The 288,358-nt window shown below is 42.1% G+C and overlaps 1 protein-coding gene across 1 annotated transcript; it reads right to left on the reverse strand.

Annotated features, from left to right (window-relative positions):
- Positions 1-9,579: 9,579 nt before the first annotated feature.
- LNX1 (ligand of numb-protein X 1) lies at positions 9,580-181,269 on the reverse strand. The gene is made up of 10 exons (XM_075859740.1): positions 180,797-181,269; positions 119,938-120,185; positions 117,388-117,549; positions 105,163-105,365; positions 93,155-93,526; positions 76,044-76,178; positions 60,273-60,450; positions 52,771-53,005; positions 15,933-16,091; positions 9,580-11,697 (listed from the first exon to the last, which is right to left on the reverse strand). Exons 1-10 carry the CDS (start codon positions 180,886-180,888, stop codon positions 11,562-11,564), a joined length of 1,920 nt encoding a protein of 639 aa, XP_075715855.1. The 5' UTR covers positions 180,889-181,269; the 3' UTR covers positions 9,580-11,561.
- Between the last annotated feature and the right edge of the window lie 107,089 nt (positions 181,270-288,358).

Below are 288,358 nucleotides of genomic sequence, written 5' to 3' on the forward strand. Positions count from 1 at the left end.
GTAGCCATACTGAGAAACATTGCACATGCTGAAAGAATTGTCTGGCATCACAACTGTTGCCATCGAATATAAAAATGGCTCCATATTAAACTATGAAATCATTTTTTGTCACCTCTTACACTTCAACGTTTTTGCACTATGCTCGTGGGAATAGAGACTGGAGGCTTGGACATGCGTGATGAAGGACTTACTCCAGTAATTTAAAGAGTACCTAAACTTTAAATAAAATAAAAATCCCATAAATCAATAGTACGAGAAAAGATAAAACCTTGTAATATATGTTATTACAGAAAACTGCTCTCTCCACTTATTAGACTGCACTGATCACTCACTATGAATTCACTGATAAAATCTGTACACTGGAGTTTGTACACTGATAGGTCAGGTTACAGTTCCTGCCAATAGAAGTCTATGAATGGAGACTGTTGAGAGACACACCAAGACGCTACTGCAGCTAGCTAGTAAGTGTTGTATCTCACCTCAGTGCTGGATTCACAGCTACACTGCTTATTACTGCTATGTGATGTCCCCCCCATGCTGCTTATGTGTGTGATAGAGAGAGGGGACAAAGATTCTCCTCTTGTCTCTCTGTGCTGTGTCTTGGAGACGTCCTAACTATTCTCAGCTCCCTCTAGAGCAAAGTTAAGGGAAAATTAAGAGAAATAGAGCCTACAAAATGAAAAATGCAGGACACAAGTCCTATAATGGCCAGAATTGTATTATTCCTCATGTACACACAGATGACCGTTTATTCTAAAAAGTCTGAAAGGTTTAGGTACATTACTACTTTTATTTTTTTTAAGTTAACCTTTGTTGTAGGAGCTTTGGGAGGTATAACCAACTCGCATTGAATTATAGCAAAGGTTGGAACATGCAGTTAAGAACAAAGAACCAATGTTTTCAGTTCTGATAACCATGTTGGTTTTCAAAAAGATGATAATTTTTCTACTACACTAATGTTTACCTAAAGGCATTCTATTGTTTTTCTAGCAGTTTTGTTAAATTATTTTGAATAAAAATATCTTTTTGAAAAAGGTTAATCAATAACTCTGCATCTGGACTCATGAGCAGACCCCACTTTTTTTTTTTTTTTTATCAGTAGGGAAGTGCTTAGCTATCCATATAGCATGGACTGTATGGCAATGAAATGAGACACAAATAGTAAAGGTAAAGAAGCAGTAAAAAATTAGTTTTCCTCCAGTGTGAAATTGTGCAAATTCTGACTTTTTGTCCTTGCCACTCTTGTGGAAAGGGGGCTGGGCCACAGTGGCCCGAAATGTGTATTATAATTGTCGCCAGAAAACTGGCGTCAATTATAGTGGTACTCTGCGCCGGCTTCTAGATGGTGTAGATTTCACTCTATGGGGCGTAGCAAGGTAGAGGCTCCTTGATCAAACTTCTCCCCCGCCCTTCCATCGGACAGTTAAAAAATAAAGAAAGGGAAATAAAAAAAATTATATCCACCTCATGATTCTCCTTCTCTCTGCAGTGCGTCCCCTCGGCATGATGCAGTTAATACAACGTACTGAGGCCGGGCAGTGTCAAGACGTTATATGTGATGCAGCACTGATCGCGTTAAAGTGCCAGGTCGTATATAAGGCCTTGGCGCTGTATGAGCCATGCTGTAATGCTGAGGGAAGAAGAGGCGCGTTGAGGTGTATTATTTTTATTTAATGAGAAAGGGACTGTATAGCGCATAGCCGTGGTTGTCGTGCCGCATGGCCCGGCCCAAAAATGCAAATGTCGCCTCTTGCGCCAACTTTTCTTACTATTAAGTTCATGAAACGTCAGGCTTAATAAATCCCACCCAGTGTGTTTTAGTGATCTTAGATATTTATTGGCAGATCCCACCAAACTTTTACTGACCGCCATCTCCCCTGACTCCCCCATAAACATGCATGCCCTGGTTACCGAACTGTATGTTTATTTCAATGGGGGATAAGTTCCAGCCAGGCGTCTTATCTCCTACGAGGTAACATGTCTGAACCTTCTTTCTCATGATGTTTGCTATTGGGAGTGGTCAGCCTGCACCATACAAATTAGGCTCTGTTTAAATCTTGTTTTTTTAGGCGTGTTGGAGGTATACACTGGCAGTATTCCCTGACATATATGCCGACGTGTCCATTGGCCCCTATGCACCAACCAACCTTTTTCTATTCAGTAGTGCACGGTAAACAAAAAAATATGTAAACCTGTGCAGTAAACATTTGTTTTTAAAAGGTAGTCAATGGCCGACGTATGCCACTGAATGCCGAACAGTGTCATACTTAGGAGGCATATGTCAGGGAATAATCCTGCTGTATACCTCTATGTCTGAAAAACGATACGCGGACACAGCCTCATATTGTTGTACAATTTAGTTTTAGCAACTGTGTGTTTCTATATCTTCACATAGATTTATAGATTTAATAACAAACTGAATGTACCATCTGCAGATTGGCAGGCATTCCGTGGCATAAATTTTCTGCAACTTGTGAAACAAACCAACCAGAACTGTATCAACCGTTTGGGAAGGAGTTTTTCTATTCCAGTATAACAATGCCTTTAAAGGAACACTCCAGGAAAAACTGAAGCGCTGTCTTATGCCTAATTCAGGACACGAGGGGGAAGTTCATGACTCGGAAGTCTCGCCCCGCTTCTTCAGGCCCAGCACGAGTGTTCCTTTCAAATTAGAACATTTTCCTCAGTTTAGTGTGAAAGAACATAACTAGCCTGTCCAGAACCCTAACCCCATCAAATGCCTAAATTGAAACACCATATGTGACGCCGTTCTTATCGTCTGACCTCCCTAATGCCTGTGTAGCTAATGGTCGCAAATCCTTGTAGTCCTGTTCCAATTGAAAGTCTTCACAAAAAAGTAGACGCTGTTATAGCAGCATAATATAAGAAACAAACTGAATCGGATGCAATTCTTTGTCCGGCAACTATATACGAATAGTTATTGATGTCTTTCCTTCCTGCCGAACAAGTTTTCCATCTGTGTACATTCCTGTCAATAATAACAATGTACAACTGACCTTTACAGGTTGACCTAACAAAGAATGTTGTGCCCCTTTATAATTAGCTTTTACAATACTAAATTGCGCTTATGTTCTGTACATATCATCCATTCCATAATGTAGTATAACCTATATTTAGAGCAGTAGTCGTCGACTTGTGGCTGTCTGTTATAAAACTACAACTCCCAGCATTAGATGACCGATCACGCTGGGATTTGTTGTTTTGCAACAGCTGGAGAACCTCAGTTTGATGACCACTGCTTTAGAGACACCTGCAAAACAAAAGAGGAGCAGAGGTTGTAGAATATAAATGAAGTTGACTTTTATTGACAGCAAATATAATTTGTATTCACTTTTACACATTTTAAGAAACGATACTTTTACAAAAAATAAATTCATTGACACATGAGAAAAAATATTGAACAGTTACATTTGTAGAAACCCATTATCTAGATTAGAAAAATATTTTAAATGGTTTATGACATGCGATTACCAGTCCAAAAAAAATAATCACTTTTTTTTTTTTTTTTTTTAAATTTAATTTACACTTCACAAATACAAAACGGTTCATCTGTAAATAGCAATGTAACAGACTGACTCATAAAAATACAACAGCAAAGACAAAAGTGTTCGAAAGAAAACAGGAAGGAGTTTCCTTTTAGATCTGTATTGAAAATACTATTGTCAGGCACATCTTGTGATATAGGGATTTGTCAGTGTTATTTTTTTATATAGGATATTAGATAAGTAATGAGGGTTTTTGCGATAAACTAGAATGAGCTAATGTAATTGTGATGTCTGACTAATGTGAGCTGTATTTGCTGATGATTTAATTTAGACTAGAGGGGGTAGACAGCCCCCTCAGCCAACACGAGTAAACTTGTCATAGGTCCAATGGAGATCTATTTGTAGCTACATTGGGGTATATCGCTATGCAGAATTAAAACCCTTTTATAGGATGAATAGCAAGGCTACGTTCACACTGGATATTGTTTCTCGCTCAAGTTTGTTCGTTAAAGGCTGCCTCCATATTTGTAACTATTTTCTTTATTGTTCCAATGCATCTAAGTCAGGGCTCACACCTGCGTTCTACCAATCCGTCGTTCTGCTCCGTCAGTGGAGGAAAACAAGGGGAATAACGGAACGAACGGTTGCTGACAAAACCGATTGACTTTAATAGTTTCTGCCGGGGTGTCTGTGATATTACCGGACACATTGTCTCCAGTAAACCCTGTTGGATCGGAACCTCCGGCGCAGATGTGAACAGAGCCTTATATGAAATATTAAACACCTTTACAAATATCCTTAATTAAAAATCGTTTTGACTCTACAGCTATGCAGACCTACATGTTTCCATGCCAACAGACTGCAAAAAAAACCTTTGTAGTCTGAGCCTGTAATCCTAGTCCTATCTTCTTTTTGAAGATGTTTAAATTGTACTCAATGGGTTAAGCTGGTACCCCCTATTCTGACCTAGATTTAATCATGGTTGGAGATTGTTCTTTAAAAGGTCATTCTGGGAAAAACTGACAATCTGTGTTATGGCTAGTGTAGGGCTAGAGTGGGCAGAGCATTATACAAAAATACAAAGAAGCACCATAGAGAGAACATCAGTTAGGGTCGATTCACACGCAGCTGATTTTCTTTGTAGAAATTTCTGCGCGCTTGCTGCAGAAAAAACCCTATTCAGATGAATGGAACAGATCTTCAGTCGCAGAAATTTCTGAATGCATCCTTAGGCACCACTCCTTAGACCTACACTAGGCATAACACAATAATTATTCAACCGAAAAAAAGAATACCACAAATGTAAAGGTCATTTACTTGAATCGTCATTTACATGGGAACCCACGCCATACAATAAACTGATAAATATTCCCTAAATGCTATAATAAAGACTGAGAATCGATATAGCCAAAAAATACAAGTTGTACAAACCATTTTTGAAAACACAAAAACGCATAGTACATAAAATTGTACCAAAACAGGACAGTGTATTCACATAAGGCAGGGCATACACGGTGGTGAAATAAATCCAAGTCACTAAATACCATATGTTACCTGTCACATATACATCCAATATGACAACAAATTACATAAGTAGAGCCATGGTAACCAAATATGTGTCTTTAGCATACCATGCACAAACAGAACCTCACCCACCATAAACCATAAAAGCTGCCTATACACTGTAGCTATATCGCTATGTGCTGTATAAATGAATGGGGAGAAGTGTATGATGCTGATTGGTCAGCATCATACACTCCTCTGTACAACGCCCACTTGGTCATATAGTAAAACACGCCCAGTTGTCCATTGAGAAACTTATTAGCATAAAGCTAATTAGGTCATAACTCCGTCAAAAATGATTGTTTTTCTAAATAAAAAAACACTGCAAATAATCTACATTACAGCGCCGATCACATCATGTGCAATATAGGCCACTTATAATATGGTGACAGAGCCTCTTTAAGTGAATACACGGTCCTGTTTTTGTACAATTTTTATGTACTATGTGTTTTTATGGGTGTTTTTAAAAATGGTTTGTACAACTGTTGTATTTTTTGGCTATATTGATTATCAGTTTTTATTATAGCATTTAGGGAAAATGTATCGGTTTAATATAACACAGTAATTGTTTTGCCTGGATTGCGCCTTTAATTTGCTTAAAATACAGTACAGCCCCCATAACAGTGCCAGAAACACATTGCCTCTCCTTCCCCCATAGTAACTTTTGTTTAAATTTTTTTAAATGAAAGTTGCTTATGGGCAGCAAACAATGCTTGCTCACATGTATTTTCTAAGACCTGCACTGCTAGCTACGATTAGTGCTGAGAAGAGAGAATGGAACTCCGTTCTCTGCATCAGATAGATGCTGCTGTATTTTGACAGCTGTATCTTTTTGAACTATTCAGACAAAGACAAGCATGTCTGTGTCCTGATAGTTGGGGGTCACACAGAACAGCATCCCGAGCTGGAGGTTGTGCATCCCTGGTATAAAGTATACCAGCCATTCCAATATTCATTAAACTAAGGCATCACATGTTTTCAGAGTGTTGTGTCATAACATGGCAAAGGAGTGTGAATGTGGCATGCCAGAGCATGGTTTGGGCTAGTAGGAGTGGCATAATTTTTTCTCATTTCCTAGTGGGAGTGTTGCAGCTACTGTATATATAATTATTTCAGTAAATCAATAGTACAAGCGAAGATACGAAACTTTGTAATATATCTTATTAGAGAAAAATGTCTATTTATCCACTTATCAGACGCCTTTCCTTTCCTTCTCCCTCCACTCGGTTGTACAGGATTGAAAAAATATGGCTGCCTTCAACCAGTAACAGTGCCACTCCTGTCCATCAGCTGTGTCTCGGATTGCAGCTCAGTTTCATTGTAATGAATTGGGGTGAGCTGCAATACCATGAACAACCTGTGGAAAGGTGTGGCACTGTTTTTGGAAGAAAGCAGCCATGTTTTTTCAATCCTGGACAACCCCTCAGCTGTTCACTCACTTAGAATTCACTGATACAATCAGTAGAGCAGAGAGTAGATGGATTCACTGAGGGATCAGCTTACAGCTGCACATAAAAGTCTATGGAGAGGGGTGGGGAAAGCAGGAGATTAGCTGCAATGATGCTAGTACACGGCATACAGAAGAGTTCCTTCTCCCGTCTCTCACATACGCAGAAGCAGCACGGGGAACATTATACAGTAGTAAGGAGCAGTGTAGCTGTGAATCCAGCACTGGGGTGAGACAGTAAAACACTTACTAGAAATCTGCAGCAGCGTCTCTGTGTCTTACTCTGCTGTTGCTTTATTCTACCCTCTCCATATACTTCTATTGGCATCTGTAACCTGCCCTCTCAGCATAGCTGAGAATCTGTCTTCTCTCTTCTCCACAGATTCTATCAGTGAATTCTGAATGAGTGAACAGTTAAGGAGGTGAGGTGGGGGAGGGGAGGGAGTCTAATAAGTGGAGAAAGACTCCTTTTTCTGTAAAAATATATATTACAAACTTTATTATCACTGCTTGTTATATGGATTTATGGAAAGTTTTATATAGTCAGGGGTACCTTGTAAATACTAGCACATAGAGAATGATACTATAGCAGAAGTCCAATGTAAACCAGAATGATGAGCTATATATTTGTTTCTTTGGTGTTGCTGGCTTGTTGAATAGGGCACCCACATACATATATACATATATATATATATATATATATATATATATATATATATATATATTCTCAGTCGAAGACATTTCTGCAACAAATCTGCCACGTGTAAATTCATCAGAATTCTTGGGATAAAAATGGAATTGTGTGTGTTGTCAGAAACAGGTTTGCCAACCTTCCGTAAATTCCTGGACAGTAATATAGGGCACGCTTTTCCAGGGTTCGCAACAAAAAAAATTGATGCGTCTGTTATTTTTTTAAGTTGGAGGAGTTTGTACAAATTCAGCATTTTTAGAGGTCACTACATGCTGCTTATGTGTAATATAGTATAGAGGATGTATCAGTATAGCTATAGACATATATTACTTATCATCTTTATGATTCATTGTGGTTTTCCAATGTGTCCGTATAAAAATGTTAGCTGTCCGTGACTTTTATATAAATAGTCCTGGGAAAAAATTACAGGTTGGCAACCCTGGTCAGTAATTTGGCTAGATTTTCTCCCATCCCACATGGTCGGTGTTGTGCACAGGTGACAATTTCCCCTACAGGTTTTTCCTTGATCATTTAAACAAGATTGTCTACACAGCCTAAGTACATAAAATGTAAGATGATTCAAGACAATACAAAGCTTTGTTTGCTGTAGTGAGATTGCAAAGCTGGTCATAGAGGTATGTCACCCAAACCTGCCGATTTTGGTGGGTCTGGTGGACCATCTAATGTGTATGCCGGTATCCCAACTCCCCCCCAACTGCAGATGTTTGGGGGAGAAAATGGCTGGGCCGAGCCTGCATGTGTATGGGGGAGTCGGAAGAATTAGCTGTTCAGCCGACAATTATCTAAAATGTATGGACAGCTTTAGTGGAAGCAGTGTTCTCACAAGTGAGGTACATACACCTAATGGCCACTTTATAAGACACGCCTGCCCTTTCATGATTTGAGCTTCCCTGTATGGAAATTAGACACGTGAACCCAGAGAACAGCAGAAAAAAAAGTTAGCAAGCTTTCCGTGGATCAGTCTTTACTGTAAATCCACAGTAAAATGCGAAAATCCAGCGATCGGAGCGACTTCGAACAAGGAATGGCCATCATTTAAAAAACAGACAACCTTGTGGGATTCTCTCATGCAACGGTGTCAAGAGTAAACCAATAATTATGTGATCGAGAAAAAACATCCAGCGAAACGGGATCCTGTGGATGTCAACAACTCGTCGACTAAAGGGGTCAGAAGAGGATCACAAAAGTCATTCTAAGAAAAAATGGTGGTGCGCAGTCAAGGAAATTGCAGCCAAATACAACACTGGTGCTACAACTAACATGTCTGAGCGCACAACTCATCATTTCTTAGCATGAATGGGCTATAGCAGCAGAAGATGACCAGTTTAAGTGCCATTGCTGTCTAAGAGAAACAAAGGCAAAACTCCAGTGGGCAAAAGAGAGCAAAAATGTTGCCTGGTCAGGGCAATCCATGCTGATAGAAGGGTCCGAATTTGGCTCAAGCAGCAAGTAATGATGAACCCTTCCTGTCAGGTGTCAAAAGTTTAGGCTGGTAGAGGTGGATTAATGGTGTGGGGAATGTTTTGTGGGCAAACCCTGGGTCCTCTCAAACTTGTGGATGGACATTTGAACAGTAGAGCATACCTAAGCATGGTGGCCTACCAAGTTCATTGTTTCATAGAAGCTGTTTACCCTATAGCAAAACGATACTTTATTGGCATATGTGAGAAGCTATCCTGTATGCACGGGCTAATATTCCTGAAGAACAATTTCAACACCAAGTGGACTCTATGCCACGATGCATTGATGTGGTTTCGAAGGCCAAAGGTGAATAAAATTAGTTTGGAAAATATCTAAAGCCAGTCTAAATCAGTGGTCTCCAGCCTGCGGCTATCAGGGCATGCTCAGAGTAGTTGTTTTGCAGCACCTGGGGAGCCAAAGGTTGGAAACCACAACTGGTATTCACTTGTGAAACTTCGGAATCAGTCACAGGGGTGTAATAATAAAGTATGACACTTCTATAACTGATGAGCCGCTTCTCTGGCCACTTATATTAGCCTTACTCTGGGGATTCTGATTTCTGACCTTTTCTCAAGTTCTTGTAAGATGTCGATTTTATGTTGTAGTACGCTTGTAATCAAAACTTTTTCATGCATCCCCCCCCATCGCTCCTGAACAGACTAATTCATGTATGTCTCCAAATCACCTCCCATTGCTTGTATGAGGGAGGAACATTCCGACCCTCAGACCGTTTCCCCCTGCGTTAATGGCTAATGTTGTAGCACCTATAGAGAGGGGTAATGTCTATGCAGGTTCCACAACCCATTGGAAAGTTTGCTTTGCAGAGTCTGCCTCAATGATATGTGCCCCCTCTGAGAAGAATCGAATCCATCCACCACACGACAAACTGGTTACTTTACACTGTTTATATCCACTTGAGAGAAAAAACATCATATGATATCAGATACAGTATATATATATGCAGCAGTGTTTAACATTGATATACTATAATTCCGTGGAGGGCTTTACTCCTTAATTTAGGCTTATTGTATGTAATTATCGTTCATTACTTTGGTCACTGTAATTATCCTACAAAAATCTAAAAATAAAAAAAATAAAAACAAACAATATGCTGGTGTTCTTCCATATGTAACCATATTTCCTCTGGGTTATATGAATGATGGACTGTAAGAAAATACACATACAACACATATAACCTCCATTACACAAGATTGTTTAGTCACCTTTTGGTCCTATATAAATTCCTGAAAGTTAAAGTATAATTCACCAAGGAATGTTTCATATCTCTTAGAATAATGTAATGTTGAATGGAGATGGTATGCAGCACCCAATAGTATTAGATTGTAATGAGTTATCTCAATGGCAAGACCTTGCCGTATACTAAGTGTTGTCTTCCTGCATTTTCAGCATTAAGGTATGTTCACACGGCCTATTTTCAGGCCGTAAACGGACGAAAAATCGGAAGCAGAACGCCTCCAAACATCTGCCCATTGATTAAAATGGGAAAAACGGCGTTCTGTTCCGATGGGCCATTTTTTTACACGGCCGCTTTGAAAAACAGTCGTGTAAAAAGACGGCCGCGAAAAAGAACTGCAGGTCACTTGTTGGGACGTTTTTGGAGCCGTTTTTCATTGACGCTATTGAAAACCGCTTCAAAAACGGCCGTGAAGAACGCAGAGAAAATCGCGAGTGGCTTAAAAAACTTCTGAAAATCAGGAGCTGTTTTCCCTTGAAAACAGCTCCGTATTTTCAGACGTTTTTGAGTTTGCGTGTGAACACACCCTTATAGTACCTGCAGTGCAAGTCTCTTGTGGTGATACCTATGTATTTGGAGTCAGTTACAATGGAGCAGTACAAAAATGTGATAAAGCTGCTTTTTTAAGCAGCTTCATAACATTACCATGTGAACGGGGCTGAGCTTTAATGCGGTATACAGCCTATATATAAGAGTGGCGCTGTTTCTAGAAAAAAGCTGACTTTTTTTCTAATCCTCTTTATGGTGAATAATAGAATCCAGAATTGGTAAAATGTTGTACGTGTGTTATAGCTAATCACAGTTCATTTAGTATACTGCTTCATCATATATAGCTTCCAAAAACTAGTCGCTGAGATGTATCACCCAGAGATGAGAGCGGAAAAGACACTCATTATAATGCACATCATGCTGATAGTTAGTTGGAAACGTCATCTTCATTCAGATCATTCACTTCTTTCAAAATTACATATGATGTTTCAAGCATATTCAACATGATGATAAACACTTTGGCCTAAATTGGTGAGATGTGGTTATTTGGCAAATAGGCAAAAAGGGAATAAGACAGAGGCCTCACACAGTTTGATATGGTCATCAATCTTAGTTTTGATATGGCGAACTGATCAGTTTGGTAACAATGGCTTTGGGAAGTAAATATAGCAACTTTGTGTTACCTTCCGAATAAAAGAGGTCAATGACGAATTACAGTGTAACAAATGGAATTTCAAGATGGTTTCACAAGTGAATGTTATGGTTCTAGTAACACTATATCTGTTTCCTTAATGTGTGATCACATCAGTAGCGGTGACTAAATGATGTATACAGTATGTTAATGTAACACACAGATACTGGGAGTAACACACAGATAACATCTGTCACATAACAGACAACAAATAAACATCTAAACAGTTATATTCCTCTTGAAGATGGTGTAAAAGTGCTTGATCTCTTGAGTTTTAAGACCACATTATTTGCATGCATGAGAAACACATGTGATCATTTACACCCAAAAAGTACCAACAATGCAAGTGTTTCCAAAAAAATCTAATACCGGTATTAAGAACACGTGAGAAGCAGAACGTTGTGTGGAATGTAAGATAAGTGACAGTGACGCACTGTCTACAAGAAGGACCCAGGCCATGACACAATGGTAAGTACCACTCTTCCTTTCAGTTCTTTCAGCATCCTTACAAGGAGGTTATAGGGTATCCCAGATGTGCATCTCCCATTCACAGCCAAGAGAATATCACCGCACCTGCAGAAAAAGACACAGTAAGAAGTTACACTTCATGGCTTATACTCCAATCGTGGAAGACTTATTATTTAATGCCCTTAAAAATGTTGCTATGTTATTGTATAAGTTAATAGGAAAAATTGATTTATTAATATTCAATAAAGGATACTTTTGGAGGTGGGGGTTCTGTGTTGTACTATAGTACTACTCTAAGTACAACACATATGGGTGACCAATGACGTCCCAAATGTGCTCAATGGGAGACAAGTCTGGAGATGCCTCCTGGCCATGGTAGCATGTTTACGCCACTCAGGCCGCTCACAGTAGCACGAGTAACATGTGGCCTGGCGTTGTCCTGTTGAAAAACGGCTCCTGGGACACTTTGGAGTATTACCGTACCACTGGTTCCATGACCAAATCAATGTAATGCCGAGCTGCTAGTGTACCTGAAATGAAGATCAGAGGGGTCCGGCTACCATACATCATGCCACCCAATACCATAATTCCGGGAGTAGGACCGGTGTGACGTTCCCTTGTAAAGACCTCTTCATGGGAGTTGCCCATGTGGTCTCCAGACCAATCTCCGACTATCATTGCGTTTGAGACAAAAGCGTGATTTATCGCTGAAGAGGATAGACCTCCAATCCAGCCTCCATTGCCATCTTGCAGTGCACCATGATCGCCTTTGAGAGCGGTGGCATGTGGTGAATGGAACACCCGTAACTGGACTTCTGGCTTGTAGCCAAATGTCATGCAAGCGCCTTCTGGTGGTTTGTGTCGACACTGATTGCTGTCCTTGGCTTGGGATGTGGCGTCCAGTTTTACTTGCAGTACAGAATGGATAACTATGCGCCATTCTTGCAATCAGACACCTCCGCACACCTCTTGCTGTCATTCACGTTCATTGTTGTTCTCCCAACCTCCGGGACACCCAACGTTGAACAGTGCTGACATCTTGGTCTAGGCGTATAGCGAACCGCCGGATTGATAAACCAAGGTCTCTGAGTTCAAGGATTCTGTCCCTCTCAGCGATAACTGGCATGTCGACGAACAGGAGTGTCGTTGATCATCTGCCAGTGATTAATAAATGATTACTTGATGGTTCATTATTATTATTATGGGCATCTAGTTCCAGAACTATGTTCTGAAATGTTCCCTTTCTCGAAGAACATAATGCTATACTCTTCTTTGTAATTGTTATTTTATAATTATTATCAAATGCTTCAAATGAACTAATATTAAGCTGGGTTTGCTTAATATACAAATAATTATTTCAGCCTTGATTTTTTTTTTACCAGAAAATAAGGATGCAATATAAATGAGTCATGGTGTACATTGTAGGTGTTCTGCCTCCTACGCAATATCCTTTGAAAGGATTACAGAGGACACATTGATCATTGTCCATTAAATATAAGGCTAGGGCTGCAAGGCAGCAAAATGTCGCCCACTTATCGCGCTAAAATTGCAATCATGCCAGTGTTTCAGTATGGAAGAAAAAGATGCCAGTGACCATTGCAAAATTTCCAACACAACTTTTTGCAATGTTGCCAAGTCACTCAAAGCCAAAGTTGTGTAACCACGTGGTCCTAGCCCATGAATCTAAGGGACTAGCTACTTTTAGACTATTGATCTGCCTTTTAGACCTTTAGGGCGCCATTTATAGCACACATTCAGATACTGAAATTTAAAGTGACCCTAATCCAGTGACGGATTTCCTTTAAGACATTTTTTTACAATGTAGCTAAAGCCTTTCTTTGTTATTTGAGGTTTTAAGAATGTAACCTATTAAGTACCTTTCTCTACGCCACTTAAACTGGTTGAGGACCGCCCACTGTATATACACAGAGCTGGATTAAGCTTGATACCTGAGCAAATGGGCAGCTAAATGAAGGGTTCCCGGCAATCAGAGACTGCCAGGGACCCTGGAGAGAAGACAGAAGTGGTTTTCACTGCTTTTGTCTTATCTGTGATCAATGAGCGCTGTATATAGAATAGAGGCAGTGGCAGCTTCCTCTATTGGTCCTGGTGGTCATGTGACAGGTCACCTACTCGCCAGGATGCCCGTAGTGGGAGGCTACTGCTGGGTATAACTAGACCCAGCACAACCCTATCAGTGAAAACAGTCACTATAAAAGGGCTGACTTCCCCTGTAACTGGGGCTGCTGTGCAGCGCCAGTTACTGTGGAAAATATGGTGTAAAAAAAATGAAATTAAGTAATAAAGACCCCCCAAGGGTCTTTTCTGACCTTTGAGGGATAGGCCATAATAATAAATATATGAATATATATATATATATATATATATATATAGAAACAGGAATGAATTTAATAAAAAATTACACATAAAATTCCCCCCAAAATAAACGCACCCCACACAAACAATTGTCGTAACGCTAACCTTGACCCAATTACGCTGAAATAGACATGTAATATATCAAAATTTACGATAGACAATGACGATCATAAATAAAAAGTCTATTTTAGGGTAACAATGTAAGAGTGTCACAATGTAACAAATCACTCTTAGGGCATGGCCCCACGTGGCGTATTTCTTCCGCAACTGTCCGCATCAATGCCGCACAGAATCTGCGCTGCAGATTCTGTGTCGGATCTGCCCAAAATGTGCAGTAAATTGATGCGAACTAGCCGCTGCGTATTGAGGTGAAAGTACTTCCCCTCTCTCTATCAGTGCAGGATAGAGAGAAGGGACAGCCCTTTCCCTAGTGAAAGTAAAAGAATTTCATACTTACCGGCCGTTGTCTTGGTGACGCGTCCCTCTTTCGGCATCCAGCCCGACCTCCCTGGATGACGCGGCAGTCCATGTGACCGCTGCAGCCTGTGATTGGCTGCAGCCGTCACTTAGACTGAAACGTCATCCTGGGAAGCCGGACTGGAGAAAGAAGCAGGGAGTTCTTGGTAAGTATGAACTTCTATTTCTTTACAGGTTGATGTATATTGTGATCGGTAGTCACTGTCCAGGGTGCTGAAACAGTTACTGCCGATCGCTTAACTCTTGCAGCACCATGGACAGTGACTATTTACTGATGTCACCTAGCAACGCTCCTGTAATTACGGGTGCACACACATAGTCACCCGTAATTATGGGTGCACACACGTAGTCACCCGAAATTATGGGTGCACACACGTAGTCACCCGTAATTACGGGAGCCCCATTGACTTCCTCAGTCTGGCTGTAGACCTTGAAATACATAGGTCCAGCCAGAATGAAGAAATGTCATGTTAAAAAACCAATACGCTCCGCAGCACACATAACATGTACATGACATCTGCGGACTTCATTGCGAAATTTAGAATCTCCATTGAAGTCAATGGAGAACTTCCGCAATGAGTCCGCAACCAGTCCGCCACACGTCCGCAACATCCATTGTATGCTGCGGACACCAAATTCCGCACCGCAGCCTATGCTCCGCAGCGGAATTTTCCGCATCGTCTAAACGAACCCTACTAAAAAGCAGTGGAAGGCAATGGAGAAACGGGTCCGCTGCGGATTAACGCTGCGGAGTGTCCGTAGTGGAATTCCAGAGCAATTTCGCCACGTGGGGCTTTGCCCTTATTACCATAATCACTCTTATTACCATAAAAAAAATTAGCTAAAAAGTAAAAAAGGATATTTTTTTCAAACGATAACCCTTAGGGTATGTTCACACGGCCATTGAAAGCAATGGGCAGACGTTTGTCTGTTCACACGAGGCGTATATTTACGCGTCGCTGTCAAATCACGGCGCGTAAATAGACGCCCGCGTAGAAGAAGTGACCTGTCACTTCTTTGGCCGTAATTGGAGCCGCTATTCATTGACTCCAATGAATAGCAGCGCTAATTACGGCCGTAATTGACGCGGCGTTCAAGCGCCTGCACATGCCGGAACATGCCGGAACGGCTGAAATTACGGGGATGTTTTCAGGCTGAAACATCCCCGTAATTTCAGCCGTTACGGACCCCCGCCGTGTGAACATACCCTTAAAATGCTAAAAAAGCAAAAATTATCTGTATAAAAATAATATCAAACCTGCATTGATCACAAAAAATTTTTACTAAACGGTACCTGGTCCTGAATCGATTAAACTAATATAGCATTGATATGTGACCATAACTCAAACTGGAGTCACTGAAAATAATACTTTCAGTTTGATTGTTTAACTGTTTGTTTTACTCATTAAAACATCAATAAACAGAAAATGAACACTGTTACTTTATCTGAAATCACTCTTAATCTCTTGTATAAAAAGGTGAATTACCGTATTCTCCCATCGTTATAAGCAGGGGTGCCCTCTAGTATGGATTTTATAAAGAATGGCTTGTTCCGGTTGCAATCCTCCGAACCTCCTACAAAGCTAAAGCCCAGGCTCCCTGCTGTATTCCTCCTCAGCACAATTTCTCTGCAGCTGTACAAATACCTAAATAGAGAAATGGAAGTGTTTATTCATCTCTTAATCACCAAGTAACTTTTTTCAGTTGTCTTATTGTTTGGTTTGGATCACACAAGTATTACTATTAAGTGTATTTGACTTTGTCTTCTTCAATTACAAATTAGCTCAGATTTCAGCAAAGATTTTTTTTAAAAAAAAAGTAAGATCCCTCTAGATACCAACAGACCCGCGCACAAAAATTAACCCTCGATTGAATATTTTTAGCAATATCTGATTTACCATTTTTCTGGGTTTAGAAAATGTTCTTATAATTTAGAATATAACTTAGAATTGAAGAATAAGGTAGAAAAACGGAATTTGAAATGTTCATGACTGTTGTAGAAATACTACGTATTTTGTTCAAAGCAATAGTATTTGGATTGATGAGCAACAAGTGGTCCAAGTATTAAATAGGAATATTTCTGGGGGTTCAGGGGGCCCTCTTGATACAAGCTATGTCCATTATAGACTGTCTTTTGGGGATCTTCCTGCCCTAGGTTATAGGACAGATATCTGTACAGATGAGTACAGATAATTTGACTACTAGAACCAGTAACAGGTGTTCATAATATGTCATAACAATATAATTATTTCCAATCTATTTCCAGGAAAAAAAATCTTCCAAAAATCAAACATGAAACAAGCATTTCTAGTGGCATTCTTTTTGGAGTGCAAGTGAAAAACCTTGACATTATCAGCATAAGGGCAGATTCAGACGAACGTTGCGTTTTTGCACGCGCAAACAACGCAGCGTTTTGCGCGCGCAAAAACCACTTGACAGCTGCGTGTGTCATCCGTGTATGATGCGCGGCTGCGTGATTTTCGAGCAGCCGCCATCATAGAGATGAGGCTAGTCGACGCCCGTCACTGTCCAAGGTGCTGAAAGAGCTAACTGATCGGCAGTAACTCTTTCAGCACCCTCGACAGTGAATGGCGAACACAATATTGAGAAACCTGTTAAAAAAAAAGAAAAAGTTCGTACTTACCGAGAACTTCCCTCCCGGCCGTTGCCTTGGTGACGCGTCCTTGGTGACGCGCCTCTCTTGACATCGGGCCTCACCTCCCTGGATGACGCGGCAGTCCATGTGACCGCTGCAGCCTGTGCTTGGCTGGAGCTGTCACTTGGACTGAATTGTCATCCCGGGAGGTCAGACTGGAGGAAGAAGCCGGGAGTTATCGGTAAGTCAGAACTTCGTTTTTTTTTACAGGTTCATGTATATTGGGATCGGAAGTCACTGTCCATGGTGCTGAAGCAGTTTAACTCTTTCAGCACCCTGGACAGTGACTTTCTCCTGACTTCGCGTACCGCAAATTTTTTTGACGGGTTCGGCCAAAACGAGTTCGGCCGAACCCGGTGAAGTTCGGTTCGGTTGTCCGGGTTCGCTCATCTCAAAGACACTTCGTTTGGATGTTTGGAAACAGAAAAGCACGTGGTGCTTTTCTGTTTACATTCATCCTTTTGACAGCTGGTGCGCTGTTTCAGTCGGTTCGCACGGAAGTGCTTCCGTGCGACTTGCGTGGTTTTCACGCACCCATTGACTTCAATGGGTGCGTGATGCGCGAAATACGCGGAGATATTGAGCATGTCGCGCTTTTTGCGCAGCTGAGAAACGCTGCGCAAAAAGCACGGACTGTCTGTACTGCCCCATAGACTTGTATTGGTCTGTGCGTGGCGCGTGAAAACCACGCGGCCCGCACAGACCCAATACACGTTCGTGTGAATCCCCCCAAATAGTTGGAACCCTGTACGGCTGTATACTGTGTATTATGGACCTGTAGACCCTCTGCCACTGTATGGCACCTCTGTGAGTATACCTCCATAAGATTTGATTCATACATGCAGACTATTAGGCAATTTTGAGTGTATTTTTTATTTCGTTTCACAGAAAAACATAGCCAAACATAGGAGAGGATATAAAAAAAGAGAAGACAAATCAGTCTTTCCTTATGCTTTACCTTTTAGATCCACTCCTGGCTTTGGCTAAAAAACAAAAACCTGCATCACAAACTGCATTAAAACTGCATGTGTGAATCCAGACTTTTACGGCATGTGATAGAGCATGCCACCATTTCTTTTTCTAGAAAAACCTCTATGCCTCTTTTTGAATTCAGAGGAACAGTATTTGCTCATAGCAGGCTAGGGAGGCTATATTACGAATCCATACAACAAGGATCCGTAATACAGCCGTATGTGCCATTCAGATCAACTTGAAAATGAATGAAAAAGATCATTGTACCCTAAGTTATAACACATTCATTATTTGGGCACGTTCAGGCGTGGCGGAATTCTGCTGTGGACAGTCCGCAGTGGTTATCCGCAGCAGCCTTTTTATCCTTTGGTTTCTATAGCTTTTTAGGTAACTTAGTTTAGACGTTGCGGTAAATTACAGTGCAGAATTTAGGCTGCCATGCGGATTTCAGCCTTTGCAATGCAAGTGCTGAAATCTGTGGCAAGTTTGCTGTGATATCTGCCACTTCTGAATTAACTGTAAAATATGCAAATTTTGCTGCAGATTCGTTGCATAATTGCCGCGAATTTTCAACAAAATCTGTAGCTGAAATTTTCTGTTATGTCTGATTGTGGCCTGTCAAATATGCAAATTTTGCTGCAGATTGGTTGCGTAATTGCCATGAATGTGCAGCAAAATCTGCAGTGGAAATTTTTGTTGTCGTGTACGTGGCCTTTTAGTGACATGCTTAGCTAATGACAAGAGTGTGAGTAGTACTGTGTTTGATTTTTGACAGTTTTCAATGCCATTACATGAAAAAATTTGTAAATCAGGACTTCAGTAATCCATTTCATAATTTAACAATTCATATTATTAATAATAATAATAATAATAATAAGAAGAAGAAATATACATAATAAACACATAATCAGTAATAATTCATACTATTATTATTACTACTATATCAGTATCTTTCAGGTCAACGCTAAAGAGAATAGTACAGAAAGACATCATAGTAATAATACGTTTACTTGCAGAACTAGGTGTCAGACCTGAGTTATCCTTCCACAACCAAGGATACAAATGCTTCAGAATATCCTCTCTGCATGCTTGGAAATTGTTTTAGTGAATGAGCTCATTACAGACAATTGTTCATTCACTTAATTACCAAAAACTTCCACAGAGCCAGCTTCACTGGGAGCAAAGAAAGTTATTTATAAAAAGTGCAGACATGTAAGGTCTCGTGCACACGGCCATAGCCATCTGCACGGCCGTAATAAGGCTTGCCCGTTCTTTCTGCGGTCCGGGCTCCGGGGCCATGCACAGACCGTGGAAACCACGGTCGCGTGCATGGCCCTATAGGAATGAATGGGGCCGCAATTCTCCCGTGGGGAATTGCGGCAGCAAAAGCATGTTCGTGTGCATGGGGCCTAAAGTATCAGTCCTAAGGCCGAGTTTAAAGGAGTTTTCCAGTCACTAAAAATGTATGCTCAGGAAAGGCCATCAATAGGTGATCGGTCGGGGTGCATCGCTCATACGAGCACTGCTTCCCCCTCCTTTCTACTTCCTCGATGTGAATTGCCGACACACATGTAGCGATGATTCACAGTATGGCAGCCTTTTCAATGGGAGAAGAAGGCTGCAATACTTGTGAATCACCACTAAATGTGTGTCGACGATTCACAGTGAGCAAGTAGAAATAAAGGGGTAACAGAGCTCGTACGAGCGATGCACCCCCTTCAAAACAGCTGATCGGCGGGGGTCTCGGGAGTCAGACCCCAACTGATCAGCTATTGATGGCTTATCCTAAGGATAGGCCATCAATTTTTAGGGACTGGAAAACCCCCTTTAATATCTGCTTACAGGGCCACAAAGTTTGCCCCTAATAACTTCTCATTTTAGAACATTTTATGCACATTTTTACTGTTGGCTCTGTTATTTATGAATATCAGATATACCTTTTCTGCTTTTGATGGTTTCTGTGCATTTTACCATGTATGCAAAATATATTTTACATATGTGATGTGTTAAGGCATTACACGGGTCTGACCTCCTACCTCTTACCCCCTGTGGTCTTATTCAACAAGTGGTACTAAAGTAACACACATTGCACTCTGAGACTGCATGGACGGTGGCATACCAACTGCATATTAGAATATCACAAATATCAGGGATGCCAAATGAAAAGATATATTAGATACATGTGTGAAACATATGTTAATCAGAAGCGAGGGGCCGAGACCACATTTTACATGTTATATGTATACTACATAAAATGTTCATTGGGTTTTTAAAAACATTTCATTAAGTACTTGTATCTTTAACTGAGTTTTGGTCTACATATGGATAGTGGTAATTTATAGTATTTTAGTTTTAGTCTACATATGGATAGTAATCATTGATAGTATTTTAGTTTTAGTCTACAGTGTACATATGGACTGTAATCATTTAACCACCAATACTTTCTGAATCGAAGGTCCAGAAATTTTATGTAAGATATAAACATTTTATAATCCAGCAATAGAGAAAAGTAAAGTTGACCAGACGAAGCGCGGATAGCGTGAAACGGCTGTTGCCTTTTCTGTGTATTGTATACACCGTGCTGCATCTCTTTTAATGAATTAAAGTAAAGTGCTTTTACGAAATTCTTGGAAAGTGACGCAAATTTTCTTCTCTCTATTGCTGCATTATGCTACAAGTGACACTAATTTGTTGCTGAGCATCTCGGAAGTAAACCTCTTGGGTTCGGTGGAATATTGCTGGAGTGTGCCGGTGGAATTTTCTTCTATTGCTTGTTTATATACATTTATAGACATTTCTTTCAAGACAGATAAAACCCTTAGGGGATTGACCCTTTAAGACAAGCCCCCCCCCCCCCCAGTGATCAGCTGTAATACATGGTTGCACTGAGTCAAGCTTTATCCTGTGGTTCTCTGCTTTGGCTGATAAAATGGGGTTCTGAGCATTGGGTGATATTCACATGACCTAATAGTACACAGGGATTGACCTGATAGAACAACCATTTCAAATGCTCAAATTCATACAAAATAAAGACTTGTGCACAAATTGATAATTTGGGAAGAATATTTTAATCATGTATGGAGCATAAACCCAATATTTAGGGTATGTTTCCACAGTGAGGATATACTGCAGATTTTCGGCAATGGAAAATCTGCAGCAGAATCCATAAAAATTGCAGGTAAATCAGTTACAGAATCTGCAGCAAATAGTCTGTGTTTGCTGCACATAATGCTGCGGAAACGCAATGTAGCTGCAGATATAATTGCAGATTTTTGCAGCGGTTTTACCTGCAGAATTAGTGCAAGCATTACTCGTAACAAACTTTATGTGCATCGGCAGATTTCCAGTGGTTTTCGCTGTGTAAATGCTGTACATGCCGCAAAAAAAATAATCTCAACTTGCATATTTTAGTGCGAAATTTATGTTCCCCATTTAGGTCAATGGCCCAAACTTGCAGCATCTCCGTTCAAATTACGCAGCATAAATTGACATGCTGCAAATTTTAAAGCTGCACTTTCTGCTCAACTTTTCTGCGTTTTTTTTTCCACAGTTTGGGCCTGAAATGTTCAGAAATCTCATCCACTTTGCTGCTACTTTATATTCTGCTGAATTTCCACATAGAATTTTGTTGCGGAAATTCCGCAGTGTATCCTGCCTGTGGGAATATACCCTTATAGTGATTAGAAATCATATGCTGTTTAGCCAATGTTCAATTTTGTGTTATTTTTCTGGTCACGGTAAGGAGACGACTATTATCCAGAAGGGTACATTCACACGTGGCGTAATTATGAGTAAAAACAAAATTTGCAACACGTACATGGTTTAAATTTGCGTGCAGAATTTTACCACTTTGGAAATAGTTTATGCAGCATTTTCTATATGTGTTGCGGATTTTAGATGTGGAATTTCATTGTTGACTTCAATTCTATATAAAATTCTGCACTGAAATATGCAACACAAAAAAATGCAGCAAATGTGGCACAAAACCTGCAAAGGAAATTCCGCTGTGGAATTACTGTTTCGTATTTTTATTTTTTCGTGACTGCACCCTAAGGGTATGTTCACTTGTAGTATAAACACTGCGGCTCTTTTGTTGCGGGTTTTCCTAATTGAATTCAATGGGGAGATAAAACCCACAACAAATATCAAATGTTGAAATTTTTGCGGATGAAAAGCTGCGAGTAAAATCGCAAGTGAATTATTTTTTTTGTGGGAAATAAATTAAAAAGGTAATACTTAACGCACAGGTGTTTTCATACCAACACTTTCTTTTGTTCTCGTCCAGGCCAGCCCCCTGGGATGTAGTTTCATCCCATGTGACTGCTGCAGCCAATCACAGGCTGCAGCGGTCACATGGGCTGCAGGGTCATCCCAGGAGGCTGGCCTGGATGACAACAGAAAAAAGCATCGCTATGACAACTGAAACCAGGGTAAGTATAAATGTTTTATTTGTTTCAACCACTGTTTTCCTCAGAGATTCCGCCCAAAAATCTGCACATTTTGGTGCGGTTTTTCAGGCGGAATTCCCTGCGGGTTTCAAGACGGATACGTTGTGTACTTTTACGCAGCGTATCTGCCCTGTGTGAACATGGTCGAATAAGGAGACTAAGGTAGAGAATGGTGCAGTCTCATAAGGTGAATATCTGTGCTATTTTAGTTGTCTTTAAACATCCAGCCCAAATCCCTGGTTCTGGTTTAATAAACTTTTTAAATATATTTTCGGGTGGATTACAGTTGTATGTATCTCCCACCTTCCTTTTTTCTTCACAAAGACTGTATTTAGTTAGCAGTCATATAGGCTAAAATAATAGGCAAATATCTCAAATATAATGTTAAAATAATGCAATCTAAGATTCTTGATGGATTGGTTGATACTTCAGCAAATCTACAGTACTACAGGTTTGAAATACTAAGATGAATGTGCTTCAAATAGCTCCCTAAATGATCCCAGCCCAACTTAGAGGTTCAAGATCTGAATACATGTGTGTCTGTGTGAGGTGAGTACTATAGAAATCCCATGCATGTCACTATTTACCCAAGCGATAATGATGCCTGACAGCTTGGAGCCAGTAGAAGTGAAAGTTGTCCTGTCCATGGACTCTGGAAATATGAAACAGTAAGGGGGGATTCACACGAGCGTGTATTCGGTCCGTGCGGGCCGCGTGGTTTTCACGCGGCATGCATGGACCAATACAAGTCTATGGGGCAGTACAGACAGTCCGTGCTTTTTGCGCAGCGTTTGTCTGCTGCGCAAAAAGCGCGACAGGTTCAATAACTCTGCGTATTTCGCGCATCACGCACCCATTGAAGTCAATGGGTGCGTGAAAACCACGCAGGTTGCACGGAAGCACTTCCGTGCGAACCGACTGAAACAGCGCACCAGCTGTCAAAAGGATGAATGTAAACAGAAAAGCACCACGTGCTTTTCTGTTTCCGAACATCCAAACGGAGTGTCTTTGCGATGAGCGAAGCCGGACAAGCGAACCGAACTTCACCGGGTTCGGCCGAACTCGTTTTGGCCGAACCCGGCAAAAAAATTATCGGTACGCGACGTCAGGAGATAGTCACTGTCCATGGTGCTGAAAGAGTTAAACTGTTTCAGCACCATGGACAGTGACTTCCGATCCCAATATACATGAACCTGTAGAAAAAAAAACGAAGTTCTGACTTACCGATAACTCCCGGCGTCTTCCTCCAGTCTGACCTCCCGGGATGACAATTCAGTCCAAGCGACAGCTTCAGCCAATCACAGGCCAAGTACAGGCTGCAGCGGTCACATGGACTGGTGCGTCATCCAGGGAGGTGGGGCCCGATGTCGAGAGGCGCGTCACCAAGGACGCGTCACCAAGGCAACGGCCGGGAAGTTCTCGGTAAGTACGAACTTTTTCTTTTTTTTCAACAGGTTTTTCGATATTGTGTTCGGCATTCACTGTCGAGGGTGCTGAAAGAGTTAGCTCTTTCAGCACCTTGGACAGTGACGGGCGTCGACTAGCCTCATCTCTATGATGGCGGCTGCGCGAAAATCACGCAGCCGCGCATCATACACGGATGACACACGCAGCTGTCAAATGTTTTTTGCGCGCGCAAAACGCTGCGTTGTTTGCGCGCGCAAAAACGCAACGTCCGTCTGTATCTGCCCTAAAGGAGATGAATATTAATAGAAAAGTGAGGTCTGACTTCCGGCAAAGGGGTTTTCCAAGAGTGGACAACTGATGACCTATACACAGGATAGGTCATCAGTATATGTTCGGTGCAGGTCCGACACCCGGACCCGCATCAATGAGCCACCCCGGCTGCCAGATCTTTTGAACGATTTGCAGTAGTTGGAGCCGGAAGCAGTTGACGCCAGTCACGGAATAGCGGCTGAGCTGCAGTACTGCAGATCTCCTCCTATTCAAGTGAATAAGAGCAGAGCTGCAGTTCTGCAGAACGGTCGCTATGCAGTGGTCGGAGCCGTCTGCTTTCGGTTCCAACTACTGCATACCGTTCAAAACATCCGGTGCCCGGAGGCAGACGGAGCGGCTGATCGGTGTGGGGTCCGGGTGTCGGACCCGCACCGATCAGATACTGATGACCTATCCTGTGGATAGATCATTAGTTGTCCGGTCGTGGAGAGCCCCTTTAACCCATTAGTGACCGCCAATACGCTTATTCACGGTGGCCACTAATGGGCTTTATTCCGATGCATACGCATTTTCACGGCGCTGCATCGGAATAAATAAACAGATCAGGGAGCCGTTAAATCTCCCTGCTCTCAGCTACTGGAGGTAGCTGGGGGCTGGGAGCAGCCCTGCTCGAACGGGCGAGATCGATATCAGTATTGATCTCACCCGTTTAACCCCTCAGATGCGGTGCTCAATAGCGAGCGCCGCATCTGAGTGGTTTTGCAGAGAGGGAGGGAGCTCCCTCTCTCTTCCCACCGGCACCCTGCATAAGATTGCAAGGTGTCAGTCATTTCTATGGCAGCCAGGGGCCTAATAAAGGCCCCCAGGTCTGCCACTAGTTTTGCCTGAGGCATGGCCTAACAGATGTCTGTCCGTTTTACACGGACAGGCAGTAATACACTGCAATACAAAAGGATTGCAGTGTATTATAAAAGCGATCGGAGGATCGCATAGTGAAGTCCCCGAGTGGGACTAGTAAAATGTAAAAAAAAAAGTTTAATAAAGTTAATTAAAAAAAAGTTAAAAAAAATGAAAAACCTACTTTTTCCCCTTACAAAATACTTTATTATTAAATAAACAAAAAATAAAAAAAAATGTTACACATATTTGGTATCACCACGTCTGTAACGACCCCAACTATAAAGTTATTACATTATTTAACCCGCATGGTGAACGCCGTAAAAAATAAAATAAAAAACAATGCAAAAATTGCTGTTTTCTGTGAATCCTGCCTTAGCAAAATACGTCTAAAAATACGGAGCTATTTTCAGGCGTAAACAGCTCCTGATTTTCAGACGTTTTTGTAACTACTCGCGTTTTTCGTGGCGTATTTTACGGACGTTATGCGAGCTGTTTTTCAATGGAGTCAATGAAAAACGGCTCCAAAAACGTCCCAAGAAGTGACATGCACTTTTTTGATGCGGGCGTCTTTTTACGTGCTGTCTTTTGACAGCGACGTGTAAAATTACACCTCGTGGGAACAGAACATCGTAAAACCAATGGAAAGCAATGGGCAGATGTTTGTAGGCGTAATGGAGCTGATTTTTCAGGCGTAATTAGAGGCGTAAAATGCCCGAATTATGTCTGAAAACACTGCGTGTGAACATACCCTTAAACAAAATTTGATAAAAAGTGATCAAAAAGTCGCATCTACTCCAAAATGGTAATAATAAAAACTAAAAGTCGTCCCGCGAAACAAAAAGCCCTCATACAACTGCATCGGCGGAAAAATAAAAAAGTTATGGCTCTTCAAATATGGAGACAAAAAAAAAATATTTTTGAAAAAAAAGTGTTTTTACTGTGTAAAAGTAGTAAAACATACAAAATCTATATAAATTTGATATCGCTGCAATCAGAACAACCTGCTGAATAAAGGTATTGTGTTATTTATACCACACGGTAAACGGCATAAATTTAGGATGCAAAAAGATATGGTGAAATTGCTGTTTTTTTTCTACTCCCCCCCCCCAAAAAAAACTTTTTTAAATAAAAGTTAATTAATAAATTCTATGTACACCAAAATGGTGCTAATAAAAAATACAACTTGTCCCGCAAAAAACAAGACCTTATACAGCTATGTCGATACAAAAATACAAAAGTTATAGCTCTTTGGATGAGACGATGGAAGAACGTAAAAAATGGCTTGGTCATTAGGGCCTAAAATAGGCCGGTCATTAATGGGTTAAAGACAAACCTCTTGTCGGATACAAATGAATTGTGTTTTAGCACTCTCATAGAAATCCATTTCAGAAATGACAATGCAACAAAGATTTTGCAGATATTATTACTATTCATCTGGATGATTATTAATTATTATTATTATTATTATTATTATTATTATTATTATTATTATTATTTCTAATAATAGCGGCAGCAATGACAACTTCTTTACCCAGTACCCTTGAAAATGTAAAACACTGAAATGAAAAATGAATTGTCTGTATTTCTTATAAGTAATACTAGTATTTCTATTTTATTCATTTATATTGCACCAACATATTCCACAGCGCTGTACAGATATTGTCATCACTCACATTGGTTTCCTGTCACCATTGGGGCACACAACCCCTAAATTCCAAATTAACCTATTAGTATATTTTAAGGGTATGTTCACACGCAAACTCAAATACGTCTGAAAATACGGAGCTGTTTTCAGAAGTTTTTTAAAGCCACTTGCGATTTTCGCTGCGTTTTTACGGCCGTTTTTGGAGCTGTTTTCTATAGAGTCAATGAAAAAAAGTGTCCTGCACTACTTTTTCGCGGCCGTTTTTTATGCGGCCGCTTTTCACAACGGCCGCATAAAAAAAAACACCCATCGGAACGGAACGCCGTTTTTCCCATTGAAATCAATGGGCAGATGTTTGGAGGTGTTCTGCTTCCGATTTTTTGGCCGTTTTCGGCCCAAAAAACGTCTGAAAACACTCTGTGTGAACATACCCTAAGGGCTTATTCAGACGAACGTGATATACGTGATTTTCACGCGCCTCGCACGGACCTATATTAGTCTATGAGGCAGTGCAGACTGTCAGTGTTTTTTGCGCACCGTGTGTCCGCTGCGTAAAACTCACAACATGTCCGTTCTTTGTGCGTATTTCGCGCATCACGCACCCATTGAAGTCAATGGGTGTGTGAAAATCACGCGCAGCACACGGAAGCACTTCCGTGGGACGCGCGTGATTCTTGCAACAGCAGTAAAACTATGAATGTAAACAGAAAAGCACCACATGCTTTTCTGTTTACAAACATCCAAACGGAATGTCATAATGATGGCGGCTACGTGAAAATCACGCAGGCGCGCATCATACGGGGCACACACATGGAGCTGTTAAGTGCCTTTTGCACACACAAAAAAAGCCGCGTTTTTGGCGTGCGCAAAACGCACACGCTCGTGTGAATCCGGCCTAAGAGTGTGGGAGGAGAACGAAGGAATAATTTCGATATATTTAGATTTACCAGTAGTTAGATTGGAGTTCACTGTACATAGCTGTAGAGTATGATAGTACATTATAAACAATAGGTAAAGAAATGTTCAATTATTTTAATATTTTTCATTTTGAACCAACTTTTCATTTTTAGAGGCTTTTTAAAGAGAGTAAATCTGGAAAAGTGCAAATTCTCAATGGTAATAATTATGAGCTGATACGCAATAAAAAGTTTCATGTTACCTACTTAATGCAGAAAGTCTTTTCCAGGAGAATCTGGCTCATAAATGGGCTCTGAGGCTAATGGCTCTAGGACATCCCTGTAGTAAGAGGCTCCTCTGTATGTTATAGCACACAGAGGGGCTAAGCCATTGTTTATCCAAGTAGCAAGACTAGTAATGTACAGATAATAAATGTATCACGTGGATTCAAATCATTCCAGCAAAAACAACTTCTAACTTTCCCCTCTTATAAACTTGAGACGCAGAATTTACAGCCTTGAAACGTTAATAGGAGGCCCCTAAAGGATGTATGTTTAAGGGGGGATGATGAGTTAGTGTTGTGGAGAAATGGCTTGCTTTCAGTGTGTAATGCACATCTTGGCAGGAACACTGAAAGGAATTCCAGATGTGGAATCTGAGGCCTGCAAGGTCACACGAGTTAACACTCAAGGTCACCAGGCACCAGAATGAGTCAGGAACATTTGGTGATGATAAAATGAACAAAGATGACAACAATTTACACAGTATAAGCCTTGTATTTAGTAATTAATTCAGCATAAACATTGCACCACCATAATGATTTCATGTTGTCTTCTTGCTGAAACTAACAATTAAAAAGACTGTGGGACAGATTTACTAAGACTGGTGTTTCAGATGCCGAGCAGTGGCAGTCCATTATATACGACGAGGCACACAATGTCCAATGTCAAGATGTTGTGTGCTGCATCACATATAATTGTTGCACAATGGGATGAAAAAGGTGAGGGATCAACGGCGCTCCTCCGAGGCTATGCGTGGAGTGAAGTGGTGTTGGTTGCCGGCTGCCACCCACTGCGGTCACTCGGTACTAGATTCCTTTGTACCAGGGACAGAGCATATAGAGGATAAATGAGCAGGAAAAAAGCAGTGTAGTATTGGGTAATGGCGCCAGGCTCAGGAGGACAAGGAACGAGTCCACAGGTATGTTTGATCAAGGTAATCTTTTAGTTGAACAACAATGCGTTTCTGGACCGGACTGGTCCCTTTGTCAGGTCTGTTACAATGTTTGCACGTGTAGGCTGCTTATATATACAGTAAAAAAAAAACGGGAAAGAATCGGTACAGAGCAGTTGATTTTTCACAATTAAAATCATAAAAGCCGTTGCGGGGTTGAAAGCCTCCATATTAAAATTAATACCAAGTTTGCATAAAACCATACATGTCATCCACATTTCCGACAGTTATCAGCATACAATTATTCAGTGAAAAATCTATCTATCTATCTATCTATCTATCTATCTATCTATCTATCTATCTATCTATCTATCTATCTATCTATCTATCTATCTATCTATCTATCTATCTATCTAATATCTATCTATCTATCTATCTATCTATCTATCTATCTATCTATCTATCTATCTATCTATCTATCTATCTATCTAATATATATCCATCTATCCATCTATCCATCTATCTATCTATCTATCTATCTATCTATCTATCTATCTATCTATCTATCTATCTATCTATCTATCTATCTATCTATCTATCTATCTATCTATCTATCTATCTATCTATCATCTATCTATATTGCTAAATAATATAGTCGATAATCAACCTAAAACAACTGTAGGAAGAGACCTGCACTAATGGTCAATAGACATAACTATACATTGAGTATGCTAATACATTTTTTTATTTGCAGGAACGCAGATGTAATTACACCAATATGGAGAGCAGGATATGTACAATATACACCTGGTTACAACCGCAAAATCAAATATGCCATATGATGAAGAACAGGATCCTGCAATGGCTGTCAATGGGTTAAGGTCATATTTACTTGACTATATTCTAGCAGGATACACTAAACATTTGCAGATGTGCACTACCATTATTCACCACATTGGAGGTGGCAGTAGTTAGGGATTTTCATGACGATCGGCCAATGCAGACCTAGCAGTTGTGGCATAGTATGGGTCCCAAAATTTCCTTTTAAATGATAATCGGAGAGGTTTGTGCTATGACAAGGATCAGTTCTCATCTGATTATTGTATTGGGTCCAAAATCTTGCTGCCTATTGCCAGGTTTAAGCCTCCTTTGAACAAACATTTATATTAGCAGATCTCTTTGTTTCTGCCCTGATCCACCAATGATGTAATGTGCATGGGGACTGCCATTAACATGAATTGGAGCCATGATAGCAAGGGATGAGGGTAATAACTTTTGCAATATATATTTATTATCAGAACAAGCACCAAAGAAGCAGCACTCCAAACAAAAGCGTGAAAATGCCTTCATTGAGAAGGTGAATCGTTGCTGAGAACATTTGGTGAATAAATCCACTTTTGTTCGGCGTGCTGCTTCCTCGCTACTTGTTCTGCATTATCAATAAGGAGAGGTCGCTCCTTTGAAGTCTTGCACCAGCTACAGTGTGCCTGTTGTTTTCCTATTTATTATTAGACATACTATGACTATGGTTAGTTTTATGACTAAGGCTGGGTTCACACGACCTATTTTCAGGCGTAAACGAGGCGTATTATGCCTCGTTTTACGCCTGAAAATAGGGCTACAATACGTCGGCAAACATCTGCCCATTCATTTGAATGGGTTTGCCGACGTATTGTGCAGACGACCTGTAATTTACGCGTCATCGTTTGACAGCTGTCAAACGACGACGCGTAAATTGACTGCCTCGGCAAAGAAGTGCAGGGCACTTCTTTGCAACGTAATTTGAGCCGTTCTTCATTGAACTCAATGAAGAGCAGCTCAAGATTACAGGCGTCAAAGACGCCTCGCATAATACGAGGAGGAGCTTTTACGGCTGAAACGAGGCAGCTGTTTTCTTCTGAAAACAGGCTGTCATTTCAGCCGTAAAAGCCAGCTAGCGTGTGAACATACCCAAACAGTTAAAATCTGTCTTCTGACAACATTACATATGTTGAAGAACCTGAAGTAGTATTTCATCAACAGTTAGCAGATCACGCACAGAAAACTAAGGAATTATGATGGGAAAGCTAGCCAGACCATTCTCATTCGGTAATATTTAGCAACAGGATGGAAGTCTCTCATTGGTTTGTCTGGCTGTAACTTTTATCGCCGGTGACCACGACAGGTATACTCTTACGTTTACAATACGGTTGCTACAAGAACTGGATGGTATCATAAACATAATAATATAATATATCATTTTGGGTGGGTAAGATAAGTTTGATATCTTCTACTGTATAATTCACTAATTTCAGAAACTGAGATTATATGAGAAACATTTTCATAAACTGACTCTATCCAGTAGTCCACTGTAATGGCTGATAACGTAAAATAATTGTTCGCATTCAGCTTGAGAAGAGGTGTAATATTCCTTGTTCAATACTACAAGGTCTGAAAAGGTACATACATTTCTGAATGACCTTGTTATTAGAATATTTATGTAAAACAACTTGAATTTATTTGCAGAATAATCTAATAACTAATAACTTGCCATTCAGTAATATGAATTTTAGTACTTATGAAATGAAAAACTGAATACTGTGCAGAAACCAAGGGACAACTGGTTGTAATGGGGACGAGTTCTGCAGAGCTCAAGAAAGATTTAGGCTCAGTTCACACGGGGCAGATACGCTGCGTAAAAGCACGCAGCGTATCCGCCCTGTGCGCCGCAGGGAATTCCGGGCGAAAAACCGTGGTGCAGTTTTTCGCCCGGAATGTCCGCTGCGAAAAACTGCAGCACTTAGCCAGCCTGCTATCAGGCCGCCTCCTGGGGTGACATTTCAGGAGTCGTTTTGGGAGACAAAATTTTGTCCGCTCTACAGCAATTACAGAACATTGTCTCTCGCTGAGTCCTCTATGAAGGTTATAAGTGCAGGCAGGGCTCATGTATTACTGCCACCCTTCCACGTAAGAAGAATTTCAACCTAAGGGCATCACGTGAGCATTAGACCGGCAGAGAATACTCAGCAAGAGGCGGTGCATGACTTTTTAATATAACACACTCTAGACTATAGCCCCCTGCAATTGGCATTTTAGAATAAAACAACTGATCCATCATATCCATCATGACCCGTGTAAAATCAGAAGCCATGACAGATATGACAGGTCCGCCATGATCCGTCATGATCCATTATTGACTTCTAATGGGAGCTTTCTGTATAGACTCTGAACTTCTTGTAAAGGATCTGCCAGGCACTGCGGGGTTAACTCCCAGAACTAATCAGTCAGCACCTGAGAATACATCCCTGAGACTGACTCCTGCTTCCACCATTCAGGCTGGCAGGCTTAGGAGTGGGAGAGCCTATCGTAACCTTGCCAGACTCAGCTAGCTCCCGCCCTCGGTCTATTTAAGCCTGCACTTCCTGTCCCTCGGTGCTTGTTATTGCTTTTGTTTCCTTCCTTGTGGTTCCTGGCCCAGCTACAGCTCCTGCTATTTTTGATCCTGCTCCATACCGACCCTGGCTTACCGACTACTCTTCTGCTTTTCGTTTTGTACCTCGCACACTCCTGGTTTGACTCGGCTCGTTCACCACTCTGGTTGCTCACGGTGTTGCCGTGGGCAACGGCCCCTTTTCCTTGCTTGTGTTCCTTGTATGTTTGTCGTGTTTGTCGTGCACTTACTGAGCGCAGGGACCGCCGCCCAGTTGTACCCCGTCGCCTAGGGCGGGTCGTTGCAAGTAGGCAGGGACAGAGTGGCGGGTAGATTAGGGCTCACTTGTCCGTCTCCCTACCCCCAGCCGTTACATAATAACAAGCCCATACCTAGTCTACCCCTGGTCCCTGACACCACTATGGATCCCCGTGAGACCCTGGCTCAGCAAATGCAGGGTCTCTCCCTACAGGTCCAGGCCCTGGCTCAGAGGGTCAACCAGCCTGATGCTACCCTGGTAGTTCCCCGTACCGCACCTCTTGAACCCCACCTCAAGTTGCCCGACCGGTTCTCAGGGGACCGGAGGACTTTTCTCTCCTTTCGGGAGAGTTGTAGGCTTTACTTTCGTTTAAAGCCTCATTCCTCAGGTTCTGAGAGCCAGCGGGTGGGTATAATTATGTCCCGGCTCCAGGAAGGGCCCCAAGAGTGGGCCTTCTCCTTGGCTCCTGACGCCCCTGAACTTTCCTCCGTTGATTGTTTCTTTTCTGCTCTCGGACTTATTTATGACGAGACTGACAGGACTGCCTTTGCCGAGAGTCAGCTGGTGACCTTAAGTCAGGGTAAGAGACCTGTTGAGGAGTATTGCTCTGACTTTCGGAAGTGGTGCGTAGCTTCTCGGTGGAATGACCCTGCCTTAAGGTGCCAGTTTAGGTTGGGTCTGTCGAATGCCCTGAAAGACCTGCTAGTTAGCTATCCCTCTTCTGACTCCCTAGACCAGGTTATGGCTTTAGCGATACGACTTGACCGACGTCTCAGGGAACGACAACGTGAACGTTTATGTGTTTTCTCCTCCGACTCCCCCATGATGCCTCCCGAAGCTCCGTTGCTTCGTTCCTCCCCGAAAGATTCAGAGATACCTATGCAACTCGGGGCCTCCGTGTCCCCCCAACAACGTAGAGAATTCCGCAGGAAGAATGGTCTCTGCTTCTACTGTGGGGACGACAAGCATCAAGTGAACAACTGTCCTAAGCGTAAGGTTGCAGCCAGAGAACTTCCGCGTCTAAGTGATCATCGGGGAGGTCACTTGGGCGCACAGGTATTTCCCGTAAATATGAAACGTACTAAGATCTTGCTTCCCTTTCAGGTCTCTTTTGGTGGTAGGTCTGCTACCGGCAGTGCTTTCGTGGATTCAGGGTCCTCTACTAATATCATGTCTGTGGAATTTGCTATGTCCCTTGCTATGCCTCTTATTGATTTGCCTAAACCTGTCCCGGTAGTGGGTATCGACGCCACTCCTCTTGCTAATGGTTATTTTACACAGCATACCCCTGTTTTTGAACTCCTTGTTGGCTCCATGCATTTGGAGCAATGCTCTGTACTGTTGATGCAGGGATTATCGTACGATTTGGTGCTAGGTCTTCCCTGGTTGCAGTTGCATAATCCTACGTTTGACTGGAATACTGGGGAGCTAACCAAATGGGGTAATGAATGTTGTACGTCATGTTTTTCTGTTAATTCTATTTCTCCCCCTAAGGAGGCGAATACGCTACCCGAGTTTGTTCAGGACTTCGCTGATGTTTTCTCTAGGGAGGCCTCCGAAGTGTTACCTCCTCATAGAGAATACGATTGCGCTATCGAATTGGTACCAGGAGCTAAGCTTCCTAAGGGTAGGATATTTAATCTTTCTTGTCCCGAACGTGAAGCTATGAGAGTGTATATCCAGGAATCCCTGGCCAAGGGTTACATTCGTCCCTCTTCTTCTCCGGTAGGTGCTGGCTTCTTCTTCGTGGGGAAGAAGGATGGTGGTCTTAGGCCATGCATTGACTACCGTAGCCTGAATAAGGTCACGGTAAGGAACCAGTATCCCCTTCCTTTGATTCCTGATCTCTTTAATCAGGTTCAGGGGGCCCAATGGTTTTCTAAATTGGATCTACGGGGGGCGTATAACCTTATTCGCATCAAAGAGGGGGATGAGTGGAAGACTGCGTTTAACACGCCCGAAGGCCATTTCGAATACCTCGTCATGCCCTTTGGGTTGTGTAATGCCCCTGCTGTCTTCCAGAATTTCATAAATGAGATTTTGAGAAATTACCTGGGGATTTTTCTGGTAGTGTACCTTGATGACATACTGGTGTTTTCCAAGGACTGGTCCTCCCACGTGGAGCATGTCAGGAAGGTGCTCCAGGTCCTTCGGGAAAATAAACTGTTTGCCAAAACCGAAAAATGTGTGTTTGGGGTACAGGAGATTCCATTTTTGGGTCAAATCCTCACTCCTCATGAATTCCGCATGGACCCCGCCAAGGTTCAGGCTGTGGCGGAATGGGTCCAACCTGCCTCCCTGAAGGCGTTACAGTGTTTTTTGGGGTTTGCTAATTATTACAGGAGATTTATTGCTAACTTCTCGGTCATCGCTAAGCCCCTTACGGACCTCACTCGCAAAGGTGCTGATCTCCTCCACTGGCCTCCTGAGGCTGTCCAGGCTTTTGAGGTCCTTAAGAAGTGCTTTGTCTCGGCCCCGGTGCTGGTTCAGCCCAACCAAATGGAGCCATTTATCGTGGAAGTTGACGCATCTGAGGTGGGAGTGGGGGCTGTCTTGTCCCAGGGTACCAGGTCCCTCACCCATCTCCGCCCCTGTGCCTACTTCTCCAGGAAGTTTTCGCCAACTGAAAGTAACTATGATATTGGCAACCGCGAACTCTTAGCCATTAAATGGGCATTTGAAGAGTGGCGCCACTTCCTGGAGGGGGCTAGGCACCAGGTAACGGTCCTTACCGACCACAAGAATCTGGTGTTCCTAGAATCTGCCCGGAGGCTAAACCCGAGACAAGCTCGATGGGCGTTATTTTTTACCAGATTCAATTTTTTGGTTACCTATAGGGCTGGGTCTAAAAATATTAAGGCTGATGCACTGTCGCGTAGCTTCATGGCCAGCCCTCCTTTGGAGGAAGATCCTGCTTGTATTTTGCCTCCAGGTATAATCATTTCCTCGATCGATTCTGATTTAGTCTCTGAAATTGCTGCTGATCAAGGTGCAGCTCCCGGGAACCTTCCTGAGAACAAGCTGTTTGTTCCCCTGCAATTCCGGCTAAGGGTACTTAGGGAAAATCATGACTCCGCACTATCTGGCCATCCAGGCATCCTGGGTACCAAACACCTCATTACCAGAAATTATTGGTGGCCTGGGTTGCCTAAAGACGTTAAGGCCTACGTCGCCGCTTGTGAGGTTTGTGCTAGGTCCAAGACTCCCAGGTCCCGACCAGCGGGCTTACTGCGTTCGTTGCCCATTCCCCAGAGACCTTGGACACATATCTCCATGGATTTTATCACCGATTTGCCTCCATCCAAAGGCAAGTCGGTGGTGTGGGTGGTGGTGGACCGCTTCAGTAAGATGTGCCACTTTGTGCCCCTCAAGAAACTACCCAACGCCAAAACGTTGGCTACCTTGTTTGTCAAACACATCCTGCGTCTCCATGGGGTCCCTGTCAATATTGTTTCGGACAGAGGGGTACAATTTGTTTCATTGTTTTGGAGAGCCTTCTGTATGAAGTTGGGGATTGATCTGTCCTTCTCCTCTGCCTTCCATCCTGAAACCAATGGCCAAACGGAGAGGACTAATCAGTCTCTAGAACAATACTTAAGGTGTTTTGTCTCTGACTGTCAATTTGATTGGGTCTCTTTCATTCCCCTCGCCGAATTTTCCCTTAATAACCGGGTCAGTAACTCGTCTGGGGTCTCTCCTTTTTTTTGTAATTTTGGGTTTAATCCACGGTTCTCCTCCGTTTCACCTGGTAGTTCCAACAATCCTGAGGTAGAGGTCGTTCATCGGGAACTGTGCACAGTCTGGGCCCAGGTTCAGAAAAACCTAGAGGTGTCCCAGAGCGTACAAAAAACTCAGGCTGATAAAAAACGTTCTGCTAACCCCCGGTTTATGGTCGGGGATCTGGTGTGGTTGTCGTCTAGGAACTTGCGTCTCAAGGTTCCGTCCAAGAAGTTTGCTCCCCGGTTTATTGGGCCGTATAAGGTCATTGAGGTCCTCAATCCTGTCTCCTTCCGGCTGGAGTTACCCCCGTCTTTTCGGATACACGACGTGTTTCATGCCTCCCTCCTCAAACGCTGCTCCCCGTCCTTGGCTCCCTCGAGGAGACCTCCTGTTCCCATCCTCACCCCGGAGGGGGTGGAATTCGAGGTGGCCAGGATTGTGGACAGCAAGATGGTCCAAGGCTCCCTCCAGTACCTGGTCCATTGGAGAGGATACGGGCCCGAGGAGAGGACTTGGGTACCCGCCCGGGATGTTCACGCTGGGGTATTGGTCAGGAGGTTCCACCTGCGTTTCCCCAGTAAGCCAGGTCCACTTAGAAAGGGTCCGGTGGCCCCTCATAAAAGGGGGGGTACTGTAAAGGATCTGCCAGGCACTGCGGGGTTAACTCCCAGAACTAATCAGTCAGCACCTGAGAATACATCCCTGAGACTGACTCCTGCTTCCACCATTCAGGCTGGCAGGCTTAGGAGTGGGAGAGCCTATCGTAACCTTGCCAGACTCAGCTAGCTCCCGCCCTCGGTCTATTTAAGCCTGCACTTCCTGTCCCTCGGTGCTTGTTATTGCTTTTGTTTCCTTCCTTGTGGTTCCTGGCCCAGCTACAGCTCCTGCTATTTTTGATCCTGCTCCATACCGACCCTGGCTTACCGACTACTCTTCTGCTTTTCGTTTTGTACCTCGCACACTCCTGGTTTGACTCGGCTCGTTCACCACTCTGGTTGCTCACGGTGTTGCCGTGGGCAACGGCCCCTTTTCCTTGCTTGTGTTCCTTGTATGTTTGTCGTGTTTGTCGTGCACTTACTGAGCGCAGGGACCGCCGCCCAGTTGTACCCCGTCGCCTAGGGCGGGTCGTTGCAAGTAGGCAGGGACAGAGTGGCGGGTAGATTAGGGCTCACTTGTCCGTCTCCCTACCCCCAGCCGTTACACTTCTTCATAATGATCAAACGGTGTTATAGATGCATTTTATGACATATAGGCTTTTCTGATACAAATCATGGTTGACTATCATAGTAAAGTACACATATCTGTGACAATCTAACAATATGCCAAGTAAAATGGCTCTTATAGAAAAATATCATACTTTATTGTGATGATGATAATAATAATAACAACAAAAACAGTGGTTCAGATAAGTGGGCAGAAGAAAAAGGAAAAAAAAGGAAAAGGAGGTGAAGGAAAATAAGGATGAGAATGTCCTTGTATGTTAATTTCTCTTACTTTCTTCGGAAATGCCTCTCGCAATACAACAAAGCCAGTTGAATCCAAAGCACTCAAGTTTCACTAACTTCTATGGCAGTTAATCAGTTAATCCCATTGGAAACTATAGGGGCTTAAAATAACAAGTACAGCCTTCAATAGTCAAGTCACTTCAGTGAGTGGAATAGGGAAAGATAATATCCTAATTGGCATAATGGGTAAATATCTAAGTTGTTTGTATTTGCTTCGGAGCAGCTACTAGTGTTACCCAGCATCAGATCTACTTTACTACTTGTACATGGTAGCCATCATAGCTAGATCAAAGGAAACACGAAAGAGGGAAATACCCATGAACCTCAAATGCCCCCTTCAGGGCAATTAACAACAGGGGCCAACAATGATTTTTAGACACTTTATGGCTGTATTATTTTGGAACTCTGTAGCACTGGTATTTCAGTACTATATGATATATCTGGAAGGACCATTACTGGCTAGGGAAAGAGTATATGTACCATAGTGGCAGCCCATTAAACTGCTATGATGGCCATGGTGAGGAGGAGCGACCTAGCTCTTTTCCCCCCAATTCTCCTCAATCACAGCTGGTATAAACCACGATTCTTTACCTGACTTCAGGACCTGCACCATTAGCAAAACGAAGAATTATATCAGTTTCAGGATCATTATTTATCTCAAACAGAAAAAGGTTAACAATTTCTTCAGGTATTGTTGCTTGCAGTGGTAACGTGGACCAGAATGGAAACCTGTTACGAGGTCAAGAGAGGATTGTGTGAAGCTACTGTGTTGCCAACGGATTTGGCATAGGGCTAATCCAGGGAGCGGAGACTAAGGGATTCCCAGGTGTTCACCCTTTAACCTTCATACAGAAATGTGGACTTGGCTTAGAGGTATCCCCAGGTCACTACCTGCAGAGTAGTTTTCGTTGGCAACAGCTGACGCGAACAATCAAATTACCAAAACAGTAGGCAAGATACACAGTCAATACTAGTAGAGGCAAGGGCAGGCGGCAGTCACCCACAGTAAGATAAGCCTGGAGGTCAAGACAGACGGAGTTTGGCCGTAACGGAGGAAAACAGGCAGAAAGTCAGAGCAGGCGGCAAACAAGATGTGGTCAAAATTCAGGCAGAATCGGTAACAATAAATCCAATAAGGTAATCCAGCAAGGAACAAGCTAACTAGCAAAGACCCTAATTGCTTTAGCTTAGAGCTGTATATCAATTATGGGGGGGAGACAGAATTTGATAAATAAGTCATGTATGTGGATATTGTCCAGGGTGCTGAAACAGTTACTGCCGATCGCTTAACTCTTTCTACACCCTGGACAGTGACTATTTACTGACGTCGCCTAGCAATGCTCCCGTAATTACGGGAGCCCCATTGACTTCCTCAGTCTGGCTGTAGACCTAGAAATACAAAGGTACAGCCAGAATGAAGAACTGTCATGTTCCTAAAACAAATACGCTACGCAGCACACACAACATCTGCAGACTTCAATGCGGAATTTTGACTCTCCATTGAAGTCAATAGAGAAATTCCGCAATGAGTCCGCAACAAGTCCGCTACAGTGTATGCTGCGGACACCAAATTCCGCAACGCAGCCTATGCTCCGCAGCGGAATTGTCCGCAACGTGTAAACCAACCCAACTAAAAAGCTGTGGAAAGCAATGGAGAAACGTGTACGCTGCGGATTTCCACTGCGGACTGTCCGCAGCGGAATTCCAGAGCAATTCCGCCACGTCTGGTCATGCCCTAAGGGTATGCTCACACGCAAACTCAAAAAATCAGGCGCAAACAGCTCTTGATTTTCAGACTTTTTTTTAACAACTCACGTTTTTCTCGGACGTTTTTGGAGCTGTTTTTCAATGGAGTCAATGAAAAACGCTTCCAAAAACGTCCCAAGAAGTGTCCTGCACTTCTTTTGACGAGCCGTAATTTTACACTCCATATTTTGACAGTGACGCGTAAAATAACACCTCGTGGGAACAGAACATTGTAATTCCCATTGAAAGCAGTGGGCAGATGTTTGTAGGCGTATTAGGGACGTTTTTTCAGGTGTAATTCGAGGCGTAAAACGCCCGAATTACGTCTGAAACCACTGCGTGTGAACATACCCTAACACTGATGGCCTGTCCTTAGGAAAAGCCATCAATATTTGATAGATGGAGGTACGACCCTGGGAACCCCTGCCAATTATCAGAGTAAGGCCTTATTCACACGTGTCCGTTTTGTGCGCACAAAAAACACTGCGTTTTGCACGCGCAAAAGTTCAGTGTGACATGTGTATATGGTGCATGGCTGCGTGATTTTCACACAGCCTGCATCATTATGACACTCCCTTTTTATGTGACGACACAGTAAAGAAGGAGGGGATTTTATGTTTCCCTTCTCTTCTTTACCAGCTGTAGCGCGAATCACGCGCGTCACCCGGAAGTGCTTCCGTGTGCTGTGCGCGATTTGCATGCACCCATTGACTTCAATGGGTGCGCGCTGTGCGAAACACGGGCAAGTATAGGACATGTCGTGAGTTTTACGCAGCGCACATACGCTGCGTGAAAATCACTGACAGCCTGAATGGCCCCATTCACTAACATACGTCCGTGCGACGCGCGTGAATATCACGCGCATATCACGAACGTATAACACATTTGTGTGCATAAGGCCTAAAGAACTGTGAATATGGGCTAAGCTGCAGTACCAGGCACAGCCACATTTAGTTGGTGAACTTAGAGTATGTTCACACGGCAACTTCAATTACGTCTGAAATTACGGAGCTGTTTTCAGGCGAAAACAGCTACTGAATTTCAGACGTAATTGCTCGTACTCGCGTTTTTCGTGGCGTCCATTACGGACGTAATTGGAGCTGTTTTTCAATGGAGTCAATGAAAAACGGCTCCAATTACGTCCCAAGAAGTGACATGCACTTCTTTGAGGCGGCTGTCTTTTTACATTAAAAAAAAAGCCTGTCTGCACAGAACACCGTAAGACCCATTGAATTCAATGGGCAGATGTTTGCAGCTGGTTTGGCGCCGCTTTTTCTGGCATAATTCCAGGCGTAAAACGCCTGAATTACGTCAGTAAATAGGGCGTGTGAACATACCCTTTGATGTGAATATTAGCTGAATCCTGCGTGTTAGAGACATGCAGGACCAAATTCAGTCAAGTCGTCAGTCCAGCTGACCTGACTGAATCGGCTTTGATGGCAAGATACAGCTTCAATGTATACAGGATATATAGAAGCTGTATCTTAAAAAGTAAAAACATTTTTTAATTAAAGTTAATTGTAAAGTTGTTTAAAGTCACATTAAACATTGTTTTATTAAAAAATAATAATTGTGATGCTCAAAGGTGTACAAAGCCTTTGAAAGATGTGTTTGCCAGAAAATACAGGTTGAATTGAAATTAGGTTGGGAGAAGGAGCTGTAACCATATCAGTCTTTCTTTGTCACAACTAAAAGCAAAAAGCAAATTCATCATAGGAGTTTAATTAATGTGAAAAAATATTTGAGCCTCCAATCTAGTGCAAAATGTAACAAGATTATTTCAACAAAACGTAGTTTTTACTAAGTAGTAGCAGATTCTTAGGTGGTGTTTACCATTCACTTTAGTGTTTTTTTTTTTTAACCATGGCATGCGTGATGGAATAGAGGTTAGCCCTTCTACTTCCAAACTAAGCGACCATGAATTTGATTTCAGTGTAGGTGCTATGTACATTTGACCATTAGAAGATTAAGGTATACAGCCATGTTTTGCTTTTTGCAAACTATGAGATATAATAGTGGGGTGATTTTACCCAAATGTGCTCTTCTGATAGTATGAAGCCTACGGAACATCAAATAGCAATAATAAACAGATGGAAGTAATGGGGAGTAGAACAGTTCTTATTTGACAAATAAACATTTGCTATTATGGAAGAATGCTGCATTGAAAGTCACAAGCAATATAAGCTGAAATGACATGACAGAACTGTGCAACCCTGGTAATAACGTGTGTAGAAACGTGAGCCGGGGTCATTTCCTTCTACAAACATGTAGGGCGGACTGATGTAGGTCAGTGGTGGCGATACTCTGCTCCCTACTGCTATGAACATGACAAGAGTGAAAGCTGTAACAATATTTGTCTCCAGCATCATTTCTATCATTCTCATCCAATCATTTTTAAAGTGTCAATAAACAGTTTCTTGGATGAGGGATGTAGAGTTGTTTCTTGTGTTGCTCTGCCAGTGACATTGTCTGGAAACAAATCTGATCAAGGCTAACATCCAAACGAAAGAACATGGCTGATCCTACTTCCCCATATATTTGATTCATCTCTACCGTGTAGACACTAGAGTTTCCCCTTTGTTATTCTGGAACCTGATATTTCATTTTCTTAAGGCCTCATTTACACGAGCGTAATATACGCGCGTGCGACGCGCGTGCTTTTCACGCGTGTCGTACGCACCTATATTACTCTATGGGGCAGTGCAGACAATGCGTGAATTTTGCGCAGCGCGAGTGCGTTGCGTAAAACTCACGACATGTTCTATAATCGTGCGTTTTTCGCGCATCACGCACCCATTGAAGTCAATGGGTGCGTGAAAACCACGCATGCCGCACGGAAGCACTTCCGTGCAAACTGCGTGATTCGCGCAAGAGCTGTCAAAAGGATGAATGTAAACAGAAAAGCACCACGTGCTTTTCTGTTTACAAACATCCAAACGGAGTGTCAAATTAGAGATGAGCGCACCGAACTTCACCGGGTTCGGCCGAACTCGTTTTGACCGAACCCGGCAAAAATGTTTCCGGTACGCGACGTCGGGAGACAGTCACTGTCCACGGTGCTGAAAGAGTTAAACTGGTTCAGCACCATGGACAGTGACTTCCGATCACAATATACATGTACGTGTAAAAAAAAACAGAAGTTCTGACTTACCGATAACTCCCGGGTTCTTCCTCCAGTCTGACCTCCCAGGATGACAATTCAGTCCAAGTGACAGCTGCAGTCAATCACAGGCCAAGCACAGGCTGCAGCCAATCACAGGCTGCAGCGGTCACTTGGACTGCCGCGTCATCCTGGGAGGTGGGGCCGGATGACAAGAGAGGGACGCGTCACCAAGGCAACGGCCGGGAGACCGGACTGGAGGAAGCAGGAAGTTCATGGTAAGTATGAACGTCTTTTTTTTATTCACAGATTGGTGTATATTTTGATCGGAATTCACTGTCGAGGGTGCTGAAAGAGTTACTGCCGATCAGTTAGCTCTTTCAGCACCCTGGACAGTGACGGACGTCGACTGGCCTCATCTCTATGATGGCGGCTGCGCGAAAATCACGCAGCCGCGCATCATACACGGATGACACACGGAGCTGTCAAGTGCCTTTTGCGCACGCAAAACGCAGCGTTTTTTGCGCGTGCAAAACGCACACGCTCGTGTAAATCAGGCCTAAGGCCATGTTTTTTGTTCCAGGTATTGCTTATACTGGGTCTCCACTTTTAACAAAATTTCAGTTTAAAGAGGTATTTTGGTTTCGGTTTATAGGGCTGAGTTCCCACAGTGCAGATTTTGCATGCGTTATTTTAACCCAAACCAGGAACGGAACCTAAACAGAAGAACTATATAAAGAAAAACCTTATAGGTTGCCTCTCCTGGATCCAATTTTGGTTTTGGCTTAAAAAAAAAGCGCATCCAAAATCTGCAGCAAATCTGCTTGAGTTGTAGAACTTAGGCTATGTTCACACGTTGTGGCTTTGATGATGATCAAGACTGCTCGCAATCCGCCTCCAATGAAACTCAATGGCATTTTTGTAGCCCCATGCAACAGAAAAAAAATATATGCAGATTCTGTTCCCACGAGCCTTTATTGTACGCGTCGCTGTCAAAATACGGCGCGTAAAATTACGGCTCGTCAAAAGAAGTGCAGGACACTTCTTGGGATGTTTTTGGAGGCGTTTTTATTGACTCCATTGAAAAAGAGCTCCAAAAACGGCCATGAAAAACACCAAGAAAACCGCGAGTTGTTAAAAAAACGTCTGAAAATCCGTATTTTCAGCCGTTTTTGCTCACTGCGTGTGAACATACCCTTATATTTCCAACTAACAATTCATCACAAGACAAAATATAAAATACATTAATATTAACCCCTCCCTGCTTTTCAAAAATGAGAGAAAGATGTAAGTGACAGTTAAAAAGAAGGAATAAAAATAATAATAATTTATCCCATTCTTTCAGGATCTTGGACCAGTAAATCGACAAGTTTTAATAGGAACCTTTATTATTTACTTCCAGTGGACAAAAATCTACCCTAATCATGTGAAGGACACGGAGGTGTTCGGCTTGTTACAAAACAGGGCTTTAACTCCTTCAGGACTGAACCTGTTTTGACCTTAAGGACTAAGGCCTCATTCACACGGCAGGGTTTCCCGGCCGGGTGCCGGCCGTTCATAAATCGGCCGGCACCCGGCTGCATTAGGAATAATAGACCCCTAATGGGGCTATTCACACGACCGATTTTTTGACGGCCGGGAAAAAATAGGACATGCTCTATCTTCGCCCGGGTACCCGGCCGCCCGGCTCCCATAGAAGTCTATGGGGCCGGGTATTACACGGCCATCACCGGAATGTGTTCCGAGTGATGGCCGGGTTTCCCGGCGCTTGCGCTCTATCTCCTCCTCCTCACAGCGCAGAGTGCATGTGAGGAGGAGGAGTTGATGCCATTCTGACGAATGGCATCGCTGCACACTGTGTGGCAGGGCCGGGGTGTACAGCAGGTGGCTGCGCTGGCTCCGCTGGCTCCCTTCCCCTGCTTGTTAAAATCACCCTGGCCCGGCGACACCTTCGGTGGCGTCGCTAGCAGCTGCAGCTGCTGCTGCTGCGGCTGCTACTACTGTAGCGACGCCACTATAGCAGAGCGGGGAGGTATCTCCCCGCTCTGCTATGTGCTAGCCGCACTTTAGCTCCTTGAAGGAGCGGAATCCCCGTATTTTCGGGGATTCCGCTCCTGGACAGAGCGCTTGATGTCTCTGTCCATATCTGGGCAGTGACATCAGGGGAAACTCCTGAAGCGGAATCCCCGAACACATGGGGATTCCCCTTCAGGAGTTGCCGCTGATGTCACTGTCCGGATCTGCCCGGCCAGGCACGGATGCAAAACTTTATGCAAACCGGCCGGGCAGAATGGCCGATTTTACCGGCCGGCACTCGGGCTCGGGAACGACCCATTCGTGTGAATCCCGCCTAAGCCAAATTTTTTCAAATCTGACGTGTTACTTTATGTGGTAATATCTTGGGAATGCTTTTACCTATCCAAGGTATTCTGAGATTGTTTTCTTGTGACATATTGTAATGCTTGCAATGGGTCTTACGATGTCCTGTGCAGACAAGCTGTCATTTTGCGTAAAATTGCGCCCGCATCAAAGAAGTGCAGGACACTTCTTGGGACGTAATTGGAGCCATTTTTCATTGACTCCAATGTAAACCATCTCCAATTCCGTCCATAAAAGACGCCGCGAAAAACGCGTGCACTTGTAAAAACGTCTGAAATTCAGGAGCTGTTTTCTCCTGAAAACAGCTCCGTAATTTCAGACGTATTTGGTGTTGTCGTGTGCACATACCCTAACTGTGCGGAAACTAGGCTGCGGTGAAGAATTTTCCCTCCGCAGCATGCTCATTACATTGCGGAGAAGAAGCGGAATTTCACTGCGGATTTCAGCCTTTGCAATGCAAAAACTGAAATCTGTGGCAAGTCCGCTGTGATATCTGCAACGTTTGAATTACCTGTCAAATATGCAAATGTTGGTGCAGATTCGTTGCGTAATTGCCCCGAATCTACACCATTTGCAGCGGGAAAATTCCGCCACGTCTGAACATGTCATAAGACGTTTCACAAGAATTAAAGCAAAGTATGGGTGAAATTTACAAATTACATTTTTTTTGCAGAAATTTGTATTTAATCCTTTTTTTCTGTAACACAGAAGGTTTTACCAGATAAACACAATTCAATATTTATTGCCCAGATTCTGCAGTTTTTAGAGATATCCCACATGTGGCTCTAGTGTGCTAATGTACTGAAACACAGGCCTCAGAAGCAAAGGAGCACGTAGAGTATTTAGGGGCCTTCTTTTTATTAGAATATATTTTAGGCACCATGTCAGGTTTGAAGAGGTCTTGTGGGGCTAAAACAGTGGAAACACTCCCTAAAAGACACAATTTGGCAAACTATACCCCTCAAGGAATTTATCAAGGGGTATAGTGGGCATTTTGACCTCACAGGTTTTTTTGCTGAATTTAGTAGAATGAGGCAGTGAAAATAAAAATCTACATTTTTTCCAATAAAACGTAGATATTTTCAATTTTTACAAGGCATGAAGGACAAAAAAACACCTCAACATTTGAAAAGCAATTTCTCACGATTACGGCAATACTCCATCTGTGGTAATATACGGCTGTTTGGACACACAGCAGAGCTCAGAAGGGAAGGAGCACCATTTGACTTTTGGAGTTCAAGTTTTGCTGCCATGGTTTACAAGTGCAATGTCGCATTTCCAAAACCCCTGTGGGACTAAAACAGTTGAAAACCCCCAAAAGTGACGCCATTTGGCAAACTACACCCCTCAAGGAATTTTTGGACGTGTATAGTGAGCATTTTGACCCTACTGTTTTTTTGCTGACTTTAGTGGAATTAGGCCGTGAAAATGAAAATCAAAGTTTTTTTCTAATAAAATGTCGTTTTAGCTCAGATTTTCTCCATTTTCACAATGAATAAAGGAGAAAAAGCACTCCAAAATTTGTAAAACAACCTCTTCTGAGAACAGCAATACCCCACATGTTGCAATAAACTGGTGTTTGGACACACAGCAGTTTTTGGCAGGGCTCAGAAGGTAAGGTGCGCCATTTGGCTTTTAGAGCTCAAATTTTGCTGCAGTGGTTTTCGGGTGCCATGTCGCATTTGCAAATGCCCTGTGGGGCCAAAACAGTGCAAAACCCCCAAAAGTGACCCCATTTTGGAAACTACACCCCTCAAGAAATTTATCGAGGGGTATAGTAAGCATTTTGACCCCACAGGTTTTTTGCTGACTTTAGTGGAATTAGGCAGTGAAAATGAAAATCAACGTTTTTTTCTAATAAAATGTTGTTTTATCTCAGATTTTTACATTTTCACAATGAATAAAGTAGAAAAAGCACCCCAAAATTTGGAAAGAAACCTCTTCATATATGGCAATAAGCTGCTGTTTGTACCCACGGCAGGGCTTAGAAAGGAAGGAGCACCATTTGGCTTTTGGAGCTTACATTTTTTCTGGAATGGTTTGCGGTGCCATGTCACATTTCCAAAGCCCCCGAGGGACCAAAACAGAGTAAACCGCCCAAAATTTACCCCATTTGGGAAACTACACCCATGAAGGAATTTATCTAGGGGTATAGGGAGCATTTTGAACCCACAGGTTTTTGGCTTAATTTAGTGGACTTACGCAATGAAATAAAAAAGCTACATTTTTTCTGATAAAATGTGGACTTTTCAATTTTTACAAGTAATAAAGGAGAAAAAGCACCCCAACATCTGAAAAGAGATTTCTCCCGATTATGGCAATACCCCATAAGTGGTCATAAACTGCTGTTTGGACACAGGGCAGGGCTCAAAAGGGAAGGATCACCATTTGGAGCTTAAATTTATCTGGAATGGTTTTCGGGTGCCATGTCACATTTGCAAAGCCAGAACAGTAGGATACCCCCCAAAAAGTGACGCCATTTGGGAAACTACACACCTTAAGTAATCTATCTAGGGGTATAGAGAGCATTTAGACCCCACTAGCCTCAGAAGCAAAGACCCCACTGTTCTTTTGCAGAGTTTATTGGAATTAGGCCGTAAAAATTAATATGAACATTTTTTCCACTAAAGAGTAGAATTTTTTCATTTTCTCAAGGGATAAAGGAGAAGGGGTAGTGCCGTACTAAAACACCCAACATTTTAAAGCATTTTCTCCCTAGTACGGCAATAGTGTAGACCACAACCACATGTAGTCATAAACTGCTGTTTGAACACACGGCAGGGCTCAGAAGGAAAGGAGCGCCATTTGGCTTTTTGAGCGCAGATTTAGCTGAATTGGTTTCTGGGCACCATGTTACATTTGCAGAGCTTCCTGAGGTACTAGTACAGTATAAATTTCCCAAATGTAACCCCATTTTTGAGAATTTACCCCTCAAGGAATTACATTAGGGGTGTAGTGAGCATTTTGATCCCACAGGTGTGTTATAGATTTTATTAGAATTGGGCCATGAAAATTTAAATCGACATATTTTTTTTTGTCAGATCTAGTTTTAGCTCAACATTTTTCATTATAACAAGGTCTACAGGAGAAAAGGCACACCAAAATTTGTTACGCAATTTCGAACGAGTAAGGCAATACCCTATATGTGGTCAAAAACTGCTATTTGGACACACAGCAAGGCTCTAAAGGGAAGGAGCGCAATTTGGTTTTTGGAGTGGAGATTTTACTAGATTCGTTTTCTGACACCATGTTGCATTGAGCTAAGGTACCAGCACATTGGAAAGCCCCCCAAAAAATTACCCCATTTTGGAAACTACATCCCTGAAGAAATTCATCTAGAGGTATTGTAAGTATTTTGACCCCTTTAAGTGCTTTGCAGAAATTAGTGCACAGTGGATGTTGCAGATTGAAAATTGTCATTTTTCCACTGATATGGCATTTCAGTAACCCATATGTTGTGCCCAGCCCATTAATTGTTAAGTGGGTTCACCAAAATACAATAATACCCCATATGTAGTCATAAACTGCTGTTTGGGCACACTGCCAGGCTCAGAAGGACCTACATTTGGCTTTTGCAGCGCAGATTTTGCTTGGCAGTAGTTTTGTTTGGGTTTGACTGGTATTCCAGTTTATAATGTGGGGTCATATGTAAGCGGAGTACATCAGGGTATATGTAAGCTGAGCGGAGTACATCAGGGTATATGTAAGCTAGACGGAGTACATCACAGCATAAAAGGATGATGTAATAATGGGGTGAATGAATAATAAAATGAATAATCCATTTTCCGTTCTGAGCTGAGTGTGGGCTTGGTTTTTGTGGAACGAGCTGTAATTTTTATTGGTTCCATTTTGGGGTACATGCGATTATTTTTATCACTATTTATTACATATTTTGGAAAATGAGGAAACCAAAATACAACAATTCTAGCACTGTTTTGTTTCTTCTTCTTTTACAGCGTTCACCGTGCAATAATAACAACATGTTAACGTCATTCTGTGGGTCGATACGATTACAACGATACCAAATTTATATAGTTTTTTTAAGTTTTACTACTTTCCTACAATAAAAATACTCTATTCTAAAAAAAATCATGTTTTAGTGTTGCTATTTTCTGACAGCCATAACTTTTTTATTTTTTAGTTAGCTGATACTTTTGAAACATTTTTTTTTTGAGTGACGAACTGGTTTTTGTGTGTACCATTTTGGGGTACTTGCGACATTTTGATGACTTTTTATTACATTTTTTCTGAGACAAGGTGACCAAAAAAAGAAATGCTGTCATTGTTTTTGATTTAATTTTGTGTTTACCGTGTGATAGAAATAAAATGATATTTTTATAGTTCAGGCCGTTCCGAACAGGACGATACCTTGGGCAGGACCTAATAGACTTCCGTACCTGGCAGATCAGGAAGCTGTTGCTACGCTTCTTTGTTGCCATAGCAACCATCGGCACCCGCGATCACTCGCGTGGGGGGCCGGTGAGGTACAGAGGGATCGGCGGTAAATGCGGACGCCACTGTTGCAGTGGTCTGTCAGCTGTATATTACAGCTGACACCCGCTGAAGATGAAGCTCCTGTGCCCGCTTCATCTTCAGGACGTGTCTGATACGTCGGATTGTAGTAAGTTACCTGCAATCCTGACGTACCAGACACGTCAATTTGCGGGAAGAGGTTAATAACTATACCCTAATGAGTCGAGAACCCTGTTGGATTGTCACACGACCAGGACACATTTTTATCCATAAAAGGTTCCTATGGAATGACTGCAAGCAGAGATCTTGAAAAACAGTGAGGAATTGATACAGAAAATATTTGGAATATTGCATACATTTTCATTATACAAAGAATAACCTTTACTTGATGAAACCCTAATACCCCTTTATATTTATATACAGTATAGTATAATGTTGAGTAAAAAATTGTGCTTGTTGCCCTTGGAAACTGACAGCAGTTTATCTCCACTTTGCTGTCAGACATGTGACAGCTTTGTGCTATGTCACTGTCATCTGAACTTCAGAAATCCATTTCATTCTGTTAACAGGTAACAGAATTGTGAATTTTACTTTCATTTTGAGTGCAGTAGAATACATGACATAACTCAGTATGTACAAAATGTTTGAAATGACTCAATATCTTATATTAATTTCACTGTTTTCCAAAGGTTCCAACCTTGTAAATTAATATACATTTACACTTTCCAAAACGACATAAATAAACACATGCAGCAAATTTGGAGCCTTTGATCGACAATTCATAAAGGGCCGATATGTGACACGCAGTGATATTTTGAAGATTTTGTACTTTTAAAACAACAAGAATACAAAAAAGGCTTCAAGCTGTGCTACTCCCAACCTAGTCAATGCCTGTATTCACTGCTTCGTTTTACAATACACTGGAGTGGGATCTGATTTACAAACACACAGCTGCTTCCTGAGCAAAAAAATACATATACAGAGAGAGAATAAAAACCAAAGGTTCTAAGAACACAGCAAGTTCTTTACTGGAATTCTCCTGGAACATCTGGGCTCTGTCAGGCGATTAATATACAACCCTTTATGTGCTGGATGCATAGGCGTGGATAGACTAAAAAAATGTCAGCATGCAATCGAGTGTAGGGTGCTTTATACGGAACAACATTTTTTTTCTACCTGAACCCAAATAGGCAACACAATGACATAATCTACTGCTACATAAGATGACATCATGCCATAAAGAAGCTATAAACACTATCAGGTACTCATTTGTATTGTTATATAGTAACATCTGTAGAGCTAGATAAAAGACAGAGGATCTCAATGGGCAAAATATTGTGCCATGATGTCTAAAAAGACCCAGGGTTCCCAGGTTTGTTGCTATTTAGATTTGTATTTGGTCCCTACTGTTAAAGGGGTAATACAGGATTAGAGAATTGGCTGCTTTTCTCTGTTCACTTCAATGGATCTGAGCTGCAATACCAGACACAACCCATGGACATGTGTGGCACTGTTTCTGAAATAAAGCAGTCATGTTAATATTTCTAAATAAGTAAACTCAGGGCAATTGCAGCTCTGCACTGTCCAGTTATAGGTATGCTATTCTCCTATGTTCCAGAGGCTTATTGGGCATTACAACCTGTACTTATATGCCGCTTGTCAGGTCATACAGGCCATCTAGGGAACTCCAATTCCAGAATGTTTACAGAATGTTCGAAAGTGCAGAAGAACATTACATACATATAATAACTAGTATAGGAAAGGTTAATGCTAAAATTCCATATTATTGAATGCATCGTTTCTAGATATAGTATAGGTATAGCAGTTGAGGTTAAATCCAGGTCTACAAGGTGTGGTTGAAACGGCCTAAACCTGGCCATACAAATAAGATTAGGATCAGCCAGAATTCAGCTGACCAATCGCACTACGGATCGTTTGTGCGATTGCCAACATGACAGACTAAACTGGCAGGTGAGGGTTCTAGTTAAAAAAATAAAATTTTAAAAAAGTGTCAAACAACAGATTAGGCAAAGTGAGAAATGACTGGCTAATCGGACTATCATTCCATACACGTTTAGTTTCAGAGAATGACTGATGAAAAAAAACAACATCATTTTTAAAAATTGATCATGTGAAATAGTCCAAATTGGCCATTTCGCCCAACTTTCATTTATGCGTATGGCCAGTTTAAGAAACAAAACACTGTATTGGTAGATTAAAATAATGAATTACAGACTAAGGGCGGATTTACACGAGCAAAAGGCACTTAACAGCTCCGTGTGTCATCACATAGGATGCGCGGCTGCGTGATTTTCGCGCAGCCGCCATCATTATGACACTCTGTTTGGATGTTTGTAAACAGAAAAGCACGTGGTGCTATTCTGTTTGCAAAAATAATTTTGACTGCTGTTGCGCGAATTACGCGCGTCCCACGGAAGTGCTTTTGTGTGGTGCGCGTGATTTTCACGCACCCATTGACTTCCATGGGTGCGTGATGCGCGAAATACGCACAAAGAACGGACATGTCGTGAGTTTTACGCAGCGGACTCACGCTGCGTAAAAATCACGCAACTGTCTGCAAGGCCCCATAGACTAATATAGGTCCGTGCGACGCGCGTGAAAATCACGCGCGTTGCACGGACGTATATCCCGTTCGTCTGAATAAGCCCTTGCTTACACCCTTGCTAAAAAGCACCTATCAGCTCTCCTGCCATGTCTAGCAAAAATCGCGAGTGGCACAAAAAACGTGTGAAAATCAGGAGCTGTTTTCTCTTGAGAACAGCTCCGTATTTTCAGACGTTTTTGGTCACTGCGTGTGAACATACCCTTATGGTGATGGAACCGTCAATAGATGAGTTTTATTTCTGTGCAACTCAAACTGATGTCAAAGTTTGCATCAGTCTGTATCGGTTCCATCATTGTCAGTTTTTATAGGATCCATCACAATCTTTTTTTTAGATTATTACTTGATTGTCCCTCTCTTCATGTTATATTAGACTTTTAGTTTGCCTGTGTTATCTGCGTAGCCCATGTACTAGAAAAAGAGCTAACCACAATAATAACACTCTATTGGCAGCTTATTAACTAACATTTATTGCTGCAGGCATATTAAGATCAATTGACAAATGCGCAGACACAGAGGAATGTCAGCGGAATATGAGCAAGACCTCACAAATGGGAAAAAAATGTCGTAGCTATAACACAACCTATACACATCCCATACACATCAAATTAAAAAAGAAAACACACTGTTATGCAGAGTTCTAAAGCCAAATCTGGCATTAATTAGGACCCATCACCATAGTGAATAATGAACCCAGAGGAGGGAACAGCCCAAGAAAAATAAATCTAACTCTAAAAACCTACTGAGGCAGCTTCAGCCACATGACCCAGACTGGTGACCATTCTCTGCTTTCATAGCCATTTTGGACTGGCTCCATGAGTAGGGAGTTGCTGCTGATGTCTTCCTCTGGCTCATACTCTTTTGTTTCCAGGGCTCTCAGAACCACACATGAGGAAGAAGAGTTTTTTAGTAGTGACACTGCTTCACTACGGCTGACTCCTGTCAGGTCTACACCATTGACATTCAGCAAAATGTCACCTGTGAATCAAAAAAACAAGACAAGTCTTAGCATTAGTAGTTCTTAGAAGCTGCTTTAAAGAGAACAATGTTAAAGGAATTGTATCATCAAAAAATGTCATGTTTTAAATTTTTGGTGGTGTGCTTTTTTATATGACTAATAATAATAATAATAATAATAATAATAATAATAATAATTAATATATTCCAGTTGTCATACTGGCCAATAGAGCAGTCACAATAGGCTGACACTTCTTGTTTCCTTTGGCTCAATTGTCAGCTTTACTGTGTAGACTGGGACAGCATGAGCAGTCTTCTCATAATCATTAGAACGCATGGGATATAATGACAATGCCGGATTTATAGAAAAGGCTGGCCGCCGCATTCGGGAAAAAGCAAAGCTCACTGAGTGAAGGGAAGTTACGGAAATAGGATAGCTGTAGATATGCAATAAATGTCTAAGATGGGACTACCCCTATAACTCCCATTCATTTCAGCTGTTATAAAGCACACACACACACACACACACACACACACACACACACACACACACACACACACTAATGAACTATCTACACAGAGAAGACAGGAAGAATGTGCGCGACTTTAGTATGGCTGTCCCCAAGGAATTTTTAAAAAATAAACACAATTATCAGCTATAACATTAAGAAAAAGAACAAACACATTAATACTGTTTTAGGCTGGGTTCACACGTGGCGGAATTGCACTTGAATTCCGCTGCGGACACTCCGCAGCGTTATTCCGCAGCGGAGCCGTTTCTCCATTGACTTCCACTTCTATTTAGAAGTGTTCGTTTAGACGAGGCGTAAAATTCCGCTGCGGAGCATAGGCTGCGGAGCGGAATTTGGTGTCCGCAGCATGCTCTGTCTGTTGCGGAGCAGTGGCGGACTGGTTGCGGACTCATGGCGGAATTTCTCCATTGAATTCAATGGAGATTCTAAATTCCGCAATGAAGTCCGCAGCTGTCATGCACATGTTATGTGTGCTGCGGATGCGTCTTGCTTTTTTGCCATGACATTTCTTCATTCTGGCTGGACCCATGTATTTCTAGGTCTACAGCCAGACTGAGGAAGTCAATGGGGCTCCCGTAATTACGGGAGCGTTGCTAGGAGACGTCAGTAAATAGTCACTGTCCAGGGTGCTGAAAGAGTTAAGCGATCGGTAGTAACTGTTTCTGCACCCTGGACAGTGACTACGATCTCAATATACAGCAACCTGTCAAAAAAAAAGAAGTTCATACTTACTGAGAACTCCCTGCTTCTGTCTCCAGTCCGGCTTCCCAGGATGACGTTTCAGTCTTAGTGACGGCTGCAGCCAATCACAGGCTGCAGCGGTCACATGGACTGCCGCGTCATCCAGGGAGGTCGGGCTGGATGCCGAAAGAGGGACGCGTCACCAAGACAACGGCCGGTAAGTATGAAAGTCGTTTACTGTCACTAGGGAAAGTGCTGTCCCTTCTCTCTATCCTGCACTGATAGAGAGAAGGGAAGCACTTTTCCCGCAGTCCGCAGCAGCTAGTCCGCATCAATTTACTGCACATTTTGGGCAGATCCGCAGCCGTAATCCGCAACCCGGATTAGGTGCGGCATTGATGCGGACAGTTGCGGAGGAATTCCGCCACGTGGGGGCATGCCCTAACAGACGGAGATCTAATTAATGAAACTAAAATGAAATACATAAAACATTCCCTTTAAGATAGACTTACATTACTGAATTTCACCACCTGTCAAGCGGCATGAATGAGAGGCTTTTGCTCAACACTTTAACAACTTTAAATAAAAATTCCTGGAAAATATGTCCCTGAGTTTTCCGTGTGTGCAATCTTTTGATTTGGTATTTTATCTTTTTAATGTGGTTTTGAATTTTGGTTCATCTTGATAATGCTGTAAAAAATATGTGATATCACAGAGTTTCACCGACATCTGTTCAATTTTTCGTTGCATTTGTTTTACGGCTTTTGATTTTATTTATTAGCATTGATTTATTTTTGAAAAATTGGATCCACAAGGAAGAGCATTTAGATTATAGACATTTATGACATTTCAATCAGACATTGATGGTGGTAGGGAGTCTGGTAGCTTGCATCCCATCCATGCCAACAACAGACTGGTCCAAGCATGGGTTTTCATGGTGAGCTGACCTTACATGAGCAAGTAAACCACTGTTAGGGAAACCAAAATTTGGTCCCACCAATTAGTTTCTATAACTCCAATTGATTTCATTGTGGAAATGGTCACACATGTATGGTAAGTATGAAAACCAAAACCAGGTCCCATTTATCCAATGAATTGCTGAGTATCCTAGCTGTCTGTTTCCTATCTCATAAGATGCGTGCATGACATCTCATAAAAGTCTATAGCCAGGATTCTCTTCTTTAACATGAACTGATTTGTTGTTTTGTAAAGACTTGTAGGTCGCCAGATTTGTAGGTGTCAAAACGTGTGACATTGCCTTTTGACAACGGGAAGCCGGCTAGGTACAGCATGGCAACATTTCACTAAGACCACAAACAAAACAATCCCTTCTCTCTTTCCAAGAGCAGCACACGAAACGAGAAAGCAGCATCAAAGTAGTTACTGCTGAGCATCAGTGACCCTTCCAGTAACAACAACAAAAAATCATGTCACTTGCGTGATGATACATCTTGTTTGACAGAGTTTACAGGAAAGTGGGAGGCTGCACTCAGAACTGCGCCTGTCTTGGGAAATCTGGAATGTGCACACAACACAGATAAGTGAGTGACTCAGGACCCTATCACACATACTTTACCCGGCAATGTACTACTCACTGATCTAAGCCAGCAGCTACTAAGCCATAAGAATTTGACAATGATTCTAATTAAAACAGAAATGTAAAAAATAAATCCTGTAAAGTCAGGAACACACATGCAGTTTTGATGCAATTTTTGGTGCAGTTTTGTTTTAAACCAAAAATACAAATACAAATGTAACTATCTAATTATATATATATATATATGTGCTGCAGGATTCTATTTTTGTATATATATATATGTATATATATATATATATATATATGTGTGTGTATATATATATATACATATATACTGTATGTGTGTATGTATATATATATATATATATATATATATATATATATATATATATATATATATATATATATATATATATATAAAAGCAGGAACAGAAGACAAGTAACAGCACCAGGACTTCAAAGTTGGGGAGATGTTGGTTTATTCACCACAAAGTGAACCTTTCTCAAGCTATATATATATATATATATATATATATATATATATATATATATCTATATATATATATCTATATATATATACTCTACCGTTCAAAAGTTTTGGGTCACCCAGGCAATTTTGTGTTTTCCATGAAAACTCACACTTATATTTATCAAATGAGTTGCAAAATGACTAGAAAATATAGTCAAGACATTGACAAGGTTAGAAATAATGATTTTTATTTCAAATAATAATTTTCTCCTTCAAACCTTGCTTTCGTGAAAGAATGCTCCATTTGCAGCAATTACAGCATTGCAGACCTTTGGCATTCTAGCTGTTAATTTGCTGAGGTAATCGGGAGAAATTTCACCCCATGCTTCCAGAAGGCCCTCCCACAATTTGGATTGGCTTGATGGGCACTTCTTGCGTACCATACGGTCAAGCTGCTCCCACAACAGCTCTATGGGGTTGAGATCTGGTGACTGTGCTGGCCACTCCATTACAGATAGAATACCAGCTGCCTGCTTCTTCCCTAAATAGTTCTTGCATAATTTGGATGTGTGCTTTGGGTCATTGTCCTGTTGTAGGATGAAATTGGCTCCAATCAAGCGCTGTCCACAGGGTATGGCATGGCGTTGCAAAATGGAGTGATAGCCTTCCTTATTCAAAATCCCTTTTACCTTGTACAAATCTCCCACTTTACCAGCACCAAAGCAACCCCAGACCATCACATTACCTCCACCATGCTTGACAGATGGCGTCAGGCACTCTTCCAGCATCTTTTCAGTTGTTCTGCGTCTCACAAATGTTCTTCTGTGTTATCCAAACACCTCAAACTTCGATTCGTCTGTCCATAACACTTTTTTCCAATCTTCCTCTGTCCAATGTCTGTGTGCTTTTGCCCATATTAATCTTTTCCTTTTATTAGCCAGTCTCAGATATGGCTTTTTCTTTGCCACTCCGCCCTGAAGGCCAGCATCCCGGAGCCGCCTCTTCACTGTAGACGTTGACACTGGCGTTTTGCGGGTACTATTTAATGAAGCTGCCAGTTGAGGACCTGTGAGGCATCTATTTCTCAAACTAGAGACTCTAATGTACTTGTCTTGTTGCTCAGTTGTGCAGCGGGGCCTCCCACTTCTCTTTCTACTCTGGTTAAAGCCTGTGTGTGCTGTCCTCTGAAGGGAGTAGTACACATCTTTGTAGGAAATCTTCAGTTTCTTGGCAATTTCTCGCATGGAATAGCCTTCATTTCTAAGAACAAGAATAGACTGTCGAGTTTCACATGAAAGCTCTCTTTTTCTAGCCATTTTGAGAGTTTAATCGAACCCACAAATGTAATGCTCCAGATTCTCAACTAGCTCACAGGAAGGTCAGTTTTATAGCTCCTCTAAACAACAAAAGTGTTTACAGCGGTGCTAACATAATTGCACAAGGGGTTTCAAGTGTTTTCTAATCATCCATTAGCCTTCTAACACAGTTAGCAAACACAATGTACCATTAGAACACTGGAGTGATGGTTGCTGGAAATGGGCCTCTATACACCTATGTAGATATTGCATTAAAAACCAGACGTTTGCAGCTAGAATAGTCATTTAGCACATTAACAATGTATAGAGTGTATTTCTGATTAATTTAATGTTATCTTCATTGAAAAAAACTGTGCTTTTCTTTCAAAAATAAGGACATTTCTAAGTGACCCTAAACTTTTGAACGGATGTAGCCATCTTTGACTTGACTCAGCTGCAGCGTGATATCACACAACAAAAGCCATTGAAAAGTCATTGAAAAAGTCAGGATAAGGCATCTAGCCACTGTTTATTTAATGCGTTAAAAGTCAAGGTAAAGACGGCTACATCTGTATATCTCATTTTGTTACGCACACTTTAAACAAGGTCGGAGCAGGCATGCACAAGAGCCTATTATGGCTCTATACAACCTCTGAGTTGTAGAGAGCCATAGTACAGAACAAATAGAACTCTATGGGCTCCTAATGTGTCTCTGTACATGGAGGTATCATGGTGTGCTCAATCAGATGCTGCATTACATAAGTAATAGAAGAATTCTAAGGGACAAAATCACTGTAATATGATGCCATGTGGAGACACTATTTGTTGGCATACGGAGTGTCTATGGCCCCTCATTACGGAGCTAGAGGAATCGGTTTGCCTCTGCACAGGCTTTATGCACATGACTGCCGTTTACATGAGGCCTTATACAAAGTTATGTTTCACCCACCCTCTCCGTCTGATCTACTACTGTGCCTGTGTAAGTGCCATACTTTAATCTAGTTTTGGATTTAAACATTCTGTTCCTCCTTTCTAGATGTTACAGTTTTTCTTAAAGGGTTTTATTTTGTATGTTTTATATACCGTATTTTTCGGACTATAAGACACACCTGACCATAAGACGCACCCAGGTTTTAGACAACAGAAAATAGGAAAAAAATTATTTGCTAAAAAATAATTTATTTTGTTTCACTACATTCTGAGAGCCAAACATTTTTTTATATTTTTTTTATCGACTGAGCGGTGTAAGGGCTTATTTTGTTGCGGGATGAAATTATTTTATTTTTTACATTGTGCTTGGGGAAAAATGGGAAAAGTTTTTTTTTTTACACCTAAAAATTTATCTAACATTTTTTATTTTTTTTTACGCATCTTATTAGTTCCCCTAGGGGACTTGAACCAGCGGCCACTTGGTTACATGTGGAGTTACTGAAACAGCGTAACTACACTGTTTCCCTAACTCCCACAGTAGTGAATGGCAGTTACGGAAGCAGTGTGGCATGCGAGCTACGCTGTTTCCGTAACAACTGTTCAGTTCTATGGGAGTTACGGAAACAGCGTAGCTCCGCGAGTTACGCTGTTTCAGTAACTCCACATGTAATCAAGTGGCCGGGAGAGCACAGAAAGCTAGAACGGGGTTTAGGGGGCCCCGTTCTAGAGATAGGTGCGGGTCCCAGAGGTGGGACCTGCATCTATCTGACATTTATGACATATCCTGTGGATATGTCATAAATGTCCTTCATAGAAAAACCCCTATAAATGCCACGGTCGCTATTGACCACGACATTTAACTAGTTAAAGGGGTTTGCCATAAAACACATGTATCCCCTATCCACAGGATAGGGGCTACATGTGAGATCGCTGGGGGTCCGACAGCTGGGACCCCCAGCAATAAGGAGAACAGGGGAGCGCAAGTCATCCAGAGCGCTACATGAGAATCCTGAACTTCCGGGTTCTGTGTCCGGCTTATCTGTTCCGCAGCTCCATAGAGATCAATGGAGAACCACTCGCGCAAGCGCAGAAGAATCCCATTCATCTCTATGGAGCTGCCGGACACAGAACGCGGAAGTCACAGCTTCTCATGCAGCACTCGCTCTTGGTAATGTTCGGTCCCCGTTCTCCTTATCGATCACACATGTATCCTGTGGATAGGGGATACATGTCTTTTATGGCACAACCTCTTTAAACTGCCAGGAACAGCGAAATTGCTGTTTCTGGCCGTTATAGCAGCGTGTCAGAAGCTGACACCTGCAGTGTATGGAGCGGGCTCAGCGCGTTAGCCCGCTTTATACATCACCCCCCGCTCCATGATGTGCCGGCACGTCATGGGTCGGGAAGGGGTTAAGTAATGACACGGTCATGGCGCCCGGCGATGCCCGGTTCCCTTGACTGCGGACTATAAGATGCAGGGACTTTTTAGCTAGATTTATTCTTGATAAAAACTGTGTCTTATAGTCCGAAAAATACGGTAAGTAAAGCTTGACCATTGAATAATGAATGGAACTAATTAAATAATCTTCTTGTTTCTATTTCTCGCCATTTTTAAGTTATCTGCTTTTTTCACTTTGGACTATACATCATCGATGGAATTAGAGCAGGAATGCTCATTCTAGCTGACCCCTCTATCAGAAAACACCTGTAAGTTTGCAATGAAGCTATGAAGCTTTCTGCATTGATGATACATGTGATCACACTTATAGTTGATATACGCAGTTGAAATGACTTGAACACAAGCATTTTCCACGTAAAAATATGGCTTGACAAATAAAATTACCTGTTTTTATTCTCCCATCTCTCCCAATGACTCCGTCAGGGTCTACGCTTGTAACAAAAATAGGCAGGTCCCACTCCCAGTTCGATACTCCTCCTGCCACGGTCATGCCCAATGACTCTGTATGGTCCTTAACAATGTTCACAACCTTCTCCACACATAGCACTGTTCGATTAGTATTCTGGCAACAAAGTGATAAGATTATGATAAAGAAATATATGATATGATTACATATGCAAAATAATTTACTTAATTTATATATTTAAAATGTTACAGGCTTGGTTGATGATTGTTGAACATAAAATAAAAGCTGTATGGCCTTGTTTGTTTATAGTGTACATATCCACGACTAGTTAATTTCCATTAAAGTCAACACTAACTGAGTAGCAAGATTTACTATGAAATTGGAATGACCATTGTAATGACTGGGAATAATGTACTTCATTGATGTAACTTCTGTTTATATTATTCATGGAACCAAAAGCCACAGAAAAAAAGAAAATATGATCAGATATTGTCTATTATAAAGATATCGCCTGATATTTTTTTAAGGGATTATCCACACAAAACAAGCCATGGTGATATGTATAGCATTAGATAGTGGCATTAAGATTTACTCTTGAGAAAGTCCTTGTAATTATGTGGTAGACCAGTACTGGTTATGATATTGATTGTTGGCTCGAAATAAGCCACCACAGACCAATAAACCAATTGCACACAAATTCCCCCACTACTGTATACCGTACTATATAATAAAGCCAGTAGAAGAATATTGGTTAAAAATCATGTTTTGAGTATAACCGTATTGAAATACATATTAGACATTTGCAGAAAATGTAGACACTGGAGGAGGATGCCATTGTTAGACAAGGATCTGGACCCTGAACTTTGCTGTGGTGAACTAAAACCACAAAGAAAAAAATAAGGCATAAAAAAGTAATGCAAATATGTAGCACCAAAAGCTGGTAGCGAAGATAGGGCTCTTTCCATAAAGGCATATTCCCATGAGAGAGTAGTAAGGCATATCCACCAGATAAGCTATAATAGACTGACTGGTGGGGCTTTGAGGGCTCTCAACAATCCAAACAAAAGAGGTGCCATGCCCCGTTTCCATCTTTCAGTAACACTCATTGACTTTAATAAAGAGCGACCGAACGTGTTCATTCACTTTTCCCTCCAGCTCTTGGGATTGGATCCAGTTGATATGACATAAAAGTCCTTTGTGGGAAAACCCCTTTAAAGACCATGTCTAAACTTGCTAGTAGAAAACGATTGGGTTGATGGCATGTGATCTCTGCTTCTAGCCATAACTTAGCTTTTAGTTTTACGTGGGCCTTTGTTTTTCTCTTTGTTCAATAAAAATACCATTTGTCATCCGATACAAACTACCTACAAAGGTAGTTATTTTTTTGCATTGATACCCATTCATTGACGTCCCAGCATATAACAATATGCATTTCACTATCTATCTATATTTTGAAAGCAACCGCAAAATATTGACAGGATCGGCTATAATTGTACATTGAGAACTTTTGAAAAGAGTCAAAACTTCACACATAGAACCATAGAATTTCACACATAGAACCAACTCTCGCAGTACAATACCACCTTTCAAATGTCTTTCCAACTATTGCTTAGATTGACCTCATTTATAGTTTATATGAATCATAAGAATCCAGTGAAATATCCGGACTACTTTGATCGGTGGTGAGCGCTGCATGTTTCATGGATTTAATAGAATCTTCTATATCTGTGCCATTACTGGTGTTTGTTTGCATTTTGGTGCAAAACAAGTGCAATCTACTTCTTATTATAAGTATCTGAGAGCCGCCATCTAAGAGGTTATGTAAAATGTGAGATAATTTGCAAAAGGGGCAAACAGCTTCCCAACCATCTGTAATCGACCTACGAACCTTCTATGCCCTCACATTTTATTAACAAAATTGTATCACATAAACAGACAACTTATTTTTACATCAAGGAGGACAATCATGCCAATGGATTTAGTCTGAAGAAGGGCAGGACAGCCTACAGTAAGCAACAGGAGATTATTTGTCTACACAGCATGAACAAAGTGAAATATAAATTGGAGGCTATCTGCATTTTTACATCTATTTAGATATTGCTCTGATGCATCTGCAATAAAAAAAGGATGCAATTTTGCAAATAGTCTTGATCAAAAATTTCCTGCCATTTTGTGTTTACAGCTCGTATTCAACCAATGTGTTTACATGGTTATGGACTACAAAGCTACCGTCTGTAGTCTTATCCTGCAGCTATGTGCACTTTCTCTGCTCGCTCTTCTTCCTAACCTGCGTACAGTAAGAGAGAGCAGATGGGATGGAGTAACACATGTCTCCAGGATGAGACTACACAAAATGTTTGTTGTATGTAACCATGTAGACACATAGTCCTGCATAGGAGCTGTAGCCATAAAACGGTAGAAGATTTTTATGTTAGCCTCTTTCCAAAGTAGCTTCATTTTTATTTTGACATCATGTAATAGTACATGATAATGTCATGTATACAGCTACTTATACATACCAGATACATAGATTGCTTTTTAGATATTGTATTTTCTTAAATAACATTTAGGATGTCTTCAAAACATTAAACAATGCAAACAACCACAAGTAACACATCCCGTGAAATGTAAACTTTTCCAAGCATTATCAGTTTACGTTTTGGCTATTTCTACATTTTAGCTCAGCCGTCCTTCCAAAATCACTCCTTCCAGCCATGACACGCAACGCAATACAGCCTGTGCCTAGATTTTCATATTTACTGCAAGATAAATGTTTATATCAGAAAATCCCAAATTGGAAGTAGTAACACGTGTCTCACACACAAGCCACAGCTGCATGTGCGCCGAAAGCAAGAGCGGATGGAGTCACTCCCTACAGCTGCAGAGCTGACACAACAACACGTGACAGTCATTGAACAGAGTACAGCACAGGACTGCATTTCCCTCGCTTATTGGATTTAGCAAATCATAAGGATTTGGTAAAGGATCCAAAACAGAAGACACTTTACTGATGGATGCTGCTGACCTACTTCTGTCATATTAAATGTAATGAGCTTTTAACAATGCATTACTGTCTGAATATAGTCATTACTATAGCTCATTACTACATTTGTGTTTTATAGTCTCGCATTAAACATTAAGAGCTTCTCCGGTGGTTTATTTCTGTTGAAATGCAATTATTGTGACCATCTAAGGTGGAGACATTCCCATGCAATGAGCTGGACCATTGAGCAACTTGGTCGCTCTGGGGTTAGCACTGTTGCCTTGAAGAATTGGGGTCCTGAATTTTAATCCGACTAAGGGCAACATCAGCATTGAGTCTGTATGTTCTTTAAAGGGGTTTTCCCGTAATCATTATCACCTTTCAACGGGATAAGTAATAAATATCTGATCGGTGGGGGTCCAACCGCTGGGAACCCCACAGTTCACGAGAATGCGCTTACCTTGCCGTTCCTGGGAGCCCCATATGAGTGGATCGGTACTGCGCATGCTCGGCCACCCTCCATTCATTCCTATAGGGCTGCCCACCGCTGTCTTCCCAGTGGTTCAGATATTTATCACCTGTCCTGTGGATAGGTGATAAATATAGATTATGGAAAAACCCATTTTAGTGTCTGCGTGAGTTTACCCTGGTGAGTTTAAACAGGTAAATGTGAGTCCCATTTGGAAGAGGGTATGATACGAATGCTGACAATCAGTGTACAGCGCTCCAGAGTATGTTGGCGTTATATATACGCAACACTAATAAATAAATTATATTTAAGATGGGCTGGTTGTTAAACAACAACACCCACTAGGTCATCAATTACAGGACAATCCAGTTTAGGACACAACCAGCTGAAACTCACCTTGTGTTCTCCTCTTTCTCAACTGGCTACATGAAAAAGATTTTGAATAAGATTTTCAGACATTTTTTTTTACAACGGAAAGCAACATTACTGTCCTTACACTAAATTTATTTAAAAAATCTGAGAAACCTAATTTGTATTATTGATAGCAAGTATTGGATAGTCACTGCCCTTTACAGTTGTAAGCAGCTTTGTAGTGTATCCAGCAGTATGTGTAGCTCTATAAAAGAGATAATAATAATGTCTCATGGCTGCCTTGAGTATTGCATGCGTCCAGCCAAAGGCAGACTGTAGCGATTGGGCACTGCCTAGAGGACCTAGAGCATTAGAGGGTTCTACAGCCCAACATCTAAAAACTATACCATTACATTTTATTGGATATGTGGTGGGGTTCAGAGCTATTTGCAGTTTCTAGGACCACAAAAAAACTTCTGTGATGTAATGACTGACAAAATTCTTCACCAGTCCCCTGTGCTTCAATGCAACAAGCACAGGGGACAATGTGTCATGTCATATGGCTCTATTATCTAATGAATGTTCTGTTTACCATTTCATTAATATGTATATCATTTCCCAATGCAGTCATTGATTGATAAGGCCATGACATGATTTTACTATGGACATATCATCACTGCATGGCACCAGATTGTAGAAGACTGGCGGAAGGAAAAAGTAAGGAATTTTTTGAATAAGAATATTACAGGTTTATTTTTTTCAAATTTTTTGCAGGTTGGCTCAGTTTTTGAAGTTCTGGAAAAATCCTATAAATGCAACAGAGCATGAAAAAGTAATGAATTAAAGTTTTTTTTAAAATGTGTATGGTGGGTGGCAAGGGGTCTATGACCCTTAATGCCCAGGAGCGCAAAAAATGTCTGTGCTTGCCACTACTTCTCAACATGTAGTGAGGTTATACCAGTGACTTTTGCTTCACAGAATAAATATACATCATGCTGGGCACAAATTATAGATAATATATTTGTGAGTTTCAGGTGTTTTTAAGGAAATGGATAGTTTAAAGAAGGTCTCTGAACATTCCCCATGTGTTCTGGAAGTAACTGCCTGGAATCATAGTTAAAAAGGCTCTTTTCAATTGATCTTTGCTTAAAGACAAGTCATGCTACTTCACTGAGATTTTCTAATTTCACAAAATACAAATATCCAAAAATCAGTACAGACTGCAAATGAGGAAGAAGGACCATATAAGTTTTCTCCCCATTAGGATCTGTTTTCTACATTTTAAGTACAAGGTTCCTTTCATCTTAAGGTGAACCTTAAAGGGAAGGTGTCACGAAAAAATTTTTTTTTATGTTTTTGCTTTTAGTATGTTATTAAAATTAATTTTATTTATTTGTGTTTTTGTGTTTTACTTTTTTCTTTCTTTTACTTCTCTATGGGGGCTACCATTTTTTTTTTCATCTCTGTATGTGTCGATTAACGACACATACAGAGATGGAATACGGCACATACATCCCCATAGTGAATGCGAACGGGAGCCGTTCCATTCACTATAGCGTACGTCGTCTGTGTGGGAACGGCGCATGCGCCGCTCCCACACAGTCCAAACGGAAGGTCTTCGGCCGAACGACATCCGGCGCCATTTTCATGTGGACCGAAAGTCGCGGCCGGACAGTAAGATGACTACTTCCGGTCAAGGCTTCCGTCCATATGTTCAGAAGCAAGGACTAGGAGCGGACGGAGCGGAGGCGGCAGGAGCAGGTAAGTTATGTTTGTGTATGTTCATGTTATACTGTGTATTTACCACTATATCTAATCCTCCTACACTGTGCATTCGCTCAAAAAATGGCGACACACAGTGTAGGAGGTTTGAACATTCAACCCCCTCCTTTCTCCTGGCACTAGCCAGAAGAAGGGAGGGGAGATTGTTTGAGGACGCTAGAGCGAGTGTGTAAAGGATCTGCCAGACACAGCTTCTGTGTCGACGCCCGTGGTTAGTCAGTTTGCACCTGCTCCTAAGTCTGATCGAGTGACCCCTTCTTCTACCAATCAGGCTGGGAGGTTGAGGAGTGGGAGAGCCTATCACAGCCTGACCAGACGGAGCTAGCTCCCGCCCTCTGTCTATTTATACCTTCACTTCCTGCTCCTCCTTTGCCTGTGATTCTGTCTGTTTCCTGGCTCTGCTGCTGCTGCTTGTACTTTGTCCTCTGCTCCATATTGACCCTGCTTTACTGACTTCACTCCTGGTATGACTCGGCTCGTTCACTACTCTCCTGCTCTGCGTTTGGTACCTCGTACACTCCTGGTTTGACTCGGCTCATTCACTACTCTTGTTGCTCACGGTGTTGCCGTGGGCAACTGCCCCATTCCCCGAGCTTCTGTGTACCCTTGTCTGTTTGTCTGTCGTGCACATAGTGAGCGTAGGGACCGTCGCCCAGTTGTACGCCGTCGCCTAGGATGGGCCGTTGCAAGTAGGCAGGGTAGGCGGGTAGATTAGGGCTCACCTGTCTGTCTCCCTACCCCGGCATTACAGAGTGTGTCTTCTCCAATTTTGCAGCATAAAGCAATGAGGTTGCTTTACCACATGCCAATGCTGCAATTTTGGGAATTGCTCCCTCTAGTGACCAGCACATGGAAACGTTATAAATTAGAATCTAATTTATAGTATTTCCTGACTTGTGAAAAAAATAAAATTAATTAGAACAATGTTTAATCATTTATATACTAACAGTTTAACTAAAAAAACAAATAAAATTTTTTTCTAGCGACACATTCCCTTTAAGTATTGTTTTATTTCCAATCTAACACATGTTCTAAGTTCACATGTTCTAAGTTCAGAAATACTGTAACAATGAACATGGAGCTGAGCCACAACAAAGTCAAACATGAAAACCAGATATTTTTTTATGTGGATGGTAAAATAGGAATTCACTGTATTTCAAAGATATATTCAATTGTGCTCCCACAACATAACAATTTTAAAGGATTCACTGGTGTGATATATGAGTAAAATATAACATTTATTTATAACTCTCTAAAAACAGGGGTACAATCACCACTGTGAAGAAGCCCCACCGTGTGTATAAAAACGTATTAAATAATAAACTCTGAGTTCTAATTCAATTGTGAACCTACTATAGCTCAGTGTTAAACAAGAATATCAATACGGAATCAGCATTTGAAAAATGGGCATAACAATAGTCTTGACCCTAATTCACACTAGAGTCCGTGATAACCGCACCGGAAGCTCCTAGTGTTGAGGTATACAAACAATGCTAGTGTTCCCAATGCTAAAAAATTCCTATTCACAACCGACCCGATGGTAAAATAGGACAGTTCCTCATAACAACTAAATAAAAACACACCACCGGCATAGGGAGTTAATATTTGTACAATCTGTTATGTACTTTACATTGGAAGGTAAAATCGGCAGTTAGGTCTTCTATGTCCCATATGAGGGCAATATAAGATAAAGGGGCAGATGCTGAGTTAAGGGATGTGTAGTTTTCTATGATGATTCAGTATTTTTAGGCATAAGTGCTGCCAGGACTCATAGAGAAAGCTTGTCAGTCCTGCTTCCCCTGCCACATAGAGTTTCTTTATTAGTCTTGGCAGCACTTGAATTGCTATTCCCATCTCATAAAGTGATGGCATATAGCAAAGATATGTCATCACTTTATGATTGGTGTGGATCTGTCTGCTAAGACCTCCACCGATCCTGAAAATGAAGAAGTGGCAGTGCTCATCAATTGCTGCCTCCCCTTCCCTGTTTTTCCCTGCACAGAGGCACAGTTGAGTAAATTGGCCTGTGCTGCAGTTACAGCACAGGGATAAACAGTGAAGGAGGCACCTCGCTGTATCAGCGTTGCAGCCCCTTCATTCTCAATATCGGTTGGGGTCTAGGCAGTCAGTACCCCAATATTAAGAAAGTGATGACATCCTAGTGATTTAACTTATAAAGAATGTATTATTCACTGAAAGAGGGGAAGAAAATACTAAAATTTCCAACACAAGAAATCGGAAAAATAACAGAAATGTATCATTATGTATTAGCACCTATCTGTGAAGTCTACCTAGATGCAAGTCAGTGCATTTTTATTTATGCAGCAATATGAAGGTTATATGAAAAAACGTGTAAGCATTGGGTATAGTTAGTGTGAGGAGAAGCTAAGTGTGAATTATGTGTGTTTTATAACACTCCCATTAGCCTGGTTTCCTTGAAACATTAGCTCTTTTCAATGACTCAGGCGGTGCGATGATGTCATCTCGCCACTTGCGTCGTTCAGCTCCAGCAGACCTGCTCAGAAAAGTGCAGGCTTGGGTTGCTAGTAGATGACGTGGGAACGGGATCAGGTGAGTAGGTGAAGTTTTTTTTTAGTTAACAGTGTGAGTGGCATTATCTACAAGGGGCTCTATCTACAGGGTGTCCTATATACAGGGGACCATGGAGGGGCAGTATCTACAGGGGTCTGTTTGTGGGGCACTATCTACAGGGGGTCCTATATACAGGGGACCCTGGTGGGCAGTATCTACAGGTGGCTGTTTTTGTGACACTATCTACAGGGAGCTCTTTATACAGGGGACCCTGGTGGGCAGTATCTACAATGGGCTGTTTGTAGGGCAGTATCTACATGGGGATGTATGTAGGGCACTATATCTAGGATGGTCTATGTGGGCACTATCTACAGGTGGCTCTATGAGGGGCACTAACTACAGTGGGCTCTATGGTGAGCAGTATCTACAGGAGGCTCTATTAGGGGCACTATCTACAGGAGTCTCCATAGAGGGCACTATGCATAGGGGGCACTATCTACAGGGGGCTCTATGTGGGACCCTGTCTACAGGGGGCTCTATGTGGGACACTGTCTACAGGGAGCTCTATGTGGGGCACTATCTACAGGAGGCACTATTTACAGGGGCACTATGGGGGGCACTATCTACAGGGCGCAATGTGTGTGTGTGGGATACAGTGTATAGTGATATTATATTTAGGGGCGCAGTGTATGGTGCTATTATATTTAGGTGCATAGTGTGTGGCACCATGAGAATTTTCTTTTCTTTTATAGGTGCGGAAATGTTTGAAAAGTTGAAGACATCTGAGCGGCAAATTGCAGAAATGGACTGTGGCCGGGAGAAGTCACCATAGAGGTCTGAACCAGATGGTGAAGAAAGAATAAAAAAGAACGACTAGATTCTGAGATGTCACCTGTGAGTCACTAAATGTAAATGTCTATTCTACCTCTGATCAGTACTGTAGTCAATGTATGATCTTCAGAGAGATGATGGGTGGTATGATTTTGGTTTTAGTGAAACTGCAACTCCCAGCATATCCTTACCATCGTTCAGGCCATGCTGGGAGCTGTAGTTTTACGCCGTACAAACCTATAGGGCAGGGGTCTCTGTACGGAGCTGTATTTCTGCTGGTGCTGTTTAAATGTACTGAGCTTGTTTCTGGTACTGAATACATGTACTGAGCTTGGTTTTGCTGCTGTATATCTGTATTGAGCTTAGTTCTGCTGTATATATATATATATATATATATATATATATATATATATATATGCATTGAGATTGGTTCTGGTGCTGTGTATATATGTACTGAGCTTGCTTGTGGTGCTGTGTATATTTGTACCAAGCTTTGCTCTGGTGCTGTATTTATGTACTGAGCTTGGTTCTGGTGTTGTAATTATATAGGCTATATTTCTAATAACAAAATGGAATTTTTGCAATTCATTATATATTTAATGGAAACCTGTCAGGTAGTTGTAACCCTTTGAACAGCCACCATGCTGCAATACATGATCTGACAACATTTCCCAACTTTCCCCTTTATGTTTTTTTTTCAGATGCAGCAAAATATTTAAAATCAAATTTCAAAATGATGCAACCTATATACTAATTACTCTATAAAGGGTGCTATGATGCTATGGTGCTATGATGCTGTGTCACTGTCCTTAAGAGTCACTCAGTCCTGAATTCAAACCCACCTTTCCATGCTTGATTGCCATCCCCCTGGCTGTTCTACATCACTACCAGTCTCCTCCAACTTTCTTGGATGCGCCATTGCACGCGCACGCACCGTGCAGCGAGGTGTACCCTGCCCAGCTTAATCGCTGCACCATCCATGCCAGGGCAGTACAAGGCAACGGCGCATCCGCAAGAGTTGGAGGAGGCATGGAGGCTGTTTTCACCTCAGGCAGCAGAAAAGCTAGAATCGGCTCTGGACTCTTTTTATATTACTAGGTATTATGGAATAGGCATTGCAATGTATCACTGGGCATTGGGGAATTGCACTGTGTTCTGTGTAGTGGACATAGGAGATTCAGTGTTATATATATATATATATATATATATATACATATATATATATATATATATATATATATATATATATATATATACTAATAAACGGGGACTGTGTATCAGCTTAACTTTGTACTTTGTGCATAGAGTCTGTACAGAGGCCAATGTAGTCCTTGTGCCTCTGTACTATGATACTCTAGGGACTCCTTGTGCTGCTGTCTGGTGCCTACATATGGCACCGTATTCCAGAGATATTTTTCGTGAAATGCATCTAGCGAAGAATACGTCTATAATGTGGCATCTGATAGAGCAAGCTTCAATTTTCAAACATAGGACTTTGTCAGTACATGACAGATTCATAGTCTTCTATGGATGCCATATTAGTACTCTGTACAATCTGAAAGTTGTACACAGTGGTAATACAGTTGTGTGCATGAACCCTAACTTTGTAACCTCTTTCCTATTTCAGTTTCAGTGTCCTTTTGCAGTCAATAGTTTACCCTTTTAAATCTGTCCTGTTTATTTCTCCTTTACACATTGATTATGTGGATGCTTTATTAAGGTTAGTTTAATACAATTGCAACATTTGCTTCTATCAACAATTTGCCTAGATGTACCCTTGTTTAAAGAATGGCTGCCTAAACACGTCATTAGGGAAAGACATTTCTTCCTCCTGCCCCAGACATATTGGTGACCCAGCAGTGCACTCCGAATCTCAGCATGCAAATCACTCCCCGTGCACTAACATTTGTTTCTGCAATAACCAATCATCTTAAACGTAAAGATGAATGATAGTAAGAAGAGTCAGCGTGGTATGAACCAGATGCTGGGATGTGGTCGCAGGGTTCTTGATCTACGCCTTAATCCAGACACAGCAAAGAAGTTAAGCCTCTGACAGCTGTTATCATAACATGTTACATTTTGCAATAAGAGATAGGGCTGTATATACAGCTTGGGTCATATTTAAAAGACCTGAGGAGGAAGCAAGAGACATAGTCCACATTATCCCATAAAGACCATATATATTGATTGCACCTCTTATAAAACGGGCACTACGCTGTCCCTTATTAATTGTTTGCTATCACTGTAATTACAGACTAGAGAAGCCTGGATTGTTGTTCTATACTTTAAGAAAGCTTCTCATGATGTGGAATTAGGAGATTACAATATACTATACTAGTAATCCTTAGCTGTTTTGAATTCAGTGTATTCTATTGAAAGAAAGACTATAGAATATGAGGTTCTTTTACATATACAGTAGTAATAATTGTTACGATTCAAAGGTTTCCGAGTTTTGTTAACGATAAATGACTAGTGCAAAAGTAAAAATAGTCAATAATATAAGCATGGTTTAAAATGCAACAAAAGACAGCAAAAGCTAAACCTTAAAGAATAAAGACTTATACTCCCAACACTCATGACGTAGCAATGTTAACCTTATTATAAGGCAAAAACCTAGGCAGGAATACAGATGTACAACGCTGCTGCCCTGTCACATGAACACACACCTAACCAGATTATTTCTTATACCCATTAATGAGAGCTTGGAAATTAGTAGATAACACACACACATATGGTGCTACCATCAGGGAAGTCAGGGTCGGACTTGCCCACCAGGGTACCAGGGGATCCTGACTCTGACACAATAGGGGGCCCTAGTGATCCAGCAGAGGACAACCCCATTTGGAGCAGACATTGGCGCCAATCATTTGTCAGTATGGTCTATTTCTTATGGGATGATTCATAAATAACCTATTAGATCTTATTGATTATATATCCTGTTTGGGCAATGAGAACAAAAAACATTACTATGCAAAAAGTGGACATGTTTATGTTTTGTATTGATGGAGGGTGGACCCAGTCAGAGACAGAGGGCAGTAGAAATGGTATTGTGGTCAGGGGCTCATGATAAACAGTTAAAAGCTAAGTAGACCTTTGAGAGGCAATCTATATATATATATATATATATATATATATATATATATATATATATATATATATATATATATATAAAATGGTGTATCAGTTTATTTGGTGCAACTTTACAAATACTTTGTATTAAAAATTATTTCTACTTTTTTTTAGATACAGCTGCTCTGTATTCTCTAGAAGTGAGATGTGAAAGTTTACAAGTGGATCCTGCATGTTTGAGACATGCAGGACCCGCTGTCACTGAACTTGTCAGGTCCGTGGCACTGACGGCTTCAGTGAATAGCGCTAGATACAGTTCTGTATAGAGAATACAGAGGAGCTGTATCCCAAAAATGTAGGAAGAATTTTTTAATAAAAAGTATTTGTAAAGTTGCACCAAACACACTGATACACCTTTTTATTAAAAAATAAAGAAATTTGCCTTTCAAAGGTTTACATAGCCTTTAAAGAAATGGGCATGCAACTGAACACTACTGTAGCTGCTTCCTGTATTCCTGTTAATAAAGATATCAAGATATCTAGGCCCAAGTAAGTAATCATCAGCATTTTGCACATTAATAATAATAATATTTGTAATAACTTTATCAATTGTAAAATCTTTAAGTAGTTTTCCCCAGTGGTCAGTAACTGCTTACAGTGTTTCCTGCTAGCAATTCTTCTGCTCACCTTCTTCACGCTAAAGACTCTAACGCTATCCCCCTACCCTGGGACCCTGACAAATCTCAGTAAGGGGCCCCAAAATTCCCCACAACGGCTCTGAATACATACACTAAATTCAATTATTCAATTATAGGCCCTACACATTTTACATGCTAGCTGGACTGGTGAGCAAAGGCCTGGTAGCTTGTGAGTACTGAATTGTAACAGGGACTATATTAGGCTGAGTTCACATCTGCATTAGAGGCTCCGGTAGGAGCCTTTATCACAGATTCAGTAAAAAAATCCCAGACAAAATAATGCAGCGTGCAGCTTTGTTTTGTCTGGCAAAATTCCGAAAACCATTGCAGAAACCCGACGGAACCCATTAAAGTAAATGGATTCCTTTGGGCAACATTGGCATCCATCATGTGACGAATCCGTCACTGTCGTCATTTTCGTTGACAGAGTAGAACAACGGAAATGACCAACGCAGATATGAACAGAGCCTTAGGAAATGATAACACATCCAATGTTCAGCTTTTTCAACCATATTAATGTTTTTCTGGGGATCCATATTAAAATGTATATCTTACATATGTACAGGGAATGATATTTTACAATAATCGAAGCACTATTTATATAAGTAATAACCACATTCATCATAAAGTAGTTTAGTTGAGCTTGCTCTATAGCTTCAACATTATGGAGCCTGGAAAACTATCATTCACCCTGTGAATGGTCATGGGTTGTGCTAGAATAACAGAACTCTTAGTTATAGATAGTGCAGACGTTAACTGTATTCGTATACTTATGTGCTCGTATTGATAGTCTAATGTAGATTGCAAGTTATCAGTGCCATACTTCATTTCTGTGCCAAGCATAATAGTTTAATGGGTAAATACATCGATCACACATGAAATAACAGTTACATATAACTCCATACTTACCATAAAAAAAGAAGCATCTAGGTAGGAAATGTTAGTTGCTAACTTATCACTTGTGTTTGTGTATCTGTAACTGAGCCATTCCTTCAAGACATAGTTATCATTCAGCATAAGACTTTTCTCAATACATACATTTCATTCGAAAAAGCCACTTTTTAACATGGCACTGTCATATGATGTCAAGCTAGTATGGAGCTGGCAAATGCCAGGGGAAGCCTTCCTGTCCAAATGTAACGTGCCAATTAGGTTTGGTGGAGGAAGAATAATGGTCTGCAGTTTTTAATGGATCAGGCCAAGACTATAGGTTCAATTGGAGCAAATCTAAATGTTAAGAAATACAATGACAGTCTAGAAAAATGTAGTGCTTTAAATTTTGTAGCAATGAGGGGAATGTCTTTTTCTATTTTATCATGACTATGCAAGGCCCATAAAAATTATTTGGCAAGAACTTAGAGGCGTTCTTCTACAAATAACATTTATGACCTATTGCCCTGGATTTTCTTGTTTCCCAGTCCCACAATCCTCCTTACCATCAGGTCCGAGATGAGGAGGAGTTGTATAGCATGGCGGTCGTGTATGTCTGCTGCCGCTCCATAGAACCATATAAAAGATACAGAAACTGCCAAGTGAAGCCCCCACCGATCTAACGTTTAATATTCTGTGGATAGGCGACAAATGTTATAGTGGGAAAACCACTTAGACTTTTATGCCATGGCCTCATCCCCGTCTTAGACTTTGGGATGAATAGGAGGGCTGACTGAAAGCCAGTTCTTATCCTCCGACATCCGTGTTTGGAAGAGTTGAGGCTATTACAGCGGCAAAGGGGAGATCTACTCTATAGTCATGATTTTGCAATGAAATGTTCAGCAAGCTTGTAATGTTGAGGGGTCCACACATCCGTTCGGCCATGTATTGTATTAGGGAATTGGATAAATAGCAGTTCCATAATGTTATTATCAGAATTGCTCATCTTAGCAGTAGTGGCCATGCACTAATATCCTGCAGGGCTATGGAGGTTCCTTGTGCTTGCCATGTAGATCCATCTGAAGAATGTAGCCTGTTTTCTGTCAATGAAGTTGTAGACATGGTTGTAAAACAGCATGTGTCTGCTGATGGGTCAAACAGGAAGCCATTGGGATATTGAAATGTATTTTTGGAATGGGATCATTTTGACTAATGATGCTAAATGTATTATTAGGAAGATTAATGAATTCCTAATATATTTTTAGCTCCAAACCTGTATTGACAATGTAATTTCTGTTAAATTCAATAATAATATTATTATTATTATATTTTTTGCTGTTTCAGGACTTGTCAGCTTGGGATAGCCAATCAATGGCCGAAACAGTTTGCAACGTATTAGTTGCATGGAGTCAGGATTTTTATTTATCCCCAGCAAGGTCTGATTTATATTCCCAAGGATATAGTTCTTAGACAATTCATAGATTACATTCTCATAAATATTAAAGGAGTTGCATGCAATTAGCCAGTGGCTGAGGTGCAATACCAAACATGACCCATGCACAATAGTGAGAAAAAAAAAGAAAAACACGGCCACGTGAGGTGGAATGTACTCACCTAGGGAAGTTGTGCAATTTCAGGCAGAACACTGATGTAAGCAGAGAATTTAAATATGATGAAGCTGCAACTCGATCCGATCCGGTCCACATTCAATGTAACCGCCAGATTTGCATAATAACAATTATTTGAAAATTAAAATAAAAAGACCTGGTCTAATGGCCTGAGGAAGACACTGGTGCAGTGTTGAAATGCGTAGCCATATTTAGCCTATAATATAGCTGTTATATCTTTCATATTACCCTGGACTCCTTCTTGATGTAAGCCGCTCTGTTTATGATTCAGCCTTTTTATTTTAATTGTCAAACAATTGTTATTATGCCATGCACAATAGTGGCACTGTTTCTAGAAACAACACTTTTTTTTTAACTCGCATACAATCTCTGATCTCATACAAAAAAAAGATGCGTAATCTGTGACAGGTCCTCTTTAAGAGATAATGTTAACTATCACATTGCCATGCTGCATAATACTTAGAGTACATATACTGTATTTTGGTAAACATAAATAACATTACATGGATATATTCCCAGATGTATGAATAAAATACCTTGTTAAAATGGTTTCTCTCACTGGGGCATGATGGAGGGCTGCTGTTGTTATGCCATCCAGCCTCCTGTAAGATATCAGGGGTCTGATGTCTGGTCTGTCGTGAAACAACAAAGTAAACCCCTTCCTCGCTGGCCTGTTTGATGAAAGACAGATGTCAATGCTGTTTTGCTGCTCCAGACAGCAACATATTCAGAGAAGTTTTAAGATTTAGCTTTATATTAGTTATAACTCTTCTATTCATGATTCATCAACACATAGGCGTTCAACTACAAGGGAAGGGGTCAACATCAATGATCATGAGCTCAATGTCTTCGAAAAAAAAGGACATCACCATGGCAACTACTGATCATTAAGGATAATTGAGAACATCGTAATATTAACGCTTGTCTAACTTTTCATTTCAGGACACTTCAAGATCAAGCGGACTGTTTGATTTTTGTAGTACATTTAATCCATATATACTCTATTGGTGTGAGTGACAGCTGGTTCCTGACATTCTCTTTGGCTAAATAAACTACAGATCGGGTCTTTATTAGGCTGCAAGAAACAGAACTTGAACTTGGGAAGCAACCAAGTTGATCTGTTGACAAAAATGTTGAAAGTGACCCTCAGAGAAGCTTCAATTTTGGGATCCCTAAATTGCATTGTCTTTGGGAAATGCCAGTCTTAATAAATTTGTCCCAATATATCTATTCCAAGTTTGCCTACATAGGGGAGATATGTAAAGGCTGTTGTCAATTGGCTTCATAAAATATCCACCAGTACTATTAAAAATGTTTGAGATATCCAAAGCATTAAGTACATAAGTTGATGACTGAGGGAGACCCAAACATCCTTGTATGTATCGCGCTTCTTCATCCTCCAGCCCTGCTACATTATGTACTACGCAACTCAAAAGGATTGAGGCAAGTATAGTATATATTGTAAAGTGTAAAAAGTTGTAAATGCAGCATTAAATATTGTAATTTTATCAGATTTTTATGATGCACATTATTGGTAACTTGTTATAATAAAATCCACTTTAAAATCAGTGCAGCACTGCTAAGATGGTGTGGTTATGGCACCCAGTCTGACAAGATCTACTCATTTAAGGTCCTTTTACACTGGCCAATTATCGGGCAAACGAGCGTTCACAGAAAACTGTAAACAGGGCAACGATCAGCAGATGATCAACTGATCGTAACGTTTTAAATGGCCAAAATATTATGGTTGTCGGCAGCACATCTCTCTGTGTAAACAGGGAGACGTGCTGCTGACATGATAATAATATATGGGGACGAGCGATCGGAGTAACAAGCGCTCGTACCCATACTAGCTCCTTGAGAAAGGAGCAGACGAGCGCAGATCAACGGGCTGTCTCATTGATCGGCGCTCGTTGTACCGGCCAAAATGTGCCGGTGTAAAAGTACCTTTACTCTGACATCACTGGCTTACTTGTTAACCCTGATCATGGAAATGAAGGATGTTTAGATTTCGATGATTTTATTTGCTTTAACTCACTATTATTTATTAACTATAGCATGTATTGATATACAGATTGTAAGAAATAGCAGTATATATATAAAAGCATCATGAGTTAACATAATGCCACTCTTTGAAGGCTTTATCTAATTGCTTTCATTTAAACATACCCTGCATTGATGTGATGCCGCATACATTCCGTTATTTAGTTGCTATGACAACATTACTGTAAGTGCCTCCATCCTTTAGTAAATCTACACCAAGGTAAACATACTTCCACATTCATTAGTAAGCAAAACAAAACATGATTCATACCGGAACCCATAGCAAATAGCAAATACAGTCCTGTAGACCTTTCATTCATGTACTCGGCAGAATCAGCATCGCTTTTTTTGAGGAATACGGTCATATTAGGATGAATACATTGTAGATCAAACATAAAAGGGGCTTATTACATCTTTGTGTATTTGATTTAAACATTACGGAGAATCTGTAAACGTAATTGAAACTAAAAGTATTTTATCCCGTGACTGCAGTTCACGACTAGCTCTCTATTTCAGGCCCCTGTCTAGAGAACACATGGCCCAGAATGGAGATGACCAATTCCTGTAACGGTGCCAGTACTATGTTCTCTCCTGACACATCTTCTTTAAGGATTTCTGAATCGGTAAACAAGGAACATTGGCGGATATTTTTTTGATGCTGGTGCACTGTCCGAGGGGTACTATGGTCTTTCCTCCAGTGCAACGTGCACTATATGACATGGCGTAATGACAATGGATTGAATGGTATTTTTAGCTGTTGCGTATAAACACCATGATGGCCATGATGTGAACTTACAACAAAACAATAGACATAATATTGCTGTGCAAAATTCTAACAAGACAATTACGTGAAAGCCTAAACATACATACAAACAGGTGAAAAACCACAACAATCACAACAAAAATAATAAGGGTTTGTTGATATGCGGCAGATTTGTTGCAGAAATTTCTGAGACTGAGATCTGTTCCATACATGTGAATGGGATGAATGAATGGTACAGTCACGCAACAAAGATGCTGTGTGTGAATATACTCTAATAGCAACAAAACAATTGACAATATACAGCATATTATCAATAATAACAATAATAATGAAAGTGGTTTTCCATGTATGTTTTTTTTTCTTTTTTACATAAGATGACTTTTCTATTAGATGTTTTAAAAAACTTTCTGGGAATGTTAGTCTCACTCATATCAACTTGTGAGGGTTGCACCACCACTATGCAGTACATGTAGGACTCAAAACGATTTCACCCACTCCTGAAAACTTAGGGCATGACCAGACATGGCGGAATTGCTCTGGAATTCCACTGCGGACAGTCCGCTGCGGAAATCCGCAGTGTACCCGTTTCTCCATAGCTTTCCACACCTTTTTCGTTAGGTTGGTTTACACGTTGCGGACAATTCCGCTGCGGAGCATAGGCTGCGGTGCGGAATTTGGTGTCCGCAGCATACACTGGTTGTTGCGGACGTGTAGCGGACTTGTTGCGGACTCATTGCGGAATTTCTCCATTGACTTCAATGGAGAGTCAAAATTCCGCAATGAAGTCTGCAGTTGTTATGTGTGCTGCGTAGCGTATTTGTTTTTCGAACATGACATTTCGTCATTCTGGCTGGACCTATGTATTTCTAGGTCTACAGCCAGACTGAAGCCCCATGCACACTAATGTAAAAATGCCCGTAATCACGGGCCGTTATTACGGCACGGGCAGGCCCATAGAAGTCAATGGGGCTCCCGTAATTACGGGTGACTACGTGTGTGCACCCGTAATTATGGGAGCGTTGCTAGGCGACGTCAGTAAATAGTCACTGTCCAGGGTGCTGAAAGAGTTAAACGATCGGCAGTAACTGTTTCAGCACCCTGGACAGTGACTTCCGATCACAATATACATCAACCTGTAAAAAAAATAGAAGTTCATACTTACCCAGAACTCCCTGCTTCTTCCTCCAGTCCGGCCTCCCGGGATGACGTTTCAGTCCAAGTGACGGCTGCAGCCAATCACAGGCCAATCACAGGCTGCAGCGGTTACATGGACTGCCGCGTCATCTAGGGAGGTCGGGCTGGATGTCAAGAGAGGGACGCATCACCAAGGCAACGGCCGGGTAAGTATGAATTTCTTGTACTTTTACTAGTGAAAGGGCTGTCCCTTCTCTCTATCCTGCACTGATAGAGAGAAGGGAAGTACTTTCACCTCAATACGCAACGGCTAGTCCGCATCAATTTATTGCACATTTTAGGCAGAGCCGCAACAGAATCTGCAACGCAGATTATGTGCGGCATTGATGCGGACAGAGGCGGAAAAAATACACCACGTCTGGTCATGCCCTTAGGGCATGTTCAGACGTGGCAGAACTTTTCCACTGCAAATGTTGGTGCAGATTTGGGGCAATTATGCAACGAATCTGCACCAACATTTGCATATTTGACAGGTAATTCAGACATTGCAGATATCACAGCGGACTTGCCACAGATTTCAGTTTTTGCATTGCAAAGGCTGAAATCTGCAGTGAAATTCCGCTTCTTCTCCGCAGTGTAATGAGCATGCTGTGGAGGGAAAAATCTGCACCTTAGCCTAATTTCCGCACCGTTATTTTCTGCAACGTCTCAACTAAGTTTGATAAAAATGTATAGAAATAAATGAAAAAAAAACGGCTGCTGCAGAATTCCACTGTGGACTGTCTGCAGTGGAATTCAACAGCAATTCCGCCACGTCTGAATGTGCCCTTAGAGTATGTTCACACGTTCAAGATTTGCCAAAGGCAAATCCGACAATGGATTTTTTTAAACAATCTATGGCATAAATCTGAGGCAGATGTAATTCAATGGGGTTAAATCTGTGGCTTTTCCGTGTGGAATTTGCAACAAGAATGAGCATGCTGCTTACTTTTTATTTTCTGGCACAGAAAATAATCTGCATAGATTTTTTTCTGTAGCATGAGGTTACAAAAATGCCATTGAGTTTCATTGGAGACGGATTTTCGAGCAGTCTTGATCATCATCAAAGCCACAAGTGTGAACATAGCCTAAGTGCTACAACTCCAGCACTTTAGAAACCTGAAGCATTTGTATATCTGAATCTGAATATACAATCAGTGATCTAGATGTCACTACTGTATCTGCAATTACCCTGATGAGGATTGCTGTGAAATAAAGTGTGTTTGTTTGTCAGAATTCAAATGTCTGATGTCTACTAGTTGATGCTTTACAATTTCTGAGATATAATCAGCCACATCTGACTAGAGTGTGCCCAGTCCATGCACTAATGCACTCTGGCATAAGCAAAGTGATGTGAATGTAAGCAATCTATCATGAGCTGACCCCAAAAGTGCAGACAAACAAGCAAATTCAAAGGCAATCTGTGGCTCAGTGGCGGACTTTAAGGTGCACTGCCCCATAGCAGAGTTTATGTTTTTAGTCATTTTTTCAAACATCTAACGTATAATTTAAGATGTCTCTGGAGGGCCATGTAGGGGGAGAACTACAGCTCCTGAGCCAAAAAAAACAACATTTTAATACGTTTAGTCTGACTTAAAAGAGTTCAATTTCATCTTATCCAATTTCAGAAATTAAATGTTTTGCCAAGAAAGTAAAACAAAACTGCTGGTCGGCAGCTTATATTATTGACAGTCAGATCAGTGGCACATTACCTTGCATGGGTGAGTAGTCATTCAAAAAGTTTTCCTTTGCTATATTTATATTTTGTGATATCAATTTAAGAATGGAGAATTTTTATATAATATAAATATATAGCTACAAAAACAGAATTATGACACCAGTCTGGTGGTCTTCGAATTAAAAATAAATATATGTGACAACATCCAAAGGGGTGGGGTCTAAACCGCCTGCAGGGATGGGAAAACATGTGTCATGAGATTGCAGCCACTAGTGTAGAAACCGTACTGTAACGGTCAATGTGCCGACACAACGCACAATGTGATAAAGGAATATATGTGAGACACTATTTTTAATTTTTTCTTTTTAATTTTTGGCTAAATTTTGACTTTAATTTGCATTAAAAATGCAGTATATTGAATAGAAATCAATATTGGAATAATATGCATTATATTACATACATAATTAATCAACTCGTTCTTGGTCCATGGTCACAGGCCTTGAATCATTGACTGAGTATGGTGACGCCATCAGAAGGTGATTAATATGTCCATTTTGTGTCTGGTATTACTGAGGCTGTACAGGCAATCCATAGTGATGGGGAACTTTAACCTATCGGTGATTAAGAGCTGCTCCGACTGAACTGCAAGTAGACGTTTCATGTTACATATCTCCTGCCAGACTCTCAACTAGTAAAAATACATAATGCTTCAAGGAAATCACCAAGTTGTAATTTAATATAGTAGGAGCGGCTGGAGATTTCCAGAGCACCTGGTTGATCAAACTGACAGCCCATACTTCATATAGAAGATGACAAAAAAAGGTAAAAGGGCGGAAACTGCTTTTGTTAAAGTAGAAATGGACAGTACGGCATTTGACTTTTTTTTAAAAGCAATAGAAAATGTTTGTTGAGTGTGTGAACTATTCATGGCATGGAGAGGTTGTATAGTTCCTATGTTCAGTGTTCTGGTTATTGTGCATCCCATTGTGTTATAGGAGACTTCCTGTGGCAATGGCTAAGATGACAATTAGGGTATGTTCACACGCACTGTTTTCAGACGTAATTCGGGCGTCTTACGCCTCGAATTATGCCTGAAAAAACGGCTCCATTACGCCTACAAACATCTGCCCATTGCTTTCAATGGGTTTTACGATGTTCTGTTCCCACGAGGTATTATTTTACGCGTCGCTGTCAAAAGACGGCGCGTAAAAAGACGCCCGCGAAAAAGAAGTGCATGTCACTTCTTGGGACGTTTTTGGAGCTGTTTTTCATTGACTCCACTGAAAAACAGCCCCAATAACGTCCGTAAAATACACTGCGAAAAACGCGAGTTGCTGCAAAAACTTCTGAAAATCAGGAGCTGTTTTTGCCTGAAAACAGCTCCATATTTTCAGACGTATTTTGCTAAGCCGTGTGAACATACCCTAAGAATCAATGCAATATGTAGTTTTAGAAAAATGAAAAGTATTAATATGACATAAAGTGAAGTGTAAACACACAGTGAATTATAAGGAGTTAAAATTTTGGTTTTGACCTCCATTCCAAAATGGCCAGCAATGATAAAACGTGGCCACAGGGATTTGGGGGACGGTATTATGCACTTTGATACTAATAAATCGGCTTTTATTTGTCTTCACAGACATACAGTATCATACTAGCTTGTGGACACCAGGCAAGAAGCTATGATAATCCACACTGACCATCAGGAAAAGTGCTATATTTTGTAATGTATTCCTTTAGGTATATCATCTTTATCTTTGAATGTCTTATTTTGTGAAAAATATATTCTGCAGTGCAATACACTGTTTGCTATCAGTCCCATTAGTCTCTGTCCCTAATGGGTCATAAATAAGTAAATTTTCCTATCTCAGAAATACATGTGCTTACTAGAGCCAATTTAATTGGAAGTCAATGAATCCATAATTATACAATAGTTTGTCAATCCATAAAATAATCGTGTAAAGTAACTTTTCCCCTGCTATTTAGCGGCATTTAAAGGGGTTCTCTGGGACTTTAACATTGATGGCTTATCCTTAGGATCGGATATCAATGTTTGATCGGTGGGTGGCTGTCCTTCTACAAGCATTGCGTCCTCTTTATTTTTAACATAGGCCCATCACGAGTACGAGTGGCTATCCCTAGTAAGCGTTCCATTCCTGTTCCAGTCTTTTGAATGGGACTGATTGGGACGAGCTGCAGTACCAATCCAACTCAGTCCAACATGTGACGTTTCGGCTGACACCCAGCCTTTTTCAAGAATGCTTTAAAATGACCATAATACCTGTATGGTATGAGTGCTGTCATCAAATTTACAGTATTTATTTACTTTGTATGGGTGAGATGGATCAAGCCCATCAGGTGGTGGTTGTCCTGTTAATGATCTGGGATATTTCATGCAGTTGACTATTGGCTTGTTTGGAGACATTATACTGGGTGAGTAGTGTATGGTTGTATGATTGATGAGTAGTATAATAGCAGTGTTGTCTTGCAACATGAGGACTATTCTGACCAGGCAAACACATGCATGGGTCTGTGTGTTCTCCTGTGGATTTACATAAAACATGTCAATTGCTTCCTACCCCTTTATACTGATAGATTAGTTTGTAATGATAATTTCTATGAAATTGGCATTAGGTTGTGTGAACATGGGGCTGTATACATAATACATTTTTTAAAACCAATAAATGATTCTGTTTTTCTATTTTTTCACAGAGGTGTTGTCCCATCTGGTGATCAATTGATCATCGTTGGATTGGCTTCTCTACACCAAATCAGTATTTCATGGTGTCCATAGCTTGTTATTTTTCTCATTGTCGAAACATTGTTACATCTATAGTCAGTGTGTTACCCAGATAAATTACATTATAAGCTTCACTGGGTGCAGGTGCCAAGCTGAAATATTACATCCTCTGTAAAATATGTTAGTGTCATATAAATAACGTATAATAAATAATAGAGTATTGAAATTAATCATTTAATACAATGGGCATCATTCTATTTTAATACATTAGACTGTTTCTGAAGTTAATATATACTTCTGAAAACATATTATTAGAGCAGATTCTTTCCCTTATGACTATGGAAAAAGCAATGTAAACACGTAATAGCTGCATATATTAATATACAAATCAACTGAGGTTAATGAAAGAGAAAACAATAGCACAAATAATTCCTTTAATTGTGTCTTACTTTACTAAGACTAGACTATAGCATTGGAATTTAGCACAATGCTGTATCATGTTTTAGCATATAAAGCATGACACGCTCTCTATGCAATCTGGATGTAAGTCACAGTTATGTGTACAGCTCCGTGTCTTTAAAAAAATCTATGATTAATTGCTTACTAGTTGAAGGGCTATTGTTTTTCTTCTAAGGCAAACAATATGGCAGGTATGTACACCCCCTGAGGAAGCACACATCGCGAAACGCGCGTTTGGGTTTCAAACACGTCACCCAGGCTCCCATATCACTGACATGGGTAAGGTTTCTTTATCTTCTTGATACTCAGACTTTCCCTAATTTTTCCCAGGACCACTGTATCCATAATTTGATGGGCTTTTTCATGAGGGGTCAGCCACCTATAGGATTATACACTACCCTTCCCATATATCCTTATTGTAAGGACTTTAGTGTATTACTTGATTGCTATTACTACATGGATAGTCTGTTTTCCTGTTATACCATGTAATATTATAGAGTCTTTCCATCCATTATGTACCTTTTTAAACGTTTTGTCTTATTCTTGTGATCAATAAAACATTTGCTTGGCTTCGGGGCCCGGTCCCAATTGTGACCACAGCAACCCCTATAGCTATGCCATTAGCCCTGACACTCCATTGAAAGTTTATGGCACTGACGGAAACAGCCTGAGTATAGCTCGAGGAGGCAGTGCATGACACAGGGATTATCTCTTTAATAATATACAGTATGTTCTTATCCTCCCTTATTACAGTACATCTTCTCACTCCCGTCTGCAGGATTTCTGCGTTCTGCGCTCATTCTGGGTAACTCACTGCCCCAAAACATTAGACTTGCTACTAACATTCCTGGTTTTAAGCCTTGAAAACAATTTTCTTCAAGTAGGCCTACGTCACATAACCATAGTCCATGGCCCATAATCAACCTGACCTGCCACAAATATCTTTACTCCACCCTTCTACCCTGTCGAAACACTCTGCACTCTATATCCCTATTGGCTCAAATACTGGCTGGGTAATGGGTTCATGCAGATTTATTTATATTACCCATGCCAATACTAGAGTCTGGTACACTGGGCCAAAATTAACGCCATGTACCTATTTTTTAGCTCTTATGGGAAGGGTCCTCTTTGCTTTTCTGTCATTGTTTGTTCATTCGTTATAAATATTTGTCATTTTACATGTCTATTACATCTCCAATTGTAAAGAGTTGCTGAATATGTTGGTGCTATACAAATAAAGTCTTAACATTATGCACCGGTGTCATGCACCACCTCCTCAGGTGTAACATATTTGGAGATATGTGTTACTGCAGCGCATGCCCTGTTGATGAATATCGTGGAGCAAAGTAAACACACAAAAAAAAAAAAAACAAGGGAAAAGTGGCAGAAAAGCTTAATAAATGAGTCCCGCAGAGTTTCTAACATCTTCTTGGGTAGGAAAAAGTGGTGCTGGGGTTTCATAAATATGGCATTCGGTCTGAACGCAACATTTTTTTTATGTATTTATTCCAGAAATCTGCCCTATTGTATCAGTTTTGCCTTTAGACTAGGGCTACCCCTAGACTTTCACTATAAAATGTTGCTTTAAAATTGCTGTACATAGAAATTCATTGAGTAGCGGGAAAAAAGTTTGCGTAACCTCTGCGGTTTCTCCATGATGTTAAAATAATGGTATCAGAAAAACGCCACAAAACCTGCCCGTCTGCACATACCCTATTGCAGGGGTCTCAAGCACGCGGCCCGTGGGCCGCATGCGGCCCCTGGGGCTGTCATCTGCGGCCCGCGGGACACAGAGCCGCTAGTATCGGCTCTGCTCCGAGACTCTGGAATTCCCTGACATCGCTGTCCACATATGAACAGCGATGTCTGGGGCTTCCCCAGAGCCGGAGTCCCGGGCAGAGCGCTGGTGTCGGCTCTGCTCCGGGACTCTGTGGAATTCCCTGACATCGCTGTCCACATATGAACAGCGATGTCTGTGGCTTCCCCAGAGCCGGAGTCCCGAGCAGAGCGCTGGTGTCGGCTCTGCTCCTGGACTCTGTGGAATTCCCTGACATCGCTGTCCACATATGAATAGCGATGTCTGGGACTTCCCCAGAGCCGGAGTCCCGGGCAGAGCGCTAGTACAGGCTCTGCTCCGGGACTCTGTGGAATTCCCTGACATCGCTGCCCATATATGGACAGTGTGTCAGGGTCTTGCCCAGAGCGTAGCAGAGCGCTGGTGTCGGCTCTGCTCCTGGACTCTGTGAAATTCCCTGACATCGCTGTCCACATATGAACAGCGATGTCTGGGGCTTCCCCAGAGCCGGAGTCCCGAGCAGAGCGCTGGTGTCGGCTCTGCTCCGGGACTCTGTGGAATTCCCTGACATCGCTGTCCACATATGAACAGCCTACTAGCGCTCTGCCTGGGACTCCAGCTGTGGGGCTGCCCCTGACATCTCTGTCCATATATGGACAGTGATGTCAGGAGCAGAGCTGGAATCCCAGGCAGAGTGCCAGAAGCGGCTCTGCTCCGGGACTCCAGCTCTGGGCAAGCCCCTGACATCACTGAGGCAGCCTCTACAGAGGGCACTGGGGCAGCCTCTACAGAGGGCACTGGGGCAGCCTCTACAGAGGGCACTTTGGCAGCCTCTACAGAGGGCACTTTGGCAGCCTCTACAGAGGGCACTGTGGCAGCCTCTACAGAGGGCACTGTGGCAGCCTCTACAGAGGGCACTGTGGCAGCCTCTACAGAGGGCACTGTGGCATTATCTACAAGTGGGTGTGTGGCTGTATCTGAAGAGGACACTGGCATTATCTAGGGGTGTGTTGCATTATCTACAGAGGGCACTGTGGCCTTATCTACAGAGGGCACTGTGGCCTTATCTACAGAGGGCACTGTGGCCTTATCTACAGAGGGCACTGTGGCCTTATCTACAGAGGGCACTGTGGCCTTATCTACAAAGGGGACTGTGGCCTTATCTACTGAGGGCACTGTGGCCTTATCTACAGAGGTCACTGTGGCCTTATCTAGGGGTGTGTTGCATTATCCACAGAGGGCACTGCGGCAGCATCCACAGAGGGTACTGCGGCAGCATCCACAGAGGGCACTGCGGCACTATCTAAAAAGGGGCTGCCCAATCTTGACATGTGTGCTAACTGAGCCGCCGGACTGCATTTAGCGACACTTAAACTGGAAAGCTGGATTGTTGAAATAAGCACGTGGAGAAATATCTCAAATTTTAAACCTAGTGGTATTATTATAGTAATGTAGTATTATTATTCTAGTAATATAGTGTTATAGTAGTTCAAATAACTAATTGATTAACAATAATTTTGTATTGTATAAAATTTGAAAGTAATGCGGCCCGTCAACTTCCCATTTTTTCTATATGCGGCCCACTTACCCGGCCGAGTTTGAGACCCCTGCCCTATTGGATGTTACTTGTAACACACCCTCATTTAAATGTTAATGACATGGGGTGTTGTCAGATATTAAATGAATTTAGGCTAAAAAGCCATTAAAGTATCAGATTTTTTGATTGTTTTCGAAAGTTTTATTTTTTTAACAGGGTGGATTTTATTGGAGTGTTTAACCTGCTGAAAAACTGATTTCTGAAAGAGTTACGACTCCAAGCTGCTGTGGAATATACATTACGATTGTGATTGATCACTAATATAGAGGCAGCTGTATCCAATATACCTGGCCCTGCCTGATTTATCAGCTGAAAAAGAAAAACTCTCCAAACCTAATACTATTGATTTATCTGTGGGTCAAAAATAATTCATCCCAAATGAAAAAAAAAAAAAAAAATTCGGCTGGAGGAATTCTTTGTTAATTATTCTTACATGTCTTCTCTTCAACTCTCATTTATTAGAACTCTTTGGTTCTAGGAACCCCAGCTGTACACCAATAATGTTGGTTTGGAGGCAAACCGAGCCCAGATATGAATGACACTGTAATTCTAATTTAAATGTGTAAATTTAGGACAGTCATTTCTAAACCGAACATAAATCCTAATAAAAAGGAAAGAGGAAAAACAGTGGTACACCTTCGTAGGTAGCACCATAGATCCCTTAGGACCTTCCTATAACTCCAAAGTCTATGTATAAGAGTCTCTTTATATCTCTTTTAGGACTCATGCAAGTGGAAGAGCCCTGTGAACGGAGTCGGCATGGCACTGCCTCCGTGTGCTGATGTACCGACTCCGTTGGGTGCCGTATATATGGAGATATTCTCCATATGTACAGATTCCCATTTTTTTGAATGTCGGATTCATACACCTCAGTATGACATTAGGGAGGAAACTCTATCGGAGCCCTATTATGTCTCTGTATAAAAATATGAATACAGGTTCTGGGATCCGTAGAGATAAAATTATGGCAGGAAATCTGGAAATATTTGGTAGGTTCACATGCCCCACATGTATGTTATTGTATGTCTTTACAGCTACATCCATTTACCATAGCCTCCTACAGACTATATTTAATATGTCGTACAGTTGTATGGAAAAGCACAATCAACCACACTTTTTAATACAGTTCAAGTAAAAGTATACTGACATAAACTGGCCAACTGTATGCCAAAAGGACACTCTTTTGCAATACACTTGACTATTGATAGTATATAAAAACATTACATATATACATTGAGGGAATTTCTCAGCATGTACACTGAACGTAGAGCCCAAGCGAGGTGTGAATCTATCCTTGCATTGTCAAAGATTCAGCAACTTCTACAAGTTATGTAGACCAAGGTAAACTTCTAATTTAGATAATAACATAATAATTTGGATTTTATTTCTTAGTCCTCAGCATGGTTTATGCAAAATAAGGTAGTTTCGTTTTTTAAACATCCAACCTACTGTATTAAGTCAAGTGGTATGCAAAAGTAAAAGGCATTGGAGAACTTAGCTCATCAATAGAATGGAGTATTCAGAGCAGTATGTTTCTATATCAACATACATTATATGGACAAGTATTGGGACGCCTACACATTACACCTACAGGAGCTTTTTTTTGACACCCCATTCTAAATCTATAGGCATTAGTATGGAGTTGATCCCACTTTGCAGCTAAAATAGCTTCCATTCTTCTGGGTAGGTTTTCTACAAGATTTTGGAGTGTGTCTGTGGGAATTTTTGCCTATTCTTTCAGAAGAGCATTTTTGAGGTCAGACACTAATGTTGGACCAGAGAGCCTAGCTTGTAATCTCCATTTCAGTTCATCCCAAAGGTATTCGATGAGGTTGAGGTCATGGCTCTGTGCGGGCCATTCAAGCTCTTCTACACCAAACTCACCCAACCATGTCTTTATGGACCTTGCTTTGTGCACTGGGGCCCATTCATGCTGGAACAGAAAAGGGCCTTCCCCAAACTGTTCCCACAATGTTGGAAGCATACAATTGTCCAAAATGTCTTGGTATGCTGAAGCATTAAGATTTCTCTTCACTGGAACTCTGGGGCCTAGGCCTAGCCGCTGAAAAACAACTTTTTTGAAGGATGGAATAGCGTAGTAGACTCTGCTATTCCATCCTGAGAGATCCCACAAAAAAACCATATACTGCTCCTGACAATACTATATGGACAGAGGTGTTAGGAGCTTCCCAATGCTGGAGTCCCCAGGCCGAGCATCACAAGCACTCTGCCCGTGGACTTTGGCCCAGGTAAAGATCCTGACGACTGTGTTCATTTATGAACAGTGACTTCAGGAGTTTCCCCAGGGCCATTCCCCGGGTGGCTTATCCCATTTTATGCCATACAGTGGGAAACGTTTTGGCTGAATTCAATAAAATCCAGGGTATCAATCGGTCATTGACTGCTCCATGGTTTCATTCACTGTAACTTGACGTCTGTAACAAAATCAGTTACTGCATATAGCTTACAAACGTGAGCACTTTCCAATGCCCACCCCTGGTAATGGGGGTGGGGCCCAATCTCTTTGGCTGTTTTGTCCCATAAATTCCTGATGGTGGCCCTGTGTTCAAGCAACACTAAAATAGAAGGGGAGGTTGTATTTCCTCAAATAGACTGAAGAAAAAAAAAATCTGATTTCAATATAAACTTTCCTAGTGGCTGCATATTCTTAGTGTCCCCTCTATAATCTCCGTGACTCTGCAAGGAGGCACCACATATGAGATGTATAATCACTTTCAGGTGTTGTGCTCAACAAATTACAAATGCCTTCTTGGCAACTTGTCAGAGATTGCCGGAGTCAGTGGTGAACAAAATGAATGGTTGTGATGGCAGTGATAGATTTTACAAGAGAGCCCCACTGGCTCTGCTTTATGTCACTGGCTCTGGACAGCTTTCATGAGACAAGGAATTTTATAATTGCATTGCTGAGTATGTGTCAGAAGACCAGATCCCAATGGTTTTCCAGCTTTCATTTCTCCTCTGTCCTTGGCGGGAGTAAAGCTTTAAGCATCCTGCATTAAACCAAAAGTCTGGAGCCTGGAGCTTGGATAACAGTGAGATTAGTTTTTGTCATGTAGAAAGAGATGCAGAAAGAGTCACAGCTGTTCAACTGCAGCCATGATATATTATAAATAATATACTCTAGATAACGGCCCGACATACAAATAAGGCCTTATTCACACGAATTTGTGCATTTCGCGCGCACAAATAACGCTGCGTTTTGCGCGCGTTGCAGTTCCGTGTGTCATCAGTGTTTGCTGTGTGGCTGCGTGATTTTCACTCATATGCCATCCTTATGACAGGCGGTTTTGATGTTTAGAAAAAGAAATTAAGGAAGTGCTTTTATTTTTTCCTTCATTTCTTTATCTACGGTTGCGCGAATCACGCGACACACGGAAGTGCTTCCGTGTGCTGCGCGTTATTTTCACGCACCCATTGACTTCAATGGGTGCGTGATGCGCGAAAAATGCCCAAGTATATGACATGTCGTGAGTTTTACTCAGCGGACACACGCTGCGTGAAAATCACGGAATGTCTGAACGGCCCCATTGACTAACATAGGTCCGTGCGACACGCGTGATTTTCACGCGCGTATCACGGACGTTAAACAAGTTCATGTGAATAAGGCCTAACAGAACATGGAAATAACTAAAAGAAAGACAATATTATGCAACATAAAACCCACAACACAAACGAAAATAAAATACAACACAAGTCCCACAAAGCAAACCGGACTACAATAAAATACAAGAACCAAAACACAAACTAAACAACACAAGTCCCTCAAAACAATCAAAACTAACATACAACACAAAGAACAAAACACAATTTAAACTAATATACAACACAAAGCCCACAACTCAAACGAAAGTACCATACAACACAAGGCCCACAACACAGACTAAACTACAGATGTGTCTTTCCTTACTTTCATTTTAAATCCGACATAACCTGCCTGAGACGTATGGCACGAGATCTTAAACAATCATGTAAAAAAAAAAACTGCAACGGATGCTATCTGTCAGCCATCTGTCGCCCATAGACTCCCATGTTAAAAAATAACTATAAGTCACAGCCATCTAGTAAAAAATGTATAGCTTTTTAAAAAAATTTTTTTAACATGGGAGTCTATAGGCAATGAATGGTCGACGGATTGCAAACTAAACAACCATTAAACACAAGGTCCACGACACAATATAAACTACCTTACAACACAAAGCCCAAAACACAAGCAAGATACAACCAACGGAAGCACAAATGGTAACCATTATAATCCAGTGAAATGGAAGAAATAGCAAGTCTGACTTTATAATGGAGAACTTGCCGGAGTTCTAGAGATAACCAGATGGTTACATGACACAAAGGATGATTCAATACAGATTTTTTTAACACTGAGGGGGTAACATAAGAGATCTGTAATACATTAACACAATGAAACATGAAGCTCTGTACAATGTACATATATTGGCTTTGTACTCCTGCATGTTAAACAGAGGGTTTAACCATCATCACATAGTACCAGTAATACATGCAATACCACTATACCAAACCAGCATTTAGAAAATGTGGATATATGCCTATAGTGTTTTCAGACGGAAAATTATTAGAGAATGAACATTCAATACTAAGAGCTGATTTATGGCGTTATTAAGGCAAACACATTATCCAAATATACCCAACGGTAAACCTTTAGGGCACATTCAGACTTGGTGGAATTGCTGTTGAATTCCGCTGCGAATAGTCCGCAGTGGAATTCTGCAGCAGCCGTTTTATACATTTGTTTCTATAAATTTTTAGGAAACTTAGTTCATACGTTGCAGAAAATAACTGCGGAATTTAGGCTGCGGTGCAGAACTTTCCCTCCGCAGCATGCTCATTATGTTGCGGAGAAGAAGCGGAATTTCACTGCGTACTTCTGCCTTTGCAATGCAGCACTGCAGAATATTTTGGCGCTATATATGCAACAGGAAATAATAACAGTGGAAATAATGATATTGTGCTGGAATTTGTTTTTGTGAAGATTTACCACTGTGTATGTTTGGATGCAGACTACATTTAATACATTTTCTTGTTAAAGGTGTTGTCCATGACCGGACAACTGATGACCTATCCACAGGATAGGTCATCAGTATTTGATTGGTGGGGGTCCGACACCCGGACCCCGCACCGATCAGCTGCTCGTGCTGCCTCCGGGCACCGGACGTCCATGCCGGAAACAGATGGCTCCGGTCATGGAAGAGTGGCCGAGCTGCAGTACTGTGGATAGGTCATCAGTTGTCCGGTTGTGGACAACCCCTTTAACTAATCATCAGAAAGGTCGACTTTACATGAATATTTTTTTAATTTGCCTATTAATCTATGACTTTGATACTTTTACAATACAGTATTTCATAACATACCTGTATGAGTTGAGCTGCAAGTTCTGGGGTCCCATTGCGAACATCATGGCCATTAATTGCCAAAACTCGATCATTCTCCTGCAAATAACCATCTCGAGCTGCTACTCCTCCTTCCAATAAATTAAATATAAATATTCCAGGCTCATCTCTTTTGCGGACCAGCTTTATTCCAAGCTGCACATCTTGGCTGCTTTTACTTAACACAACATGTATGCTGTCATCCCGAGGGGATTGTGAGTCCATGATGATACCATTGCCCCTACATTTGTACCTCTGTTCCCTGAGAACTGTGAGCTTCAGCACCTGGCAGGGCTGTCTGAGGATGGAAAGTGCATAGGAGTGAGGCACATTGCTGATGTCGATGCCATTCACCTGCAAGATCGTAAAACACCATAAATTTAGGGCTTACTAAAACAAAGTAAATTACACATTTGGGAAAGTTGAAAGAAAAAAATAGCATTGAGGTTGCAGTATTCTTCAAATACATGGAATAATATGAAATGTCTTTTGGGTGCAGTAAAAAGTCGCAAAAGCACAAGCTCATTTTTAGACAGGATTTTCAATGATCTACAAACTTATTAGTTCTTGAAAATCTTTACCAGTGTAGGATGACGTCTACCAATGCTTGCTTTAGAATCGAATGAGCATGAAAGAACTGTCTGTACACATTGGTATTGTTCTTATTGTAATGTTTCTACCAGTACATAGTGTTCTTCTGTGTTCTCCTCTATTTCAAATAAGTGCTGAGGTTCAGATAAATAATAAGTACACTATATATATATATATATATATATATATATATATATATATATATATAAAAGTCTATGTTTAGGAGTAATTTCTATTTGTAATTGTGTTCAAAACCAAAGCAAACAGGACCAAGTAGCATAAAGACATATTAGTGACTCATCATTGTGGCTCAGTTGTTTGCCTTGCAGAACTAAGACCAAAGGTTTAAATGCAAACAGATTAACATCTTCATTAATAGTCAGAATGGTCCAACAGAGTACCAGAGGGTCCTACAGTGGGCCCAGGCTCTGACACAATAATGTGCCCCAAATGTCCAGCAGAAGACGACCTCATTTGGAACAAACTTTGGAGCCAACCACTTGCCACTGGGGTCTATCTCTTATAGGTTGATTCACAAATTACCGTACCTATTAGACCTTATATGGAGTTCTTGTTGTTATGGGTTTTTTTTTGTCCACTTGGGTTTCTTTGTGTACAGTGTTCTTTTACTTATACTACAAACATACGTAGTTGGAATCTTCTTATATTCTTCTTATATTGGCCCCTAGAGTATGGATGTGCTTGAGATAGGAAACAAGGACTCAACTTGAACATAGATTGATGCTGGAATCTACATTTCTTTTTAAGCAATGAGATCCGGTACACAACTTTACAAACTGGATTGTTTTAGTAAGATATAATGTTGAGCAGCTCATGGGAACATTTTCAATAGTAACCTTATTACTGACCAGCAGGGGCGTACCTAGAGGCTCATGGGCCCCGATGCAAAAATTCTTACTGGGCCCCCCCCCCCCCCCGCGCAAACTTCTCATGGCTGACGGTCCGCTTTCAGCTGCATCGCTGGGTCTCCTAAGTGACCCAACAATGCAGCACTAGCAGCCGGGGGCGTCACTAAGGCTGGGTTCACACACACTATTTACGGACGTAATTCGGGCGTTTTAGCATTGAATTACGTCCGAAAATGCGGCTCAAAAGCGTCGGCAAACATCTGCCCATTCATTTGAATGGGTCTTACGATGTTCTGTGCCGACGGTCATTTTTTTTTACGCGCCGCTGTCAAAAGGCGGCGCGTAAAAAAGTGCCTGTCACTTCTTCAGACGTAAATGGAGCCGTTTTCCATGGACTCCATGGAAAACCAGCTTCAATTACTTCCGTAATGGACGCAGCGAAAGACGCCTGTACATGCCATTACGGCTGAAATTACGGTGCTGTTTTCTCCTGAAAACAGCACAGTAATTTCAGCTGTAACAGACGCTGCCGTGTGAACATACCCTCAGGGCTTAAAATGTCCGGGAAATAGCCCCAATACATATGTGTCCGCCCCCAAAAAAGTGTGTATATGAGACAGCATAGCATATCTATAGCACTACGACCCTATAAACTATGGATAGGATTAGATACAGTGGCTCAGCAGACAGTATCACACATGATAGGATTAGATACAGTGGCTCAGAAGGCAGTATCACACATGATAGGATTAGATACACAGCTCAGCAGACAGTATCACACATGATAGGATTAGATACAGTGGCCCAGCAGACAGTATCACACATGATAGGATTAGATACAGTGGCTCAGCAGACAGTACCACACATGATAGGATTAGATACAGTGGCTCAGCAGACAGTATTATACATGATTGGATTAGATACACAGCTCAGCAGACTGTATCACACATGATCGGATTAGATATAGGGCCCAGCAGACAGTATCATACATGATTGGATTAGATACACAGCTCAGCAGACTGTATCACACATGATTGGATTAGATACAGGGCCCAGCTCGCTGACATTGCGTCTCCAGCGCTGGACCCAGGACAGGTAAGAATAATAATTTTGCTTCTTTATGTGTTACTGATTATTTTTGTGTGTTTGTGTTTTTTTTATAGGTTCGGTTGTTGGACTTCGGATTCGAGGACTTCAATGACGGCGTTTTTTTTATTCTCAATAAAATGGTTAATGAGGGTTGTGTTTTTTTATTTCAATAAAATATTTTTTCTATGTGATTGTATCTTTTTAAACTTTATTATCACCGCCTTAGTAATGGCCGCCGGCTGATTGACAACCTCCATTACTAAGGCGGGGCTTAATGTTAGCCGGTGCAGAGGCTACACTAACCCCCATTATTACCCCGGTACCCACCGCCACCAGGAGTACTGGGAAGAGCCGGGTACAAACCAGTACCCGACCATCTGTAGTGACGGGCAGGCACCGGGGTGGCCGCACGCTGGTAGTATTAGGCTGGGGAAGGCCAAAAACAGTGGCCCTTCCCACCCTTGTAATGCTGCCTGCTGCTGCTGTGTTGTATCTGGCTGGTTATGAAAATTGGGGGGGACCCCACATCGTTCTTTCCAATTATTATTCTTTTTTATAAATGACGTGGGGTCACCCCCATTTTCATAACCAGCCAGATACAATAAAGCAGCAGCAGGCAGCATTACCAGGATGAGAAGGGCCACTGTTTTTGGCCTTTCCCCTCCTGATAATACCAGCCTGCGGCCACCCTAGTGGCCGACCATCACTACAGATGGTCAGGTACTGGATCGTACCCGGCTCTTCCCAGCACCCCTGGTGGTGGTGGGTACCGGGGTAATAGAGGGGGTTAGTGTTAGCCTCTGCATCCGCTAACACTAAGCCCCGCCTTAGTAATGGATGCTGTCAATCAGCCGGCGGCCATTACTAAGGCGGTAGTAATATAGTTTAAAAAAAAACCACATTGAAAAAATATTTTATTGAAATAAAAAAAAACCCACACAGCCCTCATTAACCATTTTATTGACAATAAAAAAAAAGCTGTCATCGAAGTAGTCCTGGAATCCGCCGTAGTCCAACGACCGAACCTGCAAGAAAACACACAAAAAATGATTAGTAACACGTGTGGTAGGGTATGTGCACACACACTAATTACGTCCGTAATTGACGGACGTATTTCGGCCGCAAGTACCGGACCGAACACAGTGCAGGGAGCCGGGCTCCTAGCATCATAGTTATGTACGACGCTAGGAGTCCCTGCCTCGCTGCAGGACAACTGTCCCGTACTGAAAACATGATTACAGTACGGGACAGTTGTCCTGCAGCGAGGCAGGGACTCCTAGCATCGTACATAACTATAATGCTAGGAGCCCGGCTCCCTGCACTGCGTTCGGTCCGGGACTTACGGCCGAAATACGTCCGTCAATTACGGACGTAATTAGTGTGTGTGCACATACCCTAAGGCTTAGATACAGGGCCCATGTGTGATACTGTCTGTGGGACCCTGTATCTAAGCCTACCACAAGGTAGGCTTAGATACAGGGTCCAGCAGACAGTAATCTTATACAGTATAAGATTACTGTGTGCTGGGGCCCTGTATCTAAACCTACAGTGTGGTAGGCTTAGATACAGGGCCCAGCAGACAGGATCACACAATCTGTGATCCTGTCTCCTGGGCCCCCTAAGCCTGCTACATCGTAGGCTTAGGGGGTTGTGCAGTCCCTAAACATTGATGGCCTATCCTCAGGATAGGCCATCAATAGCTGATGTGTCTCCCGGGACCCGCAAATCAGCTGTTTTGAAGGGGCCGCAGCACTCGTACGAGAGCTGCTTCCCCTTCATTTCACTACTCGCCCACACTGTGAATCGCCGACACCGATTCACAGTGTGACCGGAATGAAGGGGAGCAGCTCTCGTACGAGTGCTGCGGCCCCTTCAAAACAGCTGATTGGCGGGTCCCGGGAGTCGGACCCCGCCAGTCAGGGCTAACCTTACCTTCCTCTTCGGCCGCGGCGGGAGTTCTGTAGTCTCGATGCTGTGCGCGGCGGCATAGCGCTGTGACGTCATGCGCTGCGCACAGCGCTTGACGTCAGGACCTCCGCTGCGATCCGGAACCAGGAAGGTAAGTAAAGTATGTTACTATAGTAACAGGGGCCCGCGGCCCGAGTTACTATAGTAACTTTTTATTGATGTGGTGCGGGGGGCCGTGGGCCCCCCTGGCTTCGGGGCCCGGTCGCAATTGCGACCGCTGCGACCCCTATAGCTACGCCAGTGCTGACCAGGTATAAACAGCGGCTCAAGAAACTTTCCCGCAACTAATCGGATATGTTAATAAGAAATCAATAAAGCTACATTGCAGATATAACAGATCTCATTGATTAGTAGTATTTATGCCCACTATAAAGATCATAAAATAAATGATTGGTAACAATAGAAATAAGGTTCTTCCTACATGATATAGATTCATATGTCCTTGGCCCTTCTGTAGAAGAAAATAGGCTTGAGAGTCTGTTTTACTTGACACTAGCCAGTTAAACCTTACATTCGCTAATGTTAAACTTACCTACCCCATGCTGTCATACTTTCCATATGTATTCAACTTTCAGATCAGCTAGCTCATTTTCTCTCTCTTTCAACTGACTACGTATCCGAAAGTCAGCGAATTTAGTAAAGACAAAGCCACTTATGTGTCACATATTAGAATGATTAGGCAGGTTTTATATTGCTTAAAGTTGCTTGGAAAAAATGATGAAATATGTTAAAACATGGAAAGTTTCAGAAAACCCAGATGAACCATATTTTGGTTTTCAGAGAAGTTGTGCCATACGTAGACCCTGTGGCCAGATTTTGCTTAGAATATTTTGTATTCGAAATTAGGATTGCCTATAATAAAATATATGTAGTGGATTCCCAGGTGTTCCATAATCCAACAACAAAATGACTTCCTAGCAGTCTTGTATACTTTATGTAAAATCGTAATACTCATATCTTGTGGTTAAAGAAAGAGGTTAATAGGAAATAACTCTTGGCCTATTCATACCTCCTACTTTCTTCAGTTTTCTTAATGTTTTCAATGGCTAAAGGGGGCCTATTTTTGTCACGGTTCACAAATTTCTGAGATATTGTAACAATAATTGACCAGTGTGAGTCTAGGAAAAGATCAATGATAAATGATAAAGCTATCATTTATCATTGACCTCGATCAGTCATGCCACTATAACACTCTTCATTATTGGCGGCATAATCTGTAAATGTAAATTCCACTCATAGCAAGATTTTCAAAAGCTCTGCCTAACATATGGGTCTTGCAATAGTAGAAACACGGATGCTCCACATCTATCAGATCATGGTTCCGATGTCCATCAGATCCTAGGCACTGATATTTTCTAACCACTGATCCTTGTGTGTAAAAGGGCCTTTATTATTGATATTACAGTTATGTGTAAAATTCTGGATTTACGTCCTGTTTAAAAATATAAATTTTATAAAGGTAGGGTAGGCTTATGCGGCAGAGAATGCTGGACACTATGGTTCACTGGTGGATGATCTTTTATATATTTTAACATATAAACATAAAAAAAACACAGTCTATGGGATCAGAACATAAGGAAAAGTAAGGCATCTTGTTAGGGAATGTATTGATCAAGTACCCATATAAATAAAGCTAGTACTTCAATTGACTTCTGTGTCTGCATCAATCTGCGTCACACACAGACAACTATATAGACATGCTTTTCTTATAATCCTTCTTAACGGCCATAGATATATATATATATATATATATAAAATAGTACATTCTGTACCACAGAACAGGAACACTGGAAGGATGAAATCAGCATCACACTGTTCTCTTTTTATACAACGGCTGTTTCCCATCCTCGGTCAATTGCAAAATCTTCAGATTTGCATCAGACGTGATATTACAGTTTGTCCAAACCGAAGATGATTAATTATATAAGCAGCAAGTAGAAGATATCTTCAGGTATAGCAAGGATCATGACATCCTGAATGAAAAATGTCCAGGCATCAGTCAAGCTGATGCCTGGAATCTTGATGGCCAGAAAATGTAAAGGTTGACAAGTAGTTGGATGAACATATCTCAAAGATACTTAGCTGGAAACTTAATTCCAAGTAGATCATCAAGAGAGCTCATCCATGACTCCAATTCCTAAGGAAGTTATAAAAAAAAAAGGGGCATCATACACAAGAAGTTTATTGTGACCTTCTATAGAGGTGCCATTCAGAGCATCCTTAATAAAGTTTAAAAAAAAACAAGGATATCTGGGCGCTGCAGGATGAAGGACATAGACTGGAATCAGTTTAAGAGAGTTTTCTTATTTCATAGGGCTATGCGATTTAACGTCAAACATGTGTCTTCTTCATTCTTGCCTGATGAAGACAACTATTCGGTGTTGAAATGCGTAGCCCGATGAAATACAAAAACACTTTTAGGCTGTGTTCACATCAGCCTTGGTTTTCCGTTCATAGATTCCGTTGCAGCTTTCTGTCGGATGAACCCATGAATGGAAAGCCAAACGGAAACTAAAGCTTCCGTTTGCATTACCATTGATTTCAATGGTAATGCTTCCGTTTGCCTTGGTTTCCATTTGTTTCCGTTCCATGAGGTGTCCGTTTTTTTGATGGAAACAATAGCAAAGTTGACTATGCTATTGTTTCTGCAAAACAAAACGGAAACCTTACAGAATGGAAACAAACGGAAACCATTTGCAACTAAAGCATTACCATTGATTTGATTGATGAAGCTATGGTTTCCGTTTGCCTTTGCGTTCATGGGTTCCTCTGACAGAAAGCTGCAACAGAACCCGTGAACGGAAAAGCCTTGCTGATGTGAATAGGTCCTAAAACGGATTCCAGACTATGTTCTTCATCCAGTAGCGCCCAGATATCCTTGTTTTTTTACTTTATATATGCTACTTATTGCGGAGGCATTTATGCACAATGGGCCAACGAGGAGCTGCAGCTGGTCCTGAACTGCTCAAAGCTATAGTACAGAGTTGCAGTCTGTTATTAGCACATCTCTCCCAGGTGAGCAGTTTTATCTCCGTCTGTCCATTCTCAACATGCAAAAAAGTTTCTTCACTATGGAACACCATGTTTTATTTCTTAAACAGCTATTCAGAGCATGCTAACTGGTAACATATTGGTCTTAAAGAGAAACTTGACAGTGAGAGACAAACACTATCTAGAACAAGCGATCAAGTTGGTTGAGCACACCATAGATACAAATCTCTCAACTCTTGTCAGTATAAGCAAAGTCTTATACCCAGGACGCCTCTATAATCATGAAGGATCCCTGTCATGCCAGCCACCACAGCTTCAAGTGGCACAAGTCTGTATACTACACGGGAGACAAGAGACTCAGAAGAAACAGATTACACAACAGTTTTTTCCTCAGTGTAACTATCTCCAACTGCTTTTTAACTCCCCCATACCCTACGGTTATCTCGCTCTGAGAAATACAAATAAGGCCAGGCCAAATTCCCCCAATATTCTTGTACATATGTTGAAAGGCATTATTATTGGGATGCTTTATTATTGTCTGGTTCAGGAAATACTTTTCCATATGATGTATTCGAGCATACAAAAAAATTTATAATAGGGGCAGGCAACCTATTTTGCACAAAAAAACAATCAAAGATCAAGTACTTTGTGTGCTATGCAGCATGAGACCCATAAAGCACAAACTGTTCACATGCAGGGCCGGACTGGCCATCTGGCAGTTCTGGCAAATGCCAGATGGGCCTGTGAATAGTGGGCCGCCTGCTGGCCGCCCAAACAATCAGTGTCGGACAGTGTCGGCGCACCTGCTGCCTCTCTGAGGGGGCAACAGGGGTTGCACTAAATTGAGCTGTATTTGTGCTGATGCTGTATTTATGTACTGAGCTTGGTTCTGGTGTTGTATATATGTACTGAGCTTTGTTCTGGCACTGTATATATGTACTGAGCTTTGTTCTGGTGCTGTATATATGTACTGAGCTTTGTTCTGGAGCTGTATATATTTACTGAGCTTGGTTCTGGAACTTTATATATGTACTGAGCTTGGTTTTGGTGCTGTATATATGTACTGAGCTTTGTTCTGAAGCTGTATATATGTACTGAGCTTGGTTCTGGTGTATATATGTTCTGAACTTTGTTCTGGTGTTGTATATATGTACTGAGTTTGGTTCTAGTGTTGTATTTATGTGCTGAGCGTGGTTCTGGTGTTGTATTTATGTGCTGAGCTTTGTCCTGGTGCTGTATTTATGAACTGAGCTTGGTTCTCGTGCTGTATATATGTACTAAGCTTGGTTCTGGTACTGTATATATGTAATGATCTTGGTTCTGGAGCTGTATATATGTATTGAGCTTGGTTCTGGAGCCGTATATATGTCAGAGCTTGGTTCTGGAGCTGTAATTATATAGAATGTATTTATAATAACAAAATTACAGGGCAGATGGAATTGTTTTAGATTCATTGTATATTTAATGGGTACCTGCCAGGTAGTTTTAACCCCTTGAACCGCCACTATGCAGTAATACATGACCTGACAATATTTCCAAACATTCCCCTGTATGTTGTTTTCAGATGCAGAAAAATCTATAAAATCAACTTTTAAACCGGCGCACACTATAGGCTAATTGCTCACAAAAAGGTTATGGGGCGGTGCCGCTATCCTGAAGAGTAAAATAAACCTACCTCCAAACCCATATCTGATTGACATCCCTCTAGCTGTCATACATCTCTACCAGTCTCCTCCAACATTCTCGGATGCGCCATTGCCTTGTACTACTTGGGCACACACCGTGCAGCGAGGTGTACTCTGCCCGGCATGCCAGTACAAGGCAACGGCCCATCAGCAAGAGTTGGGGAGGCTGCTAGTTATGTAGAACAGCCAGGGGGATGTCAATCAAAATCTGGGGGGCGACATTTCAATTTTCGCCTCAGGCAGCATAAAAGTTAGAATCGGCCCTCTGAACAGTGGTGAACACAAGCACCAACATTACAACAACTGCTGCCTCCTGGTGTTTAAAACCACATCTTTCTGAGATTTATTTCTGTGTACTCTGCAATAAGGAGGTATGGGGTTAAAAGGGTGAGCATCAGATTATGGTTAACTTGAGCCACAGATGGGAGGAGATTTGTAAAAGGGGCGTGTCTTTGTAGACACACGGACTGGGCTTTGTGGTGGAGGGGGCATCTCTGGTATAGATGCCTATGTCCCACCAGCATCCTGCATGCCAGTGTTCAAGAATCAGCAGTCTACAAAAGAAAGCAGGTAAATATAGCAATATGAGTGAAGTGTTGGATTGATTTTTGTAGTGTGACTGGTTGATGTAGTGTTAACAGTGTATGTCAATTGTATGAGTGAAATATGCAATTTGTGTGAGTTTTCTTCCTTCTGATAATGTATTAGTGGCATTTGTGTGCGTGTTGTTTTCAATGTGAGTGTGAGTGGTATGTGTGGTATAGGTCTAGTGTGTAAGTGTTATGTGAAGTATGTGTTTAGCATTTGTGTGGTGTGTGCAGTATGTGTCTAGTGTAAGTAGTGTGTGCGGTATGTGTCTAGTTTGGGGTAAGTGTCTAGTGTGTGAGTGGTATGTGTCTAGTATGTGAGTGGTGTGTGCAGTATCTGTGTCAGGTGTGAGTAGTGCGTGTTCAACATGTGTCCTTGGTGTAGGTAGACAATGTGCGGTATATGTCTTAGGTGTGAGTGGCAAGAGTGGATGATATATCCTAGGCGTGAGTCGTGTTCGTGCGCATGTGTCCTAGGTGTGAGTGGTGCATGTGCGGCATATGTCCTATGTGTGAATGGGGGATGTGTTCTAGTGTTGTGCGTGCGCATGTGTCCTTAGGAGTGAGTGGTGTGAGTGGTGTGCGTGCGCATGTGTCCTAGCTGTGAGTGGCATGAATGCAGCATGTGTCCAGCTTGTGGGTTGCATTTGTGTGTCATGTGTCCAGCTTGTGAGTGTGTGTGTGTATATGGCTGAATATAAAATTTAAATCATACTATTTAGTTACAGTATGGTGATATTTTAGCATTGTATACTGGTATAATTTGCAGTCTTTATATGTCAGTATTAGGCCATGATCACGCAATCAGGATTTGATTAAGACTAAGTCCCTGATTCCACACCTGAATCCCTTTCAAATCCACTAACATTCTGCATCCATTACAAGTGAATGGGCTATTTTATACCCCATTCACATGCAGCGGAAATAAGTCTGCTTGAATTTTTTCCGCTCCGCAAAAAAAATCCTCTAGAATAATGAGCGTGTTCATTATACTCGTAGAAAAGTAGTGGATTTGTTGGAGTTGGAGATATCAGGAACTAATCCACTTTTCATTTGCACATGGTTTAATAAATCTCCCCATGTCTTGTATAGCTGAAAGGTGGTCCCATGTACTCCAGCCCAACACTGGCGGCTGCATATGGCCTGCGGTGGGCATGTGTGCTTAAAAATGCCAGGGCTGATTTTAAGTCCCAGTCCGGCCCTGTTCCCATGTATATGACATAATCTAATTAATCACTTAATGAAACATACATTTCAGTGGGACACGTGTCCCTGACTTTTTTTTGCATAGATGACCCCTCTGTTGTGTATACGATGTGACTGAGCTGAACACAGGCCATACAGTGGTCTGCAGTAAGTCTGCTTTGTGAGAGGCTAAGGATGAAATTCATGTGTGAAAAGATCTGCTCAGTCAGATATGTTTAAAATAAGTTACAGCTTCTCATAGACAAGCTCACTTATTGTTCCTTGCAAGGCTTATGTGGCTTATGACAGATGAGGGGACATGTTGTATAAGGGCGACAGCCGGCATTCATAGAATTGCACTGTGTAAATGAGATTGGCGTCTAAATCCTGGTCAAACACCGTCCCCTTGCCTTGTGCCAATGTCACCGGTTCCTTTCGTGAAAACTCAGGCAAGCACTGTACGTTCCTTGGTTCTGAAGAATCCACTGATGTCTCACACTAGAGCTATCAATCAAGTCAAGGGGGGGGCTACGTTTAGGCTGGAGAGCACTTGTGGACCTTAGGACTCATTATGCCAGGAAAACATACCCCACGTGCCAGTTGTGGCACAAGTGCCATAGGTTGCTGACCCCTGGTGTATAAGATCAAAGTACTACCCAGCTTACCCGTGGTGATATATAACTGTTGCCAGCATGGACAGTCAAGACTCGCCATCACAAAGATCAAAGAGCCACTAATTGTTGCATTTGCTAATTTTTTATAAACAGATCAAATTTCACATGCAGTTTATCAGCAACATGAAAGTGAAAAACTAGAATTATACACACTATAGAGTAATTTACAATGTTAATAAAGGGGCAATAATCATGTAATTATGTAAGCTTAAAAATCAAGCATATAACTATATTATGGCTCCGCTTTTTATGTGGCCAATTAAAGGATACTGTTGGAATGTACCCAAAAAAACTGTTACTCAGATGATCTTCTGTTATTACTTGAGAATTGCAACTACAGGTATTAGTTACCTTCATGATCATGTCTCCTGGAAGAAGTCTCGCATCTCGAGCAATGAGCCCATCTTGGTAGATATGTTGTATGATGATCTGGGTCAGAGGAGTTTCATTCCCACCCACAATCCTGATGCCAAGACATTCACTTGGATCCGAGCGATTGATTTTAATACAAGTAATTTCTCCATCTGGAATAAGGTGGGCCAGACTTGGCAGCACTAAAAAATTAAATAAAAATTAACATGAATTCCTTATTAATGAATGCCCAGGTGAACGCTAGTCTTGTTTTATATCAAATCAAATTATAACTTTTCAAATTAGTATTGAAGAATCATTTAATAAACACTGAATCGTTTTGGTAGTAGGGAGCTGAATACATTAAATTGTAGACATATTGATGGAATAGTATAATCACTGTATGTAGTCATTATAGTATCTGTCCAAAAATCGAAACATTACATCTGTTCAGAACTATTATTTTGTGTGAACTGGGTTTCAGTTCCTATGTCGGGCATCTGAGGTTCTGAGAATTCTGTGGTCCAGAGCATTTAATCTGGAAGGAGAGGCACAGTAATCATCGACTGCCATAATAGGGGCTATGAAGTTGCGATTCAGTCAATCGGTCACCCAGGGTACTTTCTCCTGTCTCTGCTTTGGTCAGCCTTGAACTTGTACCACCCATTGTCATTCTCCTCCCGCCATACTGAGTAGGCATATTGACCATAACCATCCCATTAACTTCAACATTAAGCAGATGGAAACGCTCACTAAATGTACTGGAGTGTGTGATATATGCCATCCTGGTAGTAAACATGCAGAAGAAAAAATCATAGAGTTTTAATACGGAGATATCTCACATGAAGTTTTATAGTTATACCTGTAGATCCAACGTTTATATGGTTAAGATTACATTTATTTGAATTGAGTTGTTCCTTAATGATTAAAGGGATTGTTCGGGATCAGAAAAACATGACAACTTTCTTCCAGAAACAGCGCCACACCTGTCCACAGGTTGTGAGTGGTATTGAAGTTCAGCCCCTTCCACTTTGATGGAGTTGAGCTACAACACCAGACACAACCCATTGACAGGTGTGGTGCTGTTTCTGCAGGAAAGCAGCCATGTTTTTCTAATCCTGGACAACCCCTTTTGAATCTCCATTGCATATATTATGCATTAATAATTCAGGAGAAAACAATATGATTGATACTTGCACAAGGGATTTGTAGAGACATTGTGGATAAAGCTTAGATGTTGGATGTAAAGATTGCAACTCTGGCCAAGAAATGTCGTTAAAATTATTGTTCCCCCATGCACTGAACGATGAGATCGTAGGAGGTTAAACAGTAGGCTTTTGCTTATACACAAAAGCAAATCTGACCAAAGAAAGGTGCAGTGTAAAGCATGGTGGAAGGCCAGAAGTAGGAATGGAGCAAAAGTTTACCCATAGTACATGTAAAACAGGGGTAGGCAACCTTTTTTGTATGGCGTGCCAATTGAAAAAAAATAAATCAAATCAAAGGTAAATAGTCAGTGTTCCATGCAATATGCAACTTCCATGGTAAAGTACAGAGGGCTATCTACTTCAGCGTAAAAACACATTGACAACTATTTTATATAACATAAACAATGTTAATAGAATAATTTTACAATAAAGGATTTTTCAGCACTTTGGTCACATCACATATTAATATTTAAAATAACAGACCAGGATTGTTTAGCCTTTCTACATGGCATTATTTCAGTACAGCATTTCATAGAGAAGCAGGGGACCCCTCAGGGGTGTATATTGTACAAAACCACCCACGTCGCAACCCAAGAAATATACAAACCGAAATGCTGGTCTAACAAGCGGGAAGCAGAAATGGGTTTCTGTGTGGAGTCAGCGAGCCTGAGATATACATAACACTGAATCATTTTCCTTAAACCAAAATAGTTGTAGAAAACTTCTAAAGTTTAGATTCATGTTTAGTCATTCCCCCATCTGTTCTACAACTACCTAAACTGGATTTGCTTTAACATTTCCCAACAGTGCAGAATAAACTCAAAAACTCTAAATTTAAAAGTTTATCAGATTTCTGCTTATGTAGATATGAATGATCTTTACTATGTAGACAAATACAGTATGAGAAATGTGTGGACTGCGCCAAAGAAATCATTCACGTAAGTTAATGTAACACGTCTGTCTGCAGCCAGTCTGTTGTATGCAAGTTTATGCAAGTAATGAACATGTAAAATCACCACAATATCATTAAAAGTCATTTCCGGCGATACAATGTACATATGCTTTCAGTGCACAAAAAATATCTCTCCCACAACAGCTCCCACCCAGCTTTCCCAGACTCCTGAACTGTACACCTGCCTAGTTATGTAGTTATTCCTATCTCTTCCTAAATAACTAGAGTGGTAATGGCAGCCATATTGGTTGTAATCTGGATTTTCTCAGAACTAATATATCTAAGAAAAATTTCAACCTAAGGGGACAACTCACGGAAGCAATGAAACTTTGAAAACAATTCCAAGTCTGGAACCCATTCATAGACTATAGACTGCCATAAGCAATAGTAAGTAATCCGCTGATCGATTTTATGGTCTGTGCTGAAGAATTTAATACTCCAACAACCCTTCATGTTAATATCAGAGCACTTAAAATATTGCAATACTAACATCGTATCAATTTCTTTAAGGCTGTGAATCATTTGGTACCGGGCCGTGGTATCTGGTATCTGCCCCAGTGGCCACAGGGAATTCCGGCCGAAAAACCGCACCAAATTGTGGTGCAGTTTTTTGACAGGAATGTCCAATGCGGAAAACTGCTGAGTATTTAGCCGGCCTCCTGGGATGACGTTTTATCCCAGGAGACCACTAAAGCCTGTGATTGGCTGCAGCGGCGGTCAGATAGGATGAAGCATCATCCCAGGAGGCTGGCCCTCTAACGTCATCCAGGCCAACCCCCTGGGATGACATTTCATCCCATGTGACCACCGCTACAGCCTGTGATTGGCTGCAGCGGTCACTTGGGATGAATCGTCATCCCAGGAGGCTAGCCTGGAGGAAAAAACAGACTTCTGAGTAAGTATAAGATTTTAGTTTTTTCTGAGTTTAGTTTTTTCGCAATTTATGAGCGTATACAGAATACAAGGCAGCTGTATCTCAAAAAGTAAAAATAATGTTTAATAAAAAGTATTTAGAAAGTTGCACAAAACATATTGATATATAAATATTTATATATACATACATACATATAAAAAATGATTTAGAAGGTGTACATAGCCTTTAAGTTTGGCCATAAAACTATGATAAGTGGGGTCTTACCCCCGAGACCCCATGGTCAACAGAACAAATGGGCTCAAGTGCTTACTGGGCCGCTGCCCCTTTGTTCTGCTATATATGTACACACTTGCCAACTGTCCGGAATTTGCCAGAACTGTCCCGAATTTACAGCGACAGTCCCGGCAAATTACTGTCCCGGGACTTCTCCCGGCAACTGCTACATTCAATTGTGTCTGGGTCCTCAGGACGCAAATACAATTGAATACTATGGCAGAGCAGGAAACTTCCTACTTTGCTATTCACTCCTCCTGCCAAAGCGTTGCCGATGCCCTTTCAGGGGATTCCGCTGCAGGAGGTGCCACTGGCGTGACTGCCCTTAAATGGACAGTTAAGTCAGGGCTCTCTCTATGAACAGAGTTTCCGTCCAGGGCGTCAGCAATGCTTTGACCGGGGATTCCGGCGATCCAGGGGTAGCCTATGACTTCACTGTTCGTGTAAGGGCAGTGATGTCAGGGGCACCCCCTGCAGCGGAATCACCGCCCAGAGCATTGCCGATGTCTGGCTGGGGATTCCGCTCATAGAGGGAGCCACTGACGACGTCACTGTCCATATATGCTGGATAAGGAGATAAAGAACAACACACGGCGCCACATAGTGTAGATTATCCACGGGTAGTTTACATAAAAAAAAGGTCAATTATACTCACCTAGAGAAGTTATGCTGAACAGGCACAACCCTGTTGAAAGGGATAAACCAGCCTACAAGTTAAACACCGCTACTTTGGATGTGTTGGAAGCAGACACACCCAAGGTGTGTGTAGGTGGATCAGAGATATAGCTGCTGCCCAGGTCCAAAACAGTAAATGGAAATTTACCGCCAGGTATAGAAATTTCCTTCCTTTCATTAAATAATTTGGTTATAGCAGTGCCTAACATATTGGTCCTATTTTTCTCTCTATTGTATTCTACTGTCCATATATGGACAATGAAGTCAGGGGCTCCTCCTGGCATGCCAGAATCCCTGGCCGAAGCGTTGCCGACGCCTGGCAGGGGATTCTGCTCATAAAATGAGCCCATGAGTTCAATGTCCTTATAAGGGCAGTGACGTCAGGGGCACCACCTGCAGCGGAATCCCCAGCAAGAGCATTGCCGACACCTGGCTGGGGATTCCGCTTATAGAGGGAGCCACAATGACTCTATCTACACGTGGGGGTGGGGGCTATCTACAGGGAGAGTATGTGGCACTATCTACAGGGGGCGTATGTGGCACTATCTACAGGGGGAGTATATGGCACTATCTACAGGGGGAGTATGTGGCACTATCTACAGGGGGAGCATGTGGCACTATCTACAGGGGAAGTATGTGGCACTATCTACAGGGGGAGTATGTGGCACTATCTACAGGAGGAGTATGTGGCACTATCTACAGGGGAAATATGTGGCACTATCTACAGGGGGCTGTGTGTGGCACCATCTACAGGGGGTCTGTGTGGCATCATCTACAGGGAGTCTGTCTGGCATCATCTACAGGGGGGTTGTGGCATCACCTACAGGGAGGTGTATGTGGCACTATCTACAGGGGAATGTGTGGCATCATCTACAGGGAGTCTGTCTGGCATCATCTACAGGGGGTGTGTGGCATCATCTACAGAGAGGGGTGGCATCATCTACAGCGGGGTGTGGCACTATCTATAGAGAGCATTGTGGTATTATCTACAGAGATCATTGTGGTAATATCTACATAGGGCACTGTGGCATGATCCACAGGGGGTCATGTGGAACTATCTACAGGGGGCACGATGGCATCATCTACAGGAAGCAGTGAGTGGCAATATCTACAGGGAGCAGTGTGTGGCAATATCTACAGGGAGCAGTCTGCGGCATCATCTACAGGGAGCAGTGTGTGGCAATATCTACAGGGAGCAGTGTGTGGTAATATCTACAGGGAGCAGTGTGTGGCATTATCTACAGGGAGCAGTGTGTGGCATTATCTACAGGGAGCAGTGTGTGGCATCCTCTACAGGGAGCAGTGTGTGGCAATATCTACAGGGAGCAGTGTGTGGCAATATCTACAGGGAGCAGTGTGTGGCAATATCTACAGGGAGCAGTGTGTGGCATAATCTCCAGGGAGCAGTGTGTGGCAATATCTATAGGGAGCAGTGAGTGGCATAACCTAGAGGGAGCAGTGTGTGGCAATATCTACAGGAAGCAGTGTGTGGCAATATCTACAGGGAGCAGTGTATGGCAATATCTACTGGGGCAGTATGGAGCACAATCTGCAAGGGGCACTGAGTGCCGCACTATCTACGCTTGTTTTTATGCTGCCATTAGTGGTCAGCACATATCGCTAACCTTCGCGATAAAGTGAGACATCACCTGCCTGTGAAAAACCAGATAACTAGAGACATACCGTCCACCATTGTAGTTATCAGCCAAACTAGTGCAGAAATTTTGTTTGTTTTTTTTGTATGTAGAAATCCTGGAAAGCCACGCCCAATAGCCACACCCACCTGGTAAACCACGCCCCATAACACACACACACCAAATACGCCACACCCTAAATATCCCTGGAAAAAAATTCAAAGGTTGGCAACTATGTATATATGGGTGTAATGATGGCCTGACTCTCAGGCTATGTTCACACGCTTACTAAAAAACTTCTGAAAATATGGGAAAACAGCTCCTGACTTTCAGCCATTTTTTTAGCAACTTGCATTTTTTCGCGGCGTTTTTTGAGCTGTTTTTCTATAGAGTCAACGAAAATAAGCCCTGTGAACATACCATCACAGATCACAGATTGGGGGCCTATATAAAGGATAGGCAATTAATAGATTTTCCTGGAAGACCCACTTAATATGCAAAGTTGGAAATTCACATTATTACACTGCAAATATTATTTAGTTTAAAATATAAAATAAAAATATCATATAGTCAATATTATTAACCCAATGTATCCTAAAAACTATTAGATAAACCTCTGGGTGCCACTTGGCCTTTTGTACGTGTGGTATTATAATAGGAGGGTTCTTTCAATTGAAGCAAGACATAAATATTGGCCTTGCCATAAAAACGACCTGTTCTCACTAGAAGTGTGAACTGTACGTGGTTATGTCGTTGTTGGGTTTTTTCTGTATAGGTTGACAAATATGAAAATGATTCTCCAAAAGAATATGGCAGCGACCATTAACTGTACAGAACATAGAGTCTAAGTTTATAAATCTAACACTGAAATGTTTAGCAGATGTGCCATTTCAGCCCTTATTCCTACAAGAGATCATCTGAACATGTCTGACATATAAGTATAGGTGATCTTTGATCGTATGTTTATTGATCCAGCCATCAACGATGATTAATATTGATCTTTGATAGTGATTATTTAAGACATTTACAAATTCTCATGTGTATTGGAGGTTATTAAGTAAACATTCTAGTTGTTGAATCTTTATTACAACAATCCAGGCTGTTCAGAATCTACTGTATAGTTACAAATAATCATTTTGTTTATGGAACAATGAGTTGTTTTAATGAATGTTTATACCTGCAGTTTTTGCTGATGTTTGGGTACACACCGGTGTTCGGCTTTACGTTATTCTGCTCCATCAGCCGTTGCACGACAGACACCACCGGCTGTCGAAACCCATCGACTTTAAGGTCGGGGGGTCTGTGGTTTTACTGGAAAAAATAGTGCAGCATGCTGCGCTATTGCTTCCGGTATTTTCGGCTGGTTCTGTGACGGAGGCCCCTAACTGGATTCACACATCACATATATGTTGCAGATTTTAATGCAGATTTTAAACTCAAGTCTAAAGTGCATGCAGGAGGAAGCAAAAGTATAAGTTTTCCTTTTATATTTCCCATTCCTTTTGAAACAACTTCTTGCTTTGGCTCAATAATCTGCATAAAAAATTGCAACAAAATCTGTAACAAATACACGATATTTGAATCCAGCCTTAGGCCAGGTTCACACGGGCGGATACGCTGCGTAAAAGCACGCAGTGTATCCGACCTATGCTCTGCAGGGAATTCCTGGTGCAGTTTTTCACCCGGAATGTGCGCTGCGGAAAACTGCTGCATTAACCGGCCTGCTAGCAGGCCGACCTCCTGGGATGACATTTTATTGCCTGTGATTGGCTGCAGCGGTGGTCACATGGGATGAAGCATCAACCCAGTAGGCCGGCCCTCTGACGGCAACCAGGCCGGCCACTTTGGATGACGTTTCATCCCATGTGACCGCCACTACAGCCTGTGATTGGCTGCAACTGTCACATGGAATGAAATGCCATCCCAGGAGTCCGGCCCGGAGGAAGAAACACAGACTCCTGGGTAAGTATAGATATTTTTTTTTTCAGAGTTGCATTTTTTGTGGCAGAATTGCTGCGAACTCGCCACAAAAAAAATGCCACAACTGCTATTTGTTGTGGGTTTCTACCTCCCCATTGAATTCAATGGGGAAAACCCGTAGCAAACATGCAGCGATTACGCAAATAAAATTGACATGCTGTGGAAAAAGACATTCTGCACCACAGGTCCATTTCTGAGCGTTTTTTCCACTCAGTATTTATGTAGCCTGTGGATGAGATTTGTTCAATCCCATCCACTTTGCTACTACTGTATTCTGCTGCGTTTTTTCTGTCACATTTCAGCCAACATATTACAGTAACACAGTATAATACATGTGAATGAAGTTTAACAAAAACTTATTCACATGTAGCGGATTTCTCTGCTGCAGATTTGAGGGCCTTCTATGAACTTTCAAATCTGCAGCATGTCTATTATGTTTCAAATTTATTGCAGATTTATACTGTAAAATACAGGTAAGATACGTTGCAAATCTGTAGCAAAAGCAGCAGTAAAATCCACATGTAATACGCCCTTAGGCTATGTGTACACACAGTGGATTTGTTGCAAGTTAGTCGATTTATAATGCAGAAATCGCAACTAAAGTACCATACAATGCATTTTATAAGGATTAACACAACCCCATGCACATGCAGCTGAAAGAATCTGTGCAGATTTGAAGGACATGCAGTAGATTTTCTGTCACAGATTTTTTTCTGGCGACTCTGCAACGGATACATTCCATTTTGGGGGCACTTACACTGCAGATCTGTGTTCTCGGATTGGCTGCTGTGTATAAGCAGAAGCTCACCAGGAAATCAGTGCATTTTGAGTTGATTTGCAATACAGTAAGAATATAATTACTATAAACAACAAACAAGTAACTCTTCAGTGAGAAAAAAAAAGATGATCAGGATAAGGCTCTGTTCACACTATGGTTAATGTATATTTTCAGCATATCCATGCAGTAATACATTCTTTTTAACATGGGACCCTATGTACAGTTAGGTCCAGAACTATTTGGACAGTGACACAGTCTTCATGATTTGGGCTCTGCATGCCGCCACATTGGATGTGAAATAAAACAATTGAGATGCAATTGGAGTGCAGACATTCAGGTTTAATTCAAGGGGTTGAACAAAAATATCCTGTGAAACGTTTAGGAATTGCAACCATTTTTATACACAGCTGCCTCATTTCAGGGGCTCAAAAGTAATTGGACAAATTAACATTACCATAAATAAAATGTTTTTTTTTAAATACTTTGTAGAGAATCATTTGCAGGCAATGACTGCCTGAAGTCTGGAGCCCATGGACATCACCAAACGCTGGGTTTCCTCCTTTGTGATGCTTTGCCAGGCCTTTACTGCAGATGTCTTCACTTGTTGCTTGTTTGTGGCTCTTTCTGCCTTACGTTTTGTCTTAAAGAGACTCTGTCCCCACATTATAAGTGGCCTATCTTGTACATGATGTGATCGGCGCTGTAATGTAGATTACAGCTGTGTTTTTGATTTAGAAAAACGATCATTTTTGACGGAGTTATGACCTATTTTAGCTTTATGCTAATGAGTTTCTTAATGACCAACTGGGCGTGTTTTACTTTTTGACCAAGTGTGCGTTGTGGAGAGAAGTGTTTGACGCTGACCAATCAATGACCAATCAGCGTCATACACTTCTCCCCATTTATTTACACAGCACCATAGCGATATAGCTATATCGCTATGTGCAGCCACATGCACACACATTAACGTTAATCAAGTGTCCTGACAATGAATAGACATTACCTTCAGCCAGGACGTGATGTCTATTCAGAATCCTGACCACTTCTGTAGCGTCTGTGTGAGACTACAACACAGCACAGCGAGATCTCGCTGTAAATGTCAGTTTACAGCGTAATCTCGCGAGACTACGCCTGCTATGCTCTAAATCACAGAGAAGTGTCAGGATTCTGAATACACATCCCGTCCTGGCTAGAGGTAATGTCTGTTCATTGTCAGGAAACTTGATTAACGTTAATGTGTGTGTATGTGGCTGCACATAGCGATATAGCTATATCGCTATGTGCTGTGTAAATGAATGGGGAGAAGTGTATGACGCTGGTTGGTCACTGATTGGTCAGCGTCATACACTTCTCTCCACAACGCCCACTTGGTCAAAAAGTAAAACACGCCCAGTTGGTCATTAGGAATCTCATTAGCATAAAGCTAAAATAGGTCATAACTCCGTCAAAAATGATCGTTTTTCTAAATAAAAAACTGCTGTAATCTACATTACAGTGCCGATCACATTATGTACAAGATAGGGTACTTATAATGTGGTGACAGTGCCTCTTTATGCAAGTGAAATGCATGCTCGATCTGGTTGAGATCTGGTGATTGATTTGGCCATTGCAGAATATTCCACTTCTTTGCCTTAAAAAACTCCTGGGTTGCATTCGCAGTATGTTTTGGGTCATTGTCCATCTGTACTGTAAAGCGATGTCCAATCAACCTTGTTGCATTTGGTTGAATCTGAGCAGAAAGTCTATCCCTGAACACTTCAGTATTCATCCGGCTGCTTCTGTCTTCAGTCATATCATCAATAAATACTAGTGACCCACTGCCTTTGGCAGCCATGTATGCCTATGCCATCACACTGCCTCCCCTATGTTTTACAGAGGATGTGATGTGCCTTGGATCATGAGCCGTTCCAAGCCTTCTCCATACTTTCTTCTTCCCATCATTCTGGTACAGGTTGATCTTAGTTTCATGCTGTTCCGGAACTGGGCGGCTTCTTTACATGTTGTTTGGCAAAGTCTAATCTGACCTTTCCATTTCTGAGGCTGATTAATGGTTTGTACCTTGTGGTGAACCCTCTGTATTTGCTCTCATGAAGTCTTCTCTTTATGGTAGACTTAGGTAATGATACACCTACTTCCAGGAGAGTGTTCTTCACTTGGATAGATGTTGTGGAGGGGTTTTTCTTCACCATGGAAAGGATTCTGAGTTCATCCACCACTGTTATCTTCTGTGGACGTCCTGGCCTTTTGGAGTTCACTAGATGACCAGTGCGCTCTTTTTTTTTTCAAGAATGTACCAAACTGTTGATTTGGCCACTCCTAACATTTGTGCTATCTCTCTGATGGATTTCTTAATTTTTTTTCTGCCTAACGATGGTCTGTTTCACTTGCATTGAGAGCTCATTTGACCTCATGTTGTGGGTTCAAAGCAACAGCTTCCAAATGCAAATGCCAACCTGGAATCAACTCCAGACCTTTTACCTGCTTAATTGATGATGGATTAATGAGGGAATAGCCCATGCAGCCCATTAAATAGCTTTTGATATAATTGTCCAATTACCTTTGGTCCCTTGAAAAAGAGGCAGCTACATATTAAAGAGCTGTAATTCTTAAACCCCTCCTCAAATTAGGATGTGAATACCCTCAAATTAAATCTGAGAGTCTGCACTTTAAGCCCATATTGATTATATAACTGTATACTCAATATGTTTTGGTAAGCAGCTAAAATGCCAAAACGTGTGTCACTGTCCAAATAGTTCTGGACCTAACTGTATGATGTATGCATACAGTGGCAAACATCTTGCCTTTACATTTGGTGCATACGCCAGGAGATTTTCCGTATACGCCTTACTAGTTTTTAAAACAAAGTTCTAAAAATTTACCCCTACCCCTTCCCTTCACCCAAATCCTCTCTCTTCCCCTGTCTGAACTTGATGGACCTGTACCTTTTTTCAAATGTAATTTGAAAACTAGAAAACAGGCTATGTTCAAACTTCATATTCTTATGGCTGAGATGTTGCTGTAGTGACATGCATTGTCTGACTTTAAACCCTAATGTGTCCCATAGGGTGCGCGCGCACGCTCCTGCCCGGCCTTAAAGGTAAAAAATCACCAATTAGCCCATGATCACCCTGGACTATAAAAAGGGCTCTGCCCTTCTACTCCTTGCCTGAGCGTTGTTGTGTTTACCCATGTTAGTCTTAGGAAGTGGTTCCTTAGTGTTATCCTGTTCCCATTGTTCCCGTGCCCTGCTACCCGTATCCTGTGTCTGTGCCGTGTTTATTCCTGAGCCTTAGAGTGTTGGAGTCGTGTTGTGCCATCTGTCACGCCTGCTGTCTCACACCACATCTGGTGTCATCTGCCATGCCTGATATCATCCGCCACGTGTGGCGTCATCTGCCTTCAAGTTCATCTGTGCCTAAGCCTTCACTACTGTCTTGACTATCAAAGGTACTCTTGTACTAGGACTGTTGTTTGGCCAGCTGCTACTCCACTGCGGAGGTGTGGCCTAGTGGGTCCACATACCCACGGATCGTGACACTGTAGTTGTAATCTCCAACCATATAGTTACTGATGAAGGAAATTAAAATGGTCCATTGATCATCATTTTTTATTATTCCTGTAACATTCATACACTATATGAGTTAGGCCGGTTTCAGATGAGCATTATACAGGCGCTATAGAAGCTATGTTACTGTTAGTTCAGGTAATTAGACCCGTGGTCAGGCTGGTATTTACGCCGTATTACACTTGTCTGAAATCGGCTGTATATTATATCCACTGTTTGACAATCATGGTTTATCAATGTTAATGATAACTGTAATCTGCACATAGGAGACACTATATAAACCAACCTATACAATCTTCTGTGACATTTGCATTTTGCAGGATCCCTCGCTCCCTGTCAGCGGAATGCATAACAGCGCTTCCACTCTTTGTTCTTCGTAGTACGCTGAGAGCTCGGTTCAGCTTCTTAAATGACAGGCTCCTGACAGTGGAACGCTCAAAGTTACGACCTGCCGGAGGAAAATATGCTTTACTTTCATGATGACTAATTGTGAACATTCTACAATACCCTTTTCTGCCTTTAATAGGTTATAGTGTATGAGGCTTAAGGCATCTCTGCGAACGCTCTTAACATACTGGAGTTTTAATAATAAGCCTGTGACACAAAAGGTCACTTATTTTCCAACTGGTATTACCTATTTTAGTGTTTCAACTGAGCTCAAAAGTGATAATGTATGATTTTCGACTTTATCCATATTTTATTCACATATACATTGACTTATATGTGTGTATGTATGCATTGGCCCACTGGGAAGATTTCGAGGGACACCCTAACTTTGGAAACACTTTAAAGAGGCTCTGTCACCACATTATAAGTGCCCTATCTCCTACATCATCTGATCGGCGCCGTAATGTAATGTAATGCTTTAAATAATGCATTAGAGAATCTCTAACATTTGCTTTACACAGAATTTACTCACTAAGTCCCCAGCATGCCAACCGCATTTTCGGGCCGTGCTCCCATACAAAGTATCGGAGCACGGTCCATAAAAACAAAAAGATGGGAGATGTACTATCTTTTGTGGTGGCTTTCTTTGGCCCGGACACCTTTCCGTAAATAAACGGGAAGGTGTCTGTGGTCAATAGAAGTGAATTGGTCCATAATTGCGGACCGTAATTACAGTCCGCAATTACGGACGATTTTTACGGTCATGTGTATTGGGCCTTAAATTGGTACTTGACTACAATAAGTCCAGGATCACACACGCAGTATTGATGCAGTTTTGGGCTCAATTTTTTTTTTTAGCAAAACACAGGAATAAATACAAAATAAAGGAAATGCATCAGTCTTTTCTTTATACTTTTTATTTCTTTTTGGTTCCACTTCTGTCTTTGGCTAAAAAAATCTTCACCAAAACTGCGTGTGTGACCCTGGCCTAATGGCTCCCAATCTAGTATCCCTGTCTCTCATACACACTAGGATCATTTTTGCAGGAAGTCAATTAATCTATTATGATTTTTGGCCTGTGGGGAAAACAGGTGCACGCCGAGGAAACCCATGAAAGGATGGAAAGATCCAAACTCCACGCAGATAAGTCCCAGGTCAGATTTATTCAACTCAGGTATTTCAAGGAAACATTGTTCACTATTGTGCCCCCATGCTGCCCATGTAATGTTACATGGGCATTACAATAATAACCTGAACTTTCTTTATGCTTTATATTTATTTCAGACGAAAAATGTACTACAGCGTGCGTGTCTGCAAATCATTGATAGCAAAATGCTGTTTGTTGACATGTCTGGATCTCAAGTACTGGGGATTTTAAAGTGTAAATAAACTTTCCAAAAACTTTTGACATGTCATAGTGACATGTCAGAAGTTTTGATCGGTGGGGGTCCAACACTGAGACCCCTACTGATCGATAAAACGAAGCGGCAGAAGCGCTCAGGTGAGCGATGTGCCTTTTAGTTTTGGCCTCCCTCGGTTTTCCTCACAGCGGTGTACAGGCTCAATAGAAAGTCTATGTGTCTGTACACCGCTCACTCTGCTTTCTGAGGAAAGCCGATCAGAAACGAATCGGCAAGGCGTTCACCCGAGCACTTCTGCCACTTGGTTTTAGCGATCGGTGGGGGTCTCTGTGCTCGGATCCCCACTGCTCAAAACTTCTGACATGTCAATATCACATATCAAAAGTTTTTGGAAAGTTTAGTTACCCTTTCCACTTTCCACAAACCTACAGTTTACAATTGTATAATTTAATTGCAGCAAGAAAAACAACAAAATCAGCGCATCTTGTAATCACAGCCCTATAGCTGAAAAAATATTTGAATTACTATGTTACAAAAATGCTAGATTTGATATTTGCACTAGAATTCATTTTCTATTCAACGTGTGTCATATTTATCACCATGTTGCAAACAGATATTAAAAGGGGTTGTCTGTGCACGGACAACTGATAATCTATCCACAGGATAGGTCATCAGCATATGATCGGTGGGGGTCCGACACAAAGACTCCGCACAGATCAGCTGCTCCGGCCGCCTCCGGGCACCGGATGTCCATGCCAGAACCAGATGGCTCCTGGTCCAGAGTAGCAGCAGAGCTGCAATTCTGCAGCATGGCCGCTATGCAGAGTACGGAGGCACCTGCTTCCGGCACCGAACTCTGCATACACTGCATAACATCCGGCACCGGAGGCAGCCGGAGCAGCTGTGGATAGGTCATCATTTATCCGTGTCCGGACAACCCCTTTAAGTTGAGGGCACTTTTTTCTGACACTTTAAAAGTGTCAACTGAGAGCGCATTATTCACAGCCTAGTAAATTGCTTTTAATGTGAAATGGCTGGTGTGAGAGCATGAATAATAAATGACTGCAATATAGCTGAAGTTGACTTACTCCTGTTCCGATTAATTCTGCAATATTCTTCAGATTCATTTCCCAAATGGCTGTCTCCTGTGGGTGAGCTGTATACAGGGTTATCCTGACCTGTTTCGTCAGATACTAAGGCTGCAGCTGAGGCAGCTGATAATTCAGATGACACGGCTGCTATGGTTAAGTCTAGAGATGAGCTGCAGTCTGGGGAGCCATCCTGTGAACGTCTTTTGCGCTCTTTAGTAAGGCCGTAGTGTGATGCACCTTTACACCTGTGAAGCAGAAACAAATGTCAGGTTGGAGCAGAATTTCTAAGAAATACAAAGGCGATGATGTATGTGGCTTTAATTGAATTGGAGCAAAGAGCAAAGTCATTATTATGACATGATGGCAGCAATATGTAGTTACTACATGGCTCTAGTGTGGGGACAGCGGACCGTCCGCAGGTACTACTATTTGGAACACTTCAGAGGCGTCATTTGCTTCACAAGCTCTGGTTGAGCAAACAAGAATACCCTGAGGTTATAAAAAAGGTTGTTTTTGAGGTATGGCCAGTTTAGTAGGGGTGGAGTTAGGATGGGGCATGAAAATGAAAAATATGCTGTGGTATACTATACTTTCATGCTTGAATGGCAGTTTACCCCATGCTTATACTGTACAATTATACGTGGCTGCTAGACAGGGTTTGGTTTGTGGAGTCAAGGCATGTTGAGCTTTAAAGGCTATGGACACCTATTGGATTTGTTTTTTATTAATTTATTTTTTTATTTTAATGAACGTAATTTATTTATTGATAAAAAAAAGTTTTGGAAATGACTTTTATTTAATAAAAATGCACTGTTTCACTTCTGCAGCTTCTACTTATCACAGTACATAGAAGCTGCAGAAGGGCGTTCTGAGCAGAATCCGTCAGTGGGCTGGATCCATCAGAACTGAGCTTAGAAAATCGCTGAGGAGCACAGCTCACTGACAGATTCTGCTCAGAACGGCTATCTGCAGCTTCTATGTACTGTAATACATAGAAGCTGCAAAAGTCAAACAGTTTTTAAAAAGAATAAAAACAAAAGTCAATTACATGCATTTCATTAACCGGTTCAGGACCAGGCACCGTTGAACCATTTTTGGCATGCGTTAGTGAAACAGCTATAACGTTTATATTTGTTGAGCTAGCGATGTGATTTTGTTGTGATTGGTGCTGGTTTATTTTATTATCATTTTTATACACATCATTTTGGATGTTTTAGCATTTTTATGCTTTTTTACATTCTAGCTAATTTTTTTCTGGTAATAATATAGTGTTACCCTAAAAAATTGACTTTTTATTTGTGAATGCTATTGTCTACAGTAAGTTTTTATATATTACATGTCTATTTTAGGGTAATTTGGTTAGGAATAGCATTACGACGATTCTACAATATGAAGGCGAAACTGGTCGGCATAATGTTCTGTCATAAGTACTGTCACAATGTTGCAACTATGTTGAGATTTAAAATAAATAAATACATTTGAAAAAAATCAGTGCGAATCCTTTTATTACTGTGATATAGATACAATTCATAGGGTTTTTTTTTTGTTTTTTTGGGCGTTGTATGTCTTCTACTTTTTAAACAGAATTATTAGAGCCCAGCCATGGCCTGTTTCATGTTCTCAGCATATTCTGAACAATACGTCTTATTATGAGAAATTTCATCACTGTGGCTCGTGGTCAGATAAAGCTGGGATATCAGGCTATGCGTAAGTCTGCAAAATACAAAGCACATCAAACATGTTTTCTCATGGAGCATCATGCCAAGTTATGATTCATTGTGTTTGTTTTATCACACAGTCAATGTGAATAATGTAACAAAGTCATATCAGATGAAGACTTTGGTGAAGAGCAATGTTTTTATCTATAGTGCTTATTGGAGAGACTTGTAAAACTGACATTTTGGTTGGAAGGGCATATAATGATTACTATTATACGATGTTAATACAGTTCCAGCATATAACACAGCGCTCTGCAGATTAATTGATGGAGGTGAGAATGATATAACAGACACTGCAGGTAATAATGGTTTTACAACAAGTTGAAAAGTGAAATGTCTTGTCCATCAATGTATGTCTAGTGTGCTGCCATCTAGTGTCCAATAAGAAAACTTCCTATTATGATAAATACTATAATGTACCATCAAAAGATTATAAAATGAATATATAAATACTGCTGTGCAACATATGCGTGCTAAAGATACGTGTTATAAGGAACATACACTATAAACATGTTTCAATACAGACAAATCATTTCATATGGGAGTAGCCGTGACAATCAACTGATCATCACCCGACATCCCTGGCAAACATTTGATTTCGAGGCCCATTAGACTTTTCATTTGCAGTAGCATTACATGGCAGCTATTTCGATTAATGTAAAACATGGATGGCTTGAGTCTGCGCTAAAAGTATGTTTCATTTTTAATGTGAATGAAGCTTTAAAGGACCACTACTTAAGAAACATGTACACTGTGTCGTGACTAGTACAGGGCCTGAAGAGGCGGTGCATGACTTCTATATTTGGTGTCCTTTGAATCTCTGTATCATGCAGGTCCTATACTATGCATGGCACATGCAGTCGACATGTTCAGACAGTGCAGATTTGCTGCAGGTTTTTCAGGAAAAAAATCCAACCCGGGAACGGAACCGAATCAGGAGAAATATATATGTATATATATATATATATATATATATATATATATATATATATATATATATATAGCAATAGAAAGCAGCAGCACCCACTAGAGACAAATGTGTAGGTGCCAAGCAAGTCGTCCAGATCCAAGGACAAAGCAGTATACAAAAGTAGAAATCTTGCAGCACTCAAAAATGTGAAAAATAAGTGGTTTATTCAGCCAACAAACAGCGACGTTTCTGTCCTACAATAGGACCATGCTTGATAAAGGTCCTATTGTAGGACAGAAACGTCGCTGTTATATATATATATGTCTCAAGGAGGGCCTTATAGGTCTGCTCTACTGGATCCAATTATGGTTTTGGCTTAAAACATGCATGCAAAATCGGCAGCAAATCTGCCTTGTGTGAACAAGGCCTTGAAGAACAACATACTTCATCTCTTAAAAAATACTGTTCTGAAGAATCTGAAAGAGCAACTATTGAATAGGCAGTGATGGATTTAAGAAATATCATTATGTGGTCTGCTTTTTTTATGATCAGGTAAATTCCAAAATGGAACATTCAGCACAGAGACGAAGCGATGTAGAGGATTGTAATCCACTAATAACAACCAGAGCTGGTTACTGTCAGATGATGGATTATACATAGTCGAGGGGTCGGTTTACAGTTAACACATGCTCACCAGTTGTGAACTATCAAAGCAACAGCTATTAGCATTGAATTCAGCCCTCATTTCTATCACATTTTAAGATGAATGTCAAAGCCCGGCCTCGCAGTGACTAGCTTTTCAGCTCCTCTCGTCTTGCTTGGTATCCATCTAATACTTCCAGCCTGTGCAGCGTCACATCTCGTAGGACAGGCTACTATGACAATATTCATTTCTATATAAGGTAGGATTGTCGTCCAAACATGAAAAACTTGTCAGGAAAGTGAACTACTAACATGCAGGCAAACTGCCATCTGAGCGCAACATATTTAGTAATTATGGCTACACGGCTTTGATCATTTGTTATGTTTTACAAATCTCTAGTCTTTATCACATCATTTGTAACTATGTATTAAATGGAGCTGAAGTGTATTATTATAATAGAAGGAGTCAGCCGCAACCAGTCTTTAAATAAAGTTTGTAGCTACTTATTGTCAGCACATGTCAGAGAAGAACTAGAACAGACATTTGTAATAGGAGCGCAGCGCTGGTCCTTACTGACATTTATAGAAATATTTTAAGTGTTACAAGTCTCCTGTTTTCATCTGGTTCTGTGACTTTATATAAAGGTCTGCTCTACATGTTTACATCGGGTCCTGAGTGTCTTTATAGAAAGGTCTGCTCTACATGTTCTCATCTGGTCCTGAGTGTCTATATATAAAGGTCTGCTCTACATGTTTACATCGGGTCCTGAGTGTCTTTATAGAAAGGTCTGTTCTACATGTTCTCATCTGGTCCTGGGTGTCTTTATAGAAAGGTCTGCTCTACATGTTTACATCGGGTCCTGAGTGTCTTTATAGAAAGGTCTGCTCTACATGTTCTCATCTGGTCCTGAGTGTCTTTATAGAAAGGTCTGCTCTACATGTTCTCATCTGGTCCTGAGTGTCTTTATATAAAGGTCTGCTCTACATGTTTACATCGGGTCCTGAGTGTCTTTATAGAAAGGTCTGCTCTACATGTTCTCATCTGGTCCTGGGTGTCTTTATAGAAAGGTCTGCTCTACATGTTCTCATCTGGTCCTGAGTGTCTATATATAAAGGTCTGCTCTACATATTTTCATCTGGTCCTGGGTGTCTTTATATAAAGGTCTGCTCTACATATTTTCATCTGGTCCTGGGTGTCTTTATAGAAAGGTCTGCTCTACATGTTTACATCTGGTCATGGGTGTCTGTATAGAAATGTCTGCTCTACATGTTCTCATCTGGTCCTGGGTGTCTTTATAGAAAGGTCTGCTCTACATATTTTCATCTGGTCCTGGGTGTCTTTATAGAAAGGTCTGCTCTACATGTTTACATCTGGTCCTGGGTGTCTGTATAGAAATGTCTGCTCTACATGTTCTCATCTGGTCCTGGGTGTCTTTATAGAAAGGTCTGCTCTACATGTTTACATTGGGTCCTGAGTGTCTTTATATAAAGGTCTGCTCTACATGTTTACATTGGGTCCTGAGTGTCTTTATATAAAGGTCTGCTCTTCATGTTCTCATCTGGTCCTGAGTGTCTTTATAGAAATGTCTGCTCTACATGTTCTCATCTGGTCCTGGGTGTCTTTATATAAAGGTCTGCTCTACATGTTCTCATCTGGTCCTGAGTGTCTTTATAGAAAGGTCTGCTCTACATGTTTTCATCTGGTCCTGGGTGTCTATATAGAAAGGTCTGCTCTACATGTTCTCATCTGGTCCTGAGTGTCTTTATGTAAAGGTCTGCTCTACATGTTTACATCGGGTCCTGTGTGTCTTTATATAAAGGTCTGCTCTACATGTTCACATCTGGTCCTGAGTGTCTTTATGTAAAGGTCTGCTCTACATGTTCTCATCTGGTCCTGAGTCTCTTTATAGAAAGGTCTGCTGTATATGTTCTCATCTGGTCCTGTGACTTTATAGAAAAGTCTGCTCTACATGTTTTCATCTGGTCCTGGGTGTCTGTATAGAAAGGTCTGCTCTATATGTTCACATCTGGTCCTGGGTGTCTTTATATAAAGGTCTGTTGCACATGTTTACATCGGGTCATGAGTGTCTATATATAAAGGTCTGCTCTACATGTTCTCATCTGGTCCTTGGTGTCTTTATATAAAGGTCTGCTCTACATGTTCTCATCTGGTCCTGGGTGTCTATATATAAAGGTCTGCTCTACATGTTCTCATCTGGTCCTGGGTGTCTGTATTGAAAGGTCTGCTCTACATGTTCTCATCTGGTCTTGAGTGTCTATATATAAAGGTCTGCTCTACATGTTCTCATCTGGTCCTGAGTGTCTATATATAAAGGTCTGCTCTACATGTTCTCATCTGGTCCTGAGTGTCTTTATATAAAGGTCTGCTCTACATGTTCTCATCTGGTCCTGGGTGTCTTTATGTAAAGGTCTGCTCTACATGTTCTCATCTGGTCCTGAGTGTCTATATATAAAGGTCTGCTCTACATGTTCTCATCTGGTCCTGGGTGTCTGTATATAAAGGTCTGCTCTACATGTTCTCATCTGGTCCTGAGTGTCTATATATAAAGGTCTGCTCTACATGTTCTCATCTGGTCCTGGGTGTCTTTATGTAAAGGTCTGCTCTACATGTTCTCATCTGGTCCTGAGTGTCTTTATAGAAAGGTCTGTTGTACATGTTCTCATCTGGTCCTGAGTGTCTTTATATAAAGGTCTGCTCTACATGTTCTCATCTGGTCCTGAGTGTCTTTATATAAAGGTCTGCTCTACATGTTTTCATCTGGTCCTGGGTGTCTTTATAGAAAGGTCTGCTATACATGTTCTCATCTGGTCCTGTGATTTTATAGAAAGGTCTTCTCTACATGTTCTCATCTGGTCCTGAGTGTCTTTATTGAAAGGTCTGTTGTACATGTTTACATCTGGTCCTGAGTGTCTTTATAGAAAGGTCTGCTCTACATGTTCTCATCGGGTCCTGAGTGTCTTTATAGAAAGGTCTGCTCTACATGTTTTCATCTGGTCCTGGGTGTCTTTATAGAAAGGTCTGCTCTACATGTTCTCATCTGGTCCTGAGTGTCTTTATAGAAATGTCTGCTCTACATGTTTTCATCTGGTTCTGGGTGTCTGTATAGAAAGGCCTGCTCTACATGTTCTCATCTGGTCCTGGGTGTCTTTATAGAAAGGTCTGCTCTACATGTTCTCATTTGGTCCTGGGTGTCTGTATATAAAGGTCTGCTCTACATGTTTTCATCTGGTCCTGTGATTTTATAGAAAGGTCTGCTCTACATGTTCTCATCTGGTCCTTAGTGTCTTTATAGAAAGGTCTGTTGTACATGTTTACATCTGGTCCTGAGTGTCTTTATAGAAAGGTCTGCTCTACATGTTTTCATCTGGTCCTGGGTGTCTTTATAGAAAGGTCTGCTCTACATGTTTTCATATGGTCCTGGGTGTCTGTATAGAAAGGTCTGCTCTACATGTTCTCATTTGGTCCTGGGTGTCTGTATATAAAGGTCTGCTCTACATGTTTTCATCTGGTCCTGAGTGTCTTTATAGAAAGGTCTGTTCTACATGTTTACATCTAGTCCTCGGTGTCTTTATATAAAGGTCTGCTCTACATGTTCTCATCTGGTCCTGGGTGTCTGTATAGAAAGGTCTGCTCTACATGTTCTCATCTGGTCCTGAGTGTCTTTATATAAAGGTCTGCTCTACATGTTTTCATCTGGTCCTGAGTGTCTTTATAGAAAGGTCTGTTCTACATGTTTACATCTAGTCCTCGGTGTCTTTATATAAAGGTCTGCTCTACATGTTCTCATCTGGTCCTGGGTGTCTGTATAGAAAGGTCTGCTCTACATGTTCTCATCTGGTCCTGAGTGTCTTTATATAAAGGTCTGCTCTACATGTTCTCATCGGGTCCTGGGTGTCTTTATAGAAAGGTCTGCTCTACATGTTTTTCTTTGGAGTTGAGTGTCCACCATTTTATCTTATTAATGACCCCCCAGCTTGGAAAATATATTATTCATTTGTCCAATAACTAAGTGCAGAATTTGAACATCTATTTGAAGCGGCACTCTGAATATATCAAGCTACCTGTCAAATGTATTTTTGTACAACCATAAAGAAGACAATAAAACACAATTTCAGCTTGCTATATTCTTCTGTGATGTGACTACCGGGGCAATCATTAGCTGGATAGTCCTGTCTGACTGACTGCAGCGTCAGCTTCCCATTGGCCGGCCATCATGTCTTTGGCAGCACTATAGGCAACAAGCAGTCAGTGGCCATATCCTCAAAGTAAAAATACACACAATAGCATACAGTACACAAATCACATATAGTGGTGAACAGTCCATCAGTACTGAAGAAATATAGTCACATAGATTTGTACATGCATTGGACTGGCCCCTGATGACAGGAGGATCATCCGGGTCCTCCCAGGCCACGACATGACAATTGTCCCCAGGCACAATATGGCAAATGATGTCCAGCAGTTTAGTGTGCTAATAAAGCAATGTTCTCTGTAAGTGGATGGTGCGTCCTTTGTCTTTTTTACTCTGGGCCCATTTCCCGTTGGACCATGTTTCTTTGAGTACGTTTTAGTGTGTACTATAATTAGTGTGTACTAGGATTATTGTGTACTATGATTAGTGTGTTTTTATTTAGCCAGCTGACAATAACAAGATGTACACTGAACACACAAAGTCTTATCAATTCAATCAGACAATGTGGGAGCTACAAGCTGTCCGTGTCATGCAATCTCACTAAGCTACAATAATAACATACAAGATTAAACAAGGCTCCTTGGTCTTCCACTCATTTCAAAAGGTTTCTCTAAACAAACGGGGAGCAGACTTTGATGAAGAATTTAAAGAGGCTCTGTCACCACATTATAAGTGGCCTATCTTCTACATAATGTGATCGGCACTGTAATGTAGATCACAGCAGTGTTTTTTATATAGAAAAATTATACATTTTGACAGCGTTATGACCTATTTTAGATTTATGCTAATGAGTTTCTTAATGCCCAACTGGGCATGTTTTTACTTTTTGACCAAGTGGGCATTGTAAAGAGGAGTGTATGACGCTGACCAATCAGCGTCATACACTTCTCTCCATTCATGTACTCAGCACATTGTGATCTTGCTAGATCACGATGTGCTGTCACTTTTTCACACATTAACTTTACTGAAGTGTCTTGAGAGTGAATAGACATCACTACCACCCAGGATGTGAGGTCTTTTCACCATCCTGACAGAGATCACGCTGTAAATTACAGCTTACAGCGTGATCTCGTGAGATCACACTTGCTTTCATTAAGTCCCACACAAACGTTACTGAAGTGTCAGGGTTGTGAATAGACATCCCGTCCTGGCTGGAAGCAATGTCTATTCACTCTCAAGATACTTCAGTAACGTTAATGTGTGAGTAAGTGACAGCACATCATGATCTAGCAAGGTCACGATGTGCTGAATAAATGAATGGGGAGAAGTGTATGACGCTGATTGGTCAGCATCATACACTTCTCTTTACAATGCCCACTTGGTCAAAAGCTAAAACATGCCCAGTTGGGCATTAAGAAATGCATTAGCATAAATCTAAAATAGGTCATAACTCAGTCAAAATTGATCGTTTTTCTAAATAAAAAACACTGCTGTAATCTACATTACAGCGCCGATTACATCATGCACAATGTAGGCCACTTATAATGTGGTGACAGAGCCTCTTTAAGCAGGTCGGTCTGCTTAGTATATTTATTCCAAATTAAGTGCTGGAGACTGCAAGCAGAGTTACTCACTTCTACTCTTTAGGCCACGTTCGGATATGGCAGAATTGCTGTTTAATTCCACTGCAGACAGTCCGCAGTGGAATTCTGCAGCAGCCGTTTTTTACATTTGTTTCTATACATTTTTAGGAAACTTAGTTCAGATGTTGCAGAAAATAACTGTGCTTAAATCAGGCTGCAGTGCAGAATTTCCCCTCCGCAGCATGTTCATTACATTGCAGAGAAGAAGCGGAATTTCACTGCGGATTTCAGCCTTTGCAATGCAAAAACTGAAATCTGTGGCAAGTCCGCTGTGATATCTGCAACGTCTGAATTACCTGTCAAATATGCAAATGTTGCTGCAGATTCATTGCATAATTGTCCCGAATCTGCACCAACATTTGAAGTGGAAAAATTCTGCCACGTCTGAACGTGCCCTAATGTATTTTTGTGTGTGGTTTTTCTCAACAGTGCTAAACAAGACAAAGGCAGACAGGCAAATGTGCATGGTGAAAAATATTTCTTAAGCCCCATGCACACGACCGTGCCCGTAATCATGGCCTGCGATTACGGGCACGGCCGGCCACTGGTGGCAGCGGAAAAGCACTCACATTTTCGACCCGTGCTCCCATACAAAGTAAGGCCCGGATAACTTCCTGCAAATATACGGGAAGGTGTCCGTGGTCAATAGAAGTGAATAGATCCGTAATTGCAGACCGTAATTACGGTCGATTTTTACGGTTGTGTGCATGGGGCCTTAAGGCATGTTCAGACATGGCAGAATTTTCCCGCTGCAGATTTTCCTGCAAAAAAATTCAAATGACTGAACTAAGTTACCTAAAAAGCCCTAGAAAATAATAGAAAAACAAGTCTGCTGCGGATTTCCACTGCGGACAGTCCGCAGCTGAATTCAACAGCAATTCCTCCACTTCTAAACATGCCCTTAGGGTAAGTTCAGATGAGACAGATATTTTCTGCTGCTAATTTCACTGCAAATCCGCTGCAAAATCTGTATATTTTACAAGCAGCTTTTTTTGAGGATTTGACCCTATTCATTGCAAAGGATGAAATCCACTGTGAAAATCTACAGCACATCCGCAAAAGTATTGGCATTGTGCAGGATAATAATCTGCAGCATGCCCTCAATTGCAAGTGGATTTTTTTTTCCTCAACATGTGGATGAAAACCCCTTTCACATGTACTGTACTGTTAGTACAGATTTTCAGTGTGAAATCCGCACCGACATGTACGGCAATTTTGCAGCGTCCAAATTCACTGTTAGGGCACATTCAGACGTGGTGAAATTGCTGTTGAATTATGCTGTGAACAGTCCGCAGTGGAATTCTGCAGCAGCCATTTTTTATATTTGTTTCTATACATCTTTAGGAAACTTAGTTCAGATGTTGTGGAAAATAACTGTACGGAATTCAGGCTGCGGTGCAGAATTTTCCCTCCGCAGAATGCTCATGACGTTGCGGAGAAGAAGCAGAATTTCACTGCGGATTTCAGCCTTTGCAATGAAAAAACTGAAATCTGTGGCAAGTCCGCTGTGATATCTGCAACGTCTGAATTACCTGTCAAATATGCAAATGTTGCTGCAGATTCGTTGCGTAATTGCCACAAATCTGCACCAACATTTGCAGAGGAAAAAGATGGCCTTAATCTCCCTTTTAATTCCCATTGTTGTATTTTTCTAACTTTTATACATAGATTCAATGAATAAAGCATGCTGCAAAAATACGTTTTTGGGATTCAAATATTAAATACAATAAGTCCGCATGGACTGAATGAACAATGTGACTTTCATGTATTTTTGTAGCATTCTACTTTGCAACATTCATTATTAAATTGTTAATATGAGATTCTTTCATACATTTATAGTTTTATGAATAGATATTTATTCTATTTATTTATATCTATTTACCATAAATCATGCATTTATATGCAATTTGTTTAACAATGATTATCCAAGAACAGGAGTAGAAAACTCTAACTTAAAGGGGTTGTCCGGTCACGGGACCATTTTTCATACTGAAGACCTATCCACAGGATAGGTCATCAGTATATGATTGGTGGAGGTCTGACACCTGTACCCGCAGCGATCAGCTGCTCCGGGCACAGGATGTTATACACTGTATGCAGTGTTCGGTGCCAGAAACAGATGGCTCCGTACACTGCATAGCGGCCGTGCAGCAAAATTGCAGCTCTGCTCCTATTCACTGGAGTACTGTAGATTGGCTGCTATTCTAGACCGGAGCCATCTTTTTCCGACATGGACATCCGGTGCCCAGAGACAGCAAGAGCAGCTGATCGGTGCGGGTTTCGAACCCCCACCAATCATATACTGATGACCTATCCTGTGAATAGGTAATTATTCTGAAAAATGGTCCCATAGCCGGACAACCCCTTAAGTTACACTTAAGGAAGGGGGGGACCTCCGAAACGTCACAGCATGCCCTGGTCTAAGGGCGAAGAAGTAAACGCTAAAGGGAGATTTCCTTGGCGTGAACTCTTTATGAATGGAATTTTTTATTCAATTCATTGAATCTACAGGGTGGGCCATTTATATGGATACACCTAAATAAAATAGGAATGATTGGTGAAATTAACTTCCTGTTTGTGGCACATTAGTATATGGGAGGGGGAAACTTTTCAAGCTGGGTGTTCACCATGGCGGCCATTTTGAAGTTGGCCATTTTGTATCCAACTTTAGTTTTTTCAATGGGAAGAGGGTCATGTGACACATCAAACTTATCGAGAATTTCACAAGAAAAACAATGGTGTGCTTGGTTTTAACGTTACTTTATTCTTTCATGAGTTATTTACAAGTTTCTGACCACTTATAAAATGTGTTCAAAGTGTTGCCCATTGTGTTGGATTGTCAATGCAACCCTCTTCTCCCACTCTTCACACACTGATAGCAACACCGCAGAAGAAATGCTAGCACAGGCTTCCAGTATCCGTAGTTTCAGTTGCTGCACATCTCGTATCTTCACAGCATAGACAATTGCCTTCAGATGACCCCAAAGATAAAAGTCTAAGGGGGTCAGATCGGGAGGTATTTCTTCTGTGGTGTTGCTATCAGTGTGTGAAGAGTGGGAGAAGAGGGTTGCATTGACAATCCAACACAATGGGCAGCACTTTGAACACATTTTATAAGTGGTCAGAAACTTGTAAATAACTCATGAAAGAATAAAGTAATGTTAAATCCAAGCACACCATTGTTTTTCTTGTGACATTCTCGACATGTTTGATGTGTCACATGACCCTCTTCCCATTGAAAAAACTAAAGTTGGATACAAAATGTCCGACTTCAAAATGGCCGCCATAGTCAACACCCAGCTTGAAAAGTTTCCCCCCTCCTATATACTAATGTGCCACAAACAGGAAGTTAATATCACCAACCATTCCCATTTTATTTAGGTGTATCCATATGAATGGCCCACCCTGTATATAGAAAAGTCTGAAAAATACAGCAAAGAAAGTGTGTAAGTAAGAACTTCTGCAATCTATATTATTTACACGTTTGGCTGGAAAACAAACATAAAAAAATGCATCAAAAATTGGATGAGTGAATATATATATAAATAAAAATAAATATAAGAAAGTGAAGGAAATCCATGATGCAACTCAGTCTGGGCCATTTTTAGCAATACACACAACGCTTTTCCCTTTCGGAAGAAAGTGAAACCTAAACTACACATGACAGATTAGCCGGCAGACACAATTCTGCTCATTGATATTCAGGCTTTACCTGGTTGAGCAATATTCATTTATCTTATTATATCTTAGAGTATTCCTGCAAGAGTGGCCTCTCTGCGAGATACTTATACAAATATAACCACAATAAGATGCTATCATATAATCCGTGAATACACCTGGAAGTAAAGAGCAGTATGTCCTTTTCCTCTGTTTGCAGGGAATGTATTTATTGTGTATTGTGCTGTACAAGGACTATATTTATGCACATCAGTCCCGGTAGAGCTTACAATTATATAACCCTACCACAGGCACACATATGGCACTTAAAGGGAATCTGTCAGAAGTTTTGAGGCATCAAAATTTCTGACAGTAATATAGAGGATTTTAATTCCCCTGGTGCTGCATTCGCAAGTGCGACTGAGGCAGGCACTTAATGTGCAAGTGCTCCTGCACTGCACCCTGCCCCTCTGCTCTGAGTGATGACTCTAGCGGTCTCCTGGTTGGCCGCTAGAGCCGTCACTCAGAGCAGAGAGTGGCACTTGCGACCACGGCACCGGGCGAATCAAACGTTGGTTTCTCGGTGATGCAAGTTGCATGAACGGGTCAAAATGTATGTTTGCAATAACCTCCCCCTACTCTACATTGCTCTGTCAGCAGATTTGAGGCCCCAAAACTGCTGACAGATTCCCTATAAACTACCAGCACAATGTGGCAATGTAGAAAAAAAAATATTATAGTTAAGGCGCCAATGTATTCCACAGCAGTCTAAAAAGTGGACCACATTTATTTATAATGTTGTAATTGATGAGTGTCTAATGTTAAAATAGGTCCTGTAATTTATACCACATTTATTAAAATGGCACACTGCACTCAATAAATAGAACATTTTCCTCTTCATATATACTGGATAACGTGAGAAGAGATGGGGTATCATAATAGTAAGGGTATGTTCACACGGCAGCGTCCGTAACGGCTGAAATTACGTGGCTGTTTTCAGGAGAAAACAGCACCGTAATTTCAGCTGTAATGGCATGTTGAGGAGCTTTTTGCTGCGTCCATTACGGACGTTAAATGGAGCTGTTTTACATGGAGTCCATGGAAAACGGCTCCATTTACGTCTGAAGAATTGACAGGCACTTCTTTGACGCGGGCGTCTTTTTTACGCCCCGCCTTTTGACAGCGGGGCGTAAAAAAAATGACTGTGTGCACAGAACATCGTAAGACCCATTCTAATGAATGGGCAGATGTTTGCCAACGCTATCGAGGCGCATTTTCGGACGTAAATCGAGGCGTAAATGCTCGAATTACGTCCGTAAATAAGCCGTGTGAACATACCATAAAGATCAAAATGGGTCCCTAAATATGGTGCTGGACAGAAAGGACCGGTGTTTGTTCCCTCCCTCCACGCCCATTTTACAAACCTTTTGCCAATGCCCCACCCCCATGTTTGTTAACGATGTTCCTCTTGAGTGGGTTGTCCTGCACAGATTTTTACCATCAAATAGCAAAGGAGATGGGATAAACCAAGACTGGGCCCTTCTCTCACCAAGGGCTCTATAGCTGCCATATGGGCTGCCTCTATGGTACATACATCCTTGCCTAAAATGGGAAACCATTATTAGTATGCCAGGAGTGCACATGTAAGCTGAACCCAGAATATTCAGAGGAAATCCACAAAAACAAACAGAATGCAGAAATGAAAAAGGTAGGATTCACACCCGGGAACACAGTGCATCGGCTATTGTTCACATTCTCTGGTGTTTGCTAGTCATAGGAGGTAAAAAAGTCGGATGATTCCAGTCTTGCAACAAGCTGAAAGGATATATGGCTTTATACACCTTTAAGAATGTAGTTAGTATTGATGTGAGCCGAAAGTTAAAGTGGGTTCTTCTATCCCAGATGTTTAGAGCTTATTGATTGAATATGCCAGAAATGTCCAATTGGTGGGTGTCCCCGGGTTGTACCCTTACTGAGAAGTGGTACCCACTCGGTCGTTACCAGTGGAGAGGTGTCCATGCATACACATCCAATGTCCTTTACATTGAACGAGTGATACGGTAACAGCCAAGCGACTTATAGGGAGGGAGGGAGGGTAGAATTACATTATCTAATATATGTGATTTTACTTTATTTTTGTGTTGCTGATGTGTGTTAAGGGTTCGCCATGTAAAGTAATGGTTTACTAGTCTGTATGAAATGACTTTCCACTTATCATTGATGTATGGCCTCCTTATATTCTGGAACAATATGGACACAGGGAGTTGGAGATCTGTTGTTGGCGATCTGTTAGCTTAGTTATAAGAGACCTTGAGGCGACAGGAGATAGCGTCCTGGGTTGAAGTGAGTGGGATCTCATGAAGAAATATAGAGAAGGGGTTCTTGGCGCCAGGTAGTTGGGGCGTTTAATGGTGTATAGGTAAGGATCCCCTTATTGAGCTGAAGAGTGAGACAGCGTTGAAAAGGGGGTCGAGACTGGTTTTTGAGGCTGAAGGTTGAAGCTGTTGTGAAGGGCGGTCAATTGTAAGGTCTACTAATTGAGAGTGACCAGGAAGCTGTGGATATAGCAGCTGCAATGTACATTTTACATAGAGGGCAAGTCATCACAACCATTAACCATACATCAGTTGTCTGACATAGGCAATGCCCTTGTCGATGAAACCTTTAAGCACTGAGGCTTTGGAAGTGTTATTCTTTAAACAAAGTTAGGTGTGGTGCTTTATAAAATCTGTTAGTAGCTGAGTCGGTCTTAAAGGGTCAGTAGTATGTAAACTGAATTGTGGATCTATGGACTAAACGTTTGTCAGTTTCCCGTTTGCAGTGTGAAGTTAGTTTGCTTGTGACATTAACAAGCAACCACTCAAGTGTGTTACTGGTGAAAGATAGTGGTTTACCACCACGAGGACCCACAGTGTCATAACAGCGACATCACTAAATTGGTGGTGTAACCAAGAGCAAAGGCCTCCTCCCTTACTCTTTTAGTAGGCTGTGAGGTAGGTTGGGTGGTGCCCACAGTGACCCACAGAGGTGCAGCAGTAACAACAGCTACCCGGTTGTACACTAATTCAGATGCAACCAGTACAGGGTGGGACTTCTGTGTTCAGTTAAGGTCCCCGACCTCGAGTTGACCACTCAGCCGGTTAGCAATTTGCTTCATAATAATAAAGAAGTGAAAGAAAATAATTGTTTATTTTTGTCCGCACTACAGGCTATAGTGTGAAAACCATTGTAATTGACCTGATTGACCCAGATGACCTGCTAGCTTCAGGTATGGATCAATTGTAACAACATTTTAAAACTCTGCTATGGTATGTGATACTTACTATACCAATATTATCTCTTTGTAATATAAATTCTTCGTACATTTGACATGTAAAACACATCTGAATACAAGAAAAATTTCCATTTTACAAAAAACAAAACACATGAAAAGTAACAATTCCCGCTAATTCCATTACTGCTGCATTCACAGAAGAAGGGAAAGACATTATTTTAGCACATCAGAGGTCATACAATGACGGTAAGTTAAATCGGTCAGGAAGTGCATCTTCTAGTGATGTAAGCAGAATTTTGGCAGTTTTATTCCCTAGTGTATGTATCTGGGAACTTGAACCTCAGATATAATTCATCAGGACACGTCCCTCTATATCACTGACGTAAGACACATCCTTTTTGCTTTATTTCTCATTCAATAAAGTGCAGTGTTTCCCAAGACATCAGCACAAATACTACTGTTTATCTAGATGTAGGCGGTTAGTGAATTGCTTTTGTGGGATCGTCACCTCAGTGGGATACAGTCATCTGTACATTTTGCTGAGAGGCACATTGTGGTGTTTTAGTTGAATGGTCAAATATAGAATTCAGAAATAGGAATAAAACACTTTTAGTGAATATCAATTCAATGAAGAGTTAGAAGTCCTAAATGTAAATTTACATGGCAGAGTATTTCAGTGGCTTGATCAGTAATGGTAACAGATTCTTCATACACTCTAGTAGCCTTATGGTGCTCAGACCCAGTGGTACTGCCGTCAGGTGCCCGGCCACATGGCTAAGGCAAAAGGGGCCCATCGGACTGGCGGCTCCCCCCTCACGGGACCCCGCGGACCTGCAGTAACTTCTCCCTCTCCTGGCAGGCTGTCAGGAGAGGGAGAACAGTAATAATAAAAATAAAACGAGAAAGGAATGGACCCTGCAATACAACGGGCCGTTCTGTGAAGTAACTTACACTGGGACCCTGAGAGGAAGATGCTGCATGAGCAGGAAACAGAAGCTCCGTGTGGAGGAAGCCGCCCACCAGACAGGGAGGATGGAGGAAGAAGAAAAGAGCTGGAGAGGAGCAACTTGTACCAGGCAGCTGAGTAAGACTTTGCTCAGGGCAGGTAAGAAACTGTAACATTATGTGTGTGGGAGGGGGGACTTAGCTGTAAATGCTATATGTGGGGGAGGGGATTTGTGTAAAACATTTTTGTGGCGGAGGGTGGGACTTGGCTGTGAATGCTATGTGTGGGGGAAGAGATTCATTATTAATTTTTCTGAGGGAGGGGGAACTTAATTGTTAGGCTGAGTTCACACGGGGATGATGCCTCATAACATCATGCAGCGTATCTGCCCTGTGCGCCGCAGGAAGTCCACACCAAACTGTGGTGCAGTTTTTCGGCCGGAATGTCCGTTGTGGAAACGGCAGAATTTAGCCGGCCTGCCAGCAGGCCGACCTCCTGGGATGATGGTTCATCCCAGGAAAACAAAAATGGACAAGGAGCCAGCACTTCCAAAAATATAACAGCATTTAATCACCCATGCAATGTTTCAGTCCACCAGGACCTTTCTCATGCTTGAGAAAGTCCTGGTGGACTGAAACGTTGCATGGGTGATTAAAGGCTGTTATATTTTTGGAAGTGCTGCCTCCTTGTCCATTTTTGTTTGCCTGATATTGAGGACCGTGAACCAGGTTCTGTGGAGGCATGCACCCCTCTGGGGGTCCAGTGCTGTGGTAACTCTCTATTTTTGGTTCATCCCAGGAGACAGCTACAGCCTCTGATTGCCTGCAGCGGCCGTCACATGAGTTGAAACGTCATCCCAGGAGGTCGGCCTGGAGGAAGAAACACAGACTTCTGGGTAAGTATAAGATTTTTTTTTTTTGAGTTGCGGTTTTTACAGCAGAATTCCTGCAAACCCGCCTCAAAAAGCTTAACAACTGCTATGTGTTGCGGGTTTTACATCCCCATTGAATTCAATGGGGAAAACCGGCAACAAGTAAGCAGCGATTACGCATAAAACTCTGCACCACAGGTCAATTTCTGAGCGTTTTTTTCCACTCAGTATTTATGCAGCGTGTGAATGAGATTTGTTTTATCTCATCCACTTTGCTGCTACTGTATTTACTGCAGATTTTTTGCAACTAATTCTGTAGCGGAAAATCCACAGTATTTACACAACTTGTGAACTGACCTTAAGTGTATGTTCACACGGAGTCTTTTCAGGTGTATTTCAGGGCGTTTATGCCTCGAAAAACGCCTGAAAAAACGGAAGCAGAACGCCTCCAAGCATCTGCCCATTGATTTCAATAGGAAATAAGGCGTTCTGTTCCGACAGGGCGTTTTTTTACGTCTTGTTTTTCAAAAACGACAGGTAAAAAGACACCTGCTAAAAAGAAGTGCATGTCACTTCTTCGGACATTTTTGGAGCCGTTTTTCATTTACTCTATAGAAAAACAGCTCCAAAAACAGCAGTAAAAAATGCAGTGAAAATCGCGAGTGGCTTAAAAAAAACGTCTGAAAATCAGGAGCTGTTTTCCCTTGAAAACATCTTCGTATTTCCAGACGTTTTTGATTTTGTGTGTGCACATACCCTGAATGTAATGTGTGGGGTAAAGAGATTCTGTTAAAGGCTATGTACACCTTTGAAAACGTTATTTTTTTTAAATAAAAATGTCTCTCAGTGTGTTTGGTGCAACTTTAGACACAAAGAGGAAGGACCCCAATAGTTGGTGGGCGTTAAACAGTTAAATTCAAAAAGTTGCCTGCCGGCAAAGAGAGCCCTGTTTTCCAACTATCATTCAAAAATAACAAAGTCTTTATTAGATTTGCAACAAGGACAGACTACATAAAATGTAAAAGTTAAAGTCCAACTTTGTAATTAAATTTTTTCAAAATCTATTTTTACTTTTTTAAATACAGTTGCTTTGTCAGCGGCACTGACGGGTTCAGTGACAGCGGTCGGATCAAGATGTTATTGATCACATCTTTGTACATAACTTAGATGTACAAAGTTATTTGAGTTATTTGCATTTTTGTATAGAGAACTATATTGAGTACAGTTAATGTTCTGTCACGTGTCTTGTCATGTGTTTCCACTGTGAAAAACGTTTTCTTCTTTACATAATCTACTAATGAACTGCAGACGCCTTCAAGCTACTAGAACTCAACCATGCATCAAGTGGCCAGGCAATGGACAGCTTCTTTTAGAGAATTATAGCGTCTCAGGGGATACAGCTCTTGGCTGCTTAAAGTTGTCACAATGATTTTCTTGATTGGCTTTTACTGTGTAGATGAGAATTTCGTAAACGCTGTATCTGCATAGTAAATTTTACATGTCGCTCTCGGCCGATCCTTTCTTAATGGGTATCAACATCTGGCACATTACTAAATAAGAAAAAAAGATCTGCACACATAAATTCTAGAGACAACCCTAATGTGAATTATAATGAATTATGGAAATAAAGAAGAAGAGGCAAACCGGAAATTATATATTGAATTATAGAGAAAAACAAACTAGATTGTAACTTCATTATATAATGTTTCTATGTTTCTTATGCCAAATACATTTTCCCTTAACTTTCATGTTGTAAATGTTTTTGGTCTCTCTAGCAAGACCTTCATCAGACAGTCCATTAGAAACAGAAAAAAAAAATCATAGAATCAAGATCACAGTTCTCTCCAATTTGGATGTATAATCTAATCACTATACAACTAATATCATCATCTATTTACAGGCAAAATAAATGAACATCCTGTTCGCTATCAATTTCAACACGTAGAGATTTTTATGCATAAAAAATTGTGTAAATATGTCAGGGATTTCCATAAATAAGGCCACCATGACAGACAGGCTCCTGCTGTAATGGTCGTGATCAGCGAAGCCTCTGATCCGGGCCATTTAACCCCTTTGATGCCATAGTCACAGGGTGCCGATGGGTTGCCATTGCATCACGGGATCTAACAAAGGCACCTTGGCCTTTCCGCAGTCAATAACGCTTCGGTATATTAAATATACGAAAGCATTATATCAGCGATCAAAGTAACACATTAGTCCCTACTGGGACTGAAAAAAAAAAGAAGTAAATAAAAGGTTAATAAAGTTCATTAAAAAAAAGTTCACAGTAAAAATGTACATTTTTTTTCATAAAAAGTATCAAAAAGTGGTTTTATGTGGTAAAAGAAATAAAAAAAACTATACATATTTTTATCGCCAGAATCCCTCCGACATAGAACAAAGGTAACATGTTATTTATAATGACGGGGTAGGGAGACAGACAGGTGAGCCCTAATCTACCCGCCACTCAGTCCCTGCCTACTTGCAACAACCCGTCCTAGGCGACGGGGTACAACTGGGCGACGGTCTCTACGCTCAGTAAGTGCACGACAGACAAACAGACAAGGGTACACAGAAGCAAGGGAAATGGGGCGGTTGCCCACGGAGACACCGTGAGCAACGAGAGTAGTGAACGAGCTGAGTCAAGCCAGGAGAGCACGAGGTACAAAACGCAGAGCAGAAGAGTGGTCAGTAAAGCCAAGGTCAATAACAAGCAGAGGATCAGTGGTTCAAGCAGCAGCAGCAGAGCCAGGAAACAAGCAGAGCAGAATCACAGGCAAAGGAGGAACAGGAAAGGCAGGTATAAATAGACAGTGGGCGGGAGCTAGCTCCGTCTGGCCAGGCTGTGATAGGCTCTCCCACTCCTAAGCCTGCCATCCTGAGTGGTGGAAGATGGAGTCAGTCTCACAGACATAGGAGCAGGTGCAGACTGATTACCCACGGGCGTCGACACAGAAGCTGTGTCTGGCAGATCCTTTACATTATTTATGCAGATTGGGGAATAGCATAAATCTAAAATGCAAAAAACGATAGCAGAAATTGCTGTTTTTTTTCCATACCAAAAAAGTTGATAAAAGTGAATAAATATGTTATAGATACCCCAAAATAGTGCCATAGGTGGACTGCTGTAGCTCTACCCAAAACCACAAATTAAATTTTTTGGGCTTGAGTTACCATCAATCACCTACATCTTTGCAAAATACTCATATTAAAGGTTAATATATCAAAGAAAACGTTAAAAGACTGAGGTGTGAGTAGATTAGAAGACAGTAACATTTTGCAGACAAGACACATTAGATTTCTAATTATGTAACTAGGTTGCTTTGCTCTGTCAAACAATCATTTTATGTATTGCAGCGTGTGAAAGGGAGCGCTCTGTGGAGATTAATAGATGGAGACCACGTGCCGCTTTTCTTTTTTTTCTAAGGCCCATCTGCATTGGAGTAAAGAATCATGGAACAGCAGCTAGGCATATCCTGCTATATACGCTCAGTAGCTGAACTGACCCGTCCTCCACATTCTAGTGTCCGTCTCCTGCAGAGAGCTATATATTTTGACAGTTTATATGTTTTTGGTCACGCAACAGACCATGTGTTTTTTTTTTTTTTTTAAAAGTTCTTAAAAGTAAAGAAAGTAAAATAGAAGTGATGCACTACACTGAAATGAAAAGCATACAAATAAAAAAGAATAATACAGCTGGCCATATGAAAGTACACTTAGTTTATTACAACAGTATAATGTCTTATACTCTTTACAGGGTAACAAAGTTCAAATTGCAAAATGAGAACAATAAACGTGTTAACAGACTTCTTTTATTCCTTTATTTAAATTTTCTTATATAGTTTTGCTCATACATTCACCGATCAGCCATAACATTAAAAACACTGAAGTGAATAACATTAATTTTCTTGATACAATGGCGCCTATCAAGGGGTGGGATATATTAGGCAGCACATGAATAGTCAGCTCTTTAAGTTCGGGCAGATACAGACGAACGTTGCGTTTTTGCACGCGCAAACAACGCTGCGTTTTGCGCGCGCAAAAACCATTTGACAGCTGCGTGTGTCATCCGTGTCTGATGCGCGGCTGCGTGATTATCGCGCAGCCGCCATCTTAGAGATGAGGCTAGTCGACGCCCGTCACTGTCCAAGGTGCTGAAAGAGCTAACTCTTTCAGCACCCTCGACAGTGAATGCCGAACACAATATCGAAAAACCTGTTGAAAAAAAAGAAAAAGTTCGTACTTACCGAGAACTTCCCGGCCGTTGCCTTGGTGATGCGTCCTTGGTGACGCGTCCTTGGTGACGCGCCTCTCGACATCGGGCCCCACCTCCCTGGATGACGCGCCAGTCCATGTGACCGCTGCAGCCTGTGCTTGGCCTGTGATTGGCTGGAGCTGTCACTTGGCCTGAATTGTCATCCCGGGAGGTCAGACTAGAGGAAGACGCCGGGAGTTATCGGTAAGTCAGAACTTCGTTTTTTTTTTACAGGTTCATGTTTATTGGGATCGGAAGTCACTGTCCATGGTGCTGAAACAGATTAACTCTTTCAGCACCATGGACAGTGACTATCTCCTGACGTCACCCGGTGAAGTTCGGTTCGCTTGTCCAGCTTCGCTCATCGCAAAGACACTCCGTTTGGATGTTCGGAAACAGAAAAGCACGTGGTGCTTTTCTGTTTACATTCATCCTTTTGACAGCTGTTGCGCAAACACGCAGTTCGCACGGAAGTGCTTCCGTGCAACCTGCGTGGTTTTCACGTACCCATTGACTTCAATGGGTGCGTGATGCGCGAAATACGCAGAGTTATTGAACCTGTCGCGCTTTTTGCGCAGCAGACAAACGCTGCGCAAAAAGCACGGACTGTCTGTACTGCCCCATAGACTTGTATTGGTCCATGAGTGCCGCGTTAAAACCACGCGGCCCGCACGGACCGAATACACGCTCGTGTGAATCCCCCCTTCATGTGTAGTAAGCAGAAAAAATGGGTCAGAGCACCTCCAAAATGGCAGGTCTTGTTGGTAGTTTCTGGTATGCCGTGGTTGTTTCTACCAAAAGTGGTCCAAGGAATGAAAACCAATAAATCGGTGTGGGCAGCGAAGGTTAGCCTGCCTGATCCTATCCCACAGAGGAGCTACTGTAAGGCCTTTGTAATGTATTGACTGTTATGTCTGTCCGGTGTTACTAGATGGCACTGTAACTGGGAGGCTTTTAACCCCTTTCTGCCGCAGCCCTTTTTCAGATTTTCATTTTCGTTTTTTCCTCCCCACCTTCCAAAAGCCATAACTTCTTTATTTTTCCGTCCATATAGTCCTATGAGGGCTTGATTTTTACAGTACGAGTTGTAGTTTTTTGAAGCACCATTTATTTTGCCATGTAATGTACTAGGAAATAGGAAAAAAATTATTTGTGGAGTAGAAAATTAAAAAAACAGCGATTCCTCCATGTTTTTTTGCGCGCTGTTTTTACGGAATTCACTGTGCAATTAAAACAACATTTTAACTTTATTCTGTGGGTCAATCCGATTACGGCGATACCAAATATATATAGTTTTTTCTATATTTTACTACTTTTACAAGTAAAAACCTAAGTGTAAAAAGAAAATGTATTTTGTGTCGCCAAAGAACTTTTTTATTTTCCCGTTGATTAAGTGGTATGAGGGCTTATTTTTTGCGGGATATGCTGTAGTTTTTAGTAATACCATTTTTGTGTACATGCGACGGTTTGCTAACTTTTTATTTCAATTTTTGGGGGAGACGGTGACCAAAAAATAGAGATTCTTTCTTTTACAATTTTTTTTTTACGGCGTTCACCATGCGGGTTAAATAATGATATATTGTAATAGTACAGACTTTTACGGACGCGGTGATACCAATTATGTTTATTTTATTTATTTTTTTTACTATGCTCTAGGGGGAAAATGGGAAAAGGGGGGTTTTTTGAACTTTGAATTTTAAATTTTTTTTTTACATAAAAAAAAAACTTTATTTGACTCATTTTTACTTTTTTTATTAGTCCCCCTAGGGGACTTCAATCAGCGATCGTTAGATCACTTGCACGATATACTGCAATACTAATGTAATTGCAGTACATCGTGATTCTGACAGGAACCTATTAAGCCCTGCCGGAGGCAGGGCTTAATAGGTGCACAAAGATGGCGGACCTGGGGGACTTCATTAGGCCCCCAGGCAGCCATATCAACCAGCGCCCCCCGCGATATCGTTGCAGGTGGCGCGATGAACTGTTAGAGGGGGTCGCCCCCCTCTTTCTAATGATTTAAATGCTGCGGTCGCTATTGACACTTACTCTGAAGTGTCGGCTGTAACACCGGCATCGTATGGAGTGACACCGGCACCGGCATCGTATGGAGCGGGTTTCATACTTCCCCATCCAGACTTTGGCGTATGGATAAAGGGGTTAAAAAAAGTAATTTCAGTTATTTGTATGTTCGTTCTCATATATGTAGATTTGTTGGTATTTAATCTCATTCTCCATTTTTTAACCTGTAAAAAGAACATATATTGTTGTTGTCATCGCATCGTTGTCACTTTCAATCATAATTCATTACTAAACATATCAGCATTATTCCCACGAGCGTGTTCAATTGCGACCATTTTTTCATGCATATGAATGTCCGTGTTTTGTCAATGAGGTTTCCATGTGGCATCCGTTTTTCTCGTCCGTTTTTCTCCCCTCCAAGCACCTTCTGGTTTCAGTTTTCTTTTTTTTTTTTGCATTACATTAGCAAGCGATCTATGAAAAACGCATAGCACACGAATGGCGTCCACCTGCTGTCCTTTTTTTTTTTACACTCTCCACCTAATAATGATCACATGTTAGTTATGAACTTAGATGTGATCATTATTAGCTGGATCCTGTGTGTCAGAGACATGCAGGACCCGAACTCAGCCAAGCCGTCAGTTCAGCTCACTGATCGATTCGGCTCAGAACGGCTTTCTGCAGCTTCTGGGTACTGTGATCATAGCAGCTGCAGAAGTGAAACAGCGCTTTTTTTTATTTTTGATAAAATTCAATACAAAACTAATTTTTATCACTAATTAAATCCATCCCATTTAAAAAAAAAATAGCCTTTAATTTCTCTCTCGTAAGATCAGTAATTTACTATTTAATGTGGTTACAATTTTAAAGCTCAAGAATATTGTTTTTTTCTGAAGGTAACAGGGGGCCCTAGGGAGTACTGTTGCACCCCTTTTTCTGCAGTCACTCCCAGACATCTGCTTTCCCTCTACATCCATAGAGGCTGAGGCTTAGTAAATCACTGCAGGACTCTCTGCGATGAATTGTCATCCATGCATTGAAGCCATGGTATCTGTGAAACATCACTACAAGCTGATGAAATACAGATTACACTTTTATGAAATTAGTGCTGAGATGATTTTGGAAAGCAGCCATCAGAGATTTGAAGTAGCCTTTTTTTCTATCCACTTAAGATATATGTTTGTCTTTCATCAAGAGTTTTTGAGAAACACTTGATGTTTGGATTCCGTTCTAAATTGCAAAAATGATCTCTACATAGATCGAGAAATAATGAAAAAAATGCAATGAAGACTAAGCCATTTTCCAGAAGTCCACAATTGTATGATAAGTCCTGGATACATTATCTATATTGCTCCATTGAGTTTAATAAAGACAGAGCATAAAGATAAGGCTTTACTGTATTTCTGGCAGTCACTTAGCAATAGAGTTTGCAGAGGTAGCAATTGAGTGACTGTGCATGAAGGGCCCGCAAGCCGCTATCATGGCATAAGCAGGGGCGTAGATATAGGGAGGTGCAGAGGTAGCAGTCGCACCGGGGCCCCGATGCCTTAAAGGCCCCTCTGCTACATACAAAGACACCAGTATTGTAACCAACCTGTAGTTGGTGGAAAAATCCTATTTCAGATTCTACTTTGGGGCTCAGGAGCTTTAAGTTATGCTTCTTCACATAAGTACATCAGCATTAGGGTTTGGCAGTATGGAGAAACTATGAGATGCAATGCCAATTGGACAATGATATAATCACTGTACTCTACAGTGGTGATTACATTTTGATAAAATACATGCTATTGCTAACATATTTCTATATCATATATCTTCAAAGTGCAGGCAGAAATCATATTGTGCCTACAACAGTATCATAACGCTCATTAAAAGGTGTCAAATCCTGGAAAACATTGCTGTTTTTCCCTGATACAAACCAATGCCGTCTTTGACACAAAATATACAGTTCTCATGTGTCTCATGTGACACTTTCATAGTGACAAGACAACAAGGGCCAGATTGTAGGGAGAATAAAAACCTACACCATTCAGCAGCCGATACTACACACATGAGATTGTCCTTCTTTTCATGCTCATATTATTGATATAAGGAATCTAAGGAATATTTTATAATTCCTGATATATTCTTTCTTTCAATGACTGCAGAAAATGGATCAACTAGGGTTCATAAAGGCTAAAACTCAATCCTGATTGACGTATGCAGTGTCAGACTGAGGCTCCTTCAGCCCACTAAAGGGCCCATCCTCTATACAGAACATGTGCACGGCCCCATTAAGTGCATTCTACACTTAGAAAATATAATCATTAAGTTCTAATAACTCACTTGTGACTGAACCATTAAAGCACACCTCCCAACTTTCAAGTATCACAAAGAGGGACAACCGATGCGTCGGCCCCATACAGTATAATGCCCCCATACAGTATAATGCCCACACAGATGCCCCAATATAGTATAATGCTGCTATAGCTTCCCCACACAGTATAATGCCCCATAGCTGCCCCATACAGCTTAATGTCCGGAAAGCTGCTGTCATACAGTATAATGCCCCCCTAGCTGCCCTTATACAGTATAATGCCCCCTTAGCTGCCCCTAGTGCCAGTACCCTTGTAGATAGTGACAGAGTGCCCATGTAGATGGTGCCCATGTAGAGAGCACCACAGTGTCTCCTGTAGATAATGCCCCTATATAGAGCCACAGTGTACATGTAGATAGCGCCACGCTGCCTGTAGATAGCACAATTGGGCTTTCCAGCCAGAGCATATCCCGGGGATTCCGCTCCTAGAGGGAAGCCCTGATGTCACTGCCCAGTGGCTGTTTTACTAATTTTACAAAGAAAAAACTAGGCTTAAAAAATATAATTTATTTTGTGTCACCAAATTCTGAGAGCCATAACTTTATTTTTCCATTGATTAAATGGTATGAGGGCTTATTTTTTGCAGGATAAGCTGTAGTTTTTAATGCTACCATTCTGGGGTACATGCAAGATTTTGATCACTTTTTATTCCATTTCTGGTGGGAGATGAGGTGACCAAAAAATACTTTTACTGATGCAGCGATACCAATTATGTTTATTTATTTAATTTTTTACAATGCTTAAAGAGGCTCTGTCACCAGATTTTGCAACCCCTATCTGCTATTGCAGCAGATAGGCGCTGCAATGTAGATTACAGTAAAGTTTTTATTTTTAAAAAACGAGCATTTTTGGCCAAGTTATGACCATTTTTGTAGTTATGCAAATGAGGCTTTCAAAAGTCCAAGTGGGTGTGATTAAAAGTAAAAGTCCAAGTGGGCGTGTATTATGTGCGTACATCGGGGCGTTTTTAATACTTTTACTAGCTGGGCGTTCTGAAGAGAAGTAACATCCATTTCTCTTCAGAACGCCCAGCTTCTGGCAGTGCAGATCTGTGACGTCACTCACAGGTCCTGCATCGTGACGGCCACATCGGCACCAGAGGCTACAGTTGATTCTGCAGCAGCATCAGCGTTTGCAGGTAAGTCGATCTTACCTGCAAACGCTGATGCTGCTGCAGAATCAACTGTAGCCTCTGGTGCCGATGTGGCCGACACGATGCAGGACCTGTGAGTGACGTCACAGGTCTGCACTGTCAGAAGCTGGGCGTTCTGAAGAGAAGAGGATGTTACTTCTCTTCAGAGCGCCCAGCTAGTAAAAGTATTAAAAACGCCCCGATGTACGCACATAATACACACCCACTTGGACTTTTACTTTTAAACACACCCACTTGGACTTTTGCAAGCCTCATTTGCATAACTACAAAAATGGTCATAACTTGGCCAAAAATGCTCGTTTTTTAAAAATAAAAACGTTACTGTAATCTACATTGCAGCGCCTATCTGCTGCAATAGCAGATAGGGGTTGCAAAATCTGGTGACAGAGCCTCTTTAAGGGGGAAAATGGGAAAAGGTTTTTATTTTTTACTTTTAATATATATATATATATTTTTTTACATAAAACTTTATTTTACAAATTTTTACCTTTTTTATTAGCCCCTCTAGGGGACTTCAACCAGCGATTGTTGAATCGCTTGCACTATATACTGCAATACTAATGTATTGCAGTCTTAGTATATTGTCTTTCTGACAGGCTTCTACTAATCCCTGCCAGAGGCGTGGCTTAATAGGAGCACAAAGTTGGCAAACCTGGGGCTTTCATTAGGCCCCCATGCTGCCATCACCACCCTGCGATTGCATTGCCGGGGGGTGCGATGAGCTGCTATAGCGGGTCGCCCCCCTCTTTCTAACGATTTAAATGCTGCGATCGCTATTGACCGTGGCATTTAACCGGTTAAACAAGCGGGATCGCGCTCGAGCGTGATCCTGCTCGTTACTGTGAATTTTCGGCTGTAACACACAGCCGCACACCCGCATTGTATGGAGCAGGCTCAGTCCGTGAGCCCGCTCCATACTTCCTCTACCTGGCTATGATGTAGCCATACGTCAAATGTCGGGAAGGGGTTAAAGCAGACATGGGCAAACTACGGCCCGCGGGCCACATACGGCCCGTTAGGCTTTTTAATCCGGCCCGCCGAACTTGTCCAAATTATAGTAAAAACCTCCTTTTTTTTCCCCTTTCCCTGCAATGCCCACGTTTTCCCAATAGATGGCGCACTCAAAACACATTGACCGTTGTTAATGTGGCGCGTATTTCTCTTTATTTCACTTTAATTTTCACTTCGTTTCACGTCACCATTAAGCCCTTCTGTGAAAATGAGCGGACCAAAGAGAAGGAAAGTGGACAGCGAATGCCGAGTGTTTAATAAGGAGTGGACAACAAAATACTTCTTCACTGAAGTCCGATCAACGGCTGTATGTCTGATATGCCAAGAAGATGTTGCGGTTTTCAAAGAGTACAATATCAGCCAGTATCTGCGAAATAGTATGTAAATGCCATATCTTGCATATTCCTTGAGACAAATTTATTAACTGATAAGGGCTATTTTTCACATTTGAAAGACAGTTAATAAATTGGGTTGTAGTGTTCTTACTGTGCTATGAGGTTTGCACACACTACATTTAATGCTTTAGTATATCCGGCCCAAACACTCCCTCCAAATGCTCCTGGCCCGGCCCCTCTGTCAAATTTTAGAACCCATTGTGGCCCGCGAGTCAAAAAGTTTGCCCACCCCTGGGTTAAAGAGTAGTTACCCTTTAAGAAATAGAACCTAGTGGCAATCAATTATTCCTAAACTCAGCTCTAAATGGGCTGTCCTCTGTTGGATCTTTGATGGTTCTTATTGTGTCAAAGCCTGGGCCCACCAGAGCTTCTTCTCTTGTCTGACTATGGACATATGTGTGCATGAGTTAACCTTTCTTCACAGCCAATAACTTTTTTAGAACTTCGTTATATTGAAAGAATAATAACAATTCTAACTAAAGTTGACATCAGTACACAGTTTTGAATGTTGCTAAACCTAAAAATCTGATTGTTGGCTCATTGGACATTATAAAACATTACAAAAAGAGACTTAAAAGGAATGAACACATAAATTGATTGCACTGCAACCGTCTATATGTAGCACAATTCTCACTTATCCGCATTCATTGTTTGTCAGGTTTTGTTTCACAGCTAGAGATATACGTGGGCTGGAAACTAACCCACGACTAGTGATTACTATTCGGTATACATTCATCCCTGCATGCTACACATAATTATTGGAACATGAACCTGCAAGACATAACTATAAATTATGTTCCACCAAAATTCTCTTTTTTTTTTATTATCTTTTTGCACAAATCATTTAAAGGCTCTGTACACCTTTGAAAATTATTTTTTTTTAATAAAAATGTGTATCAGTGTGATTGTTGCAACTTTGTAATTACATTTTATTAAAAATTATTTTTACTTATCAGTGCAACTTTCTACATAGTTTTTATTAAAAATAATTTTTACTTTTTCAGATACATCTGTTTTGTATCCTGTACAGAGCAGCTGTATCTTGTGCTGAAACCTGAATCCGTCAGGTCAGCGGAACTGGCGGGTGCAGTGACAGCAGGTACTGTGTGTCTATGACACGCAGGATCCACCTGTTATGAACTTATAGCACAGATTGTGACGGGACAATTGAGAAAATTCTGTTTAAAGAGGACCGATCACCAGGAGAAGGTCACTGTTTTTAATTGATAAAGAGTTAGCCCCCACAAAAAATAAATTTTCTAAATATAACTAATAAAAAAAAAGGTATTTTTACAGAATGCGCCTATTATGCAAATAAGCAGCTCACCTCCAGATTTGGTATGTTCATCCTCTCAGACTGCTTCCATCATGCCCAGCGCCGCCGATATCAAATTCCCATAAACCCCTGTGGGATAGACTTAAATCTGAGAGAACTCACAGCTGTGAATGAAGGAGCACTGTTAAATTTGGATTATACTGTAGCATAATAATTCAAATTGAATAGAACTCCTTTATTCACAGCCCCGAGATCTCACGATCACTAGCAAGATCTTAAGAAGTTTCAGTCTATACTGCATGAGTTTGTGGGAATGTGACATTGGCAGTGCTGGGTACGATGGGAGCAGTATGAGAAAATGCATGCACCCATTCTGGAGGTGAGCCGCCAATTTGTATAATAGGTGTGCTCAGTAAAAAAAATGTTTTACAAAAATATTTTTTTTTGTTACATTTTGTGGGGTCTAATGCTTTATTAATTAGAAACTGTGACCATTTCCTGGTGATTGGCCCTTTTTAAAGGGGTTGTCTGGTTTGAAAATCCCATTTAATAGAGGAGAGTCCCTCATCCAGGACTTACATCAATTTGATGAAGAGGAGGGAGATCGGCTCCAAACATCTCTCTTTCTGGAGGACATTGCTTAATTTTCCCAGTGGTGGCACTGCAGTGAAATGCAAAGGAATTGAATACTTGCTGCTAAATACCACTACATATTATGGCTGATCTCTTCGAGATCCACCTGTAGCACTCCCTGTGATAAGCTTATTTTCGTAGGACCTTTTCTTAGGATACCCTATCAATATTTTATTGGTGGGGGTTCAACTATTGGAAGTCTGACCGATCAGCAGAATGAAGTGTCCATGGTCCCCCTGCAGGCACCACGTCCCCTTCATTGTTTACTCAAGCACAGAGCCATCCATATGGTTGCGGCTGTAATGCAGTTCAATTCAATTCAATTTCATAGAAACTGCAAATATCTTGAAAACAAAAGAAATATACTTTTTCAGCATTTCAGAAACTATCTATAACACAGTTGGTGGTTCAAGATCACTGTCAAAACCAATGTATTTTTAAGAGCATTTCACCTTCCTGTGATCTATGAGTCAGGAACGCATGGATGACTGGTTCCTTAAAAGCTCAGAACCCGAAGATTGAAGGTGACTAGCAAGGCTAATCTCTTGTTGCATTTGCAGCATACCTAGCTGTCTCACAACCTTAGTGCAACCTGTAAGTGAAGGTGTCCTTCAGATCATTTATGTACAATCCTGTAAATGCTGTCCATTGTATTAATGATATCCAGGTGTCCTCCAAGATCCAAACACTACGCTGCCATTTTGCTATGGAACTATACAATGACCATGTAGAAGCTTAGCTACGATGATGGTCTTCCATGCTTTGCTTTATAATGATTCTTCAGGAACATAATTCTTGTCAATTCTTGGTTAGTAAAATATGATGAGTTAATATTTTAGGGGGATTTGGCAAGGATATTCTTGTTGTTGGTAATTTCACTGTCATACAACTTATTTGACTTATCGTAAACTCAGAGATGCCACAAGAGTTGGATACAGATGAAATGGGTGAAGAACCTAAAACACTATACGTGGAATCAACATTTACAGTTCACTACCATTTCTGTCATAAGGAGTCAAACAGCTATTAAGCTGCAACTATAACCATGAAACGGCATATCATCTTGAGCTTATTTCTATTAGACAAAATTGCTGCTTTATGGAAACAAACACGGACTATAGGGACGTGTCCAAAACACAATTAACGGTGGAAGAGATTCATCAAAAATGATGCAAAAGAAAAGTGGAGCAGTTGCCTATGACGAACATCTAGATTTCATTGAAAAAAAGAGACTCTGAAAAATTAGAACCGGTTTCTGTAACCGATATTTTTAAGTCCAGTAACAAATGATTGACCAAACTTAAAATCACATGGCATATTATATGAGGACATTAATGTCAGATACAGTAATGATTCTAATACTGAAATGCTATTTTATAGCACTTTATACTATTCCCAATGACTTTTTTTTATTTGGACAATTACTGTTATTATCTTCATTTGCTAAACAAAAGGTTGTAATTATCACAGCAATGATAGAAAAGCTAGAAGAGTTGTATTATTTTAGACTTATTTTAACATGCCACATAATCTTAAAATTAAGGTTTTACTGAAGCTTTTACCTAAAATTATTTCTTATTAGTGCAATGTTTTATTGTATAAGTAATCGCTAATTTTATCCCAAACAACTTTTTATTTATAACTTTTTATATATTTTTAATTTAGCGCTTAGTTTTTCTTGGAAAAACACCATTGGAGCCTGTAGGTAGTTGCTCTAGAACAGGGGTCTCAAGCATGCGGCCCGCGGGCCACATGCGGCCCCTGGGGCTGTCATCTGCGGCCCGCGGGACACAGAGCCGCTAGCATCGGCTCTGCTCCGAGACTCTGGAATTCCCTGACATCGCTGTCCACATATGAACAGCGATGTATGAGGCTTCCCCAGAGCCGGAGTCCCGGGCAGAGCGCTAGTACAGGCTCTGCTCCGGGACTCTGTGGAATTCCCTGACAACGCTGCCCATATATGAACAGTGTGTCAGGGTCTTCCCCAGAGCAGGAGTCCCAGTGATGTCAGGAGTACAGCTGGAGTCCCAGGAAGAGCCTGCTAGCGCTCTGCCCGGGACTCCAGCTCTGGGGTTGCCCCTGACATCTCTTTCCATATATGGGCAGTGATGTCAGGAGCAGATCTGGAATCCCAGGCAGAGTGCCAGAAGCGGCTCTGCTCCGGGACTCCAGCTCTGGGCAAGCCCCTGACATCACTGTGGTAGCATCTGCGGAGGGCACTGTGGCAGCATCTGCGGAGGGCACTGTGGCAGCATCTTCAGAGGACTCTGTGGCAGCATCTGCAGAGGACTCTGTGGCAGCATCTACAGAGGACGCTGCGGCAGCATCTACAGAGGACTCTGCGGCAGCATCTACAGAAGACTCTGCGGCAGCATCTACAGAAGACTCTGCGGCAGCATCTACAGAGGACTCTGCGGCAGCATCTACAGAGGACTCTGCGGCAGCATTTACAGAGGTCTTTGCGGCAGCATCTACAGAGGACTCTGCGGCAGCCTCTACAGAGGACTCTGCGGCAGCATCTACAGAGGACTCTGCGGCAGCATCCACAGAGGGCACTGCGGCAGCATCCACAGTGGACTCTGCGGCAGCATCCACAGAGGACTCTGCGGCAGCATCCACAGAGGACTCTGCGGCAGCATCCACAGAGGACTCTGCGGCAGCATCCACAGAGGACTCTGCGGCAGCATCTACAAAGCACTCTGCGGCAGCATCTACAGAGGACTCTGCGGCAGCATCTACAGAGGACTCTGCGGCAGCATCTACAGAGGACTCTGCGGCAGCATCTACAGAGGACTCTGCGGCAGCATCTACAGAGGACTCTGCGGCAGAATCTACAGAGGGCACTGCGGCAGCATCCACAGAGGGCACTCCGGCAGCATCCACAGAGGGCACTGCGGCAGCATCCAGAGAGGGCACTGCGGCACTATCTAAAAAGGGGCTGCCCAATCTTGATATGTGTGCTAACTGAGCCACCGGACTGCATTTAGCGACACTTAAACTGGAAAGCTGGATTGTTGAAATAAGCACGTGGAGAAATATCTCAAATTTTAAACCTAGCGCTATTATTATAGTGATGTAGTATTATTATAGTAATATAGTGTTGTAGTAGTGCAAATAACTAATTGATTAACAATAATTTTGTATTGTATCAAATTTGAAAGTAATATGGCCCGTCAACTTCCCATTTTTTCTATATGCGGCCCACTTACCCAGCCGAGTTTGAGACCCCTGCTCTAGAAGAAAGAAGGTTGATTGAGAAATTGTAGAACGTCCTAAGATGTTTATATTCATTTTAAGGGAATGCACTTTTACACTTTGTGTCTCCCTCATTTCCTCATAGATTGTAAGCTCTTGCGAGCAGGGTCCTCAATCCTCCTGTCTGAATTGTAAGTTAGCTTTGTCACTATGTAATGTCTGATATTGTCTGTTTATGTTCCCTCTAAATTGTAAAGTGTTACGTAATATGTTGGCGCTATATAAATAAAGATTCTTATTATTATTATTATTATTATTAATAATAATGTAATGTCTTGAAGTGACCTATTGTTTAAATCAAGTTTTTACATTAAACATACTTTCTACAAATTTTTATTGGTGTTTTAAATTTAAATAAATTCCTGAAATCTTGCATTTTTCACACTATCCGCTTAGTTCCACAATTAAATAGGAGTAGGGGCTTTCTGAGAGTGGGAATTGCTGCCGAAGACAATGTTGAGACATTGGGAAACTTATTGCTAGTTGGTGGAGATGTTCTTAAAAGTAGGATCAAACTAAGAGACCTCTACCATTGTATCTTATATGGATTTACGTAGATATTAGAAAACACAAAATGATGCTAATTATCAACTGTAGGAGGTGCTCAACATTTCACATACATTAGTAGATTGAACATATTGTGTTGTATAATAAGTATAACTATATAGATTATCTATATGAGAAAAACATGCACAGCCCCTTTTTTTTGCTAGAAGTTTGTTTTCTCGCTGGAGGCTATTTGTTTAGAGTATAGATTCAGAATGTATACAGAGAAAGAAAGATGTTAGACAGCAAGCACTTCTTCAAAAGATCACAGTTCGTTGCAAGGCTCCTATTAGTCTGGACCTTTTTATAATGTTCTAACTGTACAACAGTGACAAGCAACATGCTAATTTTTAAGGACTTACAAGTGGTTCTTGATCTGACAAAGGAGAATTCTATTACATTTTTACGGCATTGGATCACAAAATAAGAACAGAAAATCAATAATATCTGTATAAACAGCTCAAAAGACAGATAGTGGCAATGGCGCATCACCATTGGGGCAGTTCGGGTGGCCATCCGGGGTTCCCAGGAGGCCCATGGGATCCGGGCCGGTTCGTCCCAATTCTACCAAATCAGTTGTTAAAATTACAGCCGGTTTGGAGAACCAGGGAGAATCGGGACTCAGAACCGGTCCCCCGCACTCAATTGTATCCGCGTACTTAGGACGCGGATACAATTGATTAGTCTAACATTGGCGCAGCACGGGAACTATCAGTTCCCTCCCCCACCATTCTGTGCTTTACCAATGACGCAGGCGGCACAATGACATCATTGCACCGCCTGCGTCGCTCCGCTAGATGAGGCCCCAGTATGGCTTTTATTTATATTCATGCATTTGTCCTAGTCTATCTATCGGTTCCCTCCCCCACCATTCTGTGCTTTATCAATGACGCAGGCAGCACAATGGCGACATCGCACTGCCTACAGGGGACTCTATGGGCAGCACTATCTACAGGGGACTCTATGGGCAGCACTATCTACAGGGGGATCTATGGGGGCACTGGCTACAGGGGGATCTATGGGGGCACTAGATACAGGGCATTCTATGGGGAGCACACTGTCATGTCCGTGGCTGCGGGCCGTCAGGTTCACTCTCCTCCTGACGGCCGCAGCCATGGGTCTGCGAGCGCTGGCCCCAGTCTCCTCCTCAGGAGACGCCGGTGCTCACTTCCACTCCCCTCGGCTGGGTCCCGTAGGGTGCGTGCGCACGCTCGTGCCCGCTCTTAAAGGGGCAGCGCGCGCACTGGACTTTAATGTTTAATCAGCCCATGAGTGCCCTGGACTATGAGAGGGACCCAGCTCCTTGCTTCGATGCCTGAGCGTTGTTTGTCGTATCCTAGTTTGTCTATGCAGGTGGTCTCCCGGTGTTTTCCGGTTCCCAGTATTTCCTGTATTCCGTATCCCATGCTATCCTGGTCAAGTGCCTTGCTGAGCTGTAGTCATGCTGTGCTGTATTCCATGCCTGTCCTGCTACTCCACGCCTGACGTCTACCCGCTGCCTAGTCCCAGCCAGCCTGCCTTGCTACTGTCCAAGCTGCCACAGGTACCCTATACGAACTATAGACTGTTACCTGCGCCCTGTTGGCCAGCTGCCATACCGCCAAGGCGGTACGGCCTAGTGGGTCCACGAACCCTACGTGACACACTATCTACAGGAGGTACTATCTACCCAAGGGTCTTAGGGGGCACTATACACTATGAGGGGCACTATCTACAGGGGGCTCTATATGGGGCACTATCTAAAAGGGTTATTGTGAGTTGCACTATCTACAGGGGCACTATGTGTGTGGTGCTTTACTTTACACTGTTTGACACAATTATATTTAGGGGCGCAGTGTATGGTACTATTATATTCAGGGGCACAGTGTACAGTATTATTATATTAGTGGCACAGTGTACGGTTATATTATATTTAGGGGCATAGTGTGTAGCACCATGAGAATTTTATCTTCGTTTGTAGGTGAGGAAGTGTTGGCAAAGTGAGGAGCTGAAGACATCTGAGTGGCAAATTCTGGAAAAATGGGTCGTGGCCGGGAGAAGTCGTCATGAGTTCTGGATCGGTTGAGAGGAAAAGAGATAAAGAACAACTAGAATCAGAGAAGTCGTCACCTGTGTGCCACTGGATTTATAGAGGTGCTGTCACCTCTCCAGACAATTCTTGTATTTCACTTAAAGTTTTTGTGTAGTCCAGGACTAATAGACAAATGAGTGTCACCATTCCCCTTGTCAGAAGGAGGTGTCCCTACACAGTGCGATGCTGACAGCGATGGTTGAAGACTGTTAGTATGTAGGGACCACAGCCCTTTGACAAGTTAAATCGTAAAACCTATTTGTCAGTGCTCACACAGAAAGGTGGTGTTGACTATAGACACAGCGCAGCAGGCCGGCGGTGGAGAAGGGGGGACCAAGTCTGGGGAACAGCCCAGGGCCTATGGTCTACTTAATCCGCCACTGGATAGTGGGCCCGCTCTCTAGGATCATATTTAGAATTTTTCCCATTTATTCAGTTAATTGTGTCCCATGACTTGCAACTTGTATTGTAGTTCCTCTACAGTAAGCATGCAGTAAACAATTTTACAATCCTTTGTTATTTAACTTTTTAACTGATTTAGTTTACCAAATTGGGATGTGACTTTCTTTACTTTTACTGATGGTAAACTCAATATATACTTTGGCCATACATCAATGACCACTGTACCTAGTTGACATCAGAAAGTATATTACCTAACTTGACCAACCAATGGCAGCTGTCTATCCAGCTAAATACCACTAAATTTACAATGGGTGCAGTAACTTCATTGAACCACCTGCTTATGTATAAAATGTACTGAATAGTCACAAAGCCTGGTTATGGGGCCATGCTATTAGCATAGAAGAGGTTTTATTAGAATAAAATGATTACCGTTCTGTACTGTAATAAGGTGGAGACTAACAATTGAAGATTCAAGATCATGTTCTGGGTTAGCACTAGTATTTGGAATTCAATCCACTGTTAAAGAGGCTCTGTCACCAGATTTTGCAACCCCTACCTGCTATTGCAGTAGATAGGCGCTGCAATGTAGATTACAGGAACGTTTTTATTTTTAAAAAACGAGCATTTTTGGCCAAGTTATGGCCATTTTTGTATTTATGCAAATGAGGCTTGCAAAAGTACAACTGGGCGTGTTGAAAAGTAAAAGTACAACTGGGCGTGTATTGTGTGTGTTACATCGGGGCGTGTTTACTACTTTTACTAGCTGGGCTTTCTGACGAGAAGTATCATCCACTTCTCTTCAGAACGCCCAGCTTCTGGCAGTGCAGATCTGTGACGTCACTCACAGGTCCTGCATCGTGTCGGCCACATCGGCACCAGAGGCTACAGTTGATTCTGCAGCAGCATCAGCGTTTGCAGGTAAGTAGCTACATCGATTTACCTGCAAACGCCGATGCTGCTGCAGAATCATCTGTAGCCTCTGGTGCCGATGTGTCCTCGCTCATCTGACACGATGCAGGACCTGTGAGTGACGTCACAGCGTGATCTGGCAGAAGCTGGGCGTTCTGAAGAGAAGTGGATGATACTTCTCGTCAGAAAGCCCAGCTAGTAAAAGTAGTAAACACGCCCCGATGTAACACACACAATACACGCCCAGTTGTACTTTTACTTTTCAACACGCCCAGTTGTACTTTTGCAAGCCTCATTTGCATAACTACAAAAATGGTCATAACTTGGCCAAAAATGCTCGTTTTTTAAAAATAAAAACGTTACTGTAATCTACATTGCAGCGCCTATCTGCTGCAATAGCAGATAGGGGTTGCAAAATCTGGTGACAGAGCCTCTTTAAGGAATTTTGCATCTGGTAATGTATGCTACTTTGCTTCTACCAATAATTGAGGCAAAATATGAATTAAGAATTTTACACAAAACGATGTCAAATTATATGACCATTACTTTACGCTATATGTCTTCAGGCTCTTTACCATGAGCACATTTTTTATGCATATCACATGGATCCTCAATACATGGTCATTTCATCTCAATAGGGCTATGCATACCACCATGGAGGTAATTGTATTTGGAGGCCCCATAAATAATACTTGCATATTGTATATTGGTCCAAGTTTATGCATTCGTGCTTCTTCAGCAAAACTTGATCCATAAAACAAAACCTCACTCAGAGCTAAGTGGCCGCAATAATGGAGCGTAATACGGTTCTATTTTATGCACCCTATTATGGGTTTAAATGCATTAATGCATGAGGCCATACATTATTTTCACACATATAATATGAGCTGAAAGCTAGATTAAGTACAACTCGGGTCTATGTGCTAAGATCGGATGACGCCATATCACTCATTACGTAACTTTTCAAAGCCACTATGATAGCAAGAGAAATAAATTCACTAGTTGCTACTTTGATCCCTCCATACCTGTTCTCTAGGGACAGGGAAGGCTAAGTTTGTGCTTCAGGGCATTGAGTTCGCAGACAGCAGTATCGATCTGAGCATCCTGGACTCCTTTGAAAATGACATAAATGTGAGTGGGGGTATTGGCTTTGATATTCATAAAGCTATCGGATCGGCTCCACCAGTTTGCAGATCTAATATTGTGAGCTTCATGTGTCTCTCTCCATGTCACCAGACCAAATGTTTTTGTGTCATGCAAATATAAATGATGAATTACCTGCTTGTTTTTAAATAAGAGAAGGAAATATGTTTTGCAATACTAGATTTGAAGACCTTTTTGGTATATTTGGACTCAGACTTTCCAGACTAAACTGTGATAGACACCCTCAAGTAATATATAAATGTCTCACTCAAGTACTACGTCATGATCAACACCACCAGCACAAAGGCAAATAGTCTGCCAAAACAATTCAAATTTCCCCTTTTCTCCTTCTTCAAAGCCATTAACTGTGTTTGTATACTGTGAAGAAATCATGCACATCATCTAAGAAGTCATCGGTGACCTAAGGCCATCAGTAGTAAACATTATGACGTTTAGAGGGACTTTGGTGCTTGTGTCCTGCATGTTGCAACAAATAGTCAGTAATAAATGTGCTGACAGACTGGATCCAGACATATTGAAAACAAATCTAGTTCACTCTCTGTAAATATGACAGGAACAACATGCCTTTGCAGATGTCTAATCCAGTTAAACTGACCAGCTTTCCAAAATGCAATATTCTTGCAGCTATAGTAGGAAATTCCTTTCATTCTAGTTTTAAAACAACTACTTAAAATGGAAGATTTAAGACAGGATGTTTTTAACCACAAGAGACAGACTAAACAACATGATTAAGTCGTGTATCACATTATTACTATTATAATCAATGGTTACAGATTTCTTCATTCCATTTTAACCGTTCGTTCATTCCCTATACCATGTGGCAGTGCAAAAACCCTGCAAATACTACAACTGATTCCATTGTAATAAAGTTTGTTGCAAATCATATCTGGAAAATAGACAAAGGTGTTTCATATCCACATGAAGCCACTGCAGTAAAACCAAACTTTAATTTGGAGAAGAACACCTAAATGTTAACTCAGATCACCTCTCCACTCAAAACGGAAACGTAGCTGTGGCGAGAGCCATTCTTGTTCTTATTTCCTTGACTTCTTAACCCTGATACAGTGTTTTTTTGGTAGTGTTTTAATAAAGCGTGCATCTACACATGAACTTTTATATTCACAGGATATGCCATGAAAATCTAACAGATGCGGTCCCAGCTCTGGGACCCGCACCTATATCAAGAATGTGTCACCCAGTGTGGTGGCCACTGGCCGCAGAATCCAGATGGAGACTAGTGGAAAGAGGGTCGCGCGTGCTTGCGTCTCTCTCCATTCTATTCAATGGGAGATACGAAAACAGCCGAGCAAGCGCTGCACAGCTTTTTCCGAAATAACCATACAACAGAATGGAGAGAGTCGCGAGCACGTGTGACCCTGTCTTCACTGGTCTCCGTCTGGATTCTGTGGCCAGCGATTACCGCACCAGTGGAAACAGGGGATCAGGATCTCAATATAGGTGCTGGTCTCAGAACTGGGACCCACATCTTTCAGACATTTATGGCATATCCTGTGGAGATTCCATAAATGTCTAAGATCGGAAAACCCCTTTAAGCAGCTTGCCCAGAGAAGCCTTTTAACTTCTTCCTATGGTCTAGTATCACTCACTTTGGTTTGTATGAAGGGCATGGGCTCTGTTCGACTCCGGCAGCAGGCTGTGCTATTTTGTCAGGAAAAATTATTGACACTTTGACAGAAACCCGATGGAACCCATTAAAGTCAAGGGGGTCCATTGGGTGCTGTTGGTTTTGCAACGGTTTTGGTTTTTCGTTGTTCTGCACCTATGACCGAGAAAATGATGTAAAGCCCGGAAGTAGATGGGAACAGAGTCTTTCTTTGCTTCATGTCACTTGGCATCAAAACCAACACTGTGGTCAACAGTGATTTCCTTTACACAAGTAGCAAAATAGTGTATCTGTAATGCTGCAGTTTAGAGTGGAGCTTTAAGGTCCAGTTCACACTGAGTTTTTTTGACACGTTTTTTGACGTGGAAACTGTGTCGGAAAACGCGCCAGAAAATGTCTGAAAATGCCTCCCATTGACTTCATGAGAGGCAGACGCGTTTTTTTCCTACGAGCGGATAAACCGTCTCGCGGGAAAAAGAAGCGACATGCCCTATCTTCGGGTGTTTACGTCTCTGACCTCCCATTGACATCAATGGGAGGCAGAGAAAGAGTATTTTGCTGTGTTTTTTGCCCGCGGTGCTCTATGGCCGCGGACAAAAAAAAACACGAAAAATGGCGCAAAAGTTGGCATGCAGGCAGAGCAAAATCTGCCTCAAAATTCCAAATGGAATTTTGAGGCAAATTTTCTGCCTGCAAAAAACTCAGTGTGAACCTACCCTAAAAATGTTTTTAATCCTTTTTGGTGTTTGTATGTATTGTATTAGCCCAGTAAGTGAGAACTGCAATTATTTACTAAAAGTTTAGATCTAATCAATCATGGAGAGGTGTAGTTCATGTTTTCTTTTAATATAATAATATAATAAATTCTGCAGACTACAGAATATTGCTTACAGGTGCCTATGTCTGCCAATGAATAAGCAGGCTAATGGCTGGGTATATTAAATGATATACAGCCCTGCATTTGTATTATTCAAACACCCCTGCTACTTTAGAGGTAAATTCCAATAATAATATAGGTATACCATAGGGAATTATTAATATAGTAATTCCCTATTAGGGTATATGCACACACACTAATTACGTCCGTAATTGACGGACGTATTTCGGCCGCAAGTACCGGACCGAACACAGTGCAGGGAGCCGGGCTCCTAGCATCATAGTTATGTACGATGCTAGGAGTCCCTGCCTCGCTGCAGGACAACTGTCCCGTACTGAAAACATGATTACAGTACGGGACAGTTGTCCTGCAGCGAGGCAGGGACTCCTAGCATCGTACATAAGTATGATGCTAGGAGCCCGGCTCCGTGCACTGTGTTCGATCCGGTACTTGCGGCCGAAATACGTCCGTCAATTACGGACGTAATTAGTGTGTGTGCACATACCCTTATAGTCAGGTAAGTCATTGTCAACGAGCAGATGTGAATGTTCTGTAAAAATGAATGGGATAATAATACACAACTTTCAAATGACAACCCTAGCTAATGGTATTTTTACATGGCCAGATTTCCTGGCCAGTAACGGGCACCAAACATCGATCTAGCACGTCAATCGGCACTTGTTTAACGCCATTTACATAGAGCAATGGTCATATCGTTAATATGATAATTCGTCCCCATACATTTGCATCATTTTGGCAGCACATCCCATGCTTACAAAAGGAGATGTCATGCCGACAAGTGACCAATTTTTTGGGATGCAATTAGCCAAAGAACGAGAGCTCATTCGTAGGCTGGTCACGAGCATTCGTACAAGCACTTGTTCACCTTTAGGGTATGTTCACATGCAGCAGATTTCTTAAAGGACATTAAAAAAATTAAAATGTACAAAATTCAGGATTAACTGTAGTTCCTGTACTGTCAGTATGACTTAATAGGGATTAGGGGTTTGTGCATAATTCCAATCAAACCTAAATTTTCTGATTTGGACACTGAGACCTGATCTGACCTGACATTGAGACCCGACTGCTCCCTGAGATATAATATAAAAGATTGAATAACGGCACACCTCACACTGGGATTGCTTCTGTAAGATACGCTATATATTGTGAAACAATAGCACAATGATGCCCAAACCCCCAATTTTCATTTTTTGGTCTTTGGCGAAAGAGGATGGGATTTCTGGATTAGTGTCTAAACACTATAATGGAGAAGTTAGATACACCATATTTAATCCAAAATATTAGCTATACCAGCTTTTAAGTCTCACCACTTTTTATGCCCTACTTTTCATGTATACATCTGGAAAACCTCCCCCGGGAAAACGTAGGTTGTGACAGATGCCCTGACAGTGGCATCCATCTTTGTAGACTATAATGGTACCTGTCAAACGGATACGTCATGAACTCTAATGACTCCTGTTTATGACGTATTCCTTAAATGGATTTTATTATAGTCCATTGGTGATGGATGCCACTATTAGGTGTCAGTCACCCATATACTAATATGGTATCCGTTTCACATATATGTCATGAATAGCCTATGATGTATACATATGCTTGTGATGTATGCCCTACAGTGGCATACGTCATTCATTGGCTTGCATGTTAAAAAAAAAGTATATCGTGTGGTATTAGTTTTTTTGCAGGACCCCACAGGGAGGAATAGCGTAGTCTACTATGCTATTTCAGCCTTAAAAAAGGTAAACTAACTGTAATGAATCGGAGTAGGGAGATGGACAGATGAGCCCTAATCTACCCGCAACTTAGTCCCTGCCTACTTACACAGCCCGTCCTAAGCGACGGCGTACAACTGGGTGACGGTCCCTAAACTCAGTAAGTGCAAGACAGACAATTTGATAGGTTCTCCCTCTCCTCAGCCAGCAAGCCTGAGTGGTAACAGATTGCGTCACTCTAGCAGACCTTGAAGCTGGTGAGGGCTGATTAACCCTGGGCGTCGACACAGAACCTGTGTCTGGCAAACCCTTTACACTAACGTATACAAGCCAAACAGAGGCCTCTGTCGTGCTAATGGAGCCCTATGGACATGTTTAGCATGTACTTCAGGAGCTTTCTTGTCATACATGCTAAGTGTAGGGCCAAAACATGCTGCACACAGAGCCTAAGTTTTCCCCAACATGGTTAACATAAGGGGACCTTAAATTGTTTATGAGTGGTGTTGTGTTCTATTAGTAATTTTGTAATAACCTCAGTAGAAATTTCAATTTCCCACACAAATAAATCTAGGAATGTAGTATGATTTAAGTTAAATATATGTTCCATTAATATAGCAGAACTTAGATAAATAGTACTTTTTAAAAGAAGAGCTGAGAGGCATTAAAATAAGTAACATTTTACAGGAAAACATGATCTGTAGACCTTCATCTTGGGGATTTGATTTACTGATTTCCAGAAGCAAGGACAACTGCTCAAATGGGAAAAGTAGTCACGTCTTGTAGGCTACCTCAGTATTTTTGCACTCTTTGTTGTCCTTCCTCATCTCGTTAAAGGTGATTAATTTCCATACTGTATTTCATCCCATGCTTGGCTACATCATATCTGATTTATGAACATTTCTACAAAAACACAGTTGAAAATTATGGTGCATTTGAACTCAAAGCAATGCTGTAACTCAGATGAACTGGTAAGATAGGAAGTTTTATCCAGTGGTTATTTTATAGGGAAAGATTTGAAGGATCTCTCCCACAACCGAGGGATAAAAGTGCAGGAAATCTTCTATATTTATAATGGCGTCTTCAAAACAAGGTCCTGGAACTTATTATTAGAATGTTCCTGTAGTCATAGATTAACAAGACAAAACTCAGACAAAAAAATAAACCTGAGATAACGACAGCCTATGCAATTAAAAGTAAAGAATGTAAAAGTTTTGCAAATAAAGTCTATGTGCCACAACATTAGCAGCTGGGGTTGCTTTCTTACTAAAAGGTAATTAGGTTTGCTTGAGGTTCTAGGAAAACCAGAGGGAAAAAATCAGGTAACTAATGCCAAAATTTCCAATGATTTTTAACATGAATGTTAGTGAGCAGTTCCACAGTGTCAGTGGTGTTGCTATGATGTCTAAATGTTAATACAGGAAGAAGATATTACCTACCACAATATTATCTTTTTAGAAAAAAAAGATAAATAATTCAGTGCCCACTCAAGATGGTTAGAGTCATCACTCAAATTACCACGGTTAAAGGGAACCCGTCACATTAAATACAAAGATTAAATACAAAGAAGAGCAACGAAGCTAATAAGAGGCATGGAGAATCTAAGTTATAAGGAAAGATTAACCCCTTCCCTCTTTAGGCACTTTTGACCTTCCTGACAGAGCCTCATTTTTCAAATCTGACATGTTTCACTTTATGTGGTAATAACTCCGGAAGGCTTTTACCTATCCAAGCGATTCTGAGATTGTTTTCTAGTGACACATTGGACTTTATGTTACCGGCAAAATTTGCTAGATATGTTCAGTATTTAATTGTGAAAAACACCAAAATTTAGCGAAAAATTTCAAAAATTAGCAATTTTCTCACCTTAAAATGTATCTGCTTGTAAGACAGGCAGTTATAACACACAAAATTGTTGCTAATTAACATCCCCCATATGTCTACATTAGATTGCCATCGTTTTTTGAACATCCTTTTATTTTTCTAGGACGTTACAAGGCTTTGAACTTTATCAGCAATTTCTGACATTTTCAAGAAAATTTCCAAAAGGCTATTTTTACAGGGGCCAGTTCAGTTGTGAAGTGGCTTTGAGGTCCTTATATATTAGAAACCCCAAAAAGTCACCCCATTTTAAAAACTTCACCCCTCAAAGTATTCAAAACAGCATTTAGAAAATTTCTTAACCCTTTAGACTTTTCACAGGAATTAAAGCAAAGTAGAGGTGAAATTTACGAATTTCATATTTTTTTGCAGAAATTAATTTTTAAACCAATTTTCTTTATAACTGTAAAGGATTTGCCAGACACAGCTTCTGTATCGACGCCCGTGGGCAATCAGTCTGCACCTGCTCCTATGTTTGTGAGACTGACTCCATCTTCCACCACTCAGGATGGCAGGCTTAGGAGTGGGAGAGCCTATCACAGCCTGGCCAGACGGAGCTAGCTCCCGCCCACTGTCTATTTATACCTGCCTTTCCTGTTCCTCCTTTGCCTGTGATTCTTCTATGCTTGTTTCCTGGCTTGCTGCTTCTGCTTGTACTACTCATCCTCTGCTTGTTATTGACCTTGGCTTTCTGACCACTCTCCTGCTCAGCGTTTTTGTACCTCGTTCTCTCCTGGTTTGACTCAGCTCATTCACTACTCTTGTTGCTCACGGTGTCTCCGTGGGCAGCTGCCCCGTTTCCCTAGCTTCTGTGTACCCTTGTCTGTTTGTCTGTCTTGCACTTACTGAGTGTAGGGACCGTCGCCCAGTTGTACCCCGTCGCTTACGACGGGTCGTTGCAAGTAGGCAGGGACTGAGTGGCGGGTAGATTAGGGCTCACCTGTCTGTCTCCTTACCCTGTCATTACATAATCACAGGCCCATATACCTAGTCTACCCTGGTCCCTGACACATCTATGGACCCCCTTGAGACTCTGGCTCAGCAGATGCAGGGCCTCTCCCTACAGGTCCAGGCCCTGGCTCAGAGGGACAACCTGCGTGATGCTTCCCTGGTAGTACCCCCCACCTCACCTCTTGAACCCCACCTCAAGTTGCCTGACCGGTTCTGAGGGGACTGGAAAACTTTTTCTCCTTTCGGGAGAGTTGTAGGCTCTATTTTCGCTTAAAGCCCCACTCCTCAGATTCTGAGAGCCAGCGGGTGGGTATAATTATGTCCCGGCTCCAGGACGGGCCCCAAGAATGGGCCTTCTCCTTGGCTCCTGACGCCCCTGAACTTTCCTCCGTTGATATTTTCTTTTCTGCTCTCGGGCTCATTTATGACGAGACTGACAAGACTGCCTTTGCCGAGAGTCAGTTGGTGACCTTACGTCAGGGTAAGAGACCTGTAGAGGAGTATTGTTCTGACTTTAGGAAGTGGTGTGTAGCTTCTCGGTGGAATTACCCTGCCTTGACGTGCCAGTTTAGATTGGGTCTGTCGAACGCCCTGAAAGACCTGCTAGTTAGCTATCCCTCTGCTGACTCCCTAGATCAGGTTATGGCTTTAGCGGTACGACTTGACCGACGTCTCAGGGAACGACGACTTGAACGTTTTTGTGCCTTCTCCTCTGACTCCCCTATGATGCCTCCTGAGGTCCCGTTGCTTCGGTCTTCCACGGAAGACTCGGATGTACCTATGCAACTCGGGGCCTCCGTGTCCCCCCAACAACGTAGAGAGTTCCGCAGGAAGAATGGTCTCTGCTTCTACTGTGGGGATGACAAGCATAAAGTGAACAACTGTCCTAGGCGTAAGAATAAGCAGCCGGAAGAACTTCCGCGCCTAAGTGATCATCGGGGAGGTCACTTGGGTGCACAGGTATTTCCCGTAAAAATGAAACCTAATAAAATCTTGCTTACCTTTCAGGTCTCTTTTGGTGGTAGGTCTGCTACCGGCAGTGCCTTCGTGGATTCAGGGTCTTCTGCTAATATTATGTCTGTGGAATTTGCTATGTCTCTAGCTATGCCATTGATTGATTTGCCTAAACCTGTCCCGGTAGTGGGAATCGACTCCACTCCTCTTGCTAATGGTTATTTTACACAGCATACCCCTGTTTTTGAACTCCTTGTTGGCTCCATGCATTTGGAGCAGTGCTCTGTATTGGTGATGCAGGGATTATCGTCCGATTTGGTTTTAGGCCTTCCCTGGTTGCAGTTGCATAATCCCACGTTTAACTGGGATACTGGGGATCTTACCAAATGGGGTAATGAATGCATGACGTCATGTTTTTCTGTTAATTCTATTTCTCTCCCTGAGGAGGTGAACACTCTACCTGAGTTTGTTCAGGACTTCGCTTATGTTTTCTCTAAAGAGGCCTCCGAAGTGTTACCTCCTCATAGAGAAAACGATTGCGCAATCGATTTGGTACCAGGAGCTAAGCTCCCTAAGGGTAGGATATTTAATCTCTCTTGTCCCGACCGTGAAGCCATGAGAGAGTATATCCAGGAATGCCTGGCCAAGGGTTACATTCGCCCCTCTACTTCTCCGGTAGGTGCTGGCTTCTTCTTCGTAGGGAAGAAGGATGGTGGTCTTAGGCCGTGCATCGACTACCGGAACTTGAATAAGGTCACTGTAAGAAACCAGTACCCCCTTCCTTTGATTCCTGATCTCTTCAATCAGGTTCAGGGGGCCCAATGGTTCTCTAAGTTTGATCTACGGGGGGCTTATAACCTTATCCACATCAAAGAGGGGGATGAGTGGAAGTCTGCGTTTAACATGCCCGAAGGTAATTTCGAATACCTCGTCATGCCCTTTGGGTTGTGTAATGCTACCGCAGTCTTCCAGAATTTCATAAATGAGATTTTAAGAGACTACCTGGGGGTATTTCTTGTAGTGTACCTTGATGAAATACTTGTGTTTTCCAAGGACTGGTCCTCCCACATTGAGCATGTCAGTAAGGTGCTCCAGGTCCTTCGGGAAAACAAACTGTTTGCTAAGACCGAAAAATGTGTGTTTGGGGTGCAAGAGATACCATTTTTGTGTCAAATTCTCACTCCTCATGAATTCCGCATTGGACCCCGCCAAGGTCCAGGCTGTGGCGGAATGGGTCCAACCTGCCTCCCTGAAGGCGTTACAGTGCTTCCTGGGATTCGCTAATTATTACAGGAGATTTATTGCTAACTTCTCCGTCATCGCTAAGCCTCTTACGGATCTCACTCGCAAAGGTGCTGATCTCCTCCACTGGCCTCCTGAGGCTGTCCAGGCTTTTGAGGTCCTTAAGAAGTGCTTTATCTCGGCCCCTGTGCTGGTTCAGCCCAACCAAATGGAGCCATTCATCGTGGAGGTTGACGCCTCCGAAGTGGGTGCTGTCTTGTCCCAGGGTACCAGGTCCCTCACCCATCTCCGTCCCTGTGCCTACTTCTCCAGGAAGTTTTCACCCACTGAGAGTAACTATGATATTGGCAACAGCGAACTCTTAGCCATTAAATGGGCATTTGAGGAGTGGCGCCACTTCCTGGAGGGGGCTAGGCACCAGGTAACGGTCCTTACCGACCACAAGAATCTGGTTTTCTTAGAATCTGCCCGAAGGCTAAACCCGAGACAAGCTCGATGGGTGTTATTTTTTACCAGATTCAACTTTTTGGTCACCTATAGGGCTGGGTCTAAAAATATTAAGGCTGACGCACTGTCGCGTAGCTTCATGGCCAGCCCTCCTTCGGAGGAAGATCCTGCTTGTATTTTGCCTCCAGGTATAATAATTTCCTCTATTGATTCTGATTTAGTCTCTGAAATTGCGGCTGATCAAGGTTCAGCTCCCGGGAACCTTCCTGAGAACAAGCTGTTTGTTCCCCTGCAACTCCGGCTAAGGGTACTTAGGGAAAATCATGACTCTGCACTATCTGGCCATCCAGGCATCCTGGGTACCAAGCACCTCATTGCCAGAAACTACTGGTGGCCTGGGTTGCTTAAAGACGTTAAGGCCTACGTCGCAGCTTGTGAGGTTTGTGCTAGGTCCAAGAATCCCAGGTCCCGACCAGCGGGCTTACTATGTTCTTTGCCCATTCCCCAGAGACCTTGGACCCATATCTCCATGGATTTTATCACCGATTTGCCTCCATCTCAAGGCAAGTCGGTGGTGTGGGTTGTAGTAGACCGCTTCAGTAAAATGTGCCACTTTGTGCCCCTCAAGAAACTACCCAATGCTAAGACGTTAGCTACCTTGTTTGTCAAACACATCCTGCGTCTCCATGGGGTCCCTGTCAATATTGTTTCTGACAGAGGGGTACAATTTGTTTCATTGTTTTGGAGAGCCTTCTGTAAAAAGTTGGAGATTGATCTGTCCTTCTCCTCGGCCTTCCATCCTGAAACTAATGGCCAAACTGAGAGGACTAATCAGTCTCTAGAACAATATTTAAGGTGTTTTATCTCTGACTGTCAACATGATTGGGTCTCATTCATTCCCCTCGCCGAATTTTCCCTTAATAACCGTGTCAGTAACTCGTCAGGGGTCTCCCCCTTTTTCTGTAATTTTGGGTTTAATCCACGGTTCTCCTCCGTTTCACCTGGTAGTTCCAACAATCCCGAGGTAGATGTCGTTCATCAGGAACTGTGCACAGTCTGGGCCCAGGTTCAGAAGAACCTAGAGGTGTCCCAGAGCATACAAAAGACTCAGGCAGATAGAAGACGTTCTGCTAACCCCTTGTTTGTGGTCGGGGATCTGGTGTGGCTATCCTCTAAAAATTTGCGCCTTAAAGTCCCGTCCAAGAAGTTTGCTCCCCGGTTTATAGGGCCGTACAAGGTCATTGAAGTCCTTAACCCTGTCTCCTTCCGACTGGAGTTGCCCCCGTCTTTTCGAGTGCACGACGTCTTTCATGCCTCCCTCCTTAAACGCTGCTCCCTGTCCTTGGCTCCCTCGAGGAAACCTCCGGTCCCTGTTCTCACCCCCGAGGGGGTATAATTCGAGGTTGCCAAGATTGTGGACAGCAGGATGGTCCAAGGCTCCCTCCAGTACCTGGTCCATTGGAGAGGATACGGGCCTGAGGAGAGGACTTGGGTACCCGCCCGGGATGTTCACGCTGGGGTATTGCTCAGGAGGTTCCACCTTCGTTTCCCCAATAAACCAGGTCCACCTAGAAAGGGTCCGGTGGCCCCTCATAAAAGGGGGGTACTGTAAAGGATTTGCCAGATCCAGCTTCTGTATCGACGCCCGTGGGCAATCAGTCTGCACCTGCTCCTATGTTTGTGAGACTGACTCCATCTTCCACCACTCAGGATGGCAGGCTTAGGAGTGGGAGAGCCTATCACAGCCTGGCCAGACGGAGCTAGCTCCCGCCCACTGTCTATTTATACCTGCCTTTCCTGTTCCTCCTTTGCCTGTGATTCTTCTATCATTGTTTCCTGGCTTGCTGCTGCTGCTTGTACTACTCATCCTCTGCTTGTTATTGACCTTGGCTTTCTGACCACTCTCCTGCTCAGCGTTTTTGTACCTCGTTCTCTCCTGGTTTGACTCGGCTCGTTCACTACTCTTGTTGCTCATGGTGTCTCCGTGGGCAGCTGCCCCATTTCCCTAGCTTCTGTGTACCCTTGTCTGTTTGTCTGTCTTGCACTTACTGAGCGTAGGGACCGTCGCCCAGTTGTACCCCGTCGCTTAGGACAGGTCGTTGCAAGTAGGCAGGGACTGAGTGGCGGGTAGATTAGGGCTCACCTGTCTGTCTCACTACCCTGTCATTACAATAACACAGAAAGTTTTACCAGAGAAATGAAACTCAATATTTGTTGCCCAGGTTCTGCAGTTTTAGGAAATATCACACATGTGGCCCTAGTGTGCTACTGGACTGAAGCACCGGCCTCAGAAGCAAAGGAGCACCTAGTGGATTTTGGGGCCTTATTTTTATTATAATATATTTTAGGCACCAAGTCAGGTTTGAAGGGCTCTTGCGGTGCCAAAACTGTTTTGGAGATCACATTTAGCAGGAATGGTTTGCGGAGGCCATGTCACATTTACAAAGCCCCTGAGGGGACAAAACAATGAAAACCCCACACATGTGACCCCATTTTGGAAACTACACCCATTGAGGAAATTATCTAGGGGTATAGTGAGCGTTTTGACCCAACAGGTTTTTTGTAGAAATTATTGGAAGTAGGCCCTGAAAATAAAAATCTACATTTTATTTCAAAGAAAATGTAGGTTTAGCTAATTTTTTCTCATTTCCACAAGGACTGAAGGAGAAAAAGCACCGCAAAATTTGTAAAGCAATTTCTCCTGAGTAAAACGATACCCCACATGTGGTCATAAACGGCTGTTTGGACACACGGCGGGGCTTAGAAGTGAAAGAGTGCTATTTGGCTTTTGGAGATCACATTTAGCAGGAATGGTTTGCGGAGGCCATGTCACATTTGCAAAGGCCCTGAGGGGACAAAACAATGAAAATTCCCAAAAAGTGATTCCATTTAGGAAACTATAATCCCCATCTAGGGGTGTAGTAAGCATTTAGACCCCATAGATGTTTCATAGAATTTATTAGAATTGGGCAGTGAAAATAAAAACAATCCTTTTTCTTCAATAAAACGTAGCTTTAGCGCAAATTTTTTTATTTTCTCAACAAATAAAGGAAAAAAAGAAACCAACATTTGTAAAGCAATTTCTCCCGAATACGGCAATATCCCATATGTGGTCAGAAACTGCTATTTGGGCACACGGCAGAGCTCAGAAAGGAAGGAGCGCCATTTGGAGTGCAGATTTTGCTGGATTGGTTTCTGGGCGCCTGTGGGACCAAAACAGTGGAAACCCCCCAGAAGTGACCCCATTTTGGAAACTACACCCCTCAATGCATTTACCTAGTGGTGTAGTGAGCATGTTAACCCCGCAGGTGTTTTGTAGAAATTAGTGTGCACTCCATGTTGCAGAGTGAAAATGGGATTTTTTCCATAGATATGCCAATATGTGGTGCCCGGCTTGTGCCACCATAACAAGACAGCCCTCTAATTGTTATGCGGTGTTTCCCGGTTTTAGAAACACCCAACATGTGACCCTAATCTTTTGCCTGGACATTTGACCAGGCTCAGGAGTGAGAGAGTACCATGCGAAATTGAGGCCTAATTTGGCGATTTACAAAGTATTAGTTCACAATTGCAGAGGCTCAATAAAAAGAAACCCCTGATAAGTGACCCCATTTGGAAACTACACCCCTCAATGCATTTATTAAGGGGTGTAGTGAGCATTTCACCCCACAGGTCTTTTCCATAAATAAATGTGCTGCGGATGGTGCAAATTAAAAATGTATATTTTTCCCTAGATATGCCATTTCAGTGGAAAATATGTCAAGCCCAGCTTATGACACTGGAGACACACACCCCAAAAATTGTTAAAAGGGTTCTCCCGGGTATGGCGATGCCATATATGTGGAAGGAAACTGCTGTTTGGGCACGCTGTAGGGTTCAGAGCGGAGGGAGCGCCATTTGGCTTTTGGAGAGCGGATATTGCTTGGTAGTAGTTTTGTTTAAGTATTGCTGGTGTTTCAGTTTATAATGTGGGAGTACATGAAAGCTGGGCAGAGTACATCAGGGGCATAGTCAGGTGGTATAATAATGGGGTAAAAAAAAACAATAAAATGATCCATAGATGTGTGTTACGCTGTGAAGCAATCCTTTCTGCACAGGCCGGTGTCGCACTGATATATGGCGTCCTTTCTTTTGCCCCTCAAGGTCCACACTCCGCACCTTTGCAGTTTGGGGAATTTTGCTGGGAAAGTGTTGTCCTGGTATAATACGGGCACCGTCGCTTCCAGCGGACATGTTTGGGCCCTCCCTTTCCTGGTTCCCTAATTTTAGGTCCTTGATAAATCGCCTCTTCAAACAACTGCATATTTTTTATTTCCTGACTTATTGGAGCCATAACTAATTTTATTTTTTCATAGACGTAGTTGTATGAGGGCTTTTTTTTGCGGGTTGAGCTGTAGTTATTATTGATACCATTTTGGGGTACATGCGACTTTTTGATCACCTTTTATCCTATTTTTTGTGAGGCCAGGTAAACAAAAAACCGCAATTCTGGCATAGTTTTATTTAGTTTTTTATACAGCGTTCACCAAGCATTATAAATTACATGTTAACTTTATTCTGCGGGTCAGTATGATTCCGGCGATACCTATTTTATAGGACTTTTTTATGTTTTGCAACTTTATGCACAATAAAACTACTTTTGTAAAAATAATGTATTTTTTCTGTCGCCAAGTTGTGAGAACCATAACTTTTTAATTTTTTTTTGTCGACGCAGCTGTATGAGGGTTTGTTTTTTGCGAGACGAGCTATAGTTTTTATAGGTACCGTTTTTGGAATACGTGCGACTTTTTGATCATTTTTTATACCTATATAAGAAGCCTATTATGTTGCAATCTGATCTTGAGCCTTAAGAGAGGGATAGAGGGAATCCCTGTCTAGTACCTTACGGGGCCTGATCGGCTTCTGTAATGGCAGAGCAGGAGGCCATTGTGTCTCTTGCTGCCATAGAAGCAGTCGCCCAGTCCTGATTGCCTGTCAGGGCTGGCGATCTGCTAGTAACCTATACAATGCAGCAATCGCTTTCGATTGCTGCATCTTAGGGGTTAATGGCAGGGATCGGAGCTAGCTCCGGTTCCTGCCGTTACAGGTGGATGTCAGCTGTGACATACAGCTGACTTCCACCGCTGATGACGCCGGATCAGCTCCTGACCCGGCGCCATCTTGCCAGCGGCTACGGAAGCCGATCAGGTTCCGCCGCCGGGTGAATCTTCACCGGTTTCCGTGCTAGGCAGACCGGGAGGCCAGTATTATTCCTCCAGTTGCCATTGCAGCCACCGGCACCCTGGCAATTTCATTGCTGGGGTTCTGATGAGCTGCAAACACCTTAAGTGCAGCACTCGCTTTTGAGCGCTGCACTTAAGGGGTTAATGGCGGGGATTGAAGCTAATTTTGGTCCTCGCCGTTACAGTCGGATGTCAGCTGTAGGATACAGCTGAGATCCGACGATGACGGCACCGGCTCAGCTTCTGAGCCGGTGCCAAACATTTGGCGTATGGGTACGGCAATTTGCGGGAAGTCAATGCTTTCCATTCCGTACCCATACGGCAAATGTCGGGAAAGGGTTAAAAGAACTAAATCTAGTTAGCCTTGAAAAAAAAACGACTAAGGGGGGGACATGCTTAACTTATATAAATATATTAATGGCACATACAAAAAATATGGTGAAATCCTGTTCCATGTAAAACCCCCACAAAAAACAAGGGGGCACTCCCTCCGTCTGGAGAAAGAAAGGATCAATCTGCAGAGGCGACAAGCCTTCTTTACTGTGAGAACTGTGAATCTATGGAATAGTCACCGCAGGAGCTGCTCACAGCAGGGACAGTAGATGGCTTTAAAAAAGGCTTAGATCATTTCCTAGAACAAAAAAATATAAACTCCTATGTGTAGAAATTTTTCCCTTTCCCATCCCTTGGTTGAACTTGATGGACATGTGTCTTTTTCCAACAATACGAACTATGTAACATTAAAAATGAGGTCCAATATGTAGGCAGCATGTTATAGAGCAGGAGGAGCTGAGCAGGTTAATATATAGTTCTGTAGGAAAAGATTTAGTATAACTTGTATTATATTAATTTGAACCTCTGCTCTCTCTGGGCTTAGGAGTCCACTTGGCGGTCCTATTCAAGTATTGACAGATGTCTCTGTATGCATGCTCATACTGAGAAGTCTGTCCATCATAGAGTGAGACCACCCACTGGACTCCTAAGCCCAGAATGAGCAGAGGTTTAAATTAGTATAATACAAGTTACACTGAATATTTCCCCACAAAAATATATATCAATCTGCTCGGCCCCTCCTCTTCTATAACATTCTGCCCGCAGAGTGGACCTCATTTTCAATGTGATGCGTTCCCTTTAATTAGGATGGGACAGCTACTCAAAAAAGGCTTAACTAGAACCTTCTAACCCGCACTGGAAATCTTAAACACATTTCATGATTTAAGGATGGCTAAAAAAAACTAACATAATCTATTGCATAGAAAAAATTATGACAGTTCTCTCAGATTGTACCACTGACCTTACATCAGACTGGTGGGCATGGATAAACTGCATGAATTCACCCGACTATCTGTCTATAACTTACTGCAGCCTCCTCTGGCTTTCCTTACGAATGTGATGCCTGTTGTCCAATATCAATCTGACGATTCTGCCTTTTGCCAAATATTTCTGTTAGGCCCCATGCACATGACCGTAGTATTTGTCTGTAATTGCGGACCATAATTTGGAACGAAACGTTTTTGATACATTTATCCACTTATCTTAAACAGCTCGGATATACTCTTAGGTGCAGATTTACTTCGACTGGCCTTTCATACGCCAGTCTTAGCTTTCTGCTCCACTAGAGTAACATGCAACAGATTTATTAAGAAGTGCACGCCTTTTAATAAATTTGTTGCAACTTTTCACTGGCCATGCGCCAACCATTTCTGCCCTCATCAAATATCAAATAAAAAAAACTTATACTGACATCAGCTCTTTGCTTTTCCTCTCCGGGCCCACCCACCATGCTGCGTCACATACAACGTCCTGTTGCTGCCCGGCGTCAGTACATTGTATGAGCCGCAGCATGCTGAGGGGACCTGGAGGGGAAGAGGAGTGCTGAGTTGAGTAAACATATATATTTTTTATAATTTTTTTTGGTGTCCAATAAGGGGATAGTCTGATAAGGGGAGGGGGAAATTTCCACCTGTTTCATGGTGAAAAATATTAATACAAAATATTATACATTTGTCGGGCAGTGATGGCTTCGCTCCTTTTGTTAAACCACAACTCTTTACACAAAAGTGGCGAGGGCGGAGTAAAAAGGCCAAAAGTCACAAATTGGCACCCAAATTACGACTTTTGGGCACTTTTGCGACTTTAGTTTTTTTTATCAAACTTTAAGCTAGAATTGGTTTCCACCTTACTACTGTCCCGAATTGTGAGTCCCGAATTGTGCCCAGTCTCTTATTTGTTGTGGAATTATAAGAGTGACCTTAGCATTGAATAGAAACGGCAGTAATTTTGTGACATTTTGTATGAGTTGCCACTGATCCCTTGTAGAAATGTTGTCAGTTGTCAGCTCCTGGGTAAATTTACTTTTTTTCCTAGTCTTCTGAATTTGAAATAAATGGCTTTTAATGATAATTCAAAAGGATTTGTAATGCTGTTCCTACTGATATATTTTGTATTTTTATCATATATCTTGACCTGAAAGTAATTTTGCCAACTAAAAAAATTATGGGCATCTTTTGTTACTTGATTCTTCGAAGGCCTTTAAAACTGTAAAATAAGGTTCCTCTGGGAGGTTTTGGTTCACTTTGGTTTTGGTTGGCTGGCTTAAACTCCATTATTAACAACCAAAGACAAGGGTGGGAATGGGGGGGGGGGTAGAACCCCGGCAATGTTTGATTTGAAGCAAGGTACTAGACAGGGATTCCCTCTATCCCTCTCTTAAGGCTCAAGATCAGATTGCAACATAATAGGCTTCTTATATGAGGGTGAGGAGGAAAGGATTTCCCTGTATGCAGATAAAATAGCTTCTATTTTTGGTCAATATCTACTCGGTTGAGCATGTCGTTTAGATACATAAACAATTCGGTGCTTTGTCAGTTTTGAGAATTAGAGTAAATCCAATTTGATATTGAAAGATCCCAAGATGAATGGATAGATTCCACAAAGGTTTGGGTTGGAGGTGGTAAGCTCCTTCACTTACTTTGGGTTGAGGATATCAATTTAAAGAGGCTCTGTCACCAATGTAGATTACAACAGTGGTTTTTATTTTGAAAGACGATCACTTTTGACCAAGTTCTAAACCATTTTTAAATTTATGCTACTTCGTTTTTTAATAGACAACTAGGCGTGTTTTTACTTTTTACCAACTGGGCATTGTGAAGAGAAGTTTATGACGCTGACCAATCAGTGACCAATCAGCGCCATACACTTCTCATTGTGCCAGTGTGATTGTGCAGTGAAAGAAGCTGGGCTGGAACAATGAGAAGTATATGACGCTGATTGGTCACTGATTAGTCAGGGTCATACACTCCTCTTCACAACGCCCTGTTGGTAAAAAGTAAAAAACACGCCCAGTTGTCTACTAAGAAACTAATTCTAATAAATCTAAAATTGTTCATAACTTTGTCAAAAATTATCGTTTTTCAAAATAGAAAACAACTGTTGTTATCTACATTACAGCACCGATCAGATTATGTAGGAGATAGGGCACTTATAATCTGGTGACAGAGCCTCTTTAACCCGCTTGTGGAATTGTTAGGCTGGGTTCACACGACCTATTTTCAGACGTAAACGAGGCGTATTATGCCTCGTTTTACGTCTGAAAATAGGGCTCCTATACGTCGGCAAACATCTGCCCATTCATTTGAATGGGTTTGCCGACTTACTGTGCAGACGACCTGTCATTTACGCGTCGTCGTTTGACAGCTGTCAATGGACTGCCTCGGCAAAGAAGTGCAGGACACTTCTTTGCCACGTAATTTGAGCTGTTCTTCATTGAACACAATGAAGCACAGCTCAAGATTTACGAGCGTCTCAGACGGCTCGCAAAATGCGAGGAGCATTTACGTGTGAAACGAGGCAGCTGTTAACAGTCTGTCTTTTCACACGTAAATGCCTCTCATCGTGTGAACATACCCTTACAAAACCTGCCTCAAATATCCACAAGTAGCATACAGATTTATGATGCAGATTTTCCTGCCTCCCAAACCTATCAAGTGTACATAGCCTAAGGTCTAGTGGTAGTAATTAGTAATTGGACATAAATATCATTAGCAACATGTCATTGTGCGAGGTCATAACATCAGTAATAGGCGCCAAATAGACAAACCAAACGTAATCAGAGTAGTGGTGCTGGTAGAGCAGAGCAGAAAAAGGTCAGTATATTACAAAGTTTATTTTTTATTGGTGGGAGTTTTAAAAATGATCTGTCACTAGTTTATTAATGCCTTATCTCCTAACTAATCTAATAGGCGCTATGATGCTGATAACGACAGTGTAAATTGTTTTTCCAAAACGTTTATTTTCTCCAAAGTTATGAGCATTTTTTTAAATATACAGGAGAACTGTATGATGCTGATTGGACAGCGTCATACAGACAACATTACACCGCCCAGAGTGAAAAGAAAGAGTCTCCACCCATTTGGCAAGTATAGCCGCATTAGCATATTTAGAAAAAAACACAGAACTTTGGAAATAATAAACGTTTTGGTACACAATTTACACTGTAGTTATCAGCATGACAGCGCCTATTAGATTAGTTAGCTGATAGGACATTAATAATGTAGTGACAGATCCTCCTTAAGGAGTTACTTATTGTTGGGAAAACACCTTTAAGACTGCAAGCCAGAGAGTGCCCCTATAAACAGTGCCTCCCTGAAAAGGGTATTCCAATCTCACACATTTATGGCATATCTACAAGGTTATGCCATAAATGTGTCATAGGTACCCACATGTGGAGAATGGATGAGATGTCGGCTGGCCAATAATTAAAGAAAAAACACGCTCACCTCCTCGTTCCAGCACTGCAGGAAGTGACCTGTGAGCAGCCACTTAGCTTCCACTCCTGAAGCTGATCTTTATCAGTAGAGATCAGCGCCAGAAAGATACCCTGTACATCTGAGCGGTCAGTGATTGCCCTCTCCAACTGAATGACTCCTGGCCTTGCAGGGGATTTTCTTGCCCTTCTGGGAATCTGAAAGGTCTCCCATTTTATTGGTACACTCCTGGAATATCTAGGAGGGTTGTATAGTATGAGTTACTATAGTGTTCTAATGGAATTACTGCTAGGAAGTGCAGAAAATGTCTGCCCTATTACTTAATCTCACATATCTCCAGTCCTGAAACCCTCCAGAATTATTTATAGTCACATGTGTGAATGCTAGCAGTTCTTGCTATAGTCATTACCTTTGTAATCTGTGGATTTTGAGTTTAGCACTTCTTTTAATTGACATTTCTAATGCAGCTAGCCATTCATGTACTAATCTGTTGACAGTGTAGAGTCTTCTGTGTGCTGGATAATCTTTAATCTGTGTCTGGGATGTGAGATTACTAAAACGGTTACACCTATATGTGCCTGTGCATCACTCGATCTCAAATGGGGATCACTAGATGTAAACACACGGACACGTGATAAGAAATATCTGTTGATTTAAACTTTGCAGAAATCTAAGAGGCATGGCTCGTGTGGCATCATCGTCAGCAATGCCATGAGCAATTACTGAGCTATTAATTAATGATTAACGATGGCCATTAGACTTCAGTAGAAATTTTACAACAAGTTCATTGTTGGTCCTGTTTCACCAGGGCCGGCATGCTTCCTCCCAAGTAGTGATCTGGGCTCCAAGTGGTCTGTAGTGATATTTTAACCCAGTCATGGCAGTCACCAAGACTAATCCATCATTCCAGTGCTTAGTCACCAGTTGAAAGGATATTACAATTGTGGCCTGTATTAGTTTTGTTTTTTGAAACAAACACTGTCAAACACTGGCACACACGCACGCACGCACACACGCACACACGCACACATGCACGCACACACGTGCACACACGCACACACGCGCACACACGCACGCACACGCAAACACACGCACATCACACACACATCACACACACATCACACACACATCACACACACAACACACACACAACACACACACACACACACACACACACACACACACACACACACACACACACACACACACACACACACCCTGAACGTTTCACAGCTCATCCATGTTAATCTCCAAAGAAATGGATCGCCTCCCTGCCAGCAGACAGATGATTTTTTTTTTCATTGCTAATTCATGAGCAAATGCTAAGAATCTGCTAAGGAAGGATGCTGATAATGATTCCCAAGCATACAAATGAGGGATCTTAAAGGAACAGGCAACATGTAGAAATAATAGTCAAATATAAATAAAAAGCAAACAGTAATACAAATGCTCTGCTACTGCTTAAGGCATTGTTCTGGAACACGACAGTCAATGACTAGCATACAAATGAATAACCGTGAAGTGCAATTTCATTCAATGTATAGATGCATACAGGTAGGAGCAAACAAATCCTCACTCAACAGAACCCATAATTTACAACAGTATCTCTATATGGCTTCTCTATGTCTAAAATTAACATAGTCCCGATAGTTTTAACTCCTTGTTAGCTAATGTAAATTTGTATTTCCTTCAATCACTTACAAGTATAAAACACCAACAATCACAATAATTTTTTTTATTACAGAGGGGTTCCCTTTAATGTAAGAAAGTCTTCACTTTTTGACCTACAGTATGTACATAGAGTATAAAGACACTTTACCTTCAATTATTCTATCAAGTTCGGACACATAGGTGGACAGAACACACAAACACACATATACGTTTACTGTGAGTACTCACAGTTCGGAATAGAGGAAATGTAGATTGCCCATATTGTCTATATAGTTGGCAGGGCTTAGCCAAGGTAGAACCAATAACAGAAGAGCCTTCATTTTGAGCACAGTGTGGATATGGCTTCCTCCTCGCCAATTTCTTTGCTGCTATTACAAGAAAGGCTTCCAGCTTCTATGATAGATAACTGTTATTTTCAGATGATTTGTTGCTTGGTTAAATCAGATGTAGCACATCATGAATCTGATTTAAATTTCATACTAAGCAATGCTGGAAAAAAAAAATCATTGACCTGTAAGAGGATTAGTTCATTTGGATGTCAGATTGGTAGAGATGTGGAAGGTTTAGAGACAATGCAGCCAGCATGGATGGCGAGACAGTGACTTATGCTGGGAAACAGGCTGATGTAAGGTAAAGGGACCAGCCTCCTGCACTACACAGAGTGGTTCTTTACAAACAGCTGGTACATTTACATCACTGGCGAGAAGCAGATGGGTTGTGAGAGCTTAGGAAGCCAAAGAGGTTTGACTCTCTGATGCTGTGCAATGCCTACACTTTCATTTACATATATTGCCCTCAAAATACAATCGCTTTAAAGAGACAGCGTTAATGCAGAGGGCTGGGAAATTACAATCAACTAATCTTTTTGTGCAGCGTTATATTATTAGGACATAAAATGGTTAATACAATAATCCGGTTGAAATTGTGTTACGCTACAAAAGAGTCACAATCTTTAGGAATCCTGAAAAGCTTGTATATGTGATGCAGAATATGCAGGTGTCATATAGAAAACCGGGCAATATGTAATAAATAGTATTTGTTTTGCATTTATATTTTGACATCACTTTTCATCTGAATGAATAGGGCTACAGTGATAAATTGGACTAGGCTTGAAATACTCCATACAGTTTCGTTGTCTGTGTTTAATTTTTTTTTATATCATTACAAAAAATTCAATTTTCAAAGTAAAATTGTATATACTGCATATAACAAATTATATCTATAGTCACTACAATATCGCCACTGCTTCAGACCTCACTGGGCACAGTTTGAAGATTTTAATGAACATCCTGTTGAATCTGTACAGATGTTGACAAGAACATGTGGACCACATATGATGTTGTACATGGTCCTCATCCAACTATCATTGTGTACAATCTGAACCACAATGTACTGAATGAAGATAGTGGTGATCGCGGGGACTCTAGATGTGACCAGCACACCCCTGAGCCAATACTGAAATGTTCTCAAAATGCTTTTCCTTCTTACCCCAAACAGTGGTGAAAGGCACTGTAGCTATCCTGACCTAGTCTACACAATCTAAGAAATGTACAGTCCTCTGCCCAATGAGTGGTGGGAGAATGAAGTAAAAGAAATTGTGGGACCATGAAACATACCTGTTAAATACATTTACATATGAATTTTCTGGATGGGATAATTGACTGTTAAATGTATGCTCTGGTCATCTGAAATGACTTACAGTACTATGCAAAAGTTTTAGGAAATTGTGCAAAAATTCTGCAAAGACTGCTTTCAAAAGTGTTAATATTTTATTTTTTATCAATTAACAAAATACAAAGGGAATGAACAGAAGAGAAACCTAAATCAATTCAATATTTGGTGTGACCATCCTTTGCTTTAAAAACAGAATCAATTCTTCTAGGTAAACTTGCACAAAATCATGGATTTTGTAGAATTAAAGTCAGGGGTATGATTAACCAATTATACAAAACAGGGGATAATAATCATCATTTTTATATGTAGGTTGACACACAGTCATTGACTGTAACAGAAACATCTGTGTAGGAGGCTTAAAACTGGGAGGGGAACAGCCAAACTCTGCTACAAAGGTGAGGTTGTGGAAGACAGTTTCATGTCACAGGTCCATCATGGCATGTCTGTGAACAGCAACAAGACACAAGGTAGTTATATTGCATCATCAAGGTCTCTCCCAGGCAAAGATTTCAATGCAGACTGGGGTGTCAAGATGTGCTGTTCAAGCTCCTTTTGAAGAAGCACAAGGAAACTTAGTGCAGCAGATTAGAATACTTTCTTCCCTTCTAAATCAAAAGATGTCCAGTAGTGCCATCAGCTCAGAACTGGCAGAAACCAGTGGAACCCACGTACACTCATCTACTGTTCAGAGAAGTCTGGCCAGAAGTGGTCTTCATGGAAGAATTGTGGCCAAAAAGCCATCCCTTCGATGTGGAAACAATGCCAAGCGATTCAACTAAGCAGGAAAACATAGGAACTGGGATGCAGAAAAATGGCAGCAGGTGCTCTGGACTGATGAGTCAAAATTTCTAATATTTTCCTGAGGAGAACTAACTAGAAACGCGCGTTGAGGCGGCATAAACGCCAGTTACTGCACTTTATTTCATGTGAGTAAGAGTTTAATCTTTTCTTTTCCTGGCAAGGTTTCAGTACTATCTGCATGCATATTTGATGTCAGAGGTTTTTCAAGGTGATGATTCAATACACCTCTAGTGTGATATGTACTGACCTTTATTTATAGACGTATATCTGCAACGTATATTCCTTGCCATGCTGCTTTTAATTAATGTAGCAAAATAATATCATATCTCACTCCATGGAAACCAATGTGGCGTTGTATATTTGGTGTTTGATATCATTTTTTTATTTTTGTAATACATTATATATTTGAAGGACCCCAGGGCTGTCTTACCATATTTCCTGTTGTTAGGGCATACTTAGGTATGTCCTAACAACTGCCTGTGTACTATCCGTACACAAGCTAATGTACTGTAATATAGATATATGCCAGTACATTAAAGTTTAAAAAATAAAGTAAAAATAAAATAATGTTAAATTTAAAAAAATACACATACTCCTTTTTTACAATAAACATTAAAATAAGTCCCAATATATAAAACATACACATTTGGTATTGACGCGGCCGTAATAACCTGAACAACAATTTTTTTTTTGCGTCATTTGATGTGTACGCTGTAAAAAATAAAATAAAAACTGCTTTCTTTCACTTATTATTGTGAGGCAGGAGATGTGATGAATTTAACCTCCATGTGCCTCACATTAATAGTAATTAACCACATCATGTACCTTACATATTAACCTATTATGACTGAGAAACATGATGGGGTTAATTACTATTAATGTGAGGCACATTCAAAATTCATCATCACAAAATTGAAAACCTTTTTTGTTTTTTTTATTACTGTTGGCAAAGTATCGTTTTGGTATCGAAATCGCAATACTACACAAAGTATCGATATCGAAGTCCAAATCCTGGTATCGTGACATCCCTAATTCAGTAGCAGTATGGGGGTATTATTCAGTCACTATGTGGTTATGGTGTGGTGGTATTATTCAGTAACAGTATGGGGGTATTATTCAGTCACTATGTGGTTCTGGTGTGGCAGTATAAATCAGTAGCAGTATTGGGGTATTATTCAGTCACTATGTGGTTATGGTGTGGTGGTATTATTCAGTAACAGTATAGGGGTATTATTCAGTCACTATGTGGTTATGGTCTGATGGTATTATTCAGTAACATTATAGAGGTATAATTCAGTCACTATGTGGTTATGGTGTGGTGGTATTATTAAGTAACAGTATGGGGGTATTATTCAGTCACTATGTGGTTATGGTGTGGTGGTATTATTCAGTAACACTATGGGGGTATTATTCAGTCACTATGTGGTTATGGTGTGGCGGTATTATTCAGTAACAGTATGGGGGTATTATTCAGTCACTATGTGGTTATGGTGTGGCAGTATTATTCAGTAACAGTATAGGGGTATTATTCAGTCACTATGTGGTTATGGTGTGGCGGTATTATTCAGTAACAGTATAGGGGTATTATTCAGTCACTATGTGGTTATAGTGTGGAGGTATTATTCAGTAACAGTATGGGGGTATTATTCAGTCACTATGTGGTTATGGTGTGGCGGTATTATTCAGTAACAGTATAGGGGTATTATTCAGTCACTATGTGGTTATGATGTGGCGGTATTATTCAGTAACAGTATGGGGGTATTATTCAGTCACTATGTGGTTATGGTGTGGCGGTATTATTCAGTAACAGTATAGGGGTATTATTCAGTCACTATGTGGTTATGATGTGGCGGTATTATCCAGTAACAGTATGGTGGTGTTATTCATTCACTATGTGGTTATGGTGTGGCGGTATTATACATTATATATATGATGTGTTCATGTGTGCCTATGACTTTCAACAGTATTGCTGCAGAAATTTTCTGCAGCAATTCTGTTGTGTGTGGACAAACCCTAAATCCGCAGTATAAGGGCTTCTCCACACGTATTGTAATTGCTGCAGAAAATTTTTGCAGCACCTAGCAGAAACTCTGCTGTGGAAAAACAGCACCATTTCTTGCGTTTTTTTGCTGCATAAAATGGTGCGGATTTTTCTGCGTTTTTCACAATGCTGGGGGATGGTGACATCTCTGAAAAACGAAGCAATTCAGTCCACGTTCCGCAGCAGGAATTGACATCCTGCGGTATAAAAATAAGATTTTCTGGTCAGAAATTTTACGCAGCGTGTGGATAGGATTTGATAAGCATCACCCACTTTGCTGCTACTGTATGTTGCTGCGTATTTAAATACGCAGCAATTCCGTTACGTGTGGACAAGCCCAAATGCAGTAGCAACAGAGTGGGTGAGATTTGAACAAATCTCACCCACACGATGAGCAGGAAAAGGGTTCAGTAATTGACCTGTGGTCTGTTTTTTTTAATCCGCAGCATGTTAATTGTATTTGCGTAAATGCTGCTTATTTGTTTCGGGTTTTCCCCATTTAATTCAATGGGAAGTAAAACTCGCAACAAATAGCAGATGTTGTGTTTTTTTGCGGCGGAAATTCAGCGAAAGACGCAACTCAGGAAAATTTGTAATCTTATACTTGCCTAGAATTCTGTTTCTTTTTCTGGGCCGGCCCCCTTGGACGACATTTCATCCCATGTGACCGCTGCAGTCAATCGCAGGCTGCAGCGGTCACATGGGATGAAACATCATCCCAGGGCTGCAGGATGTTGGAGGGAAGCGTTGCCATGGTAAGTATCCATTTTTTTTTTCTGCTCAGTTTTCCACAGCAGCCTTTCCTGGCCGAAAAACTGCACCACAGGGCAGTGCTTTTACACAGTGTATCTGCCCTGTGTGAACATACCCATACAGTATATACATATAGTAGCTGCTGTCTTACAATGATACAGCTGCAAACCACATCAACATGCTGCATTCCCACGAGTCAGCGCAGTTTTGAAGTGATTGTTAATGTCCATGGAGTTTTTTGCAGACATTAACAATCATTTAAAAACTGCGCCGACTTTTGGTAAAACTGCATGTGCTATGTGTTTTACTGGACAATGGTTGTTACGATCTGATTGTTTGCATTAAAGGTTATGTACACCTTTGAAAGGGATTTTGTTTTTTTAAATGGCAGTCAGTGTGTTTTGTGCAACTTTATAATTAGTTTGTATTCAAAAAACTTTTTACTTTTTGAGATACGGCTGCTCTGTATCCTGTATACAGAGTAGCTGTATCTTACGCTGAATCCTGAACTTGTCAGGTCTGTGGGACTGATGGGTTCAGTGTCAGCGGGTCCTGTGTGTCTCTGACACGCTGGATCCACCTGTAATACATCACATCTAAGTTAGATGTGATAGATTACAGGTGCATACACTCAACTACTCTATTGATACAGCCAATAAAACTGAAACCTTGTGAAACGGAGACAAACAGAAACCATTAGCAACGGAAGCATTACCATTGAAATGGTAACGGAAAGCTATGGTTTCCGTCTGGTTTCCGTTCGTGGGTTCCCCTGACAGAAAGGTCTGACGGAACCCATGAACGGAACCACGACGCAGGTGAGAACGAAGCCTAATTATTACTGAATGATCTTTACAGATGGTGGAGGGTACTATTTTTTGGGGTATAAGCAACTCCCAGTATATGATTACCATTATTCAGGTCATACTGGAAGCTGCTAAGCTGGCTTTGCAAATGATCTCTGTACTGAAATGTATTTGTACTGAGCTTTGTTCTGGTGTTATATTCATGTACTGAGCTTGGTTCTGGTGCTGTATATATAATGAGCTTTGTTCTTGCCCTGTATATATGTAATGAGCTTGGTTCTGGTGTTGTATATGTGTACTGAGCTTTGTTTTGGCGCTGTATATGTGTACTGAGCTTTGTTCTGGTGCTGTATATATGTAATGAGCTTTGTTCTGGTGCTGCATATATGTAATGAGCATGGTTCTAGTGTTGTGTATAGAACTATATTGCTTGTAAAATGTACAAATGTTTTTATGCTCGAGTTACAGAAAAAAAATGTGGAAAAGAAATGACACGTCATTGATTGGTAGAGAAAACAAACATGGCTAGGGGGAAGGAGCTGTCGGGAAAGAGGTGGGTGGGAGGGGGGGTGCCAAACTGAATCTGTGCCCCAGGTACTGGAGAACCTAGCTACGCCTCTGGTATGGTTATGGTGTGGCAGTATAATTCAGTAGCAGTATGGGGGTATTATTTAGTCACTATGTGGTTATGGTGTGGTGGTATTATTCAGTAACAGTATTGGGGTATTATTCAGTCACTATGTGGTTATGATGTGGCGGTATTATCCAGGAACAGTATGGTGGTGGTATTCATTCACAATGTGGTTATGGTGTGGCGGTATTATTCAGTCACTATGTGGTTATGGTGTGGCGGTATTATTTGGACCTTATAATGTATTATTATTGGTAATATTGGTCTTATTATAGTGAGTTGTGTTCAGTAACAGTATGGGGTTATTAGTCAGTCACTATATGGTTATGTTGTGGCGGTATTATTCAGTAACAGTATGTAGGTAATATTTCATCTGGTATAATGGTATGATTTAATAACTGTATATGTATATAGATAATTTTTTTTGTGTGAGGGGGCGTACAGCACTCCTGGAATGCGCTAGAAGTCAGTGATGCAGTTCTCTGCACATCGCCTTCTGAATTAACTGCCTTATTGATACACTAAGATGGTGAGGGTCCTGACTGACATTTATCCATGTATTCATGCGTTGATATGACTCGCGAATAAATACAGCTACATTATTCATTAAATTAAATAGTGATGCACTTGGAGTCACCACCATTGTGGTATCTGCCAACACTAAATTCAGTACATGAGCATAGCACTAGACATGGATTTGGCCTGGTGACTCTGCTGACAACCACGCAGAAAACCATCTATATTGTCCTTGCAAGTTTGCAGCTCTATCTGTAGAATTGGCAATACAATGTTTTAGGTCTATTTTGCATGACTGGAGAACTCCTAGGAATTTCCCCGACATAAGAGATAACGGGCTTCAGACACCACCAATGGAAGAATTGAGCAAACACTTGCTCAAATTTGCTGAAAGAGCCACAACTGACTTTTAATTGTTCTTCTTGGTGTGGTTTACATGCATTAATTTATCATTTATGTTTTAATAAATTACTCTATTATCCAGGACTTTAAAATTGATTGCCTGTTCTTATGATAAGCCATCAATATCGGATCGGTGGGGGTCTGACTCTTGGCACCCCTGCCGATCAGCTGTTTGAAGGTGCCTTCATTGTTTATCAGGCACAGATCTGCAGTTTTAGTATAGTAGCAGCTGTACCTGGTATTACATCTCAGAGCAGCTCAGTCCTAGTCAAGTCAATCCAAACCTTCTCATAACCTGACAAACATATTTCACATTCACCACATCGCAATTGGGCCTGTGTCCTATCAAATGCCAGGGCTGAATTTCAGTCCCAGTCCAACCCTGGGCACAGGTCACACACCCCTAAGGCAGGCCCTGCATACCCTTTGGATAGCTTTCAGCTAAGCCCTTATTTTGCCAACATCTACCTTCTGGTTCACTACCTTTGTAAACATGCCTGTTTTTTGTCATTGGGAAAGGGGATAAGCAGCAGTCAGACAGATCTGGTGCTGTGTATCACCTGAGGGATGTAAAGGATCTGTTAAAATCTTAGGGTGACTTTACATGCTGCGGCGAAGACGAATACAAGTCAAGTAAACGATTGTCCCTTTTTATAACGTCGCAGAGTGTAAACATTCCCTTGTGACTGGATCGGAGAGTCAAAATCACCTTTGCAAATCATCAGTGTACTAAAAATTTTGATTGTAAAATCGTGAAATCGCAGTGTCTGAATGCAATTGCTTGATAGTCTTGACAAGGTTAAAACAGCCTATATTTAATAAGTTATGTGACCACAATATGTTGGATTGCAAAATTGAATAATCACTGCACGTAAGTACTTATTGAACCCCTCCTTCATCTATAGCAGAGCTTCTTAAACTTCTTCTACTGGGCCTCACCACCTGGAACATAGGCCTCAGTAGTGAAACACGTCTACGCCAAAATGGAAAATATTGCTCAACTGATCTTTGCTTTGTTACTTGAATTCAGTAAAATGTTAACATGGGTGTAAAACTGCTCCACTAGTCATTTGAGAAGCACTGGTGTATAGAGAAAGTATTGTGAAAATATGACATTAGGCAACAAGGGCCATAGCTATAGGTAGTGCAAAGGTAGCAGTGGCACATAAGCCCTGGTGCCTGAGGGGACACAAAGGACCCTCTGGCACATAAGAAAATATTAGTATTATAAATGATAAGTGGGGTCATTTTACAGAGGGCAACGTATACATTTTTTTTTAGATACGGATTTTCCGTGGACTGCTGCGGATTTCACCCTTTGCAATGCAGCAAACCCACAACAAAATATTCATGTAAAACATGCAGATTTTGCAGCGGATTCGTGCAAATAAATCCGTGGCCTAAAAATATGCCACATCTGAATCCATTCTAAAGCTGTTGATCCCATTTATACATATCGTCCCAGGGATAGATTACATGAGCAGACAGGTTAAAGTGTCCTTAGGGTTCCATTCTGACATCGGGCGCGGAGAGGCGCAGGCGCAGGGTGCACGCTGCTAAGGCTATTCTAATTATTAGGACCTGCACACGAGACTCTCTGAGTGGCATACAGTTTTCCCTTATTGATTTCAATTGGGGAAAAAAAATTATATTGACATTTTTCCAGGTGGTGCAGCAGTCGCAGCTTACTATAGAAATAGCTTTATAGGAAGATAAATCTAAGTAAAACTCTGCATGGACTATCATTTTTTGCTTATGGAGCGGGGTTTTTTTTGCCATGGTTTTCATAGGTGTGACCCTAACCTTTAATTTATGGGCTAATTGTTCCCACTTGCCATTGATCTAGTATAAATAATTTTATTTTGCGATGGAATTCACATGTAATGATATTAAAACAGCATGACACTACTGCACGCAGAAGCTGTGTATTCTGCTCATTGGTTATGCCATGCTATAGACATCAGCTACATTTTGCAGTTGGAAAGACAACTGGCAACTGGGTACTGTGAGGATATGCTGCTCTAAATAGGCCATGACATCAGCAGCATCCAGTGAGGGTCTACACACATCACTAAACAGAAAGAGACGGGCATCAGCTCCTACAGAACCAGTGGTAATATTACAGCCCTACAAGCACATTATGTAAGCTCACATTGCATTCCCCAAATATGTGAAACAAAGGATAATAGGTCACACAAACACATTAAATAAGCGAACATATAATGTGCATTATAGCGATCGTCCTATTTTTAAACTATGTGTACAAGAATTCAAACAAAAAAAGGAAACTCAAATTTGCGCTAAGGGTTCACATTAATATACAAGGACATGATACTAGTCAAGATTCCTTTGTTATCTTCAAGGAAAACACAGGCTGCCAGATTGCCTCGGCAATGACCTCAACACTACTCTTTGGTGAACATGATTTCACTGAGAAAGATACTAAGATGCCTAAGCCATCTTTCCCGAAATAAGTATTTTACAAACAGACACTGGTGGTCTTATGGAGCTGGTAATATGTATATACTGGAATCGCCTGTTCACGAAAATAGTATCAACGTTGAAGCACAGAAAAAGATCCAAAATATTGGACACGAGCATATACTCTAGAGGTGATACTGTATGTGTAATAGGGAATTGTAAGCTGTCTCTTGTAACATGCCTATCGGTCCTGTAATTACATTTGCAGGGGATTGGCGTTGTGCATTTGGAATTGCAGGCGGACATTTGTAAGAATAATCAGGCTATGTTAGTGAGGAACTAAAAATAGCCATTTCCCAGCCATGTCTCCTGTTAGAGAATTTGTAGATCGTATTTCATTGTTATGCGTCATGTCTTTAGTCCGGAGTATATTTTTTCGTTGGTAGTGCTACACGTGTTACAGGTATCTGCCGTGCGTGTGTCATCTAGATCACATCTTCATACTAACGTGAGTTATTGCTCATTAGGATTGGGATACCAATACCACATGATAAACATTGCTATAAAATACAGGTTTCACATGGCAAACAATGGCCTTGTAATCTCAGCAGGACACACCTATCTTTACTTGCATCCATTATGGAAATTATTTTTGGCACAATTAAGAAACTCTACATTGGAAAACCTAAAGGTTGGTTCAGATTCCAAAGGTGGATATGCTCACCCTTTAACAATAAAAATACTTAAAACATTTTTTTTTTTTTTAAATTCCACCTTTAAACTAAAATAAGGTGGTGGTTAGTATGTTAAAATATAATCGAATATATAGTTTACTCAAGAGATGAAAGATTAGTAGTGAAAGCAGTGAATGTTATACCGTAAACTAGAAGGGAATGTTTCATTAGAAAATTTTATATGATTAAAATCAGGTTTTCATTATAAACATATTTTTAAAAATTGTTGGTGATGTTTTATTGTATTTTGATATGAATATCCTTATTAAAAGTTTTCAAACTGGCCACTAGAGCAGACACAATAGGCTAACAGTTCTTGCTTTCTACAGCTCATTTGTCAGCTTTGCAGTGTAGTCTGGGACAGTCAGCAGGGGATATAATTACAGATGACAGCTCTATTGTAATGCTGGAGGTCTAGATAAGGACGACTAGCAACACTATACACTATACATACACATAAAGTTCTGCATTCATGTCCCCTGCCACTCTCTGGGAGAAGGGGTTATAATCCATCAACTCCTTTAATAGTGTATTGACATTTCTCTGACCATCAACTACCATTCATTGCAGTTGCCATAAAGCACACACCCTGCTGCACAGTCTATTTAATCAACAAATGAAAAAAAGTTTGTATCCAGTATGGCCGCCCCAGGAAAGTTTTAACACATAAATAAATAGCTCCAAAAAAATCATAATAAAAGGAAAGAATATTTATATTTTACAGGCTTACATCTAATCAATGAAACTAAAATCCTGACGTATACATTAAACGTAGGCTGTGACAGATGCCTTAGCAGTAGCATCCGTTACCATAGAGTTTAATGGCACAGGTTATGAACTCTCATGACCCCTTTTTATGATGTATTAGGTAAATGAATACCATTATAGTTTATAAGTGACAGATGCCACTATTAGGCATCTGTTTAACAATTTTTTTTGCCAATAGACTATCAGGGTATCCATTTAATGTATACGTCATGAAAGACTATGGAGAAGCCCATGACATATGCGTGCAACCTATACCTGTGACGTATACCATAAAGTGGCATAAGTCACCCATAGGCTCCCATGATAAAAAAAACATGCTGTGCGGTATATGTTTTTCTGCGGGATCTCTCAGGATGGAAAAGTCGTAGTCTACTACGCTATTCCATCCTCCAAAAACAAGGTATACCGACATATACCAGCCCGATGGAGACCAAAAGGACACTCTTTTGGCCATCATCGGGCTAATGGACACTTTAAGAGTGTAGGCCGAAAGCTTTCCCAAAATACACGTTAAACATAGGGCCAAAACATGATGTGCATAGAGCCCAAAATGCCTCTATTTTGTTCTATGATCATCCAGGTGGGCCACAATTTTGTTTAACTTCCCCCAGCTTTGAGGAGCTTGAGAAAGTAAATTCCCTAGGCAATTAAAAAATTCAATACATGAAAGATTTAACATAAAAATCCTGCTCATTCTCTAGACGAGCCCAATAGGACACTGTTCTCTATACTGTTGGACAAGCTTTTATTATCCCCATGCCTCCTCCTTTTACACGGAGGATAGTCTCTAATAGTTCTGGGTGGTTGCAGTAAAGGAGCCTCAGACTTAATATTAAAAATGGCGGGGCAGAAAAGACGGTTCTATGTGACAAACAGATCCCTAATCTAAGTACTTTCATACTGACAGGACAGGCAAGGACTCTTTAGAGAATCTGTGAGGGGACACGTGCATGGGATACACACAGGATAGGTGATAAACGTTAGATCATTGGGGTCCAGCCTACCAATTACTTGAAAAGTGTTTCTATAACTGCCATACTCTATACAGGAGCCTCCCACTACTTTCCTCTATTTTTCCTCCTCTCCGCTGTAGTGAATAGAGGATGAGTGGTTTTTGAACCATTACATTTATTTCAAAGGACTCAAGCTGTTTGTATAAGATGCAGAACTGTGGCATTCATGATGCCAGGGCCCACCGTGACCACATGAAGGAAGCCCTTTCCCTATGTTGACAGAGATTAGAGATGAGAGTACACCTATCAAACACAGCAGCACAATGTTAAAGGTTTTGTCCAGGATTAAGAAAACTTTGCTGCTGTCTTCCAAAAAGAGCACCATACCTGTCCACGGGTTGTATGTCAGCGCAGTCCCAGTCATTTTGAGTGGAGCCGAGCTGCAATACCAGACACATTCCATGGACAGGTGTGGCGTTGTATCTGGAAGAAAGCAGATGTGTTTTTCTAATCTTGGACAACCCTTTAATGTTGGAAATCTTCTCTGATCTCTATCTAAAGACAGATAGTATGTGACACTGTGGGCAGCTGAACTGTATTACTCCATGTTAGGGTATGTGCACACGATAGCAGACTGTTTTCAGGAGAAAACAGCTGCCTCGTTTCAGACGTAAAAGCTCCTCCTCGTATTTTGCGAGGCTTCTCTGACAGCCGTAAATTTTGAGCTGTGCTTCATTGAGTTCAATGAAGAACGGCTCAAATTACGTCTGAAAGTGGTGTCCTGCACTTCTTTTGACGAGGCTGTATTTTTACGCGTCGTCGTTTGACAGCTGTCAAACGACGACGCATAAATGACAGGTTGTCTGCACAGTACGTCGGCAAACCCATTCAAATTGAATGGGCAGATGTTTGCCGACGTATTGTAGCCCTATTTTCAGACATAAAATGAGGCATAATACGCCTCGTTTACGTCTGAAAATAGGTTGTGTGAACCCAGCCTAAGTAGTATACTCATGTCAAATACAGCTGAACTACCTATCTAACATAAGAGATAAGAGAAATGCACAGGACAAATCTGACTGTATATCTACATCCATATGTGTTAAGCTGGGTTTACAAGGGCAGATATTTGTCCATAACAAGTGCCGATCGCCAATAAGTACAACAATCGGCGATTGTTTAAAGGCCCTTTACACGGGCCAATGTAAACTGTATAAGGACGAGCAATCGTTAATGCGATCAATCGGTCCCCATACAATTTACATATTGTCGGCAGCACATTCCCTGTTTACATAGGTAGATGTGCTGCCGATGATGATTTTCAGGGCAGCATAAAAGATTAAATCAACCGATGAACGAGCGGTTGCTCGTTCATTGGCTGATTGCTGCCTGTTTACACAATGCAATGATTGGGAACGAGCATATGCACACCGCAGGCAATGGCAAAAAGGAGCTGACAGGCCTCTACAAAAATAAAGATTTGTCTACCTGAAACCCTGGATCCCGTGATGAACCCAGCAACACAGACTGAAGGAAATGTGTCGGAACAAAGAGTAAGGGATGTTTATTGAGGACTTATGTTTTAGGGAATAGGTTCTGGTAGGGGATGTCTCTTTAAGGGTATTTACACCATTTGGTCAGACAGCACATGGATGTAGGATTACAACAGGGCTCAATAGGGAATTATTGATGTCCCTTTCTAGCTGTGACCCCAGACCATTCTATTAACTGGGTGACAGAGCACAGGTCAGCTCAGAGCAACAGCACAGAGCAATAGGTCAGGCCACCCCATAATCATGTAAAAAAAAATACAAAATATATATAAAATCAGAAATAAAAAATAGATTTGAAAAAATATTTCATTATAGATTTCTAATTAGTAAAAAAAATAAGGTAATACAGCCCCTGTAACAATGGTTTCATATATGGGAGCCGCAAGATCTCTTATCCCCTGCTTAACCCCTTAGTGACCAGCCCATTTTAGGCCCTAATGACCAAGCCCTAATGACCAAGCTATTTTATTCGTTTTTTTATAGTCGCATTCAAAGAGCTATAACTTTTTTTATTTTTCCGTCGACATAGCTGTATGAGGACTTGTTTTTTGCGGGATTAGTTGTACTTTTTAATAGCACCATTTTAGGGTACATATAATTTTTTATTAACTTTTATTAACTTTTTTTGGGGGGATTATAAAAAAAACCCCTGAAATTCCACCATTGTTATATGCGTTTTAAATTGACGCCGTTCACTGTGCGGTGTAAATAACACATTACCTTTATTCTATGGCTCGGTACGATTACGGCGATACCACATATGTAGAGGTTTTTTATGTTTTACGATTTTTGCACAATAAAAATACTTTTGAACTAAATTTATTTGTTTTTGCATCGTCGCATTCCAAGAGCCGTAATTTTTTTATTTTTCATCAATGTAGTGATTTTTTGGGCTTGTTTTTTGCGGGACGAGATGTCGTTTTGATTGGTACTGTTTTGGGGTGCATGGGACTTATTGATTCATTTTTATTATGGCTTTTTTGGGGGGCAATGGGAAAAAAATTGCAATTTCACCATTTTTTTTTAGTGTTTTTTTTACATTGTTGATCTTACGGTTTAAATGACATATTAACTTTATTAATGGAGTCATTACGGTCGCGGCGATATCATATATGTATACTTTTCTTTATTTTTTATGCTTTTACTAAATAAAACCACTTTTTAATGGAAAAAAATGGTTTTATTTATTTTTTTACTGTCATTTTTATTATTAATCTTTATTTCACATTTATTACTTATTTTATTAGACCCACTAGGGGACCTTACTGTGCGATCTTCAGATCGCTGCTATAATGCTTTGGTATACGTACATCAGAGCATTATTGCCTGTCAGTGTAAATCTGACAGGCAATCTGTTAGGACGTGCCTCCGGCGTGTCCTAATAGGCATATGTCCAGGGCAGACCTGGGGGCTTTTATCAAGCCCCCGTCTGCTATGACACCCCATTGGAGACCCGCGATTGCATTCGCGGGCCGCCGATGGGTTACAGGGGGAGCTCACTCCCTCTGTAAACAAGTTAAATGCCGCGGTCGCTATTGACGGCGGCATTTAACAGGTTAAACTGCCGTGAGCGAAGTAAACTTCGATCGCGGGTGTTGGAGCAGGAGCCCAGCTGTCATCAGACAGCAGAGCCCCGGCTCCAGCCTGCACGGGACACCCGTGCAGGACTTAGACTGGACCAACGTGAAAAGGCGACGGCCTAGCCTAAGGCCCCTTAGTGACCAATGTGAAAAAGCGTGCTGGTGGTCACTAAGGGGTTAAGGGTATGTTCACACGCAAACTCAAAAACTTCTGAAAATACGGAGCTGTTTTCAAGGGAAAACAGCTCGTGATTTTCAGACATTTTTTTAAGCCACTCGCGTTTTTCGCTGCGTTTTTCGCAGTGTTTTTTACAGCCGTTTTTGGGGCTGTTTTCAATAGAGTCTAAGAAAAACGACTCCAAAAATGGCAGAAGAAGTGACCTGCACTTCTTTTTCGCAGTCTTTTTTTACACGGCCGTTTTGAAAAACGGCCGCGAAATAAACAACCCGTCGGAACAGAACGCCGTTTTTCCCATTGAAATCAATGGGCAGATGTTTGGAGGCGTTCTGTTTCCGATTTCTCAGCTGTTTTTCGGGACGTTTATGGCCTCAAAAATTTCTGAAAACACTCCGTGTTCATGTCTTTGTACATCCAATTGTAAATTAGGCTAAATAAAAGCAGAAATGAAGAAACATAACTCAAAGTACTGTATCGTGCATCACTCCTTAAAGCAATGTCATCTTGGGATAGCAAAGCTGATATTTACCTTTGTTGACCCTTTCTTTTTATCCTCACATGTGTGTACCAGGACCCAGCTGTGTTTTTAATTTTCTCTGCACAAAATACAAAAGATCCTTTTGGTGGAGACTGAACTGTTTTCTCATAATTGATTTGATGTGTTTCCTTTGTTCACAAGAGTTCAGAAAGGCCGTAATCAGTAAATAAACATTTTCTTACAGACAAACAATACATTAAATCCCAGATTGCGTTTTGCATCTTTTGATTATAGGACACATGTTCCTCATGTCATGTGAACATGAGTGTCACCCAACTAACATAATTTAAAGAGGCTCTGTCACCAGATTATAAGTGCCCTATCTCCCACATAATCTGATTGGCGCTGTAATGTAGATTACAGCATTGGTTTTTATTTTGAAAAACAAACTTTTTTGACTAAGTTATGAGCTATTTTAGATTTATGCTAATTAGTTTCTTAATACACAACTGGGCGTCTTTTTACTTTTTACCAACTGGGCGTCTTTTTACTTTTTACCAACTGGGCGTCTTTTTACTTTTTACCAACTGGGTGTTGTACAGGGTAGTGTATGACCCTGACCAATCAGTGACCAATCAGCGTCATACACTTGTTCCAGCCCATTGTTACAGTGTGATTGTGAAGTGAAAGAAGCTGGGCTGGAACAATGAGAAGTGCAGGACACTGATTGGTCACTGATTGGTCAGCGTCATACACTTCTCTGTACAACGCTCAGTTGGTAAAAAGTAAAAACACACCCAGTTGTCTATTAAGAAAGTCATTATCATAAATCTAAAATTGCTCATAACTTACTCAAAAATGATCGTTTTTCAAAATAAAAACCACTGTTGTTATCTACATTACAGCGGCAATCAGATTATGTAGGAAATAGGGCACGTATAATCTGGTGACGGAGCCTTTTTAAAGGGAATGTGTCGCTAGAATTTTTAATTTTTTTTCCAGTTAAACAATTAGTATTTAAATTTTTTTAATTTTTTCTCAAGTAAAGGAAATATTATAAATTAGATTCTAATTTATAACATTTCCATGTACTGGCCACTAGAGGGAGCAGTTCCCAAAATTGCAGCATGGTCACTGTGGTAAAGCAACCTCATTGATTTATGCTGCAAATTTGGGGTGGACACACTCTCCTCTAGTGTCCACACACAATCCCCCCTTCCTTATTCTGGATAGTGCCAGGAGAAGGAGGGGTTTGAAGGTCTTCAAACCTCCTACACTGTGTGCCGCCATTTTCTGAGCGACTGCACAGTGCTAGGAGGATTAGATACAGGGCTCAGCAGACGGTATCACACAAACATATACGAACATAATACACACATCATACACGAACATAAATTACCTGCTCCTGCCGCCGTCTCCGCTGGTCTCCGCTCATCTTCCTTGCGCCTTCGCTTCGTTGAACATATGGTCGGAAACCTCTGCCGGAAGTTGTCATCTTACTGTCCGGCAGCGGCTTCCGGTCCACATGAAAATGGCGCCGGATTTTGCTCTATGCATGCGCCGTTCCCACACAGATGGTGCACGCAACTGAGAATGGAGCGGCTCCCGTTCGCATTCTCTATGGGGTTGTATGTGCCGTATTCCATCTCTGTATGTGTCGTTAATCGACACATACAGAGATGAAAAAAAATGGCAGCCCCATAGAGAAGTAAAAGTAAGAATACATTAAAAAGTAAAAAATGAAAACACAATTATATAAAATGTTTGTTAATATTATATTAAAAGCAATATAATAAAAAAAAAATCATGACATCTTCCCTTTAAATGTTACTCAGCTGGCACACATTGCCACAAAAATATCCATACCTTCTAAGGCTTACAGACAGACACAAACGGAAACCACTAATCGACTACGCTATTGATTACGTCAAAACTATGGAACCCTTGCACAACTGACACAAACGGAAACCATTTGCACCGGATCCGTCACCATTGGAATCTATGGTGATGGAAATGGAAACCTATGGTTTCCGTTTGTGTCTGTCAGGGCTCCATTCCGACGGGAAGCTCCGACGGAACATCGGAATGGAGCCCTAGCGCACATGTGAACGAAGCCTAACATTGTACATATTGGACATTTGGTAACTACTTTCATGAAATGACTGAAGACGACATTCTGTATTGGCCTGTGCATGTAGTCATCTATTTTCGAAAGCAGAGATGGAGTATAGTATAGATTAGCATGCGTGTGTGATTCTGAGCCCCACCAGAGACAAGAATCAATATAAGTCAATGACACTTTATAGATAATGAATAATAGTAATGCAATGCATCGAAAAAGGATGCTCTGAGCTTCATACCATGTCTAGTCAGCATTACCAAGACTCAGTACACTTGTAAGCAAGTAAAGCAATTACTGCTTTGTGGTCACCTAGTTTCCTAATAGCGTCTGTGCGGCTTACTGCATAACCTAAAGCTAGTCATGGGTACAAGATGAAAACAGGCGTTCAGGCGCAATACTGATCGGTCAACCGACAACACTTTTGGCTGAACCACCAGGGGAAAAGAGAGGTGTTGGTGGGATGCAAACAACTGGCAGGAGACAATGGAGGGCAAAGTAAGGGGATCATGAATATCAGAATGATAGATATTGATATCTATATGTCTGGGTGTCATGATGTTATGGTGGGATTAGAACATAGGGCAATGTAGGCTTCCACACACTGATCATTAAGGTTTGCGCTTCTAATGCTGGGTTCACACGACCTATTTTCAGACGTAAACGAGGCGTTTTATGCCTCGTTTTACGTCTGAAAATAGGGCTACAATACGTCGGCAAACATCTGCCCATTCATTTGAATGGGTTTGCCGACGTACTGTTCAGACGACCTGTCATTTACGTGTCGTCGTTTGACAGCTGTCAAACGACGACGCGTAAAATGACTGCCTCGGCAAAGAAGTGCAGGGCACTTCTTTGCAACGTAATTTGAGCCGTTCTTCATTGAAGTCAATGAAGAGCAGCTCAAAATTTACGAGCGTCAAAGACGCCTCGCATAATGTGAGGAGGAGCTTTTACGTCTGAAATGACACAGCTGTTTTCTCCTGAAAACAGTCTGTCTTTTCAGACGTAAAAGCCACTTATCGTGTGCACATACCCTTAGATGTCACCCAACAACACCTATCTACATGTCCATTGCATATTAACATCTAGCATTCCTGGGCTGATTCTAGCTTTTCTGCTGCCTGAGGCGAAAATTAAAATGATGCATCTGCCCAAAAAATCCTAAGTAGCATATCCTATTATCCAACTGCTATTAGATCCCTCAGACTTGTAAATCTAAACCAATCTATATTTACGGGAAGGTGTCCGTGCTGTAAAAAGCCTCCGCAAAAGATAGGACATGTACTATTTTTTTCTTTTTACGGACCGTGCTCCTATACTTTATATGGGAGCACGGTCCGCAAATGCGGGTGGCTGCCGTGGCCGTCAGTGGATGGCCGTGCCCGTAATCATTGATCGCGATTACGGGCATGGTCGTGTGCATGGGGCCTGAGAGTTAATAAATTATTCTACTAGCAGGAAATTATATAAAATAAAAAAATCAAACAATACTCACCTGTTAACTCTCCCGCTGCTTCAGCATCAACGGTCCCCACCACTCCTGCAGTGATTAGGTCACATTCATCATTCATGTGAAAACTGCAGCCAATCACAGGCCTCAGCGGTCACATTCTATACATGAAGGCATCACTGTTGAGGCCAGTGATTGGCTGCAGTGGTCACGTAAACAATAAACGAGACATCATTGCTGCAGAAGTGACGGGTATAACCAGGGCATTGACACTGGAGCAGCAGCAGAATTTAAAAGGTGAGTGATCTGCCTTTATTTTATAATATTTACTGCAGGTACTAAATTTAAAAAAAAAATCTCATACAGCCCCTTTAAAAAATGCACGTGCCTCACCCACACAAATCATACACGGGACACATGCCGCACACACACGACTCACTCTTGACACATACCGCACACACACATACACCACGTATTTCGCTGTGTTTATGCCTCGAAAAACGCCTGAAAAATCTGGCGTTTTTAAAGGCTGCGAAAAACGTGAGTTGCTAAAAAAAGGTCTGAAAATCAGGAGCTGTTTTCCCTTTAAAACAGCTCCGTATTTTCAGACGTTTTTTGCTAAGCGTGTGAGCATACCCTTAGGGTATGTGCACACACAAAATAAAAAATGTCTGAAAAATCGGAGCTGTAAAAAACGGCCTGTCGGAACAGAACACCATATTTCTCATTGAAATCAATGGGCAGATGTTTCTAGGCATTCTACCTCTGATTTTTCAGCCGTTTTTCGGGCCGTAAACGTGTGCACATGCCCTTGTAGTCCAATATAACAAGACACTGTGAACTTTTCATGTGGTATTAAGGATGTTAGGTCTTCTTAAAGTCTACGCTACTAAGAACTAGAAAATGTAGGTGTGATAGCAATTAACGCCAAAATCCTACACAGACAATGTCATATCTACAGCAGTCCAAGGAGCTATAGAGGACAAATTAGTTTCTCTCCAAGGTTAGGCTTCATGCACACGACCGTGCTCATAATTACGACTCGTAATTACGACTCGTAATTACGGGCACGGCCGGGTACGGGCGGCCATGGGCAGCCGGCCGCTTTTGCGAGCCGTGCTGCCATTATAAAGTATAGCAGCACGGCCCGTAAAATGAAAAAATAGAACATGTTCTATTTTTTTAACGGCACGGGCACCTTCCCGTGAGAAAACGGGAAGGTACCCGTGACTAGCAGAAGTCTATGGGCCCGTTATTGCGAGTCGTAATTACGACCCGCAATAACGGGTGTTTTTACGGTCGTGTGCATGAGGCCTTAATGTGTCAAAAAATGTTGGTTTTCGACTCCAGTACCTTTTTTGACCTTTAGTGACCTTGTTCTCGGCCATGTCACAAGCAAGCATGGGAACAGCAAATGCAGCTCTCTAGCAATATCGGATTGGCTCACCAGAGTACTATTCTTACCTTTCCTGGGTCTAGCACTGGAGCAATGTCAGCAAGCTGGGTCCTATATCTAATCCTATCATGTGTGATACTGTCTGCTGAGCCACTGTATCTAATCTCATCCATAGCTTTAGGGTCGTAGTGCTATAGATATGCTGTCTCATCATATATATATATATATATATATATATATATATATGTAAAAATCCAAAACATAAAGAGCACGGAAGCAGCACTCAAAAAGTAGTGAGGAATTTATTCACCAAACAGATGCAACATTTCACCTCCTCAATGGAAAGCCTCCATCGAGGAGGTGAAACGTTGCATCTGTTTGGTGAGTAAATGCCTCACTACTTTTTGAGTGCTGCTTCTGTGCTCTTTATTTTTTGGTTATTCATAATATAAGAAGTCACTCCTTATTTTGAAGCATAGCACCTACGATATTGGTTTATTGTCACAGTGCTGCTCCTTCTTTGGTCTGCTTTATATATATATATATATATATATATATATATATACACACATACACATACACATACACATACACATACACATACACACTCACACACACACACACACACACACGTTTTTCTTGGAGGGGTGAACATATGTTAGTACAAGGATACTTATTGCTGGGGCCCTGTATCTAAGTATCTTGTGTGATACTGGTGGGTATGTGGGACTACCTACAGAGGACTACAAGGGGGATGTATGGCAGGGGGACTGTGTATGGAATCATACAGGGGTGTTGTAGAACTGTATACAGGGGGCATTGTGTGGGGAACTCTCTACAGGTGTCTTTGAGACATAACTTTGTTTGGGGCACCAGAAATGCCAAATTTGCCCCTGAGGGTTAGTACAGGGAGGCTTAAGGCTGGGGCCTTTATCTAAGGCTACAATTACACGAGCATGACAGATTTACGTGTGTAAAAAACAGGCGTAAATCTGGTTGTGTGCGTTGCGTTTTGTATCAGCGTGCTTCGCGTATGGCATGTGTTTTTCACACACTTGCAAGCACTTTTTTTTTCAGTGTAATTGATGCGTGAAACACGGACAGTACACGGATGTCATCTGTGTGCTGTCAGTGGTTTTCACGCACCTATTGAATTCAATGGACAGCTAGGTGCTTGAAATACACCAATATAGGACATGCAGTGAGTTTCACGCAACGGACACTCGCTGTGTGAAAACTCACGCATGTGTGAATGGCCCCATCGTTTTAACGCACAATACACAGATGAGAATGAGCCCTAAGCCTATCATGTATGATACGGTCTGCTGGGGACATGTATCTAAGCCTATCATGTATGATACTGTCTGCTGGGGCCATGTATCTAAGTCTATCATGTGCGATACTGTCTGCTAGGGACATGTATCTAAGCCTATCATGTGTGATACTGTCTGCTGAGACAATGCATCCATTTCTATCCAGCGGTGTTGCTATAGGAGACTTAGTCTTATAGATATGCTATCTCCGATATGTATGTAAAAATGTATTTCAATTTGGGGGGAATATATGTCTTGTGCCCCTGATATTTTAAGACCCTAGCAACGCCCCAGGTTAGAAGAGTACCCAATAATACAATAAAACAGTATCTGTAAACCAGACATCACCAGAAGCACCAGCAGCACAGAAATGACAAAACAAGGTGCTGTACATCTGTATAAACAAACCGGGCACGTGCTGGCATATTTTGGACTCTCTTCAGATCTATAAATACATGAGCTGCTGTATACCTGACATAAAGCAGGGGCTGCACTACATGCAAAGGTAACCACATGCCACCCACATGCCGATTCTTCTACATACAGATACTTCTTCAGTCCAGAAAATTAGCACAAACTTAATTTTAACTTCACGAGCAATCCTTACTAATGTTACAGATCTAGCCACGTTTATCTAGACTGATATCACTGAACATAAGCCATTGAAAAAGTCAACTTAAAGTTTCCTGACAATGTGTATTTAATGGGTTAAAAATCTGTATGTTTCTTCATAACAAACACCTTAGAGACTCTTGATAGCATTGCATTGTGTTACCATTTTACAGGCCAAAAATATAAGTACAATTCTGCCCATGAGGTAATCACTATGTTTCAAGTTGTGCAGGTGAATTTCATTTATGGACTGGCTTATGTCATTTATTTAAATTACTGAATGATCATTGTGAATATCGTATTACTTGGTTGTTGGTAGAGGACTATTCTATGTTATGATCTGCTACAGATTGTTAAAATAGTAAAAGCATTTAAAAAACATTTTCATGAATGTATTAATGTTAGATTAGTATTTTGGCATTTATTCCATAGAATGTATGGTTAGACTTGGACCATATCTTTCCTGGTGATACATGTCAGTAAAAACATAAGGTCTAGCCAAGAAAATTGATACATTAATGTCAATCTGCTGCATACAGCTGTCAAAATAATTTAGTGTATTTAAAGGGGTAATGAAGTATTAAAAAGAGTATGAAACATCTCAGTTATGGGAAAAGTGTGTCCACTTTGGGATATGAAAGTGTCATATAAATATTTAAATGGTCAAAGACAAAACATTAAGGAAAACATTTCCAGCTTCCAGTTCCTATAAAAGCTGCTAAAAGATAACAGATTTCTCTGTTTGTTTTTTTTTTTTGCTACAATGATACATATAGTGGTAAACTGTAAAGGTATGTGATCCCTCTGGTTTGGGATTTGTTGTAATACAAGGTTTTTAGATCAAGATTAAAACCTATTAATCGAGGTCTCTACCTGATTGACAAAAAGGGGGTCAGTAAGACATTTTAATCCAGGCTGACTATGCTTAACAAGGATATTTCTGGATCAGCCGAGATTTGTGAATTAGTTAAATTGAAGCTAATGAATATGTGCCCCGTTTCCAACAAAGCCATTGCTATCTGGGAGGTTACTCTAATCTTAATATTATTTCTGGACTGATGAAATTATTTACAGCATTTCCTTAATATTGCATAAACCAACATTTCCCAATGCAGGCCGAAAACATAATATAGGACAATTAAAAATAATTTCAATTCCTGCCCATCAAAATATCTCATTATCCAAACAACTTGCTCCAGAACAGTTTAGTTGCAAAAAAAGGTCCCTTTTTAACTACGTTATTGCATGTACACTATAAGGAAAGGTGCAGTGCTTGCTTACGGTAAACCATGAAACATACCTGTTCAGGAAGTGATCTTCGAGGTCGCATCGTTGGAGGACGTCTTGACAATATTCTTTGAAGGGACAGATAACCAAAAGTTTATCCAGCAAGTTCTTTACCAGCACTGTGGACTTTTTGCATGTTTGCAGCATGATATATTTTCGGTCCATAGGGCAAAAATTCTCACGGAGAAGAAAGTTAGTGAGGCAGAGAGTACAATACGTATGACCACAAGGAGTGTCCAATGGTTCAACCAGGGCATGTAGACAGATGTGGCAAGTTAGATCATCATCCACTTCTTCAGTGTATGCGTAAAAGTGGTTTTCTTCCACAGAATGCTGCTGTCCACACACAGCACATAACGACTGAGGGGCGTCATTGTCCAACATTTCGATCTCATTATTGTAATCCATTATTTCGTGCCAAATGCTTGTTCGTTCCAAGGTGAATGTATGATGGACCAAACTACCTTGGGTATAAACATAACACATACTAATATTAAAATCCGACAAATTAGGACTAAATACATTTAAAAGCAATAGTGCAATAAGAATGCAACAGACATAATCCTACCACTCGTGCATTTTCTACTAGATCAACATCTTTTGAAATGAACAGTTACAAAATATTTTCGGGGAAAGCTGGGGAATAATCAATATTGCCGCCATTAGAGTTTCCAAATAGGTTTACACTCAATTTTCCCCGACCACTGAATGGTAAATATAGTTATCTATTGATACAGGACGGGGCATGTACTTGAAAAACTGTGTGACAACCTCTGTGGGAGATGTAGTGGGGGGGGGGGGCTATTGTTGCTACCCAATTTTCATAGACACAGACGTGACTTGCCAAATAACTGAATAGAAGAAGACAACTGAAGGAGTTTCTTTGATTTAAATGCTACATACACCTTTGCAACTAGTTTTTCTATTGCTCCAATGCATCTAAATGAAAATAAATATTCTACCGTTTTGTGTCTACAGCTCCTATGCAGACTGATGTGTCTCCATAGTTACAGACTACAAACAAACCCTGTGTAATCTGATCCTGCTGTGATATTTCTCTTCATCCATCCCCTAGCTCTTCTAATGTACCAAATACATGTTGCCAGGAAAATGAACAACTAGAAGGATGTGTGACTTTAGCTCGATATTACGTAAATTTTGTTTGTAGTAGGCGCTTTAGGAGCCGTACTCACAAAATAGTAGGAGATTTTTAATGAAGTCCATTTGCAAAGTTGCTTCATTTATGTTTATGTGCATTAGTAGTCTGTAATCACAGAGATACATTGGTCTGTATAGAAGCCGTAGACTCAAAACGGTAGATCAAAGACTATTTGAAAAATTTCTATATTTTTTGATCGAAGATTCATTAGAGCAATAGAAAAATGGTGGGAAGTGGACAAAGCCTATTGTGTTTTATACATATCTTTATATAAAATAAGTTGCTTTGAACAACATTATTAACACTAGTGACAACTTCAGGCTACAAGAATAAAGTATTGAACGTAGTTGAAGGGGATGGGCTTGTTATATCTTACAATGTAAAAACATCACGGCTAAATTATATGTCAATTTTCAGAACATAATAGAAGATGACAGTTACCCATTGAACTCAGCGGCATTACTTGTAGCTATTGAATTATTTTGCTTTTAGAAATTACATATATATCTAAACTAGGGCTACAAGGACATCAGATGTATTTTTTTATTCAATATAAGATTTACCCTTTATGACATATCAAACAGTGAGAATAATGGATCGCTCCCGTTTCTGCAGTAATGTGCTTCTCTAAAGGACGGTAATGATAACCACAGGGACTTTTTGCTACAGACAAAAAACATCTTTATGCTGGGCCTGTATCGGAGAATCAATCTGGAGCAAAATAGAAAAAAAAATCAAGAAAAATCTCTTTGAATATTTCTGACATCCTCAATTCAAAAGAGGATTTTACAGAAGGACAACCATGTTTAAAGGAAAAGGCATCGTCTTCTAAAGGTCATTGTTTTTATTGACAGGAGACTGGAATGATGGACTGGAGTTAAATATAACCTGACATTATTTTACCAGTGACATATTCATTCTTTCCTCTCTTGGGTAACTGAATGTTGTTAAAGACTGGTATAAAATATCAATTTATTCCAAAGCCAGTTACATTTCATGTAGAGACACACACGGCAAGATCAGCCATATCCAATGAAACGTACAATTTCAGATTAACCGCAGTATTTCAGTCCCCACAAGTCACTCTCCCAGCAGCCCAGGAAGCTGAAATAAGTGGAGCTGATGACTCCTCACACTGTTAGCTGCCCCTGCACCTACTTGTAAAAGAAATAAAACAATGGGGCAAATTTATAAAAGAGCAGAAAGCTAAAAGGGTCCTGAGACTGCGAAAGGGATTGTCCAGAAAAAGAAAAATATGGCTGCTTTCTTCCAAAAATAGCACCACACCTCTCTACAGGTTGTCTGTGGTATTGCAGCTCAGCCTGATTTACTTCAGTGGAGCTGAGCTGCAATAGCAGACACAACCCATGGACAGGTGTAGAGCTGCTTCTGGAAGAAAGCAACAATGTTTTTTTCTAATTCTGGACAGCCCCTTTAAGACACTTTTCAGATTTGGTCTGTTTGTTTTGTCAGTTTGTTAAGAACAGAATGTAATTGTACAACAGGAGTCAAAAGGTCCAATTGCCTAGACTATTTTGCAAGAGAGGCTTCTGGTTGTGAAGTTTTCTGGGCAACAAGACTGCCCACTCTCCCGGCTGTGTCTCCCGTTGTCAATTTTAAACTTCTGGCGGGCTCCGTGACCGCACTGGTTACTGGAGGTACAATAAAATAATTCTATGGGCTAGCATTATATAGCCCCTTTATTATATAAATAGCATTATATAGCCCCTTTATTATATAAATAGCATTATATAGCCCCTTTATTATATAAATAGCATTATATAGCCCCTTTATTATATAAATAGCATTATATAGCCACTTTATTATATAAATAGCATTATATAGCCACTTTATTATATAAATAGCATTATATAGCCACTTTATTATATAAATAGCATTATATAGCCACTTTGAAAATCCAGCACCATTCCAAAGTCAGTCACTGGACTCCACCTCTACTTGTTGGGTTCATAGCAACACAATGTTGTATCGTCCAGCACTACATCGAGGTACCTGTATGGAGGTTTGCTTTTTTGGGACAAGTTTTATTTTTCAATGGTACTATTTTTGGGTACATGTAATTGATTTTTTGTTGTCGTTCACCGTGTAGTATAAATAACAATATACATTTATTAGCCAAGTGGTTACAAATGTGGCAACACCAAATATGACATTTTTAACGTTTTACTGGATTTGCACTATAAGTGTATTTTTAATTGGAAAAAGTTTTTTTTTTTTTTTTTAGTTTGCAATACATTGCAGGGCCTGATAGGCACATAGACATGGCAGACTTTTATGTCTATGAAAACCTATCAGCATGGTCATCGCTGTCAAAATCCTTAGGTGCTGTGGTTGGTATTAGATGCGGCATCTGAACGGTCGGGATCAATGTTATCTCCAATCCATTACAGTGAGATGTTGACTGTTAGTTAAGCCGGCACCAGCTGGTGATGGCGCAGACACAACTCCACTGACGACACTATCAACATGATGTAATTGTACTATTACGTCATGGGGGAAGAGGTTGAATAAACATGCTTCAAACAGATGTAGTAGAGCTGTCAAGTTGAAGATGTATTCTGACCTGCAGACATCATGTTTTAGAGCAAGAAGAGCTGAGCAGATATATAGTTTTTTTGGAAAAGATTCAGTATAACTTGTAATTTATAGATTGAAATCCTTCATCCATTGAGTCACTCCACCCACTGGACTCACATGCCCACAGTTAGCAGGGATTTCAATCATTATGATTAATAGAGAACTATATAACAATCTGCTCCGCTACTCCAGCTCTATAACATGCTGCCTGTGGATCGGATGGTATTTTGTAAAGTGACACGTTCCCTTTACCATTTTTATCTTAGGAGTTGCCTTGTGTGTGCATTGGGAAAGCTCTATAAGTCATCATTAGTAGAACCGTGTGCATGGAGCCTGTACATCAGCACGCTGAGTCCCTGCGGTCCTTACTACAGAACCATAGGCATTCAGTCTAGTGATTTTTATACAGCACCATTATATGGAGATAGCCTCCCCTAGATGCAATGTATATAAATCAACACAAAGAAACTTTTCACGTCTCCATATAAAATCCATTGTCCGCTTCAAATTGGGTAATCCTCATCTGGACCTCGTAGCAACTGATGTAAATGAGCCCCATTATCGTTTCAGAACCTGGGCCCACAGTAGAAGACTCTGACCTCGTCTGCCTGCTGGGTTATTCCAACCCTGTACCCAATGTTTCCAGTATGCATGGGGTTAAATCCGTGGTAGCCTTGTCCATTAAACACAGAATACTTAAATGGATTCAGCAAACTTCAAAGGTTTTGCTGAAGAAGCTGGAATGTTGTGGACGGCGTCCCTAATGTGTATCAGAGGTGGGGCCGTGCTGTCTCCGATACATATGAAGACACCTCTCTCGTTTCAGGTACAGTATAAATATGTATGGGAGATGATTGCTTAACATGTAGTGGCTAATACTTCGTGGTGTGCATTTTTAGACATGCCACTGCAAGCTAAGGCTGCTTGTCAACGTCTGTAGATACTGTGCCTGAAATTGGCCTGAAGCTGCAGAGTTTCGATTGTCACTGACATTGTGCATATCTTTTTCCCATTATTCAGAGTAATCCGAACACAGATAATAGAAAAATAGATTGTGGTTTTTTTTGTAATTATATTACATTTTAGACTAGGTTCACACACTTAAACAAAAACGTCTGAAAATACGGAGCTGTTTTTAAGGGAAAACAGCTCCTGATTTTCAGACGTTTTTTAAATAACTAGCGTTTTTCGCTGCATTTTTTACGGCCGTTTTTATAGCTGTTTTTCTAGTCAATGAAAAACGGCTCCAAAAACGGCTCAAGAAGTGACATGCACTTCTTTTTACGGGGTGTCTTTTTACGTGCCGTTATTTGAAAATGAGACGTAAAAAAACGCCCCCTTGGAACTTAACGGCGTATTTCCCATTGAAATCAATGGGCAGATGTTTGTAGGAGTTCTGCTTCCGAATTTCCAGACGTTTTTCAGGATGTTTACGGCCAGAAAAATGAATTGATGCGCAAATCATGCACCAATTTGACTTCAATGGGCATGTAGGTGCGTTTTCATGCACCAATATATGACATACAGTGAGTTTCACGCAGCGGACTCTCGCTGTGTGAAAACTCACGCATGTGTGAACGGCCTGGTTGAAATCAATGGGTCTGTGTGCTGTGCGCAATTTCCTTGCACAGTACACGGACGTTATTCAAGCCCAATGGGAAAACGGCGTTGTGTTCAGACGGGGCGTTTTTTTACGCCGCTGTTTCAAAAAACAGCACGTACAATGACGCCACGGAAAAAAGGGGCATGTCACTCCTTGAGCCATTTTTGGAGCTGTTTTTCACAGTGTCAATTGAAAAACAGCTCTAAAAACGGCTCAAAAAAAGTCTCAAAAAAGGTTTTTTGCTTTGAAAACAGCTGAAAATCAGAGGCTCTTTTCCTTGAAAGGCTCATAAGTGTAAAAAGAGTAAATGTTCTCTAATAAGATATATGACAAAGTTTCTTATATTTGCTTGTACTATAGATTTAAGCAAAGGACTGTTCAGACCTGCGTCAGTGTTTCCGCTGTTCTGTTCCATCAGAGGAGCAAAACAATGAAAATACCAATAACAGCAGGTTCCATTGTATTTTGGACACCATAGGTGCCCGACGGAATCCATTGACTTTAATGGGTTCCATCTGGTTTCTGCCAGGATATCTGTGATTTTACCAGGAGCAATAACTCAGCATGCTTCACTATTATTTCTGGTGTTTTCAGCCGGATCTGTGACGGAGGCCCTTACGGAGCCTCCAACACAGAAGTGAAAAGGCCCAAAATTTGTTGAAACAACAGTGACCCTTTAGGCTTCGATGGATTCTGAGCAAATATAAGTAACTTCTGTTCCCACTTGCATCCTGATTTTCATGTTACCGGAGCTATGACGGATAAGATTTTTTTCTCAATTGACTTATAATGGATCAGTCATGTTTCTGTCACGTATAATTATTTTTTTGCTGGGTACAATGCTGCGGGATGATACTGTATTCTGATCATCAAAAAGCAACTGAAGCCTGATGGAGAAGAATTAAAGGAGGTATGAACAGAGGCTGTTCACATCTGCCCTTAGTTTTTTCAATCTTCTATTTTATCATAGGAACAGAAGAATGAAAAATGGAAGTGCCAGAGCCATTGCATCATGGACACTAACAGCGCCCAACGGAACCCGTTGACTTTAATGGATTCTGTCAGGTTTCTTTGAGGGTGTCCGTCATTTTACCGGACGAAATAGTGCAGCATGCTGTGCGATTTCTTCTGCCATTTGTCACTGGATCTGAGATGGAAGCTTCTAACAGAGAGGCTTAAATAGATGTGAACAGAGCCCTCGACCCATAAAGCCTAGCTGTTGGCATCATGAGAAGAAGACCGCACACACAACATTGGGGGTCACTTTTTCACTTCTAGTGGGCGCACCCAAGCTTATGCATTTACAGAACTCTAACGCTAAAATACAGCTGTATTGTGGCTGAAAATAAACAGTCTTTGGCTACTAAGTGTCACACATTATTCTGCAATATAACAAGATGTCACAAATGTTCTGGGCTTCAGTATATCCCATTATATTGGTAAGTACAGTACAACAATACACCATCATGTAAATATCTATGTACTTAATGCTTCTTTAGAAAGAAGACATTTTCACTGCACTAGAAAGCACAATGCCTGCACACCCATTCATGCATGACATTTAATAATGCTAAAGATTACCTGCTCAAACAGCATAAAGCAATTCATACATCAGCTATAACAGACCGCTGAGTAACACAGACGGATGAGATCTATGCACCACATACAACAAAGCATAAGGAATAATATACTGGAATATTCTCAATTGTGCTTATTCACATGAAATTGGCGAAACTCGAACATGAAAAACAGCAGTTTTACACGTCCTAGTTTCACCCGTGTGTGACCCGTTTTCACGGCTCCCCATAGACTTGAGTCTATGGAGGGATCCGTGAAAAGAGAAGAGAATAGGACATGTTCTATTATTCTACGGACCCTTCACACGGTCCGTTGAAACAACGGCCCCAGTTGTATTCAACGTTCATGGGAATAAGCCCTAAAATTGTGCGGATTATTCATTACTCAAGAGTCAGGCTACAAATACCAAACAAAACTGATCTACTACTGCTCCTTGACCCACGGATCATGAAACGTCACTGGTTCATATAGATTTAACCATTCAATCCCTGAGGCTGACAGACTGGACTACTGCAGTGTAGGCTGACTATATAGTTAGAAGATAGTGACTCATAGGGCCCACATCTGTCTCCTGTTTTGCTCAAAATCTAAAATCATCCTTATATTTTCTTTTTCATTATATTTTATAAATGGCTGCATTGCATAGTGATAAAACTCAGACTTCAAATGACATGTGATACATTATGATAGCTACTTATTCTCTGGCAACACACAGAAAATTTTATAAATATACTAGTATAAAAGATACTATATAAGATATAAAGAAAAATGTGTTTTGAGTACTGCATAGTGTCATTAACCCTTCTCTGGCCTTAGCTCAGTGCCAATTCATCCTGGAGCTGAAGACAAAACGTATTACTGTCATAAAATGGCATCTATAAGATTCTTAAAAAAGGTTCAAACGGAATGAATACACCAAGTTTTGTAAACTACATAAAAAATCCTGATCAAAACCATCGAAACCTGTACGTGTGAATATCCCTTCTTTTTCATTTACATTTAGGCTACATGACAGTCTATTGAAGCCTCCACCCGTGCTCTATTATTAAGCCTTGTCAGAAGCAAGGCTGAATAGTAGAGCAAAAATAAAGGTAATACACTGCAAATCATAATGTAAGTATTGCTGTGTATTGCATGAATCCATAGATCATGGTAAAGTTCCCTAGGGGAACTAAAAAGAAGTAAAAAAAATTGTTTAATAACATTTTTTAAAATATATAAAAATCTTAAAAGTTAAAAAAAAAACCTTTTCCATTTCCCCTCCCAAAAATTATGTAAGCAATAAAAAAAAAGTTAACATAATTGGTATCGTTGCGTCCGTAAATGTTTGAACTAGTAAAATAATACATTATTTTTCCCATCAGGTTAAAAAATACACAATGAAAGTATTGCTGTTCTTTGGTCACCTGGCTTTCCAAAAAACAAAAATGGAATAAAAAGTGATCAAAAAGCCGTATGTGCCGCAAAATTGTATAAACAAATACTGCAGTTCGCCCCAGAAAAAAAAACAGCACACCGCTCCATTGATGCAAAAATAAAATACGTATGGCTCTCAGAATATGGCGAGACAAATTTTTGTTTTTACAAAATTTTATTTTCTTTGTAAAAGTAGTACATCATAAAAAAATATATAAATTTGGTATCGCTGTAATCAGATTGATCCGCAGAGTAAAGTTAAAAATCCTTACCGCATGGTGAACGCCGTAAAAACGTAGCCAAAAAACAATGGCGAAATCATTAAAAAGTTATGGCTTTAGGTATCCAAAAATGGAAAATGGAAAATGAAAAAACAAAACTTGTCTGTGTCTCCAAGGGGTTAAAGCAGGGGTCTCAAGCACCTGGTCCGCGGGCCGCATGCCTCCCCTGAGGCTGTCATTTGCGGCCCGCGGGACACTCAGCCGCTAATATCGGCTCTGCTCCGGAACTCTGTGGAATTCCCTGACATTGCATTCCATATTTGGACAGTGTAGTCAGGGTTTTCCCCAGAGCGGAGTCCCGGGCAGAGCGCTAGTATCGGCTCTGCTCCAGGACTCTGTGGAATTCCCTGACATCGCTGTCCACATATGGATAGCGATGTCTAGGGCTTCCCCAGAGCTGGACAGTGATGTCAGGAGCACAGCTGGAGTCCCAGTAGGAGCGCTACTAGCGCTCTGCCCGGGATTCCAGCTCTGGGGTTTCCCCTGACATCTCTGTCCATATATGAACAGCGATGTCAGAAGCAGAGCTGGAACCCTAGGCAGAGTGCTAGAAGCGGCTCTGCTCCGGGACTCCAGCTCTGGGCAAGCCCCTGACATCACTGTCCATATATGGACACTGATGTCAGTTGCTTCCCCAGAGTTCCGGAGCAGAGCCTATACTAGTGCTTTGCTCTGGGACACCGGCTCTGGGGTTGCCCCTAACATCACATTCCGGTCCAGGAGGATCCTCTGATGTCACTGTGTATGGACAGTGACATGAGGGGCTCCTCCAGCAGAGGAATCCCTGGTCAAAGCGTCGGCAACTCTCTGGCTGGGGATTCCACTCCTAGAGGGAGCCCCAATGGAGCTGTCTACTGGGGGTGGGGGTGGCACTATCTACAAGGGGTGTGTGTGGCACTATCTACAAGGGGTGTGTGTGGCATTATCTACAGAGGGCACTGTGGCAGCATCTACAGAGGGAACTATGGCAGTATCTGCAGAGGGCACTGTGGCAGCATCTACAGAGGGCACTGTGGCAGCATCTACAGAGGGCACTGCGGCAGTATCTACAGATGGCAGTATCTACAGATGGCACTGTGGGTGTGTGGCAGTATCTACAGAGGACACTGGCATTATCTAGCGGTGTGTGGCAGTATCTACAGAGGGCACTGTGGCAGTATCTACAGAAGGCACTGTGGCAGTATCTACAGAGGGCTCTGTGGCCTCTAAAAAGGGGCTGCCCAATCTTGACATTTGTGTGTCTGCCAAACACTGCCAACTGAGCAGTGAAAACTGGATTGTTGAAATAAGCACATGGATAAATCTCGCAAATTTCCGTTAAGTTTAAACCTAGCAGTATTATTATTATAGTAATGTAGTATTATTATAGTAGTTCAAATAACTAATTGATTAACAATAATTTTATATTGTATCAAATTTGAAAGTAATGCGGCCTGTCAACTTCACATTTTTTCTATATGCGGCCCACTTACCCGGCTGAGTTTGAGACCCCTGGGTTAAAGCTACTATAGGACTCAGTCAATGGTTATTCTGAAACTTTGCACATTTGCTGGTAAAAAATGTATTTTTTCTATTATAGCATTGGCTTTATTATTTACATGTCACTGGGTTGACATTCTGTCCTTGATGCATTCTGCCTAGTTACGTTTAGTTATCTTATCTTAATGGACACCTATTTATATTACACATGCTGGATAGATGCATCGCTATTAGTTCACATGTTGCTACACATGGCTATGGCATTTAATAGGAAACAATTTCCACACAGAGATGTAGCCTGCGTTATTCATGCATGGCTGGATTTACAGTTAATCTGGTTCAGTCATCTAATTAATATTTTGAATAAACCTATTTATGTTCATATAACTATAGCTTATGTTATTTTGTTATGTTTTTACCTCTTCTTAACCTTTAGCGCTGTTACTCTGGATAAAATTGATATCAGCTTTCCAGATCTCAAGGGTAATAACATACAAAAACTACGTATTGGCGGTCATTCACACTGTATAGTCTCAACCACCTTGGGATCGTGATGATATATTGAGGAACAATTCAGATATTAACCTTTCAAGCAAAGGTGTCCAGATTGAAAACCTGCCTAGCAGAACATCATCCTGCATAAAAAGTGCTTAGGAAACTGCCGAGCCGATGTGCCCAGGATGCTGCATGTATCAGCTTTAATAGCAGGCAGAGCTCACGAGATTATAGAATAACCTGTTTAGCAATGATGTCCATACTTTATATCAACCTGCCAATTACAGAAACCCATATTCTCCATAGATCTGCTCAGAGAAGTCAGGACTATAGACTAGCCCGCCAAACATACAATAGTCATTAATACACATTACTTGTCATTAATGATAATACATCACAAAATCAGAGGCAATGTTCAGATAGTTTTCTGCACAAGTTTTTGGATAAAAGCAGCGAATGTTGATGAGGTCATAGCACTGGTGGCGCAGGCCCGCTGGACATTCGCGCACTAAAATTTTGCCATCGACTGCACCTAACAATGACTTATTTATTTATTTGTTTCTGTTACTTATATAGCACCAACATATTCCGCAGCGCTGTACACAGGTCCACACTTACTGTCTCAAAAACAAATTTCCCTATCAGTATGTTTTTGTGGTGTGAGAGGAAACTGGAGTACCCGGAGGAAACCCACTGCAAGGCAACAGTGCTAACCACCGAGCCACCGCGCTGCCCTGAAAATATTAAAAATGACTGAAAATATTAGGCAAGTCAGAACGAATTTTCCACCGATATCTGCTTTCACTTGGTGTCTGTTATGCTCTTTCGTGTGATGAATAAGTACCGCAAATTTGGCACCAAATGGTATAAGCCAATATTTGTAGCTGACTAATATCGCTAGTGTATTGGCAGCTATAGATTCTTAGGCTGGGTTCACACGACCTATTTTCAGGCGTAAACGAGGCGTATAATGCCTCGATTTACGCCTGAAAATACGGCTACAATACGTCGGCAAACATCTGCCCATTCATTTGAATGGGTTTGCCGACGTACTGTGCCGACGACCTGTAATTTACGCGTCGTCATTTGACAGCTGTCAAACGACGACGCGAAAAATGACTGCCTCATCAAAGAAGTGCAGGACACTTCTTTGGACGTAATTTGAGCAATTTTTCATTGAATTTAATGAAGAACAGCTCAAATGTTCGGCCGTCAAAGACGCCTCGCAAAATGCGAGGAGGAGCAATTACGTCTGAAATTACGGAGCTGTTTTCTCCTGAAAACAGTCTGTAATTTCAGACGTAAAAGGCAGCTATTGTGTGCACATACCCTAATACTGTAGACCAATTTGCTAAAATGTCCCCATATTATATACATAGCATAGGTCCCTGGATTGTAATACAGTTTGTCCAGCAGAGGTTATCAGATTATAGACCATTCTGCCCAACAGAGGTCCTCATTATAGAACCCAAAATCTAAGGTATCAATATTACATACCAGTCTGTGCCCATGAGTGAAAGACACCAGTTAAAAATATTTTGACATGCCAAATGCCATAAATCTGACGTGTGATGATTGCAATGTACAAGTTGTTTTTTGTTTATTTGTTTACTACTATTTTAATGCTAAATCTCTTTGGGACATAGCTCTGAGACCTTGCTGCCATCTGTCACCGATTTAGTTAAGGGAAACTCAGGTATATGTTCTCCAAAAGTACATTTACAAAACCATTGACTTCTACTGAGGTCACGTGTATAGATTATACAGTTCATCAGGCAGTCCCATGATCTACGCCAGGTGTGCTGGGACTGTCAATAGCATTCTGTCACCTATCTCCTATAGGGTTGAGTATCACCTCTTAGATAGTAAGCTCGATCTGGCACGATCCTCAATCATTTTGTTTGTAGTATAGTTTTTAATCAATATTTGTCATGCAATGTTTGTCAGTAATGTACTGGTGTTACATAAGTAAACAATATTCTTCTTCTAACCTATATTATTATAATCAATGTAATCCAACTCAAATCCCACACGTGTACTTTACCAAAACCACTATCATACTATAACCACCAAACCTTCCATAAACAAAAGTATCTAACCCAGATCCTTAAAAATACATCACATAAATCTATAATGTGATCTACAGTATGTTACCTTCATGGGCTGAAGCCAGGACTGTTGTCCACTGGAATTAGGGCAGCCATTGGTCTCTGTGTTACAAGTTGCAAAGAATAAAGTTGTTCTTTCCAGTCACAAGGTGAAAACTCTTCCTGTAAATGAATTAGGTGGTTATTCACACGAAACATCCAGTGACCTCATAGTCCCGCCCCGGATTGCAGGTAAAACCTTGCTGCTGCGTGCTATTCATATGTAGATCAGGTCATGTAAACGTTTGACAGAGTACACACCTGGTTCTGTGGTAAGGCTCAAAGAAAGTAAAATCCTTATCCATAGAGGATGGATTCATTTATACTTCTCTATACATATGCTGCCTCTGTATAAAATAATAACTTTACTTTTATCTAGTTTGTATACTTCTTATAGGACCTGCCAGTGGCAATAATACCTTTCTGATTATGAGAGTGGGAAAAGAGAATGATAACTCTTTAAAAAGTCGTATGAAGTAGGAAAGATAGGCAGAATTACATAACAAGCGGTGGTTGACAATATAGCAGGTCGATCTGCGCTCGTTTAACCCCTTTATGACCGGGCCTGTTTGTCACTTAATGACTTTTGAAAATCTGGTATGCATGACTTTATTAGAGAATAACTCTGTAAAGGTATTGCAAATCCAAGTAATTCTGACATAGATTTTTTTGTCACATATTGCACTTTATTTTAGTGGTAAAAATAGGTCGATATGATTTTTTTAAAATTAAAAACACAAAATATAAAGAAACTTTTGGAAAAATAATTCCTTTTCTAAGTCTAAGTATAATATTTCACGTATATCTGTATAGACTGTACTAATGTAATGATATTTTAAAACTTATTACAGGGCTTACAAATGTAATTGAAATTGTGAAAATTCTGAGAATTGTAAAGTACATTTTGTTTTCATGAACCAAGCACGGTTTGCAGATGCTCAGAGGTTCCAGAACATAAGAAACCACACAAAAATTACCCCATTTCAAAAGCTAGACCCCTCAAGGTTTTCAACAAGGGGTGTAGTAAGCATTTTCAGCCCACATTTTTTGTTGTTTTTTTTTTTTGCAGGAATTAATGCAATGACATTTAAATTAAATTTAGATTTTTTTTTTCACAAATGCGTCATTTATAGGACATATTTTTCATACACAGTACATGAAACGGAGGGACTTGAGGGTGGCAGAATGATGTAACACCCCCAGAATTGACCCAATTTTGAAAAGTACACCCCTAAGGTATTCATCTAGGGGTGTAGGAAGAATTTTTTTTTATTTTAGAGTTTTTCTTGTATTCAAACTAATATGTGGGTTATAACAAAATAAAAAGTAAAGTGAAAAAAATCAATGGCTTGACTAATATAATAGTAAAGAAAATGTCAGAACAGAAAGTGCATAAAATGGGTAAAAAAATATATATATACAGGGTGGGCCATTTATATGGATACACCTAAATAAAATGGGAATGGTTGGTGATATTAACTTCCTGTTTGTTGCACATTAGTATATGGGAGGGGGGAAACTTTTCAAGCTGGGTGTTGACCATGGCGGCCATTTTGAAGACGGACATTTTGTATCCAACTTTCGTTTTTTCAATGGGAAGAGGGTCATGTGACACATCAAACTTATCGAGAATTTCACAAGAAAAACAATGGTGTGCTTGGTTTTAACGTTACTTTATTCTTTCATGAGTTATTTACAAGCTTCTCTTTGTTTACAGCCATTGATATGTCGCATTCCTGGATGAACAGTTTCCTGGAAAGTGGATTGGTCGTCGTGGGCCAGTTGAATGGCCCCCTAGGTCTCCCGATCTGACACCCTTAGACTTTTATCTTTGGGGTCATCTGAAGGCAATTGTCTATGCTGTGAAGATACGAGATGTGCAGCGACTGAAACTACGTATACTGGAAGCCTGTGCTAGCATTTCTTCTGCGGTGTTGCTATCAGTGTGTGAAGAGTGGGAGAAGAGGGTTGCATTGACAATCCAACACAATGGGCAGCACTTTGAACACATTTTATAAATGGTCAGAAACTTGTAAATTACTCATGAAAGAATAAAGTAACGTTAAAACCAAGCACACCATTGTTTTTCTTGTGAAATTCTCGATAAGTTTGATGTGTCACATGACCCTCTTCCTATTGAAAAAACTAAAGTTGGATACAAAATGGCCGACTTCAAAATGGCCGCCATGGTCCACATCCAGCTTGAAAAGTTTCCCCCCTCCCATATACTAATGTGCCACAAACAGGAAGTTAATATCACCAACCATTCCCATTTTATTTAGGTGTATCCATATAAATGGCCCACCCTGTGTTAGGGATCTGCCAGGTACTTCATCTAGCTATACTCCTGGGATTAATCAATCCACACCTGAGGCCAGACCTGCTCGACTGACACCATCTCCCACCAACCAGGGTGGCAGGCTCAGGAGTGGGAGAGCCTATCGCGGCCTGGTCTCTCGGAGTTAGCTCCGCCCCCTGCCCTTTATTACCTGCCCTGTGCTCTCCCTCAGTGCTTGTAATTCTTTTGGATTCCTGGCCCCACTGCTGCTTGCTCCAGCCTGCTTCTGCCGTGCTTCTGCCTTGCTGCAGTTCTGCTTGACCTGCTTGCTTGCCCTGGCTTGCTTCTGTCTCCGTGCCTGCTCGGGTGTACTCACTTCGTCCTGGTCCTGACTGTTCGTTCGCCGCCCCGTTTCCTCGTGGCGTTCCGTGGCTACTGCCCCTTCCCTTGCGTGTTCCCTGTTTGTCTTCCTGTGCACTTAGCCAGCGTAGGGACCGCCGCCCAGTTGTACCTCGTCGCCTAGGGCGGGTCGTTGCAAGTAGGCAGGGACAGGGCGGTGGGTAGATTAGGGCTCACTTTCCCTTCACCTCCTTCCTGCCATTACATAATTACAAGCCCTTACCTAGTCTACCATTTCTCCTACGCTGACGCTATCATGGACCCCCTTGAGACCCTGACCCAGCAGATGCAGGGCCTCTCCCTACAGGTCCAGGCCCTGGCTCAAAGGGTCAATCAGGGTGACGCTGCTTTAGTAGTACCCCTCACCTCACCTCTAGAACCCGACCTCAAGTTACCTGACCGGTTTTCAGGGGACCGTAAGACGTTTCTCTCCTTCCGGGAGAGTTGCAGACTGTATTTCCGCCTAAAGCCCCACTCCTCAGGTTCCGAGAACCAGCGGGTGGGTATCATCATATCCCGACTCCAGGAAGGGCCCCAAGAGTGGGCCTTCTCCTTGGCTCCTGACGCCCCTGAACTTTCCTCTGTTGATCGTTTTTTCTCTGCCCTCGGACTCATTTACGACGAGACTGACAGGACTGCTTTAGCCGAGAGTCAGCTGGTGACCTTACGTCAGGGTAGGAGACCGGTTGAGGAATACTGTTCTGATTTTAGGAAGTGGTGCGTAGCTTCTCAGTGGAACGATCCAGCCCTAAGGTGCCAGTTTAGGTTAGGATTATCTGACGCCCTGAAGGATCTGCTGGTTAGCTACCCCTCGCCTGACTCCCTTGACCAGGTTATGGCCCTAGCAGTACGACTTGACCGACGTCTCAGGGAACGTCAGCTAGAACGCTTCAGTGTGCTCCCCTCTGACTTTTCTGCGATTCCCCCCGAGGTCCCGTCTCCTCGCCCCTCCACGGAGGACTCGGAGGTACCTATGCAACTCGGGGCCTCCATGTCCCCTCGACAACGTAGGGAGTTTCGCAGAATGAATGGTCTCTGCTTCTACTGTGGGGACGACAAGCATCTACTGAACACCTGTCCCAGGCGCAAGAATAAGAAGCCGGAAAACTTCCGCGCCTAAGTGATCATCGGGGAGGTCACTTGGGCGCACAGGTATTTCCCGTTAATGTGAAACGCAATAAAATTTTGCTTCCCTTTCAGGTCTCGTTTGCTGGCCGGTCTGCCACGGGCAGTGCTTTCGTGGATTCTGGCTCATCTGCTAATATCATGTCTGTGGAATTTGCTATGTCTCTAAAGATGCCTTGTATTGATTTACCTTATCCCATCCCTGTAGTAGGAATCGACTCAACCCCCCTTGCTAATGGTTATTTTACTCAGCATACTCCTGTTTTTGAACTCCTTGTTGGCTCCATGCATTTGGAGCAGTGCTCTGTACTGGTGATGCAGGGATTATCGTCTGATCTGGTATTAGGTCTTCCCTGGTTGCAGTTGCATAATCCCACGTTTGATTGGAATACTGGGGATCTCACCAAATGGGGTAATGAATGTCTTATGTCATGTCTTTCTGTTAACTCTATTTCTCCCCGGGAGGAGGTAAACACGCTTCCTGAGTTTGTTCAGGACTTCGCCGATGTGTTTTCTAAGGAGGCCTCCGAGGTGTTGCCCCCCCATAGAGATTACGATTGCGCTATCGATTTGGTGCCTGGTGCCAAGCTTCCTAAGGGTAGGATATTTAATCTTTCATGTCCTGAACGTGAAGCGATGAGGGTGTATATCCAAGAATGCCTGGCCAAGGGTTTCATTCGCCCCTCGACTTCTCCTGTAGGTGCTGGCTTCTTCTTCGTGGGGAAGAAGGATGGTGGTCTTAGGCCGTGCATTGATTATCGTAACCTGAATAAGGTCACCGTAAGGAACCAGTACCCACTTCCTTTGGTTCCGGATCTTTTTAATCAGGTTCAGGGAGCCCAATGGTTTTCTAAGTTCGATCTACGGGGGGCATATAACCTTATCCGCATCAAAGAGGGGGATGAGTGGAAAACTGCGTTCAACACACCCGAGGGTCATTTCGAATACCTGGTCATGCCCTTTGGGTTGTGTAATGCCCCTGCTGTCTTCCAGAATTTTATTAATGAAATCCTGAGAGAGTACCTGGGTAATTTTCTTGTTGTGTACCTTGATGACATACTGGTGTTTTCCAAGGACTGGTCCTCCCACGTGGAGCATGTCAGGAAGGTGCTCCAGGTCCTTCGGGAGAATAATCTGTTTGCTAAGACTGAAAAATGTGTCTTTGGGGTACAGGAGATACCATTTTTAGGGCAAATCCTCACTCCTCATGAATTCCGCATGGACCCTGCCAAGGTTCAAGCTGTGGCGGAATGGGTCCAACCTGCCTCCCTTAAGGCGTTACAGTGTTTTTTAGGGTTCGCCAACTATTACAGGAGATTTATTGCCAACTTCTCGGTCGTCGCTAAGCCTCTTACGGACCTTACCCGCAAGGGTGCCGATGTCCTCCATTGGCCCCCTGAGGCCGTCCAGGCCTTTGAGACTCTCAAGAAGTGCTTTATCTCGGCCCCCGTGCTGATTCAGCCCAACCAAGAGGAGCCATTTATTGTGGAGGTTGACGCTTCCGAGGTGGGAGTGGGGGCCGTCTTGTCCCAGGGTACCAGCTCCCTCACCCATCTCCGCCCCTGTGCTTACTTCTCTAGGAAGTTTTCGCCCACGGAGAGTAACTATGATATTGGTAACCGCGAACTTCTAGCCATTAAATGGGCTTTTGAGGAGTGGCGGCACTTCCTGGAGGGGGCCAGACACCAGGTAACGGTCCTTACGGATCACAAGAATCTGGTTTTCCTAGAATCGGCCCGGAGGCTTAATCCTAGACAAGCTCGGTGGGCATTATTCTTTACCAGATTTAATTTCTTGGTTACCTATAGGGCTGGGTCCAAGAATATTAAGGCTGACGCTCTGTCACGTAGTTTCATGGCCAATCCTCCTTCCGAGAAGGATCCCGCTTGTATTTTACCCCCTGGTATAATCGTCTCTGCCACGGATTCTGATTTAGCTTCTGATATCGCGGCTGATCAGGGTGCAGCTCCCGGGAACGTCCCTGGGGACAAACTGTTTGTTCCCCTGCAATACCGGCTGAGGGTACTCAGGGAAAACCATGACTCCGCTCTATCTGGTCATCCTGGCATCTTGGGCACCAAACACCTCATTACCAGAAACTATTGGTGGCCTGGGTTGCCTAAAGATGTTAGGGCTTACGTCGCCGCTTGTGAGGTTTGCGCTAGGTCCAAAACCCCTAGGTCCCGACCTGCGGGCCTACTACGTTCCTTGCCCATTCCCCAGAGACCTTGGACCCATATCTCCATGGATTTTATCACCGATTTGCCTCCATCTCAGGGCAAGTCGGTGGTGTGGGTGGTAGTCGACCGCTTCAGCAAGATGTGCCACTTTGTGCCCCTTAAGAAGCTACCTAACGCCAAGACGTTAGCTTCTTTGTTTGTGAAACACATCCTGCGTCTCCATGGGGCCCCAGTCAATATCGTTTCTGACAGAGGGGTACAATTTGTTTCCTTATTTTGGAGAGCCTTTTGTAAAAAGTTGGAGATTGATCTGTCCTTCTCCTCCGCCTTCCATCCCGAAACTAACGGCCAAACGGAAAGGACCAACCAATCCCTGGAACAATATTTAAGGTGTTTCATCTCTGACTGTCAATTCGATTGGGTCTCATTCCTTCCCCTTGCTGAATTTTCCCTGAATAACCGGGTCAGTAACTCGTCAGGGGTTTCCCCGTTTTTCTGTAATTTCGGGTTTAACCCAAGGTTCTCCTCCGTCTCCCCTGGTTGTTCCAATAATCCTGAGGTAGAGGAGGTTCATCGGGAACTGTGCACTGTCTGGGCCCAGGTTCAGAAGAACCTAGAGGCGTCCCAGAGCGCACAAAAGATTCAGGCGGATAGTAGACGTTCTGCTAACCCCCGGTTTGTCGTCGGGGATTTGGTCTGGTTGTCGTCCAGGAACTTGCGCCTTAAGGTCCCGTCCGGGAAGTTTGCTCCCCGATTTATTGGACCTTATAAGATCATTGAAGTCCTCAACCCTGTATCCTTCCGTCTGGAGCTCCCCCCATCCTTTCGCATACATGACGTCTTCCATGCCTCCCTCCTTAAACGCTGCTCCCCGTCCTGGTCCCCCTCGAGGATACCTCCTATTCCCGTTCTCACCCCTGAGGGGGTGGAATTCGAGGTGGCCAAGATTATGGACAGTAGGATGGTCCAGGGCTCCCTCCAGTACCTGGTCCATTGGAGAGGATACGGGCCGGAGGAGAGGACTTGGGTACCTGCCCGTGATGTTCACGCTGGGGTATTGATCAGGAGGTTCCACCTCCTCTTCCCCACTAAACCGGGTCCCCTTAGTAAGGGTCCGGTGGCCCCTCATAAAAGGGGGAGTACTGTTAGGGATCTGCCAGGTACTTCATCTAGCTATACTCCTGGGATTAATCAATCCACACCTGAGGCCAGACCTGCTCGACTGACACCATCTCCCACCAACCAGGGTGGCAGGCTCAGGAGTGGGAGAGCCTATCGCGGCCTGGTCTCTCGGAGTTAGCTCCGCCCCCTGCCCTTTATTACCTGCCCTGTGCTCTCCCTCAGTGCTTGTAATTCTTTTGGATTCCTGGCCCCACTGCTGCTTGCTCCAGCCTGCTTCTGCCGTGCTTCTGCCTTGCTGCAGTTCTGCTTGACCTGCTTGCTTGCCCTGGCTTGCTTCTGTCTCCGTGCCTGCTCGGGTGTACTCACTTCGTCCTGGTCCTGACTGTTCGTTCGCCGCCCCGTTTCCTCGTGGCGTTCCGTGGCTACTGCCCCTTCCCTTGCGTGTTCCCTGTTTGTCTTCCTGTGCACTTAGCCAGCGTAGGGACCGCCGCCCAGTTGTACCTCGTCGCCTAGGGCGGGTCGTTGCAAGTAGGCATGGACAGGGCGGTGGGTAGATTAGGGCTCACTTTCCCTTCACCTCCTTCCTGCCATTACACCCTGTATATATTTTTTTCATTTAGAAATGTATGGTACACACGGAAACATTCCCTAATGCAGAGCCCTGGTTTCTCTGGACAGGTGTTGTGTTGGTAACTTTTTTCCCTCCGTATTTCGTTCCTAGAACGTACAACATTTGGGGTTTGACAGAAAATAAGCAGAAATTCCGTTACGTCTAGACAATCCCTAAGAATATTCATTCCTTACTGTCTGGATGCAAATCTGTCTTGGTTTTGTGACACAGGTGCATGGTTTGTTAAAAAAAATATGAGGAATTGATACAAAAAGTATTTTGGAACATTGCATGACTTTTCATTATGAATTAGCTTTATTTGCTGAAGCTGGTACCATAGATCTTTGTAATGTGTAAACGCTGCCTACCAGAATATTGCAGGATGCTGGAAGCGATAGCTATACGCTGGTAAGCTGGATATAGATACAAGATAAATATCAGTCAAAATGTCACATTTTCACCTTTTTTTTGTCAATTGTGGGTGATTAATTGGCAAAATTATTTTATGCAAATGACTAATAGTAATCAATCTACAGAAATTTTGATCTTTTGTATTTTTTTGTGTTTGTTTTTGTCATCTCCCAGTCAGCTGTATTCTGACTTTAATGTACAGTCGATAGGATTTGATAAAAGGTTTGAATTGTAATATATTTTTTCCTAGGTATCAGGACTTTGCGTGGTTGAAAGGTCTCATGCAAACAGATGTATTACCGCTCAGTTTTGTATGGAGAAGTATGAGGACTCTACTATACTGTAGGAAAAATACTGTTAAGAGAAAATAATCGTGAACATCTCCGTACTGTAACGGCAGGGGGTAGGGAGACGGACAAGTGAGCCCTAATCTACCCGCCACTCTGTCCCTGCCTACTTGCAACGACCCGCCCTAGGCGACGGGGTACAACTGGGCGGCGGTCCCTGCGCTCAGTAAGTGCACGACGAACACGACAAACATACAAGGAACACAAGCAAGGAAAAGGGGCCGTTGCCCACGGCAACACCGTGAGCAACCAGAGTGGTGAACGAGCCGAGTCAAGCCAGGAGTGTGCGAGGTACAAAACGAAAAGCAGAAGAGTAGTCGGTAAGCCAGGGTCGGTATGGAGCAGGATCAAAAATAGCAGGAGCTGTAGCTGGGCCAGGAACCACAAGGAAGGAAACCAAAGCAATAACAAGCACCGAGGGACAGGAAGTGCAGGCTTAAATAGACCGAGGGCGGGAGCTATCTGAGTCTGGCCAGGTTACGATAGGCTCTCCCACTCCTAAGCCTGCCAGCCTGAATGGTGGAAGCAGGAGTCAGTCTCAGGGATGTATTCTCAGGTGCTGACTGATTAGTTCTGGGAGTTAACCCCGCAGTGCCTGGCAGATCCTTTACAGTACCCCCCCTTTTATGAGGGGCCACCGGACCCTTTCTAAGTGGACCTGGCTTACTGGGGAAACGCAGGTGGAACCTCCTGACCAATACCCCAGCGTGAACATCCCGGGCGGGTACCCAAGTCCTCTCCTCGGGCCCGTATCCTCTCCAATGGACCAGGTACTGAAGGGAGCCTTGGACCATCTTGCTGTCCACAATCCTGGCCACCTCGAATTCCACCCCCTCCGGGGTGAGGATGGGAACAGGAGGTCTCCTCGAGGGAGCCAAGGACGGGGAGCAGCGTTTGAGGAGGGAGGCATGAAACACGTCGTGTATCCGAAAAGACGGGGGTAACTCCAGCCGGAAGGAGACAGGATTGAGGACCTCAATGACCTTATACGGCCCAATAAACCGGGGAGCAAACTTCTTGGACGGAACCTTGAGACGCAAGTTCCTAGACGACAACCACACCAGATCCCCGACCATAAACAGGGGGTTAGCAGAACGTTTTTTATCAGCCTGAGTTTTTTGTACGCTCTGGGACACCTCTAGGTTTTTCTGAACCTGGGCCCAGACTGTGCACAGTTCCCGATGAACGACCTCTACCTCAGGATTGTTGGAACTACCAGGTGAAACGGAGGAGAACCGTGGATTAAACCCAAAATTACAAAAAAAAGGAGAGACCCCAGACGAGTTACTGACCCGGTTATTAAGGGAAAATTCGGCGAGGGGAATGAAAGAGACCCAATCAAATTGACAGTCAGAGACAAAACACCTTAAGTATTGTTCTAGAGACTGATTAGTCCTCTCCGTTTGGCCATTGGTTTCAGGATGGAAGGCATAGGAGAAGGACAGATCAATCCCCAACTTCATACAGAAGGCTCTCCAAAACAATGAAACAAATTGTACCCCTCTGTCCGAAACAATATTGACAGGGACCCCATGGAGACGCAGGATGTGTTTGACAAACAAGGTAGCCAACGTTTTGGCGTTGGGTAGTTTCTTGAGGGGCACAAAGTGGCACATCTTACTGAAGCGGTCCACCACCACCCACACCACCGACTTGCCTTGGGATGGAGGCAAATCGGTGATAAAATCCATGGAGATATGTGTCCAAGGTCTCTGGGGAATGGGCAACGAACGCAGTAAGCCCGCTGGTCGGGACCTGGGAGTCTTGGACCTAGCACAAACCTCACAAGCGGCGACGTAGGCCTTAACGTCTTTAGGCAACCCAGGCCACCAATAATTTCTGGTAATGAGGTGTTTGGTACCCAGGATGCCTGGATGGCCAGATAGTGCGGAGTCATGATTTTCCCTAAGTACCCTTAGCCGGAATTGCAGGGGAACAAACAGCTTGTTCTCAGGAAGGTTCCCGGGAGCTGCACCTTGATCAGCAGCAATTTCAGAGACTAAATCAGAATCGATCGAGGAAATGATTATACCTGGAGGCAAAATACAAGCAGGATCTTCCTCCGAAGGAGGGCTGGCCATGAAGCTACGCGACAGTGCATCAGCCTTAATATTTTTAGACCCAGCCCTATAGGTAACCAAAAAATTGAATCTGGTAAAAAATAACGCCCATCGAGCTTGTCTCGGGTTTAGCCTCCGGGCAGATTCTAGGAACACCAGATTCTTGTGGTCGGTAAGGACCGTTACCTGGTGCCTAGCCCCCTCCAGGAAGTGGCGCCACTCTTCAAATGCCCATTTAATGGCTAAGAGTTCGCGGTTGCCAATATCATAGTTACTTTCAGTTGGCGAAAACTTCCTGGAGAAGTAGGCACAGGGGCGGAGATGGGTGAGGGACCTGGTACCCTGGGACAAGACAGCCCCCACTCCCACCTCAGATGCGTCAACTTCCACGATAAATGGCTCCATTTGGTTGGGCTGAACCAGCACCGGGGCCGAGACAAAGCACTTCTTAAGGACCTCAAAAGCCTGGACAGCCTCAGGAGGCCAGTGGAGGAGATCAGCACCTTTGCGAGTGAGGTCCGTAAGAGGCTTAGCGATGACCGAGAAGTTAGCAATAAATCTCCTGTAATAATTAGCAAACCCCAAAAAACACTGTAACGCCTTCAGGGAGGCAGGTTGGACCCATTCCGCCACAGCCTGAACCTTGGCGGGGTCCATGCGGAATTCATGAGGAGTGAGGATTTGACCCAAAAATGGAATCTCCTGTACCCCAAACACACATTTTTCGGTTTTGGCAAACAGTTTGTTTTCCCGAAGGACCTGGAGCACCTTCCTGACATGCTCCACGTGGGAGGACCAGTCCTTGGAAAACACCAGTATGTCATCAAGGTACACTACCAGAAAAATCCCCAGGTAATTTCTCAAAATCTCATTTATGAAATTCTGGAAGACCGCAGGGGCATTACACAACCCAAAGGGCATGACGAGGTATTCGAAATGGCCTTCGGGCGTGTTAAACGCAGTCTTCCACTCATCCCCCTCTTTGATGCGAATAAGGTTATACGCCCCCCGTAGATCCAATTTAGAAAACCATTGGGCCCCCTGAACCTGATTAAAGAGATCAGGAATCAAAGGAAGGGGATACTGGTTCCTTACCGTGACCTTATTCAGGCTACGGTAGTCAATGCATGGCCTAAGACCACCATCCTTCTTCCCCACGAAGAAGAAGCCAGCACCTACCGGAGAAGAAGAGGGACGAATGTAACCCTTGGCCAGGGATTCCTGGATATACACTCTCATAGCTTCACGTTCGGGACAAGAAAGATTAAATATCCTACCCTTAGGAAGCTTAGCTCCTGGTACCAATTCGATAGCGCAATCGTATTCTCTATGAGGAGGTAACACTTCGGAGGCCTCCCTAGAGAAAACATCAGCGAAGTCCTGAACAAACTCGGGTAGCGTATTCGCCTCCTTAGGGGGAGAAATAGAATTAACAGAAAAACATGACGTACAACATTCATTACCCCATTTGGTTAGCTCCCCAGTATTCCAGTCAAACGTAGGATTATGCAACTGCAACCAGGGAAGACCTAGCACCAAATCGTACGATAATCCCTGCATCAACAGTACAGAGCATTGCTCCAAATGCATGGAGCCAACAAGGAGTTCAAAAACAGGGGTATGCTGTGTAAAATAACCATTAGCAAGAGGAGTGGCGTCGATACCCACTACCGGGACAGGTTTAGGCAAATCAATAAGAGGCATAGCAAGGGACATAGCAAATTCCACAGACATGATATTAGTAGAGGACCCTGAATCCACGAAAGCACTGCCGGTAGCAGACCTACCACCAAAAGAGACCTGAAAGGGAAGCAAGATCTTAGTACGTTTCATATTTACGGGAAATACCTGTGCGCCCAAGTGACCTCCCCGATGATCACTTAGACGCGGAAGTTCTCTGGCTGCAACCTTACGCTTAGGACAGTTGTTCACTTGATGCTTGTCGTCCCCACAGTAGAAGCAGAGACCATTCTTCCTGCGGAATTCTCTACGTTGTTGGGGGGACACGGAGGCCCCGAGTTGCATAGGTATCTCTGAATCTTTCGGGGAGGAACGAAGCAACGGAGCTTCGGGAGGCATCATGGGGGAGTCGGAGGAGAAAACACATAAACGTTCACGTTGTCGTTCCCTGAGACGTCGGTCAAGTCGTATCGCTAAAGCCATAACCTGGTCTAGGGAGTCACAAGAGGGATAGCTAACTAGCAGGTCTTTCAGGGCATTCGACAGACCCAACCTAAACTGGCACCTTAAGGCAGGGTCATTCCACCGAGAAGCTACGCACCACTTCCGAAAGTCAGCGCAATACTCCTCAACAGGTCTCTTACCCTGACTTAAGGTCACCAGCTGACTCTCGGCAAAGGCAGTCCTGTCAGTCTCGTCATAAATAAGTCCGAGAGCAGAAAAGAAACAATCAACGGAGGAAAGTTCAGGGGCGTCAGGAGCCAAGGAGAAGGCCCACTCTTGGGGCCCTTCCTGGAGCCGGGACATAATTATACCCACCCGCTGGCTCTCAGAACCTGAGGAATGAGGCTTTAAACGAAAGTAAAGCCTACAACTCTCCCGAAAGGAGAGAAAAGTCCTCCGGTCCCCTGAGAACCGGTCGGGCAACTTGAGGTGGGGTTCAAGAGGTGCGGTGCGGGGAACTACCAGGGTAGCATCAGGCTGGTTGACCCTCTGAGCCAGGGCCTGGACCTGTAGGGAGAGACCCTGCATTTGCTGAGCCAGGGTCTCACGGGGATCCATAGTGGTGTCAGGGACCAGGGGAAGACTAGGTATGGGCTTGTTATTATGTAACGGCAGGGGGTAGGGAGACGGACAAGTGAGCCCTAATCTACCCGCCACTCTGTCCCTGCCTACTTGCAACGACCCGCCCTAGGCGACGGGGTACAACTGGGCGGCGGTCCCTGCGCTCAGTAAGTGCACGACGAACACGACAAACATACAAGGAACACAAGCAAGGAAAAGGGGCCGTTGCCCACGGCAACACCGTGAGCAACCAGAGTGGTGAACGAGCCGAGTCAAGCCAGGAGTGTGCGAGGTACAAAACGAAAAGCAGAAGAGTAGTCGGTAAGCCAGGGTCGGTATGGAGCAGGATCAAAAATAGCAGGAGCTGTAGCTGGGCCAGGAACCACAAGGAAGGAAACCAAAGCAATAACAAGCACCGAGGGACAGGAAGTGCAGGCTTAAATAGACCGAGGGCGGGAGCTATCTGAGTCTGGCCAGGTTACGATAGGCTCTCCCACTCCTAAGCCTGCCAGCCTGAATGGTGGAAGCAGGAGTCAGTCTCAGGGATGTATTCTCAGGTGCTGACTGATTAGTTCTGGGAGTTAACCCCGCAGTGCCTGGCAGATCCTTTACACGTACACACAGAGTCTGACGGAGCCTGTGCGACAGTGCACAAAGGCTGTACGGCTACGTACTAAAGGACTTCTAATGCTATTGGCCCACAGTCCATTCCGACAACAAGGGATCCATTGTGTATTTTTCGGTTGGTTAAGGCTGGGTTCACACTAGCATATGACATACCATTGTTCTGCTCCATCAGAGAACCTGAACATGGAAAAAATCAGAAGCGCATATTCCGTTGCACCACAAACACGACTGCGGCATACAGAACCCGCTGACTTTGATTGGTTAAGTTGGGTTTTCATCAGGTTGTCTGTGGTATTACCAGAAACAATAACGCAGCATATTGTGCTATTGTTTCCTATATTCTCAGACGGAAGGCCCCTAATAGAGGTAAAAAAATTTTTATCACATTTTTAATTTAGGGATGTATGGTACACATGGTCTTTCCTCTCACTCTCTTGGTGTCCAATATCTCCTTAACCTCAAAGGTGTCTGAAGGGCTGCTGGAGGCAACCGCAGGCCTAGGAGTCTTGGTTAAGCGGTTCAGAACCACTCTTTTCAGGAGAGAAACATAGAAGGAGTTGGGGATATTGAGGGTAGGAGGCAGCTGAAGCTTGTAGGCGACAGGGTTGATCTGATGCAGGATCTCGAAGGGGCCGAGGAACCTGGGAGCAAATTTGTACGACGGCACCCTCAGTCGAATATTCCTGGAGGACAGCCAGACCCACGTGCCAGGAAGAAACTGAGGAGGTTCTCATCTCCTTGTGTTCGCGTTCCGCTTCATGCGGTCGACCGCCAGCAGGATGGAGGATCGATTCTGCTGCCAGATCTGCAGAAAGTCCCCAAAAGCCGTGTCAGACGCTGGTACCTCGTACGTAACAGGGACCGGGAGAGGAATTTGTGGGTATTGGCCATAGACAATAAAGAACAGTGTCTTCTGTGTGGACTCGCTGGTGTGATTATTGTAAGAGAACTCGGCCCACGGAAGCAACTGCACCCAGTCATCATGCTGCTTGGAGATGAAGTTGCGTAGGTCGTTCTCCAAGATCTGATTAATCCTCTCAACCTGACCATTTGACTCAGGACGGTAGGCCGAGGAAAAGTCCAACTTTATACCTAGGAGTCCGCAGAGGGCTATCCAGAACTTTGAGGTGAATTGAACCCCCGATGAGACACAATATGCTGCGGCAAGCCATGAAGGAGGAAGATGTGTTGGATGAACAGCTTGGCCAGCTGAGGAGCAGAAGGAAGACCAGTCAGAGGAACGAAGTGGGCCATCTTTGAAAATCGATCCACCACCACCAAGACAGTACTGCATCCGGCAGAGAGAGGCAGGTCCATAATAAAGTCCATAGCTTTATGCTGCCAGGGAGCATTGGGAACAGGCAACGGCTGGAGCAGACCAGCAGGTCTAGAGTGAGCGACCTTGTTGGCTGCACATACAGAACAGGAAGAAACAAAGTCCATAATGTCCTTGGGCAGCGTGGGCCACCAGAAATGATGAGCAATCAGATCCCGGGTCTTACAGGCCCCCGCGTGACCTGCCAGTCTAGTGGAGAATTCTTCCACGATCAGCCAGGTGCACAAAAGTCCTCAGCCAGGTGCAGGGTATCGACAGAGACAATGAAAGACGGATCAATAATGTTCTGTGGAATCTCCATGGTGTCTTCTGTCTCGAAAGACCTGGACAAGGCATCGGCCCTCACATTCTTATCTGCCGGGCGATAATGGAGCTCAAACTGGAACCTGGTAAAGAACAGTGACGACCTGGCCTGACGAGGGTTCAGACGTTGAGCCGTCTGAAGATAGGTGAGGTTCTTATGGTCCGTAAAAATCAGGATGGGATGAGCTGCGCCCTCTAGGAGATGTATCCACTCCTCCAGAGCCAATTTGATGGCCAGTAACTCCCGATCCCCTATCGAGTAGTTGCATTCTGCGGAAGAGAAGAGCTTAGAAAAATATCCACATACCATTGACTTGCCCTTGGAGCCTCTCTAGAACAGGAGTGCACCAGCACTGACAGAGGATGCGTCCAACTCCAACGAGAACTGTAGAGAGACGTCTGGATGATGGAGGATAGAGGCTGACGTGAAGGCACTCTTCAGGCTATTGAATGCGGACTCTGCCTCAGGAGTCCACACCTTGGCGTTCATGCCCTTCTTAGTGAGGTTAGGGAATGGAGAAGTCGGTGAGGAGAAGTTTGGAATAAACTGTCTGTAGAAATTGGCGAATCCCAGAAAGCGCTGTATGGCCCTCAAGCCTTGAGGGCGTGGCCCTTGCAGGACAGACTTTACCTTTTCAGGATCCATCTCGAGACCTCGAGTCGAGACGATGTAGCCCAGGAAGGGTAGAGAATCTTTTTCAAACACGCACTTCTCCAAGTTAGCGTACAGACGATTCTCCCTTAACCGCTGCAAAACTTGACGGACATGTCTCTGATGCGTCATAGGATCTGGAGAAAAAAAATCAAGATATCATCAAGATAGACCACAACACAAACATAGAGGGGGTCACGGAAAATGTAATTAACAAACTCCTGGAAGACAGCAGGAGCATTACACAGGCTGAAGGGCATTACTAGATATTCATAGTGTCCATTACGGGTGTTAAATGCAGTCTTCCATTCGTCACCCTGGCGAATCCGGACTAGGTTTTAAGCCCCACGCAGGTCTAGTTTGGAAAAATCTTGGCACCACGTATACGATCAAACAGTTCTGTGATCAGTGGCAACGGATATTTATTTTTCACCGTGATCTGGTTGAGACCTCTGTAGTCAATACAAGGACGAAGAGAACCATCTTTCTTTTTGATGAAGAAGAACCCGGCTCCTGCCGGGGAGGAAGACTTCCGTATGAAGCCCCTCTCCAAGTTCTCTTTCACATAGGCGAACATGGACAGAGTCTCTGGCAAGGAGAGAGGATATACCCTACCATGGGGAAGGGATGCACCAGGAATCAGCTCGATAGGGCAGTCATACGCCCGGTGTGGAGGCAATGTCTCCTCCTCCCTCTTGCTGAAAACGGCCGAAAATGCAACATAATGACCCGGCAATCCTGCCAAAGACCGAGGCAGTGAAGTCTGAGCCGAACCAATCTGCACCAGGCATCGGCTTTGACACTCAGGGCCCCACTGGAGTACCTCTCCAGAATTCCAGTCCAGGACTGGGGCATGTAGTCGGAGCCATGGCAGGCCCAGCAGCACAGTTAACAGCTTTGGATAAGACATAGAACGACAGAAGTTCTGAGTCAAGAGCTCCCACTTGGAGCCTCAGCAGCTTGGTCATAGCTATAACTGGGTCTGGCAGAAGTAGTCCATTTACAGATGCAACCGTCAACGGACTCTCCAGGGGGGTGGTGGGTAATTGAAGAAGATCCACCAGGTCTCTACAGATGAAATTAGCCCCGGATCCAGAGTCCAGATACGCAGAGACCTGATGCGTTCTCTCGCTATGGTCACTGGTATAGACAAATTAGACGGCAGTCCTTTCTTACCCAAGGTTGTCCCTCCTAGCAACCCTAGGCTTTGGGATTTTTGGGGACACAGACGCACAAGATGGCCACCAAGGCCGCAATATAGACAGAGTCCCGAAGTGTGTCTGCGTTGTCTCTCCTGGATGGATAGCTTACACTGGTGCATCATCACAGACTCCTTAGGAGGATCGACATCTGAGGACAGCAGGGGTTGCTGCAAAGTAGGAGCAAGACTAGGAAGGCTTCCCTCCCGACGAACCTCTTGGAGGCGTTCTCGGATCCGCATATCAATCCGGGCGGACAGAAGGATGAGGTCATCCAGGGTAGACGGCAGATCTCGAGCGGCAAGTTCGTCCTTAATTTTAGAAGACAGTCCATGTCAGAATGCAGCCACCAGGGCCTCATTGTTCCATAACAGTTCTCCCACCATGGTGCGGAAGTGGCTGGCGTACTCGCTCATGGAGGTGTCTCCTTGGCGTAGGTTAATCAAGGTAGCCCCTGCAGACGAGACCCATCCAGGCTCCTCAAACACCATGCGAAAAGTACGGAGGAAGCCCTGGATGTCACGGGTCTCTGGTCCTTGTCTCTCCCAGATAGGGTTCGCCCATGCAAGGGCCTTGCCAGTGAGGGGAGAGATGATGAAAGCGACCCTTGCACCATCAGACAAAAATGTCCTAGTATACAGGCTGAAGTGGATGTGGCACTGGTTTAAAAATCCACGACAGGTACCTGTGTCTCCATCATAGCAGTCAGGAAGTGGCAAAGAAAAACGCGTGTCAACACTGCCAGGAGGTGTAGTAGGAGGAACGGTAGCTTGTGCCTCCTGCCGATGTGTGAGAATGTTCAACGCCTGGAGGAGTTGGTCCTGTCGAGACCAGAGGTCTAGCGTATCCGCTCGCATCTCCTGTGACGTCGTCATGGTCTTGAATTGACCAGCGGGGTTTATGGCCTGAGCGTACTTTCACGTAGGGTTCGTGGACCCACTGGTCCGTACCGCATTGGCGGTATGGCAGCTGGCCAACAGGGCGCAGGTTAAAGTCTATAGTTTGTATAGGGTACCTGTGGCAGCTTGGACAGTAGCAAGACAGGCTCGGCTGGGACTAGGCATCAGGTAGACGTCAGGCATGGAGTAGCAGGACAGGGGTGGAATACAGCACAGCACGACTCTGGCTCAGCACGGCACACAACCAGGATAGCACACGGGATACAGGAACAGGAACTAGAACAGGAACAGGAACACACTAGGAGACCATCGCATAGACAAACTTAGGGTACGACAACAATGCTCAGGCATAGAAGCAAGGGACTGAACCTCTCTTAGAGTCCAGAGCACTCATGGGCGGATAATTAATTAAAGAGCGGGCACGAGTGGGATCCGGCCGAGGTGAGTGGAAGCGAGCGTTGGCGTCTCCTGAGGAGGAGACTGGGGCCAGCGCTCGCCAACCCATGGCTGCAGCCGTCAGGGGAGAGTGAACCTGACGGCCCACAGCCACGGACATGACACGGCGTATGGTGCCACAGGCCATAATTTTTTTTAGCAGACAGGCACCTAAAGAGGTGTTCACTAGAATAAAAATTATCAATATATAAACTGTAGCCCTTATCCAAAAGAGGGTGCAAAAGGTCCCATACAATTTTTCTACTGCTGTGGAGTGAAGGAGACATTCTTGAGGGACAATTTGCGTGTCTTTCTCTACATAAACTCTGAATTTGTAAGTGTAGCCCGAGTCACTCTCACAATTTATTCATTTATAACCCGAATCGGGTCCTCTTATTTTGCAAATATTGCCTGAATTGTAGCCAGCCTTTGAAAAGCACCACTGACTCATCCACGGCAAAAACAAATTTGCGGGTATATGTCTGGGCAAATTTAAAAGTAGGCTAATTTTATAAAGCCGGTTATGGCTGGTGTCAGCGGCAAGTGGGCCATGAGAATTGTCTCAGAAATGCAGGAAGCGCAGTATAGTTTCAAATCGCTGCCTTGTCATTACTTCTCTGTACATAGGCGTGTCAAACAGGACATCAGATGTCCAATGGGACCTAATTGTGAGTTTCTTTTAGTTTCTTTACCAAATTCATGTTCAAAAGGAGGCCCTTAAATTTTAAAATGTCTGCCACATCCACTGGGCGCCACACACTAATTTTGATGTAATAAGATGTGGGGTGACTGGCGTTAAATTAAGCAGCATATAAATTGGTCTGCTCAACCATCAGGTGTAATAATTCTTCTGAGAAGAAGATTTTAAAAAAGTCCTCCTTATTAAACCCCTCGATCCTGATTTGTATTCCCGTTACGGGAATTCCGTAAATTCCGTAACAAACGGTCTATATGAGTCCGTGGGCATCCAATAGGGGTCAAAGCATTGGCGGTGACTCCTCATCACTAGTGTTAGCGGATAATAACATAATTTAAAATTGCTCATAAGTCCCACTTTTTTATCCTAGCAGATCATGGCGTAGGCCTCATCTGCCGTATGCGTACGCTGAGCCATTTTCTTACTAATTTATGAACTATAACTATACATTTTTTTTCTATATTTCTATATTTTTTTATATAAACACTAAAAGTCCCTACTACACTAGCCCCATAAACCTAACGCTGATAAATGTTCCCTAACAAACTATTTCTAATTGCCCATACCGACGCACTACAAACCTAATGCTACCTAATGCCCTACGGCTAACGCTATCTAACGGTAATGGGACAAACACTAACTAAACGCTACATTATATTTTTTGTATATTGTTTATTTTTTGTATATTTTTTATATCATTTTATATATACAATTATATATTTACACACAAGGAAGAACAAAGGAGGTGGGAGAAGGAGATTGGGTTACTGGGAGTGATCACAGTAATAATTCGCACTTTTTAAGGAAATAAAGCACAAAACTCCAATCTTCTCAACAGTCTGAAACGAATGAGGAGAATGGAGCTGCTTTTTCCCCTACTTCCCTGCCTTTACATGCTGCGATTCATCAGTCAGATTTGACTGACCAATCACAGCGATCACTGTATGGGTACCACTGTGATTGGTCCCCCGACGGCACCCTGTGACAATCAGCTGTCTATGACAGCTGTTGCCACGGACTTGTCACCGTGTGTTTACATAGAGTAAGGGTATGTGCACACGTAGTGTTTTCAGGCGTATTTCGGGACGTTTATGCCTTGAAAAACACCTGAAAAAACGGAAGCAGAAAGCCCACCAACATCCGCCCATTGATTTCAATGGGAAATACAGCGTTCTGTTCCGACGAGGTTTTTTTTTACGCCTGATTTTCGGAAAACGTCGTATAAAAAGACGCCCGGGAAAGAGAAGTGCGTGTCACTTATTGAGCCGTTTTTGTAGCCGTTTTTCATTCACTCTATAAAAAAACAGCTCCAAAAAAACAGTTCCGTATTTTCAGACGTTTTTGGTTAAGCGTGTGAACATAGTCTAACAGTTAAAGTACATGATATATCCGTCACTCAGTGGGAAATAGCACCCACCGGGCCGATACAAACTGTATAGGGGACAAACGATTGTTAATACGAGGCCTTTAGCCTCTTTCACACTTGTGTATTTTGGTCAGTATTTTGCTTCAACATTTGTAAGCTTAAAGAGGCTCTGTCACCAGATTTTGCAGCCCCTATCTGCTATTGCAGCAGATAGGCGCTGCAATGTAGATTACAGTAACGTTTTTATTTTTAAAAAACGAGCATTTTTGGCCAAGTTATGACCATTTTTGTAGTTATGTAAATGAGGCTTGCAAAAGTACAACTGGGCGTGTATTATGTGCGTACATCGGGGCGTGTTTACTACTTTTACTAGCTGGGCGTTCTGATGAGAAGTATCATCCACTTCTCTTCAGAACGCCCAGCTTCTGGCAGTGCAGATCTGTGACGTCACTCACAGGTCCTGCATCGTGTCGGCACCAGAGGCTACAGTTGATTCTGCAGCAGCATCAGCATTTGCAGGTAAGTAGCTACATCGACTTACCTGCAAATCATCTGTAGCCTCTAGTGTCGATGTGTCCTCGCTCGTCTGACACGATGCAGGACCTGTGAGTGACGTCACAGCGTGATCTGCCAGAAGCTGGGCGTTGTGAAGAGAAGTGGATGATACTTCTCTTCAGAACGCCCAGCTAGTAAAAGTAGTAAACACGCCCCGATGTACGCACATAATACACGCCCAGTTGTACTTTTACTTTTCAACACGCCCAGTTGTACTTTTGCAAGTCTCATTTGCATAAATACGAAAATGGTCATAACTTGGCCAAAAATGCTCGTTTTTAAAAAATAAAAACGTTACTGTAATATACATTGCAGCGCCGATCTGCTGCAATAGCAGATAGAGGTTGCAAAATCTGGTGACAGAGCCTCTTTAACCCCTTAACGCACCATGACGTAACTGTACGTCATGGTGAGCAGTAAGTTCGCGCACCTTGACGTACAGTTACGGCAGTGCTTTGACAGTTAACCGCCGCGCGGCGCTACACCGCAGCGGCGGTTAACTGTGCAGGGTGTCAGCCCTGCTCTCCCCGTTGCCGATCAGCGGCCTGTCGCCGCTGATATCGGCAGTTAACCCCTTAATTGCGGCGCTCGATTTTGAACGCCACAATTAAGGTCTTTAGCGCCGATCGGCAGCCCCCATGTGAAATGACGGGGCTGGCGATGGTACCCATGGCAACCGGACGCCAGACAATGGCTTCCGGGTTGCCATGTACAGAAGCCTATGAGGACCACCCCGAGGGTGGTCGTCGTAGGCTTCCTGTCAGTGTGACTGTCACGTCACAATGACAGTTGAAATGCATTACACTACGTGTGTAGTGTAATGTATTCCAGCAGCGATCAGAGCTGCAAGTCTAAGTGTCCTCTAGTGGGACAAGTGAAAAAAGTAAAAAAAAGAATAAAAATGTTTTAAAAAAAGTGTAAAAATAAAAGTTATAAGTGATATAAACAAGAACTGCTTTTTTTCCTATAATAAGTCTTTCATTATAGGAAAAAAAATGAACACGTAAAAAAAAGTACACATATTTGGTATCACCGCGTTCGTAACGACCCCAACTATAAAACTATAATATTATTTTTCCCGCACAGTGAACCACGCAAAAAAAACAAACGAAAAACAATGCCAGAATCACTATTTTTTGGTCACCACCCCTCACAAAATATACAATAAAAAGTGATCAAAAAGTCGCATGTACGCCAAAATAGTACCGATACAAACTACAACCCGTCCCGCAAAAAACAAGCCATTACACAGCTTTTTTGACTGAAAAATAAAAAAGTTATGGCTCTCAGAATACGGTGACACAGAAAATACATTTATTTTCTAAATAAGTTATTTTATTGCTCAAACGCTGCAAAACATAAAAAACCCTATATACATCTGGTATCGCCGTAATCGTACTGACCCGCAGAATAAAGTATAATAGTCATTTATAGCCCAGGGTAAACGCCGTCAAAAATAAATAAAAATCATTGTCAGAATTGATGGTTTTTGGTCACCTGGCTTGCCGAAAAATTGAATAAAAAGTGATCAACAAAATCGCATGTACCCCAAAATGGTACCAATGAAAATTACAGATTGTCCCGCAACAAATAAGCCCTCACACGGCTCCGGTGGTGAAAAAATAAAAAAAGTTTCGGCTCCCAGATTATGGCGATGCAAAATGTACAGAGTGTTCCAAAAGCGGATAAGATCGGGCACCATTTATCAGTGCGACACTGGCCACATATCTGTGGGTTATTATTTATTTACAACCATTATTATACCCTCTTATTATGCCCCTGATGTACTCTGCCCAGCCTACATGTGCCCCAACATTATAAACTGAAATACCAGCAAAACGCCAGAGCTACTACCAAGCAAAATATGCGCTCCAAAAGCCAAATGGCGTCCCTCCCTTCTGAGCCCTACAGTGTGCCCAAACAGCCGTTTATGTCCACCGATATGGCATCGTACCAAAAAATGGTACCAATAAAAACGACAGCTCGTCCCGCAAAAAATAAGCCCCCACACCGCTCTATTGACAGAAAAATAAAAAAGTAGTGGCTCTTGGAAAGCGGGGAGGAAAAACTAAAAAGCAAAACATGAATCAGTTCGTAAAGGGTTAATTACTTTCTAATGAAAAAACATTTATGACCACATGTGGGGTATTGCCGTACTCGGGAGAAATTGCTTTACAAACGTTGGGGTGCATTTTCTCGTTTATCCTTTGTGAAATTGAAAAAATTCAACATTTTAGTGGAAATAATGTTGATATTAATTTTCACGGCCTAATTCTAATAAATTCTGCAAAAGACGTGTGGGGCCTAAATGCTCACTATACCCCTAGATAGATTCCTTAAGTGGTGTAGTTTCCCAAATGGGGTTACTTTTGGGGGGCTTCCACTGTTTCGGTCTCTCAGGGGCTTTGCAAATTCGACATGACACCCAAAAACATTCCAGCTAAATTTGAGCTCCAAAAGCCAAATAGCGCTCCTTCCCTTCTAAGCCCCGGTGTGGGTCCAAACAGCAGTTTATTACCACATATGGGGTATTTACGTAATCAGGAGAAATTGTTTTACAAATGTTGGGGCGCTTTTTCTCCTTTATTCCTTGTAAAAATTAAAAATGGCTACCTTTTTTCAGAAAAAAAGTAGATTTTCATCTTCACATACTAATTCAAATAAATTTAGCAAAAAAACTGTGGGTTCAAAATGCTAACTATACCCATAGATAAATTCCTTGAGGGGTATAGTTTCCAAAATGGGGTCACTATTGTGGGATTTCCATGGTTTTCTTCCCTCCAGTGCATTGCAAACGCGACACGGCACTGAAAACTATTCCAGCAAAATCAGAAATCCAAAATCCAAATGGTGCTCCTTCTCTTCTGAGGCCTGCTGTGGGTCCAAACAGCAATCTATTACCACATATGGGGTATTGCTATAATCGGAAGACATTGCTTTACATATGTTGGGGTGTTTTTTCTACTTTATTCCTTGTAAAAATTTAAAATTTCCTAATTTTTTCACAAAAAAAGTAGATTTTCACCTTCACATACTAATTCAAATAAATTTAGCAAAAAAACTGTGGGTTCAAAATGCTAACTATACCCATAGATAAATTCCTTGAGGGGTATAGTTTCCAAAATGGGGTCACTTTTGGGGTGTTTCCACTGTTTTGGCAGCACAAGGCCTCCTCACACCTGACATGGTACCTAAAATATATTCTAATAAAATAGAGGCCCAAAATCCACTAGGTGCTCCTTTGCTTCGGAGGCCTGTGTTTCAGTCCATGACCGCGCTAGGGCCACATGTGGGGTATTTCTAAAAACTGCAGAATCTGGGAAATAAATATTGAGTTGCATTTCTTGGGTAAAACCTTCTGTGGTACAGAAAAAATTTATTACAAATGAATTTTTGAAGAAAAAAAATGAAATTTGTAAATTTCACCTCTACTTTGCTTTAATTCCTGTGAAACGCCTAAAGGGTTAAAATACTTTGTGAATGCTGTTTTGAATACTTTGATGGGTGCAGTTTTCAAAATGGGGTGATTTATGGTGACTTTCTAATATATAAGGCCCTCAAAGCCATTTCAGAACTGAACTGGTCCCTGAAAAAATTGCCTTTTGAAATTTTCTTGAAAATATGAGAAATTGCTGCTAAAGTTCTAAGCCTTGTAACGTCCTAGAAAAATAAAAGAATGTTCAAAAAACGACGCAAACATAAAGTAGACATATGGGAAATATAAACTAGTATGTATTTTGTGTGGTATTACTATCTGTTTTACAAGTAAATACATTAAAATTTAGAAAAATGCTAATTTTTGCTAATTTTCTCTAAATCTTGGCGTTTCTTACAAATAAATATTGAATTTAATGACAAAATTTTTTCAGTATCATAAAGTATAACATGTCACGAGAAAACAATCCCAGAATCGCTTGGATAGGTAAAAGCATTCTGGAGTTATTACCACATAAAGTGACACATGTCAGATTTTCAAAAATGGGGCTGGTCCTGAAGGCCAAAACAGTCTTAGACACTAAGGGGTTAAACAAGGAGTAAGAATATAAACAGAAAAAATGTATAATGGAAATATATTTTGGACCCACTACAAGCTTTGGCTTCCAAATAATGATGCAAAATACTGACCAAAATACTGCCGTCTGAATGAGGCCCAAGGTTGTGTTCACATGCTATATTTTTCATTTTTCATCACATCTAGCAATAATTACTGAGTGTAAATGACCTGTAGCGACTGTTATCAATTGACAATAATCTTTGCCATAGTAACAAATTTGACATGTACAAAGTTCATTTTATACCTTCTCATTGCCAAATTCCAATCCATGTTATCATTGTTATGAAGCAATTGTTTGCATTCTATTAAAAAGTTGCTGCATTTAAATACTATTTACAATTATTCTTAAAGGGATATTACAATTTTAGCAAATAAAGCTTATACATTACATAGTTGCATACAGTAGGTTGAAAAAACATATATCCATCAAGTTCAACCCTTCTCAGATCAATCATACATCATTCATTGTTAAATTATTTATAACCCTCAATGCCATTTGTCATCAGATAAGCTTCTAGCTCTTTTTTGATTGCGGTCATTGTATCTGTAATTACTATTTCTTGGGGAAGGGCATTCCATAGATTGATTACTCTAACAGTAAAGAACCCTTTCCTATATTGATTTCTCCTACAACGCCTTTCTTCCTCGCATAAAGAATGCCCCCTGGTTCTTTGTACAGTTCTTAGAATTAATAAATCATCTGCTAGTTCTTTGTATTGACCATATTTTGATTACACATTGTATAATGGAAAGCCTAGAAATATTCTGTATAAATTCCTTATGGTTTTCAATATATTTGCATGCTGTCATTCAGTAAGAATATTCATAGTTTACTGTCTGGATGCAAATCTGTCCTGGTTTTGTGACACAGGTGCATGGTTTATTAAAAGAAATATGAGGAATTGATACAAAAAGTGTTTTGGAACATTGCATGACTTTTCATTATGAATTAGCTTTATTTGCTGAAGCTGGTACCATAGATCTTTGTAATGTGTAAACGCTGCCTACCAGAATATTGCAGGATGCTGGAAGCGATAGCTATAAGCTGGTAAGCTGGCCATAGATACAAGATAAATATCAGTCAAAATGTCAGATTTTCAAAAAATTTTGTCAATTGCCGGTGATTAACCCCTTGCCGCACTAGGACGCACCGGTACGTTCTGTATTGCAGTGCTTTAAGGCACCGGGACGTACTGGTGCGTCCTGGCTAACAACTGCCAGCCTGTCAAAGGACAGAGTGACAGAACTGTGCCATCAACTGCCATTTACTGTTTGTCCCCTGCCGGCGATCGCTTGGAGTGTTGGGTCAGTCACAGCAGACTGACCAACCACAGCTCCTTGAGAACGTGTATGTGATGGAGCTGGCTCAGAAGTTGAGCCAGCGCCATCACCATTAGCCTCTGATCTGGCCGATTATTCACTTAGATGCAGCGATCGCCCCTGATGGTTGCCATGGTCGTGGGTGTCAGCTGTTTGTCAGCAAGGCTCCAATTCGGCCGAGTAGCGATGAAAAGCGATCACTGCATCTAGGTGGTTAGAGCGCACCCAAATATTGCTAATGGCAACCATCGGCACCCACGGGGGGTGTCGATGGTTGCTATGGCAACCTGAGGCTTAACAATGGCCTCTTTGTATGGAAGCCTATTAGGCCTTCGGGAGGCGAAGCCTAATTGGCTTGCCATCAGTGAATAGCTGACAGCTCTAATACACTGCACTATATAGGTAGTGCAGTGTATTAGAATAGCGATCAGGGCTTCATGCCTTCATGTTCCCTAGTGAGACATAAACAAAAGTTAATAAAAATGTAAAAACGTTAAAAAAAAACAATTACCACCTTTTTCCCTAATAAGTCTTTTATTACAGGAAAAAACGAAAAACATGAAAAAAAGTTCACATATGTGGTATCACCGCGTCCATAACGACCCGAACTATAAAAATATCATGCTATTTTACCCACACGGTGAACACCGTAAACAAATAAAATAAAAAACAATTCCAGAATCGCTGTTTTTTAGATATTACCCCTCCCAAAACAGAATAAAAAAAGTGATCAAAAAGTTGCATGTACCCCAAAATTATATCATTAAAAACTACAGCCCGCCCTGTAGACAAGGTACCACAGGGGCTCTGCAAAATGCGACATAGCGCCCAAAAACCAATCAAGCAAAATCTGCATGCCAAGTAGCACTCCTGCATTTGTGAAAAATGTAACATTTTATTTTTCATGGCAGATTTCTACTAAATTCAGCCCCCAAAAAATATGGGGTCATAAAAGTGATCACACACCTAGATAAATTCTTTGAAGGGGCAGTTTCCAAAATGGAGCCTCCAACGCAGATGTGAACGAAGCCTAACATCTTATGTCTACACCGCGTTCCAAATTATTATGCAAATTTTATTTTTCGCTGATTTTCCTAAATAGTCGATGCAAATGACAGTCAGTATAATCTTCAAGCCATCAACCGTTGGAGTATAATGCAAATTTTATTGAACAAATCTCCTAATGATAACAGATTTTTTTTTAGAAGTAAAAAACTCAAAATGCACTTTTTCAAATTATTATGCACAACAGAGATCAAAACATTTTAAAGGTTGTAAAGAGAACTAAAATGGTAATTTGTTGAATTTGCAGCATCAGTAGGTCATATTTACAGAAATCAAAAGCTCTTTCAATAAAAAAAAACGTAACATAGGACCCCTTCTTTGATATCACTTTCACAATTCTTGCATCCATTGAATTTGTGAGTATTTGGACAGTTTCTGCTTGAATATCTTTGCAGGATGTCAGAATAGCCTCCCAGAGCTTCTGTTTTGACGTGAACTGCCTCCCACACTCATAGATATTTTGCTTGAGGATGCTCCAAAGGTTCTCAATAGGGTTGAGGTCAGGGGAACATGGGGGCCACACCATGAGTTTCTCTCATTTTATGCCCATAGCAGCCAATGACACAGAGGTATTCTTTGCAGCATGAGATGGTGCATTGTCATGCATGAAGATAATTTTGCTACGGAAGGCACAGTTCTTCTTTTTGTACCACGGAAGAAAGTGGTCAGTCATAAACACCGTCAGGGACCCTAAAGGGGCCTACCAGCTCTCTCCCCATGATTCCAGTCCAAAACATGACTCCGCCACCTCCTTGCTGACGTTACAGCCTTGTTGGGACATGGTGGCCATTCACCAACCATCCACTACTCCATATATCTGGACCATCCAGGGTTGCACGGCACTCATCAGTAAACAACACGGTTTGAAAATGAGTCTTCATGTATTTCTGAGCCCACTGCAACCGTTTCTGCTTGTGAGCATTGTTTAGGGGTGGCCGAATAATAGCTTTATGCACACTTGCAAACCTCTGGAGGATCCTACACCTTGAGGTTCGCGGGACTCCAGAGGCACCAGCGGCTTCAAATACCTGTTTGCTGCTTAGCAATGGCATTTTAGCAGCTGTTCTCCTAATCCTATTAATTTGTCTGGCAGAAACCTTCCTCATTATGACTTTATCTGAACGAACTCGTCTGTGCTATGAATCAGCCACAAATCTTTTCACAGTACGATGATCACGCCTACGTTTTCTTGAAATATCCAATGATTTCATACCTTTTCCAAGGTATTGCACTACTTCACGCTTTTCGGCAGCAGAGAGATCCTTTTTCTTTCCCATATTGCTTGAATCCTGTGGCCTGCTTAATAATGGGGAACGTCCTTCTTAAGTAGTTTTCCTTTGATTGGGCACACCTGGCAAACTAATTATCACAGGTGTCTGAGATTGATTACAATGATCCAAAGAGCCCTAAGACACAACACGATCCATGAGTTTAATTGAAAAACGAATAATTAAATGTTTATGACACTTAAATCCAATGTGCATAATAATTTGGAACACGGTGTATGTGAACTCTCCCGACACAGCTCTTCAGCACATAAGTCACGTAATGTTAGAACAGATCATTAAGGAATGCCATGTTTGCTCAGACTATGTGGTAAGAAGCATAGATTATAGTCAGTGATTAGGCATGAAATGACACGTTTTTGTTCAGTATTTAATTTAGAATTTATTAGCAGGTCATCTTTATTTGTTAGCATTTCCTGAAAGATTTAGGCCACTCAGCCCCAGATGAAACACAAACAGGAGGGAGACGCGGTTTGTTATTTCTGTTTCCTGCTAGCAGTATTTTATAGCTATATAAACAAATATATTATCGTTGTACTGAATATTGTTTTCTCTAAAACAAACTAAAGTATTTCCTATGATAAATCAAGCTGTTAAGTTGTTCATTGATAAACTACACATTTTAACTTCCAAGTTGTAGCAATGCAAATGAAATGTACTGCTTATTGTAAATTATTGCATAATATATCAGTGCAATTTATAATTTTGTTCATAATTCAATGTCTATGTCTGTTAATAGAAATGTTAAGTGGAAATTCAATATAAAAAAAGTGATATATATATATATATATATATATATATATATATATATGGCCAAAATTATTGGAACATCTACTCATTATACCTACAGGAGTTTATGACATCCGATTCTAAATCCATGGGCAATAATATGGAGTTGGTCCCCACTTTGCAGGTAAGACATCTTCCACTCTTCTGGGAAGGCGTTCTACAAGATTTTGGAGTGTGTCTGTGAGAATTTTTGCCCATTTATCCAGAAAATCATTTGTGAGGTCAGATACTGATGTTAGATGAGAGGGCTCGCAATCTCCGTTCTAGTTGATCCCGAAGGTGTTGGATGGGGTTGAGGACAGGGCTCTTTGTGGCCAGTCAAGTTCTTCCACACCAAACTCACCCAACCATGCCTTTATGGACATTGCTTTGTGCACCGGGGCACAGTCATGTTGGAACAGAAAAGGGCCGAACCCTAAACTGTTCCCACAAAGCCCAAAATGTCTTGGTATGCTGAAGCATTAAAATTTTCCTTCACTGTAACTAAGGTGCTTTACACCATTCCCTCCGATGCTTGGCATTGTGCTTGGTGATGTAAGGCTTGCATGCAGTTGCTCAACCATAGTTACCCATGCCATGAAGTACCCAGCGCACAGTTTTTGTGGGGATGTTAATGCCAAAGGAGGTTTGGAACTCTGCAGTTAAAGTTGGCGACTTTTATGCATCTCAGCACTCGGTGACCCCGCTCTGTAAATTTACGTGGTCTGCACTTCATGGCTGAGTTGCTGTAGTCTCTAAATGCTTCCACTTTTCAATATTACCACTCACAGTTAGGGCTTGTTTACACGAACGTGATATACGTCCGTGCAACGCGCATGATTTTCACGTGCGTCGCACGGACCTATATTAGTCTATGGGGCCGTGCAGACAGTTGCGTGATTTTTACGCAGCGTGAGTCCGCTGTGAAAAACTCACGACATGTCCTATATTTGTGCGTTGTTCGCGCATCACGCACCCATTGAAGTCAATGGGTGTGTGAAAATCACGCATGCCACACAGAAGCACTACCGTGTAACGAGCGCGATTCGCGCAACAGCTGTCAAACTATGAATGTAAACAGAAAAGCTCCACGTGCTTTTCTGTTTACAAACATCCAAACGGAGGGTCATAATGATGGCGGCTGCGTGAAAATCACGCAGCCGCGCATCATACGGGGCTGACACACGGAGCTGTTAAGTGCCTTTTGCGCACGCAAAACGCCACTTTTTTTGCGTGCCCAAAACGCACACGCTCGTGTAAATGAGCCCTAAATCGGTGAATATCTAGGAGGGAAGAAATCTCACGAGGGGACATGTTATAACAATGGCATCTTATTACATTACCACGCTCAAATTCAGTGTGCTTTTTAGAATGACAGATTCTTTCACAAATGTTTGTAAAGGCGACTGCATGGCTAGGAGCTGGATTTTATACATCTATGGTAAACATTTGTACATATAGTTTATATATATATATATATATATATATATATATATATATGCTTTTTTTTTTTTTTACTTACATAAAGAATCACTCAATTACTTACAGAGCCTGAAAAATCAAGAGGTCCAAGAGGGCTACTCCTTGGCCCATAGCCTATCTTCTGACTCCAGTAAATGTCCATCTTGCTTTCACAAATTGATAACTGTGAGAAACAGTAAACGGAGCAATGGTCCAATATCAGCCTCCAGACAGATGAAACTTGGTAAATTTTTCAATTAGTTGGCGGGACATCTTGACCTGGGACTGTATTAGGCTGTGTTCACACTGTATTAGGTACTGTATTAGGCTGTGATTGGCTGCAGCAGGGGTCACATGGGATGAAGCTTCATCCTGAAATGATGTTTCAACCCATGTGTGCGCCGCTACAGCCTGTGATTGGCCTCAGCGGTCACGTGGGACGAAACGTCATAACATAAGATGGCATTGGAGGCAGGAACACAGACTTCTTAGTAAGTATGAGATATTTTTTTTCCTGCTATTTGTGGCAGGATTTACCTCCCATTGAATTCAATGTGGAAAACCCTCAACAAATAAGCAGCATTTAGGCAAATACAATTGACATGCTGCGGAATAAAATTCCGCACCGCAGGTAAATTTCTGAGCATTTTTTCTGCTCAGTATTTACACAGGGTGTAGATGAGATTTGTTTTATCTCATCCACTTTGCTGCTACTGTATTTGCTGCGGATTTTCCGCAATGAATTCTGCAGTATTTACGCAAAGTGTGAACTGACCCTTCTAGTATATTTTAAACAGGTTGTCAGAGAAGGACAAACACCTGTATATTGGCCCTATAGAAAAGTGCCATAGAAAAGTGCGGACACCCACAATTTTTTCTGTTATTTGTTGATTTCTAGGGATTTCAGCTGATTGCCAGCTGGTTTTCATTAAGGGATGGGGTTGCCCAGATGGGACAACACCACTAAACTTGCCATACACATGATATAGCTGTTTTGGCCAACAGTTATCGTTTCCATCTTTCTCATAAATCTGCATGCTCGGATCTGCTGAGTGTGCATGTTTCTTCAATAGAAAGAGGGAGACAAGCTACTGCCAGACGGCTGCACCCACATATATTAGATAGAAACATTTATTTATTGTGCATGGCCAACTTTATAGCCCAGTGCTACATTCAGAATTTTTCTGCTTTCTACTGTAATTGATAGTTTGCTGTCAGCCCCCCTCCCCTAACAGTTTTGTTAAATTCCTATAATGCACGTCAATACACTGCATTGCATTCTGGGAGAGTCATTCTCACTTCAGATTTTCGTGCAGTGCATGTTGTAAAGACGTTTCACAGAATATAAATCCCCAGAGCAAGTTCTTTATTGATTCCAAAAAAGCAGTAAATGCTGGGGTCACATCTACAGGACTGTGAATACATATCTGAGCTTGAATATAAATACTGTAATTGTGAACAGAACAGGATAAATAAAGCAGAGTTAAAAAGTTATACAACTTTTTATTTACTACCTGCTCTTTATTTGACTATTTTTGAATTTCCTCCAACATTACTAAAAAATATCTTTGTTTATTCAACTTTAGCCAACCATAAAATGTTCTTTTTTTCTGATTTGCTCAGACCAAAATATCCTGTCCGTTGCTTTCATGAGTAATGGGGGCTCACATGAATCACTGGCAAATCATGTTTATTTTAATGAGAAAAAAACATTAAACTTTCTTATGAATGGCTGAATGAAGCTTTCTCTTTCCACCTTGCTGGCTATGACAGGCCAAACAAACAGTTTGCCCCTGAAAATAAATATTATTGATATTTGTGATTATAAAGTATCATTTGTCACTATATGGGAGGTCTGCATGTATACAGGTGTGGGATACAACTCAATAAATTGGTAATACTGTTGTAGTGATAATCACTATGTGCAAATGGAAAGAATGAATGAATAGATGAGATCTGATAATTTTCTGACCTGGTGAAGTTACTTATTAAATGACTTATTATTATTTATCCCTGTCAAATCATTCACATCTCAGGAGCCAAACCAATAGTCAGTAATCTTGATGATAAATACTGTAGGTGTCAGATGTTATATTGTTGTGAATGGAATAAAAAAATAATAACATTATATTGAGGAAATAGTGATAATGCAATTCCCAAATATAATACTTAGACCCTTAATACTGCACAGATTTTTTGATTTAAAGGGTATTCTCATCTCGGACACTTATGACATATCCACAGGATATGCCATAAATGTTCGATAGATGCGGGTCCCCCCTCTGGGACCTGCACCTATCTCTAGAATGGGGCCACTGACCCTGTCCTACCTTGTGCTGTTGCCACTCTCCAGCCACTGAGTTAGGCAGTAGCTGGGAGTTTGAAAAAATCTGAACTCGCTGAGCTTTTCTGTTTCCATTTCTCCCATAGAAGTTAATGGGAGTTATTGAAACAGTGTAGCATGGTGAGCTCCGCTGTTTCCGTATCTTTCGAATTCTGGAAACAGCATAGCTTGCTGTGCTACGCTGTTTCCTTAAGGGCAGATTCACACGAGCGTTGCGTTTTTGCGCGCGCAAACAACGCGGCGTTTTGCGTGCGCAAAAAACATTTGACAGCTGCGTGTGTCATCCGTGTCTGATGCACGGCTGCGTGATTTTCGCGCAGCCGCCATCATAGAGATGAGGCTAGTCGACGACCGTCACTGTCCAAGGTGCTGAAAGAGCTAACTCTTTCAGCACCCTCGACAGTGAATGCCGAACACAATATCGCAAAACCTGTAGAAAAAAAAGAAAAAGTTCGTACTTACCGAGAACTTCCCGGCCGTTGCCTTGGTGACGCGTCCTTGGTGACGCGCCTCTCTTGACATCGGGCCCCACCTCCCTGGATGACGCGCCAGTCCATGTGACCGCTGCAGCCTGTGCTTGGCCTGTGATTGGCTGGAGCTGTCACTTGGACTTAATTGTCATCCCGGGAGGTCAGACTGGAGGAAGAAGCCGGGAGTTAGCAGTAAGTCAGAACTTCGTTTTTTTTTCTACAAGTTCATGTATTTTGGGATCGGAAGTCACGGTCCATGGTGCTGAAACAGTTTAACTCTTTCAGCACCATGGACAGTGACTATCTCCTGACGTCGCGTACCGATAATTTTTTTGCCGGGATCGGCCAAAACGAGTTTGGCCGAACCCGGTGAAGTTCGGTACGCTTGTCCGGCTTCGCTCATCGCAAAGACACTCCGTTTGGATGTTCGGAAACAGAAAAGCACGTGGTGCTTTTCGGTTTTCATTCATCCTTTTCACTGCTGTTGCGCGAATCACGCTCGTCCCACGGAAGTGCTTCCGTGTGGTGCGCGTGATTTTCACGCACCCATTGACTTCAATGGGTGCGTGATGCGCGAAATACGCAGAGTTATTGAACCTGTCGCGCTTTTTGCGCAGCAGACAAACGCTGCGCAAAAAGCACGGACTGTCTGTACTGCCCCATAGACTTGTATTGGTCCATACGTGCTGAGTGAAAACCGCGCGGCCCGCACGGACCGAATACACGCTCGTGTGAATCCCCCCTAACTCTCATTCACTTCTTTTGATGTTTCCGTACTTCTGGCCACCTCATAACTCAGTGGCCGGGGACCAGCAACAGCAGGACAAGATAGTGCGGGAGTCAGAGGGCCCTATTCTAGAGATAGGAGCAGGCCCCATGAGTTGGACTTGCATCTATCGGACATTTATGGTCACTGGCGTAGCTATAGGGGTCGCAGCGGTCGCAATTGCGACCGGGCCCCGAAGCTAGGGGGGCGCACAGCCCCCCGCACCACATCAATAAAAAGTTACTATAGTAACTCGGGCCGCGGGCCCCTGTTACTATAGTAACAGACTTTACTTACCTTCCTGGTTCCGGATCGCAGCGGAGGTCCTGACGTCAAGCTCTGTGCGCAGCGCATGACGTCACAGCGCTATGCGCCACGCACAGCATTGAGACGACAGAACTACCGCTGCTGCTGAAGAGGAAGGTAAGATTAGCCCTAACTGGTGGTGTCCGACTCCCGGGACCCGCCAATCAGCTGTTTTGAAGGGGCCGCAGCACTCGTACGAGAGCTGCTCCCCTTCATTCCGGTCACTTCATTCCGGTCACACTGTGAATCGGTGTCGGCGATTCACAGTGTGAGCGAGTAGTGAAATGAAGGGGAAGCAGCTCTCGTACGAGTGCTGCGGCCCCTTCAAAACAGCTGATTTGCGGGTCCCGAGAGACACATCAACTATTGATGTCCTATCCTGTGGATAGGCCATCAATGTTTAGGGACTGCACAACCCCTAAGCCTACGATGTAGCAGGCTTAGGGGGCCCATTAGACAGGATCACAGATTGTGTGATCCTGTCTGCTGGGCCCTGTATCTAAGCCAATCACATGGTAGGCTTAGATACAGGGCCCATGTGTGATCCTGTCTGATGGGCCCTGTATATAAGCCTACCACACTGTAGGTTTAGATACAGGGCCCCAGCACACAGTAATTTTATGCTGTATAAGATTACTGTCTGCTGGACCCTGTATCTAAGCCTACGTTGTGGTAGGCTTAGATACAGGGTCCCACAGACAGTATCACACATGGGCCCTGTATCTAAGCCTAACACATGTGTTACTAATCGTTTTTCTTGTGTGTTTTCTTACAGGTTCGGTCGTTGGACTACGGCGGATTCCAGGACTACTTCGATGACGGCTTTTTTTTTTATTATCAATAAAATGGTTAATGAGGGTTGTGTGTTTTTTTTTTAATTTCAATAAAATATTTTTTCTATCTCTTTGTGTTTTTTTTTAAACTATATTACTACCGCCTTAGTAATGGCCGCCGGCTGATTGACAGCATCCATTGCTAAGGCGGGGCTTAGTGTTAGCCGGTGCAGAGGCTAATACTAACCCCCTTTATTACCCCGGTACCCACCGCCACCAGGGGTGCTGGGAAGAGCCGGGTACGATCCAGTACCTGACCATCTGTAGCGATGGTCGGCCACTGGGGTGGCCGCAGGCTGGTATTATCAGGAGGGGAAAGGCCAGATACAGTGGCCCTTCCCACCCTGGTAATGCTAGGCTGCTGCTGCTTTATTGTATCTGGCTGGTTATGAAAAATGGGGGGAACCCCACGTCATTTAAAAAAAATTTAAATAAAAAATAATTGGAAAGAACGATGTCGGGTCCCACCCCAATTTTCATAACCAGCCAGATACAACACAGAAGCAGCAGGCAGCATTACCAGGGTGGGAAGGGCCACTGTTTTTGGCCTTCCCCAGCCTAATACAACCAGCCTGCGGCTGCCCCGGTACCTGGCCGTCACTACAGATGGACGGGTACTGGTTCGTACCCGGCTCTTCCCAGCACCCCTGGTGGCGGTGGGTACCGGGATAATAATGGGGGTTAGTGTTGGCCTCTGCACCTGCTAACATTAAGCCCCGCCTTAGTAATGGAGGTTGTCAATCAGCCAGCGGCCATTACTAAGGTGGTGATAATAAAGTTTAAAAAGATACAAGCACATAGCAAAAATATTTTATTGAAATAAAAAAACACAACCCTCATTAACCATTTTATTGAGAATAAAAAAAACGCCGTCATTGAAGTCCTCGAATCCGAAGTCCAACAACCGAACCTGTAAAAAAACACAAACACAAAAATAATTAGTAACACATAAAGAAGCAACATTATTATTCTTACCTTTCCTGGGTCCAGCGCTGGAGCCACAATGTCAGCGAGCTGAGCCCTGTATCTAATCCAATCATCTGTGATACTGTCTGCTGGGCCCTATATCTAATCCTATCATGTGTGATACTGTCTGCTGAGCCACTGTATCTAATCCTATCATGTGTGATACTGTCTGCTGGGCCCTATATCTAATCCTATCATGTGTGATACTGTCTGCTCGGCCCTATCTCTAATCCTATCATGTGTGATACTGTCTGCTGAGGTGCTGTATCTAATCCTATCATGTGTGATACTGCCTTCCGAGCCACTGTATCTAATCCGATCATGTGTGATACTGTCTGCTCAGCCACTGTATCTAATCCTATCATGTGTGATACTGTCTGCTGGGCCCTGTATTTAATCGTATCATGTGTGATACTGTCTGCTGAGCCACTGTATCTAATCCTATCATGTGTGATACTGTCTCCTGAGCCACTGTATCAAATCCTATCATGTGTGATACTGTCTGCTGGGCCCTATATCTAATCCTATCATGTGTGATACTGTCTGCTCTGCCCTATCTCTAATCCTATCATGTGTGATACTGTCTGCTGAGCCACTGTATCTAATCCTATCATGTGTGATACTGCCTTCCGAGCCACTGTATCTAATCCGATCATGTGTGATACTGTCTGCTCAGCCACTGTATCTAATCCTATCATGTGTGATACTGTCTGCTGAGCCACTGTATCTAATCCTATCATGTGTGATACTGCCTTCTGAGCCACTGTATCTAATCCTATCATGTGTGATACTGTCTGCTGAGCCACTGTATCTAATCCTATCATGTGTGATACTGTCTGCTGAGCCACTGTATCTAATCCTATCATGTGTGATACTGTCAGCTGGGCCACTGCATCTAATCCTATCATGTGTGATACTGTCTGCTCGGCCACTGTATCTAATCCTATCATGTGTGATACAGTCTGCTCAGCCACTGTATCTAATCCTATAATGTGTGATACTGTCTGCTGAGCCCTGTATCTAATCGTATCATGTGTGATACTGTCTGCTGAGCCACTGTATCTAATCCTAATATGTGTGATACTGTCTGCTCAGCCACTGTATCTAATCCTATCATGTGTGATACTGTCTGCTCAGCCACTGTATCTAATCCTATCATGTGTGATACTGTCTGCTGAGCCAATGTATCTAATCCTATCCATAGTTTATAGGGTCGTAGTGCTATAGATATGCTATGCTGTCTCCTATACACACATTTTTTTTTGGGCGGACACATATGTATTGGGGCTATTTCCCCTGACATTTTAAGCCCTGAGGGTATGTTCACACGGCAGCGTCCGTTACAGCTGAAATTACGGTGCTGTTTTCAGGAGAAAACAGCTCCGGAATTTCAGACGTAATGGCATGTGCAGGCGTTTTTCGCTGCGTCCATTACGGACGTAATTGGAGCTGTTTTTCCATGGAAAACGGCTCCATTTACGTCTGAAGAAGTGACAGGCACTTCTTTGACGCGGGCGTCTTTTTTACGTGCCACCTTTTGACAGCGGCGCGTAAAAAAAATGACCCTCGGCACAGAACATTGTAAAACCCATTCAAATGAATGGGCAGATGTTTGCCAACGCTTTTGAGCCGCATTTTTGGACGTAATTCAATGCTAAAACGCCCGAATTACATCCGTAAATAGTGTGTGTGAACCCAGCCTTAGTGACGCCCCGGCTGCTAGTGCTGCATTGTTGTGTCACTTAGGAGACCCAGCGATGCAGCTGAAAGCTGCGCGGACCGTCGGCCATGAGGAGTTTGCGGGGGGGGGGGGCGGCCCAATAAGAACTTTCGCATCGAGGCCCATGAGCCTTTAGCTACGCCCCTGTTTATGGTATATTCTGTGGATATGCCATAAGTGTCCGAGATGAGAATACCTCTTCAATGACCAGATACTTTTTAGCGATTCTACTGTCCAGATAGGGTTTAATTTTTTATAACATTACTACACACATAGGAAAGCATTTACTAAAACTGGAATTTCATATTCCAGTCAAACTGAATTGCGCTGGAGTACAATGTGACAAATTTATTTACAGACAAACTCCTCTTAAAAAATTTGGCACATCTTTGGCTGTCTGTGCTTCAGAAATTTAAATCTGAGCAATTTACAGCAATTTTTTAAGAAAGTAATGTTAATCCTGTCGATCCAATGAAGGCCCTGTCTATCCCTCTAAATCCTGCCCACTTTTTTTTACCACTTTTGAAAAAGAATCTAGAGGTGTGAAAAGTCGCAAATTATGTGACTTTTCTACGCCTAAGTGGCGTAAATCCTTTAAAATTTCCCTATGCTATTTATTTATTTTTAGAATTTTTGGGCTTCTAGTGTGTGACAAATAGTAGAATTTTTTTTTAAGTTGAAACAATTTTTTTGAATTACATAGTGTAATGGTCTCCAACCTGTGTCTCTCTAGCTGTAGCAGTACTACAAATCCCAGCATGCTCTAAAAGATACTGGATAAAATATAGTTAATATTTGTGTCCACTATTGTATAAAAAAAAAAATTATATATATAATTGCCTAGTTAGGGGAATAAAAAAAAAAAACTTTGGTTGACATGATTTATGTTTTTTATTTTTTATATACTACATATTTCCCGTATAACTAACTAGCTCCATTATACAGAGCTCCAAATATGCTTTCCTTCAAACAGTCATAGAGTTAGTCTAGGTTCATATCACATTTGCGCTCCATGTTTGTTGATTCTCCTGACTTACACATATAACATGCTTATCATTAGGCAAAAGTTTGTCTGGTACAGCACATGTTTGTATACTTTTGCTTCAACTGTATTAGAAAGCAAAGTCGACTACGCATTTTATTCCAATTATATACAAAAAAAAATGATACGGCTCAGTATATTTTCTTTCAAAGGGAGTCAATGTAACTGTACAGATATTTAGTAGCATGTGTCTGGGGGATGACAAAATAATTTATACAGTCCTGCCGAATGCACAGTCCAAATGCAGTGTGAACCTAGCTTAAAATAGTAAAATTCTGTAATACAGCATCCAAAGGAGCCTTTATCCATTATGCAATCGAATGTTTGAAAGTATTCCATAGAGTTGTAGTAGATGTATTCACATTGGACTCTTTTATTCCTACTGCAATTGCACTTTATAAATTGTCTGTGATTAAGAATTAGTGTGAATATACAGTATGTTTTTATATTTTTATATTTATATATGTGTATATAATGTTTGTATTGTATTTTACGTATTTATGTATTGTAAATGGGGAAGTTGTGACGACAAATGAATTTCCCCTTGGGGATAAATAAAGTTTTATCTATCTATCTATCTATCTAAGGCCTTATTCACACAAACGTGTCCGTTTTGCGTGCGTAAAAAACGCAGCTTTTTTCCTGCATTGCAGTTCCGTGTGACATCCGTGTATGGTGTGAGTGCGTTTTTTACGTCAGCAAAAAAACTGAAGGAGGTGTTTTATTTTTTCCGCATAATTTCTTTAGCAACTGGTGAGACACGGATGTGCGTCCGTGTGCTGTCCGTGACTTTCACGCAACCATTGACGCACAAGTATAGGACATGCAGTGAGTTTCACGCAGCGGACACACGCTGTGTAAATAACACTGATTGTCTGAATGGCCCCATTGAATTTCATAGGTCCGTGTGACGTCCGTTGTTTTAACGCGCGTAACACGGACGTGAAATACGCTCGTCTGAATAAGGCCTAAGGGCTCATTCAGACGAGTGTAAAACTCGTCCATGTGCTGTGCGTCAAAATTACGCACAGCACACTGACCCATTGATTTCATTGGGGCCATTCACACATGCAGGAGTTTTCACACAGTGTGTGTCCATTGCATAAAACTCACTGCATGTCCTATATTGGTGTTTTTCACGCACCTATCGCCCATTAAAGTCAATGGGTGCGTGAAAATCATGCACAGCACACGGATGCACATCTGTGTGCAGTGCGTGATTTGCGCATCAATTCAATTGAAAATAATATTTAAAAAAAGATGTGCTTTGCGAGTGCGTGAATAATGCATGCCCCTCGCAAAGCACAGTGATGCATAACGTACCAGATTCACGCCCGTTTTTCATGAGTGTGAATCTGATACGCTTGTGTGAATGTAGCCTAAAAGAATTTGCAATATATTTTCGGTATGTCAGGCAGACAAACACAGTAGGCACACACGATAGACAACGGAACCACCACTAAGTGCTCAGTAGTGGGATAATGCCAAGACAAATATGGGGAGAGCATAACAATTCCATATACACTGTGACTTGAATAAGTTTGATTACAGAATTATTTTGCTAATTAATTTACTTTTATTCTATGAATAACAAATAAATAAGAAAATAACATCATAAAAGTATTTAAGAATGCTTCCAAGGGAATGTATCATCAGAAAATCACATATCATTTAAATAAAATTTTAAAATTAAACATATTTTTTTTTACATTTGGTGAGGTTTTTATTTTTTATGTGACTATCCTTACAAAAATAATTATTGATATATTCCAGTTTTCAGACTGTCCATTAGAAGAGTCACAATAGGCTGACACTTCCTGTTTTCAGCAGCTCACTTGTCAGCTTTGCTGTGTAGACTAGGACAGGGTTTTAGAGAAGGGGAGATTTAATGACAGCTCTATTGTACTGCTAGGCCTAAGTGAGACAGGATAGTAAGACTATTTATACCACATACACAGATAAGGCTCTGTAAGCATCTCCCCTGCCATTCCATGGATTATGTGGGAAGAGTCTGTACTCTATTAATTCCTAGAAACTGTAACGAAATATTCACAAGCAGCAAATTAGTTGCAGAAAAAAGAATTCCATACATCTGAATAGAGCTGTTCCTGCAGCACGTGCATGGATTTTTGTAATCCCCATTCAATTGAATGGGACAGTCGCAGTACTATATGCAACAAATCTGCCGTGTGTGAATTTACTCTAATAGTCCATGACATTGACATAAAGCACACGCACCCTGCTGTACTGACTATACAGCAAATGTAGGAAGGATGTGTGGGCTACCAATACAGCCACCTCCAGGGAATTTTTAAATAATAAAAAATAAAAAGCTACAACATTTAAAAAAGTATAAATACAGTGCGGAAGTTTTATTATTCAAAATGCGCCAGAATTCAAGCGTACATGCCGTGCGCTATATTAACTTAACTGTTTTAGAAACTTTTTTTGAAATGTTCGACAAGGGGTGTGGTTTAGCAGGAAAGAGGGTGTGGTCTAGTAAGTGGGGTTAAGTTACAGAATAAGTAAATCTGCCCCATTATTTCTCTTCTAAAGACTTACATCTAATTTCTAAAACTAAAATGAAATACATGAGATGTTCCCTTTGTAATGTCCGTGGCTGCGGGCTGTCAGCTCCAACCTCCTCCTGACAGCTGCATCCACGAGTCGGCAAGTGCTGGCCCCAGCCTCCTCCTCAGGAGACGTCAGAGCTCGCGTCCACTCACCTCATGCTCTTAAAGGGGCAGTGCGCGTACCGGACATTGTGAACGAACTTTGACCCGTGAGTACCCTGGACTATAAGAGGGGTCCAGCCCCCTAGTTCGATGCCTGAGCGTTGGTAGTTTTCCCAGTCTGTCTTGCAAATGGTCCCTTAGTGTTTCCCGTTCCAGTTGTTACCCGTGCCTTGTTACCTGTTCCTGTATCCCGTGCTGTTCTTGTTCCTGTGCCAACTAGTGTCGGAGTCGTGTAACATCCTGTGTCATCTGCCGTCCGGAGGAATCCGCCACGTCCTGTGTCATCTGCCACGTCCGGAGGAACTCGCCACGTCTAGTGCAACCTGCGGCACCTGTGTTATCCGCCACTTCTGGCATCACCTGCTGCGCCCTTCTCCATCTGTACCAGAGCTGCGGCCACTGTCTGGACTACTGCCCGGGATCTGCCATCTACCCTGGATGACCTCATCCTTCTGTCTGCCCGGATTGATATACGGATCCGTGAAAGCCTCCAAGAGGTTCGACGGGAGGGAGCCCTTCCTACTCTGGCTCCTACTTTGCAGCAACCCCTGCTGCCCTCAGATGTCGATCCTCCTAAGGAGTCTGTGTTAAGGGACCAGTATAAATTATCTACCCAAGAGAGACAACGCAGACGCACATCTGGACTCCTATGGTTGCTAGGAGTGACAACCTTGGGTAAAGATGGACTTCCGTCTAAATTGTCCATACCTGTGACCATAGTGTCCGGTGAGAGAACGCATCAGGTCTCTGCGTATCTGGATTCTGGATCCGCTGCTAATTTCATCCGTTGGGATCTGGTGGACCTTCTGCAATTGCCTACCACCCCTCTGGAGAGGCCGTTGACAGTTTCCTCAGTGAATGGACTACCCCTGCCGGACCCTGTTATCGCTGTGACCAAGCCATTGAGGCTCCAAGTGGGAGTCCTTCACTCCGAACTTTTGTCTTTCTTTGTCCTGTCCAAAGCTGTTGACTCTGTGTTGCTGGGTCTGCCTTGGCTCCGACTGCATGCCCCAGTCCTGGACTGGAATTCTTGAGAGGTTCTCCAGTGAGGCCCTGAGTGTCAAGGTCGTTGCCTGGTGCGGATTTGTTCGGCTTAGCCTTAGATGCCTCAGTCTTTGGCAGGATTGCCGAGTCATTATGCTGCATTTTCGGACGTCTTCAGCAAGAGGGAGGCGGAGATATTGCCCCCACATCGGGCGTATGACTGCCCTATTGAACTGATTCCTGGTGCATCCCTTCCCCTTGGTAGGGTATATCCTCTCTCCTTGCCAGAGACTCTGTCCATGTCCGCCTATGTGAATGAGAACTTGGAGAGGGGCTTTATACGAAAGTCTTCATCCCCGGCAGGAGCCGGGTTCTTCTTTGTCATAAAGAAAGATGGCTCTCTTCATCCTTGCATCGACTACCGTGGTCTCAACCAGATCACGGTGAAGAATAAATATCCGTTGCCACTGATCTCTGAACTGTTTGATCGTGTTCGTGGTGAATTTTTTTTTTCTAAACTAGACCTGCGTGGAGCTTACAACCTAGTCCAGATTCGCCAGGGTGATGAATGGAAGAATGCATTTAACAACCATGACGGACACTATGAGTATCTAGTAATGCCCTTCGGCCTGTGTAATGCTCCCGCTGTCTTCCAGGAGTTAGTGAATTACATTTTCCGTGACCTCCTCTATGTTTGACTAGTAGTCTACCTTGATGACATCTTGATTTTTTTCTCCAGATCCTATAACGCACTAGAGACATGTCCGTCAAGTTCTGCTACGGTTAAGGGAGAATCATCTGCACGCCAAGTTGGAGAAGTGCGTGTTTGACAGAGATGCTCTACCCTTCGTGGGCTACATCGTCTCGAATCAAGGTATTGAGATGGATCCTGAAAAGGTAAAGTCCGTCCTGGAGTGGCCACGCCCTCAGGGCTTGAGGGCCATACAGTGCCTTTTGGGATTCGCTAATTTTTACAGGCAGTTTATTCCGAACTTCTCACTTACTTCTCCCATCTCTAACCTTACTAAGAAGGGTATGTACGCCAAGGTGTGGACTCCCGAGGCAGAGTCCGCATTCAATAGCCTGAAGAGTGCCTTCACGTCAGCCTCTATCCTCCATCATCCGGATGTCTCTCTGCAGTTCTCATTGGAAGTGGACGCGTCCTCTGTCGGTGCTGGTGCACTCCTGTTCCAGAGAGGTCCCAAGGACAAGTCAAGGGTATGTGGATACTTCTCTAAGCTCTTCTCTTCCGCAGAACGCAACTACTCGATTGGGGATCAGGAGTTACTGGCCATTAAATTGGCCCTGGAAGAATGGAGACATCTATTAGAGGGCGCAGCACATCTGATCCTGATTTTTACAGACCAAAAGACTCTGACTTACCTCCAGACAGACCAATGCCTGAACCCTCATCAGGCCAGGTGGTCACTGTTCTTTACAAGGTTCCAGTTTGAGCTCCATTATCGCCCGACCAACAAGAATGTGAGGGCCGATGCCTTGTCCAGGTCTTTCGAGATGGAAGACACCTTGGAGACTCCTCAAAATATTATTGATCCGTCTTGCATCATCTCTGTCAATCCCCTGCAAGTTGGGGACATTCCTCCAGGGAGGACTTTTGTGCGCCTGGCTGATCGTGGAAGAATCCTCCGCTGGGGACACTCCTCTAGACTGACAGGTCACGCGGGGGTCCGTAAGACCCAGGATCTGATTGCTCGTCATTTCTGGTGGCCCACGCTGCCCAAGGACATTATGGACTTCGTTCCTTCCTGTTCTGTATGTGCAGCCAACAAGGCCGCTCACTCCAGACCTGCTGGTCTACTCCAGCCATTGCCTGTGCCCAATGCTCCCTAGCAGCATATAGCTATGGACTTTATCACTGACCTGCCTCTCGCTGCTAGATGCAGTGCTGTCTGGGTGGTGGTGGACTGATTTTCGAAGATGGCCAACTTCATTCCTCTTACCGGTCTTCCTTCTGCTCCTCAGTTGGCCAAGTTGTTTATCCAACACACATCTTCCGCCTGCACGCTTTGCCGCAGCATATTGTGTCTGATCGGGGGTTCAGTTTACCTCGAGGTTCTGGAGAGCCCTCTGTGGACTTCTTGGCATGAAGTTGGACTTTACCTCAGCCTATCATCCTCAGTCTAATGGTCAGGTCGAGAGGATCAACCAGATTTTGGAGAACTACCTACGCCACTTCATCTCCAAGTAGCATGATGACTCGGTGCAGCTGCTTCCGTGGGCGGAGTTCTCCTACAATAATCACACCAGCTAGTCTACTAGGAATGCACTGTTCTGCATTGTCTACGGTCAGCACCCACGAATCCCTCTCCCGGTGCCTGATACTTCCGAGATACCAGCAGCTGACTCCACATTTAGAGACTTTTTGCAGATCTGGCAGCAGACGCGATTCTCCATCCTAATGGCAGTGGACCGCATGAAACGGAAGGCTGACACAAGGAGAAGAGAGTCTCCTCGGTTTCTTCCCGACACTAAGGTCTGGCTGTCATCCAGGAATATCCGACTGAGGGTGCCGTCATGCAAATTTGCCCCCAGGTTCCTCGGACCTTTCGAGATCCTGCAGCAGATCAACCCTGTCGCCTAAAAAACTTTGGCTGCCTCCTACCCTCAAGATCCCCAACTCCTTCTATGTATCCCTCCTGAAGCCGGTGGTCCTGAACCACTACACCAAGACTCCCAGCCCTGTGGTTGCCTCCAGTGGCCCTTTGGACATCTTTGAGGTCAAGGAGATCTTGGACACCAAGAGAGTGAGAGGAAAGGCCTTTTATTTGGTGGATTGGAGGGGGTTTGGTCCTGAAGAAAGGTCTTTGGAGCCAGAGGAGAACCTCAATGCCCCTGCTCTTCTGAAGAAATTTCTCTCTCGCTCTGGTCCCAAGAGGAGGGGGCATAAGAAGGGGGATACTGTAATGTCCGTGGCTGCGGGCTGTCAGCTCCAACCACCTCCTAACAGCCGCAGCCACGAGTCGGCAAGCGCTTGCCCCAGCCTCCTCCTCAAGAGACGCCAGCGCTCGCGTCCACTCACCTCAGCCGGATCCCATAGGGTGCGCGCGCACACTCGTGCCCGCTCTTAAAGGGGCAGTGCTCGTACCGGACATTGTGGACGAACTTTTACCAGTGAGTACCCTGGACTATAAGAGGCGTCCAGCACCCTAGTTCGATGCCTGAGCGTTGTTAGTTTTCCCAGTCTGTCTTGCAAATGGTCCCTTAGTGTTTCCCGATCCAGTTGTTACCCGTGCCTTGCTACCTGTTCCTGTATACCGTGCTGTTCTTGTTCCTGTGACAACTAGTGTCGGAGTCGTGTCACGTCCTGTGTCATCTGCCGTCCGGAGGAATCCGCCACGTCCTGTGTCATCTGTCACGTCCGGAGGAACTCGCCACGTCTGGCGCAACCTTCGGCACCTGTGTCATCCGCCACGTCTGGCGTCACCTGCTGCGCCCTTTTCTTTCTGTACCAGAGCTGCGGCCACTGTCTGGACTATACAGGTACCATTGTATTGCTGGGGTTTCCTGTTGTTTGGCCAGCTGCCTCCCCGCTTCGGCGGTACGGCATAGTGGGTCCACTGACCCGCCTCGTGACACCCTTTAAGAGAAAATGTGATATAATAATCTATCTTAATCTATTTTTTCTATCTTTCTATCTATTATATATTTACAAACCTCTAATCCTATATTTACAAACTAATTGCAATCCTTTGTTTAAGTGGACAAACCTGAATTTCCTGTAAAACAAGATTAATTACAGAGAGCACCAGACTCCATGTGATGTCATTCCGTCCCTGAGTCAATATATAGTTACTCTATGCTGACTCATCTAAAGAAAAAAAAAACATAAGCTCCTCCCTTATTCAACCTTCACATTCATATTTGGTTTCATATACACCCACCAATCACGACACACACCCAAGTTACAGATATTTCCCAATACTCACCAAGCCACTTCAGATCTTATTAAACTGTAGTATGTAGGGGCACATAAATGTGAGTTACGTACATAATCTGGCTACGCATGTAATGTTGGCTGCTCTATAGAGTAGGTGCCAATGTATATACTATGGAGGTAAGGGATAAAAATGAGTGCAGACAATAATATGGTGAATGATGTGTGTCATTTGTAGATTAGGTCTATATAAGTTTTGTCAGTCGGTTTTTAACTTGAAGGTTGTCAAAAGCAAAAGTGAAGTCTACAGAGGGGAAGTATGATTGGAAAATTTATACTTCTATTATATTGTAGATCCAGTCTAAATGTTGGATAAAAAAACTTCATGTAATTACTGCTCTGTGTGAACAAAGTCTTAAATGGACACTAACTTTTCAAACAATTTATGCTAACCTAATAGTAAACCTTATAGGGTTCAACTTTGTAATTTACTTACTGTTAAAATTAGTGTTTCCCTTCCTGTAATATGTGTTCACCCCCTGTTGTCCAGCAAAAGACAAGAATTGATGGGCTGCAGTAGGTGGGGTGTGTCTCTTCACTGCCTGCTAGTTAATGAAGACGGGAAGAGGGAGCAGAGATGGAGCAGAGAGAGAGAGTCAGCATACAGACAGCTGCATACAAGTCGTTGGAGAGGAGAGAGATAAGCTAGGGCAGAGTGAGAAAGACACAGGCTGCTGGTAAGATTTCTGTCACCCCAGTGCTGGATACTCAGCTATACTTCTCATTACTGCTGTCTCCACCATGTTGCTGCATCTTCCATATATGTGATAGATAAGAGATAGAAGAGCAGGATTCTCCTCTTCTATGTGTGCAGTTTATAAAAGACATGATAGCAGTTGGTCTTCACCCACTAGCTCAGAGGCAACTGAGAATTAGAGATAGAGGTTGGAGAGGGGAAAACTTCTAAATAATGTCATATATAAATCCTATAATAACCAGAAATAGTGTTATTCCTCATGTACACACATATGACAGCTTATTCTGAAAAATCACCTAAAAAGTTAGGTATGCTTTAAGCATCATGCATATAGCACAGTTTGCCTTATGCACAGAGCTATTCTCTAGAAGTATGATTCTAGGGGAGAATAGTTCCGCAGGTACAGCATCTGATGGAGAATGCCACAATTTTGTTTGTATCGGTTAAAGCACCTGCAACATTTTCTAAACAAAAAACTGTCAGTCATGTAAAGTGAGTTCTGAGCTTTTGAAGTTTTTCTAATGGGTTACAAGTCACACATTGCAGCAGAACTCACCTCTACAGAGGCACACCAGGGATCTACAGCTTCATACTTCAGAACATGTGCTGCAGTATGAATGCTTTTGTACACCGTCATTTTATGGAGATATCCTCCACAATGCACAATACAGCATTCCATGACACATGGATTTCTCCTCTGACAGGTCTGTGTGAAGAAAAGATTTACACCCCAATTTTCTAGGACATTTATTTGATATTGTGCATGTTTCTGTCATCCTTTATTACAAGGCTCTATGTGCTATACTGCAGAATGACTTGGACAGTTATACACTAATGTACAGTATATTGCTTGTGCCACATTTATGTCACATATGCAATAATACTGGGAATATGACGTATATATTAAAATAAAATCTGTGTCACATACAAAAAAAAAATCTATTGGCTATTAGTCTTTTATGCATGTCTCTTTATATTTATGTAGGCCATTGGAAATCATTAACTTTCACCTGTTAGCTCATTATTTGCACTGACTTCTCACGGTGGTTATAGTATCATTAGTAGCTACATACGGGGGAGTTCATACGTAGCAGCCACAGGATGGCCAAAAAATGCATCGTCATGCGGTTTTACTGTAAATTGATACGGCTTTTGGGAACAGCCAGACGTGGCGGAATTGCTGTGGAATTCTGCTCCAGACAGTGCGCAGTGGAATTCACCTGCGGCCGTTTTTTACAGTTGTTTCAATACATTTTGAGGCAAGTTAGTTCAGACGTTGCGGAAAACTCCGCTGCGGACCATAGGTTGTGGTGCGGAATTTTCCCTCCGCAGCATGCACTGACTGTTGCGGAGAAGCAGAATTTCACTGCGGATTTCAGCCTTTGCAATGCAAAAACTGAAATCTGTGGCATGTTCGCTGTCTTTTCTGCAACGTCTGAATTACCTGTCAAATATGCAAATGTTGGTGCAGATTCGTTGCGTAATTGCCCCAAATCTGCACCAACACTTGCAGCGGACAAACTCTGCCACGTCTGGCCGTTCCCTTTATATATTTTGGTAATGGACAAACAGTTTTCCTGGTGGAATTGCTGTAGCAGTCGCAGCTGGTCCCTGGTGCCTGATAGGGCCCACATGAGATGACACCAGTATTAAAAATTATACCTCATACCTATAAATCATACCTCTCAATGTTTAAATCCCTCTGTGACATATTTAAGCCCTGCCCCAAATAACCAAGGAACACCCACAAAACTTCTCAGAAACTTCCACTTTTGGGCAAAATTTCAGAAGCCCCGTCCATTTAAGGAGTTGGTTAAGCACAAAGCTATAGCTCAGCGAGGCTCTCTGGTGACAAATGGCATCTGAGCCCTCTAATTGGCTGCAGCAGTCACATGCTACGTGCATGTAAACAGCCACCAGGACAGCCACTGAAACCGGGGGGCAAAGATAGGTAGGTATTACTTTTTTGTTTAATTTATTTCATCTGCAGCCCCTAAGAAAAAAAAATTACTTCCCGGATAACCCCTTTTAAATGACAGGTTCTCTTTAAATGTAGAAGTAACCTTTCAACTTTTGGGTACTTGACCTCATTGTAAAAGCTGCATATACCTGATAAATGGAAGGTAGGATATAGTTGCTAGGCAACAAGACTTTAATGCATTATGTTTTTTTGTTTTTTTCTGTGTGATATTTCTTTATACCTTTGCTAGAATGTGCCATGAAATTGACCAGCGGTGGACAACTTGTGACTCCCCAGTGAAACGACAACTCTCTACTTACACTGTACGATGAATTTTGCCGAGCTCTCATATGTTATTGTTCGCCTTACAAAGAACAGATTAGAATTCTAAACATTTGCAATGAGATATTTCAAATATAAATTAACAGTAAAGTCTAAACATCTTTTAATTTCAATTTAGAATCCAGAAAATCTTTTAGCCCTTTCACATAATTCTGTAACTATTGCGAGAACTGGGTTGAAAGAGTTTTAAATCTGTCCTACCACGGCAACCAAAACATTCTTTTTAGGAGGAAATTGATGTCGTTTTTGATTTGTTTCTTTTGCTTCTGATATTATTAGTTTCTGTCTGCAGATCAGTTTCTGCATTCCAGACAATCAGATAACTATGACCAGCTTCTGATCTGGAGAATTACTACGGCTACTGTCCTTAATGTATGGAAAAGGACGAAGTATGTACAAGCAGAGGCTTCTCCTTCCTCCTGTTATGGTGAAAAATGTGCTAGGTAATAGAACCTGACACCCAACTGAAGGCTGATTAGTATCTGGCAAGTAGATCTCTACAGGGAGGCTTTTTCATTTTTATACAGTCATTATAGAAAGGTCTACGGCTTAAAACATACAAAAAAACAAACACGTACACATGCAGTATAGCAGGGGTGGTCTTTTAGGCCGGGGAGCCAACAGAGGAAGTGATTCACTGTATTGCAACACTGGTTTAATGTTAAAATAAAAGCATACATTTCTACTTTTCTGCAGAATAGTACACTTTATTACTATGCGGTGCTGTGTTAATTATTTACAGAACTGAATTGACCTCTGCGGTCTTTTAAGGGGTTGTCTGGTTTCAGTAAAGTAATGTTATTTTTTGTATTCTTAAAAGCCATACAATTTTCCAATATACTTTCCATTAAAGGGGTTTTCCCATGAAGGACATTTATGGCATATCCACAGGAAGCAGCTCTCGTACGAGCGCTGCGGACCTTTCAAAACAGCTGATTGGCGGGGGTCCCGGTCGGAACCCGACCCATCAGATATAGATGGCCTATCTTGAGGATAGGCCATCAATGTTTAGGGACTGGACAACTCCTTTAAGCCTACGATGTAGCAGGCTTAGAGGGCCCATGGGTCAGGATCACAGATTGTGTGATGCTGTCTGCTAGGCCCTGTATCTAAGCCAATCACCTGGTAGGCTTAGATACAGGGCCCATGTGTGATCCTGTCTGATGGGCCCTGTATATAAGCCTGCCACACGGTAGGCTTATATACAGGGCCCCAGCAGACAGTTATCTTATACTGTATAACATTACTGTCTGCTGGGGCCCTGTATCTAAGCATCTTACATAACCACATGGTAAGCTTAGATACAGGGCCCATATGTGATACTGTCTGTTGGACCCTGTATCTAAGCCTACCACATGGTAGGGTTAGATACAAGGCTCCAGCAGACTGTAATCGTATACTGTGTAAGATTACTGTCTGCAGGACCCTGTATCTAAGCCTACCTTGTGGTAGGCTTAGAAACAGGGTCCAACAGACAGTATCACACATGGGCCCTGTATCGAAGCCTACCATGTGTGTTACTAATGTTTTTTTTTGTGTTTGTGTGTTTTTTACAGGTTCGGTCGTTGGACTACGTCGGATTCGAGGACTACTTAGATGACAGATTTTTTTATTATCAATAAAATGGTTAATGAGGGTTGTGTGGGGTTTTTCATTTTGATAAAATATTTTTTCTGTCTTTGTAATGACGGGGGGTGGGGAGACAGACAAGTGAGCCCTAATCTACCCGCCACTCAGTCCCTGTCTACTTGCAACGACCCGCCCTAGGCGACGGGGTACAACTGGGCGACAGTCCCTACGCTCAATAAGTGCACAACAGACAAACAGACAAGGGTACACAGAGCTAGGGGGAGAAAGGAGCAGTTGCCCACGGCAACACCGTGAGCAACAAGATAAGTAAACAAGCCGAGTCAAACCAGGAGTGTACGAGGTACCAAACGCAGAGTAGGAGAGTAGTCAGCAAGCCGGGGTCAATATGAAGCAAGGACAATAGTACAAGACGCTGCAGCAGGGCCAGGAAACCAAAGGAAAAGAATCACAAGCAAAGGAGGAACAGGAAAGGCAGGTATAAATAGACAGAGGGCGGGAGCTAGCTCCGTCTGGCCAGGCTGTGATAGGTTCTCCCACTCCTAAGCCTGCCACCCTGAGTGGTGGAAGGTGGAGTCAGTCTCACAGACATAGAAGCAGGTGCAGACTGATTATCTATGGGCGTTAACCCCGAAGCTGTGCCTGGCAGATCCTTTACAGTCTTTGTGTTTTTTTTAAAACTTTATTACTACAGCCTTAGGAATGGCCGCCGGCTGATTGACAGCGTCCATTACTAAGGTGGGGCTTAGTGTTAGCCGGTGCAGAGGCTAACACTCTCCCCCATTATTACTCTGGCACCCACAGCCACAGGGGTAGCGGGAAGAGCCGGGTACGATCCAGTACTTGAACATCTGTAGTGATGGTCGGATACTGGGGCAGCCGCGGGCTGGTAATATCAGGCTGGGAAAGGCCAGAAACAGCCCCCCCCCCCCCACCCCTGGTAATGCTAGCCTTCTGCTGCTTTATAGTATCTAGCTGGTTAAGAAAAACCTGGGTTCTGCGCTCCCCTTCTTTGTCTTGCATGTTTTTATTCTGGAGTTGCATGCTTGGTTCTTATGGTCTATTTTTCCTGTGACGACTTCAGTAAATTTATCTACATGTATTCAAATTGTGGTCACTCAGAAAGCAAATCAAGTGGTTGCTAGGCATCCTGCAGAATGCTTAATATAGAGAGTGCTAACAAGAGGAGAAATCTGAAAAATAGCTCTTCTACAGAAGGAATAAAATTGTCTCTCTAGTGCCACCTATAGGTGTCTTAAAGACTCCTTACTAGTTTGATTTCTTCATGGACGATCAGTACCCTTCATAAAGAAGAGAAATAAACATACAACACAAAAATGCATGTAATAATTATTAAACTATATATATGCAGTTACTGCACTGGAGGCAGGTTTGAATATTACTTCTTTACCCCTGATCCTCTGTTCTGTTTTATCTCTAACTCAGCAATATGCATACATCATTTTTAAGTTTGAGAACTTTAAAGGGGTTTTCTGTGACATAAATATTGATGGCCTATCCAAGCATTGGTACCCCTGCCCACCAGCACAATGAGGGGGCCACGACACTCCAGCCAGTGCGACATCCCCTACATTGTTTACACAGACACAGCACCCATATAAATAAGCCCCTGTACTTGTGTAAACATTAAAAGACCTGCGTTACTCACTAGAGTGCCAAAGAGATACCCTTTAACTTTCACCAGGGGTGGGCTGAGAGTGGCATGAGTTTTTTTTTTTTAACAATGCATGCTCCAAAAATGCAAGTGTAAACTTAACAGCAAACTCCACAAGTCAATAAAGTTAGTGGCTATGCTCACACTCCTCATTATCTAATAGGCATGTGCACCTGCTCTCCTAAGGCTCCTCTTACATGGCCAATATGGGCCTTTGAAAAGGAGCGAGGATCAAAGAGACAGCTCGCTGATCAGCGTTCGTTTGCTCCTTTCACAAGGATCTATGTATGGGGATGAGAGATCGTTACTATGTGCTGCTGACAATAATAATATTTCTTGATGCATAAACAAGCAGATCAGTTGGCGAATGAGCGTTTGCTCGTTCATCGGCTGATCATTGCCCTGTTTATAGAAGGCAATGATTGGGAACGAGCGCTCATATGAATGCTTGTTTTTCCGATTATTAGCCTCTTTAAAAGGGCGTTAAGTAAATACGTTTTTTTATAGTATGATGTTTCCTCTGTAACTGATCTAAACAGATGATGAGGGATCCTGTAAAAAAAAAAAAAAAAAGAATGTTAAAAAAATTTAATAAATAACAACCCTGTTTACACTTTCCTTAATTCTTTACCATCATGTTTTCATTGCTCTATAATGCCAGAACAGCGTAGCATTTTGCACTATCCTATCCAATATACTTAGTGAAAACCTGATGGACGCATTCTAAGTCAGTGGAATCCATCATGATCTGTTTCAAAATTTATCATAACCGATACGTTGAGTGTAAATCATAGACCATGATTACTATAACCAAATAAATTATTGTATATTTTCTTCACAATAATATGCATAGGTGATTATTTTTTGCAGCTACTTTAGTTACCACTTACATTTTAATACTATTTGAGTTGTGTAGGAAGCCAATTACCCAGTTGGAAAACCATAAAGCTTTTCTAGATTCATTTTCAGTGTCCTTGTTTTTCTTTTCTACAAGCGTAATAAGTGTAATTTCTCCAGCAGCAAAAATAACACAGATGACTCACCTCAATCTTGAAATTGTTGCTGGCGAGATGGAAGAGAACAGCATAAGGCTATGTGTCATGAAGACTGTTATAAGCTGCCACGCATTGTGATGTGAAAAATACATTTTGCAATCTGCATTCTTTACATACAGCCTCATCTTAAACACATCAAAATATGTGATCCTTTCCATGACAAAATTCAATGTCTTTCTACTTAACAAAAACATTGTCTGTATCATAAAGCTACAATGAGCACAAAAAGATCATTATGCCAGAAGGGTGTAATGTAAAATGGTTAGAAAATAAACCGTTTGGATTGAAAATCCAATTCATATAAAGAAATGTAAATGGCAAAAATAAGATACCTGAAGAAGAAAACAAGCTCCTTTGTACACAATTTCCTATCTTGTAATTTGTCTTAGAGAGGGGTCTGGCCTGAAACCATACCGATCACTAGAATAAAAAGGGCTGCATAGACGTTATCATGTGACATCTCTCTGTGACATGTCAGAAAGTGTAAAACGTGCACATTTAATGGGCATCCATAGCTACCCTTTGGCCTGCCTTTTTCCAAATAATAAAAAAAGAAAAGTTTGACGTCACAGTTTATGTATGCTCGCTAACTGCATACTGTACTAAGTGTAACCATATGGTTTCTTCACTGTAGAAGGTCATGGCTGTTGTCTAACAATTTGTTTGCATACGACCATGTATTTTTGCTGTATAACTAGCTTTCCCTCATAAAAGGGTTAGTAGGCAGATGCTCATAGTAGTTTTTCAGCTAATCATCATATGACCAAACTGACATGAGGGGATCTATACAATAAATTCTACAACTTTCAAGTCCAATCATCACTTGTATCCTATAGAGTTCATCAATGTTAGATGATGCAAAGAATGGAATTCTATGTAATCTCTGGGCCTATAGTCAATTGTCCTGTTATTTTTATATTTGTAGAAGTTTTCATCTAAGAATTAAGCCTAACAGGATTGTACACTGAGGAGGGAGGATGTTATAGTAGAATCAGCGTGTAATGGAATCACCAGTTGAGCAAGGGTGAAAGTTTATGGAATTGCTAGCTGAGCGATTACCCAAAGACTGTCAGGAATGAGCGTGCAAATAAATACGCAACCCCAAATCCTTCACAACTTTGATCAACAGAATCTAAGGCTACTCTATTGTTTTTGCCAGAGCCCACCGCAAGGCAGGTTGGACTTTGCAGCATAGAATCCAGGTTGTTTTAACAGAGTTTGGTGTAGTATAGGAGGTGGAATGCAGGCAATACAAGAGCAGATAACAAGACAGCCCGAGGGTAAACAGAAAGTCCAATTCACAAAGCTAGTGGATATCAGGGAATGCAGAGGTCAAAACCAGCCGGGAGCAGAAAGTCCAAATTAGTAGGCAAAGGTTAATCCAGAGACAAGCCGAGGTCCAAAAAGTGCAAATAGTCAAAGGTACAGGATATAGTCAGTAGCTTGATGAAACACCTGGAGACAAGCAAAATCACAAGCAAAGAAAACAGAACAAACCCAGAATTAAATACTCCATCCTTCAATCTGATAGAAAGAAAGACAGAGAAGTGGAATAGGCTACACAAATAAAATGAACAATGTATCTGTTACCCAAGATCCACAAAGATGCTAAAAATCCGCCAGGTAGGCCCATTATTTCGGGTACTGGGGGTCTGACTGAAAAGGCATGTAAATGGATTGACTTCCATCTCAAACCCTTGGTAGAGTGTCTACCGTCTTATCTGCGTGACTCGGCTGATCTATTGCTAAAGATTGAGGGGATCCATTTAGATCCGGACCATTTATTGGTCACGTGTGATGTCAAGTCCCTTTATACTAGCATTCAACATAGGGACGGCCTCCATGCAGTGGCAAACTTTTTATTGATGAGCGATATTGAGAAGGAAACTTCTCAGCTCATCTTGTCTCTTCTTGATTTCACTCTTAACCATAATTTTTTTACTTTCAATGGTTCATTTTTCTCCTACAGCTCCAGGGCACGGCTATGGGGGCAGCTTGCGCACCCTCGTATGCCAATCTGTTCCTGGGGCTGTGGGAGAGGGACCTTTTTATGTCAGATCATGGGCCATCGATGAGCCGTGTCCTGTTCTGGGCACGGTTCATCGATGACATCTTCATGATCTGGCAGGGTACTCCAGATGATCTCTTTTCGTTTATTAATGCTTTGAATAGCAATTCTCTTAATATCAAACTTACTTATAAATGGAGCCACTCAAATATAGATTTTTTGGATATTTTGATTAAGAAGGATACTGATGGTCTTTTGCAGACGGACCTTTATCGTAAGGAGACATCGACCAATTCGCTATTGCATGCCACTTCCTCACACCCTCGACATACTATTGATGCGATCCCAGTAGGCCAATTTTTACGCGTTAAGAAGATTTGCTCTAGTGAAGATGACCTCAAGGCTCATTTTGATGAATTGGGAGACAGGTTCACCCAGAGAGGTTATAGTCAACGTTGTATACGTAAAGCCCGTCATCGAGCATCAGAAGTGAGTCGACAACAACTACTTCAGGTCACTCCAAAGGACCGTAAACAATCAAAGGTGAGATTTGTTACCACTTTCAACTCACGTTGGGTTGAGATGCGTGACACTTTGAACAAATTTTGGCCTATTTTGATGACCGACTCTATTTTGCAGAGGGTACTTCCACACTACCCTCCCATGGCGCCATGCAGAGCTCCCAATCTGCGTGATGCCATGGTACATAGCTATCTCTCACCCACCAAGCCTGGTAAGGTTTTTGGCACAAAGGAGCCCAAATGGGGCTGCAAACCGTGTGGTGACTGCATTAGTTGTCCCAATGTTGAGCGGTCAAACAATTTTGTGGACTCTAGTGGTACCAATAATTTCAAAATCTGTTGGCCCATATCTTGCAACACCAAAGGGGTCATTTATTACGCAACTTGTCTGTGTCCAAAGATATACATTGGCATGACCACCCGTGAGTTGCGTTTGCGAGTTAGAGAGCATGTTAGGGATATGGAAAATGCGAAAAACGCAGATGACATTGAACAACTTAAAACAATCCCCAGACACTTCCGCCTCCACCATGCTTGTAACTCTAGAATGTTGAAGGTGAGGGGTATTGACCATATTAATCTTGATATGCGTGGAGGTGATCTTAAAAAACGTTTACTACAGAGGCAGTGCAAGTGGATTTGGAGGCTCCAAACCTTGCACCCCAAGGGTCTCAATGAGACCACGGGGTTCTCATCATTTCTCTGATTGCCAGTAATTTTAGTGGTGTTGGATTCTTTTATCAGTGTAATTCATATATATATATATATATACATTTTTTGTGTCTCTGTGATTTTAACATTTTTTATTTGCATTCTACAGATTAGATCTTTAATTTGAGAGTTCTCTCATTATATCCGGATTTCCTGCTTGTCCACTTCTTGGGGTGCTTTACCTTGAATCATCATTCGCCTGGCCTTTTATTGTGTCCATCGATTACATTATTGTAACCATTTTAGTTTTGGATGTTTTTCAACATAATAAATATTTATATATTATGTTTTACCACATTTTATTTTTACTTATTTTTGTTATGATCATATATTTATATGCACAAACACTTCACTTTATTTCACTTTATTTATTTTATTTTATTGATATTTTAATTAATATTCTACATTTATTCATTTATTTTTCACATTTCACCACAATTTCATACATTCACATATATATTTCTTCTTTATTCATCATCACATTTATATGGCCCCATATGATGGTTTCTTTTCCGTCGCTGGAGCTGTCTGTCACTCTTATACTGATTCTTCACTTACACGTTTCTTTTTCATCACATCAAACACATTTTTTGTTTTCTACATGCCATTATGGCATGCATATTCATATTGCTTCTTGTTGCGGGATTTTGATGTGCTCTACGTAACTTATTTTTATGCTATGCACATACACATCTTCGTTCACAATTGTTCACAAATTCATGTTACTATATCAAGTATGTGTTTTGTAAGGTCCCATTGATGATTCCGGCCAAATTAATAAATACCATTTCATGTTTTACATACCAGCCAATATATCCCTTTGCTGTATCCTGGGTTACCCCTTCCTCGCTGTGTCGCTCCTCTGATTCGTGGACGAGTGACGGGCCTCCGTTCCGTCGCTGGTGACGTGTCGGATCTCGGACTCACGTGACCGTGTCGGCTGACGCGGTGACGCGTTTCCGGTTCCGGCCCCTCATGAGCGGCGTTTCCGGTGGCGCGGCCATCTTGCTTCACCTCGAGGTAGCAACCTGTAATTATACAGTGAGGTATGTACACCTTTCATTTTCGGGACCCCTCATTTCGGATACTTTATCACTATTGGCTGGTTCCCCCTATTTATAGAGGCATGTGCATTGTCCAGCACTACCCCCAGACGAAGGCATTAGCGCCGAAACGCGCGTTGGGGTGGACATCTTGCTGTGCATCTAGTCCTGGACTTACCATGAGTTTGTTTAACTATCGCAATTTGTTCTTATACTGTTTCATTCATTAGCAATGTTTATTTTCTGCCATCTTCATATATACCTGTTCACTTAATTCTTTCATATGGCATTTGTCCATTCTATGTTGATTTAAATTGTGTTGGGCAGGATTTAACTTGTTAATGCTTACAGTGATAGTGTCTACAACCAGGCATTTTTTCATGCATTCATATTTATACAATCTATTTATTTCATGAGCTGCATGGCTTGTATGTCCTTTTAACCTGTTGGCTTATGGATTCGTTTTTTATCTTAGTATGTCTACATGTTATCCTCAATAAAGTATTTTTTCAATTTCTTATACTTCTAGTCTTCTGGCATCTTCTTTTTTAGGTTATATATTTATGCTTTGGATGCTTGTGTGGGTTCACGCCCCAGGATCTAGCTCACATCATATTTTTTTGCTTGTTAACAGTTTACCTCTCTTTGGCTGCTCAGATCCATGCTGTGCTTTTCGGTTATAATACAAATAAAACCAGAACCGCCCAGAAACTAGACTAGTAAGCATGCTAATCTTAAAGGCACGGATGTTTCCTAACAGTACCCACCTTTCTACGAGGGGCCACCGGTCCCCTAAACCTAGGTCTAGGTTTCAAAGGAAACTTCAAATGAAAGAGTTTAACTAAACAGTTAGCATGTACTGAATAGGCAGGAACCCAAGTTCGTTCTTATGCCCATACCCCTTCCAGTGTACCAAGTACTGGAGACCCCTGACCCTTCTGGAATCCACAAACCTGTGACCCCTCCATATCTCCTCCTATCTGAACTGAAGGAGGTTTCTTGAGTGGATTAGATGGTGAAAACATATTTTTAAGGAGAGATTTGTGAAAAACTTCATGAATTTGAAAAGATGGAGGAAGAGCAAGACGAAAAGACACATGGTTAATAACTTCAACAATTTCATATGGACCAATAAACCTAGGAGCAAACTTACGAGACGGTACTTTCAGATTCGTAGTAGAAAGCCACACCTTTTGACCCACACTAAACACAGGACCCACCGTACGATTCTTGTCCTCATTTTTCTTTTGAATAACTTGGGAGTTCTTCAGGTTCAATTGAACCTGAGCCGAAACTGTGCACAGTTTATTTGATTCAACTTCCACCTCAAGGTTATCACTAGAAGAGGCGGAAAATGAACCAAAACGATGATGAAAACCATAATTACAGAAAAACGGCGAGGTACCAAGAGAAACATGGTGATGATTATTTATAGCAAATTCTGCTAGTGGAAGATACGAGACCCATCAACCTGATTATCCGCAACATAACACCTAAGATACTATTCCAAGGTTTGATTAAAGAACTTGGGTTGACCATTAGTCTCAGGATGAAAAGCAGAAGAGAACGATAACCGTACACCATGATTCTTACAGAAAGCTAGTTAATATCTTAATTGTTGTGCTTTTTTCTAAGTCATTCATTTGCAAACCTGCCTGATGAAGGGGCCTGTGTGCTCTGAAAGCTTGCATATACAATTTTTATAATTAGCTAATAAAGGTATCATACCTACTGTAACGAATCGGGGTAGGGAGACGGACAGGTGACCCCTAATCTACCCGCAACTCAGTCCCTGCCTACTTGCACGGCCCATCCTAAGTGACGGCGTACAACTGGGCGACGGTTCCTACGCTCAATAAGTGAAAGACAGACAACACAAGACAAGGGCACACAGAAGCAAAGGGGGAAGTAGGGGCAGTTGCCCATGGAACACCGTGAGCAACAGGCAGATGAACGAGCCGAGTCAAACCAGGAGAGTACATAGTAACAAAATCAGAGCAGGAGAAGAATCAGTCAAGCCAGGGTCAAAAAGTAACAGTGGTCAATAATGTAAATAGCAGGAATCGCAGAGCCAGGAAACAAGACAATCACAGGAAAAGAAAAACTGCAAGTGAGGGTATAAATAGACCAAGGGTGGGAGCAGAACTGTCAGGCAAGGCTGTGATAGGTTCTCCCTCTCCTCAGCCTGCGAGCCTGAGTTGTAACAGATCGCGTCACTCTAGCAGACCTTGGAGCTGATGAAGGCTGATTAACCCCGGGCGTCAACACAGAACCTGTGTCTGGCAAATCCATTTCAGTACCCCCCTTTTATGAGGGGCCACTGGACCCTTCCTAGATGGGCCTGGCTTGTTGGGAAACCGAAGATGGAACTTCCTGAGCAATATACCGTGAACATCCCGGGCGGGTACCCAAGTTCTCTCCTCAGGCCCGTATCCTCTCCAATGGACCAGGTACTGGAGGGAGCTGTCCACAATCTTGGCTACCTCGAATTCTACCCCATCAGGAGTGAGAACAGGGACCGGAGGTTTCCTCGATGTAGCCAAGGACGGGGAGCAGCTTTTCAAGAGGGAGGCATGGAACACGTTGTGTATCTGAAAAGACGGGGGTAACTCCAGCCGGTAGGAGACTGGGTTGAGGACCTCAATGATTTTGTACAGCCCTATATACCGGGGAGCCAATTTCTTGGACGGAACTTTAAGGCGCAAATTTTTAGAAGACAGCCACACCAGATCCCCGACCACAAACAGGGGGTTAGTTGAACGTCTTTTATCTGCCTGAGTCTTTTGGATGCTCTGGGATGCCTCAAGGTTCTTCTGAACCTGGGCCCAGACTGTGCACAGTTCCCGATGAACGACATCTACCTCGGGATTGTTGGAAACACCAGGTGAAACGGAGGAGAACCGTGGATTAAACCCAAAATTACAGAAGTGAGAGACCCCTGACGAGTTACTGACCCGGTTATTAAGGGAAAATTCGGAGAAGGAAATGAAGGAGACCCAATCATTTTGACAGTCTGAGATAAAACACCCTAAGTATTGTTCTAGAGACTGATTAGTCCTCTCAGTTTGGCCATTAGTTTCAGGATGGAAAGCCAAGGAAAAGGACAGATCAATCTCCAGTTTCTTACAGAAAGCTCTCCAAAACAATGAAACAAATTGTACCCCTCTGTCAGAAACAATATTGACTGGAACCCCATGGAAACGCAGGATGTGTTTGACAAACAAGGTAGCTAACGTCTTGGCATTGGGTAGTTTCTTGAGGGGTACAAAGTGGCACATCTTACTGTAGCGGTCTACTACAACCCAAACCACCGACTTACCTTGGGATGGAGGCAGATCGGTGATAAAATCCATGGAGATATGGGTCCAAGGTCTCTGGAGAATGGGCAAAGAACATAGTAAGCCCGCAGGTCGGGACCTGGGAGTCTTGGACCTAGCACAAATTTCACATCAGCCGCAATTTCGGAGATTAAGTCTGAATCCACAGAGGATATGATTATACCTGGGGGAAAAAGACAAGCGGGATCCTCCTCAGGAGGAGGGCTGGCCATGAAGCTACGCGACAGAGCATCAGCTTTAATATTTTTCGACCCAGCCCTATAGGTAACCACAAAGTTGAATCTCGTAAAAAACAACGCCCATCGAGCTTGTCTCGCGTTTAGCCTCCGGGCAGATTCTAGGAAAACCAGATTCTTGTGATCAGTAAGTACTGTTACCTGGTGCCTAGCCCCCTCCAGGAAGTGGCGCCACTCTTCAAATGCCCATTTAATGGCTAAGAGTTCACGGTTGCCAACGTCATAGTTTCTCTCAGTGGAGGAGAACTTCCTGGAGAAGTAGGCACAGGGACAATGATGGGTAAGAGACCTAGTACGGTGGGACAAGACAGCACCCACTCCCACCTCGGAGGCGTCAACCTCCACGATGAATGGCTCCATTTGGTTAGGCTGAATCAGCACTGGCGCAGAGACAAAGCACCTCTTAAGGATCTCAAAAGCCTGGACCGCCTCCAGAGGCCAGTGGAGGAGATCAGCACCTTTACAAGTGAGGTCCGTAAGAGGCTTAGCGATGACCGAGAAATTAGCAATAAATCTCTTGTAATAATTAGCAAACCCCAGGAAACACTGTAAGGCCTTCAGGGAGGTAGGGCGGACCCATTCTGCTTTAGCCTGAACCTTGGCAGGGTCCATGCGGAATTCGTGAGGAGTGAGGATTTGACCCAAAAATGGCATCTCCTGCACCCCAAACACACATTTTTCGTTTTTTGCAAAGAGTTTGTTTTTCCGAAGGGCCTGGAGCACCTTCCTGACATGCTCAATGTGGGAGGACCAGTCCTTGGAAAACACAAGTATATCATCAAGGTGCACTACAAGAAATACCCCCAGATAGTCTCTTAAAATCTCAATTATGAAATTCTGGAAGACCGCGGGAGCATTACACAACCCAAAGGGCATGACGAGATATTCGAAATGACCTTCGGGTGTATTAAATGCAGTCTTCCACTCATCCCCCTCTCTGATCTGGATAAGGTTATAAGCCCCCCGAAGATCGAACTTCGAGAACCATTGGGCCCCCTGAACCTGATTGAAGAGATCAGGAATCAAAGGAAGGGGATATTGGTTCCTAACAGTGATCTTATTTAAATTTCGGTAGTCGATGCACGGCCTAAGACCACCATCCTTCTTCCCCATGAAGAAGAAGCCAGCACCTACCGGAGAAGTAGAGGGGCGAATGTAACCCTTGGCCAGACTTTCCTGGATATATTCTCTCATGGCTTCACGTTCAGGACAAGAGAGATTAAATATCCTTCCTTTAGGGAGCTTAGCTCCTGGTACCAAATCGATTGCGCAATCGTACTATCTATAAGGAGGTAACTCTTCGGAGGCCTTTTTTAGAAAAGACATCAGCGAAGTCCTGAATAAACTCAGGTAGAGTGTTCACCTCCTCAACGAGAGAAACCAAATTAATAGAAAAACATGACGTCATGCATTCATTACCCCATTTAGTAAGATCACCAGTATTCCAGTTAAAAGTGGGATTATGCGTCTGCAACCAAGGAAGGCCTAAAATCAAATCGGATGATAACCCCTGCATCACTAACACAGAACACTGCTCCAAATGAATGGAGCCAACAATGAGTTCAAAAACAGGTGTATGCTGCATAAAATAACCATTAGCAAGCGGAGTGGAGTCTATACCCACTACCGGGACAGGTTTAGGCAAATCAATTAATGGCATAGCTAGAGACATAGCAAATTCCACAGACATAATATTAGCAGCAGACCCTGAATCCACGAAGGCACTGCCGGTGGCAGACCTACCATCAAAAGAGACCTGAAAAGGGAGCAAGATTTTATTAGGCTTCATGTTTACGGGAAATACCTGTGCGCCCAAGCGACCTCCCCGAAGTCTTTCCGGCTGCTTATTCTTGCGCTTGGGACAGGAGTTCAGAAGAGGCTTGTTATCCCCACAGTAGAAGCAGAGACCATTCTTCCTGCGGAAATCTCTACGTTGTTGGGGAGACACGGAGGCCCCGAGTTGCATTTGTTCATCCGAGTTCTCCATGGAAGAACGAAGCAACGGAACCTCTGGAGTCATCATAGGGGAGCCAGAGGTGAAGGCACCAGAACGTTCAAGTCGTCGTTCACTGAGACATCGGTCAAGACGTACCACTAAAGCCATAGCCTGATCTAGAGAGTCTGAAGTGGGATAGCTAACTAACAGGTCTTTCAGGGCGTTCGACAGCCCCAATCTAAACTTTCACCTCAAGGCAGGGTCATTCCACCGAGAAGCTACACACCACTTCCTAAAGTCAGAACAGTACTCCTCAACGGGTCTCTTACCCTGATGTAAGGTCACCAGCTGACTCTCGGCAAAGGCAGTTTTGTCAGTCTCGTCATAGATGAGCCCGACAGCAGAAAAAAAAAAGGTCAACAGAAGAAAGTTCAGGGGCGTCAGGAGCCAAGGAGAAGGCCCATTCCCGAGGGGCCGTCCTGGAGCCGGGACCTAATTATACCCACTCGCTGGCTCTCAGAACCAGAGGAGTGGGGTCTTAATCGGAAATAGAGTCTACAACTCTCCCGAAAAGAGAAAAAAGTCTTCCGGTCCCCTGAGAACCGGTCAGGCAACTTGAGTTGGGTTCAAGAGGTGAGGTGAAGGGCACTACCTGGGTAGCATCACGCTGGTTGAACCTCTGAGCCAGGTCTTGGACCTGTAGGGAGTGACTCTGCATTTGCTGAGCCAGGGCCTCAAGGGGGTCCATAGTAGAGTCAGGGACCAGGGTAAGAAAAGGTATATGGGCCTGTGATTATGTAACGAATCGGGGTAGGGAGACGGACAGTTGAGCCCTAATCTACCCGCAACTCAGTCCCTGCCTACTTGCACGGCCCATCCAAAGTGACGGCGTACAACTGGGCGATGGTCCCTACCCTCAATAAGTGAAAGACAGACAACACAAGACAAGGGCACACAGAAGCAAAGGGGGAAGTAGGGGCAGTTGCCCACGGAACACCGTGAGCAACAGGCAGATGAACGAGCCGAGTCAAACCAGGAGAGTACGTAGTTCAAAATCAGAGCAGGAGAAGAGTCAGTCAAGCCAGGGTCAAAAAGTAACAGTGGTCAATAATGTAAATAGCAGGAATCGCAGAGCCAGGAAACAAGACAATCACAGGCAAAGAACAACTGCAAGTGAGGGTATAAATAGACTAAGGGCGGGAGCAGAACCGTCAGGCAAGGCTATGATAGCCTGCGAGCCTGAGTGGTAACAGATCGCGTCACTCTAGCAGACCTTGGAGCTGATGAAGGCTGATTAACCCCGGGCGTCGACACAGAACCTGTGTCTGGCAAATCCATTACACCTACTATACTTTTGTCTTTTTTGACACAAAAGTATTTAACATTGCAGAAAGCTAGCCAGAAATTGTATACCTTTTTTTTCTGGAATACCATGCAGATGAACCACTTGATCAATAAATAATAGTTTTGGAATCGGGGAGTTGAGGTAATGGAATGAAATGACACATTTTACTGAAACAATCCACCACAACCCAAATGACAGTTTTCCCTTCAGGGGGAGGAAAATTGGTGAAAAAGCCCATAGACAAATGAGACCAAGATTTCTGTGGAACAGACAATGGAAGTAGTTCACCCATAGGACGAACTCGAGGAGTCTTAGCGTGAGCTCAGACATCACAAGCAGAACATAGGAACTCACACCACGAGATACACACGGCTGCCAGTAGAACCGTGAGACTAATTTTTTAGTACCAGTTATCCCTGGATAACCACACAAAATAGAATCATGTAACTCATTAAGCAAATTAAATCTGAACTGAGGAGGTACAAACAATTTCCCAGCAGGAATGGTTTGCGCAGCGAGCTACTGACATTCTTTAATCTTAGTTGCAAAATCAGGCGATATTGCCAAAACCACTATCCCCTTAGATAAAATAGTTTCAGGATGAATGTCGGGGACCTGTGAGGAACAGAAACTTAGAGATAAGGCGTCGGCCCTGACATTTTTAGACCCGGGTCTGTAGGTCACTATAAAGTCAAATCTGGTAAAGAACAAGACCCACCTAGCCTGTCTGGGATTGAGTCTCTTAGCTGATTCTATAAAAGTGAGGTTTTTATGGTCAGTCAGTACAGTAATTTGATGTCTAGCCCCCTCTAGAAAGTGGTGCCCCTCTTCAAACGCCCACTTAATAGCAAGAACCTCACGATTACCTATCATCATTTTTCTCAGTGGTGGAAAATTTGCGAGAAAAAAAGCACAGGGACGCAAATTAGTCAATACAGAAAATCCTTGAGACAACACAGCCCCCACACCTATTTCTGAGGCATCAACCTCAACAATAAAGGGGCTTGATAGTTCGGTTGAACAAGTAGAGGCACCTCTATAAAACATTGTTTTAAGGTTTCGAAGGCGGAGACCGCACTAGGTTTCCAATTTACAAGATCAGAACCCACTTTCGTAAGATACGTCAAAGGTTTGGTAATGGAGGAAGAATTATGAATACATTTTCAGTAATAATTAGCAAAATCCAAGAACCTTTGCAGAGCTTTTAGTGAAGTGGGTTCGATCCAATCAAGAACTGCCTGAACCTTAGTGAAATCCATACGAAAATCATGAGGAGAAAGAACATACCCCAAGAAATTAACTTCCTGAACTCCAAAAATAAATCTTTCAAATTCGTCGTAAAGACAATTCTCCCTCAGCAGTTGAAGGATGGATCTTAACCCCTTCCCAACATTTGTCGTATGGCTACGTCATGGAAAGCTAGTGCTTCCCGCATTTTGCCGTATCCATACGACAAATAGTTGCATGGGCTCAGAAGCTGAGTCCGTGTCATCATCCCCTGGTGTCAGCTGAATGTTACAGCTGACACCCTGGAGTATTTGCAGGGACCAAAGTTAGCTTCGACCACCGCCATTAACCCCTTAAATGCAGCAGTCAAAAGCGATCGCTGCATTTAAGGGGTTTGCAGCTCATCGGCACCCCAGCAACTAAATTGCCGGAGTCCCGATGGCTGCAATGTGAACCGGAGGCCTAATACTGGCCACCCGGTCTGCCTAGCACGGAAGTTGTTCAGGCCTCACCTAAAAGGCTTCCATAGCCGCCGGCAAGATAGCGCCGGCTCATGAGCTGAGCCAGCATCATCAGCGGTGGATGTCAGCTATATGTGACAGCTGACATTCACCTGTAACGACAGGAACTGGAGCTAGCTCCGATCCCTGCCATTAACCCCTTAGATGCAGCAATCGCAAGCGATAGCTGCATCTTGGAGATTGGTAGCAGATCGGCAGCCCTGCAATGCGATAACAATGGCCTCCTGCTCTGCCATTACGGATGCCGATTAGGCCCCGCCCGGAGGCAGAGCCTAATCCGCTTGCTGTCAGTGAACAACTGACAGATCTAAGACATTGCACTACAGTTGAACCTTCAAGTCCCTTAGTGGGACTAAAAATAAAAGTTGTAAAAAGTAAAATAAAAGTTTCAAGTAATAAAATAAAACACAATCGCCCTTTATCCCTTATCAAGTAATTTATTGTTGGAAAAAAATAAATAAACCATACATATTTGGTATCACCGTGACCATAACGGCTTGAACTACATTATGAAAACATTGTTATTTATTCCATGCGGTGAACGGCGTAAAAAAAACGTAAAAAACAATGCGATAATTTCTGTTTTTTGGTCACTTTGCCCTACAAAAATTGGAATAAAAACTGATCAAAAATTTGCATGTCTCCAAAAATGGTACCTATAAAAACTATAGGTTGTCTCGCAAAAAATAAGCCGTAATACAGCTTCGTCAATGAAAAAATGTAAAAGTTATGTTTCTCACAACATGGCGACAGAAAAAAATACATTCTTTTTACAAAATTAATTTTATTGTGCAAAAAGTTGTAAAATATAAAAAAGTGCTATAAATTTGGTATCACCAGAATCGTACTGACCCACAGAATAAAGTTAACATGTAATTTATAACGCATGGTGAATGCTGTATATAAAAAAACAAAAAAAACGTTGCCAGAATTGCTGTTCTTTTATCACTTTGCCTCCCAAAAAATAGGATAAAAAATTATCAAAAAGTCGCATGTACCCCAAAATGGTACCATGAATAACTACAGCTCGTCCCGCAATAAAAACCAGCCCCATTACCACTACGTCTATAAAAAAATTCAATTAGTTAAGGCTCCAATAAGTCAGGAAATAAAAAAATGCAGTTGTGAAGGCCCGAGGAGAACATTTATTTTGTTTAAAGAGGCGATTTATCAGGGCTCTAAAATAAGGGAACCAGGAAGGGTAGGGCCCAAACATATCTGCTGGAAGCGAGGGTGCCCGTATTATAGCAGGACAACACTTCCCAGCAAAATTCCCCAAACTGCAAAGGTGCAGAGTGTCGACCAAAAGGGGGATAAGAAAGGAAACCATCTATCAGTGTGACACTGGCCTGTGCATAAAGGATTGCTTCACAGCGTACCACACATCTATGGATTATTTTATTGTTTTTTTTTTAACCCATTATTATACCTCCTGACTATTCCCCTGATGTACTCTGCACAGCTTACATATGCCCCCACATTATAAACTGAAATACCAGTAAAATCCCAAACAGAACTATTATCAAGCAAAATCTGTGCTCCAAAAGCCAAATGGCGCTCCATCCCTTCTGAGCCCTACAGTGTGCCCAAACAGCAGTTTATGACCACATATGGGGTATTGCTGTACTCGGGAGAAACACCTGTGGGGTCAAAATGTTTACTACACCCCTAGATGAATTCTTAAAAAGGGTGTAGCTTCGTAAATGGAGTCACTTTTGGGTAGTTTCCACTGTACTGGTATCTTAGGGGCTTTGCAAAAACAACATGGTGCCAAGAAACGAATCCAGTAAAATCTGTGCTCCAAAAGCCAAATAGCGCTCCCTCTCTTCTGATCCTTGCCGTGTGCCCAAACAGCAGTTTATGACCACATATGGGGTATTTCCGTACTCCATAGAAGTTGTTTTACAAATGTATGGGGGGGGGGCTTTTTATTGTTTATTCCTTGAGGACATTGTTTTTGTTTTGTTTTTTAGCTAAGACTACATCTTATTGGAAAAAATGAAAATTTTTCATTTTCACATCCAAATTCTAACAAAACCTATGGAACAGCTGTGGGGTTAAAATGCTCACTACACCGCTAGATGAATTCCTTTTGGGTGTAGTTTCCAAAATTGCGTCTTTTTTGGGTTGTTTCCTTTGTTTTGGCATCACAAGACCTCTTCAAACCTGACATGGTGCCTAAAATATATTCTAATAAAAAGAAGGCCCCAAAATCCTCAAGGTGCTCCTTTACTTCTGAGGCCTGTGCTTCAGCCATTAGCACACTAGGGCCACATGTGGGATATTTCTAAAAACTTCAGAATCTGGGCAATAAATATTGAATTGGGTTTATCTGGGAAAACCTTCTGTGTTACAGAATTTGTTTTATTAAATATGAATTTATGCAAAAAAAAAAAAAAAAATTGTAAATTTCACCTCCACTTTGCATTCATTATTGTGAAATAACTAAAGGGTTAAGAAACTTTCTAAATGCTGTTTTGAATACTTTGAAGGTTGCAGTTTTTAAAATGGGGTGACTTATGGCTTATGGGGGTTTGTATTGTATAGGCCCCTCAAAGCCACTTCAGAACTGAACTGGTCCCTGTAAAAATAGCCTTTTGAAATTTTCTTGAAAATGTGAGAAATTTCTGCTAAAGTTCTAAGCTTTGTAACGTCCTAGAACAATAATAAAAGGATGCTCAAAGAACTATGCCAATCTAAAGTAGACATATGTGAAATGTTAATTAGCAACTATTTTGTGTAGTATTACTATCTGTCTTACAAGCAGATACATTAAAATTTAGAAAAATTCACATTTTTGCAATTTTTCGCAAAATTTTGGTGTTTTTCACAATTAAATACTGAATGTATCGACCAAATTTTACCACTAAGTCCAAGGTGTCGCAAGAAAACAGTTGCAGAATTGCTTGGATAGGTAAAAGCACTCCAAAGTTATTACCACA

Source organism: Rhinoderma darwinii, chromosome 1, assembly GCF_050947455.1.
Source record: "Rhinoderma darwinii isolate aRhiDar2 chromosome 1, aRhiDar2.hap1, whole genome shotgun sequence".
In the NCBI taxonomy this organism is placed as follows: Eukaryota; Metazoa; Chordata; class Amphibia; order Anura; family Rhinodermatidae; genus Rhinoderma; species Rhinoderma darwinii.

Bases quoted from the DNA above. Each gene is read 5' to 3' on its own strand.
- LNX1 (XM_075859740.1), bottom strand. From the start codon at position 180,888: ATGAAGGCTCTTCTGTTATTGGTTCTACCTTGGCTAAGCCCTGCCAAC. The intron at 117,550-119,937 runs GTAAGTCAACTT...TTCCTCCGGCAG, and splicing joins CAGAATTAATCGGAACAGGA to GTCGTAACTTTGAGCGTTCC. The intron at 11,698-15,932 runs GTAATTCACCTT...CTTTTTCTGCAG, and splicing joins TATAACGATGGGAGAATACG to GTGCGGTGATATTCTCTTGG.